The 236,695-nt window shown below is 36.7% G+C and overlaps 37 protein-coding genes, 1 long non-coding RNA gene, 1 other non-coding gene and 1 pseudogene across 52 annotated transcripts in view; 20 read left to right on the top strand and 20 right to left on the bottom strand.

Moving 5' to 3' along the window:
- The window catches only part of ERD1 (Clp ATPase), a 6,243-nt gene extending 863 nt beyond the window's left edge, over nt 1-5,380 (top strand). The window contains exons 2-12 of one of the 2 annotated variants that reach the window (XM_086228614.1): nt 529-677; nt 764-993; nt 1,107-1,215; nt 1,294-1,415; nt 2,433-2,534; nt 2,625-2,906; nt 2,993-3,093; nt 3,204-3,498; nt 3,794-4,027; nt 4,219-4,452; nt 4,699-5,380. In XM_086228614.1, coding sequence (XP_086084740.1) covers nt 529-677; nt 764-993; nt 1,107-1,215; nt 1,294-1,415; nt 2,433-2,534; nt 2,625-2,906; nt 2,993-3,093; nt 3,204-3,498; nt 3,794-4,027; nt 4,219-4,452; nt 4,699-5,022 — 2,182 coding nt within the window. In that variant the 3' untranslated portion in view covers nt 5,023-5,380. The remainder of the gene's footprint in view (nt 1-528; nt 678-763; nt 994-1,106; nt 1,216-1,293; nt 1,416-2,432; nt 2,535-2,624; nt 2,907-2,992; nt 3,094-3,203; nt 3,499-3,793; nt 4,028-4,218; nt 4,453-4,698) is intronic. The other variant, XM_086228615.1, reaches the window with a different exon arrangement.
- A 1,528-nt stretch (nt 5,381-6,908) lies between these two features.
- LOC147274424 (respiratory burst oxidase homolog protein C-like) lies at nt 6,909-12,423 on the top strand. Its single transcript, XM_086228616.1, has 11 exons — nt 6,909-7,343; nt 7,445-7,607; nt 7,782-7,830; nt 8,140-8,253; nt 8,371-9,189; nt 9,329-9,424; nt 9,574-9,689; nt 10,041-10,143; nt 10,511-10,584; nt 11,004-11,572; nt 11,834-12,423. The coding sequence occupies exons 1-11, from the start codon at nt 6,983-6,985 to the stop codon at nt 11,941-11,943; spliced, it is 2,574 nt and encodes an 857-aa protein (XP_086084742.1). The 5' UTR covers nt 6,909-6,982; the 3' UTR covers nt 11,944-12,423.
- Nucleotides 12,424-16,426: 4,003 nt separating this feature from the next.
- On the top strand, nt 16,427-22,242 carry LOC147274425 (respiratory burst oxidase homolog protein C-like). The gene is made up of 11 exons (XM_086228449.1): nt 16,427-17,198; nt 17,282-17,444; nt 17,553-17,601; nt 17,713-17,826; nt 17,944-18,759; nt 18,885-18,980; nt 19,117-19,232; nt 19,435-19,537; nt 19,842-19,912; nt 20,574-21,163; nt 21,708-22,242. Exons 1-11 carry the CDS (start codon nt 16,562-16,564, stop codon nt 21,815-21,817), a joined length of 2,865 nt encoding a protein of 954 aa, XP_086084575.1. The 5' UTR covers nt 16,427-16,561; the 3' UTR covers nt 21,818-22,242.
- Nucleotides 22,243-23,630: 1,388 nt separating this feature from the next.
- On the bottom strand, nt 23,631-28,119 carry LOC147274426 (RmlC-like cupins superfamily protein). The gene is made up of 3 exons (XM_086228334.1): nt 28,116-28,119; nt 27,350-27,412; nt 23,631-24,476 (listed from the first exon to the last, which is right to left on the bottom strand). Exons 1-3 carry the CDS (start codon nt 28,117-28,119, stop codon nt 23,866-23,868), a joined length of 678 nt encoding a protein of 225 aa, XP_086084460.1. The 3' UTR covers nt 23,631-23,865.
- LOC147274427 (inositol polyphosphate multikinase beta-like) lies at nt 25,102-27,424 on the bottom strand. 2 transcript variants are annotated; one of them, XM_086228447.1, is made up of 2 exons: nt 27,204-27,331; nt 25,102-26,286 (listed from the first exon to the last, which is right to left on the bottom strand). In XM_086228447.1, exons 1-2 carry the CDS (start codon nt 27,210-27,212, stop codon nt 25,441-25,443), a joined length of 855 nt encoding a protein of 284 aa, XP_086084573.1. In that variant the 5' UTR covers nt 27,213-27,331; the 3' UTR covers nt 25,102-25,440. The 2 variants fall into 2 exon arrangements, with proteins under 2 accessions (XP_086084573.1, XP_086084574.1); XM_086228448.1 differs by lacking the exon at nt 27,204-27,331 and adding an exon at nt 27,350-27,424 and having other exon boundaries at nt 25,103-26,286.
- A 2,282-nt stretch (nt 28,120-30,401) lies between the features above and the next one.
- On the top strand, nt 30,402-43,872 carry LOC147274428 (Amidase family protein). Of its 3 annotated transcripts, none has more exons than XM_086257466.1 (12): nt 30,402-30,593; nt 30,728-30,832; nt 30,977-31,201; nt 31,306-31,388; nt 31,483-31,583; nt 31,741-31,864; nt 32,248-32,402; nt 32,489-32,625; nt 32,713-32,883; nt 33,028-33,252; nt 43,575-43,644; nt 43,736-43,872. In XM_086257466.1, exons 1-11 carry the CDS (start codon nt 30,456-30,458, stop codon nt 43,614-43,616), a joined length of 1,506 nt encoding a protein of 501 aa, XP_086113592.1. In that variant the 5' UTR covers nt 30,402-30,455; the 3' UTR covers nt 43,617-43,644; nt 43,736-43,872. The 3 variants fall into 3 exon arrangements, with proteins under 3 accessions (XP_086113592.1, XP_086113591.1, XP_086113593.1); XM_086257465.1 differs by lacking the exons at nt 43,575-43,644; nt 43,736-43,872 and adding exons at nt 33,724-33,960; nt 34,066-34,274; XM_086257467.1 differs by lacking the exons at nt 30,402-30,593; nt 43,575-43,644; nt 43,736-43,872 and adding exons at nt 33,724-33,960; nt 34,066-34,274 and having other exon boundaries at nt 31,053-31,201.
- Nucleotides 37,911-43,295, top strand: LOC147274429 (zinc finger BED domain-containing protein RICESLEEPER 2-like). Its single transcript, XM_086256578.1, has 8 exons — nt 37,911-39,270; nt 39,380-39,689; nt 39,775-39,881; nt 40,002-40,070; nt 41,550-41,719; nt 42,060-42,572; nt 42,677-42,858; nt 42,958-43,295. Exons 1-8 carry the CDS (start codon nt 37,915-37,917, stop codon nt 43,293-43,295), a joined length of 3,045 nt encoding a protein of 1,014 aa, XP_086112704.1. The 5' UTR covers nt 37,911-37,914.
- A 4,990-nt stretch (nt 43,873-48,862) lies between the features above and the next one.
- Nucleotides 48,863-55,539, top strand: LOC147274430 (ribonuclease TUDOR 1-like). The gene is made up of 17 exons (XM_086257146.1): nt 48,863-49,016; nt 49,393-49,579; nt 49,772-49,846; nt 49,946-50,059; nt 50,171-50,275; nt 50,395-50,601; nt 50,714-50,932; nt 51,010-51,117; nt 51,343-51,513; nt 51,603-51,800; nt 51,898-52,263; nt 52,353-52,583; nt 52,664-52,852; nt 52,926-53,009; nt 53,096-53,290; nt 53,934-54,311; nt 54,994-55,539. Exons 2-17 carry the CDS (start codon nt 49,421-49,423, stop codon nt 55,180-55,182), a joined length of 2,988 nt encoding a protein of 995 aa, XP_086113272.1. The 5' UTR covers nt 48,863-49,016; nt 49,393-49,420; the 3' UTR covers nt 55,183-55,539.
- A 1,679-nt stretch (nt 55,540-57,218) lies between these two features.
- Nucleotides 57,219-60,215, bottom strand: LOC147274431 (calnexin homolog). Its single transcript, XM_086227343.1, has 6 exons — nt 60,065-60,215; nt 59,897-59,966; nt 58,064-59,190; nt 57,880-57,951; nt 57,683-57,796; nt 57,219-57,598 (listed from the first exon to the last, which is right to left on the bottom strand). Exons 1-6 carry the CDS (start codon nt 60,152-60,154, stop codon nt 57,446-57,448), a joined length of 1,626 nt encoding a protein of 541 aa, XP_086083469.1. The 5' UTR covers nt 60,155-60,215; the 3' UTR covers nt 57,219-57,445.
- Nucleotides 60,216-61,185: 970 nt separating this feature from the next.
- On the top strand, nt 61,186-64,276 carry LOC147274432 (pentatricopeptide repeat-containing protein At2g22410, mitochondrial pseudogene; annotated as a pseudogene). The gene is made up of 2 exons (XR_015119708.1): nt 61,186-63,516; nt 63,673-64,276. The product of XR_015119708.1 is annotated as a pentatricopeptide repeat-containing protein At2g22410, mitochondrial pseudogene (transcript).
- A 197-nt stretch (nt 64,277-64,473) lies between these two features.
- Nucleotides 64,474-65,586, bottom strand: LOC147274433 (NFU1 iron-sulfur cluster protein). The gene is made up of 2 exons (XM_086256330.1): nt 65,235-65,586; nt 64,474-65,135 (listed from the first exon to the last, which is right to left on the bottom strand). The coding sequence occupies exons 1-2, from the start codon at nt 65,250-65,252 to the stop codon at nt 64,662-64,664; spliced, it is 492 nt and encodes a 163-aa protein (XP_086112456.1). The 5' UTR covers nt 65,253-65,586; the 3' UTR covers nt 64,474-64,661.
- Nucleotides 65,587-65,606: 20 nt separating this feature from the next.
- LOC147274434 (Pentatricopeptide repeat (PPR) superfamily protein) lies at nt 65,607-67,413 on the bottom strand. The gene is given in 3 exon segments (XM_086256331.1): nt 65,607-65,683; nt 65,686-65,723; nt 65,888-67,413. Coding segments are annotated over 3 exon segments (1,593 nt in total). The 3' UTR covers nt 65,607-65,654.
- Nucleotides 67,414-67,522: 109 nt separating this feature from the next.
- On the bottom strand, nt 67,523-67,604 carry TRNAS-AGA (transfer RNA serine (anticodon AGA)). The gene has a single exon. It is a non-coding gene; the product is annotated as a tRNA-Ser (tRNA).
- A 1,568-nt stretch (nt 67,605-69,172) lies between these two features.
- LOC147274436 (uncharacterized) lies at nt 69,173-70,065 on the top strand. The gene is made up of 2 exons (XR_015119664.1): nt 69,173-69,644; nt 69,807-70,065. It is a non-coding gene; the product is annotated as an uncharacterized LOC147274436 (long non-coding RNA).
- A 3,088-nt stretch (nt 70,066-73,153) lies between these two features.
- Nucleotides 73,154-76,224, bottom strand: LOC147274437 (calcium-dependent mitochondrial ATP-magnesium/phosphate carrier protein 2-like). 2 transcript variants are annotated; one of them, XM_086256327.1, is made up of 4 exons: nt 75,207-76,222; nt 73,938-74,726; nt 73,721-73,811; nt 73,154-73,646 (listed from the first exon to the last, which is right to left on the bottom strand). In XM_086256327.1, the coding sequence occupies exons 1-4, from the start codon at nt 75,673-75,675 to the stop codon at nt 73,457-73,459; spliced, it is 1,539 nt and encodes a 512-aa protein (XP_086112453.1). In that variant the 5' UTR covers nt 75,676-76,222; the 3' UTR covers nt 73,154-73,456. The 2 variants fall into 2 exon arrangements, with proteins under 2 accessions (XP_086112453.1, XP_086112454.1); XM_086256328.1 differs by having other exon boundaries at nt 73,466-73,605; nt 75,207-76,224.
- Nucleotides 76,225-76,677: 453 nt separating this feature from the next.
- LOC147274438 (uncharacterized) lies at nt 76,678-79,331 on the bottom strand. Its single transcript, XM_086255886.1, has 4 exons — nt 79,210-79,331; nt 78,039-78,890; nt 77,743-77,904; nt 76,678-77,067 (listed from the first exon to the last, which is right to left on the bottom strand). The coding sequence occupies exons 2-4, from the start codon at nt 78,882-78,884 to the stop codon at nt 76,807-76,809; spliced, it is 1,269 nt and encodes a 422-aa protein (XP_086112012.1). The 5' UTR covers nt 78,885-78,890; nt 79,210-79,331; the 3' UTR covers nt 76,678-76,806.
- Nucleotides 79,332-83,477: 4,146 nt separating this feature from the next.
- LOC147274439 (uncharacterized) lies at nt 83,478-86,525 on the bottom strand. Of its 2 annotated transcripts, none has more exons than XM_086255888.1 (5): nt 86,364-86,525; nt 85,186-86,038; nt 84,890-85,051; nt 83,900-84,157; nt 83,478-83,703 (listed from the first exon to the last, which is right to left on the bottom strand). In XM_086255888.1, exons 2-4 carry the CDS (start codon nt 86,029-86,031, stop codon nt 83,900-83,902), a joined length of 1,266 nt encoding a protein of 421 aa, XP_086112014.1. In that variant the 5' UTR covers nt 86,032-86,038; nt 86,364-86,525; the 3' UTR covers nt 83,478-83,703. The 2 variants fall into 2 exon arrangements, with proteins under 2 accessions (XP_086112014.1, XP_086112013.1); XM_086255887.1 differs by having other exon boundaries at nt 83,877-84,157.
- A 4,188-nt stretch (nt 86,526-90,713) lies between these two features.
- LOC147274440 (short-chain dehydrogenase/reductase 2-like) lies at nt 90,714-93,641 on the top strand. Its single transcript, XM_086257057.1, has 4 exons — nt 90,714-90,928; nt 91,042-91,300; nt 91,402-91,596; nt 92,767-93,641. Exons 1-4 carry the CDS (start codon nt 90,825-90,827, stop codon nt 93,160-93,162), a joined length of 954 nt encoding a protein of 317 aa, XP_086113183.1. The 5' UTR covers nt 90,714-90,824; the 3' UTR covers nt 93,163-93,641.
- A 693-nt stretch (nt 93,642-94,334) lies between these two features.
- On the top strand, nt 94,335-96,271 carry SDHAF2 (succinate dehydrogenase assembly factor). The gene is made up of 5 exons (XM_086256466.1): nt 94,335-94,494; nt 94,599-94,706; nt 94,797-94,923; nt 95,692-95,760; nt 95,847-96,271. Exons 1-5 carry the CDS (start codon nt 94,409-94,411, stop codon nt 95,991-95,993), a joined length of 537 nt encoding a protein of 178 aa, XP_086112592.1. The 5' UTR covers nt 94,335-94,408; the 3' UTR covers nt 95,994-96,271.
- Nucleotides 96,272-96,478: 207 nt separating this feature from the next.
- On the top strand, nt 96,479-98,108 carry LOC147274442 (uncharacterized protein At4g14100-like). Its single transcript, XM_086256465.1, has 2 exons — nt 96,479-97,119; nt 97,593-98,108. Exons 1-2 carry the CDS (start codon nt 96,639-96,641, stop codon nt 97,784-97,786), a joined length of 675 nt encoding a protein of 224 aa, XP_086112591.1. The 5' UTR covers nt 96,479-96,638; the 3' UTR covers nt 97,787-98,108.
- A 359-nt stretch (nt 98,109-98,467) lies between these two features.
- On the top strand, nt 98,468-101,095 carry CRL (crumpled leaf). The gene is made up of 8 exons (XM_086256464.1): nt 98,468-99,001; nt 99,137-99,197; nt 99,290-99,325; nt 99,456-99,506; nt 99,780-99,872; nt 100,404-100,508; nt 100,669-100,761; nt 100,866-101,095. The coding sequence occupies exons 1-8, from the start codon at nt 98,766-98,768 to the stop codon at nt 101,004-101,006; spliced, it is 816 nt and encodes a 271-aa protein (XP_086112590.1). The 5' UTR covers nt 98,468-98,765; the 3' UTR covers nt 101,007-101,095.
- Nucleotides 101,096-101,552: 457 nt separating this feature from the next.
- On the bottom strand, nt 101,553-102,663 carry LOC147274444 (Rubredoxin-like superfamily protein). The gene is made up of 4 exons (XM_086257261.1): nt 102,325-102,663; nt 102,175-102,233; nt 101,847-101,964; nt 101,553-101,741 (listed from the first exon to the last, which is right to left on the bottom strand). The coding sequence occupies exons 1-4, from the start codon at nt 102,564-102,566 to the stop codon at nt 101,663-101,665; spliced, it is 498 nt and encodes a 165-aa protein (XP_086113387.1). The 5' UTR covers nt 102,567-102,663; the 3' UTR covers nt 101,553-101,662.
- Nucleotides 102,664-102,867: 204 nt separating this feature from the next.
- GUT1 (Exostosin family protein) lies at nt 102,868-105,763 on the bottom strand. Its single transcript, XM_086257260.1, has 4 exons — nt 105,308-105,763; nt 104,364-104,752; nt 103,960-104,201; nt 102,868-103,602 (listed from the first exon to the last, which is right to left on the bottom strand). Exons 1-4 carry the CDS (start codon nt 105,402-105,404, stop codon nt 103,089-103,091), a joined length of 1,242 nt encoding a protein of 413 aa, XP_086113386.1. The 5' UTR covers nt 105,405-105,763; the 3' UTR covers nt 102,868-103,088.
- A 5,690-nt stretch (nt 105,764-111,453) lies between these two features.
- On the top strand, nt 111,454-114,633 carry LOC147274446 (uncharacterized). Of its 2 annotated transcripts, none has more exons than XM_086256977.1 (6): nt 111,454-111,588; nt 113,102-113,360; nt 113,665-113,701; nt 113,883-113,988; nt 114,228-114,338; nt 114,497-114,633. In XM_086256977.1, exons 1-6 carry the CDS (start codon nt 111,490-111,492, stop codon nt 114,602-114,604), a joined length of 720 nt encoding a protein of 239 aa, XP_086113103.1. In that variant the 5' UTR covers nt 111,454-111,489; the 3' UTR covers nt 114,605-114,633. The 2 variants fall into 2 exon arrangements, with proteins under 2 accessions (XP_086113103.1, XP_086113102.1); XM_086256976.1 differs by lacking the exon at nt 111,454-111,588 and adding an exon at nt 112,399-112,616.
- Nucleotides 114,634-114,641: 8 nt separating this feature from the next.
- LOC147274447 (Tetratricopeptide repeat (TPR)-like superfamily protein) lies at nt 114,642-116,999 on the bottom strand. 2 transcript variants are annotated; one of them, XM_086256974.1, is made up of 2 exons: nt 116,876-116,999; nt 114,642-116,762 (listed from the first exon to the last, which is right to left on the bottom strand). In XM_086256974.1, the coding sequence occupies exons 1-2, from the start codon at nt 116,949-116,951 to the stop codon at nt 115,246-115,248; spliced, it is 1,593 nt and encodes a 530-aa protein (XP_086113100.1). In that variant the 5' UTR covers nt 116,952-116,999; the 3' UTR covers nt 114,642-115,245. The 2 variants fall into 2 exon arrangements, with proteins under 2 accessions (XP_086113100.1, XP_086113101.1); XM_086256975.1 differs by having other exon boundaries at nt 115,239-116,781; nt 116,876-116,984.
- Nucleotides 117,000-121,422: 4,423 nt separating this feature from the next.
- LFY (floral meristem identity control protein LEAFY) lies at nt 121,423-123,964 on the top strand. The gene is made up of 3 exons (XM_086256289.1): nt 121,423-121,885; nt 122,157-122,551; nt 123,605-123,964. The coding sequence occupies exons 1-3, from the start codon at nt 121,423-121,425 to the stop codon at nt 123,962-123,964; spliced, it is 1,218 nt and encodes a 405-aa protein (XP_086112415.1).
- Nucleotides 123,965-125,605: 1,641 nt separating this feature from the next.
- On the top strand, nt 125,606-127,660 carry LOC147274449 (uncharacterized). Its single transcript, XM_086228566.1, has 4 exons — nt 125,606-125,749; nt 125,868-125,996; nt 126,088-126,759; nt 127,361-127,660. Exons 1-4 carry the CDS (start codon nt 125,606-125,608, stop codon nt 127,658-127,660), a joined length of 1,245 nt encoding a protein of 414 aa, XP_086084692.1.
- A 4,073-nt stretch (nt 127,661-131,733) lies between these two features.
- VIM1 (Zinc finger (C3HC4-type RING finger) family protein) lies at nt 131,734-137,575 on the top strand. Its single transcript, XM_086256822.1, has 9 exons — nt 131,734-132,278; nt 133,623-134,155; nt 134,536-134,661; nt 135,086-135,185; nt 135,276-135,337; nt 135,411-135,513; nt 135,698-135,842; nt 136,223-136,437; nt 136,649-137,575. Exons 1-9 carry the CDS (start codon nt 131,811-131,813, stop codon nt 137,327-137,329), a joined length of 2,433 nt encoding a protein of 810 aa, XP_086112948.1. The 5' UTR covers nt 131,734-131,810; the 3' UTR covers nt 137,330-137,575.
- Nucleotides 137,576-138,152: 577 nt separating this feature from the next.
- On the top strand, nt 138,153-140,739 carry LOC147274451 (Protein Transporter, Pam16). The gene is made up of 5 exons (XM_086227550.1): nt 138,153-138,308; nt 139,004-139,073; nt 139,761-139,848; nt 140,033-140,163; nt 140,283-140,739. Exons 2-5 carry the CDS (start codon nt 139,071-139,073, stop codon nt 140,409-140,411), a joined length of 351 nt encoding a protein of 116 aa, XP_086083676.1. The 5' UTR covers nt 138,153-138,308; nt 139,004-139,070; the 3' UTR covers nt 140,412-140,739.
- A 2,346-nt stretch (nt 140,740-143,085) lies between these two features.
- On the bottom strand, nt 143,086-144,964 carry LOC147274452 (ethylene-responsive transcription factor ERF115-like). The gene is made up of 2 exons (XM_086227603.1): nt 144,539-144,964; nt 143,086-143,851 (listed from the first exon to the last, which is right to left on the bottom strand). The coding sequence occupies exons 1-2, from the start codon at nt 144,675-144,677 to the stop codon at nt 143,202-143,204; spliced, it is 789 nt and encodes a 262-aa protein (XP_086083729.1). The 5' UTR covers nt 144,678-144,964; the 3' UTR covers nt 143,086-143,201.
- Nucleotides 144,965-150,017: 5,053 nt separating this feature from the next.
- On the bottom strand, nt 150,018-152,082 carry LOC147274453 (uncharacterized). The gene is made up of 2 exons (XM_086256664.1): nt 151,525-152,082; nt 150,018-150,880 (listed from the first exon to the last, which is right to left on the bottom strand). Exons 1-2 carry the CDS (start codon nt 151,742-151,744, stop codon nt 150,228-150,230), a joined length of 873 nt encoding a protein of 290 aa, XP_086112790.1. The 5' UTR covers nt 151,745-152,082; the 3' UTR covers nt 150,018-150,227.
- Nucleotides 152,083-153,652: 1,570 nt separating this feature from the next.
- On the bottom strand, nt 153,653-159,273 carry LOC147274454 (protein BONZAI 1-like). 2 transcript variants are annotated; one of them, XR_015124170.1, is made up of 17 exons: nt 158,915-159,273; nt 158,489-158,536; nt 157,923-158,071; nt 157,784-157,832; nt 157,318-157,374; nt 156,909-157,097; nt 156,646-156,780; nt 156,184-156,245; nt 155,945-156,047; nt 155,761-155,875; nt 155,414-155,490; nt 155,192-155,329; nt 154,901-155,065; nt 154,591-154,704; nt 154,360-154,456; nt 154,118-154,263; nt 153,653-154,006 (listed from the first exon to the last, which is right to left on the bottom strand). XR_015124170.1 is itself a non-coding variant. In XM_086256028.1 (16 exons), the coding sequence occupies exons 1-16, from the start codon at nt 159,062-159,064 to the stop codon at nt 154,169-154,171; spliced, it is 1,743 nt and encodes a 580-aa protein (XP_086112154.1). In that variant the 5' UTR covers nt 159,065-159,271; the 3' UTR covers nt 153,653-154,168. The 2 variants fall into 2 exon arrangements, 1 of the variants encoding a protein (XP_086112154.1); XM_086256028.1 differs by having other exon boundaries at nt 153,653-154,263; nt 158,915-159,271.
- A 3,457-nt stretch (nt 159,274-162,730) lies between these two features.
- Nucleotides 162,731-166,003, bottom strand: LOC147274455 (uncharacterized). Its single transcript, XM_086256032.1, has 5 exons — nt 165,768-166,003; nt 164,779-165,191; nt 164,380-164,499; nt 163,680-164,278; nt 162,731-163,242 (listed from the first exon to the last, which is right to left on the bottom strand). Exons 2-5 carry the CDS (start codon nt 165,163-165,165, stop codon nt 163,020-163,022), a joined length of 1,329 nt encoding a protein of 442 aa, XP_086112158.1. The 5' UTR covers nt 165,166-165,191; nt 165,768-166,003; the 3' UTR covers nt 162,731-163,019.
- Nucleotides 166,004-167,033: 1,030 nt separating this feature from the next.
- LOC147274456 (transducin family protein / WD-40 repeat family protein) lies at nt 167,034-172,096 on the bottom strand. 2 transcript variants are annotated; one of them, XM_086256031.1, is made up of 8 exons: nt 171,745-172,096; nt 170,924-171,080; nt 170,678-170,836; nt 170,350-170,506; nt 169,627-169,671; nt 168,638-168,803; nt 168,061-168,431; nt 167,034-167,657 (listed from the first exon to the last, which is right to left on the bottom strand). In XM_086256031.1, the coding sequence occupies exons 1-8, from the start codon at nt 171,967-171,969 to the stop codon at nt 167,342-167,344; spliced, it is 1,596 nt and encodes a 531-aa protein (XP_086112157.1). In that variant the 5' UTR covers nt 171,970-172,096; the 3' UTR covers nt 167,034-167,341. The 2 variants fall into 2 exon arrangements, with proteins under 2 accessions (XP_086112157.1, XP_086112155.1); XM_086256029.1 differs by having other exon boundaries at nt 170,678-171,080; nt 171,745-172,095.
- Nucleotides 172,097-172,823: 727 nt separating this feature from the next.
- Nucleotides 172,824-180,526, bottom strand: ML1 (MEI2-like protein 1). 2 transcript variants are annotated; one of them, XM_086256522.1, is made up of 16 exons: nt 179,900-180,526; nt 179,584-179,683; nt 179,123-179,299; nt 178,880-178,925; nt 178,323-178,622; nt 177,711-178,141; nt 177,447-177,605; nt 177,206-177,322; nt 176,960-177,111; nt 176,590-176,672; nt 176,081-176,506; nt 174,760-175,399; nt 174,231-174,315; nt 174,076-174,144; nt 173,754-173,933; nt 172,824-173,445 (listed from the first exon to the last, which is right to left on the bottom strand). In XM_086256522.1, exons 3-16 carry the CDS (start codon nt 179,198-179,200, stop codon nt 173,293-173,295), a joined length of 2,919 nt encoding a protein of 972 aa, XP_086112648.1. In that variant the 5' UTR covers nt 179,201-179,299; nt 179,584-179,683; nt 179,900-180,526; the 3' UTR covers nt 172,824-173,292. The 2 variants fall into 2 exon arrangements, with proteins under 2 accessions (XP_086112648.1, XP_086112647.1); XM_086256521.1 differs by lacking the exon at nt 179,584-179,683.
- Nucleotides 180,527-195,884: 15,358 nt separating this feature from the next.
- On the bottom strand, nt 195,885-197,276 carry LOC147274458 (Histone superfamily protein). Its single transcript, XM_086228129.1, has 4 exons — nt 197,162-197,276; nt 196,997-197,068; nt 196,210-196,290; nt 195,885-196,030 (listed from the first exon to the last, which is right to left on the bottom strand). The coding sequence occupies exons 1-4, from the start codon at nt 197,247-197,249 to the stop codon at nt 195,885-195,887; spliced, it is 387 nt and encodes a 128-aa protein (XP_086084255.1). The 5' UTR covers nt 197,250-197,276.
- A 1,551-nt stretch (nt 197,277-198,827) lies between these two features.
- On the top strand, nt 198,828-200,083 carry LOC147274459 (trihelix transcription factor ASR3-like). The gene is made up of 2 exons (XM_086228145.1): nt 198,828-199,551; nt 199,797-200,083. The coding sequence occupies exons 1-2, from the start codon at nt 198,828-198,830 to the stop codon at nt 200,081-200,083; spliced, it is 1,011 nt and encodes a 336-aa protein (XP_086084271.1).
- Nucleotides 200,084-200,509: 426 nt separating this feature from the next.
- Nucleotides 200,510-202,257, bottom strand: CHLM (magnesium-protoporphyrin IX methyltransferase). The gene is made up of 2 exons (XM_086257233.1): nt 201,641-202,257; nt 200,510-201,108 (listed from the first exon to the last, which is right to left on the bottom strand). The coding sequence occupies exons 1-2, from the start codon at nt 202,190-202,192 to the stop codon at nt 200,704-200,706; spliced, it is 957 nt and encodes a 318-aa protein (XP_086113359.1). The 5' UTR covers nt 202,193-202,257; the 3' UTR covers nt 200,510-200,703.
- A 9,943-nt stretch (nt 202,258-212,200) lies between these two features.
- LOC147274461 (putative alpha-mannosidase At5g13980) lies at nt 212,201-220,388 on the top strand. 2 transcript variants are annotated; one of them, XM_086228594.1, is made up of 29 exons: nt 212,201-212,601; nt 212,705-212,788; nt 212,901-212,989; nt 213,234-213,408; nt 213,627-213,746; nt 213,909-213,995; nt 214,103-214,174; nt 214,327-214,440; nt 214,561-214,661; nt 214,751-214,844; nt 214,950-215,117; nt 215,202-215,291; nt 215,445-215,510; nt 215,603-215,659; nt 216,045-216,264; nt 216,373-216,512; nt 216,699-216,773; nt 216,924-216,983; nt 217,066-217,146; nt 217,309-217,356; nt 217,460-217,579; nt 217,733-217,798; nt 218,038-218,150; nt 218,461-218,545; nt 218,645-218,755; nt 218,831-218,926; nt 219,141-219,188; nt 219,328-219,396; nt 219,886-220,388. In XM_086228594.1, the coding sequence occupies exons 1-29, from the start codon at nt 212,395-212,397 to the stop codon at nt 220,108-220,110; spliced, it is 3,081 nt and encodes a 1,026-aa protein (XP_086084720.1). In that variant the 5' UTR covers nt 212,201-212,394; the 3' UTR covers nt 220,111-220,388. The 2 variants fall into 2 exon arrangements, with proteins under 2 accessions (XP_086084720.1, XP_086084721.1); XM_086228595.1 differs by having other exon boundaries at nt 212,202-212,601; nt 217,075-217,146.
- Nucleotides 220,389-222,143: 1,755 nt separating this feature from the next.
- Nucleotides 222,144-234,273, top strand: LOC147274462 (signal recognition particle-related / SRP-like protein). The gene is made up of 14 exons (XM_086228596.1): nt 222,144-222,224; nt 222,339-222,444; nt 222,532-222,598; nt 222,735-222,845; nt 223,150-223,345; nt 223,589-223,674; nt 224,118-224,313; nt 224,425-224,536; nt 231,651-231,778; nt 231,893-232,099; nt 232,243-232,352; nt 232,801-232,930; nt 233,227-233,376; nt 233,845-234,273. The coding sequence occupies exons 2-14, from the start codon at nt 222,354-222,356 to the stop codon at nt 234,064-234,066; spliced, it is 1,806 nt and encodes a 601-aa protein (XP_086084722.1). The 5' UTR covers nt 222,144-222,224; nt 222,339-222,353; the 3' UTR covers nt 234,067-234,273.
- Nucleotides 234,274-236,695: the final 2,422 nt, after the last annotated feature.

The raw sequence follows: 236,695 nt of genomic DNA on the forward strand, positions 1-236,695 counted from the left end.
TTTCTTTTTCTACTTTTGTTGCTCAGCCACTTCCAGCTTTCATTTCCATCCATGAGTTGCACCTGGTATCTGTGTTGATTAAATTGTATGCCTAAGTGATCATTTCAATCTTCTTAAATACTGCTGTCCCAAAAGGGAAATCTGGAAAATCTGATTTCAGAACATGATAAAAGACTTTTTCTTGTGGATTCTTCATATGATGTGCCTATGCTATATTACTATGTGTAATCCTAAATTCTCCATGTGTTTCTCATTACAAAATTATGAGAATGGTGGGGATTGATTGTTTTCATGCAGGGCAGTCTCTACATTACAAAATTTCCATGCTTCAACACTCACCAAATGCCTACCCCCTTTCTTTAATAAAAAAGAGACATTTTTTTTATGGAGTATACTTATTCATAATAAAGCTTATAATTATAAGGTGAATTGTTGTAGTGAGAGCAGCCTTTCTTTTTGGCACCAAAGTTTGAAAGTTATATATGCCAATTTTCTATTCTGAAGCCTACTAATTTAATGTGATTTCAGACTGGGGGTAAATGTAAACCAGTTGTTAGATGAGGCAGCCTCCAGACTTAAAGTAGAGCTTGCCAAAGATGGTAGAGAACCATCTGGGGGATTCCAAAAAACCTTTTCCCGAAAATCGACTGCTAAGAAATCCTCAGAGAAAACGAAAGGTAAGAAGTAAGTTTGCTGTTCTCTATTGTTTTCTATCTTTATTACAAGTAGAGGGAATGCTCTGTAATTTCACTGTGCTTTTCAGAGAAAAGTGCTTTAGCCCAATTCTGTGTGGATCTTACTGCTCGTGCTAGTGAGGGACTCATTGATCCTGTTATTGGCCGAGAAACTGAAGTTCAGAGAATTATTCAGATACTTTGTCGCAGAACCAAAAATAACCCCATTCTTCTTGGTGAAAGTGGGGTTGGGAAGACGGCCATTGTTGAAGGACTGGCGACTAGTATTGCACAGGCAGATGTTCCTGCTTTTCTCTTGGTGTGTTCTCACAAATGATTGATATTCCTATAGTTCTTCTAGCTCTACACTCCCATCATCCAATTTAATAAAGCTGTATATGACAAATTCAATTAGCTTTATTGCTTCCACAGACAAAGCGTGTAATGTCCTTGGATGTAGCACTATTAATGTCTGGTTCAAAGGAGAGGGGAGAATTGGAGGCGCGTGTTACCGCCTTAATAAGTGACATACAAAAATCAGGTGAATGCACTTTTTTGGACTTTTTGCATGGGAAAGAAGCACTTCCATTATGCTTATTTTAGTGTGCTTGCATTGCAGGAAACATTATTCTTTTTATTGATGAAGTCCATACCCTTATTGAGTCCGGCACAGTTGGACGAGGAAATGGTCTTGACATTGCTAATCTATTGAAACCGTCACTTGGGAGGGGTCAAATACAGGTTATATTTTGTTCCCCTTCTCCTTCATATAATCTTTGCTTCAGATGTAAGTTTAATGACCATTGAAGTCCTCGTATTTCAGAACGAAAAAAAAATTCCTCGTGTATTGGCATGCCATCTGTAATTTTTTATTGGAGTGTTCCCCTCGTTGTAAGTAATAATACTAGTTAGTGGAGGCACAATTAACACTTTACCAGCAGCCATTAGTCATTCACAATCAGTCATTAACTGGTCGTTGTAAATATTTGGCATGCTGTTGTATGCTTTGATCTATGGGGTTATGCTTAGTGCTTGACCCACAGATCCTTTGAAGAAAGGACCTCATGCACTGAAGCAAGGGGAAGTCAAAGAGTGTGCTGGAAGGGTAAACATGTGATTTCCAAGAACTAATGCTGAGAACTAACCTATTGATAGAGATACATGCAGCCCAAGTCAAGTACTGGGAGTTGATGTTTTGTTTGATGAAATGGCCTTTATTGGACCATTTTTTTGCCAATAGTTCTTCTTTCATTACAAGATAAAATTAGTAATGTTGGACTCAACTCAAGTTCCTTTTGTCTTGAGATTGGGATGATGCGACTTTCTTAAGCTTCTCCAATTGATATTACAACTGTTGGGGACACACTTACGTCTATTGTCCTTATTTTCAATCAGTGATGTTAGAAAGTGATTGTCGTACACTTCACTTTCTAGTTCCATTTTTTGTATTTCCTCCATGCATTATTCTTCTGAGTTGCAATCTATTTAACTTCAATAATTTCATAAGTTTTAGGCTCCAAAAAATAGTGTCAATTTAATCCACCATATAAGACATTCTATTGTTGGAGTTACATTACTGCCTGAGTAATGGCATTTTTCGTTATATTTTTTCTTTATTGTTGTTTGGAAATTTATTTCAATCAGTGATGTTAAGAGCAACATGTTGTTATTCTGCATTTAAGATATCTGATTGTTTTCTTCTTTAAGCATAGTATAAGTTGTGTCACTCAAGTTGCATTAACATTCCATTCTCTGCAGTGCATTGCATCCACAACTGCAGATGAATACAGGTTATATATTGAAAAGGATAAAGCATTTGGGCGAAGATTCCAACCTGTGTGGATTAATGAACCAAGCCAGGTCTTTTTCAATATGTATTTTCATCTTGTTGTATGTTAAGTGTTCAGCCATTGTATAATTCCTAATTGGATATGATGTGAAAATTTTTAGGACGATGCAGTTAGGATTCTATTAGGTCTGCGTGAGAAATATGAGGCCCATCACAATTGCAGATATGCACCAGAAGCCATTAATGCTGCTGTGTATCTATCAGCAAGATATATATCCGATAGATATCTTCCTGATAAAGCTATTGATCTCATTGATGAGGCGGGAAGTAGAGCTTGTATGGAAGCCTTTAAGAGGAAAAGAGAACAGAAAATTGGTATACTTTCAAAGTCACCTGATGATTATTGGCAAGAAATTCGTACTGTTCAGGCGATGCATGAAGTGGTAATGACATTACTCCTACGTCCTATCATACACATACCTTGTTCAATGATCTTCTAATATTGTTAGTGTTATATCTTTAATATAAGCAGGTCCTAACGAGTGAACTGAAAAATGGCTCTGCTTCTAGTGTGGATGATACCAGAGAACCCATTCTGGACTCCTTTCCATCTTCCACAGAAGATGATGAGTATGATTTTTGGCCCTGAAAATGTGTATGAAGGATAATGCAGTCGGCCTGCATTATCTAAGGGGGTCAGAATGATATTTAACTGGGTTTCTTGCTAATATATTTTTCAGACCGACAGTGGTGGGACCAAATGATATAGCAGCAGTTGCATCACTATGGTCAGGGATCCCTCTTCAGCAGCTCACTGCTGATGACAGAATGCTCCTGGTGGGTCTTGACGAGAAGCTTAGGAAACGGGTTGTTGGTCAAGATGAGGCTGTTGCTGCCATTTCTCGAGCTATTAAAAGATCCCGGGTTGGATTGAAGGATCCTAACAGACCCATGGCAGCACTGCTCTTTTGTGGTCCTACTGGGGTTGGCAAAACTGAATTAACAAAAGTTTTGGCTGCATGTTATTTTGGATCGGTAAGAGTCTTCGCTCTATATTTAGAAGGTAATCATTCTACAATGGGTAGTAGTTTAGATTAAAAATGCAAAGGAACCTTGATGTAGTAGGGAATGTGGTGAGGCATAGGCATACATTCGATCTAAATTGATGCTCATGTTTTTTAGAGGGATTAATTGAAAAGCCTCTTTTGGTTGCTATTAGAGCAAACACAAAGTTCTCAAGAGGACTAAAATAGCCAAAGACTATCTTTGTGGTTTGGATATGGGTCAAAATGCTAATTCAGTTTGTGTGATCCTTGACTTATTGTTACAGGAGGAAGCCATGCTACGACTTGACATGAGTGAATATATGGAACGACATTCCGTCAGCAAATTAATAGGGTCACCCCCAGGTTATGTTGGCTATGGAGAGGGGGGCACTCTAACAGAAGCTATTAGAAGACGACCTTTTACAGTGGTTGTGCTTGATGAAATAGAGAAAGCCCATCCAGATATATTCAACATCCTTCTCCAAATGTTTGAAGATGGCCACCTTACTGATTCTCAGGTTTGTGGCCTTTGGCATTTAGTTAGACACTTAGCTCAATACAAGGAAAATGGTTGATCCACCAGGTTCTTTTTTGGAAGGTTTTTTTTTTGTGTTTTGGTAGGGAGATCCAAGTAAGTTGTGTTAACCTTCTTCCTTATTACATAATCTTTGATTATCGCCTCATTTTGTGTAAAATTTGGATTTGATAGGGACGGAGAGTATCATTTAAGAATGCATTGGTAGTGATGACATCTAATGTGGGTTCTACTATCATCGCGAAGGGTAGAAGTAGTTCCATTGGTTTCTTGGTTGCAGATGATGAGTCAACTTCATATGCTGGAATAAAAGCAACTGTAATGGAAGAACTCAAGGCATATTTTCGTCCAGAGTTGCTCAATAGGATAGATGAAGTAGTTGTATTCCACCCCCTTCAAAAGGCTCAGGTTAGTCATTTTCCATTGATTGAAAATTTCAGTGTTCTGAGTGCTAGGAGCATTAGCTTACACTTTTATGTCTCTAGGATTAGATTTTCAATTATTTGATATGTCTGCTCAATACAACTTTGAGTTACCACCACGAGAAAAGAAAGCTTTTATAAACAGAACATTCAGAGGGGATGTCATGTCACCCAAGCACACAAGCTGGGTCATGTAGATGCTTTAATTTACATCATTGTTTGGTTGTTGTAGATGCTTGAGATTGTAAATTTAATGCTACAAGAGGTGAAGCAGAGGCTAATATCTCTTGGAATGGGATTGGAGGTGTCTGAATCAGTGAAGGACCTCATATGTCTGCAAGGCTATGACAAGTTTTATGGTGCTCGTCCTCTTAGGAGGGCAATTACGTTAATAATTGAAGATCCATTGAGCGAAGCGCTTCTTTCTGGAGCTTACAACCCTGGTGACACTGCCATCATTGATCTAGATGCTTCTGGAAACCCTTTTGTGAAAAATGGATCAGATCAGAGTATCCACTTCTCTAATACCAGCATACAACACCCATCATGTAGTTAATCCCATAATCTTATGATATTTTCTTGTAGGGTATCTGCACAAGTTTTGTTTTAAGTGTAGATAAGTTTCAATGATTCTTTGAAGCATTGGGTATATACAAATTATTTATAGAAACAATTAGTACTATTTGTTTAGTAGTTTAGCATTTAGAGTTGTATCTAAATATAGGACCTCTTTTATTTTTATTATTTTTTATTTGGAAGGAGTGGGGAACAAACTTGTGTATATGGTGGACAAGTCCACGATTCTTTCAATTGGACTACCAAATAATTGGTAGGACCTTTTTTATTAACCGAACAATCATTGTATATAAAATAATTATTTATTAATTATATTGTTATTATGTGTTTTATGTCAATGTCAATTTGTAATTCCTCAAACAAAACAATATAATTACTAACATTATTTGGTTACTATAGCAATTAAGATTAATAATATAATTTAAGAAAAAGAAACAGTTTGTGTTAAAGAACTACAAAATGCAATTCACATGGATTTAACATGACATAATCACGATTAAGAACCGTGACGTACCTGATTTTACACCTACTTTTGGTCGTTGAATTAATGTTGGTATTTTAGCCTGCTTTTTTGTAGAAATGCTCCATGGTGCACGTTTCTTAGAAAGAAAGAAAAAGATGGAAAAGAAAAGAACATATGAAGAGAAAGCCATTCCCGTTTTAAATTGTGAGATAAAAAATAAGACAGGGCAGGGGCCTCCACTAATCCACTATGATGATTCATTGATTCCTCCTTTGATTTGGATGATGCGGACCCACTTCTTGCTTCTACTCGGTTCCAGCCATGCATGGGATATGCCATTGACGAAGACTCTGCATATATACCACCGTGATAGAAGCATCATCGCACCAATTATGCTCATATGCCATGTCAATTGTCAAACCTCCACAAATTATGTTAGAGTTACTAAATTTATTTATCAAAAAATATGAAAATATATATACTTTATTTTTGGCACCTTATGAAAATATATGTTAGAGTTACTAAATTTATTTCTTGTTTGGGTTATGGGGCAGAATATCTTTATTTTTTGGTTTGAACACAATATCATTTATGTGAAAAGAAATCTGGTATTAGGTACTTAGTAACAAGTATGAAATAACACAATTAATAGTCTTTGGAGTTGGCCTAAATATTGGGAGAAGGTGGGAAAATTTTGATCCCTTCTAATGTAACAAAAGAAAGAAACACCTCAATTAATGTAATTACATCTATTACATCAAAGACTATAGCGTGGTCATTACTTTGGCTTCAACTCAAAGTTTTGAGTTTCTATTTCCTGGAACCATATTCTGCGATTTTGATGTTGTAACTGCAATATCCTTTTCGATTTTTTTCTTTCTTGTGTCTCAAGGAAATTTTTCGGAACAATTAAATTCATTGTTTCATTTGGTCTTTGTTTGTTGCAATGAGAAGTGGTTTCCATGTCATTTGCTTCTGAAAATTTGAAAAACTAGCTAAAATTTGAGCCGTTTAAAGAGATTTAGCTCTTTTTGAAGAATAAATAGAAATAATAATCTTTGAGTAGTGTTTGGACTCCTCTCGAGTTGTGCATGAAGCCTTCTCGAGAAGTGCTCAAACCTTATTATGTGGTGCTCGAGCATGAAAATTTGAGATATTACTTTTTTTTATAATTATTATTATCAACAACTAACGTTTAACTGTTTAAGAGATTTGAACTCAGTGTCTCTTCATGACAAATGAGAGACTAGTGTCACCACTAGACCAAATAGACATTGACACGAGATAATACTGTAGGGTCATCTTTTGAAGATTCTAAGAAAGTGGTTAAATCTTTTTAATAAAAAATAAATTTCCCAATACTTTTATATATATTGCTGGTCTTTCTTCTTTTTTTTAGAGGGAGGAGAACAGAGTTGTGAGACTTCACTTACCTTAGAGCTTATCAAACTTGTTCCTCAGAGAAGTTTGTAAGGTCATGCAGAAAATGGGAACGCATGATGAGGTTGGAGGAGGAGGAGGAGGAGCATATAATTACTCAGACACAGAAATGGTTGATGGAAGCGAAAGCAAGGCTAATCACAGTGGTCTACAGCTGAGTGGCCATGCCGAGCCGAGTTTACTACTGGTCACGTCCTCAACACAAGTCCATGACCCTCCAACACGACGCAGTTTTGATCGAACGCAGTCGGCAGCGGCGCCTGCGCTGCATAGCCTCAAGTTCATCAGCAATACCGATGGTAATGCAGAGTGGCCTGCGGTTGAGAAGCGGTTCCACAAAATCACTGCTTCCACCAATGGCGGCTTGCTTCCTCGCTCGCGTTTCGGTGAATGCATAGGTCCGTACAGCTAGCTAGCTATTCATTCATTTAATCTCTTTAATGTTTAATTACATTTACTATTATATGTAGTTTAAAGATGATCATGTGAAATCTCTTAGGAATGAACGAGGAATCGAGAGAGTTTGCTGGGAAGCTGTTTGATGCTCTGTCTAGAAAGCATGGTATAAAGGGCGATTCCATCAACAAGGATCAATTAGAAGCGTTTTGGGACCAAATTTCTGACCAGGGATTCAACTCCAGGCTTCAAACTTTCTTTGACATGTAGTAACTTTTGCTTAATTAACCCGGCTAGTTTTCGTTTTTTTTTTTTTTTTCTGAGAGTTGGTTTCTAACAGAATTGCTTCTATGTTATTCTGTCACCTTTGTTATTGATTGGTTGATCATATATATGGAGCAACATTAAATTGAATTAAGTGGTGAACATGTAAAATTCAGGGTTGATGAAGATGCAGATGGCAGACTCTCAGTCGAGGAGGTCAGAGAGGTATGACATATCTAACATGTGTTTCTTAACCAATCCTAACTACCATGTGATTTTTGTTGTGCTAAATCAGATTAAATTCTCCTTCAAGTTCTTGTTATCAATGGACTATAATGAACACCGCAAGGAAAAGAATATTAATGGAAAGCAATAACACAAACAAAGAACACCTGAAATTTGCCAAACTTCATCCCAACACTCCATAGGCTATGGACCCAAAAAACTCTGAATGCGAGCCAAGAACACCACAATTTTTGTGTCAGTTCCTCTGAATGACATCTTCCAAATAAAATTGGAAAATTTTGAATGCAGATCATTAGCTTAAGTGCTGCTGCCAACAAACTCTCAAATATCCAGCAACAAGCAGTTCAATATGCAGCTTTGATCATGAAAGAGTTAGATCCAGACGATCTTGGATACATCATGGTAAATAAATTAAAAGATGTTCACTGAATTCCTATTTTCTTTAAAGGAAAAATCTTATTTATAGATTCTTAAATTATTTGTCAATTGGGGATGGTGTTAATTAACTGTGTGGAACAGATAGACAGCCTGGAAAAGCTCCTTTTGCGAGGACCAGACGAGACTGTGGTTAGAGGAAGAGATCAAAACCGTAACCTAAGCAAACTACTGAGTCAGAAGCTCAAGTCTACAACAGAGAACAACCCATTAAGGAGGTGGTGTAGTAGCACCAAGTACTTCTTGCAAGACAATTGGAAGAGAGTTTGGGTACTGACACTGTGGTTTGGGGTTATGGCTGGTCTATTCACATACAAGTTTTTGCAGTATAGAAAAAATGCTGCATATGAGGTTATGGGGCATTGTGTATGCATGGCCAAAGGAACAGCCGAGACACTCAAATTCAACATGGCTCTCATCCTACTACCAGTCTGCAGAAACACCATCACTTTTCTTAGGAGCAAAACCAAATTGGGTGTCATTGTTCCTTTCGATGATAATCTTAATTTCCACATGTTGATGGCTGTGGGAATTGCAATCGGAGTTGGTATACACGCGATTTCTCATTTGGCATGTGATTTTCCGCGCCTTATTCATGCAAGCAGTGATGAGTACAAGCTGATGAAGCCATTTTTTGGGGACCAACAACCTTCAAATTATTGGTACTTTGTTAAATCAGTGGAAGGAGTAACTGGGATTGTAATGGTAGTGTTAATGGCAATAGTTTTTACATTAGCTACCCCTTGTTTCAGAAAAGGTAAGCCCAAGTTGCCCAAACCTCTGAAGAAGTTCACTGGCTTCAATGCCTTTTGGTATTCCCACCACCTCTTCGTCGTTGTCTATACCTTGCTTGTTATCCATGGTGTTCACCTATACCTCATCAAGGAATGGTACAAGAAAACGGTTAGAACCTAGAACCTTCTTAGTTACCTCATATTTTGATCCCCCTTTTAATTAGCAATTAAAATTTTGATTGATATATTGTTTGACTTTATATATGAATTATTTTTATATAACACTTTTATCCTGGAATTCATCACAGACCTGGATGTACCTGGCTGTTCCACTCACCCTCTATGCTGGTGAAAGATTGATTCGGGCACTTCGATCCAGATTCAAGCCTGTTAAGATACTAAAGGTGAACAACTTGATCAATACATAGCAAGTATTCATATCATATTAATATATTATATGCATGTTTATGTTTATATTAGGGACATGTTTAGTCATAAAAGAGGCCAAAATGAAACATATCTGTTTGTTTCTTCTTAAATTATGCTGAATTAGGTGGATTTTCATCCTGGAAATGTGTTGGCAATTCGTATGTCGAAGCCTCAGGGCTTCAGATACCATAGTGGGCAATACATATTTGTTAAATGTGCTGCTGTCTCTCCATTTGAATGGTAATTAAGCATCCCTTCAAACATTGTTTCTATACGTACATATGTCATAATTACCTTATGCATGTAGTGGCACTATATATATGGGTGATGTACTCTTCCCAGACTGTTAATTATGGATCAAGTAGAGTTATGTTTACTTTTCTCTTGTCAAACCATCTCACAACGTTGCTTATATTGTCAGACTATAAATTTGAACCACATATTCAGATAAGAATCAATAAATCAATGATTCAGATTTACAGTTTGGCGAAAAATCATTTAATAGTTTGACAACATAACATATTAAACTATTTTCTGCATATGCTTATATATTTTATTTTTGAAGTATTTGGTTGTTGACATGTCAAAAAGGCACCCATTTTCCATTACCTCAGCCCCTGGAGACGACTACCTCAGTGTTCATATTCGAATTGTTGGTGACTGGACGGGACAACTTAAAACGGTGTTCTCACAGGTGTGTAAACTCACATACTTTAGCTAGATTTTGCTATTGCACTAGGACAACGTCTTATGCATCAGAAGTTTATATAAAGCTTCAACCATTCATGTCCTCTTTATCATAAATTAAGCAATGAAATCACTGTTTTTACAACAGTATCGAGCTGTATTGAAAGTTGCCAAATTATGTGGTGCCAATATGCATGGTTATATCATAGGGAACAGACTGAGAATAATTAAGATAAATCATTGGTGCAGAAAGCTAATCATAAAATTAAGAACAACCAATTTGGCATGTATCCCTGTATATATGGATAGACTTTACTTAAGTATCACAAATTAAATCACATGGGCTGCTAATCTTTTTCTATTGGTTTGTTTAGGTGTGCCAACCACCTCCTAGTGGGAATAGTGGACTCAAAGCTGACTGCCTGAAACTGAAAGGAGACAACTTAGAGTAAGTCAAATTAAAATCAAGACATTTTATTGAAATCAATGAAGAAGATATTTTACTGGCTTGTGAAGGTGTTTGTCATGGACTTGCATAAACAGTTAAGCCACACATCATCATCACAGACTATATATGTGTATCAGTGTGTGTAAATAATATATGTATACCTTACATATAGATATCAGATAGGGACACCTAATAAACATGTATGCAGGGGATTTTGATGGGCAAGATTGTAATGTGATCAGAGTCGATCCGTTTTCTCTAACGTAGAAGATTCTGTGGCTCTAGATTTTTTTTTTTACTCTTTATTGGATGAGAAAGTTGCTTTGTGCCTATAAATGATAGCAACCGAATGGGTTTTCTTTTTTCTCCATATGTATCAAAAATAATTGCAAATTGTCTATGATGATTATTATGAGCAGGTATCCCAGAGTGGTGATAGACGGGCCCTATGGAGCACCAGCTCAAGACTACAAGAAATATGAAGTGGTATTGCTGGTAGGGTCGGGAATTGGGGCAACCCCAATGATAAGTATTCTGAAAGACATAGTGAACAACACAAAGGCCATGGAGGAAGACGACGAAGGCAATGCTTTAGAAAATGGGATGATGAGTAAGAGAAATAGTTCTAGTACCACCAAGTCTTCATTAGAAACACCATCAGTTGGGATGCATAACAACTTCAAGACCAAGAAGGCCTATTTTTACTGGGTGACAAGAGAGCAAAGGTCGTTCGACTGGTTTAAAGAGGCAATGAATGAGGTGGCGGAATCGGACCACAAGAGGGTGATTGAGTTTCACAATTATTGCACCAGTGTTCATGAAGAAGGTGACGCACGCTCTGCCCTCATTGCCATGCTGCAGACCCTCAGTCATGCACAGAATGGTGTTGATATCATCTCGGGCACTCGTGTCAAGTCCCACTTTGCCAAACCCAACTGGCATGAGGTCTTCAAGCACATTGCGAGGGATCACCCCGATGCCACAGTAGGTGAGTCCTCTACCCCTTATACCCTTAATCTTCCATATTTTTCTTTTCTAATGCTATATATGCTTACCACATTGGATATTTAGAGCGGTCATCTCTCTTATAAAGGTGAGGTGAGACTCAGTTAAATGGACTTTTAACGCTACGACAATTCAATAATGCTAAAGAGATGGCATTTTTAGACCATATTATTTGTTTTCCAGGTAATTACCATTTGTTTTCGAGAGAGAGAGAACTTAAGGGGTGTGTATGTATGTCGTGCAGGGGTGTTCTACTGTGGGCTACCTGGGCTTATGGAAGTGCTACGCCAGCTAGCTTTGGATTTCTCTCACAAAATCCCCACCAAATTCGAGTTCCATAAAGAAAACTTCTGATAACAACACAAGGAGAGCAACAAAGTCTTCCTCTGAGTCCCACCATGTGCAATTAATAATCCCACTTTCTCTATCATTTACAAGTTTACAACCAAAGAGAATATTCTTGCTGCTTTATGTAAAATATCCCAATTAGTGTAAATCGTGGATCGTATTTATTCACATCATACTCTCATAAAAAGGGAACATTTAAGAGAAAAACAATTATCACAGAAGAGTTCCAGGAGTGGAAGGCAAGCAGGGTCATGCATGTTTCAAACTTTGACAGAGAACCTTTAATTGAGTTCTCCATCTGCTTACTTACTGAAGAAATTTAATACTCTGATAAAAGGGAAGATAATTGTTGTTATTAAGCATTAAAATAGTAGTAATTAAGAACAAAACCAAATTCCGAGACTTCATGTAAAGCCTCTGATAATTAGACATTCACAAAGTCTCCAAATTTGGTTGTCTGGATTAATGTGTCATTAACTCTTTACAAGAGAGTTACTTCTAGGTACTAAATGGATCAGTCATTATAAACAGTGACGATTTTCGCATTCTAATTTTATAGGTTTGTACTTATTTCTTTATTTTTATGCCTTGATAATTGAACATATAAATATATAATGAAAGAAAATAAAAAAGTGGAGTGTAAGTGTACAAAAAGAGTGTGAAAATTACTACCCTATATAAAATAGTTATTCATTGGTAACAATGTTATTATGTGCTTCTTCTAGCAGACCCACTAATTGCTGTAGAGAATAATCAGATCAGTGTATCCACTTGTCTAATACCACATCACCCATCTAGCATTCTAGCTTGTAGTCCATAATCTTATTATCTTTTCTTACTGTACTGCACAAGTTTTGTTTGAGGGCAGGTGATGACTAAGTGTAGATAAGTTTCAACGATTCTTTGAAACATTGGGTATATACAAGTTATTTATAGAAATAATTATTTATAGGACCTCTTTTATTAACTGGACAATCATTGTAATAAAATGATTATTTATTAATAATAGAGTTTTTTTTATTTTTTTTTTTTCAATTTTGGTATCTAAACTTTGGGTATTGTTCTAACTAGGCATCTAAACTATTATTTGTTTTAATTTTATATCTAAACTTTTATTTTGTCCCAAATTGATATACAATGTGACTTTTGTTAAAAAATACTAACAAAATTTGGTCATGTGTGTTACACATGTCTTGTATTTAGGGTTAATTCAGCCTATTCATGTTCCTATGTTGACTTAAATGGCCCTAATTTTAATGTATTATTTTAAAAAAATCACCTTATATATTAAATTGGGACAAAATAAAAGTTTAAGTATAAAATTAAGATAAATAATAATAGTTAGAACAAGATCCAAAATTCATGCATCAAAATTGAAAAAGACCCTTAATGACAACTGGATCTCTTCTATTATGTGTTTTATGTCAATTTTTAAGTCCTCCAAACGAAAAAATTTAATTATTACCAACCTTTAATATAAGAATAAACAGTTTGTGTTAAAGAATTACACAAGCCTAATTAGGCACGACATGAGTCTAAATTTCCCTACCCGTGTTTCACATAAAATTAAGTCCACAACAATAAAGCACAACATGACATAAACATAATTTAAGAAGAAGCATGATTGATTGAATGGATCTAATTAAAATGGGATGCACTGTGACTGATTTTACACCTCTACTTTTGGTTGTTGAATGTCGATGTTTTAACTTGCTTTTTTTTTTTTTTTTTTTTAACTTCCTTTTTGGTACAAATGCAATAATGCATTGCATGTTCTTAGAAAGAAAGAAAGAGAAAAAAAAAAAAAAAAAAAAGATGGAAAAGAACAGAACAAATGAAGAGAAAGCCATTCCCTTTTCTCATCGTGAGTCAAAAAATAAATAGGGCAGTCGCCTTCTATATGGTGACTCCTTTGATTTGAATGATGTGCACCCCACTGCTTGCTTCTACTCGGTTCCAGCCATGCATGGGTTGACAAAGACTCTGTATATCTACCAAAGTACAAGGATCATCACACGAATTATACTCAAATGCCATGTCAAACCAATTTTATTTTATTTTGGGTCAGATGGAATGTCAAAGCAATTTAATGAATTATGTTACTGAAGTGGTAAGGGAAATTAGGTAGAGTAATGAGTTAGAATTAAAATAAGACAAAAGTTTGATTCATTCTGACATAACAAAAAATAAACCTTCTTCCAATCAATTAAGTCAACTAATTTTATAACTCATCTGTTCATTTATGATTTAGAAGCAAGGAATTAAATTTGTTTGGTCAGATCTTTACATGTTTGAGGTTAATCTGGTGGAAAATCACCTACCTCAGCTTTTTTAATCGACATTATATATATATCCCCTATGATCACGCAAATAAGATAATCAGAAAGCAGAAATTAATATAAGAGAATACCATGTGGGTTTGAATTTTGTCATCTATGATGTTTCTTATTATTTTTATGCACCTCCTTTAATGTTGACTCTCAATGAATTAGAATACAAATTTTTTGGTACGTTTTTTCTCAGCCATGATCTGCACAACTTTACTCCATTTGTTTTATATCAGCTGCCCTGGAGTAGTTGAGCTTGTCTACCCTATGGGTTATGGGGGACGAGTAAGGACTATACATTGCATCTATACAATTACACAAATCATCTATATGCCAATATTAGGTACTTGGTAACAAACATTAAACACCACAACTAAATAACTAATAGCACTTGGAGTTGGTCCAAATAATAAGGGGGTGGAGAAATGGAAATCTCTTTCAATGTTTGTTTCTAATATTAGGCACTTCGTAACAAACATGAAACACCATAGTTAATTACATTTGAGATTAGCTCAAGCGGTGAGGAAAAATGGAGAAAAGGACCCGATCGAATAAGTCAAAGTTTCAATCCATTTCAATGAACAAAAATAGGCACCTGAGTTAATGTGATTACATTAATATTATATCGCGGTGATGATTTGGCTTCAACTCAAATTTTGTGTTTCTATAAACCATTTTGCGAATTTGATGTTGTCACTATAATATTTTCTTTAATTTTTCTTTTTTGTGTCAAGAAAAAAACAAATTGGGACATCAGATACCATTTGTTCTATATGGTCATTAGAAGCCAGTACGGACTGATAATTCATACCAAAAACAAAAACTGATAATTAATTGTACGTACATCAGCTTTCCCACGTGAAAATCACTCATTAGTAATTGTAACTTTGGCAACATCAGCCAAAATACTTTACCGACGATTATGTCGTATCTAGTAGTAAAATTAAGCCTCAAGTTTAAATTAAACACCCAACTATAGGGGTGGGCACGGTACGGTATGGTACGGTATGAGCCCCATACCGATATCATATCGAAATTTTTATTTGGTACGGTATCGGTACGGTATGGACATTTTTAAAACTGATACCATACCATACCAGTGTTCTATGAATTCGATATGGTTCGGTATGGTTTCGGTATATACCAACATTTTAAAATTCTTTTTTTTTTTGTCAAAAAACAATATTTAACAAAAAAATATATATATATATATCAATGCCAAAGAAACTACAACAATGACAAAAGAAAGAGTAAAACAGTAAAACACAATAGCAACTTAGACCCAAGTATATAAAGCATGATAATGAAAACAACAGGAAGACATCTGCATCTCTGTTTTAGAACGTAAAAGTAAGCAACATAAAATGGACAGCAGTGATGGCCAGCTGCAAGGTCTTGGTTTAAGTGTTAGTCAAACAAGAAAATACTGAAAGTAATTAAAAATTAGGCCAATAAGGCAATAAGCTTCCTAGAACAAGCACATAACCACCATATAAAACATTTTTTAGTCATCTACAACTAACAGTCCAAGTCAGTGTACTTGATCGAGCTATATAATCCTAAAACACTTTCACAAACTCCCCCCTTCTGCTATTTGAAAAAGTTAGAGAATGCTTCTTTGAAATCATTTGCAAATTAAAAAAAATTAAAAAATTAAATAAAAAATAAATCGGTACAGTACGGTATTTCACGGTATTGAAAGTTTCATACCTATATCATACCGATTTAGACTCGGTACGGTATGGTATCGGTACGGTATATAATCGGTATTATTTTTCGGTATAACATTGACACGGTACGGTATGGTACGGGTTCGGTTTCGGTATTTCGGTTTTAAATGCCCACCCCTACCCAACTACGGTGGTAGTGTGAATTTTATTTAAGTCTACGAATTAATAAATCTTTTAAGAATATCTACAAATTAACGTATAAATTGAAAAAATATATTTTTATTTGCTAAACCGTTAATATTGGGGTTAAATTAAAGAAAATATTTGAATAAACAACACACGGTCACATTCAATTTGAATAGAGGGTCACAAATTTAGTAAGTAGAACAATTCTCTCTGTTGGTAAGACATATGGTCTATAAATAAAGGGTGATGATGGAGGAGGCCTTGCACTTGGAGCAAGCATACACTCCAACCACTAAGAGTCTAAGACACAGAGGAATGGAAGAAACAGAACATAACTAATTCCAAAACCCCTGTATTCACTTTTATATTGCTGGTCTTTCTTTTTTTGAGAAGCTTCACTTAACTTAGAGCTTATCAAACTTCTCTGAAGAAGAAGTTTGTATGGTCATGCAGAAAATGGGAACAGATGAAGAGGTTGGAGGAGGAGCATACTATTACTCAGACACAGAGATCGTTAATGGAAGCGAAAGAATGGCGGCGAATTACAGCGGTCCACTGAGTGGACCTCTGAACCAGAGAGCAGGTAACAAGAGCTCCAACTTCCACATAGCTGGCAAGCCCGGCATTAGTACCACCGACGAAGAAGCTTACGTGGAGGTCACTCTGGACGTCGTCGACGACTCTGTCGCCGTGCGCAGCGTCGAGCCTCTCGAAGTTCATCATCATGAAGAAGATCATGTCGAGCTGAGCTTACTTGCCAAAGCTGGTGGTGGTTTGGAGAAGAATCGATCGCCTCGCGGTTCCTCTTTTGTACGGACTGCTTCGGCGCGTATCAAGCAGGTTTCGCAGGAGCTGAAGCGTCTGGCCTCGTTCTCGAAACAGGGTCCAGTCCCTCCTCCTCCTCCGCGACGTCGTTTTGATCGAACGCAGTCGGCGGCGGCGCCTGCGCTGAAGGGCCTCAAGTTCATCAGCAAGACGGATGGGAATGCAGAGTGGCCTGCGGTTGAGAAGCGGTTCGACCAGCTCACTGCTTCCTCCAATGGCTTGCTTCCTCCCTCGCTTTTCGGCGAATGTATAGGTCCGTACAGCTAGCTATTCATTCAAAGTCTCTTTACTTTCCTAATGATATTTTGTAGATGATCTCCATGGATGTAAATGTAGGAATGAATAAGGAATCGAAAGAGTTTGCTGGGAAGCTGTTTGATGCTCTGTCTAGAAAGCACGGTATCGAAAGCGATTCCATCAACAAGGACCAGTTGAGGGAGTTTTGGGACCAAATCTCTGAGCAGGGCTTCAACTCTAGGCTTGAAACTTTCTTTGACATGTAATAACTTCTTCTTAATCAACCCCCAGTTGTTGTTTTTTGGTTTTGAGAGTTTCTAAGAGAATTAAGTGGTGATTAATTACTAATTAAACATGTAAAATTTTTCAGGGTTGATAAAGATGCAGATGGCAGAATCACAGTCGAGGAGGTCAGAGAGGCATGACATATCCAACATGTGTTTGTTAACTAATCCTGGCTACCATGTGATTTTTGTGTCGGTCTGTCAGAGTGACATATTCCAAATCAAATTGGTGAATTGTGAATGCAGATTATTAGCTTCAGTGCCTCTGCCAACAAACTCCCAAACATCCAAAATCAAGCAGAGGAATATGCAGCATTGATCATGGAAGAGTTAGATCCAGAAAATCTGGGATACATCATGGTAAATAATTTAAAAGATGATCATTGAATTAATCCCATCTTTTCTCTTCTTCAAAATCTTACTTTTAGATTCTAAAATTCTTGGTCATTTGGGGATGGTTAAAACTGTGGGGAACAGATAGACAGCTTGGAAACGCTTCTGTTGCAAGGACCAGATGAGACTGCGGTGAGAGGAAGAGAAAGCCGGAACTTAAGCAAAATGCTGAGCCAGAAGCTCAAGCCCACTAGAGAAAACAACCCATTAAGGAGGTGGTGTAGAAGCACCAAGTACTTCTTGCAAGACAATTGGAAGAGAGTTTGGGTAATGGCACTGTGGCTTGGGGTTATGGCTGGCCTATTTGCCTACAAGTTTGTGCAGTATCGAGAAAAGGCTGCATATGAGGTAATGGGGCATTGTGTATGCATGGCCAAAGGCGCAGCCGAGACACTCAAATTCAACATGGCTCTCATTCTGTTACCAGTCTGCAGAAACACCATCACTTTGCTCAGGAACAAGACCAAATTGGGTGTCGTCGTTCCCTTTGACGATAACCTCAATTTCCACAAGGTGATAGCTGTGGGGATTGCAATTGGAGTTGGTGTGCATGCGATTTACCATTTGGCATGTGATTTCCCACGCCTTATTCACGCAAGCAGTGACAAGTACGAGCTGATGAAGCCTTTTTTCGGGAAGGAACAACCTTCGGATTATTGGTACTTTGTTAAGTCAGTGGAAGGAGTAACTGGGATTGTTATGGTAGTGTTAATGGCAATAGCCTTTACATTAGCTGCCCCTTGTTTTAGAAGAGGTAAGCTCAACTTGCCTAAACCTCTGAAGAAGCTCACTGGCTTCAATGCCTTTTGGTATTCCCACCACCTCTTCATCATTGTCTATACCTTGCTGGTTATCCATGGTGTTCATCTATACCTCACCAAGGAATGGTACAAGAAAACGGTTAGAACCTTCTTAATTACCTCATATTTGATCACCCTTTTAATTTGCTAATTCATCTTTTGATTAATTGTTTGATTTTATATATGAAGTTTTCTATAATATGAAATTTTGCCTGGAATTGACAGACCTGGATGTACCTGGCTGTTCCACTCACCCTTTATGCTGGCGAAAGATTGGTTCGGGCACTCAGATCCAGCATCAAGCCAGTTAAGATACTAAAGGTGAACAACTTGATCATAGCTCTATTATTCATATCATATTATAATATCTTTATGTTTATACTGGGGACATGTTAAATTATAAAAAGGGCCAAATGAAATCTATCTGATTGTTCCTTTCTTAATTATGCTGGATTAGGTGGCTCTTTATCCTGGAAATGTGTTGGCAATTCATATGTCGAAGCCTCAGGGCTTCAGATACCATAGTGGCCAATACATGTTTGTTAATTGTGCTGCTGTCTCTCCATTTGAATGGTAATTGAGCATCCCTTCAAATATTCTTAATGATGATTCATTATTATGGATTAAGTAGACTCATTTCAAAATGTATGGTCCTTACAATCTAACAACATAATATATCAAACTGTTTGATATGAGAGCAGTTCACTATTTTGTACACTTTTTTTTCATGTATTTTCTTATGTTGCTAAGTACTTGGTTGTTGACATGTCAAAAGGCACCCATTTTCCATCACCTCAGCCCCTGGAGATGACCACCTCAGTGTTCATATTCGAACTCTTGGCGATTGGACCAGACAACTTAAAACGGTGTTCTCACAGGTGTGTTTCTGGTTTGCAAAACTTGCATACTTCAGCTAGATTTTTCTTGAGCTAGGAATCAGTTTTATGTATCAGAAGTTTGTATAAAGTATCAACCACAACACCATCGAGCTGTATTTAAAGTTGTCAAATTATGTGGTGCCAAATTGCATGGTTTGCTTATAGGGAACAAAAAATAATAAGATACTGGTTTGGTACAAAAGCCATGCTGATCATATATGTGTATATATATAGATCGATACACTTGAATACCACAATTTAAAATCCAAATGGACAGCTAATCTTCTTCTATTGGTTTGTTTAGGTATGCCAACCACCTCCTAGTGGGAAAAGTGGACTCCTCAGAGCTGACTGTTTGCAAGGAGACCACTTAGAGTAAGTAAATTTAACTAATTAAGGATTAATGCTCCATCAAAATAGTTTAACAGACCAACATGCATTTCTCCATGGGTAAAAATTATAATTTTTTTCTTACCAAGAAAAGAGAAGAAAATTAATTTGTTGTTGTACAGGTGGAAGTGTCCAGTTGTCAATGTAGTCAGTGACGAACATAGGCAGATTAAAAACTTCCTACAGTTGCATAGTGGCCAGTGAAAGTGTTTGTCATGTACTTGCACATACAGTCAAGCCACCTCACTTCCCACAGTTGCATAGTGGCCAGTGAAAGTGTTTGTCATGTACTTGCACATACAATCAAGCCACCCCATCATCACTAACTACATTATATATATGTGTTTCAGTATACACACAATATACTACTTTCAGAACAAAAGAAGATAAAGTAGACTATTACTATTGAATGCATTTTATAGATATTAGATAGGGACATCTAACAAACATCTATGCAGGGGATTTTGATGGGCAAGATTGTAAAGTGATTAGAGATGTCATGTATCTCTAAAGTAGAAGATTCTGTGTGGCTTTGGATATTTCATTTTTGTATTCATTATTGGATGAGAAAGTTGCTTTGTGTCTATTAATGATAGCAACCTAATGGGTTTTCCTTTCTGCTATGATGGTTATTATAATTGAGCAGCTTTCCCAGAGTGCTGATAGATGGACCCTATGGAGCACCAGCTCAGGACTACAAGAAATATGAAGTGGTGTTGCTTGTAGGGCTGGGAATTGGGGCAACCCCAATGATAAGTATTTTGAAGGACATAGTGAACAACATAAAGGCCATGGAGGAAGTAGAGGAGGACAATGCCTTAGAAAATGGGATGAGTGAGAGAAATAGTAGTACCAAGGCAGTAACACCAAACAGAACAAAAGGAGGTGGTTCAGGTTCAGGTTCAGGTTCAGTTGGGGTCCATAACTTTAAGACCAAGAGGGCTTACTTTTACTGGGTGACAAGAGAGCAAGGGTCATTTGACTGGTTTAAAGGGGCTATGAATGAGGTGGCCGAATTGGACCACAAGAGGGTGATTGAGTTCCACAATTATTGCACCAGTGTTTATGAAGAAGGTGATGCACGTTCTGCTCTCATTGCTATGCTTCAGTCCCTCAGTCACGCAAAGAATGGCGTTGATATCGTCTCGGGCACTCGTGTCAAGTCCCATTTCGCCAAGCCCAACTGGCGTGAGGTCTTCAAGCGCATCACACTTGATCACACCCATGCTAGAGTTGGTGAGTTCCCTACACGTTACCCTAAACTTCCACAACTTTAATTTGCTTCTAATCTTATACTTTTAGCTAATGTTGGTGAGTTCACATAATAAGTTCACTAGCTAATGTTGTATTAAAAATGAGATCCTTTTAGCATTGCTCATGAGAAATGGCCAATGGGTAACTAAATTCCATCTCTTTTAAGAGATATGATATAAATAATTTTATCAGATCATTAACCAATAGAACGTATATTCTCTTTCTATTTTATACTTAAAAACATGTTATACCATTGCCTTTATGTGCCTGATGATAGTATTTTGTTTTTTTCCTTGGACCTACCTTTTGTTGTGTTGTTCACATTTATTTTGTCGTTTCTATTAAAAATAAGCAACATGAAAGTCACTGCTTGGACAATATATTAAACTTAGTGGTGGTTCTTTTTCTTTTGAGGATGAGAGATCATATAGATGATTAAACAATTAAAATATCCATGTCTAATCATTCATTTACCAGCTAATCAGGATTTAAGGGGTTTGTGTTTGTGTGCGTGTGTGTCGTGCAGGGGTGTTCTACTGTGGGCCACCAGCGCTTACGGAAGAACTACGTCAGCTAGCTTCAGATTTCTCTCACAAGACCACCACCAAATTCGAATTCCATAAAGAAAACTTCTGATGATAACAATTACACAAAGGAGAGAGGAGAGCAACAAAGTCAATTCCTCTGAGACTCCCACCACTTTCTCTCTATCATTTACAAGCAAAAAGATAGACATTCTCCATGCTTTATGTAAATTATTACAATCTTAATTTATCTTATCCTCTGCTTTACATATATGAATAGAAATCTAACACTTGAGCAGTGGGTTGGAACTTGAAAGTAGGTATGGAGGAGAATAAGGTGGTGGTTTGTGAGTTGTGACAGTAACAACAGCCTCGTGACCCTCATGTAATGCCCTGTTTGATGTGGCCCATTAGGGGTATCACAGTCATTTTCTATTATAAAAGTCACAGGATGGAGAGAGATATGCAGAGTTGTGCATGGCATGTTGTAAAATGAGTGACTATCTACTTTTAGTCTGTTACTATTAGGCAAGCTAAGGCATCGTTTAGTTGCTTCTTACTTTCGGACTTTTACATAGAAGAAGTGAAATGTCTTTTAAGTTATACATAATTAATGTCTAACACAGTTATATATATATATATTTATAATTTATACTATATATTGTTTAAGATATCGTATAAAATGTTAGGGTTTAAGCTTTTTATGATATTTTAATTATTTTTTATATAAAAATGTATTAGAATTATTGGTTTATGGTTTAAAAACAACTAAAAAAAACCCCAAAACAGCCAAACAAAACCCCAAATCATTTTTTTTTCCAATTGCCCAAAAGCCCAATCAAAAGAAAATCTTTTTTTTTTTTTTTCTTTCCGTGTGACTGACTCTTCTTTTCTTTCCTTCTTCTTATTTCTTCTGCTTCTTCGCTGCCACTGTCAGTGACTTTTCTCTCTCTCTCTCTCTTTCTTATTCCTCTATCTTTCTCTCTCTGCATCTCCATCACCAGCCCACCCTCACCCTCACTCTCATCTCTTTCTCCCTCATCTCCCCCTGCCACCGCTCCCAGCCGCCGAAACCCACTGAAAACCAATTGCTTCCAGCCCCTCATCTCTTCATTCCTCTATCTCTTTCTCCCCTTGCCGCCACCCTCTCTTTCTCCCTCGATCTCACCAGCTGAAAATTTCGGCGAAATTTCAAGGATTTTGATGATTTCGGCGAAATGATCACGAAAAATTAACGATTATACGTTTCGATTTCGACCCCCCCTAAAATCGAAATTTAAACCCTTGGTCACAATTTAATTGTGACTATCTCACAACTAAATTTGAAGTTGTGAGTGTCGTACAGTCACAACTAAATGTGAAGTTGAGACTATATTAGCAATTTTTCAAGATAATATAAAACCCTCAAAGACAATTTTGTCAAAACTTTATAATTTTAACTAACATTCATCATATGTAGGCCAAAGAACAAAAATGTCAAATAAAAAAGGCTCAAATCAAAGGAGCCAACATGTTTATGACTTAATCTAAAAAACTACATTTAAATTTAGTAGTTCAATTGAAATATTATATGGTCTTCATGCTATACTAAAATATTATTAAGATTTGATATTTAATCCTAATTTTCTAGAAAAAAAATTGTGTTTAATGAATTTTTTTAAAATTAAATAAAAAATAAAAAAATCCATTCTACCATGTTACTATCCCACTTCTTCCAATTATCCTATATTTATTTCAATTTTTTTCTCCCTTCTCCATTTACATTTTATCTTTTTTATCTTTTTATTTAATTAAAAAATATATCCTAAATATGTATTTTTTAGGCTTGTGGACAAAGTTAGACAAAAGTTGTGTAAGGAGAGTTTAATTTCTCTATTAATATAACATCATCACAGATTATTGATTAAAAAAATTTCTTTGCTTTACATATCATCATAACATGTTCTGCAGTACTATGTGGAAGATAGAAAACACTAAATTCTGCCATATAATAAGCCACAAAGCTTTACAATATATGGGGCAGTCTGTCTTTAATTTATGATCACTTCTGTTCCTAGCCCACAAACTCATGGGACTCTCAGCACAGTTGAACAAATGTTATGCATTGAACTATTAGTATACACATATAACTATTAACTATTCATCTTCACATGGTAGGATTTACTTTTTGATTTGCTGCTTGTTAAGACTTGATGAAGAGCCAAGTAGAGTGACATTTCTAATGTGATCAGTGCGAAAGCCCTTTGTTAGCTTGTCTATCATATCCAAATCAGACTCAACCATGGCATCAGCAATGCTCACCACCCCTGGATTCTGGCTGTTAAACACTGAGAAAGCAGTGGCAAAATCATAACCTGCATTCAAACAGTAGTGAAGCAGACCCCTGGGGAACACAAACACATCTCCTTCCTTGAGAAACGTTTGGAATGCCTTGTTTTGGGTGTCAATGAATCCGGCAAGCACGATGCCTTTGCTTACGAAGAACATTTCCGAAGCCCTGGGGTGGGAATGAAGCCTTACCAGACCATCCACTCTGAGGTCTGTTCTTGCAATTGAGAGGCCAAGGGTGTTTAGGCCTGGAAAATCTGCAGCAGTGGCAATGGTCACTGAGGAGCCAGAGAAGTTGTCTGTACTGCCAGCTTTGGTCAGTTTGGAAGTCTTGAAATCAGGAGCACTGATGTTTGTTGGGTTCTTGCAAGGGAAGCCATTGATGAAGATGGTTTGCTTTCCTGGTGGGGCTGTAGGACAAGTGTCCTGGAGATTATCACAATCTGCCAAGCAGGTTTCACTGCAAAAACAGATGAGAGATAGAAAGACAATGCAGCAGGCAAATGATGAATTCATCTTAATGCTCGTGTAGTAATCAATATTTTCCTTGTTATGTATATATATAGGTACTGTTTTGTGAGGTTGCAAGAAATGGAAGTAATTTTTTAAGCTTGGAGTTCACTGCTAGATTTGAAATGGATTATGTTGTAAGAAGTGCATTGCTTAAAAGACAATTGTTGGATTCTGCTTTTTGGCTCATAGGTCGGCAATAGAAAATTCCATAATGGACCCCAGACAAGTGTTTGACATTATTTTGTGTTTGATACATTTCCTTAATCCGCAATCTTCCTTGCCACTACGGGAAAGGAAATGGCTGCACTGGCTTTTAAAGCAATGTGGCATTGATAAAAAAATTTATGAAACTTAAGGAACATTTCAAGTATGTTATTCTCATTAGTTCAATTTAAATAAAGATATGCTGTCAATTTTTAAGGGCTCTGTTTCCATTTGATTGGATTCTAATGCTGCTCAGGAATTCAGACCAAGAGTATAGTATGATTGCAAAGATCTTAGTCTAGGATCTTAGTAATAGTACTGTATAGGGGCAATTAAATCAAAATTTCTCAACTTTCAAGTTTGCCAGCAGTTTTATGTCTCACAGCTCTCGGAATAAACATGGTGCATATAAATTTATGATCAATATATGTTCTGAAACAAACATAATCAACAACTGCAATGATCAGCCGAATCTATTATTTTAGTAAAAAAAAAAATGAATCATAATGGGAAGAGAAATTGAATACATCTGATGTTAGAATCCAGAATCCCCTAATGAAGCTTTGTAGATGAGACACAGAGAACAAAAACAAAAAAAGAGAGGTGCCATTAAGGGCATTCCATTATTTTCTCCTTACTGTTATCAATGTAACTTCCCACAGAGAGGTAGACAAGCTTTGGTTCAATTGTTTACTCATTAGGACTGGTGATGATGTCTTTGATAAACTTTATTAAGGAACAGAGCCCACCCAAGAAGTTATGGTCAATAACACCCTTGCCTTCAATGACATGTGCAAAATCAACAAGTTTAACTTCAGCACCTGGATTCCCCCCTTTCAGTATTGACTCCTTATCATACACCATCAGAACTGAACTAGAATAGAAATGGAAAATGGTCTGCTCCTCAAACCATGACTTCAGTCTCAACAATTGTGCCAAGATCCCATCAGGGCCACCATAAACAGTTGATGCAAGAGAACAATCTGGTTTGATATCTAAATTTGAGTTAGAAGAAACAAATTTCCTCAGACTTAACCTAGTATCCTCAACAGTAAACTTTCGAATAATGTCCCTATCAGGCTTCCAAAATCCAGTCTCTTTGCTTTCATAAACCCGAAGTCCAGATAACCTAAACCCCAGTGCCAGGCCCGTGGTTTCTTTATCTTTCTTAAGACACTTTTTGATATAATCCTCAGTAGCTTCTAGGTACCATGTTCTGGCACCAATTTTAGCGTCCAATATAGATGGATTGATTCGACTTGAGACAACATCTTGCAAGACAAGATGAGGATGTAGGCCAGAACCGTCAGATGCCTCTACAAGCTGAGTGCCATAAAAGACAGGGAAGAAGTTGTGGATGTGGTCTGGAATCCTAGTGTCAGTAGAGAATGATGTATAGAATGCCTCCTCATTGGCTCCACGTTCATTACTTTGGAGAGGCTTGTAAAAGTGCCCTGAATCATCTATAAGAGGGCCAAGTATCCCATCACTGGCTTGGTGGCCAGCAACTTGATGATCTGGGACTTTGAGCATGGTCTTGAATAAAAAGAGAAATATCAGACAATCAAATAGAAATCAAGTTGGGAACACGGCATCATGAAGAATAAATATACTGCCCCGATAAATCAAAGGATTAAAATTGGCAATAAAGAAATAACTATAGTGAATGAAGCACGAGCTTCTCGTTTTGAAGAAGTGAGATGGCAGAGGTCCCCAATTTCTCATATACAATTATCAAAATTAGCGGACTTGCCAACATAAAGTGGATTACTAGTTTAGCTTTTAAACACTAAAAAGCACCAAACTAGGCTACCAGCCAATACTCACCAAGTTAGCACATTCAACTCAAAGAGAAATAATCTGATGGGGTAAAAAAAACTCAAAGGTAACTAATACTTTTCTTAGTTGCTATAAAAGGAGATCCAAATATGATAGCAAGATGTATACTGGAATAAATCCAACTGCAAAACTAAGCTAAGGTTGACAAAATTAGAGTTTTTCAGTATCATTCATTACAAAAGATAGTTCCTGTTGTCATAAACAACCTGAAAGATTATGGACAAGCAAATATTTCTAAGTTCTCAAAATCAAGGCTTGGAAAATGTAACCTACAGGCTTTACTAGCAAGATTTGAAGCTTTACGATTATAAGTTTGTTTTTGAAATTTCAATGGTTGACTATCATCGGGTAATGCAAATTTCTACCAGATGGAGCCTAAGCTGTGACAGCAGACAGTAAAATAGCAACACAAAGAATTCTAAATGTAACCATACAAATACATCTAAATGCTAAAAATTGCAAATGGGATTATATAGAAAATCAAGTAAAACACAATCTTGATGTGATAATTCATGCCTACGAATGAGATTATGAGAATGCAAATGCTGACAAGCATACAAGAAAGCAAATCAACCAGATTTTCCTATTAAATTAGAAGAGAAATTGAGACTCACTGGATTCATTAATGGGCAGAGCAGTAACCAGATTCAAGCCACATTAGAGTAAAACTATGAAATCAAAGCAGATTCAAACCAAAACCTTAATTTGTTCAGAGAAATTGTGACGGAAAAACCAAAGAAAGAAAGCATAGAGGATATACCTGCGATGGCTGGCGACGACGACTGCTTGGAGTTAGGGACGTTCGCGGAATCGAGTGGAATAGCTTTTTATATTTTTAAATCAACTTTGATTTTAAAAAGAAGGCCAACTTTTAATTGAGTTAAAGCGCTGTAAAGTTCTGTTTGACTTGTAAAGTTGTAATCAATAAATTATCCTATATTATTTTATTCCTATTTAATATATTTTTTATGTACTAATATTCTTAATAAATTTATGGTTCTTGTATTTTTGTAAAAATTTTATTTGATCTTGTTTTTATAATTTTCGTAATTTCAATAACATACTTTCAATACAATAACAATTAAGTTTAAAACATTAACTTTGTTTAATTTTATGATGAAAAATTTGACGTTTTTTGCACGTGAGTGACATTTCGAATATCTTATTCTACCTAAATGTTTATGTAAGCCTATAGGCACTATTGAATATAATAAGTTTGGATAAATAAGAAGTTTTAACGCGACAATGAATATGTTCAATGCCGAATAAAGATATAATAGGCATTTAGGTAAATTAAAATATTTGAAATGCCACTCATTTGCAAACACGTGCGTTCACGTCAAATTTTTCATTAAAAAATTAAAAAATATTAATTATTTGTACTTAATGCTATCGTATATAAAGTACATTACCAAAATCTCCAAAGAATAAAAGTATTAGATCAAAATAGAAATTTTATCTATATCTTCTATATATATAAAGCAAAGGCTCTCCTTAGGTGAAATTTTCAGAAATTCCACAAATACCCATAGTTAATTAAAATTATTAAAACATACAATTTTAATTGGACAAGGACAAATGAGTAAATCAACCACTATTGCAATTACACAAATTCAAAAATAAATTTGAAAAATGATGCAGTATGAGACCACGTTCTCTTTTTTTACCTTTTTTTTTTTTTTTTTGTGTGTATCCAAATCATGTTATCTCTTCTTTATCAATCCAAACTCACATTCTCTTCTTTTGCAGCACATTCTTCCCCACAATCTCTTTAGTGGTTTACTTAATTTTTCAGTTTTATGAGTTGAGAATTGGATCGATTTGAGTTTCTTAGATTTTGTGATTGGATTCTTTTTTCCTCAGGTAAAATATGTTTCTTAGCTTTCATTTGTTTTTATTCGATCATCAGAATTGGGATACTGATTCACCTCATGAAATCTCCATATATCTAACTATAGATTCTGTTTTTGGATTTAAGCATTGTGTTTCACTGTTTCGAACAGAAAGGAAGGCCTTATACACAGGTATTAGCTCCTTTGTTGTGCCTTTAATTTGTGGCATACATGTTGATGGCGGTTACCTCTTCCTCATCCTTCTGTTGGCCCTATGTTATGAACTCTTCTCCTCATAGTTTAGGCAAATGGGCCCCACTTGGCTCTGCTCTTTATCAACCTCAGAACAGAGCGGCTCTGGCTTCGAAAGTAAGTCCCTGTAGGACTCATGTTAACTAAATTGGCTATTTTCATAGGTAATAATTGTCTTAGGTGTTGTTAACTTTTATTTGGATATGGTGAATATTTGAAATATTTGAAATATATTTTTAAATTTCAAATTTTACATGATAAATATTTAGCCACAGTTGTTTCTTTGAATGCATTATTAGCTCACGTAATTTTCATCATCTACCATTTACTACATTTCACTTTATTCTGATTCAACTGGCCTCCTCTCAATTCTTCTAATATTACATTTTGGTAATAAAATGCTCATCTTTCAATAGTACTGTTGGAGATTGGAGGGGGGCAGGGAAGTAGCCATATTAGTGGTCTCAAATAAATTAAAATTCCTTTGTTCTGCTATGGATTTCTTATATATGTCTGTTGATTGTGGTTATTATTAAATTGGTTTTTACGTTTATTCTCACATGTATTTCCCCCTCTTCAACAGGTTGTCATTTATAGTTTATTGATTATTGTAATATTGTTAGTTACGCTTAGTTCAGAAGCCTATATTGGTAATACCATAATACATACGCAAGATGTATTAGTTTGGCTTACTGCAGCATGGTAATAGATATGATAGTATTAGTTCAGGCTAATGGTATTACTGTTAGTTAGGCAGTATATATTTTGATGCCTTTCATTTATGTTTAACAATTTGATTATTGTTAGTTACGCTTTGGTAATACATACGCTACATGTATTAGTTAGGCTTACTGCAGCATGCATCATGATAATACATATGATAGTATTAGTTCAGACTAATGGTATTACTGTTAGTTAGGCTTACTAGGCTTACTGCCATATTATATAGGAAACATGTATTAGTTAGGCTTACTGTTTATCATTAATTACACATGCTGTGGGTCCTTGGGGATTGGTTTGTATTTAGGTGGTTGTATAAATCATGTATGTCAAAGTCAATTTCCATCTTCAATATGCTCTCTAGGTTTCTAATCCTCCATAACAAAGCTTTTTTTTTTTTTTTTTTTTGAGAAAATAACAAAACATATTTAATGGTCGATTTCTGTAACAAATGTTTTGAATCATGCCTTTAATGTCCCTGTTAGGATACTTTGATACTTTGGTTTCTCTATCCGTTATTCAACAAATCAGTTATTTTAAAATAACTTAATAAATGATAGTATAGTTATAAAATACAATGATTAAAATAAAATTTAAAAAATAAAAAACACACCCCACTATCCCACTACCTTAAAACGTGAAAAGAGCAGTGGGACTAACAATAAGAACCAAAAAAAAAAAGTAAAAATACAAATAGATAGAATGTATGTCAAAAAATTAACATATGCCCAATACAAAAAAACAAATTCGCACTCGCGATAGCGCTTGCAGAGAGGCTAGTGAAAATAATCAAAAGTGTCATTTTGCCTTCCCCGCTCCTTTCTTTGTTTTTATGCATTGACAATTGAGCAAATTAATGAAAAATAAAAGAGAGGAGTGCAAGTTAAATTTTTGTTAAATAAATTTACCCATCTCTGGTCTCTCTGGTCAGCATCTTTGACATTTTACTACAAAATGGTTGACCGTCAGCTCTGCAAATAAATGAACAATAGAGAAAGAGATCGAGACCAGAGTTTGGCAGCGAACTGACAGAAAACAAGGAAGCCATTTGCATATTCAGCCATGCTCAACGACAACAAGTGCCCTCCATTGCTAAGCGGATGGTGGGCCCGGAGTGCTAGCACTTGCTTCTTGCTTCTAGCTGCAATCTGTTGCCACGGTGTCGTTTCAGATGTTTCCCACCCTCCTCCTGAAATTGTGGTAACTTTTTCCCTTTTCCTCTATATCCATATTCATGTAAATTTGTGTTTGTATTAAATTTTCTCAAGGATATATATATATATATATATATATGTATGTATGATTTTTTTTTTTTTTTTTTGTAATTTGATTAGGAGAGTGACAACCATGGTGTATGTTGGGCAAGAGTTGGTCAACTTTCCCCTCTTAAATGTGCATTTGAGCTGTTTGAATGCTCCAACTTCTTCAATAATACAAAGGTAATTTGTTATTCGCTTATGTATACATCTCGAACTTACAAGCCCGAATTCTCTGTTGATCTTTTTGGTGCTGATATTATTGGTGCGTATATTTTAGATTGACCATGTTATTAAGTTTCAAACTTTTTTCTATATACTTTATAGATGCTGGATATTGTGAAGGGTGTGAAGGATTTCAACATCCCTATAATCAAAGCTAACAGAAAATTGGTTGCTTCAGTGAATGGAGGGTTGCGTGACCCTTCTTATTTGGTATTCAATCCAAAGTGGGGCAGTGAACAAGCTCAACAAGTAACTAAGAAATTCAATTTTCCTTCTCTCTCCGACATACAAAGACCGAAAAGTGAACAAGATATTGCCTTCATGAGTGTAAGTCTCGCTGTTGCTGCAATGCCATGTATGTATATGTGATTTGTGTTGGATTAGTCAAAGGCTATGCTATGCATATAACTTGTTGGGTGTTCATGATTCAGATTCTTGAATTGGGAGAGCTCATTAGAACAAAGCAAATTACATCTAAGGAGCTTACTAGAATTTTTCTGAAAAGATTGAAAAGGTAATAATGGTGAGCTCTGAAAACTCCTTTGGTTTGTTATAATTAATATTCAGGACCTGTTATATTATTGATGCATTTTGGAATAACTAGCTAGGTACAATCATGTTCTTGAGGCTGTGGTGACTTATACTGAAGAATTGGCATACAAGCAAGCAAAAAAGGCTGATAATCTGCTTGCCCAAGGAGTGTATTTGGGTACTTCTCTTTTTTTAATATAATAATGTCATCGATATCATAAACAGTCAGTTTTTCGGCCATCAATATCTAATTATAAGCTAATGTATGTAGTCATCACTTGCATTACTACTGCAATGCTAAAGTGTTGCCTTTTACACATTGACTTTCTGTATAGGTCCTCTGCATGGGATTCCATATGGTTTGAAGGATATAATTTCAGTACCCCATTACAGAACAACTTGGGGTTCCAAGAGTTTCAAAAATCAAGTTCTTCACATTGAAGCTTGGGTTTACAAGAGGTTGTAAAAAAGTTTGATCAGTATTGTAGATTGCAGTAATAACACATATGGCTTAAAGGGAAATTCCAAACCTACAAAGGGTTTTAGAAAATTTGCTTTGACAAACTGATGTGGCAGTTGAGGTGTCATGTCATGCATATTATACCATCCAATCCCTATCATTTTGAATGTAAAATACAAAGTAAATAACATGCCACATAAACTTACACATGAGTTTGTAACAGAAAAAAAGGGTAGTGCTAGACGGACCATATTAACTAACCACATGTATGACAATTGATGTGTTAATTAACAGTTCACCATAATAAATTATGTAATACATACATCAACCGTCACATCATATGGTCGGGATTCACTTATTAGTTGATCTCTGCTCAATATAGGTTGAAGTCTGCAGGGGGAGTCCTTGTTGCCAAGCTTGTCTCTGGATCATTGGCATATGATGACATCTGGTTTGGGGGTAGAACAAGGAACCCATGGAATATCGAGGAGTTCTCAACGGGTTCATCAGCTGGACCTGCTGCCTCCACCTCAGCAGGTATAATGTTCAAACTTTAATCCCTCAGCATTTTCTTGCCTTCCATATGCTTTCCTGTTTTTTATGAGTCTATGACTCTTTCACAGGCATGGTTCCATTTACAATTGGGTCAGAAACGGCTGGCTCTGTCACCTTTCCTGCTGCACGCTGTGGAGTGACAGCATTGCGCCCTACATTCGGCACTGTTGGCCGAACTGGTGTAATGAGCATATCAGAAAGCTTGGTATATATAGTCCCCCCCAAATCTTATTTGTTCATGTCCTTGTTGGGCGCAGTGAATGGTGGCATTTATAGCCTATCTTTTTAACAGGATAAGCTTGGTCCTTTCTGTAGAAGTGCTGCAGATTGTGCAATTATATTGGATGCCATTAGAGGAAAGGACCCAGATGATCTTTCATCAAGAAACATTCCCTTTGATGATCCATTTTTAGTTGACATTACAAAACTCACTGTTGGATATCTAGAAGATGCTGAGATGGAGGTTAGTTGTTGTAGAATTATAAACAATTATTGGCTCACATCCTAATAATTCGATAATCCTAAGGATCATACATTATTCGTTAGTTTTTAATTCTTTTTCTTTAAACTCTTTTATGTGGAGCTTAAAATGGAGTTTTGTTTACAGGTTGTTCATGTTCTTGCATCAAAAGGTGTAAATATGATCCCCTTCAAATTAAATTATACAGTTGACTCTGTTCAAGGTATCTTAAATTTTACCATGGACGTGGATATGTTGGCTCACTTTGACGAGTGGCAGCGCTCAGGGCAGGGTGATGATTATGAAGCTCAAGAACAGTGGCCTACTGAACTACGCCGTGCACGCCTAATTCCAGCAGTAGACTATGTGCAGGTTTGTTCTCTACTTTCTCATGAGCAATCAATTGAGAGGAGCTTGTTATAATCATGCTAAGCATATGAGTAATTCTACATTAATGACATCCTAATTACGTAATGACTAGACAAAACATTTAACCTATTAGGGAATGAGTCGGAAATATATCTCAAGTTTACACATTTCCTCACTTGCGGTCTCATACTACACATGGAGAGGCAGCTAAATAGAAGGACAGATACAAACATATTAGTGTAGCCTCAATTTGCACCTCACTAACCAACAAAGAAATGGGGAATTGAGATTGGAGGTTTCGGACTTTGGATTTCTGGCAAATAAAGCTATGATACCATGTTAGACAACCACATACACCACGCGACAAAGTGAATTCATCTATACTAATGATATATGCGAGTCCCACCAATAGTAGTGATTACAGTACTGAAATTAGGATGTTTTTCTTACCTTGAGCTATAATTATATGTACAGGCACAAAGAGCGCGGGGAAAGCTAATCCGGGAAGTAAGAGAGAGTTTTACTGTTGATGCATTCATTGGCAATGCAACAGATTGGGAGAGAGTTTGCTTGGGAAACCTTGTGGGTATGCCTGTAATTGTTGTTCCAACAGGGTTTAAAAACATATCACATCCACCTCCTACCAACATTACTCGACGAAGAACCACTGTCACCACCGGCATTTATGCGCCTCCTGAGCGTGATCACATTGTAAGCAGCTCAACCCAAGTTAGTTAATACTCTTTATAATCAAGGAATTAATAAGAGTCCGAAATCTATACTAACATGGTTGATAATATTTTTCATGTGGTGTAGGCTCTAGCACTAGCTATGGCTTTCCAATTAGTCACTGATTACCATAGGCAGCGCCCTCCTATTGATGATCTTGGACCAAGTGACCCATTAATCCCAACCCCAACTCCATAGGTAGCTGAGTACCATCTGCAATTTACTTTGAGGTTGATGTAATAGTCAATATATATGTAATATCATGCAGCAACTATTATGAACATTAATTTGAGGACATGGAGGATTTGAAACATATATATGGATAATGCATATGCAGTTTAATCAATTAACTTTACTCCATTTGTTGTTGTAATTGTGACATCATGGGCAATCCCAAGAAAACAGAACAAGAGACTAGAGCCTAGAGGGGTGGGCCACCACAGTCCACACCAAGATAGGGATGGCGAAAATTCCCGCGGGGACCCGATCCGATTAAAACCCTAATGGGGAAGATAAATGGGGCCGAGTTCGGATTCGGGGATTTAGGTGGGGACCCGAGTCGGGGGCGGGGCGGGTATGGTTTTGACTCCCCCAACCCCGAACCCGCCCCATTTACACCAAATATATATAATTAAAATTTTAATCTTAAAAGTGTCATGCAAGGGGATCGAACTTGGCAACTCAAATTTTCTCCCGCAGCTCCTTACCATCAGACTAACAAGTTCTCATGAGTTCACTCTTCCAATTTATATATTTATACACAATTTAGATAATAAAACCCTAAAACCTAAATCCTAAACCCTAAACCCTATTCCCTATACCCTAAACCCTAAACCCTATACCCTAAACCCTAAACCCTAAACCCTAAACCCTAAACCCTATACCCTATACCCTATTCCCTAAACCCTATACCCTATACCCTATAGGCCTATACCCTATACCCTATACCATACCCTAAACCCTAAACCATATACCCTATACCCTATATCCTAAACCTTATACCCTAAAAGCCTAACCCCATAAACCCTAAACCCTAAACTTATTCTTCCAATTTATATACTTATACACAATTTAGATAATAAAATTAATAACCCTATACCCTAAACCCTAAACCCTAAACCCTAAACCCTATACCCTATACCCTATACCCTAAACCCTAAACCCTAAACCCTAAACCCTAAACCCTAAACCCTAAACCCTAAACCCTAAACCCTAAACCCTAACCCTAAACCCTAAACCCTAAACCCTAACCCTAAACCCTAAACCCTAAACCCTAAACCCTAAACCCTATTCCCCCTAAACCCTAAACCCTATACCCTATACCCTATACCTTATTCCCTATTCCCTATACCCTATACCCTATACCCTATACCCTATACCCTATACCCTATACCATATACCCTAAACCATATACCCTATACCCTAAACCCTATATCCTAAACCTTATACCCTAAAAGCCTAACCCCATAAACCCTAAACCCTAAACTTATTCTTCCAATTTATATACTTATACACAATTTAGATAATAAAATTAATAACCCTATACCCTAAACCCCCTATACCTATACCCTAAACCCTAAACCCTAAACCCTAAACCATATACCCTATACCCTATACCCTATACCCTAAACCCTATATCCTAAACCTTATACCCTAAAAGCCTAAACCCCATAAACCCTAAACCCTAAACTTATTCTTCCAATTTATATACTTATACACAATTTAGATAATAAAATTAATAACCCTAAACCCTAAACCCTAAACCCTAAGCTTTATATAAATGAAAAAACATATATTTGTTAAATTATTTTTTAAGTAAATTAACAAATATAAATGTATTAACATATATAAATGTATGTTTGTTAATACGCCAAACCCTAAACACAAAAAAAAGAAAAAACACTGTCTCTGACTCTCTGTCTCTCTGACTCTCTATTCTCTAACTATCTATCTCTCTCAGTCATACACTCGGTCTCTCTCTGACTACGCCGCTCTTGGACTCTTGGAGATTTGGGCATATCCTGTCTCGCCAGACACATGCCATCATCTTGCTTTTTATTGTTTATAGATGGACTCTACAAAAACGACTAGTGGCTCCGGTCATGGTGCTGAAAATGAGGAAAATCAAACAACCTCACAAGGGCCACAACTCACACAGCTTTCACAGCCACGAAGACCCTCAAGTACCCCACAATCATCAAATTCAACACCAACTGAAGGGGGGGACAAATCTGTACCAAATACCATGACTTGTGATTCAACATGTGAAAACTTACGTAAAAGGAGATGTACGTCACAAGTATGGGAGCACTTCACCATAGACCCGGCAAAATTTATCACGACCCGTTAACACGACCCGGAACGACCCGCAAATTTGCGGGTTTGGGTTTGAGCTAATTGGGTCGTGTTCAAATCGTGTAGACCCGATAACAACCCGTTTAGATAACGGGTCGTGTTCGTGTCAACCCGCGAAACCCGTTAAGACCCGTTAAGAATAAGGGCATTTAAGTAATTTTCTACACTTAACAAAATGTCAAAATATCCTAACCCTAATCTCTAATTCATTTAGTTTCCTATTTCACAAAACACTCAGCCGCCTCACCTTATCTCTCTGAGTCTCTGGCTCTCTGCGAAATGCCCAAATGCGATCTGTCGTCTCCATGTCTTAGCCTTTAGCCAGTTAGCCTCCAATCCTCCATGTCTCCATGATCCATCATTCCATCAGCCTCTTTGCCTCTTAGATTGTCTCCCTCAGCCTTAGCCTCCAATCTCCATGGACCCTTAGCCTTCATCGACCCAGCTGCCAGCATCTCTCCTTTTCTCTTCTTATTCCTCTGCAATCGACCTCACACAGAGCTGCACAGACTCTGCCTCCACCGACCCAGCATCGTCGTCTCAGCCTCCATTGACATCGATCCAGCTGCCCTCTCTCTCTTTCTCTTGTCCCTCCCTCTGCGATCTCTCACTCTGCAAGTCTACAATCGACCCTTAGTCTCTGCGAGCTGCACACAAGAATCTTTCTTCCTCTCTCTGCGATCTCTCCCTCTCGAGTCTCTTGCTGTCTTGTTCTCTGCCGCGAACTGGGATCGCTTGCCAGCTAGGTCAGATTGGAGCAACTTTTTTTTGAGAAAATATTACCCATATTCGGGGACAAGGGGCGGAACGAGTCGAACGACCTCTCGATCTACTTACTGCAGCCCAGGAATAAAAACGTCGTCGTCTCGACCCTCAGCCCGACTCAAAGCCTCAAAGCCTCAAAGGTACTCTGAATTCCGAAACCCCTTTTTGTGGCTAATATTTTAAATTTTCTAAGCAGGATTAAATATGTTTGATTTCAAGCTGGTTGAATGTGCAAATTTGCGATAGTCATGGCTAATAGGCTTATGTTATTAGCATCATTTATAGGTTTTATGACTCTTCCTGTGAACTTCAAAGAAAAATATGTTACATTATGGATCTTAGTCATCACAATATTATACCAGCTTTCAGTACTTTGCTAAGGCCATCAAATATAAATCTATACTGAAACAGGAACTTGGCTGACTTGCTAAATGCTTTGTTTTCCTCTTTTGTTATTCTGAAATCTGAATCATAGGATGCTTTATTTTTATATATAACTAGCTTATTAAATGTTCAATGCAGATGAATCCTAGTCCTACAAGTAATATTGTTGAGGAGTCTGGTGAAGTTTCAGTGAGAAACAATGTGGGTCAAAGTGCTGAACATGTAGAAGATACAGCAGATAAAAGCCCTACAAAGAAAAGGGCAAGAGGCATGGCAGTAGGTAAGCGTAAATTAAGATCTCCTGCTTGGACTTTGTTTGAACCATTGCCTATGGAACCAAATAAAAAGAAGCGTGCTAAATGTAGACAATGTGGTGTGATATATATATATATATGTTATAGTCAATGTGGGACGGGTAATATGTTGAGTCACATGAAAAATTGTCCTAAGAAAACACATGGTGATTTGCAGCAATTAATGTTATCACAGTCTGGATTGCGTTCCCCAAAATTTGATCATGAGAAATTTAGAGATTTATTGATAGAAGCAATTATCAAACATGATTTACCTTTTAGCTTTGTTGAATATGAGGGCATTAGAGCTTTATTTGCATATATATCTCCTGATATCAAGCTGCCTTGTAGAAATACTGTTAAGGCATGTGTTTTAAGGATGTTCAAAAGGGAAAAACTTAAACTTGGTAATTTGTTAAGTATGGTTCCAGGAAGGATTTGCTTAACATCTGATTTATGGACCTCTTTGACCACTGATGGATACCTAACTCTTACAGCCCATTTTGTTGATCAAGAATGGAGATTGCATAAAAGGATTTTAAACTTTTGTCATATGCCCCCTCCACATACTGGTGTTGCTTTGTGTGAAAAAATTAACTCATTATTGACTGATTGGGGGATTGAGAAGAAATTATTTTCTATTACTTTGGATAATGCTTCTGCAAATGATTGTTTTGTTGATCATTTGAAAAATCAATTGAACTTTAGAGGTCTACTATTAATGAATGGTAAATTCTTTCATGTTCGCTGCTGTGCTCACATTTTAAACTTGATAGTTCAAGAGGGACTTAAAGAAATTGATCCCTCTGTTTTAAAGATTCGTGAATGTATCAAATACATAAGGGGTTCAGCTGGGAGGAAACAAAAGTTCTTTGAATGTGTTGCACAAGTAGGGATAGCAGGTAATAGGAGAGGCTTAAGACAAGATGTGCCTACTAGGTGGAACTCAACCTATACCATGCTTGACAGTGCACTTTTTTATCAGCGTGCTTTTATCAATCTAAGATTAAGTGATTCAAGTTTCATTTTTTGCCCTTCTACAGAAGAGTGGGATAAAATAGGAAAGATTTCAAAATTTTTGGGGTATTTTTATGAAGTTACTTGCTTATTTTCTGGAACAAAGTACCCCACATCAAATTTGTTCTTTCCTAAAGTGTTCATAATCCAACACAGTATCAAAACAGACATGGAAGATAGGAATGATTTCATGAGAAGGCTGGGAACTTCTATGAACTTAAAGTTTGAAAAGTATTGGTCATATTACAGTTTAATTCTTGCAATTGCAATTATTTTGGATCATCGTTATAAATTGCAGTTTGTAGAATGGGCTTATACCAAGCTTTATGGTCAAGATTCTTATGAATTCAAACGTGTTAGTGACACCTTGTCTTCTCTTTTTGATTTGTACATGGAAAATTTGTCACATCTTGTTAATTCAAATCGTCCAAGGAATGAGACAGCTAGTCACACGGAAGATGGAGACACCATCTTTGAGGTAATTGCTGGTTTTTTTTATATAATTCATAATTGCTTGTTTGATAATTGTTTATCTTTTTTTATAAGTGCTTGTTTGATAATTTCATGTTTTTTATAATCCTTTGTAGGATTTTGATAATAGTTATAACAGTGGTGTAGCTTCAAGTACAAAAATTGAATTGGATAAGTATTTTGATGAAGAAAGGCTAGACAGAAAGCAAGAGTTAGATGTTCTTTCTTGGTGGCAAATGGAGCAATTTCGTTATCCTATTCTTTCTAATTTAGCTCGTGATGTGCTAACAATTCCTATTTCCATTGTTGCATCCGAATCAGCCTTTAGTATTGGTGGTAGAGTACTAAATCAATATCGCAGTTCATTATTGCCTGAAACTGCTCAAGCTTTGTTATGTACTCGAGATTGGATTTTTGGCAAGGGAGGTAAATTTTACATACCATTATACTGTTATGTTCTTTTATTCTCATAAAGTTATATTTGTAATTAGTGTTTTTTTTTTATGTTTAGTGTTTGATAGAGAACATGCTGACTTGGAAGTACTTAGTGAAGATGTTTTCAATTTGACCATTGAGGATAGTGGAAGCAGATCTGAACAGTGTTCTAATACCATTTCTGTTGATGATTGATGAAAGGTGCTGTATTTTTATTGTTGTAGCTGTAATTTATATGTATTTCTGTTTGCATTTGATTGCACAATATTATGGAACTGACAATGTTGATATGGAAAAATATAGAAACATACATTATCATTAGTTTTTAGAAGAGCCACTATAAAGATTCTTGATTTTGATTATGTGGATATGGTACTCCTGATACCGTCACTATGAAGCAATTGGTATATAGTGGCTTGGAACCATCTTCCACCATTGTTTTGGTAAACCACCATTTTGGCACAGTATGTATATAACTGAAGATTCGAACTGGCTAATAAGTGAAATCATATGGATGCATCCTTAAGTAATCCTATTAATTTGTTGTGGTGACAATGTTAACTGATTGCATTTATCTGCTCTTGATTGTTATACCAACTCCGAGGCCCTGAATCTGCAGATTAGACACTAACTGGTGACCTCTCTGGCTCTCTATTTGAATCATTTAAATCTACTAGTTATAAATTCTTGTGGATATATATAATAAGGAAAGTAGTTATACACAGGCTCCCCATCATGGGTGTTGAGGATCATAATTCTCATTTTCTTTATAAAATAATCACATATATTCTTAGTTCTTATTATAGGGCACTGTAATTGTAAGTAAAACTATTAAAAGTTTGGTCTTTCGGGAGAGCTGATCTATATGAATGTTTTGTTCCCTTCTACTTATAGGCTATGTGAGCTTTGTTGCTGCTGTGAATAAGTTAGTTAAGATCTCTTTGATCTCATTCCAATCTTTTCTTCTAAAACTGGAAATTGTTATTAGGTGTCATTGTGATGTGTCAACATAATTTGCACCACCTCATTAAGACATTGTCTTGCTACGCAGCCACTGAATACTGTATTGTAATTCTTTTATGCTACTCTTCCTTGTCTAAAGAACCAAATGTCTTGCAGGTATCACTCCCTTTGTGTGGCAATGTGGCATTAATCATTAATTGAAGTTCTTGGTGTGGCAATGTGGAATTAATCATTAATTGAAGTGGTGTTCTGTTTATGGCTGGAAGATTGTGTTAGAGAATTAGAGAATTAGAGAATTTTGTTTCACCTTGAAGTATTGTTCTGTAACTCTGTAAGACTTTAACTTCTGTTTTAGGGGAGAATTAGAGAATTTTGGGCTGTTTATTTTGGAACATTGTGATAAATTTTGGTTTTGGCTGTTTATTCATTTTGGAACATTCTATATATGTATTGAATTTTGTTTTGGGCTGTAATTTTTGGCTGTTACTTATTTTGGAATATTGCATGAATGGAATTTTGGGCTGTAATTTTTGTAAGTATTGTAAGATATATATTAATTGTAATTTTGTTTAAAAAATATTAATTTTCTTAACGGGTAGAACGGGTCGTGTCGTGTTTATTCGTTTTAATTCGTGTCGTGTTCGTGTTGGGGGTTTTGTCACCCGTTACTTAATGGGTCGTGTCGTGTTAACCCGTTAATCTTAACGGGTCGTGTCGTGTTTGACCTGAACCCGCAAAAAACGACCCGTTTGCCAGGTCTACTTCACCAAACGTATTGTTGCCGGCAAAATGAAAGTTGTTTGCAATCATTTTAGTGGGATGCTAGGAGGGAATAGCAAGAATGGGACAAAACATTTACATGATCACATCAAATGTTGTCCTATGAAGAGACAAAGAAGCATATCACAATCAATCTTGAATCCTACAAGAAGTGGTGATGGGAGCTTTAAACTTGGTACGTATAATTTTGACCATGACAGTGCAAGGAAGGAACTTGGTGTTATGATTATTATCCATGAGTATCCAATGTCCATGGTTGATCATGTTGGGTTTAAAAGGTACTCCCAAGCTTTACAGCCATTATTTAAGGTTCATTCTCGGAATACTATTAAGAGTGACATCTTCAAGATTTTTGAGTTTGAAAGCAATAAAACAATGAAGCTCTTGGATACTAATGAAAGTAGAATTTCCGTTACTACAGATATGTGAACATCTAGCAATCAAAAAAGGGGATTTATGACTGTCACTACTCACTTTATTGATGATTATTGGAGGTTGCAAAGTCGTCTTGCGAGGTAAATTTATTTAATTATTTGCTATAATTTTTTTAATACGTTATGAATCTATGATGTAATCAATTCACTAATTTTTCTTTTAATTTGAATGATTTTTTGGTAGGTTTGTATATGTACCTAGTCCACACACTGCGGAGGTACTTGCGGATGTTTTGGTGGATTGCTTGTTGGAATGGAATCTCGATCGTAAGGTATCCACTTTGACGGTAGATAATTGCACAACCAATGATGCCATGATTGATATAGTTTTGGGGAAGTTGTCTTCTAGTTCACTTTTGTTGCAAGGACGCTTTTTTCACATGCGTTGTTGTGCGCACATTCTAAACTTGGTGGTGAGGGATGGGTTAGATGTTATAAAAGAGAGCATTAAAGTTATTCGGTCTAGTGTTGCATTTTGGACCGGAACTCAAAAGAGAGAAGAAAAGTTTATCGAGGCGGCTCGACAATTAAGATTGTCAAGCACTAAAAAGTTGGAGCTTGATTGCAAAACTAGATGGAACTCTACATATTCCATGCTTACCACTGCATTGGAATATAGAGATGTTTTTCCACGGCTGAAAATGCGTGAGTCTCTATACAAAAAGTGCCTAGTGAAGAAGATTGGTCAAAGACAAAGGTGCTAGCTGAAAAATTGAAGCTTTTTAATGATGTGTCTGACTTATTTTCATGGTCCAAGTACCCTACTGCCAATCTTTATTTTCCAAATATTTGCAAGATTAGGTTGGCAATTGAACAGTGGGTTTTGTCAGATGTGACTGAGGTGAAGGAAATGGCATCAAATATGCTATCAAAGTTTGAGAAGTATTGGAATACTATGCATGGCTTGATGGCAATTGCAAGTATCTTGGATCCAAGGTATAAGATGATGTCCGTTGAGTTCTATTTCCTAAAAATCTATGGAGGCACATCTTTTCTTAAGATTGAGGAAGTTAAAAAGTTATTGTATGACTTTCTTGGAGAGTATTAACAAAAACCTAGTCAAAGTCATCAATCTTCTCAAGATTCTAATGCTACTGCTACTGTTTCACAAAATGTTACACCTGAAGTTGATCAAGAGTTTCTTGAGTATTTGGCTATTTCTAGTAGCACTCACAGTGTGAGGTCACAGTTTGACCAGTATCTAGAAGATTCTCTTATACCATTGAATGCTGATTTCGATATATTAGTTTGGTGGAAGACAAATGGGGTCAAATATCCAAAATTACAATTGATTGCTAGAGATATTTTGGCTATTCCAGTTACTACAGTCGCTTCAGAATCAGCATTTAGTACAAGTGGCAGAATTGTGAGCCCTCATCGTAGTCGGCTTCATTCAAATACCATCGAGGCCTTGATGTGAGCCCTCATTGTAGTCGCTTCAGAAAATTGTTTTAAGGTTTGCTAATTAATTTGTTTTAAGGTTTTCTAATAATTTTTTTGTTTTTGTTTTATGATTAGAATCAAACCCGAATGAGGTAGAAGTCATGGAATCTGAAACTTGTGTTTCAACTAATGTTGATTCTAACATGGAGTGTGACTATTCTCACTCATATCTATTTAGCAACTCATGATTGAATCACTTGATGGTTTAATTAATGAAGTGTGACTATTCTCACTTTATTTTGTTTTGATTGTTTAGGTTTCTTGTCTTGAGCAGGAGAATAGCTCATTATATGATTAAAATGTAAACCTTTATGAAGTGGCCTAAGGTATTAGTATGTTTAATCTTTTATTACATTTCTCTTGGTTCAGCAGCCAGCAGGTGGTTACAATTTTACAATCATATCTCTCTTGGTGCAGGTTTGCAAGTTTGCAACACATTTTGTGATCTTGAAGAATCAAGCATACTCCAACCATATATGAGTGATGTACTGATGCCATAAAGGAAATATCTAAAGCATGTTTGAAGCTTGATGCCATAGATGTGTTTTCTTATGAATTGATGGATGTATTTAGTTTTATGCATTTATGGACTATTAGAACATTAATTCGTTAGTTTGATGCATTGAAACATTAATAGCAGTTCTGCAACTCTGCAAGTTTGATATGTATTATGTTAAGCAAGTTTGTATTATGTTAAGCAAGTTTGTATTGAATCTATTGATAGCGGTTTGTATTGATATGTTCAGCAGGTTTGAATTGAATATTACTGCGGCAGTAGCAGGTTTGTAATGCTTATTGATAATTTGATATGCATTCTGGGGGGGGGGGGGGAAATGGTTGGGGCGGATTCGGGGAAGCCACTCCCCGGCAGGGTCGGGGACGGGGAATCCCCGTTTACAAAGTCGGGGATTTGGGGCGGATTCAGGGATTCAAATAATTTCGGGGTTGGGGGATGGGGGTGGCACCCCCAGCCCCGCCCCGCCCCGTTGCCATCCCTACACCAAGAGGAAGACATGCAGGAGTACAAGTGTCCGTCCCATGCATTATGGGGGTGGCCACGTAGTGATAGTGGTGGTTAATTTCCTTATTCGTGGGGCAGTTTCTTTGGCTATTGTTCTTAGCTTACCAGTCCACAGTCCATACCCTTTTCCCTCCTCCTCTGTACACTGCACTTTAATTTGTCCAATATTCGACCACCACACTATTCTCACTCTCGCCCAAGCTTTCTCAAAAAATGGCCGGGAACTCTCTCTCTCTCTCTCTCTCTTTCCTCCTCTTGTTTGCTTACCTAGTCTTTAGACGTTCAATAATTTTGTGCAATGGAAATTTGTTCTAAACGGCCTTTGAGTAAAAGAAAAGAAAAAGACAAAAAAAAAAAAAAAAGGTTTATGTAGTCCTTTTAAGACATGCAGAAGGTAGATAGTGAAGGAAATTGAAGTGTTATCAGTGAAATCCTACTACTTCCTCGGGACATCTTTCGTTTGGCTTTTAAATTTTGGTGATTTTCTCCCCTAAAGAGTGAAGAGTGAATTGGAGATGATTGACATCCAATAGGCCTCTGAAAGAAATAGAACTGTAAAAGTAGTTATTTTGGCTTGACCCTTCTTGTTTCCAACTGGTATATGTCATTTCCTGGACATTATAAAGTAGGAGAAGGATCCTAGTAGGAAAAAAAGTAGGATCCATAATGAAGTCTTTTGGCCAAAGGAAAAAAAGAAAAAAAAAATCGTTTCAAATATGGTAGAACAATTATAATCTTCTTATATATCCATATCATTGTACCCTAACATATGTAAAACAGTAAAACAGGTGAGAACTTATAAAAAAAAATTGGAAATTAAATGGTCTGCCAGAACGTTAAAGCTCATTTCTGTAACCATTTGTTCAGGTAATAGTATCAGTCATGAAGGCTAAGGCATGCTACTTCTATATAGTCCCTTTGAATTGCATTAAAATTTGTTAAGGACACCCTTATTTTGTTCATTGATCAGGACAGTGAGAATAAAGGTGACTCCCTTGAAAAAATCAATGACATTTCATCACTTAAAAGGGTGTTTGAGTTATTTGATGCCAACTTCTTCAGTGATGCAAAGGTGATTTGATGAACCCATAATCTGTGTTTTTGTGCTTAGTTACATAATTTATGCTGATCATCATAAGATTTAACATGAGTAATTATTTACTGTTTGTATGTGCTTTAGATACTAGAGATTGTGAAGGGTACAAAAGATTTCAATATCCCCACAATCAGAGCCAATCGATCGAAAACTAGTCGGTTCTGTTCATGGAGGATTGTGTGACCCTTCTGCTTTGGTCTTCGTTCCTGATTGGGGCAGTGAACAAGCACAAAACTTAAGCAAAAAGTTCAATTATCCTTCTCTCTATGGCGTGAAAAGACCACAAAGAGATGATGATATTGCCTTCACGAGTGAAAGTAAAAGACTTCAGTTAAAAGCTTCTTTGTGCCTCTCTGTCTCTCTGTCTCTCACACACATACACATAGACAACAAGCATGGTATATGTACTTATTGAGTGGGTATCAGGTTCTTGAATTAGGAGAGCTCATAAAGACAAAGCAAATTACATCTGCGGAGCTTACCCGAATTTTTATGCAAAGATTGAAGAGGTAATGTTGAGCTCTAAGAAACATGAGCTTACTATGTTTATTGAAATACTAAAGACCTCTGTTCATTGACACATTGTGGAAACACTAGGTATAATTAATCATGTTCTTTGGCAGTTGTGATAAAATTGAATCCTGGTGGGGGTTGCAGTGGCTACTAAAACCTGAATCTCATCTGTTTAATAGGATAAGCTTGGTCCTCTCTGTAGAAGTGCCGCAGATTGTGCTATTGTTTTGGATGCTATTAGAGGAAAGGACCCGGATGACCTCTCATCAAGAGACATCCCCCTTGAGGATCCTTTCTCGGTTGACATAACAAAGCTTACTGTTGGATACATCACTTGCAATGCAAAGATTGATGGTATTCTTCTATGTGCAGGCTCTGGCACTGGCAATGACAAACCAGTCAGTGACTGATCACCATAAGCAGCGGCCTCCTATCATCGATGATCTTGGGCCAAATGACTCGATTCCAAATCCACCTCACAGACTGTTACATTTTTAAAGGCACTTGTGTCTCTGCTGCCTTTGCCTTGCACTCTTTCTGGGCCAAGTTTAAATTTGATGCCCGCTTTACAACTCATGATATGGTAGAAAAAAAAAAGTCCCAGAAGTATATATGGGTTCATGTGTATTCCTATTTACGGTGAAACAACATCTTGGTGCTTTTGTATAAAAGATATATTATTGTTTTGATGAAAAGATATATGGGTACTTCTAGATATGATCAAACTTGTCCACTAAAAGTTGGTCTACTGCATGAGGATTGTATTGGAGTTATGAGACCCAATGCTCTATAGCCTATAGTACGTTTGTTGGTTTTCTGGCTTTTTGCTTGCTGAGCCTTGGGTCCCATGTAGGCCAAAAAGTCTTGATGTTAAGTTAAAGTACCAAGTCTTTATAAAGGAGAAATCTGGCCTAGATCAAAAAATTAAAAAAACACTTTAAAGTTAGATCTTCTTATTAATGAATTAAAAGTCTGGAATGGGATTTTTTTGTTTTGTTTATGCATTTTCATCTCCTTTTTTAATTTGATTATTATTATGTGTATAATTGCTCTTTAGGACTGAAAACTTGAGGGCCAAATAGTAAATCTCAGACGATTAGCTCAAGAACGATGAAGGCGTTCAATTGGATTGACATTCAATTGACCGGATTTTACTCTTGCATGCATGCAGAATATTAATCCGGATTTTAGGGCATATTTAGAACTTAGAAGTGCTTCGCTTTTGGTCAACAATACTTTTGTTATAAGAGTACGATGTATTCCGGATCCTAATTTGAAAGTCCTTTTGGTCTTCTAAAAGCATTGTCTAATATGTTCTTATTTTCGATGCAAAATATTCTTTTATGTGAAGCAGACCAGACCCCATTATATATAATTTTAAATTAAAAATGTTAATTAGATAAAAATAAATAAAAAGAAGAAGAATACCATGGTTTGTCACTTGTCAGCAGAAGAGAGAAAGACACAACAAGTGAGTTTGTGGAAATGTACTTTTCAGTTTCCTATCATCCTATGTGCTGTTGAACTGTTGAAGGCATAGCTATAGATTAGATTCCCATGTCTGTGTTTCTGTGTGCTACTTAAAGCAGAAGCTCAGAAAGTCAGTTGTGGAAGTGGCCACCGTGAGTGAGTGAGAGTGAAGGGAAAGCTGAAAAGCAGATAAGTACCAGTGCCACTGTCACGGGGGGCCCTCACAACCCCACACCATCATCATCACCATCACCATGCTGTAATTGTCTTTTACCACCCAAATCCATATCTATATCTATTTTTTACCCAGAGTGGTAAAAAACAGACCACCCACTTAAACACTAGGTCAGCGTCAATTGTCAAACACCATGCTTACTCTGAATTCCTTAATAAGAAAAAAAACAAATTACCCTGGCTTTTTCTTCATTAAACACATTGCATATTGTCAGGATTAATTGCTCGTTAAATTCTGTTAAGCAGCTTGTAGGAATGAACACATTAATGGTGGAATAATACAAATTATTACGTCCAAAATCATATAATTATTTGTCAAACTTGTAGGTTTAGTAATTAAGATATATATTTATTTTCACATCCAACCCCGAATTTGAATTCTTTTTCTCTCAATTATATTTGTTAGAAAAACGTATTATATAATTAGTTTATACTCTCCACCTCGTATAAATAGAATTCTACTCTTATTAAAATAGCAATTTTAAACCTTATACAAGAGGGAAATATTTAAAAATCAACTCCATCCTCAATGCTTCTAAATTTTACAAGTGAGATGAGATTATGTAAGTACATTGTTTTAGACTTGCATTTAGTTATTTTCTTAATAATTCTAAATATTAAATTTTAAACTCATAACGCTTATCATAAATTTAAAATTTATCGTTTATGATACAATCACAAAATATACATGATAAACATAAGCAGATAATACTATTTTTAGGAAAATAATTAATCTATTTAATATTTTGAATGTAATACAAAAACAAGTAAGATAGGAAAATACAAAAACAAGCATCGTTTTATTGCTTATTAGTGTTTGTTGGGAGTTAGGGTGACGTTTAAATTGTTTAATTGAGTAATCAGTTAAATGTGGCCGTAGAAGAGAGGAAATCAAGGTGGGAAATATGACATAATAAATTGGGCCGGTTATTTGTCTCAATCCGTGTCAGAATATTTTGGGATTAGAATTTCACATATACATGAGCCTGAGAAGGACATAACGGGTATTTCAATAATTCACACTAATTATAACAGAGAATTAATTGAAAAAATAAGCCAAACATAGCAGAGTAATCCCGAAAAGGAAAGCTCACATCGGCTTGGATTCTGATATCATAATGGTATATAGGGTAATTATTATAAAAACGGAGGGTATAAGATAAGTACTGCTAAGGTGTTAGCTCATATTCGTCGTCTATATATGAACTTGTAAAACCATAGTGAAATCTCCCTCTTCCATCTCTCTGTTTCTCTCTGATCCGCCGCAGCTCGTACGACGCCGTTGGACGACCGAAGGATACGAAAACCACATCAATCACGATAGATCCGAACCAGTAACTACCCGTCTGAACCGATCCAGCTTGGTATTCCCTTTCACATTCATAGATCTCTGTCTCTCGCTCTCGATCGCTTTCTCTGTCACTTCGATCAATCATTCATCGAATTGTTATTGTTTGGTACACGCAATTACGAAGCTTTTGACTGAAAACTCGTTGCTTTGATAATCTGATATTTATTAGCTTCTAAATCAAAGCGTTAGATCCAATAATACGAGTCATTTTTGCAATATGCCATTGTCGTATTGATTGCATGTTATTGGAATGGATCTGAATGCTGTTGTTCTCGTGCTCTGTTTGTGATTGTTGTTGTTGTTTGTTGAGATTATGGCTTTGCATGTTGTGGTGGAGATGGTGATGTGTTTGTTTAAATGAGCTGTGCTGTGTGTTTTGGGTTTTGCAGATCTCTATCTGTATAAGAAGCTGTTGAGATGGCATCGTCAACAGCTGGGTCCACGGGATGGTACAGAGGGAGAGTGAAGGCAGTTCCTTCAGGGGATTGCTTGGTCATCATGGCCCTCACAGCCAACAAGCCCGGACCCCCACCTGAAAGAACCATCACTTTGTCATCGCTTATTGCTCCCAGACTGGTATTAATTCCTTGTTTTCCATCGACCCAAATGTTCTTTAATTTTGCGTTTGTCGGGGATTGTTGTAAATTCTTGGTTTTTTTTTTCTCATTCGAGAAATATATTATCATGGATTATGGTTTTGTTTAACACAATTTTCTACATTAATTATGGATTAGGCTGATTGCTGAAATTTCTTTGTTTTATTGTTAGGCCCGTAGAGGTGGTATTGATGAGCCATTTGCATGGGACAGCAGAGAGTTTCTGAGGAAGCTCTGCCTAGGAAAGGTGCCTTTTTATAAATTACTTATGTTTTTCTTTACTATAATACTAGTCCTTTAAGAATAATAGGTGTGATGCATCTACCTCACCATATTTTCTCAACAGGAAGTGGCTTTCAGAGTGGATTATGTTGTACAATCAATTGGGCGAGAATTTGGCTCTGTTTTCATTGGTGACAAAAATGTCGCAATGCTGGTTGTTGCTGAAGGCTGGGCAAAGGTTTTAATATATATTTTATATATATATATTTTAGTTTTTAAAGTTGTGGGTTGCTAATTTTTTACTTAATGTTTCCTGTAAATGGGTGTAAGCCGAATCTTGTTTGTGCAGGTCAGGGAGCAAGGTCAACAGAAAGGAGAAGCAAGTCCTTACCTTGCAGAATTGCTAAGTCTCGAAGAGCAAGCTAAGACCCAGGGCCTTGGTCGCTGGAGCAAGGTTTGCATTTTTAATTTCTTCCCACCTTGTTTCTTTTAACATGCATCTAACTTGCTGCAGCATGTTGAAAGTTTACTTCAAATCAGCTTAAAGCAAGACCATTTTGTTCTTAATTGCAGGTTCCAGGTGCTGCTGAGGCATCCATTAGGAATCTACCTCCCTCTGCCATTGGTGATCCTAGCAACTTAGATGCCATGGCTCTGCTAGATGCAAATAAGGGCAGGCCCTTGGAAGGTATTGTTGAGCAGGTTCGTGACGGCAGTACAGTTCGGGTCTACTTGCTTCCGGATTTTCAGTTCGTCCAAGTATTCGTTGCAGGAACTCAGGTATGCATTCTTTCTGCAATCTGGACAAGTCTGCACAAAATTTGGTTTATATCTGCTTTATTGTCATAGTATTAATATGAATATACAACATATCTTTATCTGTTCCAATTAGGCCCCATCAGTGGGAAGGAGAGCTACAACATCAGAAACTGTTGCTGAACCAGAAATATCTTCTGATAAAACAAATGGAGAGGTTTCCTCTGAACCTCGAGCCCCTCTGACTTCTGCGCAAAGGATTGCAGCTTCAGCAGCATCATCTACTGAAACTGCTGCTGATCCATTTGCACTGGAAGCTAAACATTTTACAGAAATTCGTGTGTTGCATAGAGATGTAAGCAAATTTCTACTGTAGGTTATCTTGAACATTGAATTTATTTCAATTTTATGAATATCATGGTGGATTTATAGGTCCGCATCGTTCTGGAAGGTGTTGACAAATTTAGCAATTTGATTGGGTCAGTATATTACCCTGATGGGGACTCAGCAAAAGATCTGGCGCTGGAGCTTGTTGAAAATGTAAGAGCTTAAACTGTGTAATGATTTCACAATTAACATTAATGATGATTAATGTGTTTGTATTACTGACATTTGTAATATTTATCACATGCTTTCAATTTTGGTGTAGCTGCTTGCATGCTTGAATGTTAGCTTGTAATTCTTTTATAGCTTCTATCAGACCCACAGTTGTCTGTTGTAAGTCCTCTGAGGGACATGCTATCAATTCTTGAACTTTGTGCGTAGGGTTATGCAAAATACGTTGAATGGAGTGCAAACATGATGGAAGAAGATGCAAAGCGACGGCTGAAGACTGCAGAGCTTCAAGCTAAGAAAAGCAGGCTGAGGATTTGGACAAACTACATCCCCCCAGCTACAAATTCAAAGGCAATTCATGACCAGAATTTCACAGGAAAGGTAGTATTTAGTAAAATTTATGTAAATTTATCACTTCAATTTGGTTTGTCCTATGTATGCATGTGTAATTGATTTTTGCTTTCTTCCAGGTTGTGGAGGTTGTAAGTGGGGACTGCATCGTTGTGGCTGATGATTCTGTTCCATTCGCCAGTCCTCATGCAGAGAGGCGAGTTAATCTTTCAAGTATTAGGTGTCCGAAAATGGGTAATCCTCGTAAAGATGAAAAGCCGGCTGCATATGCCCGTGAAGCAAAGGAGTTCCTGAGAACGCGCCTTATTGGACGCCAAGTATGAGAACTAATATTGATACATTGTTTTCTTACTGATAGAAATCTCTCTTGGTTGGAAATAAATTTTAATTTCCCTATTTGGTATGTTTTGTCAGGTGAATGTTCAAATGGAGTATTCAAGGAAACTCACCCCGGCAGATGGAAGTGCAGGTGCTGCTGGATCTGTAGACTCCAGAGTAATGGATTTTGGATCAGTCTTCCTTGCATCCCCTACTAAGGCTGAGGGTGATGATGCGCCAACACCTGCCCCATCTACTCCTGGCAGCCAGCAGGCTGGGGTGAATATTGCTGAGCTGGTCATTGCACGCGGCTTTGGCTCTGTTATTAGACATCGAGATTTTGAGGAGAGATCAAACTATTATGATGCCCTTCTTTCTGCAGAAACACGTGCTATAGCTGCCAAGAAAGGAGTACATTCTTCCAAGGATCCTCCAGTCATGCACATAACAGACCTGACAACGGTGAGAAATAAAATCATTGGAAGGGATCAATTTTTGCTCAGAGAGTCGGTTAAATATCACTCATTCCTTTATTGTTGTGTCTCTTTCAGGCATCGGCTAAGAAAGCCAGAGACTTCTTGCCATTCTTACATCGAAGCAGGAAAATTCCTGCCATTGTTGAATATGTCTTCAGTGGTCATCGTTTTAAACTATTGATTCCCAAGGAGACATGCAGCATTGCATTCTCATTCTCTGGTGTCAGATGTGCCGGTCGTGATGAGCCGTATTCAGATGAAGCAATTGCACTAATGAGGCGAAGAATAATGCAGAGAGATGTTGAGGTTAATCTCATTTAGCATTAACCTGGTAGCTTTCATTTTGGTTTTGTTCTTGCTTTGATAAATTTGTCTCTCTTATACAGATTGAAGTGGAGACTGTTAATAGAACTGGAACTTTCTTGGGATCTTTATGGGAGTCAAGGACCAATGTGGCGATTTCCCTCCTTGAAGTTGGCCTTGCAAAATTTCAAACTTCCTTTGGCAGTGACAGGATCCCAGATGCCCATCTTCTTGAACAAGCTGAGCAATCTGCAAAAAGGCAGAAACTGAAAGTATGTGGAGCAGCATACTTACTTTATGGCAGTTGTCTTCCTGTTAGTTATGCTAATTTACATTCTGTTGCAGATTTGGGAGAATTATGTTGAAGGTGAAGAGGAAGTTTCCAATGGATTAGCTGTTGACAACAACAAACAGAAAGAAGTGCTAAAGGTCCTTGAAATAGGATTGCATCAAGTAATACCCATTCCACATGTTGTAAAATGTTAAATAACATCTTTCCTGTTCTTTATTTTCAGGTAGTGGTTACAGAAGTTTTGGGCAGCGGTAAATTTTATGTTCAGACAGTTGGGGATCAGAAAATTGCCTCGATTCAGCAACAGCTTGCTTCTTTGAGTCTTCAAGAAGCTCCTTTAATTGGTGCTTTTAGTCCTAAGAAGGGTGAAATTGTTCTTGCTCAGTTTAGTGCAGATAATTCTTGGAACCGAGCAATGGTGAGTCACAACCAGAAATGTCCAGTTTTATTTTCCAATTATAATAAAAAGTGTTTTAATCTTCTGACCTATTTCATTGCAATAGAGCAAACTCTGTTTTTTGGTCCTTTCCTCTTTTCCGTGTACTTTAAAACATTGTTCCATTATTTAAATATTGTTAATATATAATAGATTTTGATACTTCTGCTAGCAATTCTTTCCAAGAAAGAGTTTGTCGAGAAATATTTTCTATGGAACAAACCTAGCCGTGAGAGAATAAACATATTTGGCTTGAATAACTATATAGAATCATCTTAAGTTTTTTGTTTCAAGGAAAGTTAGTATTCTTATTTTAACTGGCATTAAAATTTAAATTTCTCTATATCTTCTCATAGAAGGCAACCCTGTTGACTGTTGCAAACATATAGTAATGAACTATATTTAAATCAATGTAAGAAAAAGTATTTTTATTATCTGTGAAGCACTTTCTGGTGGTTGTATAATCACTTACGGATATAATACTTATTACTAACAAAGTTCATAATTGGCATGAAAATTTGCATTTTTCTTCTACTATTTAATTACATTATGTGATTTGTACACTCTTATGTTCCTTGTACCGAGTCTTTTAAAATTATTTAATTTTTATATTTGACATGGAAAGATTGTCAATGCACCTCGAGGAGCTGTGGAATCCCCTAAAGACAAGTTTGAAGTCTTCTACATAGATTATGGTAATCAAGAGGTTGTCCCTTACAGTCAGTTACGGCCCCTTGACCCTTCTGTATCCTCTGCACCTGGTCTTGCTCAATTATGCAGCCTTGCATATGTTAAGGTCCCAAGCTTGGAGGAAGATTTTGGTCAAGAAGCAGCAGAGTATTTGCATGAGCACACATTAAATAGTTCCAAAGAGTTTAGGGCCATGGTTGAGGAAAGGGATCTTTCAGGGGGAAAAGTTAAAGGCCAGGGAACTGGAACGGTTCTTGTTGTAACTCTTGTTGCTGTTGATGCTGAGATCAGTATTAATGCTGCCATGCTTCAGGTTTGAATTATAGCCCTCTTTTTTAGATGTGTTTCTTATAAAGTTTGTCTCTTAAATTTTTTTGTGCTATAATAATTACCCCAAAATTGAGACTTGCATAAAATCTTGGTGACTAAACTCTCTCCAGTTTACCAAAATTACAAATTTTAGTCACTGCTGCCACCTGAAGAAATTAAATACTATTAGGCCTGTTTATCACCTATGCTGAACTGATCCATTCCAGAAAACATATTTGGTTGTAATTTGATATATGAACATCATCTACAAAAGCATACCTTGGAAGTTTGAATTTTTGGGAACTTCTTTATTTAACTTCTATTTCCAATTGTTTGATGAGGAGCCTGGTGTGGAGTATGTATAACTTGGATGCTTCCCTTTACCATCCCATACATAATAAACATACCACCTATGTGTATATTTTGGGTCCTTATGGACCCCAATATTATTTGAAATCAGAGGAAGGATTTAAGACGTCCGCTATGAACTTTTGAGTAATGTCTAATTATATTGCAATTAATAATAAAATAAAAAATTGACATGTTCTATATTTTCATATATGATAGGGTCCATGCTTCTTTCGTTTTGAGGGTTTAGAATCCTCATCATATATTATATGAATCTTTTTAAACTTCTATTTAATGTTTTTCTGAATCTCAGCTTTTCAAATTTGTATAATTTTCAGGAAGGACTTGCTAGGCTAGAGAAAAAGAAAAAATGGGACTCCAAGGAGCGGAAGACAGCACTCGAGAACTTGGAAAAGTTCCAGGAAGAAGCACGGACTGATAGGCGGGGGATGTGGCGCTATGGAGATATCCAGTCTGATGATGAGGACATGGCTCCTCCCATTAAAAAGGCCGGCGGCAGGCGATGAACATAAATATTAGTGACGTAAACAAAAGTTATAAGCAACCCTGTGGCCAAGAATGAGTTAAGTTGTAGGCATATATCATTTGCTTTTTAGAGTAAGAGAAACTTTAAGTTTTGTTTTCGGTCTGCGGATTGTTGTTTTTTTAGATGAGGGAACAATTTTTTTTTACACAATTCCAATAAGGTGAACTGTACCCATGTATGTCTCCTTTTGAGGCCAGCATAGACAATTTTGTCTATCGACCAAAGCATAAGATCTTGTGCGTTTCGTTTGTTTATGTATTGGCTAGGTTGTTTCCAAAATATTTTTAAAAAAGGGAAAAATAAATGTGACCACCTGGCATGTTTAATGTTGGTACAAGCATCGTCTCATCCAAATTGAAAGAGTTGTTTGGGTGATGGGTGGGATGTTGTAGAGTGATGATGGTCATGTGACTTGTAGAAGCCAATTATGTGGGATGCTTGTTTTCTCTAGGCACTTAACTGCCAATATGGCCATCATATTTTATGCATCCACCTGAAAGTTAGAGGAAATAGAAAAAAGAACAGGAAAAAAAATGGGTTGGCCAATAATAGTAAGATTCAAAGAGGGCAACTCTTACCCCTCCCAAAAAATCTGTGCTCTTCATTTATACTGTGGCAAAATTTGGTTCAAACATAGTACACTCCACACATTAGACTTTTTCTTCTAAGAAGATTGAAAATGACCTGAAAGGCTAAAGCGCCAAAATATGATTTGGACGGTTTTGTTATTTTTAAGGAAACCATGGACTAGATATTCATATACTTTAGCTTTTATATTAAAAAATAGTCATTTTCTTAAAATTAATAAAGTTTAATTTAGGCTTATTTGCACATTTATCTTCTAAAATTATAATTTTGTCTCACTTCACTTCTTAAAAGTTTAATTTCTCAATTTAACCCCTAAAAATTTAATATCTCCATTACCCGAAATCGTTAAGTTCGTCAATGTCACCATTTTAATTGATAACGAAATTGCCCCGTCACGTCATCAAATCAGATTAAGAAATTGACGAACTAAACAGTTTTAGATTATGCGAAATACAGTTGAAACTTTTAAGATGGAGAAGTAAGACAAATTTATAGCTTTAAAGGCTAAATATGCAAATAAGCCTTTAATTTAAGCAAAACATTCCGTTAAGTCTGAACTTGAACCCTTGGAAGCTTGCTCGAGATATTAGAAAACTGTTATTTATACCATATCTACAAACTATTTTGTTTTATCTTTTTAATAGAGTTAAGTCTCATTTTAAGAAGACGATATACAACATGACTAGTTGAGATGATATATATAACTTTATTCATTCAAAATAAAGATTTTTTGTCCATTAACAACAAATTTTGGTTTAACTCATTTTTTTCTTAACAAATAACGAATCTAGCTATTGTTTGTATATTAAGATAGAAATATTTACGAACCGTTCTTGCTTTAATATACTATAACATAATTGAACAAGAAAGGGCATTTGTCTAGTGGTATGGTTCTTGGCTACTTGCTTAGGGTGCACAAGGTCCTAAGGTCACTTCTTGGAATGTTCTTAAGTATTAATAATTAATAATAATAATAATTGTGCATCTCTATGAGCAGTGAAAATTGAAAATCACCTATCCATTTGAAACTCCCTTTTTTTTTTCGTCTTAAATTGAACTAAAGTCCAACCCCTAAAATCTAGAACCCCGAATTCGTGTTCCACAAGTTGTTCTTTAATTCAAAAACGGACTTCACCTATTTCATATTCCTGTAGCACCGATCAAAGGATGAAAAACTATTATAGCGACGACTAAGAGAACAAAAATTTTTACTAAATTTTGCTCGCTAAATTATTAAGAAAATATTTGATTTAGTCAAATTTGTAAGTTTCATTTATTTATAAAACTTGCAAGATATAATGGCATTTCATTTACTTATAGTAGCCCTAACATTATTGAATAGCAAAAGTTCTTTCTCCACTGCATCTTGTCTTTCACCATTCATAATCAACTAAAAATCGATGCATAAAGAATCGTAGACTTGCAATCTTCCGCTGTCAAAGTAAATGTTTTAGGTCACACTGGAATGGAACTATCACAGCTTAATAGATTGTCATATACACTCCTGATGCATTAAATGTTTCAACACAAAAGGCTAAAAAAAGAAGGAAAAAAAATTACCAACAGCCATGAATGACCTACAAAAACAACTAAGCTCAAAATTTGATGATAGTAAGTGAAAATTGTAATCGCTAGCTTCCCTTCCTCTTCTCACTTCAGTTTTCACGCCTGGCTCCTGTCCTTCGGCGAGGAGCAGCAGCTGCATCCTTCTCGGTCTCAGCAGCAGTATCGTCCTTCTCCTTCTCTTCTTCCTTCCCTGAACTGCTGGAGGCGTCAGGGGCTACGGGGGTTTTCTTCTCAACTCTTGCCTGCACAAGACAAAGCAACATTTAGCAACAGAAACAGCAGCAATAAACCAAGTCTTAGCTCTTTTTGAAGGTTTCAACACTCACGTTTTTCTTCCCACCAAAAAGAATCTTGAACAGTACTGTGAAGATGATCACCGAAACAGAGACGAGGATGCCAATTGTGAGATTGGGTTGTTGCTCTGCCTTCTCAATGAGTTCCTGCAAGAGAAGGGTTGGATTTTAGGGTGCATTCAACAAAATCACCCTCAAAATGGATAATGAACAATAGATTTATGACTTACAAGTATCTTAGGCTTCTGGGAACTTAAGAAGGGAATATCTGCAACCTTATATAGGAGGTCAAATATCTTCTTCTGCAGGAATCGAAAACAAAACTTTTTTCAGGTACCGTATGAAGTAACCATCATATAAAATGTCATAAAACAAGCATATAGAACTGATAGGCTAAGTTGCAAGACCCTTTACCTGGAAGTTAGCAAGCCCATCTGAACCAGGAACATCTTCCTCAGCCTTCTGCTTCTCTTCCTCAACTTCAAATTTTGGTTTCCATGCAGTCTCTCGGTATGATTCTGCAACCTTGTCATCTTTTGTTATCAAAATGTTGTCAAACAATATACCATCTTGCATTGTCCAAATCTCAATGCCAACAGCAGCTACAGGCTCAAAGTCAGGTTTGTCGACTTCAAAGTAACTGGGGTTTGGAATCTCCTGAGGCTTCCACACACCCTTGTAACTGGGGTTGTCAATGAGTGGGGCATGCCATTTTCCCTTGTAAGCTGGATTCCTCTTCATTGGCTTCTTCCATTCACCACAACCAGGGGATGTCACACACTTTGGGTTATCAATCTTTGGGGCTTCCCACTCACCATCCTCCTCATCATCCCAGTCTTCTGGTTTTGTGGCATCAGGATCTTCTATCTCCTCAGGCTCATCATCCAACCACCCTTCAGGCTTTTCAGCTTCCTCATCTTCAATTTCAATGGGTGCATCCTCATCCCAGTCATCTGGTTTTACAGCATTAGGGTCTGGAATTTTGGCTCTGTCATCCCAATCCTCAGGCTTCTTATCCTCTGGATCAGCAATTGTCTTGGTAGGAATAAGTGGGGGCAGAAAATCTTCAGTGGATAAGAAATTCGCCTTCCTCTTCTCCTCCCCATCAACAAGAATTTGCAACTCATTACCAGGTTTCAGAATGGCAGTGTACACATGAGAAAGTTTGTCAGTTGGGACAGAGGGTGGGGTTGTGAGATGGTGTTCTTCGTACACTCCAGTCTTGGGATTCTTATGCTTAAAAATGAAGTGAACCTTGTTTGTGAGCCCACATTTGTCAGGTCCAAACATGATTGAATAAGGAGATTCATTGTCGAATTGCTTAGCTTCCCATCCAACCTCCTGGGGTCGAAGATATTTCAGATAGGCACCACCACATTCAAGCCCATTCTGGAGACGAGTCTCAAATTGGAGGACAACAGTTCCATCCTTCAGACTCACAGGCTCATCAAGCTCCTTAACTATTGCATACTTTTTGGCCTTCTCACTCACAAGAAGCCCATAGTCCTCATGTCCCTCACTCTTTGAGTGCTTCCAAACACCTAAACACAAATTAGACATCAACATAAATTTGCGAACCATAAAATGGCAAAAAATTTGCCAAAAAAGCATGATGGATTGGATGAGCTACAAAGCCTACAATTTTCAGATTGGATAACATTTTCAGATTGGCCAAAGAACATTTCAAACACAACAGAATGGTTCACAAGGGAATTGAAAGACATGATTCCATCATAACAGAAGGACCCATTATCCATAACTTTACATTATACATCTTAAGAATCATGTCATTTATGTCTGCCATGCAGGATTCAAACAGGCATAACTACCTACGCACAAAGTGACATAGTACATATTGCATAGATAAAGAGCATCGTATAGTATGTGACTTATAACCCCTAATGGTTTATCATAAGTTTAAACGTCAAGAGTATCATAAATCAAGAACCCACTTCTCATTGAGTGGTTGCATACTATCACTACTTGTCCAACTGTGATCCACAATGCACTTTTTATGTTGTCAAAAGCTCCTTCCTAAATCGAACTCATACTTTTCATTTCAAGCTGAAAGCTTTACACACTGTTTGAGTTAGATATACATAGAAACCTCTAATATCATTCAGATCGACCACATACCCATCAAATATATACATACAAACATAAACACACAAACATAGACATTAAAGAGATCATCTTTTTTTGTCTATGAGATCATCTTTTTTCTCAAAAAAGAAAGAAATAACGGACCTTGGTAGTCATCTTTGTCAGAAACGATCCATCGGCCTTCAAATGAATCATCGAATGAGTCGTAAAAGACCTAAAACCACAAACCCAACAAAATTCATGAGCAATTGAGAGTGAATCTGAGATTGCATCTGAGACTGAAAAGCATGTAACTGTAGTCAGATTCGTTACCGTAACGTCGGAAGCAGAGAGCTGCTGAAATGAAAAGCAAGCTACGAGCAACAACAGCACCGGAACAACACCAGCGCGTACCCCAACCATCTCTCTTCTCTTTCTCTCTCTCTCTCTCTAGCTTCCAAATTCCTTGACAACTCTCTCGCTCTGTTTCTCTTTCTCTCTCTAACCTCTTCTACATATAGATCTCTACGACACTGCCTTCGACTTACTTCCACCAATCAGATCACGTGCCACGTTCGATTGGCCAATCCCATCTCGCCACGTCAGAAACTTGACGCATCGTTGCGTCCCTTGCGAGTTTCGACCAACTTTTTGGTCTGGTCTTTCTCTGGGTCGAGCCGGGTCAAAGCCCAGAAGACTATTGGGCTGGCTCAATTCACAATTTGTTTTTTTTTTTTATCTAAATTCACAATTTTGTTTGGAGTAATAATATGTGCACATGCCCACATTATTTGGATTTTGGAGTAATGATGTGAGTAATATTAGAATAATTTATTTTTACTATATTAATATTTTTATAACTTTTTACTATATTAATTGATCATGTGATATGATGATTGATATTGTATCCAAATTACTATATTACTATATTAATATTAATCATATTAATTATTGTAATAAGTACAAATTTCCATATTAGGTAGTTTTTTTGGCATTTCACGTATTAACGCGTACATATCATCATTGATCAAGTTTTTCAATAAATACATTCATAACATAAATTAAGAAGAAACATAAAAATTAAGGACCTTCTTTCTTAAAATTTGTGAATTGTCGATCATAATCGTGTACTACACAATACACACTTATATAGATTTATCTAAATATTTTTAGGTATATTCTTCACGACTCATTTTTTTATTGGATAAAAGATTTTGATATAAACTTTTATGCATTAAAACATTTATAAAAGTAAGTACTATCTCTTACCCGATTGCCAATTTGGACTATATATTTATTTCTTTTAGTATAAAAACAAATTTGAGTTACGAAAAAAAAAAAAAAGAAAAAAAAACAATAGACCATAGTTGTTAATTTACACACTTAGCTGCGGCCGCTGTTAGTTTGGTTTTATTCGTTTGTTTTGTTTTGGCGGTGGCGCGTAGAAGTTTGCAATGCGAAACCTTGCAAGGCATTCAAAATGGACGTCTCTGTTAGAAAAGCACAACGGAGACCCCAAGCGCTTCTACGACATCGTATCCCACGCCATTGCCTCAGGCGTCTTGGCCCACGACTCCTTCGTCTCCAGCAAAATCCTCCTCCACTCCCTCCAATACGACGTCGCATTGTCTCGCGCCCTTTTCTCCCAAATCCAAAACCCCAATGTCTTCGCCTGCAATTTCATGTTCAAAGCCTACTCTCACAGCTCAACCCCACAAGAAACCCTCTCTCTCTACAACCTAATACGATGCCGTTTTCCCCATCTGGTACCTGACAACTACTCCTTCCCTTTTCTCTTCAGAGCGTGCGGTCGTCTTTTGCTTCCCCACAAAGGCCAAGAGCTTCACTCTTTGACTCTTATACTCGGGCTTGATGGCGACGTTTTCGTTCAGAATGGTCTCATTTCCATGTACTCTGCGTGTGGTTTACTTCACTCTGCTCGCAAAGTTTTCGACTTGATTCCGGTTTTGGTTCGTGACGTGGTGTCTTGGAACAGCGTCGTTTCTGGGTACTTACAATGTCATCGCAACTGGGACGCACTCCAGATGTTTGAGAAAATGCTGGCGGATGTTTCTACGAGGCCTGACAAGGTGACTTTGGTCAGCGCTCTGACTGCCTCTGCGAGGATGGGTTCGCTTGCTTTGGGGAGGCAGATTCATGGGTTTGTCTTGGGAAGTGGGTTTGCTTTGGATGTCTTCTTGGGTTCGTCTTTGATTGATTTGTATGCAAAATGTGGCCACGTGAGTGAAGCTCGAAAGGTTTTCGATAGAATTGGAGAGAGAAATGTGGTGTCTTGGACTTCTATGATTGCGGGTTATGCCCAGTCACGTTCGTTCAAGGATGCGATTGAGTTGTTCAGGGAGATGCAATTGGATGGAATTGAGGCAGACGCGGCTACGGTTGCTTGTGTTATATCGGCGTGTGGGCATTCAGGTGCGTTGGATCATGGAAGATGGGTCCATAGCTACTGTGAGAAGTTTGGCATTTACATGAACCTCTCAGTGAAGAATGCTTTGGTCGACATGTATTCAAAGTGTGGAGACATTCGAAAGGCTCTTGAAATTTTCCATGGCATGACTGTAAAAGATGTTTTTACATGGACTGCCATGATTACTGGTCTTGCTATGAATGGGGATTCTGTTGGGGCATTGCAAATGTTCTCGAAAATGGAGGTGTCAAGTGAGGTCAGGCCAAATGAGGTCACATTCCTCGGGGTCTTGTCTGCATGTAGTCATAGTGGATTTGTGGATGAGGGTTTTCGCTGTTTTAAAGCCATGTCTGAAATTTATAAGCTCACTCCTTGTATTGAACACTATGGGTGCATGGTGGATCTTCTTGGTCGTGCTAATCTTTTAGATGACGCTGAGAAGTTCATCAGGGCAATGCCCATTCAACCTGACGTGGTTATATGGCGGTCTTTGCTTTTTGCGAGTAGGACTGATGAGAACATAGAGTTGGCAGAGTTTGTTGCCAAGAAGATTGAAGAATTGGAACCAAGAAGGTGTGAGTCTCATGTTTTATTATCCAATTTATATGCTTCAGCCTCAAGGTGGTATGATGTGAGCAGGACAAGGAAAGGGATGCCTCTTCAGGGTATCCAGAAGCAGCCTGGTTGCTCTCTCATAGAAGTAAATGGTCTAGTTCATGAATTCACTGTTGCAGATTGTTCACATTGTCAACTTGATTCTATATATGAGACAGTTAGAGGAATTAATAAAGTTTTACATTCTGAAAGATATGCTTAGAAATTTTGGATTCTCAGCAACACTGAGCTTTGTTGAAGTCTGCAGTAAACAATTATTACTTGGGCAGTTGACAATCAGCAAACTTTTACAGGGGAAACTATTCCTTAATAACATCTGAGAGAATTTCATCAATGGCATCAAAGTCTTGCTTTTGGTTGATGGTCGAAACTTAGAAGAAAGAAGCTTAAGGAAAGCAATTACTACCGAAGGCTACCATAATACATCAGCATAGCACAGCCAAGAGCCATTCAAGTAGCAAGACTGGGAATTGGAATCATGTTCATCCCAAAGGAACCCATAATTCAAAACCTGCATTACTGCAATGTTGTGCAAATTAAGGGGGCCAATATGTATGTACCTTGACCTTGAGCAGCATTTGTGGACTAGGAGGAAAGAACGACAAATTTTGGCCAATGGCCCTGGGCTTCAAAAGACATGTAAGATTGTTATTTGGAGAGAGTTTGGTTTATCATTTCTATTAAGGCTTCTCCATGCAATAGAACCTGTTGGGCTTTGAGCTGTGGTGTTGGTCTATAGGAGGTAAGCATAGAATTTTTAGTTATTTGGATTGATTATTCATTTCAAACGAAAGAGGGTGCATTTGAACTTCATGATTATATAGGCTTGCAAGAAATCACTTGCATTGAATGATAACTGCGAAGGTGACTGTTTCATTGGGTTTTTCCATATCAGAAGGCTCAAGGGCAATAGTCTAAGTGATGCCATTACCAGCTCTCGGATTTGTGATTGAGAATTTGAGTTGGGCGCAGCTGATACACAATCTCTCCTGGTGGTGCACCATGAGGCCTCAATTAATGTTTGATATGATCCTCAGTTATTTCTCATATTGAGCCAATGGCGATCTCAACTCAGCAATGCATGAGGTGCCCACTTTCTCTATGAAACCAAATTGGAAAAACGGATTATCCTTTTGTGTTAACAGGTCCATTTCAACTGGCAAGAGGCCTAGAATTTAAACCAGATATGACAAATGGCCTTGCAGAAGTAGATTTGGTTCTGCTAAGCAAGTATATCCTGTACTTCAGAGTATTCTCTGAAGACAGTTCTAATAAGTGGACTTTTCTCCTGTTGGCTAAGGAAGATGGGACCTCAATCTAAGATTAAGTATGCTTGTCCCCCCTTATGTCAAGAGGCAGAAAGAAAATTGTTGCCAATTTTAGTGCAGGATGATAGTCAGAATACAAATAAATTGGACAACTTAATGAAAATTTTAGGTGCAATCCCTCTCTTTTAAGATGCTTACATATTTTTTGTTCAGAAAATTTACTTTTGGTGGTTGCAGAGCTGAGCCATCTTATTACATTTCCCGCAACATATAAGTACGCAAGAATACACAGCCACTGTGCATGCTATTAAACCGTGGGAAAGTGCGAAACAATTCACTATTGTATTTGAGTGTGATTGTTCACCCATATGGCCATGTTGCCCATGTATTTGTGTAAAAAAGATATATATTTTTTTCCTTCTTGTGATATATACAATGTTGGAGTTACAGTAACCAACCATCACCAGTACTAATGGTGAAATTACCCCCAAGCCCCCACTGTACAAATCAAATGGCAGTCACTAGAAAGCCATAGAAGCAAAAAAAGACGAACAAAAAGAAATGCAAAGGGAAAAACAGAGAGTGAAACAGAGAACTGGAATGCAATCCAAGTATCCAACTAAGCTTTAGGATCCACTGCAGCTGCTGCTTTAGGGTCTACTCCAACGGACTTGAGAGTCAAAGCCTTTGGGCGATGAGCAAAAGCATCTCTGCGAATTGGGTCAGGGATGGCTTTGTCAAACTCCTGGACATGGGCCACCTTCCTGAGAAACGATTTCTTGAGTAACTTCTCAGCCTCCTCCACCACGTGGTCGGGCTCCACCACCTCCGGTAGCGTCTCCCGCCGCTGCTTCTTCACGTAAACTTGGGGGTCGTGCATCAGGTGCTGCTTGGCAGTGTGGAGCCCCAGTGCCAGTGCCACTGCTATCATCCCAACAGCTACATACACCGGCACTGCGTCCCCCCTCAGAGGCCTTTTACCACTCAGTTGGTTTTGCTGAGCAAAACCAACAGTTGGGGTATACGCCTTCATCTTTGGTGAGGTCGAGGTTGAATATGATCCTAACCTGTTCATCATCTGTTTCCAGTGATTCTGCACAATTTGGTAAACATGGTGTAAGTAAAACCCAAATATGAACAAGAAGAATAAGATTTTGCATGCTAATGTATTAATGGAAATGAACTCACATACCATTGATCTAAAAGCCATGATCTTAGACAGAGGCAAAGATCGAGAAAACAGACAACAGAGTTGAGAGTCTTCAACAGTAAGAGTAGGAAGTGACTCTCGGTTTACCAACAGCTTGCAGCAAGCGATTCTTAACTTAAAGTTACTGCTGGTGGATATTACTTATAAGATGGCTAGAAAGAGAAAAATATCGAAAAGAGTATAGAGTTCTGGAGCCACGTATCAAAAATGGGACACATGTCCAAGTACTGTAGTGCACAGCATCAGTAGAACCCTCCGGAAGCAGCACGTCAGCATCAGTAGAACCCTCCTGAAGCAGCACTTCAGCATCGAAGTCCAAAACTTAATAAATGCTTATTACAGTCCAAGCCACAGACCCAACCCAATTCCAAAGACAAAATATCATCAGAAAATATCAAATTGCTAACATGCTTCAAATTGATATTTCCAAACCCATTCAATACCAGATATATTGTTATTGTTTCAATTTCAGCAGAAATTATTAAGTTTAACACATACACCAACTAATTCAACCTATTATAAACTAATTCAACCTATTATAATATAAATAAATATTATTAATATTAGATCCTACAAATATATGGTCAAATAATATCTTCCACCTAAATTGATTTCACTGTATCGATTACACCCAAAAGTTATCTCCTGCCATAAACTCATGGGTGACTCCATTCAAATGAATCAAACTACAACCAGTGTTCTTCTTCACCCTCTTATTAGCACTAATGGACTTCCTAATCTTTACCACATCATCCCATTTCTCTGCTGAGGCATAAACGTTAGCCATGACTGAATATACCCCACCATCTTCAGGGTCCAACTCCATCACATGCTCTGCTGCTTTCTTAGCAATCTCAACATTACCATGGATCCTGCATCCTCCTAGCAAACCACCCCACACAAACACATCACCGCCCACTGGCATTTTCTCTATCATCTCCATTGCTTCCTTGATCAAACCTGCCCTCCCAAGCAAGTCAGCCATGCACCCATAATGCTTGAGCTCACGAGGGACCCCATATACAGATTCCATGTCTTCAAAAAGCTTTCTTGCTTCATGTACAATACCCGCATGGCTACAGCCCACCAACACCCCCAAAAAGCTTACCCCATCAGGTTTAACTCCAGCCTCTATCATTCTAGAGAAGTAATCCAGTGATAGATGGCCATGGCCATGCATTGCAAGCCCAACAAGCATGGCATTCCAAGTGAACAAATTCTTATCTGGGCTTGACTCAAAGACCTCCCTGGCAGTCTCTATGCACCCAGACTTGGCATACAAGTCCACCAATGCTGTTAAGAAGTAGGAACTCAGTCGAATCCTATTCCGTTTAATATAATCGTGGATATTCTTGCCTCGTTCGAAATCACCCAGTTGGGCACAAGCAGAAAGAGCAGAAACCAAGCAGATATCATCAGGCCTAACTTGCAAAACAAGCATCTGATCGAATAGTTCAATCGCTTCCTCACACTGATTTATCTGGGCATACCCAGCTAAAACAGTGCCCCACGAGACGGAATCTCGGATACCCATCTCGTCAAACAGTCGGCGAGCTCTGGAAACCTCACCAGCCTTGACAAAAGCGTCGAGCAAGGCATTGTATGAGATCAAATCCCTGTGAGAATTTTCTTCAAACACCTTGCACGCAAGGTCCAGGTGGTAGGAGATTGAGTAGACATGAATGAGGGTGTTGGTGACAAACAAATGGGATGCGAACCCGAACTTGAGGGCTTGGGAGTGAAGGGTCCGGGAGAGAGAAAATGATGAAAACCCAAGTTGGGCACAGGCTTTGAGGGCAAATGGGAAGGTGTGGAAGTCTGGGGAAAGAGAGAGTTGGCGCATACGAGCGAAGAAGAGAAGAGAATTGAGAGGGGAGGCGAGGAGGGTGTGAGCCCTGATGATGTTGTTGAAGCAGAAGGTTGATGGGTTTGGGATGAGATTGAAGAGACGGACGGCATAGCTGAGTGAAGTAGTCGTTGCAGAGAATGAAATGGAGGGTTTAGGGATTAGGGAAGTGAAGGTGTGGAGGATGGTGATTAAGATGTCACGATGGGTTTTGGTGAGAGTGGGGTTGGTGATGGATTGGGCATGGAGTTGGAGGAGTTGTTTGGGGTTTTTACAGAGTTTGATTAAGGTGATGATGTTGGGATTGAAAGGCATTCATCCACTTTGATTCGGTCTCATTGTTTCAGAGGTTTTGAACATGAAAGATAAAAGAAAAACGGTGGGAAGAAAAAAAATTGAAGGTTTGGATTTCAAAAAAAAAATTCGTGGACGGCAGGATTCGAACCTGCGCGGGCAAAGCCCACATGATTTCTAGTCATGCCCGATAACCACTCCGGCACGTCCACCCCATTTGTTAATATGTGAGTGACAATAGTTAATGTACGTGTCAAACTTAGAAAGTCCATATTTTGAAGAATGAAGATGGACTTCACACTCTTGGGCCTTGGTCCAGTAATTGAAAGTTTGTTTTAGATTTTTTTTTTTTTTTTTTGCTTTTTTACTGAAAAATTCAAGGAAGAGATTGAAGAAAGATAAGAAATAATTAAGGATTGAAGGGAAAATGAAGAATAGATAGAATAAAAATTAAAAACTATAATTCATAAAAATTGAGTTTAATTTTTATTTTATCTTTTGGTCAAGCATTCTTTCAGATTTCCACTCTTTGGAGGTCTTGCTTGCACAAGCATAGCTGCATCATGCATGTTGATAGAATTAGAGCATCCAACCCAAAACCAATTGGCAATGGGTGGAGAGGCCCAAGACTTATAAGCACATATGCTAAGCCTTAGTTTTCCGATGTGGGACATTACTCCACATTACTCTCAACACGCCCCCGCACGTGTGGCGAGATTTTGAGCCTTACACGTGAACAAATTGTATTGGGTGACGTGGGAGCACGTGTGGCCGTTGGGCCTTACACGCGAATAACCAAGCTCTGATACCATGAAAGAATTAGAGCATCCAACCCAAAACCAATTAGTAATGGGTGGAGAGGCCCAAGACTTATAAGCACATATGCTAAGCCTTAGTTTTCCGATGTGGGACATTACTATGTAACCCCTACTGCCAGTTACCAAGGTGCCTATAATAACATCAGTAACAAGTAAGATATACAAGTACAACCCAATTTTCAAGTTGAAGGCAACCAGTGGTTGCTTGCACCAAAGCATATATATGTAAAATGATGCATAACATGAAGTCATGCATGCACTTCAGAATTTCTATTTTGTTATCTAATCTTTTTATCCCCAAAAAAGACAAGCAATGCTTACACAATCCTGCATAGGAAGATATGTCTTGACACAATCATTTCTTTTTAGGTAAATCTTGACACTAAAGAATTAAGAAATTAAGAATAGGTTCAAAGCCCTCAATTATTGCAGAGAGCACAAATGTAGAGGCTAACAATTCCTAGTCTACAAGGGATCAAGTAGCTAAAGTAAAGCCGACTCTCTACTTGTTCCTAATTGCTTATCAGTAGGTCTTGCTTATTATTTATAAGAGATTAGTTTTGGCTTATAGCTTAGATTTTTTATGATCTGGGGCATATTGTTTAGTCATTTTACAGTCTTTCCACATTTGGCTCTCCCACTAAGTGGATTAGTGGCTTTGGACACATAGATTCTCACAAGCATTTGATTTGTATTGGGGTAACAAGTGGACGATGTCTCACCCTGTAAAGAGAAAAACCAAATCTGTTTCCAAATTCTCCTCTTGGACTCCTCTATTCTTGCCGCTAATTAATCACTGCTTTAACTACTTTTTTCCATTTTTTATCATTTCAATCCTTCTTTGGATAAGAAGCCCTCCACATGTTATCTCATTTTTCCACCCATTTGTTTTAATATCTATTTTCCTCAGCTTTTCTCCTCATGGAATGAGACTCTCTCTCTCTCTCTCTCTCTCAGCAGACTAATGTTCTGATTTATGTAAAGCAGAGGAAGAATGATAATATTCTTAGTAAAAGATAAGCATTTACCCAATAAGAGAATAATGCTTAGGGGGGGCCATTTTGAAGTGTGATTCTTTCTGCTTATCTGTTTGCTTTTATCTTCTTTTCTTTACTCTTTTGCCCCATTATGATTTGAAAAATCAAGATGTCACCACAAAGTCACATGGTTGAGAGGTTCATGTGTTTATATAAACACTTGGGGAGTAACAGATAAAAACAGTCACCACCATTGTAATCACCAACAACACCATCTAAGAAGCTCTCTCATTGCAACACACATGGGGAGGTGGAGGAAGAAGAGGAAGAAGATGATGACTGTGAGTATAACTTGTACATGCTTGGTCAATTAAGCCCTCTTCTTCCCTTAATGGGATGTGTGAGGGGGTCAAAGGCAAGTCATAGAGGCAAAGGGAAGGCCAAGCCTTTCTTCCGGGTTTGTTATTTTCTAATGTGGAACTCTCTTCATGTAATGGTAGTAGGTTAATTAATGCAGTCATTTTCAATGTCTGCCAAATTTGGTTTGTTAATGTCAGCTTCCTCACTTGTGCTCTTTGTTCCTCTTTGTTATTTCCTTGTCTCAAATTCTCTCCAATAGCTAAAAGAAGCAACAGTGCAGTTGGATTAGATATCAAGGACATGCTCTGTTCAAGCAATATGCTGTGTTTTGAGGGTCTATGGGGATCTGTTGTTCCAATTTACTTTCTAGCCTTTCTGAGGATCTCTCCTGTGCTATTTAATGGCCACTTTTCAAGGCCAGTTGCAGTATTGCAGGTTCAGAAATCAATTGGGAAGAATAACAACACTTTAGGCTTATTTGAAGTATTGAATAAACTGCAGTTTGTTGGGTTTGCTTTTGGTTCTTTATCTTTGATATCTTCCACTGAGTTGCTTTCTTTTGCACAAAACTACATATACCACCTATGTTTAATTATATTGAAGTTTCAGTTATATAGCACAGTTATACTGCTGCTGGTAATGCTCAACGCCATTGTGCAATAAGCCAGTTGGAATTTGAATTGCAGTTTGTTCATTAAGAAAAGAATACAATCACAAAAACTTCAAGTAATCCAACTAATCTATGTATCGATCACTAGAGGTATCGACAGTTCACAAATCACAAACCCAAAATGTAGCAATGAGAGCATGGATGGCGAACCAATTCAGCACATACATCCAAGGTTGGTCACCTAAGCTAACATATATTTTGAAAGACATGAGAGCTAGAGGAACCGGTAAACTAATAGTTACAAACCCAAAATGCTGCCTCCCAAAAATTATACAATGACAAAGAGACCAAGAAATTTGGCCTCACATTAAAGGTTGATTATGCAGATCTGCTCCACACGAGGTTTATTTTGCTTCAACGCAGCCAGTGCATAACCAGTGCAAGATATGACAGCAATAAGAAAATTATGTACAGGCAGAAAGTTGATTAATTAAAATGGACTTGATAAGAAAATTATAACAACAGTATGCTTATCCTATAACTGCATCATGCAGGGGAGTAACATTAAGAGGCAACTAATTATTATAGCCGAAATATCTACCAATCAGACATGAAAGTCATTTCACCACATATGCATTTACTACGTAGAATAGTCTCACATTCCACTGAAATCTTGCTGTAAATCGTGCATAAAGATCCTGAATGGCAGTAAGAAATAAGCAACCGTATCAAGAAATAGCACAGGGTAAGAAACAAAAAACCAGAAACTTGTAAATTGCCAGTATTCTTTTAATGATATAATCTAACAAACACGCATAAAAATATTGGGTATAAAAAATAACACCCACCAAACCAAATGAGTGGTTACATCAGTATAAGACTCATAAGAGTGTTCTATCAACTCACAAACTAAATTCAGCACCACGAAATGTAGTTAGATGTAAGGCAGCACCACTTAAAACCTTTAGCATCCTGCCCAAAAAAGAGAAAATAAAAAAAATCAATTAAAAAACAATGGATTGTATATTGGTAAATAGAAGTAACAAACTAACAATTGCTAAATTCTTCCCGAGTAACCAACCTTGTTGCAAGGTATTTTATACTTGGAAGAATTTAGCAATAGTTACTTCTATTTACCAATATAGATTCTTTGTTTTTTAATTGATTTTTTTTTTCTTCTTTTTGGACAGTGATGCTAAAGGTTTCAAGTTTAAAATGGTGATAATTTGCACCCAAGGGAACGGGGTGGAGAGACAGAATTGTAAACATAATCTGGTATATATGATTTTCAATTTTTCATACTCATTGTTAGGACTTAGGATGGAGATTTACGTACTTGAGTTATGTGCTTTTACTCTGTTCTACAGACTACAGCTTTGTGTGCATATAACCTGGTCTCTGTCAAGTTTAATCAACTGACTAGGCATGTCAGATGAAATTAGTTGCAGACATTTTTATCCATCTTAAACTAGTAGATAACATCTTCAGTCCCTCTAATGTCTTTGTTTTGGATGGTGATGGTTTTGTTTTCTTATGATTGGCTTCCTATAATCCTATCTGCTGGTTTCCCGTTTGGTTTCTAGGCATGGCTAGCCAGCTCTTTTGTAGTTCACCGTTGGGCCTTTGGTCCTTCTTCATTCCTTTTCGTTCCCCAAAAAAAAAAAATGTAGTAAATAATAAATATACAAAATGCAAATTCTGCTTTTGTAACATTTAATATTCAAATTCAAAATCAAATTTTCACATGTGGTCAGCTAGCCTAGTGGAAATTTCAAATTTCAAATTTTCACTTTTCATCCCTATTCCTTTTTTTTTTTTTAATCCCTATTAGATATGCTCTCGATGAATGCACATTGTCTTTTTTGGGCCTGAGCTCTTGCAGCCCGTTATCTCCCTTATGAATTTTTCACATGACCATGTACTTGAGATTGACTGATCTAAACATATCAACAGAAAAGTACTGGTCTCTGAAGGGTCACATGGAGTTGGTGAAAATGAGCTATGGGGTGGTTTGGTGGTTGGTGTAAAGAGTTAAAGACCTTCATCATGGAGCAGAAAGAACCCAATGCAGACCTAGTCTTTTATTACCAGGTAAAAATATTTAACAATCCACAAAGCAGACCTAATCTTTGGAAGTCGATTCATTTTATGTCACTTTTAGTCTATTACCATATTAGTTTTTAAGAATTGATGGTAAAACCTACCATATTATAGTTTTTACAAGAGAACAGAACAAAGTTACAAGATGACAGCATAATCATCTTAATGCAAGAGGTAAGTATCATGTCACGTAACCTAGCTGACTTTATATCCATGATCAAGTAAGCTATACATTACAATGAAACAGTTAAGAGCTAATCAAAAGAATTAACATACCTGCACAAATTTGTACGCACTCATGAGCACATTTCAAATCATCTAAGATGCCTTTCGACACACATTTTCCTCTTATTGAGAGTAATCACACACAACAATCGACCTAGATAATGTCTAGTCTGATGTATATGCATCTGAGGTACATTTAGTCATGTGAGACTCAGAAAGTTTCCATTTCAAATCTTTATATGGGACCTTACGCTTAAAAGAAACATAATGATTTACAATCCGTGGTAAGAATGTGTTTTCAAGGCAATATAACAAATGGTGGCTACTTGAATTATACATATCACATGCACAAAAATGCAAGCAAGCACTGAAAGAGAATGGCTTAGGCACACATATACCATGTACAGGCAGAAAGTTGATTAATTAAAATGGTCTAGAACAACAGTATGCTTATCCTGTAACTGCATCATGCAGGGGAGAGTAACATTAAGAGGCAACTAATATTATAGCCGAAAATCTACCAATCAGACATGAAATTCATTTCACCACATATGCATTATTAAATAGAATAGTCTCACATTCCACTGATATCTTGCTGTAAACGTGCATAAAGATCCTGATGGCAGTAAGCAATAAGCAACCTTATCTAGAAATAGCACAGGGGTAGAAACAAATTGCCGGTATTCATTAATGATATAATCTAACAAACACACAGAAAAGGGAACGAGATGATACCTATCCACTTTTGACATCAAATTCAAAATGTGCTGTAACTTTGTTTCTCAACATTACGTTATGATTATTCCGGGAAAAATACTTTTTGACTACAAAATTGAAAATTATGTGCCCCATATCCTGGGTATACCATCTGTCTTAACACCTACTTAGTAATTTCATTTTTCTTATCATCATCATCATTACAATTTCTAACTACAAGTTCGCGTAGTTACCATCTGTAATGAATACAGCACTCATTATAGATCTAGTCTTTTTTTCATAGCTTCATATACCATGTATGTAATGCTTGCAGCTGGCACAACTTTAAGAAGATTTGGAAAAATTCCCTTGTAGAAACCTCTATAGCCTTCATGCTGAAGGGTTCTCCAGAATACATCAGCCATTCCTTTATAAGCAGAAGCTGTATTAGAACGTTGGGCTTGCAGTCTGGGAAGCAAAGAATATATTAAACTTAACAGCAAATTCAACAGTAGTGGAAGACTTCAGCATTAAAATTGTACCTGGTTCGAATGACCTGCAACGGATAAACACACGTTGCTCCAAGAGCTCCAGATATCGTCCCACAGCCCAGTTGGATTAGAGGACCAGGTTCTGCACAAAAGTGAAGATTTTAAGGCAATTTTGTAAAATAAAGGTACATGTAATTACAGACAGGACAAAAAAAAAAAAAAAAGGAAATAAAAAAATTTAAAGCAAAAAAAATGAAAAAACAGATACCTGTACTATCATGAAGAATGTACGTCCTTGACATATCTTTTAAGGTCTCATAGGCAGCGAGGTCAATGCCAGCATAGGGGATAATCCCAAGAAGAGACGGAAACAGACCTTTATAGAAGGCCCGCGGTCCCTCATGAATCCATATTTCCTTAGCTAGTGTCCTCAACTTAGGACCCCTTCCAGCTTCTGAAGTACAAGTTTGTAACCGAGTTTTCACAAGATCCAATGGATAGATAGAAGTTTGTGCCACCGCACCCGCCATACCACCAGCAAAAAGTCTACCCACAGTTCCGATATCACCTTTGTCTTCCCCCATACTATCTCCAATGACACCTTTTAACATTTCATAAGTATAGAACTTGATGGCACTTTCAGGTGCTACCTTCACAACATTTATTCCGTTACCTCGGAAAAACCCTAGGAAACCATCTTCCTTCAAGATCTTCTTTATAGCTGGTACTACAGAAGCACGTGATGTCTGGACTTGCAAAACCACCTTCAAGCGATCAAGAGGAGCAGTAGTGGTACGAGAAGCTGCTCCAGCTATAGCCCCTGCAATAAAGTACCTGCTCGTATGAACATGCTTGCTGATGCCTTCTGGAATAACAGCCTGCTCTCCAATATCCACAAAGCATACCCTTTCCCAGTGATGATATATGTTCTCAATAGTTGCTTCATGTGGATAAAGTAGAAGAAAATCTCTCCATTCTTCAAAAGTTATAATCCCATTGTTATCCTTATCAACATGCTCTACAAAGCGGGCAAGTTCCTCATCATCCATTTCAATCCCTACAAAATACCAACTGCCAGGGCTTATAAGATGGAAAAAGAAAAAAATCCTGCCTAATTGAAGACTACGGTAAAAAAAATGCTCCCCCTTTCTTTCTTCTTTTTTTCTCGAACCAATTTGGGAAACTATATTACAGTCATAGCTATACATCTTCATCAACCTCAATGTAAAATGTTCCCTCGTGGAAACTACAGTTATGTATAGTTGAAATTTGAGAACAGGCTAAAGTATTAGAAATCTTTCATGGGAATCAATAACTTTGACCTAGGTAATCCATTATAAATTATAATCTCGATACCACATGATTGATAAAAAACCCAGAATACTTTGAACACTGCCTCAAATGGGTCGAGGCCAAATTGGCCAATGACCAAACCCTCATTGTTAGAATTAGAAGTTAGAGAATGTGCTAGATTCTATGAACATGCATAAGCAGCTAAGCTAATAAATGAATTGAGAGTCCATGAACATGCATATACCAGCTTTGACGAGAGCTTCCCAGAGCTCTTCGGGCAGAATGCCGCCATTGTGTTCGACATCAATGGCCTGGAAAATGCGGTAGAGCTCGAGCTCCTTGTCGTCCATGTATCGGCGGAACTCGTGGTAGTCGACCCTGCCGTCCCTGTTGGCGTCTGCGACCTTGAGGAGGTCCTTGGCGTACTTGTACTCCGGCGGAATCTGGAGGGCGTCAAGCCCGGCCTCGATCTGAGCGTAGTCCAAGTACCCGACATTGGCGGCGTCGAAGAAGCTGAAGAGGCTGCGGATTCGGAGCTCCCTCTCGTCCTTGGTCTCGCGCAGAGCGAGCAGGACGTGATCCATGGACACGGGTGGTGGTCCGGGTTTCTTCACGGGGTTTCGAGAGCCGTCGGTGGCGGCGGTGCTGGGCTTTGTGTCCATCTTAGGGAAGCCGGCACCGACATGCTCTACAGCCGGCTTTGCCCCTGACATAAAAAACCCAATTCTTCTTCTTGTTCAATCTTCAATGTTGTTCAGAGAGAATGAATGCCAGAGCGCCAAGTCCTATGCAGAAATCACAACCCACAAAGACAGGACCTCATTTTCAATAATGGGGGATGGGATTTGATTGGGTTGGGTTGGATTGAATTGAATATTGTTAATTAGAGCGTGGAGATAACAGATATGGTAACATTACATGGTCTAAGACTTGCCCATTATCAAAGACGAGGAGGAGGTGAAGAGCGTAGAAGATACGAGAATTGAGATGGAGAGGAAATGAGGGAATGAGGGATCCCTCTGTAAAAGGAAGAAGTGGATATTCCTCTGTATTTGTTTGGTCGCCCTTTTTCCTAACTTTTTGCGTGGGCTCGCTGCCTGGCCCAACTTCTCCAAACGCCTTTCTTGCACGAGGCCACGAGCCCCTCAGAGTGGCCTCAGCTACCCACCATTTCATCGTTCTTTTCTCGTTTTTTTTCCTTTTTTTCTCCTTAGATGAAGATAACCTTTTGTCCTTTTGTCTATTTTTGTACATGAATATGTGAAAAATTAATAAACTAATATAAAATAAAGAATTCAAGTTTATAAAGTCACATTAACTTACTTGCATTTTAACAGTAACAACATTGTTATTATTTAGGAGTGACAATAACATTAAATTCAAATTTGACAATATTCTCATACTTAACAAAAAAAAAAAATCAATTCATCACTTAAAGCATCTCAAATCCTTTTTCTATATATTTTTCCAATTTGAGGATAAGTTAGGAAAAAAAATTAAATTTGGAGAATAGCTCTCTAAAGCTAAAGTTAAAATTTTTCCTAAATCTTTATTTTGCTTGGATTTTTAGTCTAAAATTTGACTACTTAAGATTTGAGGGAGAGTATGAAAAACCTCATCCATTCCACTTGATTTAGAGAAATTTTTCTCAAATTTTGAGAGATTTTAAAGAATGGTTGAAGCTGTATTTTATGTCATTTTTTTACCAAATTTAAATTTGAATAAAAATTTAGGAAAAGCTCATATTAATATATTATTGCAATACCAAAGCGTACATTGGTTATGCCTGTCTACCTATCACAGTGCTGAGTGAAAGGTAGATTACATAACTCAGTACATAAAGTTTAATAGTAACTTGTGTCCAAGCTAATCAAGGGGGGCTTTGGCAGCTGGTCTGCAACCAAAATGTAGAAGAGACCCATAACTCCTATGTGCGTCTGAGTGCTGCTGTAATTTGATGCTACAATCAGAGTCTCCCCGTCATTTATTTTGACAGATCCAGGTCGAGGATAACAAGTGGACATTCCTACAATATAACCAGCCTCATTTCCAGCTTCCTCCCCTTTTCCATATATTGGTAATGACGAACATAGGACCCGTCCATCCTAAAATCGTCATAAACAAGCAGATTAATTAAAGAATAAAGACAATACATAATCAAATCCTTGTAATTTAGCCTAAGATACCATGAAAAATCTTGACTAATAATAATATAATATAGTGCAGGAAGGGATCATGATGCAGTGCTTAAAGCTTAATTCTAGACACCAGATGAAGGTCACAGACCTGCAAATGGCCAAGAGGGGAAAATGTGATAGTTGCAGTCTAGTAGCCAAAACTTTACTTGATAATGTATGCAAGCGAGAACATACTAGTGAAATGAATTCTAGCTCATAGAAGCATAGAGCTTATAAGCATAGGTAATTACACTTCTTTTGAAGGAACAAACAATAATTGAGCCTAGGTTCTATCCAATGAGGATTGTAAAGGACACTAGAGTCAAGCATGACGATAAGAAATGGGTCAGGTATGCTCAGCAGTTTATGTAGCCATTTAGGCTAATAAGTTGTTAGGAGATAATAGACCTGTCATCAAACAATGAGGATTCAAAACACTTTAAACCACTCTCACTTCCCAGAGTTGACAATTTCAGACATATACATAGAGAAACTAGTTAATTTTAGAGTTTATCAAAGAATTTTGAGTTCTACCATATGCCGCAAGAAATTATTGCAAGGCCAAGCAGAAACCAAATTATTATGAGTCAAAGAAAAAAGCACCTCTCCATATAGAGTTGAACCGAGCCCCCCTGTGTGCTGATGGGCTACGCCATAGACAACATAACCACCAGTTGGCATAGTAGCCATTGCCCATTGGTTGTCAAAGCACCCGTCACTAGTCGTAGCAGTGGCACTGCAAGACGCTTCAACATTATATTCGATCTGCACAAAACACACACACAATCATAAAAGGAATTAAATTCATAACAAATGCCAACAGGCAGAACATTGATGCATTATCAACATGAGAAAGAATACTATTACAACATATCATATGATGAGGCAAGTTCACTTACCCGGCAATCATGTTTAATAGAAGGTCCTGCTGAATGATTCATTCTATCAGTGGCATCAAAGATATAAATCTTGACAGGCACAACAGAATCAGACCAATCAACCCACTTCACAGTATATCTCATGTAGAGGCTTCTCTTGACACCATTATAGCCTTGTTTTACTCTGCACTGTGTTCCATCATAACAACAGTACAAACCTCCTTTGTACCCTGGCCTCAAAGGCTGGCCACGTGAATCCTTTGATACATTATACAGATCACGCCTGCATTCAGTGCATCCCAACCTATCTTCCGCGCCCCGAGTGTCAATTGCATGGACATTGAGCATCCATCTCTCCTCATACCCAGCAGGAATCTCTGCAGGATTGCCCACTTCTATTCCAAATGGATCCGGAACATGTGTGTCTGTTCTTCGTGTTTCCGACCCAAGTCCATAATACTGCCCAAGAACATTATTCTGGCATATCCCGCTGTTCCTCGCAAAAATAAAATCCGATTGTTGAAGCCCCTCAAAACCACTCTGCTCCGGTTCCACAAAACCTTTCCGGCCATAATATTTTCCAATAACCCAATGATGGAGATAAGTTTCATGAAGAGGAATAGGATTCCCTTCTTCATCAATTACTTCAGCATTTAAACCCTTGATACCAATATGACCTCTTGGGAAGTAAATGTTATAGTAATACTTGTCCACAACCGATCCTGGTTCCAACACAAACTTAGGGGAGACATAAACGCTAGTCCTGGTCTTAGTTTTACTTATCCGAATAGAATCTGAACATGGTATGCTTAATGCCAATACTAGCATAGCCAACAAAAGCACCCAACCTTGAAAACAACGTGCCATTTTTTGCTGCCAATGTTAACATAATCTCTAGTTAAACAAAAATAGTGGCACACAAGCTCAGGTTTTACACTCCAAATCATAAAGAGACATCAAATATGTACTTGTGAGGCACAGAATTGGTTTATTTTATACTGTTTATTAGAATTATGGATATGGGTTATGGAATTTGTGCATATCTGAATCAGGGGATTGAATTGCTATGAGGATGTTGCATATGCGTTTATACAGAAATCAAAAAATAACCCAGGAAAATAATCAAAACCATATTCATAATAAAAGCAAACCAACACAATGAAGGAATAAAAATTGAAAGGCAAGAACGTACCAAAAATGGAAGGTGGAGTGTCTCAGCCACAGAAAGAGTATGGGTGTGATGGTAGAGTGTGGAGGCCCATTCAAACTCTACAAATTTATATGCAGCAAAAACAAGAAATAAAACTTGTGAAAGTAGAATTTGGCCTTTTGCGGGGTCGAGCGATTACGAAAGAGATGACGTTTTGAGATTTCTATGGCTTGTCGTGTAGTCGTTGTTTAAGCCAATCCATAGAAAATGAAATCCACCATTTTCACTTTCACTGCAGATATTAGGTAAACACTGGGTCGGACATTAATGAATTTTAAAAGAGCTACAGATTTCATAGAACCCATAAAGTATGGATTTTATAAAGGTCGTAGATTTTATAAATTTCATAGAATTCATCAAAATTTAAGAGAAATTGACTAAAATTCTTGTGACGTTAGTTATGCAAATAAAATTCATCCAAATTCATCAAAATTCATTATTTAATAAAAATTTATGAGTTTTTAGACAACTAAATTTTTAAAGAATTTATTAATATACAAGTTTGGGACACTTATATTTTTATGAAATCTATTAAAATTCTAATTGAGAACACCTAAATTTTATTGAATGTTTAAAATTTATTAAAATCTGAGTTGTTACTTGGCGACACCCCCTAAATAAATGGGGTTGAAGTTGGAGGCTTGGAGGCCACAACCATGACAACACGTCAAATTGACTGGAAAAAAATTGACCACCTTTTTAATATTTCTCTAATGGCATTATAAATAGAGTGCTGCTATTTGCACATTATTTTTTTTTTTACACTATTTTCTCATACACACCTCTTATATTCTTCTAAAATTTAAAATTTCTCTTTAAAAAATTACCTTATTTTATCTATTTCACAAAATTTCTTACCACAACACACCATATCACCCAACACACCCCATCAACTCAGACCAAAAAAAAAAAAAAAAAAAAAAACATACACTCAGCCCCTCCCCCTCCCACACCCGACCACCTCCCTCCCTTTCTTCTTCCCTCACCCGACCACCTCTCTCTATCTCTCTCATCCCCGCAGCACCACCATTTTCTCTGTCTCTCTTCTCCCCGCAAAACCAACTTAAAAAAAAAAAAAATGCAGGTTCGGCACCGATCCGCCAAACCTGCAACTTTTTTTTTTTTTTAAGTTAGTGCTGCGGGGAGAAGAGAGAGAGAGAATATGGTGGTGCTGCAGAGAGGAGAGTCGGTGCTGCGCTGGGAGGTGTTGCAGGGAGGGTGGTGATGCGGGGAGAATGGTACTGCACTGGGAGGAGAGAGGAGTCGGGAAGGGAGGAAGAGAGAGGGTCGGCGAGCTAGGAGGATAGGGCTGCGCTGGGAGGAGAGAGAAGCCAGAGAGGGGAGGAAGAGAGAAAAGGTTGGCGAGTTGGGTAGTGCTGAGGGGAGCGTGGTGCTGCTCTAGGAGGAGAGAGGAGCCGGAGAAGGGAAAGAGAAGCCGGAGAGATGGGGAGCTGGGCAAGGCACGATTAAGAGGGAGAAGAGAGATGGAGTGTGTTGGGGAGGGCTTTAAGGTATTTTCAAAATGGGATAAATTTGTAAAATCACTAATTAAGTGATGAGGGGTGTGCAAAAAGAAAAAAAAAAGTGTGCAAATAGCAGCACTCTATAAATATTGTTTGTTTTGGATCCAATATGGCTCAACATCGACAATAAAACTACTAAATTAATAATTGGTTGATAATATCATTAAATCCAAGATTACAAGTTTTTTTTTCTCATAACTTTTTTGCTCTTTTATATATGAAGTTCAAAGAGAGATTTTGAAAACTATATCCTTTTTTATTTCAATTAAATACTTTTAATTATTATTCGAGTAGTGGTCGAATTCTTACAAGAAGTGTTGAACTTCTCTCGAGTAGTGTTCGAACCCTATTGAGTAATGCTTGAGGGCTATTCGAGCACTTTTCAAAAAAAGCTTAAACACTATTTGAAAGTCAAAATTCTAAAATTAAAAAAAAATGTAATTAACTCAAAGTTTAGATTAATTTTTCAAGTTCATATCCATAAATTTGGACTTTAGTAAATGAATACTTTGGGATAGTCCAAAGTCCAAGATGCCACCCCAACAAAGGGACCCAGAAGGGTCAGCCTTCATAAAGAGGGAGGGAGAAAACAAAAAAACAAAAACAATTTGGACTATAGTAAGTAAACATTTTAGGACCCTTGTTCATAAGAGCATGCACAATGCAAGTGCTAAATGCTATTGCAAATATAGCAATTTTTGGTGAAAAATAAGCTATAATGAGGGAGGAAAGTTCAGGAAAATATAGAAAATATAGCAAATATAGCAAGTGATGAACTTTCTCACTTGTTGGAAAAAAAATAGAAAGCTGCTATTTGCACTTTCTTTTTGCACACACTTTTCTTTTACACACCTCCTATCATCTTTTAAAATGTAAAATTTCTCTTTAACACACCCCTCTCATTACCAAAATACTCTCAATATCATTAATCTTACCAAATTTCTCTTATACACCTCACCTAATCCATTCAAACAATACACACTCACTCAACCCTTTTAGACAATACACACCTCCACCTCCAACCTCATGCCCACCCGATCCTAGCCAAGAACACACCCATGTATACCAACATCATCATCAAAGCCATCACCACCGCCGTCAACTCAGCCGTCGAAGTCACTGTTAACTCACTACTGTCAATCTGATGTTGGTGGTCTCACCACCTTACTACAACATCATAGCCATTGTTGTCAACCCATAGTTATGCCTTAAGCTAAATTATTTTAATTCATATGCAAATCTAGATTCTTTTATCAAATTTAAATTGGTTAATCAATCTCAAGACCTATTTTTTTCTGTTTGAGATAATTTGGAGTACGGGTTTTCTGGGTTTCAAGATTGAAATTTCAAGTTTGGGTTATAGGGTTTCGCAGGTCGTTCGACACTGGTCTACCAAACATTTTGGTTTCGTTCGGTAGTAAGCTACTAAACATTTTGGTTTCGTTCGGTAATAAGCTGTCAAACCTTTCAGTTTCGTTCGATAGTAAGCTATCGAACGAAACTAAAAGGTTCGACAACTTACTACCGAATGAAACCGAAATGTTCAGCAGACCAGTATCGAACGACCTGCGAATTTGAAAATGAATAACTAGAAAATTCACTCTTGCACTCTAAAAAACCTCACTCCAAATCATCGTAAACAGACGAAAAAGGTATTGGAATTGATTAACCAATTGAAATTATATAAGAAAGCATTAGATTTATATTCAAATCCAAAAATTTTAGGTTAAGATATGCCTCCAACTTCCAATGGCTATAGTGGAGAGATGATGCATGGAGGCGATGAAGGCGGGTTAATGGCGGGAGGTGAGTGTCGACAATTTTGGGATGGGGGTGGGGTTATGGGTGGAGTGTGTTTTGGTTGTGGTTGGAGGTGAGGTTGAGGATGAGGTGTGTAGTTGTGGTTTAGGGTGTAAGGAGAGGTTTTTTTTTTTTTTTTTTTTCAAATGATGTGGGTTGTCCTTTAAGGTAATTTCATTTTATGTCAATTAAGTAATTTCACAAAATAAGTTGGTGGGGGTGTGCAAAAAGAAAAAAAAAGATATGCAAATAACAGCACTCAAAAAATATAGCAAATATTGCAAGTGTTGAACTTTTCTACTTGCTGGAAAGTTCAGGAAAAGAGAATGAGTGGAGTCAACTGCTTGCTTCCCATTTGTTGTGTGCATGTGTGTATCATGGTTAGCTTTGGTTGGCTGGTTTTGGTTGCTTCCCACGTGAATTGGTTTCCACAGGGCAGTCATTGGTTTACTAGTTTTTTAAACTCATATAGTTATAGTTTTTAGCCATTGGAGCAAAACACATAAATGCTATAGCTAAAGCTAAAAAAATCCTGCTAAATTTAGCATTTTGTAATTACCAACATACATGCTCTAAGGTCTAATGCATCATGGGGACGGATATGTGACATTCTATTTTTGACACAAGTTTTTAATAAGACTTGATCTATATAAAATTTTAACAATCCGAACCATCCATTTAAGAAGAACTGAAGATGCTCTAACTTAGGATTTGGCTTCAGGTTTTTGGATTTTCCCATGTATTCAAAGTGTGTATTAGTATAAAAATTTCCTATAAAAAATTTGAATTTAGGATCTCTTGGCGTGACTATATATAACCTTTGATGTCATACTCCCATCCCAGTACTCATACAACTTAGATTTAGATTTACAAACTATTCTTATCATTACCATCTCACAAACACATGAATATCATGCAGCCAGGATATGTACAGTGAGAAGCTCATATTATTGCTATACCAAAGTCTACATTGGTTATGCCTGTCTACCTATCACAGTGCTGAGTGAAAGGTAGATTCAAGACGCTTTGATTACATAACTCAGTACATAAAATTTCACACCAAAATCAATCTATAGCCACTGCCAACTTCTTTCTCATTGCTGTTGATGATGGACTGGGACACTACCTGCTGTAGCTACTACCTCTCCCAAATCTGCAAGAACAAAGCTACGTCATGAGACTATTGAACTTGATGTTCGGTGATAAACAATCCACACACCTTATTTGCCATTCACAGAGAGAGAGAGAGAGAGAGAGAGAGAGAGAGAGAGAGAGAGAAAAAAAATGCTCATAAGTCCTTGTGTATGTATATTTAGATTCATTAACCTTCATGTTTTATAGTATCTTGCCTAAAGTGGAGTGTCCAAGCTAGTCAAGGGGGACTTTGGCAGCTGGTCTGCAACCAAAATGTAGAAGAGACCCATAACTCCTGTGTGCGTCTGAGTGCTGCTGTAATTTGATGCTACAATCAGAGTCTCCCCATCATTTATTTTGACAGATCCCAGTCGAGGATAACAAGTGGACATTCCTACAATATAACCAGCCTCATTTCCAGCTTCATCCCCTTTTCCATATATTGGTAATGACGAACATAGGACCCGTCCATCCTAAAATTGTCACAAACAAGCAGATTAATTAAAGAATAAAGACAATACATAATCAAATCCTTGTAATTTAGCCTAAGATACCATGAAAAATCTTGACTAATAATATAGTGCAGGAAGGGATCATGATGCAGTGCTAAAGCTTAATTCTAGACACCAGATGAAGGTCACAGACCTGCAAATGGCCAAGAGGGGAAAATGTGATAGTTGCAGTCTGGTATCCAAAACTCTACTTGATAATATATGCAAGCGAGAACATACTAGTGAAATGAACTTTTTCAAGCTCATAGAAGCATAGAGCAGCCTCTTAGATGATAAGGTTAGGAAGCGCTTCAAAGCCCCAAGCTTATAAGCATAGGTAATTACATTTCTTTTGAAGGAACAAACAATAATTGAGCCTAGGTTCTATCCAATGAGAATTGTAAAGGACACTAGAGTCAAGCATGACGATAAGAAATGGGTCAGGTATGCACAGCAGTTTATGTAGCCATTTAGGCTAATAAGTTGTTAGAAGATAATAGACCTGTCATCAAACAATGAGGATTCAAGAATGATTCGGTCATGAAACACTTTAAACCACTCTCACTTCCAAGAGTTGACAATTTCAGACATATACATAGAGAAACTAGTTAATTTTAGAGTTTATCAAAGAATTTTGAGTTCTACCATATGCCGCAAGAAATTATTGCAAGGCCAAGCAGAAACCAAATTATTATGAGTCAAAGAAAAAAGCACCTCTCCATATAGAGTTGAACCGAGCCCCCCTGTGTGCTGATGGGCTACGCCATAGACGACATAACCACCAGATGGCATAGTGGCCATTGCCCATTGGTTGTCAAAGCACCCGTCACTAGTCGTAGCAGTGGCACTGCAAGACACTTCAACATTATATTCGACCTGCACAAAACATAGACTCAATCATAAAAGGAATTAAATTCATAAGAAATGCCAACAGGCAGAACATTGATGCATTATTAACATGATAGAGAATACTATTACAACATATCATATGATGAGGCAAGTTCACTTACCCGGCAATCATGTTTAATAGAAGGTCCTGCTGAATGATTCATTCTATCAGTGGCATCAAAGATATAAATCTTGACAGGCACAACAGAATCAGACCAATCAACCCACTTCACAGTATATCTCATGTAGAGGCTTCTCTTGACACCATTATAGCCTTGTTTTACACTGCATTGTGTTCCATCATAACAACAGTGCAAACCTCCTTTGTACCCTGGCCTCAAAGGCTGGCCGTGTGAATCCTTTGATACATTATACAGATCACACCTGCATTCAGTGCATCCCAACCTATCTTCCACGCCCCTAGTGTCAATTGCATGGACATTGAGCATCCATCTCTCCTCATACCCAGCAGGAATCTCTGCAGGATTGCCCACTTCTATTCCAAATGGATCTGGAACATGTGTGTCTGTTCTTCGTGTTTCCGACCCAAGTCCATAATACTGCCCAAGAACATTATTCTGGCATATCCCGCTGTTCCTCGCAAAAATAAAATCAGATTGTTGAAGCCCCTCAAAACCATTCTGCTCCGGTTCCACAAAACCTTTCCGGCCATAATATTTTCCAAGAACCCAATGATGGAGATAAGTTTCATGAAGAGGAATAGGATTCCCTTCTTCATCAATTACTTCAGCATTGAAACCCTTGATACCAATATGACCTCTTGGGAAGTAAATGTTATAGTAATACTTGTCCACAACCGATCCTGGTTCCAACACAAACTTAGGGGAGACATAAACGCTAGTCCTGGTCTTAATTTTGCTTATCCGAATAGAATTTGAACATGGGATGCTTAATGTCAATACTAGCATAGCCAACAAAAGCACCCAACCTTGAAAACAACGTGCCATTTTTTTGCTGCCAATGTTAAGATAAACTCTAGTTAAACAAAGATAGTGGGACACAAGTTCAAGTTTTACACTCCAAAATCATAAAGAGACATCAAATACGTACTTGTGAGGCACAGAATTGGTTTGTTTTATACTGTTTATTAGAATTATGGATATGGGTTATGGAATTTGTGCATATCTGAATCAGGGGATAATCAAGAATTGCTATGAGGATGTTGCATATGCGTTTATACAGAAACCAACAAATAACCCAGTAAAATAATCAAAACCATAAACAGAATAAAAGCAAACCAACACCATGAACGAATATAAATTGAAAGGCAAGAGCGTACCAACAATGGAAGAGGAAGTGTCTCAGCCACAGAAAGAGTTGTATGGGTTTGATGGTAAGAGTGTGGAAGCTTCAATAGTTCAATCTGTTGGTTATAAAACAAAGATGATATCTATATTTTATTATGCGTGTATGGGCGACTATGTCAAACTCTATAAATTTATCTTCAGCAAAAACAAGAAATAAAACTCTTGTGAAAGTGACTGAAAGTGTGAATATAGAATGTGGCCTTTTGCAGGCTCGAGCGATTACGAAAGAGATGACGTTTTGAGATATCTATGACGTGTCGTGTAGTCGTTGTTTAAGGCTTCAAGCCATTCCATAGAAAATGAATCATTGAATCCCACCAATTTCACTCTCACTCCAGATAATAGGCAAACAGGTCGGTCATATGACTCATATCCACGAAATTAAACGAATGGGGTTGAAGTTGGAGGCCTCAGCCATGACGACACGTAAAATTGACTGAGAAAAATTGACCACCTTTCTTTTTCTTTTTTTTGGCCAACAAAATTGAATAATTGATTACCTTTTTAATATTTCTCTAATGGCAATATTGTTGGTTTTGGATCGAATACGGCTCGACATCGACAATAAAACTAAATTAATAATTGGTTGATAATACCACTGAATCCAACCGTCCAGGATTACAATATTACAATTTTTTTTTTCTCATAACTTTTTTGTTCTTTTATATATGAAGTTCAAAGGGAGATTTTGAAAACTAGATCCTTTTTTATTTCTATTAAATACTTTTAATTATTATTTGAGTAATGGTTGAATTTTCCTAAGAAGTACTCAAATTTCTCTTGAGTACTCAAACTCTTAAATAATGCTTGAGGACTATTCAAGCATTTTTCAAAAAAAGCTTGAATACTATTTAAAAGTCAAAATTCTTAAAATAAGAAGTCGTAATTAGCTTGAGTTTAGATTAATTTTTCAAGTTCATATCCATAATTTTGGACTTTATTAAATGAATACTTTGGGATATTCCAAAGTCCAGGTGCCACCCCAACAAAGGGGCCTACACAGAAGGGTCAGCCTCCATGAAGGGGGGAGGGAGAAAACAAAAACAAGCCCAAAATAAACAAAGTTAATAAACCTTCCGGCAGGAACAAATAATTTCATATACTTAATTTGGACTATAATAAATGAACATTTTAGGACCTTTGTTCATAAGGTCTAAGGGGGTGTATTCAATTAGGATTTTAATGGACTTCTGTAAAATTTTTAAAAGTCATTGACTTTTAATGACTTTAATAAAGTTGATAGATTTTTAATGACTTTTATAAACTCTACGTAGACTTTGGCATAATTCTATATAAAATTTTAATAGATTTTGTCTGACTTTGATGAATTTTTATTAATAGCTTTGATAGTGTTTGTGGCAATTTTTTTGTTGTTGAAATTATAGTTATGTTTTAGTTTTTACCCATTGAATTATCAGCAACTATCTTATAACTTGGTGTTGGTGGTTTTCATATTAGCTAATTTGGTTATTTCCCGTGCCATTAATCTTTTTGCAACTAGAGCAATTATGATACTTCTATAAACAAAGTTTATTTGTGGGAAGTTCTTGAAATCTTTTTTTTTTTTTTGGGAGGAGAGATGTCTGTAAATAATAGGAGATGAACTTTGTAGGATCCCGTTATTTATGAGGTGAAGAGAAGTGGTGGTGGTATTTTTGGGTGGAACTGATCAGTGTATTGGGAATAAGATCAATCTCAGTTAATTTGTGTAATGGGTATATTATATATGAATGTCTAAGTCTCTCATCCTTTTCTTCCCGGCCCCTTGATTGGGTGTGAATGTGTCCTATGGAAAGGCTTCTGTAGATTTGAGTCATAATTTCATACTGGCCGGTGTCATAACGAAGGTCAAGTTTTAGGATGATATTTTATAGCATTCCTATTTCGTTTCCTGAAGGGGTGCATAGCTGCATGAAATGTGAGAAGGTTTCAATAGTTATTTAAATACTATTGGGATGCAACCTTGCATTCTTCTCCAACAAGGTCATAAAACATATGTATACTATTGAAATTGAAGAAGAGTTGATTGGAATATGGAATTGACCATGTAACAAAAAGCTATCATTTATAAATGGGGCAGAGGGCTTGGATGTTAAGGAAATACAAATAGCATTTTTTTTGTAATATTATAAAATAGATAAATAAACGTTATTTGAAATCTTTTGAAATCCGTAAGAAGAAGAATGGAGAATTATTGACTTTCATATAACACAATTTACAATACAAAGTTTATGAAAGTCTGTCATTTGATAAATTCTTTAAAAATCAATGACTTTTTGAAGATAACACAACTTTTATAGACTCCATGAAAGTCATGATTGAATATCACTAGACTTTTATAGACCTTTAAAAAGTATTGCTTGAATACCACCAAACTTTTATACTCTTTAAAAGTCTTCATTGAATATCACCAGACTTTTCAAGTCTATCAAAGTCTATTAAAATCCTAATTGAATACACCCCCTAAATGTTTAATGCACCATTAACTATCGGCAGCTTCTCTTTGAATGTATATAAATAAATAAATAAAAATTGTTCAATAGACATGTTCACTACAGTTCATATTTTTTTCATTTACATGAAACGTTTGAACCTAAAAAAATCTTAAATGTTTAATTATTAGTTTAATGATATTTTTATTTTTAATGTTAAAAGATGTTCTAAGTTTAAATTCCCCTCTTCTAAATAAAAAAACATATTTTCATAAAATTTTACTTCCCATCTCATCCACTTTGAACGGGCTTTCCATAAATGATACAAACGGCAACCATGCCCGATTACCATGGCATTATTATTAAATGTGGCCATGACACATCACTATCACCAAAGTTGGTCAACTATTTCAAACACTCATGCTACCCCTAGTATTGAAATAAGAGTTAATTACACTTACACCCTCTGAGATTTATCTTTTTTTTACATACATGCCTTGAGGTTTTAAAACTATTGGATATAACCCCCTATAATGAGACGAAAATGATGAGAAATTATGCAAAAAGGTATACTAAGGGGTGAAATGGCCTAATAAGATTACTCAAGGTGTAAGGTCCAACCTCAATATAAATATTTTTTTTTTGTTTATTTATTTTTTTTCTCTTGTATGGGGTTATATGTAACAATTTGAAACCTCAGAGGGTGTATGTGTAATTTTTGAAACCCCCAAGGAGTGTATGTAAAAAGACGATAAACCTCAGGGAGTGTAAGTGTAATTAACTCATTAAAATAAATACTAACACATGCCTGGTCCGCCCTGTAATTTTGAGTTTGCACATAAATACTTACATAGAAATTCCTAGCTTCATTTAGTTATCAAAACATATGACAAAGAGAGAAGTGCAAATCCATAAAATAGGAGTGTGAAAATTATCAGCATTGTTGAATATGGAATATCAAACAATTATCAAGAAGTTTTGAATCATTATATATAGTATGTATATAATTCGATGAATAATTAAGATAACATTCATATAACTAATTAAGTAGGTCGGTTCATTTGCAAACCTCGGCACTATATAAATGGTCCAATTAATTAATAGTTTGAACGATATCATCTTTTTCAACAAAACGCAGTCATATGTGATTTAAAATTTAGTTTTTTAACCATTTGATTGTAGGCTCAAAACTCGATAGGCTATAAATGAGTTGCAATTTTAAAATTACCAATCAATCAGAGAAATGTGCAAAAATCGAACAACCAATGGGTGCAATTTGAATGACATGGATTCGCATTTAAACATGTATGCACATGAAACTTCTCATATATCTAAGAAACCATAAGAGAAAATGAGCATAAAAATTGAGAGACAATGAATAAGTGAATGAACCTACTAATTATTACTCTAGTGGTATTCGATCTTCCCAATATTAGAAGAGGTTCAAAGTTCAAGTCCTCCTCTCTCATAATAAAAAAAAAAAAAAAAAAAAAAAAAAGTGAATGATATAGTATACGATAGAATAGAAAAAAGTGGATTGCGGGCCACGGGTCAAAATCATTATTAAAGCCAGCCCAACCAACCCATTAGTGAGCTTTGTTAGTATGCAGCCCATTGGATTGGGCCAAAGCCCAACAATTTGATGGGCTGCAAGCTTAATGATATGATGATTGATGATTTTTTGGTGTGTTTATAATCACCCAAATTTTTACAAAAGAAGGAATGGTTAATTGAAGGAAAATCCAAAATTAGGGTGCGTTTTGACCAAAAAACATCGGGCGAGGCACTTGACCAGCAAAAACGTGGGAAAAGCGACAACGTGGCACGTGCTGGAGCTCTGTTGTTCGGTTGTTCCTAAAGCCACGGCGGATTTGATAAAACCTTTCAATCTTTCGTCGATGATGCTAAACTCATCTGCTCCGTCTCAAACACCACCCAAAAGCTGAATTGTAATAAATAAATAAAAACAATTCCACTGCGGAAATTAAACAAACAGCAGATATGGAAAAAAAATCCGAAAAAATCGAAAAGGCCAAAGAGAGAAGGGAAAAGAGGCGCCAAGAGATTTCCCTTCTTCGCACCATTCCTTATTCCGATCACCAGAGGTTGGTTTCTTCGTCTTTCTTTGTTGGGTTTGCAATTTCTTCATTTTCCTGAAAAACCCATTTGCGATTTTGTGCATTTGAGAATGCTTGTATGTGTGTGTGTGTGTGTATAGGTGGTGGTCCGCGGAGACCATTGCGGTGGTGACTGGGGGTAATAGGGGAATCGGATTTGAGATTTCAAAGCAGCTTGCGGCGCATGGGGTCACAGTTATACTCACATCCAGAGACCCCGATGTTGGGCTTGAAGCCGCCAAGGTCTTCCAAGAAGGTGGTCTCAATGTGTTGTGCCACCAGCTCGATGTGTTAGACCCTGTTTCCGTCACACAGTTTTGTGACTGGTTGCAGCAAAACTACGGTGGTTTGGATATTCTGGTGAGTTATGGTGGATAAGGGTTTTGGGCATAAAGTATTTTGCGATTGGTTATATGGGTTCTGACTTTATGCAATTTTTTTTTTACCCCTTTTGTTTTCAGATAAATAATGCAGCTGTAAATTTCAATCAAGGGTCTGATAATTCTGTGGAGAAAGGCTCTCAGGTTATTGCTACAAATTATTATGGCACCAAAAATATGATTCAAGCTTTGATCCCGTTGATGAAGCATTCTTCTGCTGGAGGTCGTATTGTTAATGTGAGCTCAAGATTGGGTAGACTAAACGGCAAACGAAATGTAAGTAAAAATTTGTGTTTGCTTTATTTGGAGGTTTATTTATGGTTATAATGGGATTGCGATCTGGCATTGTATTCAGAGTCATAAAAATTCATCCTTTTATGTATGTCCGCGGAATGTGGCCAGAGGGGGTCATGGAAAATGTTGTTTTGAGTTGTGACCAATACTTTTTCTTCTTCAATTAGATATTGGGCTGGATGCATGAGAAAAAAGAACCGGGCAGTTGTATTGCCTGAAACTAGCTGGAGTTAACAGTGAGCATTTGGGTCATAGAACTTGGGGAAGAGGATTTGGTGGTCGTGGGTCCTAACAGTGTTAAGAGACCCCATTGACAAAAACTTTGTGAACCCACCTGTATGTTTGTCTGAATGGCAACCAAATTCCTAGGATGCCTCAAAGGTTGCCCAGGTGATGAGGCAGCTTGCTGCTGAGTAGCAAGAACAAGATTGTTGGGAAACCATGGGGATATATGATATGAGGTGGATGTAGTGACAGAAAAGATCAGGGCAGTGGGTGCTAGATTTTTCTCATCTAGCCTTCCAGCCGTCCTTGGTTTTTCTTTTCTGACTCCAGTTTTTTCTCCAGAGGGAAATCACATCCCCTTTTCTATCTGCAAAAGGATGCATTACCAAGTTTTCAAATTAGATAAGTTAAACTAAATGTAAATATATATATATATTTTCCCATTTTGAATAGTCTCCTACTAATATCAGAACACAACACTCCAGATATCGCATGACACTTACACGCTTCTCACCTGTTATTGATTGCTACTGTGGATAAAAGAAACAACCTTGATTTACTGCAGTTTTTTTACAGATTATCCTTTTTTTTCACTCTCTTACTTTTTATCTTGATTACTTTGGTATATGCATATGTAGTCTTATAATTATGTTTTCTTTGTTTGTGGTTTAATTCAATTTTCATTCTATTGCCAGTTTAAGTTTTTTTATTTTTTCCTTGTTGGAAATTTTCCCAAGACCACAACGATTTGTGAATGAGGGCTATGATTTTTGTATGATGTGAACCTCCACTTGATATTATCCTATAATGCTACATGTTATGAATGTACCAGTCTACCAGATGCTTACAAAAATTTGTTCATCTTTCCCTGACCATGCTCATGCAGAACTTTTCTCCATGCCCAACTAATTATATTTTAATTGACAGAGAATTGAAGATGTGAATTTGAGAGAACAACTTGGCAATGTGGAAACGCTGACAGAGGAAATGATTGATAATGCTGTATCCAAATTTCTACAACAAGTAGAAGAGGGCACTTGGGAATCAGGTGGGTGGCCTAAAACGTTCACTGACTACTCAGTATCAAAACTTGCAGTCAACACTTATACCAGGCTAATGGCAAGAATACTTTCTGAAAGACCAGAAGACCAGAAAATTTATATCAACTGTTACTGCCCAGGTTGGGTGAAGACTGCTATGACAGGTTATGCTGGGAATATTTCAGCTGAAGAAGGAGCTGACACTGCAGTGTGGCTTGCCTTGCTTCCAGACCTGGCAGTAACAGGGAAGTTTTTCGCTGAGAGACGTGAGATTAGCTTCTAAGGTAGTCTGGCTAAAGACTTACAAAGTTTGTGAAACAGTTCAATTGCTTCATTATGGATTACATGTCCCCTGCAGCCAAAATGAAACTGAAAATTCTAATGCAAAAAGCATCTTCAGCACTGCAATATGCCGTGAAGGGGATACCTTGCAGATTCTGTTGAAGAGGATTCACTGGAAGCTAACATCTTTCAAGCACCAGTTTGTTCCCAGTCTTCTTAAGTAATTGGGATTCAAGGCTAGATTAAATTAGGGAGTCTTCACTTTAGTGATTTTTATGCCTCTGTTTCTTTGATTCAGGCTGTACCTTTAATACAAGTGATTTTTTTTATTGCATTTAAAGAATTTTTGGTATCATGTTAGAAAATAACACATTTCTGCCCTACCAGCAGGTTATTTTCTTTGTGGGGGTTCAGTTCTGCTCTACTAGTTAATGTATGGATCTTTCTTGCTTACATGAACACTTGAATTTTCTTGGTGTTTGAGATCTTTCTTTTGGGCTATGACGCATTAGTGATTATAAGCATTCAAGAAACAAAATGAATTGTATGGCTTTCCTGTGAAGAAGCTTGCAATAATCTTGCTTTAGTGTGAATTTTGTCTTTGCGAAGAATGTATCACATCATAAGTAATAGAGAAAGTCTTACATGCAAGTGTTATATAACTTCTTCCTTGCAAAAGCTGTTCGTGTGACTAGCATGTGAAAGTTTCTTTCTTGCAAAACTGTGCATGTGACTAGCATGTGATTGTTTGTTATCTGAAGTTCGAGAAAAACTTTACCTATCACCCTATATTTTATATTTTTATACCTTATATGATGTGGTGTCATAAGAGGAATAAGCAGAGAAAAGATGTATACATTTGTGATAAGACAATTTTTTTTTCTTTTCTGAAGTTAGTACTTGTATGAATGCAATGCTACGAATATTTTCACTTTTCACTTTCATTCCAAGATCAACAATTTTTTTTTGAGCTAAGAGTTAAGATTAGTAATAGAATACTTAGTACTCGGCTTAGAAGAAGTTGAAAAGCCAAAAAAAAAAAAAACGAAAAATGAAAAAAGTTTTAGTTACGCTGCTCTTGCATTGATGCCGAAAGGCCCACAATCACTTGGACGAAGAAAGGCCACGAAGCCATAAGGCCTTCATTGCTGGTGTCATTAAGCCCACCACACATACATTCTCTCTTCTTTACTTTGATTACCGCAGTTGAACTCGAACACCCACCTAAAGAATAAGAAGAAAAAAAAATGGCGAGCTTGAGAAGAAGCTTGATCAGTTTGCACCGAGCCCTCAAATCCAGCAGTTCAGTGTCATCCACCGAGACCCTTCTCAGGTACTCCCTTCTCTGTTCTTCGCCGTCGTCTGCAATAAATAATTCATGCGTAAATATACAAAAATTGAGGCTTTGATTTTGTTGATGGGTGATTTCATTTCCAGGCCTCAATATGCTTACTGTTTGGTTCACCGTTCTTATTCCACCAACAATGGAAGCAATCTAGATATTGATATCTCTAACGAAGAGAGCAAGAGGCGCTTGTTTAACAGGTCTCTCTATATATCTTACAACAAAAACAATTTTACTTATTTGGTTTTTTTTTTCTCAAATTAACAAGCATGGTTTTGGTTGTGAAACAGATTGATATATAGGAGCAAACAAAGAGGGTTCTTGGAACTGGATTTGGTGCTGGGAAAATGGGTGGAGGAGCATATCCATTCCATGGATGAAAATGGAATTAAATCTCTTGTGGATGTTCTTGACCTGGTAAATTCCTTTCGTCATCTCATAGCTTTCAAAGTTTGCTGTTTTCGGGTGCTTTCAAATGCTTTTTATAGTTTGTGCTGTGAAAAAGTAGAGAGAATTCTATGAGGTACTCAAAGTTTTGTTCTTTGGGATTTTGATGGATATGTATCTAGCTTCCCAATTTTACTAAAAATGACCCCCACATTTTACTATTGATATCATTTCCTACTTGCAAGTTTCTAATATCTGGGTATTTTTTTTTCATCTGAGCATTTGATTGACTATGGCTCAAGGAACTCTGTGCTTTTGAGAGTAGGGTGATCATACACAATTTGACATTGTGCTACCTGCTTCATTTTTTGAATTATAAGCTTTGTTGTTCAGTGTTTCTCAGTCAGTTAGTGATATATTAGCAACAAATAGGTATTCCAGCTTTGAACAAAGCAAAGCATAATGGATCAATGATTATGATGCATTGGGTTGAATAGTATTTAAAACTTCAGGGTGTTCAATATGCAAGTAAATAGTGTGTTTCCTATTAACAACACGAATTTTATCTAATGACTTAGAGTATGATGTGTTTCTTATAAATATACAATGCCAAGTGCTTGAATACTCCTATTTAAACCATATTAATATTGGAATAAGCAAAGTTGGGGAGGTGGGATGTAAGGAGTTTCAAGTGTTGATACTATGCAAAATCTTTCCATTGGTTTAAAGGAAGGAGGGGAGGGGAGGGAACTTTGTTCAATTTATCATGTTATTTTCTGAGATTATGTTTCTCTACAGGAAAACCCAGATCTGTGGAAGTGGCTATCTGGCCAGGATCAACCCCCTGAGGCACTCAAAATTAATCCTGTGAGATATGATCAAACATTAAAGTTTCTATTTCTTTCTTTCTTCTTCGTGGATTCCATTTTGATTCAAATAATTTGTTGTTATAGGTTTTTACTGCATTGCGCAACAAGATTATGAACAACCTGGACAGCTATGCTGCTCCTGAGACAAGAGCAACACCTGGGCGGCCATGGGTTAGAGGGTGGGATGATATAAAGAAAGGTCAGGACAGCCCTATAACCGGGAACCAGTAGTTCGGCTATCACCTTCTCAAGCTAAATTTCGAATGGTGTATGTTCATTTGTAATGAGTTAGCAATGAAAAATATTCAATAGAAATTGCAGTGCCTGGTCTTATTTTAAATAACAATGGCTATAATAAAACTAAGAGGTATGTGTGGGTGCCTTCTCTCTCGGCCCATGAATTGTCTACCTTGGTTCTCATTTTAGAAAGTAGTATATATACAGTTGATCTCAGTTTGTATCTGCATACTTTTCATAATGAAGGAAAATAAAATGATGTAATTCTCAAATGGTGCAGTTATTATAAAACAAAGGATGAGAAATGAATTCTTTTGGTTCTTTGTTATTGAAAGTGGATGTTTTGCTATTCCAGAGTCTTACCAGAAAATTTGTAATCTAAAAGGATAACTATTTTAGGATTTATCTTCTCCTCTATAGCTAGACTAGTTGTTCTCATGGACTGAAGTCTAAATGGGAACCCGTCAATGTGTTGTGGTATAATTACAAATACTTGAAAGTATCTGTGGGTGGAAGTGGAAATTTCTCATTCAGTGGGGTCAACTTTCTGGAGGGATTACAAACCAACCTCACAAGTCACAAGTCACGAACCTCATCGTTTCTTTATAACAGACTTATATATGCTTCAGTTCTTTGTCCATGGTTGCCTCATCAACAATGGCCTCTGCAACCAGACCCTTGTCTCTGTCTTTCCTCCTCATCCTCTTCCTCGTGACATTACCCGCCTCCGGTGACCCAACTCCAGCGGCGTGGCCCCACCAGTTCCACTCGGTGCTCTTCATGAACAACAGCAAGGGAGCCCTGCAAAAGACGGACCTCTGGTATGACTGGCCCAACGGCCGCAACTTCAACATTATTCAGAACCAGCTGGGGAAGCTGACCTACGACCTGGAATGGGACAATGGCACCTCCTACATATACACATTGGACTCCAACCGGGAATGCAGGGTCTTGCATTTTCCGGTGGGAATTCTCCGACCCAATTGGCTTGACGGTGCCACGTACCTGGGCCAGCGCCATGTTGATGGCTTCCTGTGCAATGTGTGGGAGAAGGTCGACTTTATCTGGTACTATGAGGACGTCCTCACTAAGAGACCTGTCCACTGGGTCTTTTACACAGGTATAAACTTTGTTGCTAATTGTCAAGTATGTGATTATGGATCAACCTTTGTTTGTTTCATATTGATATAATTTTATAAGTCGAGCAATAATCTACAACACACCCTCTGTAAACCTGTAAACCTCAGATACGTGCAATCACACAAGCTGCACGAATCAGGTAAACTAAGTGTTTTTATGTTTGTTAGGGTGTGAATCCAAATCCTCTGAGTTTATATCTCAGCTCAATTTTACCTCGGATCATGGACCATCGTGCGGGTTACTATTATGTCATATCATGTCATGTTGAGTAGAAAAATTTACCTACGACCGTTATATAGTGTTTTGCATCTACTACATCTTGTGATTCGGGAATAACCGATAAATATGAGATGCTTACTGTATACAATGAGTGTAGGTAAGTTTATTTCCACGGTGAGTTGGGTAAGTCTGATTTTTGGTTTCCATTTTTGTATAATGGCTTGTGGAATGCAGGAATGATTGCTCATGTGATGACATTCGAGGTGGGAGCAGTTGTTGAGGATGCCAAGTGGAATGCTCCTGTTTACTGTTTTGGGGAGGCTGAGGTGGAAAGGAAGAGCTCTGTGTTTGAATCTATGAAAAGTGATTATTCTCATGGCCATGGGAGGTTGATGAGAGGAGTATTGGATGCTTCCATGGGAATGTAACATGTTTCAATAGCTTTTGAGTTGTAGCAAAAATGAATTAGCCACATGATCACATCACAAGTTACAACCCAAGTTGTCATTGCATCACACACTTGCAATAAGCAATATATATGATGTTTTAGACTTTTAAGTCTGCAAAGTGAAAACCAAACTTGTTGTTGTCAGGGGATATTCGCAAAACAAAAATCCTAACAACGTACGAAGATTTTTGTCCGGCAGACTTGGCAATCTCATGAATTAAAATTTTGTATTCTGAGATATCTCAAATGTTAAATGAGGGACAAATTTAGAACACTAGTGAGCACTTTTTTTTTTTTTTTTTTTTTAACTTGTAGGTTTAATATAACAAGCAATTTATCCCTTATCCAAGTAATTTTGCATATAATGTTATGTCGTGTTGTGATTTTAGTGACTGAAAATGTTAATGGTTGTTTATCAAATTGTTTGGCATGTTTTATGATCAAATTAATAAGTTGGACTATCCATTTAGATAAAGATTTATGGGCTTTAAATTTTAAGAGTTAGCCTATATAAAGAGAACGGATAAGATAATTAGTTAAATTTAGTATAGGTCTAGAATGGCCCAATCCATTATGGGCCCTTTACCACATCGCAAAGTGTAAAATATGGAAGAAGTAGCACGGAATGGTGACGGTGACGTGGTAGTCGTTAACAAGCTCTTGAGTGTTGAGTGTTGATTGTTGAAAGTTGAAACAAGCCTTTTATTTGTCTCTGAAATCCTGATGAATGGTCTCGATGACCCGTCGAAATCCAACCCAACCCAACCCACTGATCGATTTCCCATTTCATAATCCCACAATAAAAAGTAGGATTGATTCTCTGACTGTTGGCTGAGTATCAGTAGCAGCAGCAGCGAGAATCCCTAGCTTTGTTAACAGTTTGTAGTAGTAAAATCGAAATGGTACTACTTGTAGTAGTTAACACATCGAGTCATTGACATTAAACTGAGAATAAGCAAATGGGTATTGGGTCGGAGTCGGGTAGCGGGAGCTCCGACTCCTCAGGTGGGTGGGGCATGGCGCGAGGGTTGGTGGTGAAGACGCTGGTGCTGATAGGAGGAGCTCTTCTGCTGAAGCGGCTGACCAAGTCCACCACCCGCTGGGACCATGCCCGACACGTGGCTCGCTCTCTCTCCGGCGAGAAGTTTTCCAAGGACCAAGCAGCTAGAGATCCTGACCATTACTTCAACATCAGGTAGGTACCCAACAACCCACTTTTGCTGCAACCCAATTCATTTCATTCGATTTTGAATTTGAGTGATTGTTTTGTTATCTTGAAGTTGAACTGTTTGTAATTGATTGTTATATGGTGCTCAACTTGAACTCGTAGAATGCTTACGTGCCCAGCTGCTGAGATGGTGGATGGCTCTAAGGTCTTGTATTTTGAACAAGTAAGCATAATTCTTTTTACCAAATGCAATGAATTCTTTCCTGTAGAGTATGTTATATGCTAGAGATGAGCTTCAATGTGGGTTTTTGGTAGGCTTTCTGGAGGACTCCTCAGAAGCCCTTTCGCCAGGTATGTTGCTTCAATTCTTAGCTTTTTCTCTTCAGACTGAACCTTATTGTTCAAACCTACAGGCTTTTAGATTGTTTCTTTCAAAGACTTTCTGGTTAACCTTCAGTAATTCTTAATTACTTGGTTGCAGAGATTTTATATGGTGAAGCCTTGCCCGAAAGAGTTGAAGTGTGATGTTGAGGTGGGCATATAATCTATTATGCAGTTTAGTTTTATCAGCTATTGTTTATGATATTATGTGAACTTCTCTTGTTTTGTTGAAAGACTAAAATTCAACCCCTCCCAATCCTTTTTGGAGAGTAGACGTTTACAATGTCTATCTAAAATTTATTCATTAAGTAAATCATTACTAGGTCTCTTTTACTTCATACCCTAGCATGAGACGAAAATGTATGAGATTTATCTTAGGATTCAAATAACTTTCTAATATTTTTAATTTCTTATCAATGAGCAGCTAAGCTCATATGCAATTAGGGATGTGGATGAATACAAGAATTTCTGTGATCGCTCAAAGGACCAGCGCCCTCTGCCCGAAGAAGTTATCGGGGTTAGTCTTTAGTCACATCAAAATCACCATATTAGCTTGTCAATGCATATTTTTAGATTCTCTAATTTTTTATCGGACATTATATATTATTGTGGCTTACAAATGCAGTTCAAAATTCAGGTTTAGAAAATACTAAAATGAGTTTATAGATGATTTTCAAGTAGCTAACTTCAACCTGATAAAAATTATTTTACCTTGAACCTTTCGGACAGTGGATCTTACTTTAAAATTTAATCTAAGATGGGCTTATTTACTGAAAAATTAAGAACTTCGCAGGGCTTGAATTGTTTGTAAATGCTATATTATGGGAACACTCATTACCAGGGACCATTGATGTTATTTTTGTTTTTGCGCTAAGCTAACCTTGCATGTGAGGTGTCAGGCCCAAGTTTGTGAGTAAAAACTTGAAACTATATTTTATGCTTTGAAGTTGTTACTTTTTCTGGCTTCACATTGTCTAAATTTTAACTATTTAAAAAAATTTATAGATTTGCTTAGAAGTTTTTATTCAAATTTATTATCTATGTGTAGGACATTGCAGAGCATTTGACAACAATACATCTGAAACGATGTGAGCGGGGGAAACGCTGCTTATATGAAGGTTCAACTCCACCTGCCAGTTTTCCCAATTTATGGGTAATTGTCTGTTGGTCTTTGTGTTTTTTCCTTCCCCTCTAACGTATGCTGGTCACATGAAGACCTTGGTCTGGGACCATGGATAAGGGTTGGGTTACTTGAAACTGCTATGAATCAAATTACTGCTTTTCAGTAATATCATTTTTTTCCTTTATGACAGAATGGGGCATCTTACTGTACTTCAGAACTCTCAATTCTTAAAAATAATGAGATACATGCCTGGGATAGGGGATACGATGATGATGGAAATCAAGTCAGTTTTTCTACTTTTAGTCAATTCACTATAATCACCTTATTGGACTTTATAGTTGTGGTAGTTTTCCCAGGAATGATTCAAAGTTCTTTTTATTGTTACAGGTTTGGGGGCCAAAGGAAGGTCCATATGAATTCAAGCCCGCACCTGCCTCTAGTACCAATGACATGTTTTCTTCTTTAAATTTTCCTATTCAGCAGTCTTTGGAGAAAAGAATAGAGGGTTCATTTGTCTTGCAAGAATGATCATTTGTTACATATAACCATCATATGTAAATACTCAAATTTTTGTTACCTCAACTCTATTAATTTGTGTTTCCTGTCAGTTATCATCTTTCTCTCACTGGTTTTTTCTTGAATATTATCTGATTTTCTGTTACAAGCACGATATATTATCTGCCACTCTGCCAGTGTATGAAAGGTGGTCTGCATGCAAAATTGCAGACATGTTCAGGAATGCATCTCTAACTAATTGTGGTGAGATTGAATTTTTCTTTAATGGAGTGAATTCTTACTACAATGGATATTTGAAGGAATTCATGACTTTGCTAATATGGTAATGCCCATTAGTTCAGCTTTCTTTCTGGGAAGCTCCATTATGTGCTTGATAAAAGCTTCCTGTCAATTTTAAGCTTTGCGATCCTGGAATGTCATCCAGGGAGTTCCTTATTTTTTTAGTAATCTTTTTAATATTCAATGTGGATCCTTACCTTCGTTGTAGACAGGACATAATTGTGTTGTTAGAACTTAAATAGTCTTTCTTTGTTCTTATCGTGCACTGGATTGGAGGCGTGATAAAGTAAATTGAATTGAAAGATGGTTGAACAAATAAAATAAAATTATACAAATGATTGTGTCCAATCCATTTGAGGTACAGTAGCCACTATACTATGAAACTATCCCTAAAAGCTGTTATTGAGGTAGAAGTATAATCCAGCAAGTGCCACAACTCCCACTGCAACAGCAATAGGTAGTGCCTTCCTGTGCCAGGTCAAGCATAGCAGCATGTGAGTCTCCAATTCATTACAAGGAAGAAAAACATTGTATTCTTAATGAAAAATAAAAGAAAAGGAACATGATGCTTACCCAATTGCTTCATCTCTCTGCAACTGTGCTTTTCGTTCCTTTCGAACATCTTTGTCGTTGGCCCTTTTGGTCACCGGAGGCTGGTATGCCCTAAACCTCCGTTTGGGAGCTCCACAAACTGCAAAGCACAAATCACAATCATGATAAAGTTACATGATGGATTGGTCTATAACCAAGAGTACAACACAACCAAATTCAGAATTGAAAACCAATCAATGATTAAGTGGATGTCTCTTGTCTGAACAAGAAAGACGATGTTGCAAACACATTATACATAAAAGCTAGTAATTTCATGATGAAATGGATGTAAGTATATTGATGTGATTACCAGGACAGAAATACTTGTCAGGCAACTTCTCAAAAGGGGTTCTCTCATTGTATATATACCTGCATCACCCAATTCAAGTAACGTTTAATATAATCAAAGTTAAGGGTTGAAGAAGATACAAACAAGCAAGAAAGGAGTGATATTTGGTACCCGCAATCGCGGCAAATATAGGCTTGCTTGGAGGCAACGCGCATGGAGAACTTAGGTGCAGCAGAAGCAAGAGGCTTTTGCTTAGGAGAGAGCAGTAGGCTAAGGGTTGAAGAGAAGAAGGAGGATTTTAGAGCAAAACGATTGGAGGGTCGTCGCAGGCCGGCATTGCCGCTTGGAGCTAATGGAGAAGGTGGCGCTACATGGTTTCTTGTGGTGGTGGGTACCTGCATCTGCAGGGCCATCTTCTACTCTTCAGTCTCTCCAAGGATGTGAGTGTTAACAGTGGTAGTAGGAACGAGAGGAAGATATTAAAAGATAAGAGAGTGGCAGAAACAAAGTGAATTTGGAATTGTGCGAGTCTCCCATTGGGTGTCGCGTGGCCTCCATATTCCCCACACACCACCCTACTAGATTCTTCTTTTCATGTCCCCATGAACGAAATTACTGTTTTGCCCCCAAGTCTAACTAGTAACCATACTAATCATTGAGCATACACTTGGTAGCTGCAGTTGAGCAGTTGATTCAAGCAACAATGGATCTTGGTTCAGATGGAACAATCACCATCATTTTATAACAATCCAAGTCAAGGTACAAAAAATTGTGAATACACCTGAAGCTGCTACAAGAAATGTGTATAATCTGATACATTTTCACAAAATCCAAATTTACATTTTGATGAAAATCAGCATCTCAACTACAACAACAACAACAAAACTATTCCTGTGAATTTTGGGGTGGGGTTGCAGAGGCAAAAGTCATAGCTGCTACCAAGGTTTCAGGTCACCCACTGGGCCTGCAGTCCAGTTTAGGATCTTCTCACTTCGTTTCAAGTAAACACTAGGGCTGTGCGGCAACTTTCGTGCAAGTCCATTCAGAACTTGATGAAAAGCATCTCCTGGTTCAGCAGGTTGTGGGAATAACATTGCTTGCTTCATTGAAGGGTTGGCAAGCAATCTCTGCTTCCTCAATATCAGCTCTAGTGGGATTGAAGTGAGTATGGTGTCCAAGTTGGGAACATCTTCCTCAGCTACAAACACGCCAATTTCTTCCCATGGGATTGCATCAGCAAAGGGTAGAACAATGTCATCTGCTATGATAACAGGAATGCAACCAAAAATCACTGCTTCAACCAATCTTGGGCTCCAAGGAGCCCAGCCGAGTGGGCACAAACAAAAGACTGCTCGTTGCATGTCCTCATAGTATGTGGCGGGGTGCTCTGTGGAAATGTCAAAAAGCGGATTGTCTTTGAAGTTCTCCCACACTGCTGCTCTTGCACCCCTGTAAAGTTGAAGAACAAAGTTAGACTCAGACATTTCCCATCTAGAGTTATCTACATATTTATGGTTATCTAACAAACCAAGGATCCCAAACATAGTAATAAAGACAGTTGTTGTATAATATATTTCTGCCTCATTTTATCTTCTTTTAAACAGCTATCAGAAGTAGATCTCTTGTTTAATAAATGCCGTCATGTTTTTAACTTCATAAAATGGCATGACTTCTCTCATCAAACATGTTTATAATATCCTTTTTTGCTCACACCATTCACGAACGGATACATTTTGATCCTTCAAATGCTATGAGACATTTAGACACCCTCTTGTTAACATAACATATAAGTTCTGTTAGAATTACCTTGCATAATAACCACCTTCTGGGTCATTTCCCACATCATAAAATAATCCTCGGAAGTAAACAAAGATGGATCTAGGAATTTTCTCAGGAATTAGGTGGGTTTGCATTTTCTGTGGAGGAGCATAAGGAGGAACTGTAATTGAGCCCTCTTTCAAACAAACATGATTTTTTTGCCCAAAAGTCTGAACCAAGGTGGCACGTTGGAGTAAGGGAAGAATTCCTCTTTCAATCGCTTTCTCTTCCTGCAATTATATAGACAATCATAATACATAGGAAAAATTGAGATAATTGACATGCCTAAATACAACACAAGAGCAATACATAATGAAATTTACGTACATCATGAAAGAATGAAGCTCTACGGGCTTATGAGGAACTACATAAAAGAAAACCAAGCTTCGTACCTGATAATGAAAGCATGCTCCAAAGTCATGAGGCACTACAAAGAAGTGATCAGCCCCTTCTGTCCGGTTCCAGTAAGGCCAATTTGAAGAAATAAGTTGTATTGCACTTCTCATCATCCTCGGTGACTTAAAAGGCAAAGGAAGGCCATTAGGTGTGAGGTCACAAGTGGTGTATACAGGAGTATAAAACCAATCAGCTTCCTCAGGATTAAGGGTTCGGACAGGACTAGAAAGGAGAAATCGATGCATATAGATCTCAGCTGCAAACATGTGGTTGAGGCATCTGGGGTCCTTCTGCAGAATCTTCTTGTTGTATTTGCTTGGAAGCTCATATACGAAAACTTTCAACCTTCCCACTGGGTCATCGTCCAAGACATCACCAGCACTACCTACATTAAGTGCAAACAGACGATACTTAAGTTCACATACACTTGAATTTCTCGGTAGTATGATATACACAATCTAATACCTTGAACAGGACAAGTCCAACAAATGCAAAAGGATAAAAACCATTTAACCCTTCGTTTTCCTAAACATGGTCACAATGGCATTATGTCTTTGCTAGCTTTCTGGGTTTAGCTACAACTCCAGCTACATAAACCAACATTACTACACAGATGACTTCAACTATTGGGGGATCAAAGTAGAAGCCTTGATGACTAATTTGAAAAACAACTAACATTGCACTAAAATTCAGATTCACATACTAATCTTTCTATGGTCAAACCAAAATTAAAAACGATAAGCACGAAAACATGGAGATGAGCTAAAATCAACATTCACCCTGGCAGATCCCAAAAACATTCCAAACTATGAAGATCAGCAAAGCACCCCATCAATCAAAACCCAAACTTCAAGTGACCAAACACATATGGCAGTTAAAGGACACCCAAAATCCAGAAATAATCAGGAAAATCGACAAAAATGAAGTCTTTTTGTCCTACCTGAAATTCGCTCAGTGCGGGCCTGCTCCCCATAACCAATCCCCAACACGAAGGCAGCGCAGAGAAGCCCAGCAAAACCCCACTTCCAAATTCTCATCTTTTCCCAATCCTTCTCTTTCTTCAGCTACAAAACCAGTGGCCCAACAAAGAGAAGGGTTTGAATGATACGAGTCAAAGGAGACAGATGGGTTTCTTGGCAATATGATGAAGTTGATAGTTGGGACGTCAAAGTATAATTGGCTGGAAGATTCCTTCAAATTTGGTCTCTGGCTTCAGCAGCAGAAAAGGAATTGACAGAGAAATGAAAATTGAAAAGTGAATTTGGGTTTAAACGAAACGGGGAAAACAAAGACATACGCGGTTCTCTCTTACTTATTCCTCTGGTTTTTTTTGTTTTTTTACTCAGCCTCGACGGTGGGTTGATGGCAAGTCCATCTCAGTCCCTAACCACCAAGACCAAGCCTCCAACCTGTTGTTCTCCTTTTCACAATTTCTTTAATTTTTCTGATTAGGAATACCAAATAATACTTAAGTCCATCTTTTTTCTTTTTTTGAGCTAAGTCCATCTTATTTTACTTGTTGACCAAAAAACAGAATTTTATTTTTAAAATTATAGTACATCTGTACATGTACATCCATACAAAAAATATAAATCAAAGGTTTTTCTTTATGCGTCGGTGCACTGTGGCTCTATATATATAAGGGATCAATTTTTTTTTGTTCTGATATAAGGGTTCATTTGGTATACAATATTGGGACGCACTGAATTAGATGTCATTGAACTATACTTAATTATATTATATTAAATAGAAATTATACTATATCGTTTTAAAGAGCTCTAAAAATTTCGCACATTATAATACTTTAATTCATTACAATTCATTATAATTTAACTAATGAGTTCTATAATTATTGATATAAATAGAGGATCTGAATGAATTCCTTTTTTTTTTTTTTTGAAAAATAAAATTTACAAAAGTGGTTATAATAATTGTTAAGACATAGGAGTTATTGTCTACATCTTACTAGATTTGTCAGGTTAATAAGTTGCAAACAGATCCAATGTCTCTCTTCTCTTAAAAGAGTTCTCTTTTCATGTAATGTATCATGAATTTTTTTATTTTTTATGAAAGTATCATGAAAAATTTAAGTAGAGGGTTTGAATTCAATAAATAATAATAATAATAAATTGTCATGAAAAAAGCTATAATAAAAGCTAAGGCTTGGGAGTTCGATTTTTTTTGGCCAATAAATCTTGCTAGATTTGTTTGGTTAATAAGTTGGCAAATATATTGAATGTGACTTTCCTGTCCACAAAAGAAATAAAAAATTTAAAAAAGTGTTCACGTCATATCGTGAAAATATATGACACGTATTGTTCATTATTAAAGTCATATCATGAAATATATGACACGTGTGTTCATTTATTCTGGTCGAAAAAAAAATTCCTTGTAAAGTTGTGAACATTTCGATCGGCCCAACTAACTACATTGCATGTCCCCATATTGGGACAGTTTATAATCGCCTATTTCACTATTTTTTTTTGGTGTTGGGTCCCCATTTATTAATCACCAAAGATATGAGTTATCTATATCTATATCTATATCTTATTGTTAATACCCTTCGTTAATTAAAATGTTAGAAGAAAAATTAATCTAAGGAGGATAAAATGGTAAAAGAACAACAAAATTAAAAACCCAGCGTGTGTTTCCTAGGAGCAATTCAACTCTATCCCACTATCCCACTAAACGCAAACGTCTCTAATAGCCAACAAATAATCAGATTCTTTGCATTTTCTTTTTCCTATATTTTGCTGCTCTATCTCTTCCTCAAAAAGCATAAAACAGAAAGATTGAAGATAAATTTTTCTTTGGGGGGAAATGATACGAACTAGATTGAATGCAAGGAGAAAGGCCAAGGTAATACCTTAAAGGTTTTGTAAGTCTTGATTATTAGAATCTTCAAGGTAATTTATTGTTTTAATTGCAATTTATTTTTTTTCTTTTTTCTGCATCTTAACATAGAAGGATTGGGTTCTAAAGAGGCACCGACGTCAATTTCTATACCAACTTAAATCCCAACATTTTCTATAACATAAACTTTGATTAATGCCTTTAATTTTTTCCATGTGAGGGGACTGTCATGCTGAGAGTTTAACAGATTTTTTTGTGCTCTGCAGTTTTGCTGCGGGGTTTTCTACAAAATACGTGCAGGGTTTGTCATTTCTAAAATACTAAATTAAATTTTGATTACCTAAAGACTAAACGGTCGTGAAAGTCCTGGTTAGAAATCATGAAAACAATAAAAAAAAAAAACAAAAAGGTGAAGAGAGATTCTACAGCATATTGCAGCATGATATTTTTATGTGTTCAGTAACATCCCTAATCCCTATCAAGTTGTTGTCTATGTAATAATGTTATAAAAAAGTTTCAACAATGATTAAAATCGATCTCTATATAATGTGGCTCCTGTGATATATTGTAGGGTTCTATTTGTTTACATGTTTTTTCTTTCATTTAATTTTGTCATATAACTGTGTAATCTCTTAGTATACATCTGTGCACTACTGTTTGTGAGACAACGTATAATTTCTCATAGTTTCATCACTTTGAAACAACTTCCCAAATTCATTTATATTTTATTTAATTTTTTAAAGGCATCATACTCCTCTATCTGTTTGTGAGCCACTATATATGTCTGGCCATATTGTAATTTGTACATAATCTCTTTTGCATGTAATTGAGACTTTGAGTAACCAAAGCAATAATCTCTTATGGCCCATTACATATTTACGAAGAGGAATAATGTACTGAAGAACAAAAGCAAGCAAAATAGAAGTAAGCAATAGGACCAACAGCTAGAGAAGACTATATGATTCTTTAGATTGTACGTGAAATTAGAGTATTTAAATTCCTAGCGTTAATTGAAAAAAAAAAAAAAAAAAAAAAAGGCTGTTTTGGCATTGCTCATCAGGTTATGCATGATTTTTTTGAACCTAGAATTGGTATGCTTCTTTCCTAGGTAATGAGCTTTTTGGTTTGCTAAAAAAAATTGAGAAACTTATTAGAATGAATGCTCTATATCTCTCTCTTAACAATTTCAAATGAGGCAAGTGTTAGTATAATGCTGTTACATATAATTTGGAAATAAATTTGAGCAAAAATGAGGATGTTCATATATTTATTTAGGGGACTTTTAGTGTTGTCTAATTCTCGGAGTTTTTTTTTTCTTTTTTTTTTTTTGGTGGTCAACAACTTAGTGAAATTCTAATAAACTCGCTTAGGAGTTATTTCTAATTTTGTTTCTATTTAGATGTTGTTGTTGAGTGCCAAAGTTGGGAATCTGATCGAGAGAGAATTTTATTTGTACCTTCTAATGATGACAATGTATGAAACTTGGTTCTAATTGGTGTTTCCTCTAAGTTACTTTTTCCTTTGATAGATGACCATGACACGGGTGTGAACTTTGATCCTCGAATTGGGTCCCTGCTGCATATTGAATTGGCAAGCTAACTCAAGAATGAAGCGTAAAACAAGCTGATATTTCTATATATGTAATGTTGATTGAAATTAAAATTTTATATTGTTTACTAGAAATCAATAGAGAGAAATTCGTGACCTTTCTTAGATGGTTATTGACATGTTACTTTCTCCTATGTTTAATAACTCTTTTTTTTATTTGTTTTTAATATCAATGGAGATCTGTTTATTTTGATCAAATTGGAGTGTGCATTTGATTCCTCAATTTGTCAACATGATGTGGTTCATGTGTTAGAAGGGAAATGGGTATGTTATACCAAGGGGAGATGGCAACCTGAAAATTGCTAATGTGTTACATTGCTCTAACTTTGTAAATCACTTTGTCTAAAGTAAAAAAAGAGGTGATTGATCGAGTAGAGAATACGTGGCAGTGCTAACTTTGAAGGTGCTACAAGGAAATAAAATTTGAGCTGATCTCCTTGAGCATGGTATTTTGTTGATGCTCTTAGGCATCGCCTCTTTTATCGATGCATTCGTGCATCATTTGGGTGATGGCCTAGGCCATCTTTGGTGTTCGTAGCCACCGATTTAGGTTTGTAGTAACCTGCAGCCAGATATCGGAAAATAACACATACTATTGAGCTAATGGTGCCTGCGGGCACTACTCGAGTGCAAGTTAGGGGTACATGCTATCTTCCTCATGGTATGACCTCGGCCATTTCATGAGAGATCTTGCACCACCGTACAATTAATGGCTGTACCTAAGGTTGATCCTCTGCAGCGATAGAAAAATGCCTTCACTCTCTCTTTCTTTAGCCTTTCAGTGCTTTTTTTTTTTTTTTTTTCTCTGAATCTCTTTTTTGGAGTTGATGAAACTACAAAACCACCAAGTCTTGCAACTGCTTAAAAGAAGGAGAAGACTTGACCATGACTATGAGTAGAGCTGAATTTGCATAGCAGACCCATCAACAAAACATACGGAGAAAGCTTTATGTGATGAATTCACCTTGGTTTATGTCTATCATTTTCCTTTTTTTTTTTTTTTTTACATCCAGTTTCATATATAAAAACATAAGATGTAACATGTTAATATAATGTTCGGTAGCAAGGGAAGCTATCTACTAATTTTGACTATCCGTTCCTATTTTTAAGTGATTAAACCGGTTGTAGTCATTTTAGCAACACGTTTATTTTTTCTTAAAAAAATTTATCAACAATTTTCAAGTCTTCAAATGTGAAGATTGGTATTCATCAATATAATATTGCATAGCCTAGATATACATCACGAATCATAAAGGGTTCATGATAGATGCTAATAATCAATTATGGCTTACCAACCAATACAACTAATACTTAAAATAAATAACAATTTTTACAAATGTTGATGCATGCCCAATAAAAGAGGTTTTTCATTCATATATTCACCAATTGAACAATAGGAAAGCCCATTTGCATGTGCGTTAGCGCGTGCGGAGAAACTAGTATCTATTAAATGAAACTTTTATCCGCCATAATTTATTGGATGACTGAGTTAAACCATTAAACGAATTTCTTTCATTCAAGATATGAGACAATGTTCGAACATTTATCATATAATGTTTAAATATTTATATGGCTAACGTTGAAATGATCGCATCTTATATTTTCTATCATGTGAATTATCATTTTCGAATTTTTCATTTTGAATTAAATAAATCTTGATTATGTGAATGAAATGCGAGGATGGGAAGATGATGGAGGGGATCATCAGAAAAATGATTAAGTGTAGCCTGTGTACGTAGGTGTAAATTAATTAAGGCACATGCATGATGCATAATCATGTTCTGTCTTTGTCTAGCTTATTTGCTTGATCAATTAATTTAGTTCCAAAATAAATGCATGTTGATGGGCCTCGTGGGCCTTGTGGGCATGGACAATAACCCACCAGCTCACCCAGTCGGCAGTCACCAAACCATGCATATCTATTGCATGTATAAATGTATTACAACACCTTTTTTCGAAGTGTTATCATACATGCAACAATTAAGCAGGAAAAGATTAATGGGGATAAAGATGCACATGAACCCCATTGACCTCGATCTTACTGAGTTAAGAAAGAGACTGAAGTAAAGCCCTTTTTGGGCATTATTCAAACAGTATATATGAAAGTGTTAGCCAGTTAAGCAATTAATAATTATAGCTAGCTAGTAGCTACCGATATTAAATATACATGGATGTGTATTAAATGTGGTTCAACTCCTTTAAAAATCCATATAATTAATGTTGAGAAGAAACCGACAGCCCAGATTTTAATTGGGTGGGGAAAGTTGCGTCAAATACCCCAAATCTGTTGCCTTTTTTTTTTTTTTTTGGGTACAATGGAGGCCGAAGCCAAAGAATTTGTTGCCTTTTTCTTGACAAATGGTAAATATTTGGACGCCATCACCATACAGTACAATACAATGATACATATACATCTATAGGCACCTTCTAGTTAAGTGCCAAGTGCCAAGTGCCAACCCATCAGCCATTCTTCAGAAGTAAACTTGCTATGTATATATTAGCTCTATCTCTCTCTATATATTGCCATGTATAGAGATCTTATTAGAGAGAGAGAGAGAGATGAGTATGGTGGAGTCTAATAAAATTGAGTTCAAGGAAGAAACCATGAAAGGTGAAGAAGCAGATGCAGTAGGAGTGAGACATGCAGAAGATCATAATGACATGAAAAGCAGCAGCAGTAGCAGCTCTACTGAGTTGGAGGAGGTGACCAGAACTCGTCTTATGAGAGCATTTGTTGAAGCCCAGGATCCTTCTTCAAAGGTGTGCATTCCTAATTCATTTTCTATCTTTGGGGCTACAAATATATCACATTTTGCTATAGACTAGTTTTTCTTGCTTTACAGTTTTGCGTAATGATCAGAAAATCCCCATTTAATAATTAGTTTTAAATTAGATGTTCTAGTTTTTTTTTTAAGGCATCAAAACATACAATTTACATGTTGGACCAAACAGCCTCACATGCTCTCATGTCACCCAATATGAGTTATCTACATATTTAGCTTGAGTGATACCACATATGAGAGAGGGAGTTTGAGAGAAATATTTCACTTCAAAATAAAAAGTCTCGCGTACTTATTTATAAGATCTTAGGTTTCTTCACCCTATATTGTCATACCACATATTTGTATGTGTGACGCGTTTGGTTTTCTTCTTAACAGAGCCATGAAATCCCCATTTCAATTTTTATTTTTTAAAATAATTCTTTAATTGTCATGAAAGTCCCATGTAAAACCAAAACGTCAAATAAAGTTGTTTCGGATACAAAAATACATAACAAACCATACTTTTGACTAATTTACGCACTGCCACTTTCGCATGAGCGTCTCTACCACTCAAATTCGGTGTGAGTCGTCTGTCATTCATTGCATCATGGTGCCTAATTACAGTTACAGCAACTTCAAATAAAATTGGACCTAATGAAGTACCTCAAGGTGTAAGAACCCAAGAGCACACTTCAGAAATAACAGATAGCTAGGTTTCTTGGTTATACCTTCAAATGCTTCTATATACAGGCACATTTCTGTGCACCCCATCAGCAATCCTCAGTAGTAACTTTCTATTTAGCTCTATCTCTGTCGAGGTCTTACTTTGTGTGTGCGAGAGAGCAGAATATCATGGATTCTGATATAATGAAGATGGAGTCCAAGGAAACCATGAAAGATGAGGCAGAAGAAGCAGCACAAGTGAGACCAGAAGATAATCACATGAAAAGCAGCACTGAATTAGAGGAGCTGACCGGAGCTCGTCTTATGAAAGCATTTGTTGAAGGGAAAGATCCTTCCTCCAAGGTGCTATATACAAGTGAAACTGTTACTTGTACATTTATAATTAGTACAAATTACTAAATCCTAGTGAGAATAAGTGAAATTAGTAGTTCTAGTTTATTTTAAAACAAATCTAAATTAATATACAGTACAAAGCGAAGCAAGCAAAGCAACGGCAGATTAACTAATTAAGAAATATTTTGATATGTTGCATAATGAGTTGTTGTCACAAATATGCATCATCAGTTGATGTGTATCGGTATCACTGAAATTGAACTAGTCAGTACAGGAGAGGTCCGGCTCAGACCATGAATCCTGATTTACCAGTGTTGCAACTTGGTGTTCCTGAATATTGAAGGATGATTTGACTTTACCTGAAATATGTTCTGCTTGGTTGCCTGCACTGATCTTCAGGAGTGTTGATCTTACATTCTACACGTTACAGAGCAGAAGCTATGCCTGTACCAAATTCTAAATTACCATTTATGTGGAGTGTAATTTGTGTGCAGGAAGTGGATGATCTGATGATAAGAAGGTTCCTGCGTGCTCGTGATTTGGATGTAGACCAGGCTTCAGCCATGTTCCTGAAGTACTTGAAATGGAGACGAGATTTCATTCCTAATGGTTCCATTTCTGTTTCAGAGGTGCCAAATCAAGTTGCACAGAACAAGATGTTTCTACAGGGATCAGACAAGAAAGGACGTCCCATAACAGTTGTCCTAGGTGCTAGACATTTTCAAGACAAAGGGGGAGTCAAGGAATTCAAGCGTACGTTTTTACATTTTGTTGAGTCTTTACATGATAATTAACTATCCTATGGCTCAAAATAAACCTCGACTAATACTATTGCCTTAGAGCTTATCATCATTCTAAGTCAGCAAGATTTAAGAATTTAGCTTAACAAACAAAAGCAAAAGTCTGCTACAACTTTTCAGTTCTCACTGCTTTTGCATGGTTAAGATGAATGCAACTTGCTTGGCCAAAAAAAAAGATGAATGCAACTTGAAACTTCCAAATTTGAAGTTGGATTGGCATTTCTTCTACTCAGACTAGTGTATTTTTGTATGTACAGGTTATGTAGTTTATGCTCTTGACAAGATATGTGCCAGGTAAGTTTTTTCTGTCAATCAACTATGTCCCCAAGGAATTTCTTTTCTTTTTGCTCATTCTATGGTACAAACAAGACGAAAATATTACACAGAAGCTGTAGTGTCAGATCATGAGGTATACAATACCAAAGCTGTAGTCCGTAGACAATGTATGCTAGATGATTTGAACTTGATGTATCAGGATGCCACCAGGACAGGAGAAGTTTGTTGTCATCAGTGATCTTGAAGGCTGGGGATATTCTAACAGTGACATGCGAGCATACCTTGGAGCTCTATCCATTTTGCAGGTTTCTGTTCTGCTATATACCATTTCATTTCTCTGTAAAAAGAAGATAAAACAAACTTAATAGGTCAGATACATAAAAATCTGGTTAACATGTTGATCAAATAAGGGAAACTGAGAAACTTAATTTTCAAAAAATTTAATTCAACTGTAACTTCTTTATAGCAAAAAGGAAGATCAAATAAATTCCAGAAGCATAAAAAATGTCTCATAACATGCAGAACTATATACTAATCATTGCAGGACTACTATCCAGAAAGACTAGGGAAGATGTTCATCGTCCATGTGCCCTTCATATTTATGACAGTATGGAAAATTGTTTACCCTTTCATTGACAACAAAACTAAGAAGAAGGTAAATTTCTGAATTGGTACATGTGAAGATGTTATTTACACTGTCTATGCCATGCAATCATAAAAAGTATCATCAACGTATGCAGCATTCATACTTCACAACAACATAGATACTTTAGGCTATTACAGATATATATTTCATCTTGCTTCTCTGTGCAGATAGTATTTGTCAAGAACAAAATGCTGAAATCAACTCTGCTTGAGGAGATTGATGAAAGCCAACTCCCCGAGATATATGGAGGCCAACAACCATTGGTTCCTATCTAGGATGGAAAGTTGGTTAACCATGCCAAGAGGAAAAAGTAAAGAAGTACTGAAAAAGAACTCATCTTCACCACAATATTTGATTGAATGGATTAACGGTTAATACAAGATAAGATTTTAGCCATATTATTAAGGCATGTACCCTTGCCAAAATTGTACTACATTGGATCATATATATGTTTGTTCTTAAGCTTCAGACAAGGAAAGAAACGTATATTTGCAAGCTACCAACAATGATGTTAAAGGTCAAATAAAGCTTTTCTGATACAAGCAAAATAAACCATACTTTCGACTGATTCCTTAAAGCACTAGCACGTCGCATGAGCCTCAAACAACCCAAATTCGGTAAGAGGGATCTATCATTGCATCATGGCTGTCTTTTAGCAATCATTCTAATGAAGTACGTCAAGGTGTAGGAACAGAACAACATTCGGAATATCAGATAGGTTTCTTGGTAATCCTTTAAATGCTTCTATATTTTGACTACAAGCCAACAAGTGGAGGACCTGAAAAGGGCTTCAAGAGAATACTAATTTCTCCAAATGTAATAGAGTTTCCTTCAATGAACAGTCCTGCTAGCTTTGCTTATGCTCTGGCCCTTGATGAGAACTAAAATCACACATACCAGATATTCAAGCTATTCGCTACCAATAGTCTCCACAAGAACACATACCACCTTCAAAGTGGTGAAAACGAATCCGATCCCTCACAACTATTACTCTACTTATTATTCTTGAAACCATTTTTATCCAACAATGACAGTCATGACAGATCCGCAGGTTTTTGGAGATTCTGATTTCTGTTCCAGGACTAGTTTTAAGGATCCCATAGGCTAGTGCCAACTTTTCACTATGGCAATTCAAATTTTCCTCTTTTTCCTCTTCAGAGACATCCATCAAAACCAACTCTGTCACAGGCACAAAGCCCTCCAACTTGGTCCGCTGGATCAATGCTTCCAACACTCTGTATATTGATTTTGTTTCCGGGTGTGTCCGATCACCTGCCCTGAATTGGTGGATCACACCTTCCAACTCAAGCCAACTCTTCCCTTGATTTTTACGAACTCTCCGTTTCTTCATCATTACTCTCACTCTCTCTGCACTATCCCACCTCTTTAGAGAGCAATAGGTATTTGACAGCAAAATGTAATCTCCGCTCTTGGGACGGGATATATTTGCAATGGCAACCTCTCCCAGTTCAGGCTTTCTATGAGTTCTACAGGCACTGAGAAGTGCCCTCCATATAACAACATCTGGCTCCATTGGCATGCCCTTTATAATTGCATAAGCATCTTCTAGAAGCCCGGCTCGACCCAGGAGATCAACCATGGCTCCATAATGCTCAAGTTCTGGCTGAATCGAGTACTGACTTCTCATCAAATCAAAGTACTTGCGACCCTTTTCAACCAAATTACAATGACTACACACTTTCAAAAGGGCAACGAAAGTTATCGAATCTGGTAAAACATTCTGAAGCTCCATCTTTGAGAATACTGTCATTGCATCCAAAGCAATCCCATGGATTGCCAACCCATTAATCATTGCATTCCAAACAGAGACATCATTGTGCTGGACAGTACTAAAAATTTCTTTTGCGGTTTGCACTCTACCACACTTCGCGTACATGTCTATCAGAGCTGCACTAAGTATAAAATTCAGTTCAATTCTTTTCTTCATCATCAGAGAATGCACCCTCTGAGCATTGTGAAGAGCTCCAAGACGCGCACACGCAGTAATAACAGAAGAAAATGTGAACCCATCTGGTTCCAAACCCGAGCTTAACAACTTCCGAAACAATGCCAATGCCTCCTGAAAACGTTCGTTTCTGACACAGCCTCCGATCACAGAGTTCCAAGCCACCACATCTGGGTTGGGCATTTTACCGAACACCCTCTTGGCAATATCGCATTCTCCATTTCTCATAAGGCTCTCAACGACGAGATTCAAAAAGTTGATACTGGAAGCGCAAGAGAAAATATGATGATGAAGCTGACGAGCAAGATTGACACAGTCACAGCGCTTGTAAACTGCTAGCAGAGACGCAAGGAGAGAAGGGTAGGTTCCATATCCAAGTGTAATGATTCTAGCATGGGTTTGAATTGCAGTTGTGGAGTCCAATGACAGTTTGCATGCTTTAAGAACATGGTGGAGTGCTTGATGATCTGAAAGAGAATGGGGTTTCTACAGTGAAAACAAGTAGATGCAGAATTCAAAAATGGTGTATGAAAAAAGTACAACTGAGCAAAATGCAAAGTGGGTTGCTGGGTTACCTTACCTCTACCTGAACCTGTACGTGAATTGCCACCATTGGAGGAGGCATAGGGGAGCTCCCACTGCGTCATTGAGTTCATGGAGGCCCGTGGTTCAGCGGAACGGTTCAGAACCCTCTTCGCTCCATGTCCTCCTCCTTTCATCATCATCGTCGTCGTGGTCGTCGTCATCCCCTTCTTCACCATAGCCGGGTCCAATTAGCTTTTCGCTTACAGTGGGCTGTACTGGACATCCTTCACTCGGCCCACATATCCTTATAGTCCACTATTTGAGCCCAATAAAATTGGCCTAATACTTTTTCTTGAATCTTTTAACCCCATTTGTTGTTCAAAATAAAAATTGGAGAAACTCGCTCTCTTGTTCACTCTCTGGTCTCTCCCTTACCATTGATAAGAAAAACTTAACACACAAAGTTGTATGTGAGGTTTCACGTTTGATCATATATTCATATGGTAGTTACATGATGTACTAGACGTGATACACTCGTTGCATAAAACAAGTGTATATAAATCATCTCTATCTATTTTTGTTTTATTAAGAGGAGAGGATATCGAACTTTAGTGCAAAGAATTTTACAATCTTTCCAAATAGGCTACCTCAAAAACTGTAACGGCTCTATCTATTTGTAGAGACATGTAATGTCTTTATCTATTTATATACTATATTGCAAAGGCACTTGACAACATGGTTATTGGTGATGGTGTGCTATTAGTTTTTTTTATTTCGTTACACTTGAAAATAAAAGAAGGGAATAGAATTTAGTAAAGCATAATTGGTACGTTGATTAAGAAAGACAAAAATTAAGGTTCATATAAAACTCGTACTCAAATTTGTTGCATAAATCACATTGTAATTAAACTATATCATTTGGGGTTTGGAAGGCAGGTTTGGGGTCTTCTATTGTAATGCCTAGACATGTTTTGAAGGAAGAAGAAAAACCTCATGATCTATTTGCCTATTCGTGTTGGGGTTTATGGAACTCATGAGTACGTGATCAATGAGCACGAAGAAGATGCTCTTGGTCTATACGGTCGGCTGCAACAATATGCAATGGATTATCAAGCTGCAAACTATGAGCAACAAGATACATTGCCTGCTGGGGTTAGTAATTAACGGTTATTCAAGTTGGGGTTCGTTAGCTTGCAGCTTGCAGCTTTAGCGAATTGTACTAGAGCTGGACTCAATGGATGTTGTTCCAGCGAATTAATGATCCCCTCCCTTCATTAATTTGCAGCAGACGGTGCGATTGTGGAAGACATGAAAGACTTGTTAACGAGTTTTGCTTAAGCGTAGGGAGTCGAATAGAGTAGCACATCTTTTAGCAAAATTTGCTTTGACTAACCATAGATATCATGTGTGGTGAGATGTGAAGTCCGGGCCTCACTGGTTTGGTCCTTCTCTGTATGAGGATATTGCTAATTAATAAAACTACTTCTTATTCCTCTATATATATATATATAATTTATAGAGGCAAAGGACTTCCAATAAGAGATCCATCATTTAGTGTTAAATAAGGGAACCCTTATGAGGTCCACACGAGTAGTTTTTTGTCGATCCGAACGGTATATTTTTTAAAATTTCATTGATAGATCATTCATGCAAAAAATCAGCTAAATCGAAAATCGTTTTCTCGTTTAATTAAGAGGTCGAAGTTTAAGTGTTTATAGACAAACTTGTTGTTTGTCTATTTGTTTGTTCTAAATTAGATATCAACGGTTTCTAATTTTGCTGATTTTTTACATTGATAATCTATTAATGAAAATGTGAAAAATAGACAATTTGGATCGACACAAAACGACATTTATAGACCTCATAGAGAATCGCTCATTTAACACTAAATGATGGATCGCTATTGGAAGGCCCTTGTAATTGAACTTTTTTTTTTTTATTTAAGTAAATGATTGGAAATTTAGGTTAATTATCTCATCTTACTCTGTATTTGATAATAAAACTCATTCTTGAATTTCTAAAAAAAAAAAAACTAGAAGTCAGACATATACAATTAGAAGATTTATATAGGATCAGCTCAAACATTGAATCTTTCAATTTTTGTAATTTATAATCGTTCATTGGATCTTTCAATCACATGTAAAATATTTGAATTGTTAGAAAGTATAGCCAAAAGAAAAAACAAACGAGATAAAAAAGAGGAGTGAGAAGGTAAAAGGTAGACTACTGTTCATGACTCAATGTGAAAGCCCAGTGGCTCCAGCCCTGACTGGGCTTCCTGGACCACTGAGTCAGCTAGTCAGGGCTTCGGGTACATGACGTGTCAGCAACCCATTGGCTTTTCCTCGATAAAGTACGTCCTGTTGACTATAGATTTTATTATTCTGAAAAGAAGATAAAGTCGTAGCAAAGCTAAGCTCGCGACGGAGAGAAAAGGTTGAGTTTTTTCAATTTTCCAATTTCTCTGCTACGTCACATCAGCAATTCATCGTTCACCTGGTTTCCGGGCCCACACGACACCCGCCTTCCTCCGCGCGACACGTGTCGGAGAACCGTAACAACATCGTATTCGTCAGGGGACACTTGTTGGTCGGACGACGGGAACAGGGTAGGCCGAGAAGCACCTGATCGCGACACCACCACTACCGTGTTCTTACGCACACTGTGAAAGTACATAAAAGGATCAGCCTTTTTCAGTCGACTCAGACAGCTTTGGCCAAAACTGACTACACTGAAACACCTGCCCGACCCTGTACTTCCCCTGCCATTTTTTATATTGCCAAGGAACAGTAATTAGTTCCCCACGAAATTACCAAAATACCCCCTCTCCATGCTTTGCCGAGCTCGTTCTAGTATTAAAGATTGAGAATCTATGCGAGATGGGTTTTCAGATTTCACATTACAGTCACGGAGTACTGATGGGCCTCTTTTTACTAAAGCGTGATGATGACGATGGAGATATTTACCATGTATACTACAAACACCAATCTTACTCCTTCACATTCCATTATGCCAGCACTTGCTATATCTTCTTCGAGTCTATTTTGCCCATAAAGTTGACTTTGCGTTTCTAGCCTTGGCCTACTTCTCAATATCTGCCAAGAACTCTAGATTTCTTACTATCTAGTATCTACTACGTACTACAAAGATCGTATCAGAGATTTTGACATTGAAATTGATGTGGGTTTTGTCATATTAATTTGGACCATGCAAGAAAGTTAGGAAAACATTATTTAATTAGCAGGGATCAGAGGTGCACGTATGAATAAATTTAACAATTAATGTTAAAAATAGGTCAAACCCAACATGGACAACAAGTATAGGCTAGCGTTTGAGTACATAACATGAGAACAGGTATGGGTGCACAAACCTAAAAATCGACTAACCGAACTGATCCAAACCAAGTTTTGGTTTTTTGTTTTTTTAATTGTATGGTTAAAAAACCAAACCAAACCACAGCTAATTGATTTGGTATCAAACTTGGCACAGGCCATTTAACTCAATCATTTATTTCCATTGGACCATTGATGATTTGTGTAATGACCATACACAACAAATATATATTATAATTCTGACTTATCTATTTAATATAATTAAATATCTACAAAATCCTATCATATATTTATTCTTTATTTTGTTTAGTTTAATTCAAGTTTATAATAGTAATACCATACAGTTTATATTTTATAGGATATAGGGTATAAGATTTAGGGTTTAGGATATAGAATATAGAACACGCTAGTAATAGGTATAGAGTATACTAATAATAGTATAGATAATGAGTATAGAATATACTTGTATAGGTAATGGTTATAGAGTATGATAGTATAAGGTTTAGGGTTTAGCCTTTTAGGATTTAGAGTTTAAGGTATTTTTAATGAATTTTTATATAAAATCTATTATATATAAATTGTAAAACATATAGATTTATATATATATGTAACACTAGTTATATAGTTTGTAGCCAAATTAGGCCTACAAAATGGGCATTTACCTAGCCAAAATAGACATGCAAAAGGGAACTTTATATTAAAAATCAGAAAGTTGGGCCCAATGTTTTAGGCCCGGTTATTATCGGACTAACTAAGCCAAATTAAACCCAACCAAATCTTTCATTAATCAAACATTTTGGTTAACCAATAATGTGGTTCGATATGGTTAATTATGAAAATGACCATTTCGAGATTTGTGGTTTGAATATAAATATTAAATTTTGATTTGGATAACCGAACATATGCACCCCTAGTATAACATGTTAAAAAGGTCATTGGTTACTGGGACCAATTGGGAAGGACCCTAATGACACGTTCAAATTTTGATTGTATAATTTGGTTTGGTTTCGAGTGTCAAATTTGAATACAAGTATAGAACATCAACCCCCTCCATCCCAGTTTGTTAGTTCCTCGGGAAAATCAATCCTATATGATATATATCTCGTTCTTAAAAGGGTAGTTTCGTAAACAAAATATAGTTGCTTTTATACCAACAGCACATCTGGCCAGCTCCACAGAATAGGGCTAAGAGAGAGAGAGAGAGAGAGAGAGAGAGAGAGAGAGAGAGAGAGAGAGATCAGACTGATATTGAAGGGGATTAAACATTGTAATGGATCCAGAGGCCTTCGCTGCCAATTTGTTCAAGTGGGACCTACGAGGGATGGTCGTGCCACCGAGCCGGGTTCAACTAGAAGCAGCACCACCACCACAAGCAGCGGCGGCGGTGGCTGCTGCTGCTGCTGCGACGTCGTATTCTGTGCGGCCTCAAAGAGAGCTGGGAGGGCTGGAGGAGTTGTTCCAGGCTTACGGGATCAGATACTACACGGCGGCCAAGATAGCCGAGCTTGGGTTCACGGTGAACACGCTTCTGGACATGAAGGATGATGAGCTTGACGACATGATGAACAGCCTCTCTCAGATTTTCCACTGGGACCTCCTCGTCGGCGAGAGGTACGGGATCAAAGCCGCCGTTAGAGCTGAGCGGAGACGGCTTGATGAGGACGACTCCCGCCGGGGCCACCTCGTCTTCGCCGACACCACCACCAACGCTCTCGATGCTCTCTCCCAAGAAGGTTACTCATTTACCATGCATTCATTAATATAATACGTGTCAACAAGAAAGATTCATATTCTCTTATCAGACTGCCAAAAGATGTGGCGAGTGAGAAATGTTTACTTATCAAACAGTCAAATATATTATTCATTTATGATTTGCAAAACAGTCTGGTGAGATAAAAATGTTTACTTACTAAACAGTTTACGACATAGAAATGTTGACTTAACTGACTGTTTGATTTATTATTGGAGAATATGTAATATATGATTTTTGCATGGGGCCGGCAGGGCTGTCGGAGGAGCCAGTGCAGCAGGAGAAGGAGATGGTGGGGAGTGGCGGAGGGGCGACGTGGGAAGTGGTCGCGGCGGCGGCGGAGAGACGGAAGAAGCAGCGGCGGATGAAGAAGGGGCATAGGAGTAGTGGCGGCGGACATGTCAACCATTATAACGACGGAGGGGACGACGAGGACGACCACGAGGACAATGGTGGCGATGGAATCAACGGCGGTGGACTGGGCGAGAGACAGCGGGAGCACCCGTTCATCGTGACGGAGCCTGGGGAGGTGGCACGTGGCAAAAAGAACGGCCTGGATTACCTGTTCCATCTCTACGAGCAATGCCGTGATTTCTTGAACCAGGTCCAGAACATTGCCAAGGAGCGCGGTGAAAAATGTCCCACCAAGGTACTCCGTACTCATTGATTACTGATTAGTACTATCCCCTCCTTTCTACTGCGGTAAATAGTCATTAATCGTTATCATGGTAATCACAGAAATAATTACTATTCACTCTGAAAATTGTAATCATAATAGTACTGTATTTAGCGAAAACACAACCAGCTGGTCATGTGACATGTCCTTGAACCTGATCGTTGTGGGCCCCAAAATATGTGACAAGTCGGGTACACGAGTTCAGTAGACCAAAGATTTCGGTTGGAGAGGCCCGCTGAGAGGCTAAATGGGCCGGGTCTTGATCTTCATAACAACGAGACGGAGCAAGTTCGCAAGATCTTAATCCAACTTTAATACGTCTTTTGATAGATGAGAATTTAATCCAACTTTAATCTAAAGATCCAGGCTAAATCCACCGTCCCAACTATTGAGTTCACCATCTTAACATATTTTGTCCAATTTTTTTTCTATTTTACCCTCTCCTGCAAAATGAAGATGAAATCACCAACACTCATTTGGTAGTTATCTACGAAAACCTCCATCAATATTTGGCAGAAATTGCCGAATAATTCACTAAAGTTTGACATATACTTGTAGAATGACTATTCGGTAATTATATACCGAAACATCTACCTCTACCAATGTTTGACAGATAACTACCGAATAATTTATCAAAATTTGGCATATGCATATAGAATGATCATTCGGTAGTTATCTACCAAAAGGTAAAATTAGAATTTTTAAAATAGGGTAGTGAACTTAGCAGTTGAGGGTGGTGAATCTAGTCTAGGCCTAATCTAAATTTGATTTGATTGGTCATATATAGATAGTGAATTTAATCCAAACATTCGTGTCAAATATGGATTGTGACTAATTTGATGGGACAATAATCGAATCTAATATGTATATTTAATGCAATACACATTTATTGTAGATATGATACATGTACGTAAGTGTAATTTAAGTTGTATATACATTAAAAATATTCTTAAATTATTTGGTTAAAGTTGAAAAATGCAACAATTTAATGGTTGTGTGAACTGTGAACATATCATGTAAATCCAGGTGACAAACCAGGTGTTTAGGTATGCCAAAAAGGCAGGAGCGAGCTACATAAACAAGCCCAAGATGCGGCACTACGTGCACTGCTATGCGCTGCATTGCCTAGACGAGGAGGCATCCAATGCGCTGAGGAGGGCGTTCAAGGAGAGAGGCGAAAATGTCGGGGCTTGGAGACAGGCATGTTACAAGCCTCTTGTGGCCATTGCAGCAGGTCAAGGTTGGGACATTGATGCCATCTTCAATGCACATCCCCTCCTCTCTATTTGGTATGTTCCCACCAAACTCCGCCAGCTTTGTCACGCTGAGCGCAGCAATGCCACGGCGTCTAGCTCTGCCTCTGGTGGTGATCGCTTGCCGTACTGAAGGTTTGAGCAAGTTCATTTTATGTTGTAGTTTAGAAGTTAAAAGACGATATGGATGAATATTTAGGATCTATTTTATGATCTAGTGCTACAAAAGTTAGCTACTATAACTGTTTACTAAATATGTCATAATCATAATTCTAATGTTGTAAATCCTATGTTTAATGGAATGCTTTTCTTTTATCTGAACTGTAAAACTTCAATGTTTATTATGTTTTGTTAGGCAGCCTTGTGTATATATTATATCATATGAAAGACCTATAACACAAATCAATTGTCAAACACTCAAACTCCAAAGACTAGAATGGAGCCATGACCCTCTTCTTGTGGTTTGTTCCTGGGCCATACTTTTGCTGCGTTTTAATGAAATTTACATATTTTTGTACCAAAGAACCCCACCAATATGTATTTAGAGGAAAACTTCGATCTGCAGTGCGGATGCTCTGTATCTGATGTAAACGGACGCAAGGGTGAAGAATCTATACTTAAGAAGAACATTTAAGGGTGAACTAATTGACATGAATCTATAAGGAAAAGATGAACTAATTGTCTTCAGTCCTAACGAAGCTAATACCACCTGTCTTCAGCACCCACATTGCAATGTGCTATACCAATCAAGATCGAGATCGATTACAACAAGCGACCCTTGCTGCTGCTAGGCGCCTCACTCTGCCAGGCGCTCTACCTCCTCGTGAGCAGCCCATGTCACCTCCAGTAGCGAGCGTCGACGACATCTTCAATCTGAAGCAAAAAAAGCAGCTGTCTTGTACTTGTATTAGGGCAAAAACCACAATAGAAAGGAAAATACCAGAAATAAACAGTAGAAAAGAGGGATAAGAAAGTAATAGTATCAAAGAGATCGAACAATATAGACTTGCACTAGGAAGTCACTAGTTGCAGGAAGAAAATTAGGATTCCTATTTCCTTTTCTTACTACATAGGATTCCTAATACTTGTATACGGTACTAATCTACCATAATCATAATTCTAATATTGTGAATCCTGTAATGTTGAAAATCCTATGTGTAATGGAATGCTTTTCTTTTATTCAAACTTAAATGTTTATTATGTTTTGTTAGGCCTTGTGTATAACACATATCAATTGTCAAACTCAATCGAAGAGTAGAATTGGGCCAAGTCCCCCTTCTTGTGGTTTGTTCCCGGCCTTCATTTTGCCTCATTTTAATTAAATTTACATTTTTCCGACAAAAAATCAACAACTAACGCATCACATATCGGTATGTATTAAGAATTATTATATATGTAGTCGATTATGAGCCATCGGTTGATGCAAAGGTTCATATCAACTAACGACCTTCAATCACAAAATGAATTGATGCTAGCTAGCAACATCCATCCAACTCCAAGTCTAGAAATTCATATGGCTGCGTCATCATAGAATTCAACTAAGCTCATGATGAAATAGTCCATGCATTGAACTGGTGGTAGACGACATTGTTCAACAAGAAACGACAGCAGATTGGGAAACGTTTACAACAAAGCGACACACGAATCATACATGGTGTCGCTTATTTGGAGCATACAAAACGACTGCCGTTTCGTAGAAACGAAAACAAAAACGGTTTCTTAAATTCGAAAGCCTCAGGCATTCAGTTGAGCGTATTGAAATTCCCGCCAAAACATGGGGAGCCATCGGAGATCATCATCTGAGAAGACGTCAGCGGCAGAGCTCCGATCGAAACTCAGAAGAGTCGTGTGTGGCCACGAGCAAATGAAGAACGCATTCCACCAACTGAAATCTCATATCGAAATCGGTCTCCTCCAAGTACGTAATTTCTCTTAAATTTTCATGAACCTCTTCAATTCTGACTGTGCTGTGAATTCAAAATTTCAAAGTTCAAACTGTTATTTTCTGAAATTAATCGTTATCTGTAATCATGGAGGCCGAAGATGTCTTCGCGTCTCTGGCAATTCCGTTGATGAAGCTCGTAGGTCTCAAGACGATGGAGATGGCAAATGAGGGCAGATTCACCACCTTCATCGTCCAAACAAACACCGATTCACTTTATCAGGTTTTGATTTCCAGAAAATTCGATCTCTACCTTATTTTTCTTTTATTTTTTCCTGATGATTTTTGAAAAATAAAAATATAAATTTTTTCAGAGTTTTGGTACGGGCGGAGTCGGATCTGGTTCGTCCGATCGGAACCGTCACTCTGTGATGGAAGAGATCAACGCTGCGAAAGCCGCCATGGCAGGCAAGCTTTTGATGGACAATCAAAAGCAGCAGCTGAGTCAACTGGTTCGCATCCTCAAACAAATTGAAGCTCAAGTCAACACTCGCCAGAACCACATGCTCGAAACCCTCAATCACCGTCGTCTTTCCCTCCAAAAATTCTTCCAAAGAGCAATTGCCTGCTTATCCACCGTTGACCCCGTTGACCAGCACGCATTCCAGATCGCGGTGCTGAAGCTCCTCCAAGCCACGTTTAACGAGGTGGGTGCGGTGCTGGGGTCGGTGGAAACCGACGTGGAGGACTTGGTGCAGGACTTGGCTAAGCAGATGTGCGATCCAATGGTGGACTATGTGGAGGGGCTCAAGGCTGATTTGAGCAATGGGGCTTGTGTGGGCTTGTTGGGGGTTGTGAAAGAGATGGAGAGGGCGGCGAGAGAGGCGAGGAATAAGGCCACGGTTGCAGAAGCGAGCAGAGTCGAGGCTCTGAGGAGGCTGCGTGAAGCTGAAGACAGAGTGAGCAAATTGAAGGAATACCTCAAGGTCTTGCCAAAGCCCAATAAGGCATGTAGCAAAGTGACCCAACATTTTGCTCCACATAAGGTAGGTACCCTTGGTCCATCTCCCATGAACAAATTTTTCAATGCTGGATAATTGGATATATATTGTTCTGATTAGGGGAAGTGATGTGCATACATAATACATTCCTCTTTAGAAATTGTCAGCTAATTTGGTGAATTACTTGATGAAATGCAGCATTTTCCTTATTTAGATTGAATAATCTACAAGTAACGCTAGATGGACTACATTTATGACTTGATAACACTAGCAATGCCATGATTTAAATCGGGATAGGCTGAAGTTTCAAACTGTGAGAGGCTGAGCCTGAAGGGTGGGTTGGGATTTGTGAGCTACAAAATTTAGTTAGGAATTTTTTTTCTATAATGGTTCTGCCCATGTGTGACAAACTGACAAATGATATGTTAATTAAGTTTATTACAATAATTGATGTAATAAGTATATATGCTAGTTAACATGATTTGAAAATGCGGTCCTTAAACATTTTTTATAATCTACTCCACTTAGAAAATGTACTCCTTGTTAGTGATTTCAATACCCTTATCTCCAATTTTCAAGATCAAACAAAACTCTGTGAGATACATGCTTGAAACTACTGCATCATCTGTTTTTCTTGTATGTGAAGTTTCCAGGCATGGAGAAAGATCAAGCAAACGATGAGAAGCTGTTGTGGGAGCTACTGGAAAAGAAAAGAAAGTATCAAACACCAGAGAGTCCACTTGGACCCAGGGACCTGCTTATTCCCTTTGAGTCCAACAATAAGCGCCAAAAACCAACAATGGTAAAGCCATCAGTAACTAGGACATATTCATTGCGTGCAAGAACCCCACGTTTGGATGCTCTGATACCCTTGGGTTCATCGCCATCTGTGACAATTCAGCAAGTAGTATCACTCAAGCAAATCTCTCCCAAAATGCATGCTTAAAAGGTATATAGATTTTGCTGCTGATTTCAGTTTTAATGAGTAAGGATTTGGACTTGTCGAATGAACATGTATAAAACCATTTTCTTGTTTTATGTTTGTGTGCTGTTTTTGTCTCTTTAGAACTTGAGTAGGTTTTTTTTTTGGTCAAAAGAACTTGAGTAGGTTAGGCTAAGAGACTAGGAGACATGATGAAAAGTAGACAACTTTGGTGCTGCTGTGGTGGTTTAAACTTTGGAGAGCTTGGATTAGCAATTGAAGATGTTGGACTTGGAAAATTTTAATATTGCAACATGTCTCTATTTTTATATAATATCCACCATTGATGATGGGGAAGTGTGGGGTGTGTGGATCAAAACCCACCCATGCCTAACCAATATATTTCCCTAGGTTCTATACAGAATAGGAGTACTATTTGACTATTTCTTTATTATTTTTGTGAATTATAATGTACATGCTGCCAGCAGTATTATGGTGCAAAAGTAAAGAAAGAGCAGTGCACAGTGCACCTAATTGAATAATGCTAAAAATTTTAAATTTGTGTTTAAATTTGGATTCAAATGACGAAGTAATACATATGTAAAGCTTCTATGTGGTTATTGTAAATAAATAAATTTGAAAATAAACGCAAATATAAATCTATGAAGAGAAAAACTTACGGATTTATACATCTCTCTTTTTACAATAAATGAGTTACATACAGTTTCTTTTTCTTTTTTTTTGTCTATAAAACACATTCATATTATTTAAGATACAAATTTGATATCCTATCAGCATTCTCCTAGATTAAGAACTAAAGCTAGTTCAGTGTTTCATTATCTGGGTCCCTCAAATTTCAGTAAAACCTGGCAGAAGAAAGGGACTAACGTGTTATTTTAAAACGCATGCTTTGGTGGAAAATTAAGAAACAGAGTAGATAGTAGATGGTGGAGTGGGTGCCATTGCCATACTGCATGAGTCATGACAGAGGGTGTTTTATGTAGATGTCAGGGGTGGTTTCACAAATTAAGTACTCTTATTGAATTGCAGCTTGACCTTATTTTAATTTTCTCTGGTCTGGCTTGTCCCTATTCTCTCACTACTTTTCTTTTCTTTTTTCATTTTGTTTTTTATATCAAATCATATTAGAGGTGTACACTAAATGTTTCTAACCACAAAAGCTATAGCTTTTTTTTTTTTAACTTAGCGGAAATGAGGATCGAATTTAGGTGCAAATGGGCAAATTCTACGGCCTTCCAACTGAACTGTCTACCAACTGTTAATTATAAATCAACCTGATCATTAATTAACTCATAATTCGAAGGGATTTCAATATTTTTTTTTTCTAGAATGGATTTCATGATTTTAAAGTGCCACTTTTTGAGTAGTACTTTTACTTTTTCCCATTTGGACAAAAATAATTTACTAGCGGACAATGAAACATAATGCACCGTTTAGTTGTTTAATTTTTTTTATTGCTAAAGTCCCTTTCTAGTGTTTTTATATATATAAAAAAACCTAGTGGCAAATTGCATTATATAATTTGTATATGGTAGTGTATAATGAGGAAACACAAAAAAATTTTCAAAATAAAAAAAATGCAAATTTGCAGCACACCCGGTTTTCAATTTGCAGTTACAGTGTTACAGTGTTACACACACCCAGCAGAAAAAATGGGGACACATCCCACATGTGATTTGGCAATGGTTTCTTGGGTGGAAAGTTTGAAACGGATGACTGGAGTCTGGGTGCGACAGTGGAGTGGGAGCCATGCATGCCCCATGTGGGTCCCACCTCATGTGAGAGATGCCCACTGGGCATGCCCCCATTGAAGAGTCTGTCGCGGATGTCTGGTATGGATGTCAGAAGTGGTTTCACAAATCCAGTAATCTCATTCAATTCCGGCTTGTCCTCATATGACTCTTTCTCTTTCTTTTCCATCAATCAAAGATGATAAAGATTAGTCTTAAACCAGCTGACCATTATTACTTACTCTCGTAAGTTAAGGGATTCGTTGATTTTTAAGTGCCACTTTTTGGATACGGAAAATCTATACTTTTTGGGAACTGTATTAATTTTTCCATTTTGAGAAGATATTAGACAAAACTAAATTTGCGGATAGTGAAAAAGAGAGTATGCAGCTTTGATTTCCATTAATGCCCATGCGCAAATTTTCTAACTATTGCACTGCCATTTTCAAACTAATTTGCTTTATTCTATTGCTAGTACTTGTAATTCTCAAAAATATTGACCCATGAAACTGACTAAGTAACATCTCTTTTAAAGTTTTAAACATATACACTTGTTCACCATAACAAAGGAAAAATGAGTTTCTTTCCACCTTACAAATTCTCAAAATACTTAATTGAATTAACTATTGTACCTCTCATTGATTAGAACCTTTACATGTGTAATAGATTTTAATCAATTGCATCATAGATTCATAATAATCTCATTCATTCTCATAAAATATGACTAGAAATTAGATGTAAGGGTGGTATTACTAAATGAGTGAAATATATATTAGGGATTCAAATGGCAAGGGAGCCATAGCCTTTCAACCATTCTCGATAAAGGTATCAAAAGGGTCAGGTTGACACAAGTACAACACGATTAAAATGAGTATGACATGATATGAGAACGAAACAAGTTGGGCTGATATGAGAAAAATATAGGTCAGGTTAGCACGAGCATTACACAAGTAAATGAATCAGGCCCGATCGAAGTTTTTAGCCCATCAAACATAGCACAACACGAGCACGAGCACAAATATGAACACGGAATGGGCCGAAACTAGGCACAACTGGTTTAACATTGTTTAATCCCTTAAAAAACATGAATGGTAAAATTCAATTTTTCAAGCAAATAATGTTAATATTTGATTATTATAAAGAACAAGTATGATAAGATAAGTTTTCTCACACTAAAAAAGTAAAAAGGGCCCATAAACCGACTTATTTAAGACACAAAATGAACACATGGCACGAGCACGAATGGGTCATGGGCCATGCTGGGCCTACATCTTAGTTATCATGGCTAACAAAAGCACAACACGATTATTAAATGAGCTACACGAGCACGACACGAAAACACAAATAAGCCCAACTTATCCATTTGACACCTCTAATCCTCGACACTACATGTGTCAATAACGTTAAGGCGATATTCGATCAAGTAAATGCTATTTAAATGTGTATTACATACATAACACATTGTCTTTTTTCAACATAACTAAAATTTTAGTTTATGTGGAATATGACTATATCGATAGCGATTATATTATTCAAAATAACAATACATACTTTAACGAACAAACATTCATTTAGTTTGACTAAAGTTTATAAGCAATCGGTTAGCATAACGTTAACTACTAAGTTATAACATAAACCATAAGTAAACATAATTCATAAATACTCATTGTTAATTAAAGATATCTATATCTTCATCGATCAATTTGGTAAAGGTTGTTCCTCACCCATATGCTAAAGTGTTTAATGTACATACATCATCAACAAAAGGGGAAAAAATAGTAAATAGTAAGTTACAACACTTGCTTATTAAACAAGTTTGCAATATATAATTTGCAGTTAGTTGTAAATCGAAGAAGGAAACACAATGGCAAAATAATAAAAACAAGAAGAAACCAATGGCATTGTCGTCAATTCGTCATTACGAGCACTAAATTACCACTATCATTACGTAATTGTAAATTATTATTATTATTATTTTTGCAATGAAATTATATTTTATCTTTCGGATGTGGCAGATTTGGAAAAACAGGCATGGCCACAATCAGGCAGATCAAGCGCGCTAAACATATGGAAACGAGTCGAACGCGGGATGGCCCCAAAATTTGAAATCAGTCAACGAAAATACTTTTGTTTGACTTATCGCGCTGTCGACGAATCATTGCTCGATCCGTACCAACTTCACGTAGACCTTAGTGCACTAGATTACATCCAAATTTCAAAACCAATCCGACTCTTTTCAAATACCCGCCGTCTCCACACATCTCCCTCTAATCTATAAAATCGGAGTATTTCTCAGACCACTTTCTCCCCAAACAAACACACCACACACACTCTCTCTCAACGTCGTTCACTCGCATTGTCTCTCTGTCTCTCAGTCTTGCGGCGCATTATTCTCTGTCCCATCTATCGTACGCCGTGCTCCCATGGCGCACGTTAGCCAACAACTGCCGTGTGACGGAGATGGAGTCTGCATGCTCTGCAAAACGACGCCGTCTGAGGAAGAGAAGCTGACCTGCAAGACCTGCGTCACTCCGTGGCACGGGAGCTGCCTCGCGACCCGACCCGTGTCGCTGGCCTCCACACTCCAGTGGGAGTGCCCGGACTGCACCTCACTCTCCGGCGACGTTCCGATGGCTCCCGCCGTGAGCTCCGCCGCCTCCGGCGACCTGATCGCGGCGGTCCGAGCGATCGAGGCGGATGCAACGCTGACGGAGCAGCAGAAGGCGAAGAAGCGACAGGAGCTGATGAGCGGAAAGGCTCAGCCGGAGGAACAAGGTGAAAAAGGAGCCGCCGGAGCCGGTGGCCGGAAGGGAACGAAGGACGTCTTGGATGTTCTCGACGGGATTTTCAACTGCTCCTTCTGTATGCAGCTACCGGAGAGACCTGTAACGGTTCGTACAATTCTTCTTCTTCGTCTTTTTTAATTTTTTAAATTTTATTTAAATTAATAAAGTTTTTCTTTAGTTTGGTGGTTGGATATTGATAGTGATGGTGGACTTTTCTCTGGTTTAGGTTCTAGCTTTCATTGCTTTATCTTCAACGACGTTTAATTTCCAACCTATTTTTTTCGTTTTTTCTTTTTGTCATTATGGAACATTAGAACGTTTAATCGTTTGCTGAATCGCCTTAAAGTCTTTTCTTTTCTTTATTTTATCCCTGTTTGTTTATTATATTTTGTGTTTTCTAAGTGAATTTAATGTTTTTTTTTTTATGGGTATTCGAGTAGGCGTAAGGGCGCTTTGATGTCAAATTAATTAATTTATTTTTTCAAATTTTTTCATTTTTTAATGTTGAAAACTCGTTATTAATTTCTCGGGTTTGGGTTTCCGACCATGGAATGCTTTGTTTATGCTTTTGGATTCGTTGTGCTCGTCTGCTCTGTCTGATTAAAAAGATACTTGAGGAAGTGTGTTGATAGTGTTTTCTCTGATTGAATGACTCTGTTTTCTGTGCTGACTATTTTAGTCAAATATGTTTTTGTTTTTTGTTTTTTGCTTCAAATTGATTTTCGCTCTTTATGCTTGTGGGAGTTGCAATACTTTACTTTTACTCTTATCTTCCCAAGTTTCCTATAATCTCTTTAGGTTCTTAAAATGCAGTACTGGGTTCCTTAAATAAGTCCAAATATGGAATTTAACTTATTCTTCTTTGGCTTTTGTGTTTCCGTCTTAAAATGCTAGATTTTTGTTTTTGTATCGCACCATTTGTGTTGTTTTCTTCACTTTTTGTTCCCTCTGATCCTGTATTTGGGGCCATGTGGTCCTATCATTTACTTTATGCTCTCCTCTGATGGCGCTCTACCCTTTTTGGTCACACTTTTGAACCTTTATTTATTTATTTAATTTCTTTCTTTCTTTGTTGTCAATTTGAGTTTTCATTACTACTTCCTCTGTGTTCTTGTCTGTCTTAATATGGTTTGCAAATATTATTATCATTTACTTTACTAATGAGCCAGTTAGGGGAAAATGAGTTTATGCTGTACTGGAAGCTGTATTCCATATTTTGATCCGATGTATGGACATTACCATTGGTCCACATACTTTGGCCGTATTGATTGTAGTCTGCTTATGTGTTTTTGTTATGTATATATGAGTTTATGTTTAAGTATAATTGATGTTTTCTGGCTTCAAACATGCTTTCTTCTTTCATACTGTTTGTGTCTTTGTCTATGAAATGTGAAAGAAGAGTCGGCATTAAATTATTAATATGATCTTGTTGTTTGCCTTCATTTCCAGACACCATGTGGCCACAACTTCTGCCTGAAGTGTTTCCAGAAATGGGTTGGACAAGGGAAGCGTACCTGTGCAAAGTGTCGTCATGCCATTCCTCCCAAAATGGCAAGTCAACCCCGCATCAACTCTTCACTTGTAGTTGCCATACGTATGGCGAAGATGTCAAAATCAAGTGTTACTGGGGGGCCTGCAAAGGTTTACCATTTTCTACAAAACCAAGACAGGCCTGACAAAGCATTCACCACGGAGCGGGCACAGAAAACTGGGAAAGCAAATGCTGCAAGTGGCAAGATATTTGTTACTATTCCGTCTGATCATTTTGGGCCTATAACTGCTGAAAATGATCCAGAGAGAAATCAAGGTGTGCTGGTGGGGGAATGTTGGGAGGATAGGCTGGAATGTCGACAATGGGGTGCACACTTCCCCCACGTTTCTGGTATAGCTGGACAGTCTAATCATGGTGCACAGTCAGTGGTGCTTTCAGGAGGGTACCTTGATGATGAGGATCATGGAGAGTGGTTCTTATACACAGGAAGGTTTGTCACTGGATCCACCACTTCAATTTTGCCTTCTATTCCATTTCTCTATTAAGTTTTTGATGTGTTTTTACCTCTGTACCCTGATAACATTGGTAATCCTTTGTTTTAGTCGTTCATATAAGATCAGGCATTGTTGAGGTTTCTGGCTCCAATTTGAGTATTTATTGGGATTACAAACTGTAGGTGTTTAACTGTATATTCTCAATTGATATTCACATATGCATTTCCTTTTTCTATCTAGTTCCTGTTCCTACCACGAGAAGTTTTAATATCTTTCTGTTGGTCTTCTTTCTCATCAAGCATCTTATATTTTATGATCAATTTATCTTTTTCTTAATTTATTTTTTCTGCTTTGTTGACATGGGTGTGCATGACAGTGGTGGAAGGGATTTGAGTGGGAACAAGCGAACAAACAAGGCTCAGTCTTTTGACCAGAAATTTGAAAAATTTAACAAGGCACTTCAAGTTAGTTGCCAGAAGGGTTATCCTTTACGGGTGGTAAGGTAAATATTAAATCTCTCTCTCTCTCTCTCTCTCTCTCTCTCTCTCTCTCTCTCTCTCTCTCTCTCTCTCTCTCTCTCTCTCTCTCTCTCTCTCTCCCTCTCTCCCTCTCTCTTCTTCAGTCTCCCTCCTGACCGTCTCTGTCTCGCTCCATATGTGACTTTTTTCCTCATAAAAACATGAATATTCTCAACTTTTTGAACTTTGCAAAGGAAAAAACTGTTTTTGCAGTTAGATATACTGTGTTAAGACTTGATGGCTAATCTTGTTTGACTTTTTTATTAGTGATCATATTATTCCTATTGTTTGATGTCTTTTCTTCGTTGCCTCAGTTTAATCTCGAGTATAATGAGTTCAACTCTTTATTTGTGTTGGGCATTCAGATTAATAATGTATTGAGTATTTTCCCTTCCATTTGATAATTAGGTCTCATAAGGAGAAGCGCTCCTCGTATGCCCCTGAGAAAGGGTTGCGGTATGATGGAGTCTATAGAATAGAAAAATGTTGGACAAAGGTGGGAATCCAGGTAAATATGTTCTACCCAGCCTGTGGAAGTGCTAGATGGGTATCTATATTTTCCTGAACAGCTTTGCTGATAATGTTTTTGCTCAACTAGGGTTTCAAGGTCTGCCGGTATCTTTTTGTCAGATGTGACAATGAACCTGCACCATGGACGAGGTCTGTTTTAGCTTCTTGTTTACATGATTTATTAAGAGAACCTTTTGCTAGATCTTTCCAACTTGAACTGCAGTGATGAACAAGGGGATCGGCCTAGACCTTTACCTACTATTCCTGAGCTGAAGAAAGCCACAGATATAACAGAGAGGAAGGGAAGTCCATCATGGGACTTCGAAGTAAGTCATTTTATTTTTACTGGCTTTGAAATATTTGGTTTAGCTGCCTTTGTAGTAATTGGAGTTTGCAGCCCATTTTTCTTTGAAGATTTTGTGGCCACTGCCTAGTGACTAAACGGTGAATGTTAATAGTAAGCTACTGTGATCTGATGTTAATATCTGGAGTTTTTTAAATTTTTATTAGGGGAAAGATGACTGCTGGAAGTGGATAAAGCCCCCACCCATCAGCCGAAAACCTGTTCAAACATTAAATCCGGGTGAACAAAAGAGGTCAAGGAAAGCAATGAGGAAAGCACAAAACATGTCTGTCCGAGAGAGGCTCTTGAAAGGTCTCTCTGTCTGTCTGTCTGTCTCTCCCTCCCTCCTTCCCCCTCTCATTTCATCTACTGCACAGATACACTCGTTTGATCAGTATTATTTATTTCTCCTTTGGTTTGGCACTTAAGTTAGTGTACTTCAAAACCATATAAAAGTGCAATTATTTAAGTTTTGGTAAGAAAGTTGGTATGGTTAATGTAAACCATTTAGAAAAGAAGAAAAATAGGGAAGTTGGCTGATGGTTGTACTACGGACTTGAGTTAATTTAGACTCAACCAACAAGTTATATTTTTAACCTTGTTTAAGTTGTTGGTAGATTGTAAGATAATTAACATGATTTTTGTGTTAGATATTACATTTCATGCTAACATTGCTATATGTCCATCTGCAGAATTTAGTTGCCTTGTTTGCCAGCAGGTGATGACTCAACCAATAACCACGCCTTGTGCTCATAACTTCTGCAAGTCGTGTTTAGAAGGTGCTTTTGCTGGTAAGAGTTTGGTGAGAGAAAGAAACAGAGGTGGGCGGACTCTTCGATCCCAAAAGAATGTCATGAACTGCCCTTCTTGTCCGACTGATATCTCTGATTTTCTTCAGAATCCTCAGGTTTGTCACTTGTGCAATTTGCTTGCAATTTCTTGGGAAGATTATAGACTGCCTGCAGGAAAAATGTGGCCTCAATTTTCTTCTTTTGTCTTCTTGACAACCAAAAAACCATTACCTTTATGGAAATTTATCTTCCTTAATTTTCATGCAATAATATCTATCAACAAATGGAAATGAATTTTACATTAGTTCATTGGATTGAACTTGACAGGTGAATAGAGAGTTAATGGATGCGATTGAATCCCTAAAATCTAAGACAGAAGAGGAAGAGAATGTGGATTCAGCTGAGGAGTCAAGCGAAGGACTGGATAATTCTGACAATGAAGCCAACCCAGAAATGTCTGAAGTATCAGGCATGAATGATGTTGTGCAGAAGTCACCAACAAAATGTGAGCCCAAAAGGAGTCCCAAACGTCTGAAAGTTGATGCTGGTAGCTCATCTAAGACTGATGATGGGGAGGTAAATGGAATACCTGCGAACCAGACTGATGGTTTCAGTGGAGATTCTGAAGGGGGCGATAAGTCACCAGCTCCAATTGCAAAATGTGGGAAGAAAGCAACAGCTGGGACTGGTGTTGGAGCAAAGACCAGAGGGAGGAAGAGAGCTCAAGAAGCATTGGAAGAAGGAAGTGGTTCACCATCAAGTCCTCTGCATGTGAAATCTGATGAGGAGGTAAATGAAATACCTGCAAACCAGACTGATGGTGTGAATGGAGATTCCGCAGGGAGCGACAAGTCACTGGCTCCAATTGCAAAACGTGGGAAATCTGCTGCTGGGGGAGTTGTTGGAGCAAAGACCAGAGGGAGGAAGAGAGCTCAGGAAGCATTGGATGAAGGAAATGGTTCGCCATCAAGTCCTCTGCATGTGAAATCTGATGAGGATTTTGAATGATTGAACTGTATGGGCAGGAATGGCGAGCTTGAAGGTTTTTGGTGGGATTTTGCTGGATGGTTGCTGTGCAAGGTTCTTTTGAGGATTAACATACCTTTTATTGTGGCTGTTCAAGGTTCTTTTTGAGTATTTAGCATACACAGGTTCATAAGTTCATTGCAGTGCTCAACTGTCTATACACAGCTTGCTTGTTTTATGCCTGACAGTGTATTTGTAATGCTGACCAATCAACGTAGTAACGCTTATCAGTTATGAAGTTCTTATGTTGTTTCAATGCTTTTGATTTTTGAGCTTAAAAATGCGTGTTGAAAGGCTTGTCTGTTCCATAATTCCATTGGGGGTCATAAGCATACATGCACTAATATAAATACAGAGTATATAGACTTCCTTCATTGGGATTGCTATCATACCTTTTTTTATTTTATTGCATGTTAGATTATTCTTGAGAAAACAACTTGAGTTCGAATTCTCTTCCGGAATTTAAAAGTCTTAGCCTTTTTAGTCAACTAAAAAAAATCTACTTTATTAAGAACTGTTGAGATTAATACTTTAATAGTAGAGAAATAAAGAGGATGGATAAATAAAAGGAGAGGATCAAAGTTGGACTTGCTTGCATTTTTGTAACATTATACAAAGCAATATTATTTTTGTTTGGATGTTATCAGATCAATATTATTTTTGTAACATTATACAAATCAATATTATTGGACAATCTTACATAGTATCTCTCTCACACACACACATACACAAAGACACAAAGTGGGAGTGGCATGGACTCTCTCCCAACCGTGGGCCAAGCCCAATTAGGAATTTAGGTCCAGTTGAGTTTTGTCATCTCGTTGTCGATTGCTTCTCAAGGCTAGCCGACGATTTTCCTTCCTTCTGTAACTTCAGTTTCTAAAACCTCTCTGCGTGGCTAAAACCCTAAACCCCTTTTCCCTCAAACACACCCCAAAACTATCAGTACCAAATTCTATCTGTAAGTCTCTCTCTCTCTCTCTCTCTCTCTCTCTGTAACTGATTGATGAGCTATTGCCTTTTAATTTGTTCCTCTCAGTCATGGTTTTCTGGTGTCAATGGCCTATTTTCTTGGAGGAATTAAACTATTTATCGTCCTGAAGAGGGAAATTTCAGTTATTTTTGTCTTTTAATTCATCCGAAATTGAATTGCCAATTTTTTCTAGCTATGCTTCATATATTCGATCTTTACGTATAGTGTTCTTGCTTTTACGATAATTATTCATAGAACAATAAGAGTCTCTTACCTGAGTTATTTTGCACCAGTATATATCCTACTGATGAACAATGTGGAAATATGGTTTTTAATTCATGGGTGTTTTGGTCTGTCAATTTGGCTTTGCTTGTATATCACTTTCTGGGTTGCTTTCATAATTACTGTTTTCCACATGTACCTGTTAAAACTCAGAAGATGACTTTTCACGTTTATAATTTTCAGCTAATATGATGTACATAACGGGAATTGCAATTTATAGTTACTTTATCCCTATTGTAATCGAATGCTTGATTGATTGTCTTTTTTTTTTTTTTTTTTTTTTTTTTTTTCTCTCTGCTTGTGTACATTTCTGTATATATTATCCAAAAGTCACACACTGAAAGTCTGAAAGTCATGATTTAAATAAGAAAATATCTCACATATCCGTTGTGCTACTGTAGGTTTCTCAGGTCCTGACGCAATTGTCCTGATACTAATTCTCTCAATTTTATTGCCTTCATCTTCAGTATGGTATGTATAATACTTGGACCATAGATTTTATTTGTTTCTTCTTCACCTTCAAGTCATCAGGCTTAGTGTTATCCTCTTACCTCTTAACCTCTTAATTGTAAATAACTTTCCTTTGTGGACCTTTATGAGATGGTTGCTAGTTGTTTTTTTTTTTCTCTCCTGAACAAGCTGTCCATTGAATATACATATAAGACCTTTAACATCCAGCTACCAAAAATATCTGATAATATAGCTAAACATTGCAAAACATCTAAAATAACAATTCTTAGAAAAGATGGCCTGGAATTTAGAGGAAACTGAAACCTGCAATGATGCCCAAAACCGAACTTTACCCCTACAAACACACCAGTCCCTCACCCCTATAATTTCAAATGTCCTTTTATTTTGTGCCATCGACACCACCCATAAGACAACCAACATACATACTACAATTCCACAAGATTATTGCTTTAATTCCCCCAATAAAAGCACAATCCTCCTTAATGAATAATGAAATGCATGAATCCGGATTCACCACTACAAAATTACAAATTAGCTTTTCTATACTTCTATCCTCTCGAACATGAAGACATGGAGAGAATGAAATGATACCCTGCAAAATGTCTTGCCAAGAAGAGCAGGGCTTTAGTTATTGTGAATTGTTTGACACTGATAAGTATGTAGTTGAGTTGTTCTTTGTGCGTACAGGCTGCAAAAATTCTTGCCAACTTGATTGTGATGGGCTCGGGAATATTTGCCAGGGCTTTGGTTCAAGCTTATCGTCAGGCACTTACGAGTATGCTTTTTTCCAATCCTAAATTCAGCACTATAAATTTTTGGATCTTTTGTCATGAACTCATATAAGTCACAAAAGTTCACATCCTTTCCGTAGTTCATGACTAGGTTTCTTGCTGCTTTGTTGTCACAATTCTACTTGTCAACTGCGGTTTAAGATTTTTTTTTTGTATCACTGAATGTAGATGCCTCAAAGTCTGGTGTTACTAAGGAAGCAGCACAGAATATTATCAAAGCAAGCAAAATTATGGCGGAACCAGAGGCAAGGCAGGTTCTAGGTGTCACAGAGCGTGCATCATGGGAGGAGATCTTGCAGGTTTTTTAATTTATTTATTTTTCAGTTCTGTTGTTTTCCCCACATATGGATGCTAGCATCGAATCATTCTGAGAAATGTTACTTATTGACTCCATTATTAAAACAATTCCTTCATGTAGAGATATGACAACTTGTTTGAGCAGAATGCAAAAAACGGAAGCTTCTATCTTCAGTCAAAGGTCCATAGAGCTAAAGAATGCTTAGAAGGTGTTTATGAAAAGAAGGCTGAGGGGACTACTGGTGCATAACATGTAGGGTCATGTTATTTTTTTGTTTTTGTTTATATTTTCTTGGCATTCAATATTAGCACAGCTGCGGTATTCTTTTGCTCAACATGAGTTATGGTAGTACAATTTGGCAGATGCCTAATGTTCCTCTGTAATTTGCATACCAGGTGCAAATCTCACTATTTCCCCATTTGTTGTGATCTTTTTATATATGAAGCTTTCTAATGCATTTTGAAATGTACTTATGACCACTGTGAAGTTGTTGTGGGAACTTGACAATGTAATATGTTGGAACCAATGACCATGGCTACTGCCTTTATTGTAGTAACTTTGGTTTTTATTCATAATTTCATACATAAGCTAAATAAGATGTTATCAGTCTTCAGATATGTGATATTGCAATGTGGAAGTCTAGAATCCATAGTCTTATTTGTTGACAGTTCATATATGTATCTTCTGTGCAGAATCCCCGTTATCATTTCTTTTTTGTGCTTTTGGTGGGAAGATCAAATTAACATAACATAAAGCCACAAGGGGGGAACAGTACAAACAAACCCCAAAGTAGTGGGCCAGGGCTAGAGCAGTCCAAACTAAAGCCCAAAAAAAAAAACAACACAAACCAATCAAAAACCTAAACCAAAACCGATAGGCCCAAAACAAAGCAGGAAGCATTTCTTTGCCCACCTGAAATAGAACAGTTCAACACATCGTCATACGGCGATCTCCATGTGAATGGGTAATAGATTGGCCTCTGCATATGAAATCTGAATGGGGAAATTGGTAATTGTCTTTTTAGTATTATCTTCATCATTTAGAATTCCTTCATCGATAGTTAATAAATAAAAAAGAAAAAAGGAAATTTTGAAGCTCTCGAAGGGAACAATACAATTATTTAGCTTATGATCATTTGGTATTGTGGATAACAACAACTTTTTCCCTTATTGAAAGTGGTCTTGTGTTCAAAACTCACGGACCACAGTTGTTAATAAAAAAAAAAAATTATTTAGACTATGTTTGTATAGATAAGTGTCGCTTGTAGGAGTGATGTGATACACAATATGATATAAGAATTAATACACAGTATAGAATTTAGCAAATATATATTTTTAGTGGTGAAAAATGGGATATTAGTAAGGGATCGATGAGTTGAATGTGGATATATATATGGAACACCTAGCCTGCAGGACAGATAGCATTACCAATACTAATAAGCAGTGAGTAGAGAATGTGATTTTAGCCGAAAAGTTTGAAAATTGGAGCCGACAGACAAAAGAATATAAGTGAGTCGGCTGTGAAATTGTAAAGTCAACAGTTGATCCAAAATCGTTTTTCACGTACAGTCGATTCTTTGGCGTGGGGACTGGAACACTCAAGTCAACCCAGCCGATTTTTTTTTTTTAATTTTCCTTTTTTGGTTCCATTACCTTTGTTTTGGTCTCCCTCTTTATGTGGAAGGTGGAATACTTATCTTTTTGGTTGCTTCTCTACAATCCACATTTAGGTTCGTCTATGATCGATCAGATTATACAAGTTTTGACTTTTTAATTATGAAATAATTAAACTCATAATATTTACTTAATTTGGAACTAGGAAGGGATTCGAATTAAATAGACTTTACAATTAATTAATGATGTAATGACGACCTATTGATCGATAAAGGTGTAGTCTAATTAGACTTGGTTGATAAGTGTGATTAATTAAGCAAGCTAGCTTTTGGGTTGGGCCATTATTGGAGTTGCTAAAAAAAGCAGCTGCTTAATTTAACCTAACAAAATCGAGTAACGTGGGATGTTGCCGCGGGGCTACAGTCACAGGATTCTTCTGTTGACTGTTGAGACTTGAGAGCTAGTTTTATCGTTGTCTGTGAACCTCTGAAAGATCTAGATAATAGTTAAAAATGTATTTAATTATATGATAGAATTTTAATAGAAAATGATCTTATATATAAACTTATTCTTTAATGTTATGATTGTTATTATTAATATCATGTATTCATGTTGAGGGGCGGTGAGATTGTCCATACTGATAGATATGTGAAAACCACCTATATAGCAATTGTCGTGTGTGACCTCAATTCTTGTCACTCACTGCCGAATTCGATGACCATGGAGCATGCATGATGAGTGTATAATAATTAACATCTGAAATTTAATTTCCTTCATGTCTATATATATATATATATATATATATCGACCTAGCTAGCTAGTTAAGATTCGATCTGTTGGAACACCTTCTCGAATCTGAATGAATCATGTTAAATACAAATTAGCTTTTGATATATATAGCTATAAAATTTTGTGGGTTTACGCTCGGTTTTGCATCACAAAAGATATATATATCACCGAATGGCATATACGACATGGTCCTACGCAGAGTAATATAATATGCTGGTACTGCCTCATATGCATGCATATATATATGTGAAACACTGACCCAGATCTCAAGGTACATTTTCAGCTCTCTACTTACTTAATTACTTAGTCATGCCTCTTCTTTTTATTTTCTTAAAGCTTTCAACAATGTTTTAGACAACGTTGCACGCTAAAGCTTGCACGTTCTAAACATGCATGGGAATACCAGTACTCTTTTGTCCATGTAAAAACATCATCAAATTCACACTTGCTGATGATATACTCTAAACTTTAGCAAACGTTTTTTTCTTCCTTTTCTTCTTTTCGATGTGCACCTTAAGCAAACATTGATAACAAAGGGTTTAAATCAAGAAATTACAAATTACAGGAAACGAATTAAAATGAAAGAAAAACACCCATCAAAATTGTTTGATCCCTGATCCAGTGCACTAGCTACATATCATCTGGAGTGACTGCCATCAAAGTCTCTCCTATACTTATTAGGATGACTGGAATTCGAAGACGAACCAAACTGCATCGAAAATCTTAGCATCTCTTGATCTTGATCTTCTTCTTGCGGTTGTTGTTGTTGTTGGGATGGCATGGAAGACGAGGAAGATGTAGAAACCGTAGTACTTGATAAAATCTGCGAAACAAATCTCTCTTGTCCATAGGTCTGATCACTTGGTACACCATAATTACCTACGTTGTTACTTGATAATTGTGCATAATCAAACAGATTGGGATATGTTGGTAAGTGAGAATTACTGTTGGGGACAACATGGCCATGATGATGATTTTGAACTCTTTCAATATCCGTATTAATGGTATTCAATTCTTGTTGGGTACTACTTATTGTGAGGTAATTATTGTTACCAAATTGATCAGTTAATGTAGTTGTGCCTTGTTGAACTCTTTCCGGGAAGTTGAGCTTAGCTTTGCTTCCTTTGAACCTCAGAGCTGCTTCATCATAAGCAACTGCTGCAGCCTCAGCTGAGTCGAAAGTTCCAAGCCACACTCGGGCTGCCTTCTTCGGATCACGAATCTCCGCCGCCCACTTTCCCCATGGTCTCCGCCTCACTCCTCTATAGTGTTGTCTCCTCACATTCCCTTCACACACGTACACATGTATGAGGAAAGCATGCATTAGTTAGGATACAAGAAGAAACATATATATTTTGCAACCAAAAATACCCACATCAATATATAGATGAGAGAAGATAGCTAGGTTTAAGTGATAGGGATCACTAGATTAGTTGAACACCTTATGTAGTTATGTGTGTGGCGCGCAGTTGATGTGCACATATTACATTAATTATTATGATATACTCTCAATTGATATGTTAATATATTGCAACATGATCAGCTAATATATCTAGTTAGGAAATTTGATTTCGATCATAAAAATAAATTTGATGACGAAGATGATCATAAGGATAATTTGGAAAGAAGAGAGATGAAACCTGACAGTTAATGTTGGTAAAAAAATATTATTAAACTAAAATATATATATCACTTGTATAGAATTAACCTCCTATTTTTATTGCTAGTTCAAATTGGGCAAAAAAAAAAAAAAAAGAAAGTTAAGCAATATATATGTTGGGAAAAGGAACCCCATATGAACTTTAAATTTGTACACAAACCCTAAATCCCTGATTAATTATAAGTGGAGATCAAGTGTATATGTATATATATATATATATATCCTTTGTATGATTGAAAGGCTTAGAAAAGAGATTACTGATCACATTAATTGTCACTAGAAAATATATATATATATATATATATATACAATACCTTGATCTTGAAGTATTGGTTGAGATTGCTCATGGCTTTGCGTTGGAGTGGATTGTGATGAGGTGATTAATGGGTTTGCATGCACTTGAAGTGGGGTTTGGTCACTATTTCCAATGACCTGAGCTAGAGCTGAAACCATGGCTGAAATGTCTTGTTGAGACCGAGTTGAGTAAACAGGAAACAAGTGATCTTCCTTTTTCTCCTCCGGTGATTCATCGCAAGGAAGTCGCCTCTTCCTATTGGGATCCACTTTATGAGCTAGCTTGTCGATCTATTGATATTAATTTTGATTAAATCATCAAACTAGGCAGAAGCAGCTTATAGAAATCAACAGCTTATAAAGGTACAAGAAGTATAGATCAAGATCAAGAGAAGACAGCAAAGGAAATAAATTAGGAGAAAGAAAGAAATGAGAGGACAAGAATGAGGCGGGGGAAGAGATGGAGGTGGAAGCTATAGGGTTTGCTACAGGACATGTTTAATTGTTTATATATATGTTTCGTGTTCATGGTGTGAACATTCAGAGAAATGGTTGAAGAAACCATTGGTCTTCCAATATTCTAATTAACTTTTTTTTTTAATTGAAATTAAAATTTTGTTCGTTTTATATGCAAAGCATTACTTTCTACATTTCGGTTTTAATTAAATTGAAAAAAAAATTAAAAAAGACTACCAAAAATCTGTTTGGTACGTTCCTTGCATTTTTTTTTGGACAGATGTCATATAATTAAATATTCATGTTTGGATTAGTGTAATTCCAAATTGTAGTAGACAATTTATATATTTTTTGTTATTATTGTTATATATTATTGTTCTTTGTCAATGAAGATCTGAACCTAGGATTTCTATCGATCATATAACTCACACTCTAGTACTCATCTAGTGCCACACTTTGGTTAAGGCTCATTATCATCATATATAGAGGCAAAATATAATTAATGGATACGAATATTTATATTATTTGAGTGAATCTAATCTTTGAATGCATTGTCTTTTATTTGTTTCTTAATTTAAGATTATCGTGACTTTAAAGCATAAATGATCGAAAACATAATGATCCGTATATAAAAAGATTGATAGTTTTATATAAATATATATCATTAATGTAGCCTCTAAACATCCTATTAATCATTAATAACTAGATTATATTGATGAAGTGCCGTATTTATTGTTAGTTGTTACAAAGAGGTCTAGCTAGCTATAGCTAGCATGGTCCATGCAAATGCCTGACGGATATATATATATATATATATATGCTACTTCTATTGAGGTATATCTCAACTTATTTATGTTGAGGTATACTCTATTAGGACCCACACGAGTCGTTTTGTGTCGATTCGAATCATTCAATTTTTGCATCTTCATTGATAGATCATCCTTACAAAAAATATATGGATTTATTTCGACAGTTAAATGTATAATCATGCATGCTGCAGCAGGCAAGGGTCCGGCTGTAGTATGCTAATTGTTAATTAAATGGGCCGGGGTTGCAGACCATACATATCCGTTTATGATCTTTGTTTTGGGCTTTGCGTTAATTTGTTGACGTCGATGAAAACGGGATGGGCCATGCATTATATATTACTTATTTTTTTTTTGTCAAAGAGCATTATATATAACTTGGTATACTTCATTTTAGCCATAATATATAGGTCATGCATGTTTTATGCATGGGTTATATATATTCTGAAAAACTAGAAGGAATTTATACTGGGATTTGGTTTCACTCTCATTTGGGGCTCACACACGCACCAAAAAATATTATAAAACCGATCACCAGATGCATGTCTTGTTCATGAGTATATATTTGTAAAGACACAAATTCTCTGTAGTCAGAAGTAGCTCTTCGGGACTAATTAACTTGATGATTAATATTAGAAGTAATTAAGCATTGAGAGGTTAGCGATCGAGTTGAGGTGGGAAATGGGACGGGAGTATATATAGCTAGCTAAGTAAGGAATAGCCGTAAATCAGACCCAAACAAAAAAGAGAGGAATATATAGGAATAGCCGTAAAGGTTGACAAATGGAACCGACAGATCGATCGATCAAGTCATCCAAACTCTAAAGGAGCCGCCCAAGCAGCAAATAATACAAAAATTCAAAAATTAATTATCGATTAATTAATTAATTGAATAGTGTTACTTATACTATCTTGACAGATTATATATTATGCCTAGAATTTTATGATACAGATAATTAATGTCATATATACATTTAGGTCTCGTTTGGTTTGGTGCATATATATAAGATATAATTGGATAGGATAAATAGCTAAATTCATGTGTATTTAAGAAAGACATGAAATGTGTCTTCTAATTAACTTAAAGAAAGAAGATGAAAAGAAGATTAATTATTTAATCAGTAGTGCTAGATATACCACATTTTTATACCATAATTTTATACCACCTTATGTGGCAACTTACATGGCATTCATATATTGGATACTAAAAAATAAAAATAAAAACCCAAAATGAAAAAGAAAAACTCTGTCCAATAAAGTAATGACACGTGAGATGGTATAAGAATGTGGTATAAGAAATGTGGTAAGTATAGCATTATTCTTATTTAATCCCATTATTTTTGGCGGGATTAGAAGGGATAAGTCTTCCTTATGATTAGTCCATCTTAATACACCTTATTCTTTCAAGTTAGAAATTTCTTTTTTGAATACACATGAATTTAGTTATTTATTTTATCCAATTCTATCCTATGCACCTTAAGTAAAACCTATCCAAAGGTCGAAAAGTGGATATATCAAGTGGCTAGATGTGAGACAAAGTCTCTAAAAGAAGTGAGATGATACAAAATATGGGTCTGAGTCTGACCTAGATGGATGGAGCAAAGTGAGTGGGACCACTGTGAGTCAATTGACGAGCTAGCGGATCTCTCCTATTACAGAGCTAGACTAGTATTACGTACGTATATACCACTCGTGCATGCAACGTTAACGCAGCTCACACGGCAATTGAAGTCATAAGCTATTAATTAAGGACAAAGTCAGTACTGCTACAGCATGGTGGGTATTAATTAGATAATATAGGACTACGTCTAGAAGCTACCCAATTAAACTCTACCACTCTACCTACCTCAGCAGCTTGCTAGCTAGCTCTTGCCACTTGAGCCAAACCGGTCCCAACTGACTATTGTAACCACCACCACCACCGCCACTGCCACTGAGGTCGATCTCCTAGTATTTCTTTGACTTTATATTCATAGGTAACCATCGCATTTTGATTATGATATCAATGATGGGTATACCTTCAGTTGTTTTGACTCCTTCAGCTTGTGGGTAAATCCATCGTCAAAAGCATATATAATCAACTTAATGCAAGTTGAATGAGGTACTCACAACTCGCTCCGATGGTTCCATTCAATATCATATTCATGGACCCATGATTATCAAAGTTAATGAATTTGCAAGGCTAGGTTGCTTTCCACTTAATAAGGAGGTGTTTAGTCTTCTTTAATGTAACTTTTCTTTGGGGGTACGTGGGTCTTTTGCCACAATTATAGAGGGCTGCTGTTTGCACACCATCTTTTTTCTTTTTGCACACCCCATCTGAAAAAAAAAAAAAAACACTCAAAGAAAAAGACCACTTTGGCCCTCCCCTCACCCATACACCCATACACCCCATTCTCATCTCCCCCCCGTACACACCCCATCTTTTTGCACACACTGGCGCAGCACCACCACCGTGCGCAGCACCACCCCCTGCATGCGCCACCCTCCTGCGCCACCCTCTCATTCTCTCTCTCCTCATCTCTCTCTCCTCCCTGCTGCACTACCCTCTCATTCTCTCTCTCCTCCTTGCTGCACCACCCTCCCCGCGCCCACCACCATGCCAAGCTCACATAGCCACGCCCACCACCATGCCAAGCTCGCACAGCCCCAACGCCCGACCACGCCGCCGACGCCCGACCTCGCTCTGCCCAGCTCGCACGACCACGCCGCAGTCCCTGCCAAAAGGATGAGCTTCGCAGGCCGTTCGGCAGTCATCCGCCGAAACCTGCGGGTTCGTTCGGCAGCCATTCGTCGAAATCGGCGATTTCCTTCGGCAGCCACCCACCGAACCTTTGGCAGCCACATGTTTCTTCTTCACCGTCAACCTTGGCCGCCGCCCACACGCTGCTACACCTCCGCCCGCAGCACCTTGTCTTCCACCTCGAAGCCCAGAACCAGCCACCATTAAAAAAAAAAATATTCAGTTCGGCAGACTGGTGCCGAACCGGGCTGTTTGGTTCGGTAGTCATCCGCCGAATATAACAGGATTGTTCGGCGGATGAGTGCCGAACGAAACAGCCCAGTTCGGCACTGGTCCGCCGAACCTGCTGAACTGAAATTTTTTTTTTTTTAATGGTGTTCGGAGGGTGGTGCTGCTGCGGAAGAAGAGAGAGATAGGAGGGTGGTGCTGCGGGGAGGAGAGAGAGAGAGAGAGGTCGGTGCTGCGAGGAGGAAAGAGAAAGGGAAGTGGTCGGTGAGGGAAGGAGAAAGGGAGGGAGGTGGTCAGGGGTGAGGGAGGGGGAGGGGCTGTGTGTTTTTTTTTTTTTTGGTATGGTTGATGGGGTGTGGTGGGTGAAGGGATGTGTTGTGAGAAATTTTGTGAAATGTATAAAATAGAGGTATTAGGGTAATTGGAGAGGTGTGTTAAAGAGAAATTTTAAATTTTGGGAGAAGATAGGGGATGTGTAGGAGAAAAGTGTGTGCAAAAAAAAAAAAAAAAAGTGTGCAAATAGCAGCACTCCAATTATATTGCATAACGTTTTCCATTCTATCCCCACTTTTGTGCACCCAAATCAAACTGACCCGTTAACAAAGCCTCTTTTGACAATATTGAAAGGTTTATAATAACCTTGACTAAGTCCAAGAGTTGAATATTAACTATATATTAAAGACAACATATATATATATATAGAGATAAAGTGTACGTACGTGTTCCAGGTCTTCTCATCGATCCGGTGTTTCTTTTTATTGTTTAAATCAATGAAACCGTGTGACAATATTTAACCATATATATAATAATTAAATTATATATATCCAGGCCACCGGGTAAAGTAGTTTGATACATGCAGCCTGCTGTTTTAGGGGGTATACTCAACTTAATTAAGCATGCATGGAACGTGCCAATTAATGTAGGTCGCAGCAGCAATATTAATTAACCCTTTCTGAAACTATATATAATCATGTAGTTAAATAATTGGGCTGTTAGGCTGACTAGCAAATGTGTCATTTACAGGCTACATCCGAATTCAATGACCATATGAGTCATGTCATGAGGCATATATGCATATATATTGATATTATACCAAGTTTGAATTTGAGATTTTGTTTCCCGGCCAAAAAAAAAAAAAAGAATTTGAGATTTTGTTCTATTATACCTATCTGTAAATAAGTGGATCAAACTGGCCGGCCTGGCTAGTATGTACTTATAATATCTTAGCCTCTTATAGGCAGAAGCTGCTTGGATAATTTTCTAGGAATAATTCTTATTACTCTTAAGTTTAACAAACTTGATTTGATAACAACAACAAATTAATTAAGGGTCTAATTCAAGAAACGCAAAACAAAGAAAAGAAATACAGGAAAAGGGAAACAGTAATTGGAGTAGTACATAACATATATAATTATAATGAGTAGTACTCCAATTCGATCAGGATCAGTTTTTTAATATTCATTCTCCGCTGGAATATTAATGACTGCTGTCCGAGTGTTTCCTATTCTTAGGAGGATTTGAAGTACTCGAAGAAGTAGAAGAACCAAACCGCGGCATAGAAAAGCTGCTTAAGGGCTGTTTCTGATCTTCTTCTTGTACTTGAGATGGTACATGGAAAGTTGATGATGATGATGATAAAGTCTGGGAAACAAATATTTGGTCTCTCTGATTATAAAGATTTGCAGGTGCATCGTAATTTATGCCATCGTTAGGACCCCGAAAATATTGTGAATATTGGTCAGTGACATTAATATTGGGGTATGCCGGCGGTTGATATTGATGATGATGATCAGGAAGAGGCTGATAAGGCTGATGAGCAGGAGGAGTAGTACTACTGGGGACAGCAACCTGGTCTTGTTGAGTAGTAGTTATTGTGAGGTAATTATGGTTGCCAAATTGATCAATTAATGTAGTTGTGCCTTGTTGAACTCTTTCCGGGAAGTTGAGCTTGGCTTTGCTTCCTTTGAACCTCAAAGCTGCTTCGTCGTAAGCAAGTGCTGCTGCCTCCGCCGTTTCGAAAGTGCCAAGCCACACTCGGGCTGCTTTCTTTGGATCACGAATCTCGGCCGCCCATTTTCCCCATGGTCTCTGCCTCACTCCTCTATAGTGTCTTCTCCTCACAACATTCCCTACGTACACATGCATCAATATATCTTCTATATGTTCATTTCTAGGAAAAAAAAAAATAAAGTGTAAAAATACATAGCCGATCACACATTCAAATATTTGATTAGAGTGCTATTACAAATAGAATATGCATCATACAATCAGATAAGATTTCACTTAATTAATATTCTAGTTTGGTTGATGTATATTTCAATAATATAATATATTAGACTATACGATAAACAATTAATAATTCCATCCTAAGCGGCCGGAAATCTTATGTTTAGGGCACCTACCTATATATTGAGAGAGATGAGAGTATTGATTGATCGGGATTGGCTTTTCTACACAACGCCAAAAGCATGTTGTTGCTTTGCAGTTACAAACATTGATAAACTAATTAGAAACATCAGTTGCATATTATAATTAAGTTTAACATGTATATATGAAAAAGCATATATTACTTGCAAGCATTATTAAAGTGCATATATATCCATATGAGTTCTAAATCTACACAGCAGACCTAGCTAGATCAATTATAGGTACTGCATATATATATATATATATATATATAATAATCACGGTTCAACTAAATAATTAAAAAGGCGATCGATCGATCTGAAATTTAGGTGCTTGTATTTTAAGGTTAATGGTACATAAAGTTAACCTTGATCTTGAGGCTGTTGATGAGATTGGTCAAGTTCCATGTCAGTGGAGGACTGCGGGGTTATGACCAGTGGGTTGTTGGGGGGGACTTGATGATGATGATGATCAAGTGGGACGTTTTGGTCAGTGCTTCCAATAACTTGAGATAGAGCAGACACCATGGCAGACATCTCTTGTTGAGATTGAGCTGGTGAGAAAAAGTAGGGTGGTGGGAAGATCATTTGATGATCATCATGATCCTGATCCTCCTCTTTCGCCTCCGATTCATCACAAGGAAAGGGCCTCTTCCCATGTTTTCGATCCACTTTATGACCTTGTTATTGATACCTTGGTAGTGGTTTTGTTAAATCATCAAGCCAACAGATAACACAATCAATATTCTTACCAACTAGCTAGAAATTAATTCTATCTTAACAACTTGTTGCACTCATGTATGCAATAAGATCATGATCAACAAGAAATTAATATAACATGATCGATCAAGGTCAAGAAGATTCAGAGACAAAGAGATGAGAGGACAATAACCAAGAGGAGGAGAGAAGAGAGAGATAGGGTTTGATAGTACAGTGATATATATATGTATTTGTCCTTGGTGGTGTGAAATTAATTTGAGAGTCGAGGCCGGGAAAAAAAAGTATATGGTCCAACTTTGAGGCCTTCTTTTTCTTCTTTTTATTTCTTTTGAACTAGGTGCATGTGTTTACTTTTGTGACCAATGACTGCGCATAGTTTATCACTTCTTTTATTTTTTAATTGCAAATTAATTATAGATTATTTTTACCCAATTGAATTGTTTTTCCTTTGACATATATACAGTATACTCGATATTCATGTCACAATTAATGTGCTCATCATGAGAAGTGAGAAGTGAATAGAAGGTAGAGATTCTAACTGCAAGTACTTAATTTAGATTATAACGTAGAAAATAAATGAATTAATTGCATATATGACATGCTGCCATGCATGCATGGAAAAACATGATATATACAAATAGAGGGAGATAAAAATTCATGTATTATCTGTGCCAAAAAAAAAAATCATGTATCATAGAATAACCCTTCAATTAATTGAATTGATGAGTTAATTAGGAGCAGCCTAGCTAACTCCATGGTAATTAATTGGTAGCATCTTAGATTCTTAATTAGTAATACGTTGATTATATATAGTTGCCGAAAGTACTGCTGCATTAAAGTCTAATATGGTCCAGGTCGAGGTTGGTCCTGAATTAAGTTTTCATGCCCTTGTGGTCAGGACAGCCACTCAGCCACTAAGTAAGTCACTAATTGGTCCTTTTATATTTAAGACTGTAGATAACCAATTCGATCCATGACTCAATTATCTCGTACCTCACATTTTTTCATGTTTAGAAAGATTATTTGAGTCCAAATCCTCTGTCACTAAAATGTCTGTCTCATTTAAGTCATTTACCTATTTTTATGACACATGTACACGAACTTACCAGAAAATTAAGGCGGTTAATTAACTCTAAAAATAAAATACCAACTTTAATTTTTGTCGCTTCATCTTTCATATATCCCACCACTGCCACCACAAACCTATTTGCACCACCACCTACTCCTCCGATCCACACCTCTAAAGTCCACCACCTCCTTCCACTGTAACCCAACTTTTATCATCACCAGACACCAGTCCACCTCCATGCACCAGACCCTTTTGCAAAAAAATGGTTCATCATATATTGTTCCCTTTTTTTTTGCTTTCTCCTATAGGGACCACAGTCACCACACCATAGTAAATAAAAGCCTAAACTTTTTTATTTCTTATTTTGAGATTTCAATGTCGAAGCAAATGGTAAACTTGCGCACAGGAAATTTGATTTTGGATTCAAGGATTTGTGGTCCTTGTGGAGAGTTCAAAATCAAATGAAAGAAGTTGAGAATAAGAGCAGAAGGAGAGGAGAACCTTGGACCATGTCCTTGTTCAATTTGTTACAGACTTGTTGTGGTTTTTAAAGTAAATGAATGATACTCTACAACTTACAATTTTGGTTTGAAACTTGGTTGCAAATGGGTCTGATGGTGGAGGGTTGGTGGTATTAATTTCCCTAACATTATTCGTATATAAGAATTCAAAATGTGTTTGTACAGTATCTACATCACATAATCATCTACAGAAAATATGATCCTTTTAGCATTTTCAATTATCTTTAGTTATGAATAACGTAGTATAATGAAACATATAATATGCAACAGGTCGAATAAAATTTGGAAAGCGAAACACCGAGAAAAAGATTTATGAAACATTTTGAACCCTTGATGAAACTACCATTCAAAAAGATGAAACTTCACATCTTTTTCCAATTGTTGACTATGAAAGAGAACCCGTGGGCCGGTGCCTAAAGCCATAGGCCCATAACCCTGCCTTGATGTTCAGAGCCTCTAATTGTAGAAGCCGAGCTCGGTAAAGAAAAACTGTGTCCACTGAAGTTGGCAATCTCATGAAGGCCACAAAGGACTGTGCAGCTGCAGCCATCCCAACTCGAACGTGATGATGCGACCTTAAATTTTCTTTGTGATAAAATCACATTAGGATTGCCATGCAGCCAAAAAAGGAAAAAGAGAAAAGAAATCAACCTCATACTGAACGAGGATCAAGTTGCATATGTACAGTTGTTCTTTACATGATCACAAATTTGGTTTAACATCTCTGGATCGCATGTAAGTCAGAAATTGAGATGGGAGTTCTGCTAGAAGTGCCTGAACAACGGAAATCTCTCCACCTGTAAGTCAAAGGAAAGTTACTGCCCACCTAGAATGAATTGCTAAAACTACTACCCAGAGTTGGTTTGCCAGATATATGACATAACAAGACTTACTTTGTACATCTCGGAATGGAACAAACTGGACTATATCACGTGAAGCAACACGTCCACTCGAGCTTTCAAGCCTCTCACTCTTGTCAGCATCCAAAATCTTTACGACAAACAAGTGGAGATAATTAGTCATGTAGCATTCAGGCTTCTACTCGAGTATCGACTACACAGTCCAAACAATCAGTACCATAATGTAAGACAGTTTCAGCATTACAAACACAAGTGAATAGATACCTCCATTTCTTTGAAGTCAGCTCCTCCTACTCCAACAATGAGGATTGACAATGGCAGGTCAGACGCTTTCACAAGGGCATCTTTGGTTTCTTGGAGATCTGTCACTACCCCATCCTACAGCAGTATAATTTTAGGACAAAGCTGTGGTTTGAACTCAAGAAATTGGGAAAAGTTGGAGTAAACTAAAAGAACCTCGGTGATATTATATACAAGTACTAAAAGAGTTAAAGGATTACCAAAGTACAGTCATGATCAGCTGAAAGAACTTCAGAGATGCATAGGACAATACATCCAACCCCATTATGCTTACCGTGATTATTAACAAGACGAAGTATTTTCGTCCACCATTTGCAAGAGACTGGCTAGCAATTAATGCAGCATTGCTAATTACAGGTCCAAAAAGAGTTGGTCCTGCAAGAGAAACATTGAGGAGGGCACTTGTATATGCCATCATAATTCCTTGGAGTCCTTCAACCTGAAAGAAGTAGACTTACATAATCCTTATTTTTTTGGCTGGAAGACTTACATAATCCTTAATGTGGAGAAAAAATCTACAAAATTTAAGGTAACAAAAGCAAGTCCGGGTCTTAAACTATTTTACCTCACAGTAATGACCACTCCCATTCAAGTTGAAACAATGAGAAACTGGACCATCAATTGGTCGAGCTCCAAATCCCCAGGCAGGAAAGCGCTTGTCTGAATCATAAAACTGCAACACCTCCACAACCTCCAAGATCGCCTGGAAAAGGAATGTCACAATCATATGGGTCCAGAGAAAGGACTACTTTGTAAAATTTTATAATATAAGGGACCTAATTCTCACTCTCTGGTATGCATTTGGCCGTCCTGAAGGATCTATATAATGCAAAGAATCAGGCAGGCGAGGATTTCCATTTGAAGCTGATGATCAAGGAATATGAATGAAATTGATAAGACATAAAAACACATGTTACATGATTCGTTCTGAACAATTTTACATTTATATGAGTGAAACTAAAAGCAAAGTACAAATGTAGTAAGCTAGAAATAACAATGACTACAGCACAAGTATAATACAGTTACACTTTTCCTATAGCAGACAACTTTGCAGCCATGCTACTGTGCTTCCAGAAATTATTTGCAAGGCTCAACATACTCTAATGACAATCACAAATTAGCATAGATAAGTACCTGTAAAATCAACAGCCACCATGAAGTTCAATTCACAGCCACCAGCCAAGTAATCAAGGAAAGTGTGTTGGACACTCTCAGTAAACTTGTCCACAAATAGTTGGCTCTTTAGTGTCTGCATTGAAGTCACAGAACTTGTAAATTAAGAGACATTGCGATTGAAATCAAGTTAATAATATATTACCTTGTTGTGGTAATCATGCCCAACAGCAGTTGGTACAAATAAATTCTCTCCTAGCCCACTACCATGAAGCTTTTCCAAGCCTGCCAGGGATGTCTGAACTTTTCTGTTTATTCAACAACAAAAGCATAGTTATGCTATAATAAAAAAATATATATAACAAACAAACAAACCAAAGTATAGTCACTGATCCACTCCATAGAAATTAGGGAACAAGATGGAAGAAAAAAAAATTTATTTACCCAATCAAATCATGTTTGCCATTGTTATTGAAGTTAAAACACTCCAGTATTAATGGGCTGTCCTGCAGATTAATTAGAAAAATTAATATGAGAAAGCTATTAATAAACAGATGGAAAAACACAACATGATCAAGCTATCAATGAACAGATGAAGAAGCATGGCCAGCAAACACCCACATTAATCTTTAGTAAAAGAATCTACAATATTTGACCACATGATTATTAAGAGGAAACTCTGAATGTCAGCACATTTTTTATAGTGACAGCAACCACATGAGGACAAATTCAGTTAACTTTCTCAATTTAGCAAGAAAAAAGGGAAAACTACAGCCATGGACTTAATTAAGCAACCAAATACTTGGGCTTTCCATGGTAACCAAACAAACAAGGCATACAGAGACCCAGCCAACTCGATTTCCACTAATTGATGCATATTCTAGCACCGAAGAAACTTGTTTATACCTTGCTTCCAACTTGTTGAATATTCAAATATACTGGCTTCCATGTGGGCTTGAGATCGTTCTTTATGACTTCTGTTTTGCAGACTGGAATTGTGATCCCACCTTCCACAACTTTTGATATTACCAAAAAGGGGTCCTGAAGGACAAATCAGAACATGTGCCAAAACATAAACCATTTTCCATCTGGCCAAGCATGCATATAACTAGTAATGCTCCTAAAAATAGATAACCAAAGAGAAAAGAAAAGAACCAAGAAGCGCCTACACTTTTTGAGAAGAGATCCTTGTATATCAAATCCGAACACCTTAAAATCATCTCTATTGTCGTCTTTGAGCTAATCGATTCCTCAGCATGCACAATGAGCTTTCCACGGTTTTGAGGACGAGTTGATCTTCCTGACCCTTCTCTATATACAAGATCTAGGGTTAATAACCTGTCTGATTTAGTAACTATCTGCACAGGTAGAAAGACAAATTAACAGGTGTATCAGATGCCAGATTTACAGGTATAGTCCTCCTAGAATAAATGATCTCCACTAATGTATCTTGGAAACCAAATACACTAGAAATAGGAACTAAAATACTTCTCAGATTAGAGAGATCAAGCTCTCTCTCTCTCTCTCACACACACACACACACACACACACACATAGAGAATGGTCACTAGGTCACACCTGAGACAATGCGCAGGTTGCCTCGCCAAGAAATTGTTGCTCATCTAGCTTAAGCATCTGCACAAATAAAACCATCCATTATTAACCTGTTATGCTTGCAAGTAATTGAATTGTAATGAGAGGAAGCAAATCTTTGTATTAATACATTAATTATAATATGAAGCTACCAATATGTGTACCAAAAAGTATGAGCAAAACAAAACAATGTGCATCTAGAAATATGATGAGAAAACACATTCTATCATATACTGTACAGAAAAAATGGAATCGGGGAAAAAGAAAAGCAATGAGAAAAGTTTCCTAAAATAGTCAATTTGTATTTGATATGGCCTTTTTTCCAAATGAGAAAATAACCATATTTGTGTTGTGTCTTGCACAGAGAGTTTAAGTTGACATGGATGATCAAGAACACTAGCTTAGGAAGAGAAAGAATTTTATATGCAGGCACAATATCACAAATTTGTACCTTCACTTCCACATTGTGAAACTGAGTGTCAACATCATACACATGAAACCTGTGATGAAAAATATTCCACATCATACATAATTGTGAAGCCAAAAACACATCTTCTGGATTAAAGAAGAGATGAAAGCTTTAAACTTACACCAGAGTCTGCACAACCTCAAAATGATAAGTGATATTATGTTTTGTGATCCACTTTGGATTTAATGAATTTAGAACTACTTCAGTGCGGCCAAGCTCTGCAAGTCCTCCATCTCTTCCTTTTGTATAGATAACCAGCATGGGATCACTCTATAGAAAATAAAATTCATTAATTACAGACTGACATTCCTGAAACAAAAGAAAATTTACCCAACTAAAATATGGAGCATGGCATCCAAAAGAACTACCATTAACATCTCGCAAGAAACAGGGTTTTGAAAACGAAATAGTGCAAATAAAAGGTCTTCATATGGGAAAAAAAATAATAATAATTCCGGATTGTTGCATCCATAATTTAATCCTGAATATAGCTATAGTTCCAGTCAAATGAAGTATTCATCTCTTGGATAGAAACGTGTGAGAGTTACAAATCTTACCATCAGGTTTTGAAAATACTTAAAACGATATAATTAAGTAAATAGCAAATACAACAGTTCATTAAAGCATAATGCATGTTGTATAAACAGTTAAACACAACTCCTTGTATTATTCATTAGCGCGACAAACCTTGGAGAGCACGTCCCGATCACGCAAGTCTATAGCAGCAAATGATAACTGCATGTGAGTTGAGCCGAAATGGCGGATTCATTAGTTACGAAAACAAAAAAACAAAAAACCATAAAAACAAAAAAACAAAAATTCATTAAATTGTAGCTTCTGCAGAACTTGAAATGAATATTGCATTCAAATGATTCGATTGTGAATCCAATTCTTGACCAACAGTTTTCAAAAGAGGGTCACTGATTCAAGTTCTTGCTTTCTACATTTGCTTATAGCAACAGTCAAGAGCTCAAATGAATTCAAGTTTTCGAACAAAAGATCTAAAACGAGCATCAAGATTTCAATAATAATTTAGCTGAAGTGAAAAAATTGAATGAATCCAAAATTGGTAATTGCTGAAGAATGAAGTTGAAGAAAAGGTGAGTTCGGAACCTCGATCTGAGAGAAGAGGCCGTGGTAGCCGCGAGACCTGAGGAAGTGATCGACGGCGTCGTTTGGTGCGTCGTACGGATTGCCGTGAGAAGCGGCGGTGCCGCCCACCGCCGCTCTGCCGCCGGCCTCGTCCGAGAAGCAGTTGCCCATTCCAATCCCAAAAACTCTTGCAATTTGCGAATAAGCTGCTGCTCAGCCTCAACGACAGCTTTGAATTGATACAAAAATAAAAAATAAAAAAACGACACCCAAATTTCGAAATTAACTGAAAACCCCAAGTCCACAGTCAGTTTCAAACTCTCTTATTATAATCTCTACTCTAGTTTGCTCTATACTACCAGCTTAACTTCCTTCCCTGTTTTTTTTAATGGTATTCATGCATGGCCCACCTCTGCAGTTAAAATTTAAAAAGAGAAAAGAAAGGAAAAACGCGTTTTGCTTTGCAAATTACAATTTTCAGTCAGTGACAAACTGATAATTAGTTGAATGTAAGCCAGAAGATGAGATTTAGTTGAAGAAACCGCGTTTTCTGTTTTTTGATGTTTTTGTGATGAGTCTGATGACTGATAGAAATGGAAGTCTACTTAAAATAACACTTCAAGTCTTCAACAATTAATTATATCTTAATTTCTTTTAGCCATAAATTCAATTTAGACACATAACTATATAAGCTATTTTAACGGGGTCTATGAACTTTAAAATATTTCAAATATACACCCGATCTATTATTTAAATTAAAAAATAAATTTATGTCCATTGATTCGTTGAGAGATCAGTTAAATGACAGCTTGACTTAGGTTGACCAAGATTACTTGACGACGTGGTGCTACCTCAACAAACATTTCCCGCCAAATGAGCGACACAGGCCCACAATTTAATAATAATAGAGAGAGTGAGAGTTTGTGGGCCCGTGCCAGGGGTTAGGTGGACCCGTGTCGCTCATTTCCCGTCAAATGAGTGCCACATGTCCACCTACTCCCTGACACGGGTCCACAAAGTCATCATCTCTTTCTTACTCGTTGAACACAAGTGAGAGATTTATATTCGAATTTGGAGAAAACGTGATATTTTTTGGAGACTAAATGGTCAGGAGAGCGTTCGACGAGCGGGAAAGAGGTGATGGGTGTGTGGGCCCGTGTCAAGTGGACATGTGTTGCTCATTTGGCGGGAAATGTATGCTGAGTTGGTGCCACGTCGCCAATTAATCCCCTTTAGTAAAAGCCAAGCTGACATTTAACTGATCTCTCAATAAATTGATGGACGAAATTTTATTTTTCAATTTACATAATAAAACAGGTGTATATTTGAAATATTTAAAAGTTCATGGACCCCGTTAAAATAGCATATATAGTTATGTGTCTAAATTAAATTTATGTCTTTCTTTTATTATCAACTGATGTGATAAATGATATTTAAATTTGATTTCGTTAATTATGAACAAACAAAATATTATTATAGTATCTCCCTCATCTATTCTTAGTTTTATTTATATTTATGTACTCTTTTTTGTAGAGAGAGAGAGGGATTGAGTTTCTCTCTCAAAAAAGACCCAAACTTTCTCTTAGTTGTTAAGTGAAAATGAAAATGTTTAGAACTTAGAAGGAAAGAGGGAAGAGCCCTTTGGGCTTTTGGTTCTACTGTTCTAGTAATTTAGAATTTAAAATTTAAAATTTTGAAATAATAATTAGTGAATTTCCAGTACAAGTTAGATTATTCCTACGTGGATGGTAGTTTTTTGGCACCAAAAAGAAGAAAGGGGTCTTTTTATTTTCTTTGAAAGGGTGAGTGGTAAAGGTCTCGAACCAACTAGGAATCTTCCTTTTGTTTTGGTTCCAAAATATCATCCCACTCCTCACGTAAAAAAAGTTGGCACAGTTTTTGGTTTCAAAATATCATATTATTCAGCGTTTTTTTTAAATTTTTTGGCCACGATATTATTCAGCGTTTTTGAAGAAAATGAAACATAAAACTGAAAAGCTAGGCACAGTCACAGGCTCATAGCTTACTGACCACCACCCAACAGCTCTGCATAAACAGCCACGACTCACGAGCCTCGCATTGTATCAATTAAACTATTTTATCAACATTTTAAAAAGAGAGAAAAACGAAAAAGAAAAAAAGCTTTCTCTATTGAAATTGGATGTCCGGATTCGTCATCACATGTGATATTGGCCACTTGTAGATTAATTACCAATTCTTAATTAATCACTTTTATGCCTAAATGACTGGCGTTTTGTGTTGCAACAGTACCCAGTAGCACCAAGAAATTGAACCGAAAACGCTTGCGTTTTGAACGTGTTAATACGGTTGGAATATAAGCGCTGTAATCATGAATTATGCAAAGAAAAGAATATGGAATGGGGACTTGGTACTTTGGAGTCTTTGGTAGCTTTGTTTTCTTTAAAGACACGTTACTATGGCACCGTATGATGAAACGAGGAATAATTAGTTTTAATAAGTAAATTAATTAAAAGAAAAATACTGCTACAGTCACCAAATTTGTTTAAGATATAAGTAATTAAAAGAGAAATTTCTTTGTGAAAAATTGAAAATGTAAGTCAATAAGGAGATGGACATGTTTGTTTGTTTTTTTTTTGAAAGGCAGGAACACCAAGCAGACATGAGAAGCTAAAAGTGAAAAGCCCCATGCTGGCATGCATGCCTGTTTAGGTGGCAGATGGGCTATAATTGGAGACCTACTGACTAGTGAGTAGTGATTCCTACTAACCTCATAAAAGCACAACATGATAATAACCCCCCAATGCTCATTGCCCATTACTCTAGTTAACATACACCAACTAGATTGTAAGAGTTAAAAAAATAAGATATCAAAGGCTTGAACCATAAGACATTCACATAATCCAAAGTGGGTTTACCTAATACGTGAAATTAGTTGTGAAGATTTTCCTTATTTCCTAAATAAATTGAAACACCATCATAAAAAATCATTATGCGTGGTGACATTCCTAGCTAGAATGTCTTTGAGTCAACAAGCATTGAGGTCAACCACTAGACCATGGATGGTGGAAAGAGAGATATATGCATGGATGCATTGTGGCCCCATTCCCTTGACAATATGTAATTGGAAACACAATGTACAAGTCTTGGTCAGGGTCAAGGTCAACGTCCGACAATGCTATATGAATGATGCTTAGCAACTTCATTGATCTTTACATAGTCACACAACATGACAAGACCAGTCCAATTGCAGCTTGGTGCCAAGCGTCTCATAGCTCAATCTCATTGAAAATTGTTGGTGCAGCATCATGCCATCATAGCAACAATTGATTTTACAGTTATGATAACCAAAAAACAAAAAACAAAAAACAGGACTCTAAATTCTGTGTCACAATTGTGATGCAAGTGTAATACATTATTAGGCATAAATAAAGCAAAAGAATGTGATTGAAAATGTCTCCCTCATGCCAATTGATATGAGATCGCATAGTGCTTTCTACTTATTTTTTTCATCAACAACAAAACACATTTAAAATAAAAGGATATATCTATTGAGATCTTTTCTATTACGGGATGTAAATGTAAGATTAATGTGAGATGTGAGAGAGCGTGCAAACACTTATGGTGTAGCACTCAAATGCTCTCACATCCCGCATTAACCCCCACATGCATTTCTCATTTCACATTAGAGAATTCTTCGGCATCTACCTGCTAGCCGAGTCAAATGGGTACTAGGATTTCAAGTGGAATTCTGCAGCATCAACTCAAGCTGATCCAAAACTCACCTGCACTAATGCACTAGTCAGAAGAACAAAGCATCTACCATATCTATTTTTCATCTCATATACGAAAGATCTGTTGAATGTATTATGCATTTAAACAATAATAATACCGACCATTCTGCAAAGCCATAGCTGCCTACCCCTTTTACATTGGCAGCCTTTACCACTTGGAGCTACAACACTAATGCATCATTCCTAGTAACTATTTATGACTAACTAGAATATTGTTTTAAACTGAGAAAATGAACTAAATAGGTGAAGTTACAAAAAACAAGCATTCATGACGGTCTACACTCTATGCTCAACTTCTAGCATGTTTGAGATCCCCAATTTGTCCAACAACACTAGGTTGGGATGGCCCCTGTCTATGAATTCGATGATGAAATGGGAAGAGTCCCCGCTGCAGGATCAGGCTCTTCCAATGTGAAGGCATGTTGTTGTGTAGGTGGTGGACCATATGGAGCTGTAGGCACTTGGTGGAGATTGCGGTGTTCAGCAGTATTCACTGGCTGCAAGGGTAATTGATTGTACTCGTACCCCAATCCTATCTGTTGATCAGTAGGAACTGTATCCTGTGTAGCCTCATACCTGTGATAAAACATGAGGACCTTGATAATTTCAGTTCAATAATAAAGACAAGTCAAAAGAAAGAGATGGACACATCATATTTGCTAGATAACATAACATCTAAGAACTAACAAGAGTCAAGAAATTCAAAAGAGACAGCACGGTTCAGCTAGAGAGGGGGTTGTGGCATAATTATCCAGGCTGTTGTTCTTAAGCATGCTCAATGCTCATATGCAATGCACTCTCCGCTTAACCAATCCCAAAAAGGGCACTCTTTGGCTAGCATTTTGGAGGTTCCCTTTCAAATTTAGGAAGCAAAGTTGCTAGGTTGAGCATGAAAATTCCAAGTTGCCAAAAAACAAAGCTAAAATAATCAAAATTTTGTCTTGGCATACATTACTAAACAAAAACACAAGCTTTGGTTGCAATATGGGAATAAGGTACCTAAGGAGACGTACCTTCCATATAAATTGGGTGCTGGCGGGGCAGGTACTCCAAGCAAGTAAGGCTGCTTGGCTTCTGCAGAATAATAAGTCTGATTTGAAGCTGGCTTAGCTTGCGGTTGCACAGAAGGATAAGCATATCCCGTGTAAGCTGTGTATCCATAACTAGCATGTTGCGGGTGTAGAAAACTCGGTTGAATATATTGAGGCTCCCCCAAAACTGGTGAAGCATGACCACCATACATCTGGGCTGCATTTGGATCATTCATGGAAGGCAGACTTTCTGGTGACTGAAAGTGACCCTCTGTAGCCAGAGCTTGCATAGCTGGTTGTGAACCCACATTTGACAATGCAGGGTGCTCCACAGCATGATGGAAAAAACCTATGTTTCCTGTGGGTCTATGACTATCCCATTGCTGGAGTAGGACTCCCTGTGGATCATGTTGAGGCATGAACACTTGTGGAGCATGACTGGGATGCGTCGAATTCAAGTACGTGTTGCCTGGAGGAGGCAGCCTTCCAAGGGGATGAAATTGATCCTTTATAGAGGAATTGTCATATGTGGTGGATGAAGACATGGTAAGAGGATGAAACAGTGATAATAGATGACTTACCTGCACCACAAAATCATAAAAATAAGAACAGTCATTCAAGTGGAAACAATCTAATTAGTAAGGATGAAATTGAACTGATTCCACTTAGAAGTGAAGCTTACTTGTTGGCTATTAAGAATTGGATTAAATTTCTTGGAACCTTGCTGGTAGTTATCTTGAATAGCATGTTTAAATTGACTCTCTGGCAAGGGGAGACATTCCTTGTAAATTTTGAATCTCACCTAAACACAAAATTCAAGTGAAAAGAAAGGCAGCTTAAAAGCTAATCAAGGAGACAAGGCGATTAATGCTTTCCACCCAAGTAGATGAGATAAAGAAAGCATCAAGTGGATTAGAATTGAATAAGTTCACCACCAAATTAAAAGGATTAAGGAAAGATAGAAATTACTATGTCAATCAGGTGGAAGAGAGGTAATGAAACAAGTAGCTATGCGATCTCTAAAGTAGTCTCAAAGAAAGTGAATCCAGGCATAACAAAATGTTAAGGAAACTAAACTCACCTGTGCAGGAAAGTTTCCACTGAAAGCAGTTCTGTCCAAGTTCAACATTCCAGCTGTGGTTGCTTCATATACCCCATAAAGAAACTTCACTTCATAATCAAAAAGAAATAGTTTTATGCCTGGCCTAATCTTCTCTATAACTTCTCTTCTTCCAGCAGGAAGTCCAAAAACACGGTATAGGTAGCATTCTGGTTTGGTTCTTCCATTACACATAAATATAAAGCCAGAAAATTCTTCCAGACCCAGATTGTCCTTACGCACCCTTTGTTCCTCTGTACCATCTCTACTTATGTTATTAGCAGGAGCAGAAACATGGTCATCATGCACAAGATTTAGAGGGGGAGGAGCAGAAAAATAGTTGGCATTCTCATCTCTTCCCTTGATCATGTTGAAGACTAACAGAAAGTAGCAAGCTATCATTTAGGTGATGTCAAAGAAAAACATTCCATTAGAATTTATAATTGAAACAAGAAATAACTGCATCATCACTATGTATACATCAGCTCTATGATAGGAATTACCATCAGAAGTAAACCATGCCAAATGGGTCTCACATATATATCAACTAGAGGACTAATATGTGTCACATTTCGATCTTATGTACAAGGTAGGGAGGATCTTATTCTGATTACGAAAATTTTGCTCCCATCTTCCCTTAAACCCACCACCTATGTCAAATGTTAACAATATCATGATGTGAAATGGTAGAGTATAGATGCATTTCTTCAACATGTAATTCCCAAAACCCATTTAAATAAATGCATCGTTAATGACCACAATCCAAAACAATCATATCCCCAGATCATTTTTTCTTTCTATTAACGCAATTCAGTCGAGCCATTCATCAATTCAGCTCAAAAGCCAGTCACACAAGAAAAACAGCAGAACTAACTTCAAAACTCCTGAACAGAGTGACAATTCCAAAAGCCAAAACAAAACAAAAAACGGAGCCATACAAAAATCAAGTAAAATGAGGAATGACACCTTACCTTGGAGACCAAGTTTGAATCGTCTCGTTAATTAAAGGCCTCAGAATTTGTGAGTCTGAGGGAGAGGGACCCTACGAGAGTAACGAGCCACTTCCCTCCTCTTTTTTTTCTTTGATTTGATGAAAACCTAGGACCTAAGGACCTACCAAATCTTTATGATCATCCACACCTCCCAATGTCATTTTGTACCCAAAAGACCAAACCCTAACCACCACAGTTCGAGAGGCCAGATTCTACAGTGATGCAATTTTATTTCCCACGACAATTAGTTGAACACTGCTGTCAGTCTGTCACGCTGTCCGTTAATATCAAATTTACGGTGAAATCATGCTTCCCACCAAAATCATTATCATTTGGCATTTGTAGGTAATGCTATAAAAAAAAATATATATTTATTGGGTATAATCGTTATATTATGTAGTATATAAATGTGGTCTTAAAATTGAATTTATATATTTAAGTATACACATGTTATAATGTTATAATTTGTATAAATTTATAACACTAAATTTGCATATTACGTAGTTACTGGGATAGCCCAGTTAATTAAAAGGGTCTTAAAATTGCTCCTTTTACACTCAAGTTTAATACCTTTATTTAAAAAATAAAAAACTTCTGCATATTACATAATGTTACATTATTTTGATTTTTTGATAAACCTTGATTTCGTTACACTCAATAAGAACCCGAAATAGCGGAAATCGCTAACTTGGAGACACCAAACAAATTTCCAAGGACTGCCATAACTCGCATGATATAGGCCACGAAAGATATGAAGGTGAACCACAGTCCCACACAATATGTTATAAATATTACTAGAAGTGTAGTAAAATGTAAACTTTGAACTGCCGAAGAAAACTTCTCTCTGAACACTCAAAAAGTTAATGAAATGGCTTAAAGTATTTTTAGACCAGTCCACGGGCCCAGTTTTATTATATGGGCAAAAGAGAGGTTGGTATTTGATTCATGTAGAAGATATTTATAAAGGAACGACATGTCGTTGCTGCATCAACAAGAACATAGTTGAACTTGCTTGCTGGAGGTACAAATGAAAAATAGTCCATGGGATGATGGTTAAGTTAACCAACTTTATTATTTTCTAATTTCTGGTCAAATATGCTGTTGTCACTTATTTTATTATTTTTTGTTTGAGCCAAAGAGTCTTAGCAAACAGTCACATTGGCTTCAACGTTGTGCATGCCACACTGATGCATGGACAAGAGAGGTTCAGACTTAACTGATTCAAGATGATGAAAAGCATAACATGAATATCAATGCCAAGATCAAAATGAAGGCCGGAGCTTACTTAAATCCACCTACCACCATATCTTCCACTTCCTCAAAAAATTGCATCCAAAACATTCACATCCACTTTGCTGTACCATTTCCTCAAACAATTACATACAACTTCCCCAACAATCTCAAAAGCATGGTTATGCTTGATTCTTACAAAAATGCCCTATGAAAAGTTGTTCCTCTTAAAAAAAGAACTTCTAATACCGACACATAACGCGGAACACAAAATGAAGGACAATTTTCTTTTGATGGCTAGCAGCTGTTAGTTGGATGTTCTATCATGTTTTGTGTAAACCAATGTTCAGATCAGAAGATATTGAAATGAGAAGGGGGACAGAGTGGAGCCATACGGCTTTAAACACTCGTTTCTGATGAGCCCTTATTGATTGGGAAGGCTTATGAGCATGATACCTGATATCAAAGATGTGAATCATGGGATCTGCAGTACCAGACGAGATGTATAAACCATCAGGAGACCAAGCCTGATTTATAAGAGCTGACTGAGATTCACTGCTTTCTTGCTTCCACCCAAAAGCATGTATTTCTGTTTGCCTGAGTCTGATATCAAACAGTCGGAGCTGCTTCTCGTGGGTCCTGCATATAAAACAAGTTAATGTTACAAACTTAGCTAGTAAGAGAAAATATAGAAATTGTAACTGAAGAAAATCCCTTCATCCTAAATGTATGATTAGCTCAACTTGTAGGCTTCCTGGATCTTAAAGCTTAGAGTTGTAAACTCATAATAAATTAATTTGAAATGCTGTTCTGAAGCAAGTCTACCAAGCGAAAGGTTTTTACATAATAATATGATGGTTAATAACACTAATACACAAATACACATCATAAATCAAGAGGCAGCTCAACAAATAATAAAATGCAGCATGTAAACACAGAAGGTAAACAAATGGGATTATTTTCTAGAAGCACTGACAAGGCAAATATCAAAACAGCACATGTTGATTACAAGGTTCTAGCTGCAAAAATCAGCGTTTCTCACCCTGCTTGAACCATGAATAGATTGAAGTCACAGGGGTTTGGCAAGACACTCATGCATTTACTTTCTATCTGATGCTTAAACTCTGCTCTTCCCACATTAACGTCAAACCCAACAATTCTCTTGTCTGCTCCAGCAGATAGAATTATATGCTTTTGCCACATTCCAGCAACTCCCATGACAGCAGATGAATGCACTTGTCTATGCAATGCCTTCGGTTTCCATACATTCTCAGCATCAGTCTCTTTCCAGAGTATAACAGCATGATCACTACCACCAGTGACAAAACAGGTATCCTCCCAGGGTGGGAAAATTATGCTGTTAATAATCCCTTTCACATGAGGTTTATCTTCTAAGAAAGTAACACGAGCTTTCTGTCGATGCGCAAAAAGACAAGAATCAGAGTTAATATTATCTAGAAGCGTAAGCGTAACCATACTACTATATGGATGTTCTTTATTTGTGTACTCATGGGCACAGGGCATGCTGCTCCAACCCCATACATGCATAAATTTTATGTATTTATACCCCGTGATACCAACACACAATTGTGACAATTAATTTTAAACATGGTCCTTACCCCTTGTGTTTTATTTAGATTTAGAACTGATACTTGAGAGTCCCCACTATCAGCACTGTATACGGAAAATAGGCTGTTTCCGTGGGGGTGCCAGGCTATATCTTCTGGCCATCTCCTTTGCTTTGGGGATACACAATCAGTACCACTAAGTAGAGAAGCACCTGACCTGCAATTAAAAAAAACAAAAGGAATACACGATCAGTTGTGCAAAGTAGAAGCACCTGGTCTACAAATTCAAGAGCACAAACACACATGTGGACTGCAAAACTGGATAAGCAACTTTATACTTCAGAACTGGAGATGAAAACTGAAATTGCAGACAATTTTCAGAACCAAAGATCATAACATAAAGATATAATCATAATTTTACTTTTCTACATAGACCAACGAATAGCACCCACATAGATCCGAACACCAGTTTTTGAAAACCCCAAATAAAAAGGTTAGAAAATGGACAGTTATAATAGCTTTGAGATTGAGCAATATAATAGAGATCATTTACACAAGGTTCCCATACTAGAGAGTGGTTTACTATAACTAATGCCACCTAGTGTCATCAAAATGCTTTCCAGGTTGTTTAACTAACTTTCCCAATAATATGGAATACACATTTATCCTCTCCAGATGCAGAGTCTAGAAAGCATATGTTACCCCATACGCTAAATGGAAAAGGAATTTACACTTTAGCTATAAAGTATCTTTATATAACATCACTATCACTGCATGGTAATGATAGCAGATTGTCTCATGAAGACACATTTGTTGATGCATCTAGAACCCTGGTTGATTAACAAGTCTTTCTAGTCAAAAACAAAAATTTTCATAGTCCACACAGTTTGCATGTACCTCTATCAAAGGCATGCAATATATAGTTATAAGCTCAATTATATGGGCATAAGTCTCATTTTGATCTACCTTATATTGCTACCAAGCATGCAACATAAATTTAAGAAACTAATAGTGTAACAGGAAGAGATTTTGGACTTTACCCCCTGGACTGAACTTGCCACAAGTTGACCACTCCATCCAAAGCACTGCAAACATACCAAAGAACTTGTATGAAAATTAGCCATGTAACATGTTTGATAGCATTTGATGTATCTTGTAGGACAAAGTAAGCAACAGCTTTATTTCAAGCTACTTCTACACTTACAAATTCAAGGATTGATTGATGCTACTGCCTCTTTTTGGGCTGCTTACACAAACTATGTTACCAAAAAGAAAAATAACAGATGTTCCTTCATTTCTCTTAATAACGTAAGTTCTTCTTAAGCGGGCTTGACAATTTTCAGGACCAATTACATGAAAACAGTACTAACTTATGAATAAGAAAGATAAAGCCACAGTTCCAAAGCAGTGGCATAACCTTATTACAAAAAATTTATATGTGCAGCTACATGGAAGGTGAACGAGGAAGAAGGACATCACATATTTTAAGAATTGGATATGTTTATTACAGAGTTGAAGTTAGAGGGCCAATCTCACCCAAACACAAATATTAAACAAAATACCATGGACACAGCAAAGCATAACTTAATCTTATAACAGGAGAATCTAAATTTAAAGCGACCTTTTTTTTCTTTCATATTAAAAAGTGAAAGCCAAGAAGAGTGCAATCAAGACAACAGATATCATTCCATTTTGGAGTAAAACAAAATGCAACTATTTTAATTAGGGACGTTCACTTCCTCATGCATCAACATGTTAATTACCTGGTTGCAAAAAGCTGATCATTCACTGGACACAAAGAGAGACTTCTCAACTTTCTCTTATGCTGACTTGTGATGTGATTGCTTGTATGGCACCGAATTATACTTGGTGAAGAGCTAGTACGAACCAACGGAATTAATTCTTTGTGTTCTTTCTGTTCTGAAATACAAAAAATTTCCCAATCACAAATGAAGAAATCAAGGAACCATACATACATGGAATTGAATAAACATTACAAAAAGCGAAATTACAAACAAGTAACCTAGAGAAACACAGTTAAAGAAATTGAAGACTGCCACAGTGAGGCGAGTCAACAGGCTAGAGTCTTACCAAATTTCCTTTTTGTCCCTTTATCTTGAATTTCAACTTCCTGCTTTGAAGAAATTCTATAAGCTTTGTCCCCTTTTGTTTTGGTAGCACTAAGAGACTGACTGGAAACTGATGGACTGGCTTGAGCACTAGAACTAACTGAAGTTTTCCCACTAGACCCTGCCAATATTGTAGGCTGGGAAATTTTTGGAATGACAGCAGGAATTAAAAGTTCTGTTTTGGATTGTGGTTGGTTTCTAGAAGAACCTTCACTTAAATGGATAGGACTCGTTGATCTAGGCTCCACCTTTGCACTTTTAATTCCATTACTCTGAGAACCCTTACTTGACACTACCCTGTTTTGGCATCGAAGTCGGGCCAACTTAGTTTCGGAATCATTTAACCTCTTCTCTGCTTCCTCAAGCTGCAAGCCTTTTCCAAATAAATAATTAGTGGCTAGATTCCTTTGGAGGGCATCTGACGGATAAAAAAAACATAGAAACACTAGAAACACTCATTGTTTTGAGGGCACATCTAAGAAAATTAGATAGGTGTCTTGACTTGGTGATTTTCATTTGAAACCACTATGAGCCATATGCAATCAATGGGCTCAAATAAAACAATTTGACAAGTAAATAAACAGTGAGGAATGCTTATGGTCAGACTCAAACCCACAACTTTTGAGCGTGAGTTCTTGATTTCTAACCTTCATTTTAAGAACCCAAATGAACAAAAAGAAAAATCTTTTGAGTGTTATCTCCCCAGGTGTCCATATGCCATGAATTTAGTTTAGGCCAAAAACCCAATATGCAAAACATACACAGTCTGATTAAAAAGAGTAGTTCAAACCAAACTAGTAAAATGTTCAACTTGTGCAAGCAAGAATCAGCAAAAGACTAAACCTTGAGAAGCTTTATAGCAAGTTATTGAAAACCCATGACACATAGTATACAGCAGCAACACATGAATGGAAACAAACAAAGAACCATTCCTACAAACCCCAAAAAAAATAAAAAAAAATTGTCATCACCGAAAATGATCAAAACAAGAGAGACAGTAGTATATAAATATGAATGGTGGGACGCAACCTGAGATTTGTAATAGGAGACGCGCTGGCGAAGGTGTTGGACTTCACGTGTGCGGTGCTCAATCAAAGCAACCAGAGCTTCTTCTTGCTCTTGTCTGCTATCTGGGTCACCGTTCTCTTCGGCCATCTGGGTCGTTACTGCTACTTGCTGTTGTTGTTGTTCGTTTTCATCGTCGTCGTCTATGTCTACCTTCTCTGCCTTGGGCTTCTTCAGAAGAGAACTCATTCTCTGCAACCCTTCTTCGGGCACTCTCCAGTTTTTTATCGGCGAGCGCCAGAAAAAGGAAACTTCGATTAGAAAATAGGCGCCGTTGGTACTTGGAAAGAAACCCAAATAGGATGTCAATCACTATTCGCCATTAATAAACTTCCATCATTTTTTAATCGAATAAATGAAAACTTCCATCATTTCTCTTGTCTATGATTTTTGCTTAGAAAAATAAAAATAAAGTGTTTTATTTGGAGCAATATGTTGGGATACAAAAAGTAATAAACTAATAATATTGATAATATCATGTTTATTAAATTTTTAAATATGTCAACGATGATTTATATTCTAGATATGATTGCATTTGGTGAACTTCGAGCTTATCTATTTCTCCTTTCCTGATAAAAAGAAAATGATTTCATTTTATTAATAATTTCAGTTGATCGGATGATCAAAATGTTACTTAAGATCACACATTTAAACATGATTTTATATAAATGATAATTTGATAATATAATGTCAAAATTTTATTATCTTAATCAACAATTTATTAAGACCATGCACTATTGAATGATTTTAGTGACTACGTCACCAATGATCTTAATTGTCATTAATAATATAAAATGTGAGATCTTACAAGAGAGCAATATTACTCATGTTACATTATGAACCACTACATGCATGAACACGATTGATAGTTAAGCTCTCTCTCCCTCTCAATAAAATGAGACCAACTACCCACCCCACTCCTCCTCTCTTCCAAGTAACTCGCGCCATCCAAACACATTGCTCCAATCATTTTCAGAGCTGCCAAGCATTTCCAATTCAAGAGTAATGGTGACCTCTAAGGGTCAAAAGAGATACTATCAAGATACAGGAGAAAATAGCATCCAAGTAATATTAGCATATCAAAAATTTCAACCAGAATTTTCAAATGTGCTAGTGGGTCTCTATCCTTGGCCAACCAGAAAAAGGGCCCACGTGGTGAAGGGAAACAAATAAAAAAAGCAAGGGAAGGGTAAATCTTAGCACAACGTCCTGAGAATGCCTGCCTATACACTGAGATATATTGTTCACAAACAAGTCTCAAAAATTTTAAGCTTATGTTAATCCATACTCTATACTCATAGTTGGCTTCATTACGAAAGCATCAGAGAAACATAAAATGTTGTGAAGTAGTAACCCCTCTTGGTTTAGGTAGTCCAAAACCTTGTAGAAGTACTCCTCTATAGTCAAAAATGAAGTCAATAGACCACCCCTGATATAGAGAATTGGAATGGTGTAGTTGATGTACTCTGATATTAGGTTGAATGGTTAGTGATCTCGGTTTGACCAAGTTGCTCAATCAAACTCCTTTGAAGAATCCATTCCTTTGGAATTTTCCTCTCCATTTGCAGATGCTGAAGGGCTCCCTTGATTATGGTTCTCCTCATTGCCATTGTTTCGAGGTTTTCCCGGTCTTGATCGGATGTTGTTACCCATGGGAAAAGGTTCCTACACAGATAAAGAAAGGGTCAGTCTCGGTCCTGTGGGGAGATAAACAACCTGATGTAAGATCCACTTTAACACAGCTAGGACCATCACCACTCCACTCAAAAGCCATTTAAGATAATATCTCGATAACAACCCATTACAACATAGAGGTTACCTAACTAGGACCAACATTCTCAAAAATAACAATTTTCCTTTCTTCATAGCAACATGAACAGGGAAAAGTCCCAAAAAAGAAAAGACCACATAGATTCATGACGGATTAAAAGGGGAATTAAGTAGTCAGGACAGTTCATGTCATGATATCTTACCGGGTCACCAGCATTTGGACCATCTGTGTGGAACAGTATAGGGCGACAGCGTTTGTCCTCATTCATTAAGCTTGAATTCTGGAAATGGGCAATAAGAGCAGATTTTCCCTGAATACGAGCATATGCAAGTGATGCCACCTTTTCACTGTTAAACTTCTCCCATTTTTTGCCATTGAATGCCTGAAAGAGATGTATAATCTTTTCTTACTTGCTAGTGTCATCAAAAGGCAGAAACAGATGAAATTATGTCACAGCTATAAAAAAGATTATTCCTTTGACCAGATGACTAAAATAAATGTCAATCACACTTGGTTGGTCGAACCTTATAAAATGGAACAATCTGATGAGGATCAATCATGTTGATGAACGCATATCCCACATTGCATTTGTTCTGTGAAAGTTATATGTGCAAAATTGGAATTAGAAAAACATGCGTTCTCTACCCAATAAAGACTAAATACAAAACAATAATCTTGCCTTGAAGTCGATTGGCAAATAAAGAAAGTCATAGATTCCTCGGCATTGCTCATCAATTGCAGCAAGAAGCATCTTTGAAGTATACCTGTAAAACCATTAATTAGTTGAGCAAAACAGGAACAGCACTATCTACAACTAGATGGCCATTTTAAGAAAATATGGTTATTGCAGTTTTGAGAATCCACAGTTACCATAGTATTGTAGCCCATGAGTACTGTAGCAGGTACTATGGTAGAAATGTTAGAGATCCTCAGTTTCTTTTTCATTTATGCAGTTATGTAATAAATTTATAAATGGGATTAGATTAAGCTAAGCAGTCAATGCTACAGTTAATGCCTACTTGCTTAGTATGGTAGTAGGGTTAGTATTCTGTACAAAATCAGCAAATATTTATTGCCTGCCTGTATCATTAGAGGCCGTTCAAAAATAAGAAAATGTTCATCCAGAAATAGCTGCCAACGGCATGTTGAGTATAAAGTAAAAAGAAAAGATGCCAGAAATTAGAAAAGCTAGGGGGCCATATACGTACTTGTTGGGAATGTTCTTTATCATAAGTGTGGTTCGGCTGTCTGCCCCACGCAATATGCGGTCAATATCAAGTTCATATTGTTTCTTATCAGCATTATTATAATTTGCTTCATTTCTTCGGTGAGACAGGTTTCTAACACGTTCACTAGGAGAATCAAAAGAGTTAGGCATTGAAATCATCGGATTCCTCCCAGGAAAAAGGTGGCCGATCTGCTGCGAAGAGCGTTTCCGGGTGTCCATGCAATTTCCACCGACAAGAGAAAAGATGTTGTGTGAAGAAATTTCCATAGGATGCAACTGAGGACTACTGGGAAAACATGAAAGGCCAAGAGAACCCAGGTGAAGGCTAGAAGCATCAGGAGACTCCCCTGAATAGGCATGCCTTTCCCAAAGGGAAGGGTTAACAGCTGGTGCTGATCCTACATGGTGGCGCACAGGCGAGGTACCGTTTAGCATATGAGGTGACGCTCTAGGGAATCCAGGCATTTGTGAAAAGCGGTGTGCATGAGGACCATTGATAAACGATGGCGAATTCTGCCACATGGTGGGAGTTGAAGAATGCTGCTGATATGAGTTGGAGTTATTCCACACAAAATTATGTCCATGAACAGGGCAGTTCCCATTTCCAGGAGATCCAAAAGCTATATAAGAAAAGACTTGTAAGCAACAAATTCACCAGAATAGTAACTATAAATTTAAGACTGACATCAACCTAATCCAAAATGCAAAGAAATGGTACACTGATTTGGTAATGATAAGAGACAAACTCTGGGCTACATCCAAACTATATAGAAACTAGCACCATAAAAAGGCAGGATAGGACCCATCATTCAATTATAAATATTTTGAACACAATTCCTACATCCCTCAATTAGTCAGACCTGAACAATGCCATGTAAGAATAAGAGAAACAAAGATGTAACAGGTGATGAATTCATCCTTCTTTACAGCCAGGAAAAAAATGAATAAGAATATACCATCAAATTCTAGAATGTGAAACACATGGTGCTAAATTGGGAACCAAATGTAGAAAGGATAAGGTGGGCCAGGCTTGGAAGAAAAGAGAAAACAGAGAGCAAATTCAACAAGGTTATGTTTCAGATTCTCAGACATTGCTATAAAATATAGAGATAAGACAACAACGATTCTCCCATAAGGTCCTTCAATGAGATAAGAGAGATAATGTTTCCGTTGTTAAAACAGATATGGACGTTAAGATGCATTGAGATACAGCTCACCCATTATACATCTTATCCATAAATTTCAGGACCTGAGGAGAGAACTGTATACAATAATGACACAAAGTTATATACTGAATATACCTCCTCCATTGAGTTCCATGGGGTGCCCATTTGCACTCACTCCACAAGTATGCCTTCTGTCTGTTCCTTCTGTCACTCTAAGGCCTAGATTGTTAGTCATGTTTGCAATAGCACTAGAAGAGTTGCAAGGAATGCCATGGGCTAAACTGTCATGATACTCAGGTAAGGAATGAGGATGGAAATTGGGAATGCACTGGTTACCAAACTTCATTTCATCCAGAGAGTGATTGGACTCCAAAAGGCCAAATTGTTTGCTTGTAGATGCCACTCTCGCCGGACAGGGCAAGGTATTTGGAACACTGGAACTCTGATGAGGTAAAGCATTTTCAATAAATGCACTCACAGGTGAACGAATTGAAGAATGCAAACCCAGGTTAGATCCATTAACCATGCAGCTTGATGCAGCCACTCCAGGACGAAACGTCGCTGTAAAAAGAGCCAGGAATACATTTTGTTGTAAGAAGATAAACACAAATTCAAGCAAGAATTCTTAACAAGCAGAATCATACCCTTGCATCCTGCTGATAAATTGTCACCAGGGCTATGACCGAAATTAAATTCATCTTGATCCTGCTCAGAAACTTGAACCAAACTACAAAAGGGAATGTTTTATCATAAAAATAAGTTTAAGAAATTCAAACTTGATGGAACAAAAAAAAAACAAACATGTTAAATGGAACAGCAACACATCCACAAACAGAATATCCAAAGGAGAATAAGATCAACAAATGAGGCAACAGAACCAAAGTTTGCCTCTGTTAAGACCAAAACCTCCGAAAGGATAACTCATAGAAAACCATAATCCCCCTTTTTAATAAGGGCTATATGTAATCATTACAAGACTATAGGTGAGCAATAGGAAGAGTATATTTTCAATACCTCCTTCTTGCACCCCCTGGGCGGCTTGGTTCAAGTTTGATCTGCTTCCCACCAATCTCACTCCTATTCAATGCATGAAGAGCAGCTTCTGCAGCTCTAACATCATAAAATTCTATGAACTTGTTATGGCGCTTCTGTGGAGTCTCACGGATCTAAAAAACAAGAAAAAAAACACATAATATGGAAAGTCCTTTCATCCCTCTTAAATCAAAGCAAGATAATAGATGGAAAAATTGAATAACGTACTTCTTTAATTTCTCCATAAGATCCAAAAATTTTAGAAAGCTCATCATTAGAAAAAGAAGAATCAAGGTTGAACACCACCAGCGTTCCTTGGTTAATATCCTTATCAGACGGATTATCCTGACATATAAACAAGTACTAAAGCATGAAGCAACAAAGCATCACAAGATATATAAACAAGCCAGGAAAGAAAAAAGTGGTGAACCTAGCACATATATCAAAAGTCACTAAGTGACCACCATACCTTGGGTATTGAATAATGTATGTCAAGCTTCCTACGCCTCAGTGGCTTATTTTGAAGTGCTCTTAGTGCGTTTTGGGAGGCCCTTATATCATAATAAGATATCATAACGAACCCACGATGCTTGCAGGCTGTGTAAAGTGTCCGGATATCTCCATATTGCTAACAGAACAAAATACAATTATCAATTTAATTAGCAAGGTAAACTTCTTTGACTTGCTTGCATGGACTTGTAAATATAAAAACTCATAAAGGAGCTATAAGCACCTCAAAAAGAGCCTTCAATTCCAAATCTTCAACATTGCTATTAATATTTCGGACAAAAAGTGTTCTAGAAGGGTGCTCGCCATAAGGGTGTTCACCCACAATTGAGCCATTACAACCCCCTTGACCATTGGAAACTCCCCTACCAAAATCAGAGTCACTAAGTCCTGCAAATAAATGGTCATCTCCTTCTAATTCCATGCCGCCACCACTACTAAAGAGATCAAAATCTTCAAATTCGTCACCACTATTAGCATGAGCATTATAACCCAGCTCATCTATCACGCCAGAAAACAAATCATTTTCATCAGGGAGGAGATTTCCAATGGTTTGTGCCTCAATTTCTTCAAGAGATTCAAAGGGTTCTTCCTCATGTTGGGAAGCAGCGGTATTAGTAGATTGATGAGATATAACATCACTCCTTAGTAATCTCACTGCAATTTTTTTCCCAAAAAAAAAAAAAAAAAAAGATGTTAAGATAATGAATATATGCACATTTGTGGAAAATGCAAGGAGTTATACATCAATCAAGTAGTGCTAAGGCAAATGCAGTCGGCTTAAATTTACTCAACTAAAAGCTAATCCCAACAATTTCAAATGAAAAGAAAAGCTTACACTTTCTACTAAAGATTTCAGACAATGAGCTTGAAAACAGACTACTTTCATGTTGGGCACCATTAATAACAGTTTTGCTTCCAACCAAGCTATAAGATGTTGGCTTTGTGGACAAGTCTGACCACAATTTTGGATGATGATCCATAGGTTTCCATGAGGCCTTTGAGGTATCTCCAGCCAGATTGGATTGTGGCATTTCCAAGTAATTCACTGATTGTGTCCCAATTGGTAAAACCTTTTTTAAGGGCAATGAAGGATCCAACATGCTGCTAGGTGTAGGCACTGTTCCATCCACTCCCACTGAAGGAAAAAATTTACACACGAAGAGCTAAGTAAAAAGTTCTCACAGAGCAATCTTTTTGTTCAAATTTAGAGTACTAGCATAGGTGAAGAGTATAGTCTCTTAAACTCAAAAATTTATAATAGTTTCCATAAAGAGGCTAATCTCCATGACTTATATAACTAAACCCCAAGAAACAATAACAGAAAATATAGCTGGATAAGACAAATCAACTGATAGACTGTCTCAAACAAATTACAAACTCAATGCTGCTCACCTTGGTGACCATTCATGGTTCTCAGTTTCTGAAGTCCAACTTGTCTCTGGTGAATCAAGTTTGACAAAGGGTTAAATAAAAAGAACAATTGAAAACATGTAGGATGTGCTAAAATGAGGAGATGATTATTAATTCTAAAAGTTTATAAAAGCCTTGAATAAACACCAGTGCCATATATTCAACGAAACTTTCCAAAATCCTAAAAATAGAAGAATTTCAACATATAGTAAGACAAGAAATTACCTCAGAAGGAAAAGGAATTTCTTCATAGAAATGGGAAGAGACAGATACGCCCCTTTGATCCATTATTTCAAATGGCATCGTGCAGCAAACCAGAAAAGATCACCCCAGAAATAAAAGTAAAAGGCTCAAACTTTCTCACTTGCCGACTCTATCTATACTACATGGCACCTTCATTGTCTGAAAAAAGAAATAATAATAACAACAATAAGTAATGATGATCCCCTTCAGATATTACATAACCAAAAAATTCTAAAGCAAAATTGAGAAGAAGGGCACTTTGAAATTTCAAACAGACAACCCAGATCACATAATGCCAATCCTTAAGTAACTCATCAGGCTCTACCATTAGAAAAAAAAAAATCAAAAATCAAAATTGAAGATGTTTTTTTTGTGTGTGTTAAATTACAGCCTGAGAGACGATGGAAATGGCAAATAATAAGATAGTGAAAATGTTTGCTTACCTACCAACAACCAAACAAACTTGCCCCATTTGGTTGCAGAGAAAAGGTAGGAAAACAAAATCAAACTTAATCCTTTTGTTTTCCTCAGTTCCTGAGCAACCTAGATGAATCAAAGTAACGCCGACAAAAAAAAAAGTAAATAAAGAGCTGAAATTTAACCCTTGAAAATTTAAGAAAGTCGAAAAACGAAATCAAGTTTGAAAATTTACATAAAGGAGAGGAATTCAAAACTCAAAAATCACCAAAAAAAAAATATGGATACTAAAAAAACAAAGTAAAAATAGGAAGGAAGCACAAAAGAAGAAAAGGGCCTGACCTAATACAACAACAGAAGCCGCATCAGCATAATTGATCACCATGTCCGAAATCCAGCTCCAAAATTCAGAAGATTCAGACAAAGATCAAAACTTTAAAATAAAAAATGAAGTTTATGATACAGCAAGGGATCTCAGCATCTGTTTCGTCTTCTTCTCTCGCAGCATTGCAAGCTCTCTCACTCTGTCACTCACCACAAGATTGGAGAGAGAATGTCAAAACGAAAGAAAAAAAAAATTCTCTCTTTTTTTTTTTGTATGGTTCTACCTAATCATTCTTTGCTCCGGAAACGAGAAAAGTGGTCATTTTGAGCGATCGGAGCTTGGAGTAGGAGAAAATGGAGATTTCGGATAGAAAAGGAGCAGAATTCCGGCGAGATTGAGCTCCCGCCGGTCGCTGAGTTGCAGAGAGAGAGAGAGAAGAGAATAAATACTGAAAGCTGGTTTTTGATTTTTTTAATTCGAGAGCGTCAGAGAGAGAGAGAGAGGTGTTAGTTGGGTTTGGAAATAAAATAAAAAATGAGAAAAGAAAAAAAGAAAAGGAAGACGAAGAAGAAGACAAAAGAGAAAAAGAGATGGGCGCGGGTTTCTTTGTGTGTCTGTGTGTTTGTGTGTGTTGTGGATAAAATCATGGAAACTCAAAACTCAAACAAATCCTATAAACACGAGACCTTTTTATTCGGTGGAGTGGAGTTGGAGTGTTTGGACACACAAACAAACCCCTCAGCCCTCACACCCCTCACGCTCTTTTTCTTCTTCTTCAAAATCTTAACCAGTCAGTTACCTTTCAGTTTGACAGTTTTGACTTCATGACCCGACCCAATTCCCCATTTACTACTTTCCTTCGCTACTTGGCTACTCCGTTTGTCAGTTTGGGCTTTTTTTTTTCTTTTTTTTAATACAAAAATAGTCAATAAATTTTATAATGACTCTCAATTTAGTTTATTAATTATAAAAAATGTCAATTTGTTTTACAAATTTTTTAAGTTATACCAAAATAATACAAACATTAATTTCTATCAAAAAATTTAACAGAAACTAGTCATATGCACAACAAGTGACCATATTTTCAAGGGTATTTCAGTATGTTCATCACATTTTTATGCAACCAATTCTGTTAATTTTGGATAGAAGTTAACGTTTGTACTGCTTTGGTACAACTTGGAAAATTCGTAAATCAAATTGATACTTTTTATAATTAATTGATCAAATTGAAAATCAGTGTAAAGTTTGTGGACTATTTTTTTTGTTTAACCTTTTTTTTTTTTTGGATAATTGTACTATTTACTTATTTAGGAAATTTTCATTTGGTGGAAATCTTGTTGCTCAAGAGTTTACTACACTTGACTTATCTTGAATTTGAATATGAAGATAAATGTTTTATTGTGTAAAGAGTAGTGGTAGAGATTCTAAATTTATATATAAAATTTGGATTCCAAGTGATGTGGCATATGTGGCATTATTAGTTTTAAGTTATTTAAAAATAATACTCTCAAAATAAGGTGGGTGAATACTATGTAGCATATGTTTAAGAAATAATTCATTGGGTGTACATTCATTTATGGATAAAATTTCTTTTCTTTCTTGTGAAGTGATTATAATTCAACTATAGGGACTTTTAGCAATAAACTTGTATGAAATGACCCAATTTTAAAGGCAGGTGAGCCAAGTCAGAAATGAATTTTACTACTGGGATGAAATCTTTTGGATTATAAAATACGGCCTCTAATACTCTTTCAAGGGAGGCGACAGCCCTACTTCGACTCACCAAGGGAGCCGCAACACCTAGTGCCACTCGAAAAATGGCCTCTTCGCCATAGCGAGTATATGCTAGCTTCAGGTGGGGTAACCGGGAGTTGGTGCCTACATAATTGGTTGCACTTCGGTAAAATTGGGGATCTCTAACATTATCCTTGTCTAAATCATAATTTGGCAAACGATCCATACATTATTCATATCATAAAACAATTACTAAGGCTTTGTTTGGTTTGTAAATTGGAGGCTTGGAAATGGGAAAACAAGTACATTTTCATGTTTAGTAAGTGCATCATTGGAAAAATAATTCCTACTTTGTGAGAAAGTGATGCCCCAAAATGAGGAAAGTAAAACCCTCCAATCAACTTACATTCTAATTTGATTTCCGACGGAAAAACATAAATTACAACTTTTCAAGACGAAATTGCCAATTTTAAGAATACCATAATAAATAAAGGTATAATTGAAACTTTGAACAATTTTTATTTCTTATTTCTGCCTACAGAAAAAAAAAAAAAAAAAAAAAAAAAGTCATGATTTCTTTTTTAGCATTATGAAACATGTATAGAAATTGGAATCTTACATTCCCTTTCCTTGAAAAATGCATAGTAATTAATTTACCAAGAACTCTATTCTAGCCCAACAATAAAAAAAGGACCCCATTCTAGGAACCAAACGGGACCTTGGTATCAAAGAAATTTAAATATCACCTAATGTGGTAATTTAATTAGTCTTAATTGCAAACTTAAAATACACCTCATGAATTTCATTAAAACTTTTTTGTTTTTTTCTAAAATCACATTCATTAAAATGGAAAATGACCTAACCCACAAGCAAGAGCATGGTATTGTGCCCAAACTTTAAATAATAAGAAAAAGAGGAAATTACAGATTTGGTCCACTTATTTTATACCTAGTTCAATTTTGGTCCACGATTTTTTTTAAGTTCTGTTTTGGTCCACTAATTGTTTCATTTGTTCAATAAAGGTCCAGATTTGTGACTTTAAATTTTTTGGGTTGTGTTTTCTTCAATTATAATTGAAGTATAAGTTATATTTCATCATTTCTTAGTCATAAAAACAAATTTGGAGTATTATAATCTAAGAGAATTGAGATTTTGTGAAATTTGAAAAATTGGCAGTTTTGGGTACCCTACTTTAGGGTCAATTATCTTGAGTTTTAGAACTCCAATTTGAATGATCTTTATATGGTTGTAAAGAAGAAATGCATAGCTTTAAAACAAGTATATATTTGCTGAATTTGGGTGAGATTTGATAGGGTAAAAAGCAGGCCAAATTTGAGAAAACAAATCTGGACCTTTATTGAACAAGTGAAACAATTAGTGGACCAAAACAGAACTTAAAAAAGATTGTGGACCAAAATTGAACTAGGTATAAAATAACTGGACTAAATCTGTAATTTCCTCTAAGAAAAATGTTGTCTGTTAGGTGGTTAAACTACATATATACGAAGTTTGGATAATTGGATTGGTTTGTTAAACATTATTAGGAGTTAGGAAGATTTCTTTCATTGGCTACAGCCTTACAGGGTGGAAGTGGATGTATTCTCAATTCTGTGTTCATAAGAAACGCATTCCTTCCTTCCTTTCGATCCCTCCGGCTGGCTCGAGGTGAGTGTCGTGTACGAAATGTTTTGGGTATTTTTAAGAACAAAAAGGCTTTATTACAAAACAGAACTCACCTACTAAGCTGTCCTACGTAGTTAATGCAACAAATACAAGATCCTAACTCTTCTCTACTCCACGAATAATACACAGTTAATTAATCCTCTTTAATTGTTTCATTAAATTAAATCCATTAATCTATGCTATGTTGTAGGACTCGTATGTCACTATGTTCCTTATCTTCGTGGAAAAAAAGGCAACTAATCAGTATTTTTTTGCTTACACATACCAAATCACATGTCCAATCAATTATTTTTTGCTTCTCTTGTTTTCTATTTTTCCTTTTGCCTTTTCTATATTTACTTTATATAGCTTATGAGTTATGGCTAAACTTAAGGCTGTAATCAAATTCTCCTTAATGATGGCAATTTCCAGCTCCAAACGAAAAGATAGATTTGAACTCAATAGAAAGATAGTAGGTTAAAATTAAGGGTTTTTCTTTTTTAAGCTCAAATGAAGGGTTTAATAAATAATATGACTCGTACAAAGATTTTTCATATAATTCGGTCTTTTTTTTTTTTTTTGGATAGAATTATAGAACTGTTTCAGTATAATCAAGTGAAATTGTTTAATAGTTTCAACCCTTAAATCGTATCAACATTATATTTACACAAATGTGTTTTTTCTCCTTGTTACATATACAAATAAACAATGAATAAGCTAACACAAGACACATAATTTAAATAATATGGAACAATTCTCCTATATTTTGTTAGTTATTGTTCAACAGTTTCAATTGTTTGAGAATAAAAAAACAAAGGCCAAATGATACTTTGGTCGATGTACTTTCATGAAAATTTTAATTTAATCATGCTCTTTTAATTTTGGTAATTTCAATCTTGTAATTCTAATACCATAGCAATTAAATCTAAAGTAATAACAATATTTAAATAATTGATGAAAAATTTGACGTGCTTCGCATATGAGTGGCATTTCAAACATTTTACTCTGCATAAATGCCTTTTTAAGCCTTTATTCACCATTAAATACAAGCAATTAAAAAAAAAAAAAAAGCATTTCAACACCAAAATGAATGTGTTTAATAGTGGGTAGAGACCTAAATATGTATTTAGGTGGAATAAAATGTTCGAAATGTCATTTCACGTCCAAAGCACGTGGCTCCACATTAAATTTTTGTCAATAGTTTAAACAAGATTAAAGATTTTGACTTAGTTGATACCATATGGTAAATACATGACTAAAGTTACAAAAAATGGCAAAAGTGAAAATTTCATAAAATATAAAAACCAAAAGTGTTGTTTGGCAAAAATAAATAAATAAACAAAAGCAATAAATTATTGAAATAATTACTCATAACTACATATTTGCTATGGTTTTTAACTTGTAATACCACTATTATTAATATATAATAATTAGGTTAGTTTTATTAACAATTAGGTTAATTTGACTGCATGTGCTTTAGTTGACTGCAGCTGAGTGGGCTGCTTACCAGCTGGCGTGTGTTAAGTGATGCAGTTTTACAATTTTACCCTTATGACAGTTTTTAGTTATTTTTAATTTATCTGTGCTTCGACAATTTTACCCTTCGAGAGCTCAGACTTACCGATCTGCATGAGCCCTTTCCCCGATTATGTTTAGGTTATTGATTTTTTTTGTTTAGTTCAGTTTCTGAAACTGCAGTTATCTGCAGTTTTTTGCATTTTTCTGCAGTTTCTAGAACTGCAGTTTTTTTGCAGTTTCTGAAACTGCAAGTGAACTGAAACTGCATAAAAACTGTAGTTTATGCAGTTTACAGTGAACTGAAACTGCAGTTTCTGGAATTACAAGTGAACTTTCTGAAACTGCAAGTGAACTGAAACTGCATAAAAAACTGCAGTTTATGCAGTTTACAGTGAACTGAAACTGCAGTTTCTGGAATTACAAGTGAACTTTCTGCAGTTTCTGAAACTGCAGTTTGTGGAACTGTAAGTGAACTGAAACTGCAGAAATTGCAATTTATTAGAGTTGAAACTGCAGTTTATTGGAGTTGCTGACTTGCAGTTTCAGTTTATTGGTGTTTTGGCATGTTGCAGCTGGTGAGGACACGGCAGGTATTTTTAATTTTTGTTATCCCTATTTTCGTCAAAACAATGCGCTGGCAGATGGGCTTTACTGTAGCGCGGGGATCCAGTGGATGTGGTGTCCGTAAAAGAATAATAGAATTGTGGTAGTTGGCCCGCAAAGAAAAAAAGTGGCTTTGGGTGGTTTTGGTTAATAAATTGAGGTGCTAATACCTGTATGTTAACGGAGCCTAAATTATTTAGGGCTATTTTTGCTTGAAAATAGTAAAGTCAATGTCAGATAATAATGGCTACTAGCCTACTACTAATTTTTATAGTTAATATCGGAGGGCGAACCATCAAATATGAATCCATCAGTGTGGTCCACTATCAATGGCGATGGGGTTCGTATTCGAAGCAAGTGAAGCCGAGCTGATCGTCAGGCAGCTGGGTGGGCCCCAGCATTTGAACGCGGGAGATTTTGAGAAAGTATTTATGCGATGTGCTCATGTTCCCCCACGTGTCCTCCAGTTTTTTGTTTTAACTAGTTCAAAAGCTGCTTCAGATACTCGGAGCTATCATCTGGTGTCCCAACCCAACATTCTATAAGCTTCTTTTTTCTTTGTTGTTTAAAGTTAAAAATGTCAAATCACTTTTTTTACTTTAGCTTTTTTCTTTATTTTTTGTCACAAGAGGTAAATGTAATTTCATAAATGATTCGTTAAAATTAAAATTAATGGAGACTAAAATATTTTAATCTAAGAAAATAAAATTATGCATTGTTATAATGTGAAATGTCAAAAATATCTAAAAATGAGATTATAGTTGCTCGAATAGGTCAAGATATCAATGCACCTAACTATATGTATAAAAATGTTCAAGTCTAATATGTCCGGATGGATATGAGGGGTATTATAGTCTAAAAATAGCGTTAAAAGTTACAAAAGTAATGAAATATACTTGTGATTAAAATAGTTCAACCCACATCAAAATGAGTCATTTATAAAAAAAAAATTATGCCGGTTTGTATAATCGGATTGTATTGTATCATATTGTTTTGTGTTAAAATAATTAACCCCACACTAACACAACATTTGGTTTAATTAATTGTATCAATAAATTTACACTAACAAAACTCGTTTATCATCAATCATATCATTAACCAACATATCATGAGCTAAAAACTTAAAACTAAACTTATCATTATGCATTATTATTTTTTATTAACTTTTAAAGACAACGCATATATTTATTAAAATCTAAACCTATAAAGTCCAATCTCATTATTCATCTTTATTCTTACTTTAAAATGGAAGTACAGCTATTTTGAACATTATTGAAAGTTTTGCATAAAATATACAAAACCATAATCTCTCGATGAAAAGGTGAGGGACAAGTCTACAAGATAAAGAATCCAAGTCATAATCATTGACGAAATTGGTATTTGAAAATATTATTATATTCCCAATATATTGTGAATATCAAGGTGTCACGTCCTTGAGCAGAGTTGGGAAGTACCATCACAGATATTGGCCCACCTATATGGCTATATCAATCAAACCATATGAGGTGATAAAATTGCTCAACTTTTGAATAGCAAATAACCAATCAAACCATATTAATCAATAACCCATGCTTACGTTCATGTTAAAAAAAAAAATAGAATTCAATTTTTTTTAAAATTAAAATCAGTAGTAATTTAGAGTTTTTAATTAAATTCTTTTATTTTTTTCTTTAATGACTTTATGTTAGGTTTTAATTCTAAGATTATAGAAATTTTGGAGTCAAAACTTAACACGGAGGTTCTACAAATCTCACTCTACACTCTAGAAGGAGATATACCTTTTAAATCAAGGGAAATACCCTTCAAATCATGAGAGGACTTTATTATGAATTAAAAAGATTTTTTTATAAATTAAAAAAATTCTTATAAATTAAAGAACTTTATTATGAATTAAAATTTTTTTTAATAAATTTTAAAACACTTCCGGTTTCCATCTAAAAACTGTTTTTCTAAATAACTTAAGCCTAATTATCTCTTTAAAAATTAACAAATTATATTTAAATTAATAAAACATTTTTATATTACATAATGATCAATATAAATTTTCTTTTCTCATAAAGGTGTTTTGAAATTATTTCTCATTTTAATTAATAAGCTCAACCAACTTGATGATGTTATGTATTTTGGTGTATTATAAAATACCAATTTGCTCTTTTTTTTTTCTATTACTTATGGGCGTAAAATTATGACATTGCCTTAATTTAATTTAGTGATATAGAAATGAGGTGCATGGTATATAAATATGGTTTAGAGTTTAGAAATGAGGTTTAGGGTTCTTGAGCTAATGGCTCACTAAACCTGAGAGGTAAATCCTAAACCGTTTTGCTGCGTAACAGTTAAATACAAACTTAATACATATTTAAATCTGAATAGTAATATATGTTTATTAATCTAGCTATTGTAATTTATCTTTTTCATTTTGGTCAATAGTGACTAAAATATAATTGTAAAATTTTTTATTAATTTATTTGTAATTAACCCTTAAAAAAAATTACTTTTCTTATGTTGTATAAAAATACAAATATTCAAAATATTTGTTTTTAATTTTTTATTGATGGCAAAAGCCGCCAAATTATGAATACTCAAATGTGCATTTACATGAGCTTGGCTAAATAGCGAATGTAGCCCCTCTTTCAGCCAAAATAATGAGTATTCACAAAATAAACTAAATTTCGCTAAGTGATGTACTACCTTATTACAAGTACGAAAAAATAAAATGAGATGACAGCAAACTGGCTCATAAGGCTAGGAACCTCAGCGACCAACTCGTCATCCACAATTCTCTCCCAAATATTCAAAATATTTTTATTCTAAACATTTTAAATCCACATTTATAACTGTGACAAATAAGGTATGTTTTGAATGCATATATATATATATATGTTCTCTAAATTAATAGTTCATCAATATGTCTTTTAGCGTTGGTTAGGAACAATTAATCTTGTATAATATTATTTGAACAAAGGAGATACAAAAACTGATTGCTAACCAAAGAGAAAAAAAGAAAAGAAAAAAGGTTGTGGGGAGAAAAGAATAATACATGAAAAACAAAAAAGGAAGAATAAAGTAGTACTGTATGTAAGAAAAGAAGATTCGAGGGAATTGAGTTCAGTCTGTAATTAATACATACATCTTTTACCTAGTTAGTTATTTTCAATTAGGGTTATTTTTTACATATTTATTAGAGAGCTAATTCAATTTTAGATCTAGTTGTTAAGTGCAGTGGCAGAGCCAACATCAGATTTATTAGGTGAGGGGTCATGGCCATTTCAGGCCTTAACATCCTGATTTTATTAGGTTAAGTGTGAACGAAGTGGAAGTACTTTTTTTATATTGAGATTTGGTCTCTTTTTTTTTTTTTTTTTAATAAAGTTTTGTTGGTCTCTTTGATAATGGATAGGTGTCTGGTGTCCCCGAAATGTTATATTATGTAAGAAAATACTTTTTTCTTTGAAATTATATTTTTAAAGAATTTATTGATGAAACTCCAATAAACTTACACACCTTGGGTAGTGGGCCTATTGGCCCAAAAAAAAAAACCCACCTTGGGAGAGAGAATATGATAAAGAGTTCATTAATTATAAGGTACTGACAAAGCAAAATATTAACCAAAACCACTCAATCTATTTTTATTAACTTGCGGACACTATCTACCAGCCCCCCAAAATACAATATGCGGACACCTTCCAAAAGAAATGCATCATAAACAAACCAACTACACAAACAGCCCAAAACTGATATTTTTTTTTTTGGCCAAATCGATCTCTTTCTTCAACTTTACCAAATCGCCAATTGTTCATCTTCACTCACAAGCATCGTTCTGCAACTGCAAGCCTGCAAATCCAAAAAAACTGCAGTTTCAGTTCGCTTTGCAGTTTCAGAAACTGCAGTTTCACTTGCAGTTAGTAACTGCAGCTCCAATAAACTGCAGTTTCAGTTCACTTGCAGTTTCAGAAACTGCAGTTTCACTTACACAGCAACTGCAAGCTTGCAACTCAAATAAACTGCAGTTTCAGTTCATTTGCAGTTTCTGAAACTGCAGTTTCAATTCATTTGCAATTTCTGAAACTGCAGTTGCAACTCAAATAAACTGCAGTTTCAGTTCATTTTACAGTTTCAGAAACTGCAGTTACTAAAACTGCAAGTGAAACTGCAGATCCATTAGAAGGCTTCGATCAAGCACAGAGAGAGAGATAGAAAGAGGAAGTCGGTGGCATTACTCCCCTTTCTTGCATCGATTTGCTGCAGGTGGCGGCCAGCCGGCAGCGGGGAGGGTGGGTTGAGTCGGCGCCGGTGTAGGGAGCACACCGGTGGTCGCCATTCGTTGGGGGAAGGCCGGAGCAAGAAGCTTCGGTGTGGAGCAGTGTGGATCGAGAGAGAGAGAGAGAGAGAGAGAGAGAGAGAGAGAGAGAGAGAGAGAGAGAGAGAGAGAAAGAGAGAGAGAGGGAGGAGTTTTAGTAAGGAGAAGAAACACTCACCAGAATGACTGAGTACTCTTTGCTGTCTCCTTGTTTTTGACGTTGTGACACTTCCATGGCAAAGCGATTCAATAGATCTCGCTCTCTTAAGCAGAACGCATCCATCTGATGTAAGTAAGTGGTAAGGATATCTAAGGTTTTAAACATATTTTTTTAATATCATAACTTACAAATGTGACCTTATTGTTAAATTTGAACAATAGGTATAGTAGAAGTTAAATAAAATGTTTGTCATGTATCTTAGAGTAATTAATTCTATGATAAAATTCAATATTCCTAGAGAAAAAAAAAAAATTTTGGGTATTATGATAACATCTTAATGAGTAGCCTCAAGACAGTCGAAGATGGATGGGCCCCACGAGATGAATACATGCTTAATGATACATGTGATCCATAAACATAGTGTACACAAAGACAATCCATATCCGAAATGGAACAACAGGACTCCCTTTTTTCTCTGACAGATTTTTTTGGTTCTTTCAATGTTAATGGTTTTTGCGTTTCAAGGAAAATTATAAATTTGATTTGATTTGTGCAATTAAGTTATTGTAAATTTGTAATTACTTCACATTAATAATTATAGAAAATTAGGATTAAATGTCAAATCTCAATAATTTTTTGATATAGCATGAAGATCATATAATATTTCAATTGAATTACCAAATTTAAATGTAATTTTTTAGATTAGGTCATAAATATGTTGGCCCATTTGATTTTCCATTTTCCATTTGACATTTTTATTCTTTGACCCACATATGATGAGTGTTAGTTAAAATTTATAAAATTTTGACAAAATTGCACTTGAGGCTTTTATATTATCTTGAAAATTTGCTAATGTAGTCTCAACTTCACATTTAGTTGTGACTGTACAACACTCACAACTTCAAATTTAATTGTGACTTAATCAAATTTTTGTTAGAGAAATTATACTACAATATAGTATAAATAGAGGTCAAAACAATACTTTTACTCAAAATGATATATAGTATAGTGATATTAGTTGTCTCTTTCAATTTACCAAGACAGTCACAGTTAAGTTGTGACTGGGTTAATTTTTTTTTAATATAATATAGTATAAATTAATGTAATATTTGTGATGTAATATTATTTTTATTTTTTATTGTAGTGACATGTGATGTAATATTTGTAAATTCTAATACCTTTTACTTTATTAATTTGTTTGACTTTTCAACTAGTACTTAATCTAAAATGTTATTTAATTTTGGTACCTAAACTAAAAAGTTATTAAAATTTAGTAGTTAAAATCAATGAACCTTAATAATTAAGGATACATTATTGGCTTGTCAAATATAATCCGCGTAATTTAATTCATTTTCTACTTAAATTTTCATAATTTGACTTAATTTTCACTTTACGTTATTATTTTGAACTTAATAACGGAATTCTTAATTTATCCCTAATTGCTAATGCTAATGTTTATAAGTTATAACACTGTGGATACAAAAAGTAATCTACAAACACAAAATTTGTCATTTTCCCCTAAATTTGAAGGTCCAATTTTGACTGTACAGAGTGTTAGGCAGAGCTTGGACAATTGGGTTGACAATGTAATTGACTTTGTTAATCCATTTACTGCCCATTTGTTGTTGTTGTACTCAAAATTGAAAGCAAATGCATAAATGTCAATTTGTGCAGTCAGTAGAAGGCTAGAAGCTAAAACAATAGAATAATGTTATATTTACCACATTTTTATACCACATTTTTATACCATCTTACGTGTCATTATTTTACTGGACAAGATTTTTCTTTTTCTTTTTAGATTTTTGTTTTTATTTTTTAGTATCCAATGTATGAATGCCATGTAAGTTGCCACATAAGGTGGTATGAAATTGTGGTATAAAAATGTGGGATGTCTAGCACTACTGAAAACAATAAATAAAAAGGGCAATGTAGTATTTGGGCCACACATGAGTACATGACACGTGGCAAGGCAGGAAGGTCAGCATTTTTGCAACGCAGCTTCGAACAAGTTTCCGGCAAATCGGACGGTTGTTGTAATTTGTGAAAGCGAAAGAGAGACACAGAAACGGTTAAAGATAAAGGTTCACGTGGTATGGGTGGCCTCCTCGTGGCCGTTGGATCTACAGCCTGTTGCATGCATGAAATTGACAGCCGAATGGGCATTATTTATGGGTGAGAGAATTGGAGAGTTTGGATCTTCTATAATTTGGACTAGGCTGGTGATTGATTAATTGCTTTGAGTTTACGGTTTACTTCTCAGATCACCAAATTTCATAACAATAAAAACAATATTTGCGGCGCGTGCGTCAGGCAAATCTTAGATCACCAAACACTCGGCAAAGGTAGGCAACTAGTAACTACAGCTGCAGTTATAGTTGCTGACTAATTTATTTTTTCTATATTTTATATCTAAATTTTAATATTTATGGAGTTAATTATGACTATTTATAGTGTGTTGTAATCGCATTTGAGAGAAATATGATTGGCTGCTCAAAAATGTAAAAACATGAGCGGACTACTCTTTGGATAAGAGCTGTGTTAGAAATCTTAAATTTAGATTCTAAATGATGTGTTAATATTTTATTAATTTATATATGACACATTATAAATATTATTTATTTTACAATAAATAAAATATTGACGTGTGTAAAACACATAATTTAAGATCTAAATTGGAGTTATAAATTTAAAATCCCTAATTGTTTATATAATGAAACAAATTATCAGTCACTTACACTTAACAAACCGATTCTAACATTGCTTCACAACATATTCAAAAGAGGGGATTTGGAATAAACAAAAAAACAAAAAAAAGCCACGTGGCAGCTCAAAGCTGTTCCTTGTACGTACCTGTAAAGCTATAATTAAGCATGGGGTTCCATACTCGAAGCTGCTCCTTTCATCTTTTGTGCGTGTTGAGAAGCAGAGAAGCTGTGGAAAGGAAAAGGAGAGAAATGTGTTAGGACCACTTTTCTGTGGCTGGCTGTTGTGGTTCATAAATTTTATGAAAAGAACAAGTGCTTTTATTTGTAGAAGACTGTGGAGTAAATATTTATTTGTTACGTGAAAGAGAAAGAAGTCTTGTATGTGATGAAAACAATTTGGAAAGTTGACTCTTTTGTACATTTATGGCTTGCTTTCTTTGCATATGATGCGTTTATTGAACTTAAATGTATGAATGGTGACTCTTATACGTTACATTTAGAAAATTTTATGTTTAAGGTATCTATCTTTTTTGTCACGTATTATATATACTTGTGATAGAATTATAGAATCGAGCATGTACAATTTTACATGAAATATTGCATACAAGTTTTGTGAAAAATCAAAACAAAAAGATTTTGGAGATCAAAATTCTAATAACTCTTAAGAATGATATTATAAAAAGTTTACAAACTAGTTTTATTTCTTAACTTTTGCCTTAACTCTTTTGTCATAATCATAGCCATTGTATTACACTACGAATCTTTCATGTATTAGTCACGTGATCAATTATGGTTATAAACTTATAATACAATATTTGGTGGAGAAAACTTCCTCAAAATAGTTTAAAAACATGTTAGAGAAAGAGGTTTTTTTTTTAAATTATCTTTTTAAAGTTGTAGGAGTAATTCGAATTTCGAACTAGAAATCTTCTGAGAGAAAGGTACCATTAAACTACACAAGTCCTCAATACTCATTGTCACCAAAATTCATTACCTTGGGTGACCCGGCCCAATTATAAATGAGGTAGCTGGACCTGGACCTGGACAGCCGGGTTGAGATCCGAGGGAAACCCGGTCGGTTACAACCGAGGCTATGTGACTTGTGAATGATGACGTAACAATGGTCTGAGCCATGAAAAGTGAGCAGTGAGGACGATGCATAGAATCGGTCCAATTGGATATTCTCATATTCTCGAGGTGGGACCCGCGATGTAAACCGGACAAAATAATCCCACACGCATATTACTACTGTTCATTTTGGTCCGTGTTATACTGATGCTGATTCCTAAGGCTGAGGTGATGATTACTAAATTATTATTATTGCACAGCACAAACATACGTCAACCAATCAGTCATTTCAAAATTATATTTAGGCTCAATTATAAAATACACTCACTAATTATATAGATGATATTTTAGATCTATGAATAAAAAAATATTTTAAATTAATTTATTTACTAATAAAAAATTACAAAATAATATATTTATTATGAATTTCATTACTTTGAACAACGATGACGTAGATTTTTTAAATAATGCGAACACCAACTTTTCTCCATATGGATTAATAATATTATATTATTTTAAAAATTTTTTAAAAAATTAACAAAACTTTTAAACCCTCTAAAAATAAAATTAAATATAACATCATTAATCTATGTGATTTAAATTTAGTGTCAACATCATTCAAAAAATTCACGTCAACACTGTCTACATTGACATTTAACATTCTTATTAATAAAATTTATAACGAATGTGTTATTTTGTAAATCTATTACTTAGTGAACCAATCTGAAATATATTTTTATTCATAAATTAATCTGAAATACTCCCTATAATTGATGAGTGTATTTATAATTAAGCCTTATATTTAACATATCCGATACAATTATTGTTTATTTCTTTAGAAAGAGGGTAGTATCTTTTTTTTTTTTTTTTTGTCTTTTCAAATATGTAGCATGTTATACTATTTTAATTTAATTATCGATTTAGATAAAACGTACGAAAAAAATCTTCAAAAAAACAATCTGTTTATGACAAATCTACTAATTATAAATGTGACTCCATAAATACCCTGAAAATATTATAAATTCATTTCATTTTCTCAAACATAAGAATAGGCTGTATAGCTCACATTTCTTTAGCTCGTGGACAGGTTTCAGAATCCAGAAGAAGAAAGTATTGAGTGCAGATTAAAAAAAGGCGCGTGGCTTATGCAGGAAGTGAAAGGGATCTGACAACTGCAAGGACAAAGGCTTTAAGAAACTGAAACTGAAACTGAAACCACATCTCTCTCTCTCTCTCTCTCTCTCTCTCTCTCTCTCTCTCTCTCCTATTTAGTATTCACTATTCCCCGACTAAACCGACTTTTTTTTTGCTTTGAAAATATCTCTGGTCCTTTGTACCAAAAAAAGAAAGTATCTCTGATCCTGACAAAAAGGTAACTCAGTTTCGTCACCCCTCCACAATTCACCAAACAAAGTTACAAAACTAGGGACTCACTTTTTCTTGGGTTTCAAGTTTTCAACTTTCAATTTCAAATTTCGAAATTTTATATATATGAATTGAACTGAACCAAGTCCAAACGTAATTGAAAATCAAATCTTCCAACCTTTCCTACTGTTTATTCAATCACACATTGTCATGCCTAATAGGTTGATGGCATTGCCCTCAAGGCCTCAACCACCAGCAATGAAATTGAAAGTATTAAATGGAAAGTAGAAGGTTTACCAGGGGGCATGTACTGATAGATGAAATGCCTTAGGGTGTGGCAAACAGGTTTTGGATTGGGCCACAATTCAGATTGGACTGGCCCACTAGTAAACAAACTTGGGCCAAGTAGGGGTCATACCAGACTCAAACAAACTGATATTGCTCACATTACAATATTATTATATACATAGTCACTGTCTCATTTGTCTTAATGAAACAGAACTTTAGTAATGTGATCCTAATAATGAACCTATTAGGGGAATGCTACTCAATAGTCATGCTTTCTGTCGCTCAGATTACCAGGGGGATGTGGTTATCATATTGGTATTTGCCAACCATTTTAGTGGTTATATAGTTAAGCAAGAGAGAAATCTGAATGATACTCTAAATGGCAACCAAGTAACCAACACATGATAATAGAGTAGTATAATCTGAAGTGCTTTTGACTTCAAGCTAAGTTTTCATATGTATTTACTCTGGACTCTTCAGCAAGTCACATAATGCAGAAAAGCTTACATAACATAAATTTGCAAAACCTGGACAACAAGGAGTAATGTCCAATCTTTGAGAGTGCTTTAGTAATCAAACTGAGACAGAGATATACCTAGCTATTCTGAAATATGGACTACACTGCTAGTTGCCGCGTCTTCCTTCTTTGATGCTCTCTTCCTCTTCCTCTCAGATTGGGGTTCTTTAGCTTTCAGATCATTGGAGAAGGACCTCAATAAGGCAGCCAGATGTTCGTTTCTATGTGCTGAAACCATGTTTTCAAATGAGAATTAGAAGATCCAGAGTTCAGATGAAAGTTCACAAACAAATAAAAATGAATCACAGAACAGAATAACTAGGTTGATAAGAATTTCTGGCAAATTACTATATCATTCAATTTCGGTGACGCTGAAACCCTTGAAACATAAGGCTTGAAAAACTCACCGGAAAGAATGACATCTTCCATATTTACAGATTTACGACCGGCATGTTGAGAAAATAACTCCAGGTCCTTTGCCAACTGTTCTGCTTTGCAAAATAGCAACTCTATTCCATTAGTTTCAATTCAGTATTTTCCTAATGACGATTAGAGCCCATTATGGACATTCATTATCATACAGAATATTTTCACTCTACAATTTCTTTCACTACATGACTACAAGTGTTGGGCTATGGTGAATAATATCTAAGAAGTGTCACAACTCTTTTCATCACAAGCAATATTCTTAGTGTCACTTCTAAACTAGCACTCCATGACTTGGTGCTTAAATTAGACATACAGATATATACATTTTCCTGATCAAATTGCAAAGTTACTACCCTTCCAAAATCATCACACAGTATTTATTAACAACCCTCCTAACAAACAAATCTAATCCGAATTGCTTCCATCCACACACACATAAAATTAAGTTACAACCCTTTTAGATTCATCACACAGTATCACTCAAAAACCATCCTATAAACACATCTAATTCGAATTGCTTCGATCCACACACATAATATTCATTTCATAAAGATGAAATTCTCCTCCCAATCCCAGTAGACCCAATTCCTAATCAGACATATTCTTCTTCTATCAAACTCTAAAACCCTAATTCCGAGACTAAAATTCCTGGTAAAAGAGGCATTCCATTTGGAATTTCAATCACACAATCACGAATTGTACAGACATCGCAGTTTATGTTACAGTCTTAACCGCATGGCAAATAGCAAAGCCAAAGACAAATACCAGTGAATTTAAAGCCCAAATCGGCAATGCAAGCCATGACGGGTCCCGAGATTTCCATGCCGTTTCGCTTCGCTGCTCAGTGAATGAGGATCGAGAAGTGAGAACCAGAAACAAAATCAAGACCATCAACCAATTAATAATAAACATACGAAGAGTGCGCGGTACCTTCGGCTTCGGCGATAGAGATGGTGGACACTCTGAACCGATCTCTCAGAAGCTCGCTCACTGAGTCTTCTTCTTCTTCTCTCTCCATTTCCTCCTTCCTCTGGGAAGAGCTAGGTTTTCGTTTCTACTGATACAATGGCGCGCGCGGGAAAATGAGGCTCAACGCATCGTCTTGTGAATTGAAATGGTTTAAGAAACTGATGTTCCGCAGGCTTAAACGCACCGTTTGGCTCAACCATCGTGTTTAATAGAGTTTTTATTTTTTTATCTTTTAAATACATTTCTTTTTTGCATAAAAAAATACTTTAGCGCTAGGTATCAGTTTTTTTCAAAAAATAAAAAATAAAAAATTGGGGAGAGAGCATTTGAACTTAGGGCCTCTATGTAGAAAAATACTATTAAACTAATAGCTAGTTGGTGGGCTAAATAACAATTTTAAAAACGATTTTGGTGGAAGTATATTAGGTATACGGTATACCATAAAATTTAAAATTTAAAATTTGGTTTTTATTTTTAATATAATATTTTTTTTTTGAGTGCGTACTCATATCACATCATTATTATTACGATGGCATAGAAATTTTTTTTGATAGGATTGTATTACCACATTATTATATATAATCGTAATACCATGTGACGTTACTGATTTATTCAAATTATAATAGATATACAATCTTATGAGTATTATTTAGGGTTTTAAATTTTAATTGTTGTGCATGTGTGATAAATTAAGTAAATTATTAAAACCATATCAACATGCCATATCATATGGTGTTATGAGTACACACAATATTTTTTTTATATATGTGATAGGTCTAACTATCAAAGAAAATCATTTACGATGCGTATATATGGCGCATATATGCATACACATCGCAACTGATTTCCTTTGTTTAGCATATATGCGTGTCGTAAATGAAATCCTTTGTTTAGCATATATAAGCATGGTATCGCATACCGATAGGAAGTGCAATATATTGAAACCATTTTTGTTTCTATGTACATTAATTTGTTAGTTGATAAACCATCCTATTATCATAATGACGTGGTAAGACCAAATTTCTTTTTTTAACATCTATTTTCAATGAGAATAATAAGATTATTCATTCTCAACAAGATATGTGAATTAAATTGAAGATATAGGACAGCTGCTAAAATATTCACTATTAATTTTTTATTTCCATTATGGTCAAGTAAGAAGATATTGATACCATTTGGCAAATTTTCTTGCCTCCAAACCATGAATTGTGTTCCATATTTGACATTACCAAATTAAGAATACGTTATATTCTGTATTCACCAAGACCTTTAATTTCATTAACTAACGATTGCTCAGCACATCTGAACTCGTAAGGCATCTTTCCTAAAGACTAGGAAAAATGATTAGGTAATGCAAAAAAAAAAAAAAAAAGATACAGAGATCCCAGTAGCAATGCCTAAACAAGAAAGTGATGCACCTGTGACCTGTAGGGAGGGTTGGTGGTCTTTTATGGTAGAAAACTAACTCACGTTTGACCATAGGAAAGAACAATGGAAGATAATTAGGCTCTCAATCTTACTTAAAGAGTAAGATTGCCTCTAATATATTGGACAGTGGACACTGAATTACTAGTACATTCTGATCTGATCAAAACCTTGTTTAGTAGGAGTACCCTTTTGGCTCTTGATGGCATTGGAGTCGATCCCACATGAAAATGGTGCTTCTCAAGCTGAAGAAGTTGAGAAACAGCAAGTGCCTAGTGGGAACAGTGATGAGAGAACCAAAGCAACAAGACACCCTCGATGGAGCAGACAAGAGACATATGTCCTCATAGAGGGCAAGAGGGTCATAGAGAATGAGGTCCAGAAAGGCCGCAGATCCTCTTCAGTGTTGGGGTCAGACCATCATGAACCCAAGTGGGAATTGGTCTCATCGTATTGCAGGCAACGTGGAGTGAGCAGAGGTCCGGTTCAGTGCAGGAAGAGATGGAGTAATCTTCTGGTTGATTTTAAGAAAATCATGAACTGGGAGTCACAGATAAAGGGAGAGGCTGAGTCGTTTTGGAAGATGAGGAATGATGCAAGGAGGGAGAGGAGACTGCCCGGGTTCTTCGATAGGGAAGTTTATGATGTCTTGGATGGAAAAGCTGTGGCTGCAACAGCAGCATGTCCAGTGGCATTGATGATCCCAGTACTAACAGATGCAAAGAATGGTGCCGGGGCAGAGGAGGCAGCTGCGGAAGAAGAGGACGAGGACGAGGAGGAACCCTTCAAAGTTGATTTGAATGAAGATGGTCCATTTTCAGATTTTGAGGAGTCTGGCCAAGAGGAGACTGCCATAAACTCCAACAACAAAAACACAATGACAGGGAGTCCCACAAAGACAGTCACAACTCCAATGCCTGCTTCAGGTGACAGTCTCATTGAAATTTTTGCTCTATAATATCTTGTTTGCATTGGAATCATGTTGTTAAGAAAGAAAAAAAAAAAAAAAAATCCCAAATGACTCTAACATTTGACTATCATAATTGTCCTATCATATTGGTTTGCAAAGGCTCCTCATCTGAATTTAAATGATCTTTATAAATAGCTAGTCATGACATAGAGGTTGGGAAAATTGAGAACTTGCATTTTGTTGTGCTTCTATATCATACAGGTACAATGAAAGAGAAACGAAGTCTAGGCTCAAATACTTGTAGAGAATTTATTTCTCAGGAGAAATGGAAGCAGAGGCGGCTGTCAACAGATGGATGTGAAGACAACTACAGCGACCGGTTGATCAGAGTTCTTGAGAGGAATAGCAACATGCTGAATGCCCAACTTGAAGCTCAGAACAAAAATTGCCAATTGGATAGCGACCAAAGGAAGGACCAAAATAACAGCTTACTTGCTGCTCTCGGCAAGGTCACTGATGCTTTAGTAAGAATTGCAGACAAATTATGATTGCACTACATGGTAAAGTGAAAGACCCTAAAGAAGCTGCATGAGGGATTTGCTCAGAGTTATTCTTCAAACTCCGGCTCACTTTCTACTTTCTTCTTGTACCAGTTACCGACATGACGCTAGTAGATTTCTGTCTCTTATTCTTAAATGGTTAAGCAGAGGAAACAAAGCCTTAACAACTTTGACTCCATAAGCGATCGCATGGAGTCTTGTTAGGTTTAGTGACTTGTTGTTTGATCTGTTAGGGACTAGTTATCATTCTGGCGATCAATTTCTTGCCATCTAGCTACCAAGCGGAAACCAGGAGAAATAAATTTTCAGAAAATTTTTTTTCCATCTAGCCTACCTGAGTGATTCAGGACATGCATAAACTTATACTGAACTAAAGTACCAGATGGCATCAAAGGCAATCAATTCAATTTCATATAAAGAACACAAAATTGACATTATACATCAAACGTTTGATACATGAACATCTAGTATACAGAGAACAAGCCATACATACATGTACAGAATGAGAGCATACATGTAAACGAGCTTTACAAACTGTTAGAGGAATATCCTAAGCATTTTAGGAATCGGAGCAAGGCAGAACTCAAATATGACCCCTCTCTTCCTTGTTAATTAGCAGGAACAGCCTCAACGAGCCTTGAAAAGTAAAATTGTGTAGTGGTTAGTCCTCTCTTCCTTATCCTCCACCCAACCTTCTTCAAAGCCCTCTCGACGTCTGCCTCTGAGTGTAGATACGCCCTCGTTGCCTTTGAAGGCCCCGGGAACAACTCTCCTATCCTCTTTAGTAAATCGTAATACAATGTTTTTGGCGCAAAACTCAGAAGTAAACGATTCTCGGCCAACGAAGCAAGATGGGCAATCATCCCATCAGCCTTGCTCTGCGGGTAATGAATCAAAACATCTAGACAAACCACCGTGTCATACTTCCCATCCAAGCTCTCCAAATCCCTCACTTCAAATTTGGGCATTACTGGTGAGAGCCCATCTTTGCCTGATTGAAGCTGTTCTTTTGCCTGCATAAAATCCAAAATTTGAGGTTCAAGAGTGTTGTCTAAGTGGAACCAAATCTAGTGAGGCAAAAATAGCTTTAAACTATCAAAATCCCAAAATCAATGTGCTTTTCAATTATCAAAAACTCAAATAGGTACAAATTCTTTTGCTTTCCAAGTTTCAAGGATTAGAATCCAGGAAGCTTAAACAAACAGATGCCCAGAAACTATATCACAGTCACCAACTTCTTACATGCAAGCAACAACATCACTAACACTAAATCAGATTAGCACATTCAAATTCAACCAAAACCCACATCCAAACCAGTCCCACATTGCCAAAACGCTGTCGTTCTGGAAGTTAGTTAAATTGACAGTTAATCCCAACACTTTAGATTACTAACACTAAAACCAGACTAGCACATTCCAATTGAACCAAAACCCACATTGCCAATCCCATGAAATTTAACATTTCCCTCCCAACACAAAACATCGTCGTTCCGGAACTAAGTGAAATTCACAGTTAATCTGAAAAGAATCACACAAAACCCCTCACCTGCTTCTGAGCCTCAGCAACCATGGCAGCTGAAATATCAGCAGCAGTCACAATGGCACCTTCCTTCGCGAGCGGAATCGCGAGACACCCGGTCCCACACCCAGCGTCGCATACAGTAACCCCCTGAAGCGGACCTTCATCGTTCAACATCTTCATCACATTCTCGACGGTCTTCGAATGCCCGAGCCTGATGTCCCTCTGAACTCTATTCACGTCATCGGTCTCTCCGTAAATCTTCTTCCACCGCTCGAACCCCGACTTGTTGAAGTAGTCCTTCACCACCTCCTTGTCGCCGCCGCCGACCTCCTCGGCCTGCAGCTGCCGCCGCCGCTCAGGGTCGGCTAAAGACAGCGCGGCGGCGAGCGCGGCCACCGAGCCGCCGCCGATTGCGGCGATGGTGGCGCCGTCGACGTCGGCGGAGAGGGAAGGCGGGAGGGCGAAGAGGGACTTGGCGGGCGATCGAGCGGTGGCGGGTTTTGTGGGTTTCGGGGAGAATCTCGGGTTCGGGTTGTGGAAGTGGAGCGGGGAAGATAGAGAGGCAGAGTATGCCATTTTTTGTTTGATTGTTTCTCTCTCTCTCTCTCTCCGACCGGCCAGAGAGAGTGAGTGAGTGTAACTGTGAGTTGGGTAGTTGATGCGCGGGCTTATCCTAGATAAGATAAGAGTTCGAGTTTCCTCGATTCCCGTGGGACCCACTTTTTGTTAGGCTGTGTTTGGTTCATCCTAATATGAGAGGAACTTGCATGACCGAGTTACCAAGAGGTGGTATCCCCATCCTCCTCTTTCTCTCTCTCTCCTTTTTTTTTCTCTCTTTATGACACCAGCCTGTTCTTATTAGTATCCTAATAAAAACAAGGTAATAGAGCTCAACCTTTTTTTTTTTATAACAATTTTAAAAATGATATTTTCACAATAAATTTTATTGTGTTGATATCTTTCTACCGTTAAATTTCACAATATGACAATATTGTTATTAATGTAGTAGATTTGGATAATATTGATTTTGACCTCAAATTAATACCGATTCATTTGGTAATTGGTAGATACCCGGTTTGATCTTGAACATTACCTAAGATAGCAAATCCATGAAAACTTGAATGTATGAAGAAATTAATAATGAACTTAATTACATTTACAAACACGAAATATTTGTACATAAAAGTCAAAAAGTTCATATATGTTCTCAATGTGACATACTTTTAGATTGTTTGATATACAAGGAAACATATATGAATATGAGAAGAACTTACATGTCAATGTGATAGAGACATGTAGTATCAGAGAGAGAGAGAAAGTTAAAGAGAAAAGGAGAGAAAGAGAGAGAAGAAGAGAGTGAGAGAGTGAGAGAGCCAATGAGAAAGGAGAGAGAAGCCAAGTGGTATCCCAAGGGGATATGTAAGTTATTTTCTATGAATATATAAAAATATTTGAATGTTTTCATAACTTGAAATGTCACTTAATATAATTTAAAATGCATAAAAACTATAAACATTTAAAATGTCTCGAGTTACAAACTGAAATTCTCAATAAACGACTTGGGATACCCTAAGTAACGATTTGAGATGCCCTAAGACAGGACTTGAGAAACTCTAGGATATGACATAGAAAACATCAAAACATGACTGTAGATGTTACTAGGTACAATATAAAATGCATGAATTGAAAGGTATAAACATTTAAAATGTCTCGAGCTACGATCTAAAATTCTCAAACAACGACTTGAGATGCCCTAAAAAACAACTTCAGATTCCCTAAGGCACAACTTGAGATTCCCTAATGCACGGCTTGAGAAACTTTAGGGTATGACTTTAGAAGCATCAAAACATGACTTGAGATGTTACTAGGTACAATATGAAATGCGTCAATGGTATAAATATTTAAAATTTCCTGAGCTACAAACTGAAATTCTAAAGGAACGACTTGAGAAACTCTAGAGTATGACTTTGGAAGCGTCAAAACATAACTTGAGATGTCACTATGTACAATTTGAAATGCATGAAGGGTATAAACATTTAAAATGCCTCAAGCTACGAACTAAAATTATCAAGAAACGACTAGGGATGCCCTAAGGAACGACTTCAAATGTCCTAAGGAATGACTTGGCAAACTCTAAGGTATAACTTCAAAACCGTCAAAACATGACTTGGAATGTCACTAGATACAATTTGAAACACACCTAGGGTATAAAAATTTAAAATCCTTCGAATTCCGAACTAGAATTCTCAAGAAATGACTTGAGATGCCCTAAGGAATGACTTCAGATGTCTAAAGGAACGACTTAAGAAATTCTCGGGTATGACTTAAGAACCGTCAAAACATCACTTGTAATGTCACTAAATATAATTTGAAATACACCTAGGCTATAAACATTTAAAATCTCTCGAGTTATGAACAGAAATTCTCAAGGATCGACTTAGAATGTCCTAAGGAACGACTTCTAAGGCCCTAAGGAACGACTTGAGAAACTCTAAGTTATGACTTGCAATGTTACTAAGTACAATTTGAAATACACCATAGGTATAAACATTTAAAATCTCTTAAGTTATGAAATAAAATTCAAAATGAACGACTTGTAAAACTTTAGGGTATGACATGGGAAACGTCAAAACATGGCTTGGAATGTCACTAGGTACAATTTGAAATGCACCAAGGGTAAAAACATTTAAAATCCCTCGAGTTACGAACTGAAATTCTCAAGGAACGATTTCAAATGCTCTAAGAAATGATTGTAAATGCCCTAAGGAACGACTTGAGAAACTTTAGGTTATGACTTAGGAAACATCAAAACATGACTTGGAATGTCACTAGGTACAATTTGAAATGCACTAAGGGTATAAATATTTAAAATTTCTCGAGTTACAAAATGAAATTCTAAAGGAACAACTTCAGATGCTCTAAGGAACAACTTTAGATGTCCTAAGGAACGACTTGAGAAACATAAAAAAATGACTTGGAATGTACTAAGAGTATAAACATTTAAAATTCCTCGAGTTACGAACTGAAATTCTCAAGGAACGACTTGAGATGCCCTAACGAACGACTTTAGATTCCCTAAGGAACGACTTCAGAAACTCTAAGGCATGACCTAAGAAACGTCAAAACATGACTTGTAATGGCACAAGGTACAATTTGAAATGCACTAAGGTATAAATTAACATTTAAAATCCTTTTAGTTACAAAATGAAATTCTGAAAGAACGATTTGGGATGCCCTAATAAACGACTTGACAAGCTCGAGCGTATGACTTAGAATGTCACTAGATACAATTTGAAACGCACCTAGGGTATAAACATTTAAAATCCTTTGAATTCTGAACTAGAATTCTCAAGAAACGACTTGAGATGCCTTAAAGAACGACTTCAGATGCCTAAATGAACGACTTAAGAAACTCTCGGGTATGACTTGGGAACCGTCAAAACATCACTTGTAATGTCACTAGATACAATTTGAAATGCACCTAGGCTATAAACATTTAAAATCTTTCGAGTTACGAACTGAAATTCTCAAGAATCGACTTAGGATGTCCTAAAGAACGACTTCTAAGGCCCTAAGGAACGACTTGAAAAACTCTAAATTATGACTTAGGAAACGTCAAAACATGACTTGGAATGTTACTAGATACAATTTGAAATGCACCATAGGTATAAATATTTAAAATCTCTCAAGTTACGAAATGAAATTCAAAATAAACGACTTGAGATGCCCTAAAGAACGACTTGAGAAACTGTAGAGTATGACATGGGAAACATCAAAGCATGACTTGAAATGTCACTAAGTACAATTTGAAATGCACCAAGAGTATAAACATTTAAAATCTCTCGAGTTACGAACTGAAATTATCAAGAAACGACTTGGGATGCCATAAGAAACGACTTGGGATGCCATAAGAAACGATTGTAGATGCCCTAAGGAACGACTTAAAAAACTTTAGGTTATGACTTAGGAAACGTCAAAACATGACTTGGAATGTCACTAAGTACAATTTGAAATGCACCAAGGGTATAAATATTTAAAATCTCTAGAGTTAAGAAATGAAATTCTAAAGGAATGACTTCAAATGACTTGAGAAACTCTAGGGTATGACTTCGGAAACATAAAAAAATGACTTGGAATGTTACTAGATACAATTTGAAATGCACAAAGGGTATAAACATTTAAGATTCCTCGAGTTATGAACTGAAATTTTCAAGGAACGACTTCAGATTCCCTAAGGAACGACTTCAGAAACTCTAAGGTATGACTTAGGAAACGTCAAAACATGACTTATAATGACATAATGTACAATTTGAAATGCACTAAGGGTATAAATTAACATTTAAAATCTCTCTAGTTACAAAATGGAATTATGAAGGAACGACTTGGGATGCCCTAAGGAGCGACTTGACAAACTCTAGGGTATGACTTGGAAACCATCAAAACATGACTTGGAATGTCACTAGATACAATTTGAAACGCACATAGGGTATAAACATTTAAAATCCTTCAAATTCCAACTAAAATTCTCAAGAAACGACTTGAGATGCCTTAAGAAACGACTTCAGATACCCAAAAGAACGATTTCAGAAACTCTCGGGTATGACTTGAGAACCGTCAAAACATCACTTGTAATGTCACTAGATACAATTTGAAATTCACCTAGGCTATAAACATTTAAAATCTCTCGAGTTACGAACTGAAATTCTCAAAGATCGACTTAGGATGTTCTAAGGAACGACTTGAGAAACCCTAGGTTATGACTTGGGAAACGTCAAAATATGACTTGGAATATCACTGGGTACAATTTGAAATGCACCATAGGTATAAACATTTAAACTCTCTCAAGTTACGAAATGAAATTCTAAATGAACGATTTGAGATGCATTAAGGAACGACTTGAGAAACTCTAGGGTATGACATGAGAAACGTCAAAACATGGCTTGGACTGTCACTATGTACAATTTGAAATGCACCAAGGGTATAAACATTTAAAATCTCTCGAGTTACGAACTGAAATTCTCAAGGAACGACTTAGGATGCCCTAAGGAACGACTTTAGAAACTCTAGGTTATGACTTAGGAAACGTCAAAACATGAATTGGAATGTCACTAGGTACAATTTGAAATGCACCATGGTTATAAACATTTAAAATCTCTCGAGTTACAAAATAAAATTCTAAAGGAATGACTTCATATGCCTTAAGGAACGACTTGAAAAACTCTAGGGTATGACTTCGGAAACATAAAAAAATGACTTGGAATGTTACTAGATACAATTTGAAATGCACCAAGGGTATAAACATTTAAGATTCATTGAGTTACGAACTGAAATTCTCAAGGAACGACTTGAAATACCTTAAGAAACGACTTCATATTCCCTAAAGAACGACTTAAGAAACTCTAAGGTATGACTTAGGAAACGTCAAAACATGACTTGTAATGACATAAGGTACAATTTGAAATGCACTAAAGGTATAAATTAACATTTAAAATTCCTCTAGTTAAAAAATGAAATTCTCAAGGAACGACTTGAGATGCCCTAAGGAATGACTTGACAAACTCTAGGGTATGACCTGGAAACTGTTAACGCATGACTTGGAATCTCACTTGATACAATTTGAAATGTACCTAGGGCATAAACATTTAAAATCCTTCAAGTTTCGAACTAAAATTCTCAAGGAACGACTTCAGATGCCCAAATGAACGACTTAAGAAACTCTAGGGTATGACTTGGGAACCATCAAAACATCACTTGTAATGTTACTAGATACAATTTGAAATGCACCTAGGGTATAAACATTTAAAATCTCTCGAGTTACAAACTGAAATTCTCAATGATCGACTAGGATGTCCTAAGGAACTACTTCTGATGCTCTAAGGAACGACTTAAGAAAGTCTAGGTTACGACTTGAGCAATGTCAAAACATGACTTGGAATGTCACTAGGTACAATTTGAAATGCACCATGGGTATAAACATTTAAAATCTCTCAAGTTACGAAATGAAATTCTAAATGAACGACTTAAGATGCCCTAAGGAACGACTTAAGAAACTCTAGGGTGTGACATGAGAAACGTCAAAACATAGTTTGGAATGTCAGTAGGTATAATTTGAAATGTACCAAGGGTATAAACATTTAAAATCCCTTGAGAGTTACGAACTGAAATTCTCAAAGAACGAGTTGGGATGCCCTAAGAAACGATTGTAAATGCTCTAAGGAACGACTTGAGAAACTCTAGATTATTACTTAAGAAACGTCAAAACATGAGTTGGAATGTCACTAGGTACAATTTGAAATGCACCAAGGGTATAAACATTTAAAATCTCTCGAGTTTCGAAATGAAATTATGAAGGAACAACTTCAGATGTTCTAAGGAATGACTTCAAATGCCCTAAGGAACGACTTGAGAAACTCTAGGGTATGACTTGAGAAACGTTAAAAATGACTTGCAATGTCACTAGATACAATTTGAAATGCACCAAGGGTATAAACATTTAAAATTCTTTGAGTTACGAACTAAAATTTTCAGGGAACAACTTGAGATGCCCTAAGGAACGACTTCAAATTCCCTAAGGAACGACTTGAGAAACTCTAAGGTATGACTTGAGAAATATCAAAACATGACTTGTAATGGCACAATGTACAATTTGAAATGCACTAAGGGTATAAACATTTAAAATCTTTTTAGTTGCAAAATGAAATTCTCAAGGAACGATTTGGGATGCCCTAAGGAACAACTTGACAAACTCTAAGGTATGATTTGAAAACCGTCAAAACATGATTTGAAATGTCACTAGATACAATTTGAAACGCACCTAGGGTATAAACATTTAAAATCCTTAGAGTTTCGAACTAAAATTCTCAAGGAACGACTTGAGATGCCCTAAGGAACAACTTCAGATGCCTAAATGAACGACTTCAGAAACTCTAGGGTATGACTTTGGAAGCGTTAAAACATGACTTGAAATGTCACTAGGTACAATATGAAATGCGTCAAGTGTATAAACATTTAATATGTCTCAAGCTACGAACTGAAATTCTTAAGGAACGACTTGTGATGCCTTAAGTAACGATTTAAAATGCCCTAAGACACGACTTGAGAAACTCTAGAATATGACTTAGGAAGCATCAAAATATGACTGAGGATGTCACTATGTATAATATGAAATGCATGAATTGAAGGGTATAAACATTTAAAATTCCTTGAGCTAAGAACTGAAATTTCCAAAAAAAGACTTGGGATGCCCTAAAGAACGACTTGAGATTCCCTAGGGCTCAACTTGAGAAACTTTAGAGTATGACTTTGAAAGTGTCAAAACATGACTTGAGATGTCATTAGGTACAATATGAAATGTGTCAAGGGTAAAAATATTTACAATGTCTTGAGTTATGAACTGAATTCTAATGGAACGACTTGGGATGCCTTAAGGAACGACTTGAGAAATTATAGAGTATGACTTTGGAAGCGTTAAAATATGACTTTGGATGTCACTAGGTACAATTTGAAATGCATGAATGGTATAAACATTTAAAATGCCTTTAAGTTACAAATTAAAATTCTCAAGGAACGGCTTGCGATGTTATAAGGAACGACTTGAGATGCCCTAAGGCACGACTTGAGAAATTTTAGGGTATAACTTTGAAAGCGTCAAGACATGATTTGGGATGTCATTTGGTACAATTTGAAATGCATCAAGGATATAAACAATTAAAATGTCTCGAGCTACGAACTGAAATTCTCAAGCAATGACTTGAGTTGCCCAAAAGAATAACATGACATACCCTAAAGCACAACTTGAAAAACTCTAGGGTAGGCTTTGGAAGCATCAAGACATGACTTGAGATGTTATTTTGTACAATTTGAAATGCGTCAAGTGTATAAAAAAATTAATTTGCCTCAAGTTACGAATTGAAATTCTCAAAGAATGACTTGAGATGCCCTTAGAGATGACTTGGAAAACTCTAGGATATGACTTGTGAAGCGTCAAAACATGACTGAGGATATTACTAGGTACAATATGAAATGCATAAATTGAAGGTATAAACATTTAAAATGGCTCGAGCTACAAACTGAAATTCTTTAAGAATGAGTTGGAATGTCCTAAGGAACGACTTGAGATTTTCTAAGGCATGACTTGAGAAACTCTAGGATATGACTTTAGAAGCGTCAAAACATGACTTGAAATGTCACTAGGTATAATATGAAATGCGTCAAGGGTATAAATATTTAAAATGTCTTGAGCTACGAACTGAAATTTTAAAGGAACGACTAGAGATACCTTAAGGAACGACTTGAGAAACTCTAGGGTATGACTTTGGAAGTGTCAAAACATGACTTGCGATGTCGCTAGGTACAATTTGAAATGCATGAACGGTATTAAATATTTAAAATGCCTCAAATGCCCTAAATAACGACTTGAGATGCCTTAAGGCATGACTTGAGAAACTTTAGGGTATGACTTTGAAAGCCTTAAGACATGACTTGAGTTTCCCTAAACAACAACTTGAAATACCGTAAGGCACGACTTGAGAAACTATAGGGTATGAATTTGGAAGCGTCTAGACATGACTTTAGATGTTACTTGGTACAATTTGAAATGCATAAAAGGTATAAAAAATTAATATGCCTCAAGCTACGAACTGAAATTCTCAAGGAACAACTTGGGATGCCTTAAGTAACGACTTGAGATGCCCTAAGACACGACTTGAGAAAATCTAGGATATGTCTTGAAAAACATCAAAACATAAATGAGAATGTCACTAGGTACAATATGAAATGCATGAAGGGTATAAACATATAAAATGTCTCGAGCTAGCTACAAACTGAAATTCTCAAAGAACGTCTTGGGATGCTCTAAGTAACGAAGCAATGATATGCATTCATGAAGATTTAAAGATAATCGAGATATATGAAGAAGAATTTTGAGCATTGTATGGTTTTTTGATAAGTTAGCTAAATGTAACATTAGTGTTGTTAAAAACAAATGAGAGCACCATTAAAGCATGCCCTGCTTCGAGAAAATATTAGCAAAATAAATATATGCAGTTTAGATTGGTTAGCCATAGTTTTTGAAGGGATTAAACCCGCCATTAAATTGTAAAAAGTGCTTTAATTTTGTATACTGAATACCATTTTACGCGAAAAACCAATCATAATCAATAGTTGCATATTTCCATATAGCTTCTACTTTAATCCTTGTTTTCTGGAAGATGATGAGTTAGGAAAATAAAATAAAGAAAAATAATAAGACGATTTAAGATTGGGTAATTTCATTAAATAACCCTTTTTAATACAACAATATCTTTTTTTAACCCTTCCCTCCTATCTTTATCTTTTATAGCTCTTTGACCCATTTTCGGACAAAAATGCCCTTTTCGTCGTCACATTGTCGACATGTCGACATTTTGTAGCAGTATGTGTCCATCATGTATCGACCATTTGTCGACCATGTGTCAACCATTATTTGTCGACAATTTGTCAACAATTTTCCAATCATGTGTTTACGACGATCAAATTTCATATTTGAAACAACAAACCCAGATCGAAATTTTAGATTTAGAACATCAAATCTAGATCAAAATTTCATATCTGGAACAAAAAAATGAAAAATCTGACAGAAATATATGAATTTATTTAAGTTCCCAAGTTAAGAATCCAAGCTTTTTTTTGTTTGTTGCTCAATAATGAATACAATGTTCTTGATAATTTTTTTCTCCGATTACATTCAAAACCCACAAAATTTCAAAGGAAAAAAAAGAGAGAAAAAAATTGAAAGGAGATGTAATATGAGAACTTTGTGACTGACCACTGATCTGTGATCTGTGGGACCCATCATAGCCCAAGCATCAAACAAATCAAAAAATGGGCTAATACCTAGCAACCAAATCTGGATGCGAAAGCATAAACCTTCGAATATGAATCCGGATGCGAAATTCCAAGCATCAAGAAAATCCGGATGCGAAAGCATCAACTTTCGAATCAAGGGCAATTTGGCCCAATACCTAGAAAGCTTCGAATCAAGGGTCGCAAGTCCCTATTAACGCAAGGCCAAGGGTCGCGCCGCCGCCACCGACAAGGAAGCCAGGCTCAATCATGTTCGGGTGGTACTGGTGCTGGTGGTTATGGCGCTGGGGGTTTGGGTGGTTCTGGTTTTGGTTCAGATTTTTATCAGTGAAATCTAAAATTAAAGGAAAGAGAGAGAGAGCTTAGGTGGGATGAAGATAAAGAAGTATATTTTTGTCTGAAAATGGGACAAAGAGCTATAACAGATAAAGTTGAGAGGGAATGATTAAAAAAGATATTGTTGTATTAAAAATGATTATTTAATAAAATTACCCATTAAGATTTTTGTTTAGAAAATGTAGGACAAATGATTTCACTAAACTTAGACTTAGCAATTGTTCAAGATACTGTTTTCATCACTCAAACAGCCCCTTATGGCGTGGCACGCAGCCATAGGCCGAATCCGACAACGAAAATCTCGTCGTATTGTTGCGGCGCGTTCAGCGAAACTAATTTTCAAAACTTACCGTTTACTGAAAGTCACAGCAACAAAGAAAGAATCAATGAAAGAGCCGAGGCAACCGACAGCACCCAAAGAGCAAGACAACGTAGTACTGAAAAGTGAAAACGAAACGCCAACTACGAGAGAAAACGAATCGTTTCGGTATTCCCGTCCGACCCCACTCAATGCTAGTCCGTCGTGTATAAAACACTTCAATTTCTGAGCTCTCGGCAATCAACTCTCACAGTACTGTCAGTCACCGACGACAACATCAATGGCGGTTGAAGCTAGTTGCTTTCGGCTTCTATTGGTAGTGCTTTTCGTGTTTCTGTATGCGGAGTCCAAGTACATGGTGTACGATACGACGTCGCGGCTTGTCTCCGGGAAGCTCAACGTTCACTTGGTCCCTCACACCCACGACGACGTCGGATGGTTGAAGACCGTTGATCAGTACTATGTCGGCTCCAATAATTCCATTCAGGTCCCTTTTGCTCTTCAATTTTCATTTAAATTCTAATTTCTGGTGTAATTAAGTTAAATTAATTAAGTTTGATGATAATAATTATAATAATATAAAATCGCAGGGCGCTTGTGTTCAAAACGTGCTGGATTCGTTGGTTCCCGCGTTGTTGGCTGATAAGAACCGCAAGTTCATCTATGTTGAGCAGGCAATCAAAAATATTATTATTCTTTTTTTTTTTTTTAACTTTTTTCGTATTTAATATTCAAAATCGGAATGAAATTGGGATTTTGGGTGATTAATTAATCTTATTAATGCAGGCATTTTTCCAACGTTGGTGGAGAGAGCAGAGCGAAGGGACCCAAAACACGGTCAAGCAGCTTGTCAGCTCCGGTCAACTGGAACTTGTGTACAAAACAATGCAATGGCTTTCAAATTAGTTTCTATTGTTTATGAAAATTGCTGATTTATTGGATATTGGGAGTCCTAAAGGACTTTGATCACTTACCCTCTTCTGTTCTCTAGCTAAAGGCTTTCATTTCAGATCAAAGTTTCAAGCTTAGAGCCTTAGCTACTCTGCTGTTGTTGTTGTTGTTTATTTTGTTTTTTGTTTTTTTCGTTTGGGTTTTAAGTTCTTTGATTTTGTTTTGCAGAAATGGGGGGTGGTGCATGCATGATGAGGCTGCTCCTCATTACATTGATATGATTGATCAGACAACTCTTGGGCATCGATTTATTAAAGAAGAGTTCAATGTGACTCCAAGAATTGGCTGGCAAATCGACCCATTTGGACATTCAGCAGTGCAGGCTTACCTTTTGGGGGCTGAGGTATGCTTTTCTTCAACTTTTTGTTTCTGAAACTGTGCATTGATTTATCAGTTACCTTATTTGTATTGTGTATAAGTGAATAATAGTGTGAAAATAAAATACTAACTATTGAAAGAAAGACAAATTTTCTCCTGAAACCATCTCTGGGAACTGGGAAGTTGACTCACTACATGCAAATATCTACAATTTATTAAATATAAGCTCTCTTGTTGGCATAGGTTGGATTTGACTCTCTTTTCTTTGGGCGAATCGACTACCAAGACAGAGATAAACGGAAAATTGAGAAAAGCCTTGAGGTTGTTTGGCAGGGTTCTAAGAGTCTTGGTTCATCTTCCCAGGTGGGTGCTTCAAAGTTATGTTGTTCTGATTCTTCTGTTGGGATAATTTAAATATCAATGTTGGATGGATGTATGTATTTACTGTTTCCAAACTATTTTTTTTTATTCATTACTTTTTGAAGTTTTGAAATGTATTATTAATCAAGTTATTTGGATGTGTAGATTTTTGCCGGTGCATTCCCTAAGAATTATGAGCCTCCTACTGATAATTTCTACTTTGAAGTTAATGACCATTCCCCTGTTGTTCAAGTGAGTCCACAGTCAAGTAAAGCTGATAGGATGTTGACAACTTGACATCTATCTATTTGCTCTATATTTATGGACTTATTTATTTATCTTTGCTTCCTTGTTTGAAGGATGATATGGATCTGTTTGACTACAATGTGCCGGAGCGCGTTAATGAGTTTGTATCTGCTGCAATAGCACAGGTAAGATGCATGGTGTTACATTGGCACTCAGCAAACAACCACTTTTTCATATTTTTACTATGTCTGCCGGCGATTCATTTGTGCCTATATTTTACTAAGAAAGAGTCCAAATCTGCCAAGGCTTAAGTAAATTACTTGCTTCTATTTTTCAGGCAAACATTACTCGAACAAATCATATCATGTGGACCATGGGAACGGATTTCAAGTATCAATATGCTCATTCATGGTTTCGGCAGATGGATAAGTTCATTCATTATGTGAATCAAGTTAGTTCATGGCTGCAATATTGTTGTCATACTGCATTTTATGTCCTTTTAATAGCATTGTATCTAAATACTTGATTGATTTTCCATGCTAACGGAAGCACCGGTATTAAATGCTTGTAGGATGGGCGTGTCAATGCCTTATACTCAACCCCGTCAATATACACTGATGCCAAGTATGCAACAAATGAGTCCTGGCCAATCAAGAGTGATGACTTCTTTCCGTGAGTTCAAATTTTTGAAATTCAAAGTCAGTTACAGGTACCCGTTCCTTTTTCATGTTTGTTGACCTATAATGATGTGTATTTATCAGATATGCTGACAATGTAAATGCTTACTGGACTGGATATTTTACAAGCAGGCCAGCCATCAAAGGCTATGTTAGAATGTTGGGCGGCTATTATTTGGTATACTCTTGTAACCATTTCAGTTTGTGTTGGTAAGAGTTATGTTTTAGGCTTTAAGACCAATGTCAAGACTATTATGGTAATTGTACTTCAACCTATGAACAGGCAGCAAGACAGTTGGAATTTTTTAAGGGAATGAGTAAATCAGGGCCTAACACGGATTCTTTGGCTGATGCTTTAGCAATTGCTCAACATCATGATGCAGTTAGTGGCACAGAGAAGCAGCATGTGGCCAATGATTATGCAAAACGACTTTCAATAGGTTACAAAGAGGTAAAACTTGATCTCTCTTGATATTCTTAGTAGTTTCTTTACTTTCTCTTAATGAAATGTTTTCCATTCAATTGTCTCTTGCAGTCTGAGAAGGTTGTTGCAGAATCACTTGCTTGCATGACAGAGTCAAGATCCAAAGCTGGTTGCAAGAGTCTAATAACTAAGTTTCAACAGGCAAAATAAATTATCCTTTAGCCTACATTTTTGGGCTACTGGCCTAAAAAAAAAAAGCCTACACTTTTGGGCTGTTTCACTTCACATCTAGACTAACATGCTGACATTATGTCCATCTTTTGTTTTCATTTTTTAATTATATTCTTATTTCAGTGTCCACTTCTGAATATTAGCTATTGCCCCCCGTCTGAGATTAATCTGTCAAATGGGAAAGACTTGGTGAGAATAGTTTGATGATGACATTTAATCTCTGTCATGTTTATGTGTTGACTAAGAAGTAGAATTATTTCCTGATGTATTAACTTTTGTAGGTTATTGTTGTCTATAATCCTCTGGGATGTAAAAGAGAAGATGTGATAAAGATTCCTGTGAGTAATTATTTCCCATTCCTCGTTGTAATCCTTACCTGTATCTTTAGATTGAATTTATTCAGTTATTACTTCCATATGGTCTTCAATGCCTGAAGTGTTTCTAGCTTCTAGCTGTACTTCCGAAACCAACAATAAGCAATCTATTTGTTCTTTTTTTGGTACACAATCTATTTGTCCTTTTGGATTAAAGATGAGCAATATATTTTCTGTATCATGTATATAATTTTTGCATGCACTGTACACACATGCTTTCATGTAACAAAAGCAATTTATTTTTGCTTGCATACATATCTCTATGTAGGTTAGGTAAGCATATGATTTTGTTTTGAATACTTGTTTTGTTTATTTGAGTGGATGATCTCATCTTATTAACCTGGTACAGGTTGTAAGTGGAAATGTCACTGTAAGGGACTTTACAGGAAAAGAAATTGAATCGCAACTCATACCTCTGCTTAATGCCTCTGCGGGCATAAGAAATGACCATGTTAAGGCATATCTGGGTATATCTCCAAGTGAGACCCCAAGTTATTGGCTTGCATTTTCAGCAACTGTACCACCTCTTGGTTTTAGCACTTACATTGTCTCAAGTGCTACACGGACAGGTTAACCATGTGAATTCCTATGTATATTACTTATGCAACATTGAGGAACCGGATTTAGTTCTGCATAATGGCTCAGGTTTACTTTCATATGCCAACTTTCAATTGCAGCTGCTACTTCGGAGCGACAAACAGTGTACAAGTCAGAAACAAGTCAAAATGATACAATAGCTGTGGGACCAGGAAGCTTGAAACTAATATATTCTGGAACTGATGGAAAACTTACTCAATACATTAACAGCAGAACCTTGGTATGTAATTCGACTGACATGTAGCTCTGATTCAATTCTTGAGATTATTTCTCAACAAGTTTCCTCGCCCCTATCAGCACTGTATCAATACTTGCTTCCATGGAAATCTTTGCAAAAATATTATTTTCTTTTCCCTATCATTATATATTGCATGTGTCTGATCTGATATTTAGTTTACAACTGAAGGTCAAAGAGTCGATAGAACAATCATTTAGCTACTACCCTGGAGATGATGGAAAACATGGAAGTGTGGATTTACAGGTAATAAAGATATATGGAAGTCTTTTGTTGCTGCCGTTGTCTTTCCCCAATCTCCCTCAGCCATCACTGCATTGTGGTTGATAATGATATACATGTTAAATGTAATTATTTTGGTAAATATTGAAAAGGAAATATTTCAATTTTTTGAAGGCCTCAGGAGCATATATCTTCCGTCCTAATGGTACACATCCCATTAAATCTGAAGGGCAGGTACATACATGATATCTTTTGAAGTACTGCTGGACAAATTTTATCATACAATCATAATAAGAAATAGAGGAGTTACCATTAGGAATTGCAGGTATCTTTTACTGTTTTGAGAGGACCATTGTTAGACGAAGTACATCAGAGGATCAACTCTTGGATATATCAGGTGGTTATGCCGGTCACTTGAACAATGTATCTGTCATCTTGTTAAACTTTCTTTCCTCTGTTAAAGCACGTGGGAGTATATGATAGATATATAGGTTTTCTCATGCCACAAAGATTTCATTATTGATATTAACAATATTTTATCTTTTGCTGATCTAAACAGGTCACTAGAGTGTACAAGGAAAAAGAGCATGTAGAAATTGAATTTACTGTGAGTTAACTGCACTGTATTGCATATTTCCATTGCTGTGTCATGTGAATATCAAATAATTACAATTGGAGATTTTCCTTTTACAACAATGTTCTCGTTTCAGGTTGGTCCTATACCAATTGATGATGGAATTGGAAAAGAGATTGTAACTAAGATTACAACCAGCATGAGAACAAGCAAACAATTCTACACAGATTCTAATGGGCGCGATTTTATTGAAAGAGTATGTTGTGTTTTGTAGTACAAAAATCGTCATATATAAAACATATTGGCTAGCTGATTTTTGGATGTCCTTGTTCAGTGTCTGCACGTTGCTAGAAATAAGTGAGTCTGAGATGATGTAGTACATTGTCTTAGAGAAATTACTATTTTGCAGATTCGAGACTATAGAAAAGACTGGGACCTGAAAGTGAATCAACCTGTTGCAGGAAATTATTATCCAGTATGTGTGTGTGTGTGTTTAATTACTATAATCAATGGGTTTTCTTGTCTCATTATTTGACTTTACCGGGCTTTAAGTTTTACTACAATTATGTATCTTTCACAGTGACAACAAAAAGTGGCCAAGAATTTCCAAAATGAATAAGAAGTTTCATTTAGTTATTAAAACTACTGTAAATTAGGAATTAATTAATTTCTCTAACCATCACATAACAAATTCCAATTTATTTGTCCTTTCAGATTAATCTGGGAATCTACATGAAAGATAACAACACAGAGCTGTCAGTATTAGTAGACAGATCTGTGGGTGGATCCAGCATTGTAGATGGGCAATTGGAACTGATGCTTCATAGGTTTATTCTCTCCTCTTACTTTGGATTTGCCTTTTTTACTAACTATGTTTACCGGTTAGTGAATAACATGGTTATTAATATTCCTATGGTCTGTCTTCCCCTACATGGTTGTTTATGTCTCAGCTTTAAACCCCTGTGTTTACTAATAAGAGGGTTACGTTTGGGGTTGAGAAGGGGAACCTACCTTGCTGGGAGTCAAGTCTGTTTAGTTTTCTTCTTGATTCACTTCACGTGGGGTCTGCACATAATAATTATTTTCTAATATAATGTATTTTCTGAATAAATGACATGGAAATTCCCCTTTTATTAGGAGGTTGCTCCATGATGATGGCAGAGGTGTTGGAGAAGCACTAAATGAAACAGTGTGCATTCAAGATGATTGCAAAGGACTAACTGTAAGATCATAAAAGCCAACCCCATTGTTCTCACTGTTCACAAAGACCATAATTTTCACATTTGAGTTGCTTCATTTTTTGATTAAAATACTTTGACAGATCATTGGAAAGTACTATCTCAGACTTGACCCTTTAGGAGAGGGTGCTAAATGGCGCCGGTCATTTGGCCAGGAGATATATTCTCCATTTCTTTTAGCCTTCACTGAACAGGTAAAAGAATGAAGTTGTTCATGTTGTTAGAGTGTGGTCCATCTGTAACTCAAATGGGTGGTTATCTTCTTGCAGGATGGAGATAGCTGGACAAACTCTCATGTCACAACCTTTTCAGGAATGGATCCTTCCTACAGTTTACCTGACAATATTGCAATAATAACCCTCCAGGTTTGTATTTCTCATCTAAAAGATTGATGAAAGGTGAACAGGCCACCACCTTTTCATTATGGGAGGTTCAAACTGTGCACCCCTTAATGGAAGCTGTGATTAAAAAAGATTGTTTGATCTTTGCCCTATCATGAATTTCAGAGCAGCAGCCTATGACAGATTAAAGATTCTCCATCCGAATTATTTTACTAATCCGGTTTCTTGAACTCTGCAGGAGCTGGAAGATGGAAAAGTTCTCCTTCGCCTGGCGCATTTATATGAGGTTTTAGTTTATTTCTCATATATACTTGTTAAGTTCAGTTTTCTCTTTGACATCACTAAATAAAAAATGTTGATCAATTCATATATATACCATGTATTCTAATATGAATCTGATTTTGGTATGATGTATCGAATGCTAGATTGAAGAGGACAAGAATCTTTCGGTTTTGGCAAGTGTAGAACTGAAGAAAATGTTTACAGATAAGAAGGTAGATGTATATACTTACATACATATATACACAAATTCTCTCTGCATGATGTCTGTTCTTTAACTAAAGAATGGACATGGGTATTTCTATGACATTTTGTCATTTTTAGGTCAGTTTTTACATGTTTCAACATGTGAGGGTATATGGTTCTATATTTTAGGGTATAGAACTGCCCAAAACTTGGGAGTTAAAACCTAAATTCTAATCGAGGAACGGGAGCTCAAAACCATGAGAGTTAAAACTAAGAAATAGGTCTCGATTGATGATTTATACCCTAAATATGCGTCATAATTAAATCCTGTCAAGTTTAAGATCAAATGGTGAAAAAAAAGTCATGAAACATATGCGTCTGTCCTTTAGTTAAAGAACGGACGTCTTGCATAGAGATTTTCTGTACATATATATATAGGTGCATGACAATAAAAACTTGTCTCGTAATACTGACCATCTAAACTCTTATGGTAATATTTTATATCTCATGAAACTCAGATAAACAAAGTAACAGAAATGAGTTTATCTGCTAACCAAGAAAGAGTGGAAATGGAGAAGAAGAGACTGGTGTGGAAAGTAGAAGGCTCCTCCTCTGAAGAAGAAGCCAGAGTGTCGAGGGGAGGGCCTGTCGATCCAACAAAGCTGGTGGTGGAACTTGCTCCAATGGAAATTCGAACTTTTGTCATCGACTTGTATTCCAAGCAATCAACTGCTGTAAGGTAAGGATATGGTCTCGTATGTGGGTTGGTCTTGGTCAAGTTTTTGACTCCAAAGTTCCAACACTGCTCGCACTTGATGCTAAATGTTGGTGAGCTCGTCAAGTGTGCTTGGAGTTCAATTCAGCAGTCACTAAATGGACTTGTCTCGCGGCATTCAGATGTAGAGGAGTGAGTAACCAATGTAGGATGAAATTGGAAGTCTTTTACGTTATTGCTTGTTGTGGAACAATCATATGGATTAGTAGCTTCTGAGTTCTGTCAATAAAATTAAAGTTTCTTCTTTGCACGATTAACAATCTTCTTTTTGGCATGAAATTAATATTCATCAAACAACTTACTCACCACGTGAGAAGGATATATTTATCTTAAATTCGACCAGCAAGACAAATGTTGGTTCCGGCTTAACTCGCTATGTCACCTAACTCACACAAGTAGACTTGGCAACGAGTCGTGTTTTTATAGGTTCGGGTCCAATATGACACAACTCATTAAGTTAACGGTTGAACACAATCCGACCCGTTTCACCCGTTAAGGAAAAAAAAATTTCCAACAAAATATTTAAATTATATTATATTACATAAGTAAATACATTTTATTCCATAAATGTATAGTTTAAACATTACACATAAGAAAAATCTAAAAAATGTGCAAATTAACAAATTTTGCGGGTTAACACGAACACAATACGAAATTAACGAGTCACTAACGGATTTACACGATTTCAACACGACACGTTAAACCTTAACCCGAACATTGAATTTTTCGTGTTGGATAGGATATTGCTATGTCTACATACAGGTGGCCAAATAATAAAAAATGAGGTAGATATCTAAATTCTTAGGTATTTAAGATTTATTCTTATACCAAATATAAAAGGAAATAATGAATCGTGTCAGTTTTTCTCATTATTCACAAAAAAACTATTTTTATAGTATTATTGGAACTCCATGGAAGGTAATACCTTTCATCCTCATAATCCAAGTATCCATTATTGAATCTAACTTCACCGTTGGAGGATTTTTTATATAACTTGACTGTTAGAGGATGTCTAACATAACTTGATAGTTAGAGGACGTCTAACATAAATTGACCGTTAAACAATATCTAACATAATTTGATCGTTAGAGAATGTCTAACATAAATTAACCGTTAAACAATATTCGATGTAACTTGATCATTAAGAATGTCTATATCTAACATGACTTGGCCGTTAGAAAATCATTGTCGGACATCAAGTGTCCATTTATTGGAGGGAAAATCTGACATTGGACTTCCACAATGAAACCTTCGTATTTGATTACTTTTCCACTTTAATCCCCAATTCATTTTACTAAAATTCTTAAACTAACAATAGTATGTGTTTCATAAAAATGACAGAACAAAAAAATGTAATTGCAGAAATTGAAATTACAAAGGATGAAGTTAGAAAATTACCCAAATTATTATAATTCTGGCTTTTTCAAAAAATATTGAAGTAGTAATTAAATGAGGGTACAACCGTATTTTGTAATTTTTTTTTTTTGGGAAATATTTGGGTCACTCTCAGGGTATTTCAAGGTCACCTCATCCTTCTAAATTTAAATTTTGGTAATGCTGGTGCATGATCAGAACCGTTCACTTTTTAGATAACCAATTAAAGATTATCTCTGTAAAAAATCAAATCAATCGGAAATCGTTTGGTTATATAACTGTTGTCAATTAAGTAAAAAAAATTAATGATTTTCAATTAAAAAGTGATTTTTTGACCAAATCGTTGATTTTTTCTATTTAATCAACAACAATTATATAACCAAACAATTTCCAATTGAGTTGATTTTTTTTGTAAAGATGATCTATCTAAAAAAATAAACAATTCCGATCATGCGTTGACATTACCAAAATTACAATTTTAGAAAGAGAGGTGACCCAAGTAGTGTCTTTTTTTTTCCCCAAAATGGAGTTTTGGAATTTAAATGGAATAAAAAAATAAAAATTTTTTTTTTTGGCCAAGGAATAAAAAAAATAAAAAATAAATAAATTTAACCAACCCCAAATGAGTACGAACTATAGAGGGACTGCGAAGGCCGCCGCTGGAGCAATCTATTCAATTACACTGCTGGAGACATCACCTTAGCACAGGTAGCTATTCGTTCCCTACAATCTCAGTCGTTTCCTTCGGATTTTCAGCAACCAAAACGTTGTAGTTTTGGTGCGAAATTCATTCTACCAATCAATGCATTTGTGATTTATCAGTGAAGGCTTTTCGAGATGGGGAAAGAGAACCAGGCGTTGGCTATGGAAGTCGACGATCCCAAGACAAACGTCTCTGATCAGATCGCCCCAAAATTCTCCATCAACGGTTCGTTTTCTGATCCATTCGTTTTTGATAATCGTTCTCTCTGTTTTATTTAAATTTTAATTTATTTTTAAATTTTTATTTTTACAGTGTTGCAGCTGTTGAAATCTGCTCAGATGCAGCATGGGCTGCGGCATGGGGATTACACTCGCTATCGGTATATTCATTGACATTTGGTTACATTTCTCTTTATTTATTATAACTAGCTATTATTGTTATTCATGGTGTGTTTTTGTGTGCATTGTGAAATAAAAAAGTATTATATTTTGTTGGTGGAATTGATGTTTTTGCAGGAGGTATTGCACTGCTCGGTTGAGGAGGTTATATAAGTCACTGAAGTTCACTCATGGCCGTGGTAAATACACCCGCCGAGCCATAACTGAATCCACTGTCACTGAAGTGAGGTGGGTCATTTGAAGACTTGCACTTACATTGGTGTTTGATTGCAGACTTACTCTTTTGTAGCATTGTTGTGTGCATAAACCAATCTTGTGGGATAGTGGTGACATACCATCATGATTTTTTGCTTTGCTAGTGTTGAAACGCTTGTATTTAGGATCAATTGGTGCATACCACTTGCAGATGTCTTCTACTTTTATCGTTTAACTAACATAAATGTTTGATTGTTTGAAGTATGTGAGAACAACCAGTTATGTTTTACGTTATCTTCCTATGCATAACAGTTTAAATCTTTTGAATTTGTAATAGGTTTCTTCATGTGGTTCTTTATACGGCAGAGAGAGCTTGGAGCCATGCCATGGAAAAAAGACAACTTCTGGATGGTCCAAATGCTCGTCAGCGAATTTATCTAATTGGTAGGCTGAGGAAGGCAGTGAAATGGGCTACCCTTTTTGCTCAGTTGTGTGCAACCAAGGGAGATTCCAGAACTTCTTTAGAAGCTGAGGTGTGTCTAACATTTTCTTGTTTTGAGTTGTATGTGTTTTGGCTCTTGCTTATTATGTATTGTCCTATATTTATAACTAGTTTTGGGTCATACTATGATACGTTCCAGATGTTTATTGCCATTGATACTGTTTATAATCATATGGTATGCTTAATGTGTGGTTTACATATTTAGGAGAACTTTGTTTTCAAGTGGCATGACTTCTTTTCTTATCACCTTGCTAACTTTATTTTTAATATGTAGGCTTATGCATCCTTTATGAAAGGGAACTTGTTGTTTGAACAAGATCAAAATTGGGACACAGCATTAATGAATTTCAAAAGTGCCAGGTGCATTCTTGTCTCAAATTTTATACATTGACTAATGCTGCTTTTATTTAGAAATGCATCGCCAGTGTCTCTTTGATCGGTAAGCCCACCTTAAAAGTTCAAAAAGAGAAAAACTGCTTCTGTCCCTCAAATAATGTGATGCCTTCAGTTTTTGTTTGTCCCAAAATTTTTCCATCATTAACAATTAAAAGCACGAACCTATTACATTCCAAATTATGCCTTCCTCTAGACCTCAACCCTTTTTTGAAATTTGTCTCCCCATCTTTGAAGGAGGGTTATATTTAAAGTTGCCTTTTTTGTTACAAATTGAGCCTTCCATTAACAGATTTTTTTGGAGCTGAGACAACATTTGAATTTAGATGGATGTATCATATACTTATATGGATTCAAGTATTTTTTAATTTAATGCATGGTGTCTGGTTAACATTGTGAATATGTTATAGGGCTGTGTATGAGGAACTTGCGAAATATGGAGACTTGGAAAATCAAGTATTGTGCCGTGAGCGTGTTGAGGAATTAGAACCTAGTATCCGATACTGCCTACACAAGGTGGGAGAGTCAAATCTACAAGCCTCCGAGCTTCTACAAATTGGTGAGACAGAAGGACCTGCACTGGACCTCTTCAAGGCTAAGTTGGAGGTAAGTTTGATTGTTATTAAAAGGAAGCGATGCATGTGATGCTTTTTCCTTCCTTTATCCCCTAGATACTTCTTATTATTTCACTGATGATTTGGACAAACTTGGTTGTAGGCTGTTATGGCTGAGGCAAGATCTCAACAGGCTGCCTCCATGACAGAGTTTCATTGGCTCGGTCATAGATTTCCCATATCCAATGCAAAAACTCGGGTTTCCATTTTAAAGGGTTAGTAGTAATTTGTTTAGTTTATTTATTTTAATTAATGACTCCAATAGGAACCATATTTGCGAAGTAAAGACTTTTTTTTCCTTTTATCCAAATCAATTATCTTTGTGATTTTAACTGTTATATGACATTACATAATAGAGTACATTTCTTGTCTCTGTGTGTGTGTCAATAAGGTCTAGTTGAAAGTTCACTGTTTTTCTAATGGGAATGTTCTGAAGATGGTGTTGTGAAAAACCACCTTCTAGCCTTGTCTTAGATGTATTCTAGAGTTAGAATAATTAGCACACAATAGATAGCAGCAAAAGTAAACACAAAAACACCAAGATTTGTTCTCGAGGTTCGGCTAACTTTGCCTACGTCCCCGTGTGATCCTTTGAGAATCACAGCTGCACTATGATTAGAAAAAGAGTTACAAGAGTGTTGAAATAACCCTAGAACTAACCCAACCCGCAGCCACTTCTTCTCTCTCCCTGATCACAAAACGCTCTCCCTGTTTCTGGTATTCTATCCGCTTTTTCTAGCCTTGCAGCAGCCTATTTATAAGCTTATAGGCTGCGGCATACAATAGGTTACAGCTGGGAAATCCTTTTCCTAGTAGAATTAGGTAATAGGCCTAACTACTAATTCTAACCTTGTACACTTAGGAAAACTTAGAACTTCCTTCCTTAACTAGGAAGACCTTGCGCAAGCTTTTTAGCATTCCTAAGAAAGCTGTACTCAACTAGGAATTATCTAAAACAGCTACTTTCCTATTTTAATCAATTTCCAGAAATATTCCGGCGAGCCAAACACAACAATCTCCACCTTGGTGAGTCGGAAACAAAGCTACGAATGTTGCTCCTTCGAGATATTCTACCAGTCTTGAAGTAACCCCGAAACAATCCTCCAAGAACCCTTCACCTTGGCAAAAACTTCTTGCCTCAATGCACCTTAAGTGAGAAGGTGCTCCACCTCAACCTTTAACAAGTAACAAGATTGATCAAGCTCAAGCAATGCTTGAACTTTTCTGTCGGCACTGGCTTTGTAAGAAAATCTGCAGCGTTGTCGCTTGTGTGCACCTTTTCTATACAAATCTCCTTTGAATCCACCCAATCTCTGATCCTGTGGTACCTCACATCAATGTGTTTAGATCTTCCATGAAAAACTTGGTTCTTTGCCAAATAAATGGCACTTTGGCTATCACATTTAATTTTCACAGACTCTTGAGTGATTCCCATTTGGTTTGCCAAACCACTGAGCCAAATAGCTTCCTTTCCAGCTTCAGCCAAAGCAATGTACTCTGCTTCTGTAGTTGATAAAGCTGTAATTGGTTGCAATAGAGCTCTCCAACTGATTGGTCCACCTGCACATGTGAACACGTAGCCCGTTGTAGACCTACTCTTGTCCAAATCTCCTGCATAGTCCGCATCCACGTACCCCAACACACTTGTTTCTTCTTTTTGCTTCTCAAACAAAATACCATGACTCTTTGTACCCTTTAAGTATCGAAAAATCCACTTGATTGCAGCCCAATGTTGCTTTCCCGGTTTTGACATATACTTGGATACTACACTTATTGCTTGAGCTAGGTCGGGTCGTGTGCAAACCATTGCATACATAAGGCAACCCACGGCACTAGCATAGGGCACCTTCTTCATCTCTTCAATTTCTTCTTCAGATTTAGGACATTGCTGCCCACTTATTTTAAAATGAGCTGCCAAAGGTGTAGAGACCGCCTTTGCGTCTTGCATGTTGAATTTTTCCAGAATTTTCTGAATATACTTGGCTTGTGACAGCCGAATCTGATTTGCAGCTCTATCCCTTTTAATTTCCATGCCAAGGATCTTTTGTGCAGCCCCTAGATCCTTCATGTCGAATTCCTTACTCAACATAACCTTCAAGTCTTCAATCCTTGACTTGTCTTGACAAGCTATTAACATGTCATCCACATATAGCAATAGCAATATGATAACCCCATCTTTGGATACATGATAGTACACACAACAATCATATAAGCACCTTCTAAAATTAATTTTCAGCATATAAGAATCAAACCTCTTGTACCACTGCCTTGGAGATTGCTTCAAACCATACAAAGACTTTCTAAGCCTGCAAACTAGATCTTCTTTTCCAATCTCAACAAAGCCTTCTGGTTGAGCCATGTAAATTGTCTCCTCTAGATTCCCATGAAGAAAAGCCGTCTTCACATCCATTTGCTCAATCTCCATGTCATGCTGAACTGCCATTGCTAAGAGCAATCTTATTGAAGTATGCTTAACCACTGGTGAAAAAATCTCATCATAATCGACTCCTTCCTTTTGTGAGTACCCTTTGGCCACGAGTCTTGCTTTAAACCTCACGGCCTCTAGCTCATGTATTCCATCTTTCTTCCTAAACACCCACTTGCATCCAACTAGCTTTCGATCTTTGGGTTTAGGAACCAGCTCCCAGACAGAGTTCTTATACAGAGACTCCATCTCTTCTGACATAGCACCTATCCAACTTTCCCGTTCTTCACTTGCTATAGCTTCTTGATACGTAGTTGGATCTCCTTGACTAATGTTTAGAGCATAATTAACCTCTTCCGTTTCAAAACCATATTTCTGTGGTGGTTTTGTAACCCTCTTAGGTTTGTCAAGTGCTATGCTCCTTTGAAATCCAGGTGGTACTTGAGTAGATGCTTGAACTCGTGGGGATGGATTGCGGATTGGGGAGTGCACAATCTGCTCCACCGGATTTCTAATTGGTGTTTGATGCTGCTGCTCTTCTTCTTCCTCATCACCATAACCATCTTCTTCTTGCTCAATTGGCTCCACCCGAGCTTGAATGTCTTCATCAACGACCGATTTGGTGAGAGGTACTTCAGTTGCTTCTGTTTCAGCATCAAACAATTTCCCATCTGTTTTGTTCTCTTCTTTATTTAGAGGCATAGTTTTCTCATCAAAAACAACATTTCGGCTGATTATCTTCTTGTTAGCAACAATATCCCAAAGCTTGAAACCCTTCACTCCTTTCTCAAACCCCAAGAATATACAATGTGTAGACTTTGGCTTGAGTTTTGATCTCTCATCACTTGGAATATGAGCATAGGCGCTGCAGCCAAATACCCTAAGATTAGAGTAATTCACTTGCTTTTCAGACCACACCTCTTCTGCACACTTAAATTCGAGAACCCTTGATGGCGACCGGTTAATCAAGTAACTTGCATGATTAACGGCTTGAGCCCAAAAAACTATCAGGCAAACCCGCATGAAATCTCATGCTTCTTTCTCTCTCCATGAGAGTTCTGTTCATCCTTTCAGCAGCCCCGTTTTGTTGCGGAGTCTTCTTAACTGTGAAGTGTCTTGTAATACCTTCTTCTTTGCAAAAACTTAAGAATTCATCGCTCTTGTATTCACCCCCATTGTCGCTTCTCATGTACTTGATCTTTCTCCCTGTTTGGTTTTCAACTTCAGCTTTCCACTCCTTGAACTTTGTGAAAACTTCAGATTTCTCCCTCATGAAATAGACCCAAACCTTCCTAGAAAAATCATCCATGAAAGTAACAAAATACCTGGATCCTCCTTTCGATCTTGTAGGAGCCGGACCCCACACATCCGAGTGAATATAATCGAGTACTCCTTTGCTTTTGTTATCTGACTTTGTAAATTTGAAGGAAACCCTACCTTGCTTTCCGAGAACACAATACTTGCAGAAATCTAGCTTACAATAATTTGCACCGTCTAGAAGACCCTTCTTGTGCAATTCTTGCAAACCCCTCTCACTGATATGCCCATGATGCCAAAGCTCAGTTTTATCTTCCGCATTCTTCTTTGTGGAAATAGCTGCTCCACCTGTTATTGTAGTTCCCATGAGCCTGTAAAGGTTATTCTGTTGAATGTCAGCCTTCATTACCACAAGTGACCCTTTGATTATCTTGAGTCTTCCACCTTCAGAACAAAAACTAAACCCAGCCTTGTCTTAGGTTCCCAAAGAAATCAAATTCTTCCTTAGCCTAGGAACGTATCTGACATTCCCCAAAGTCCTTATTATTCCATCATGCATTCGGATCTTAATAGTGCCAATCCCAATTATAGGACATGATGAATCATCTCCCATTAATACATCTCCGCAGCTGCTGTCCTTGTAAGTGTCGAACCATTCCTTTATTGCACACATATGGAATGTGCACCCGGTATCCAAAATCCAACTTGTGAAAGCCTTAGAGCCTGATGTAACCGAAAGTAACTCACCATCACTCTCTTCTTTGGTGACTGTACTAGCTGAACCTGAGTCTCTTTCCATCTTAGCTTTCCTATCTTTCCAAGTCTTGCAGTTTTTCTTCCAATGATCCATTGAACCGCACACGAAGCAACCTTCTTTTGGTTTTCCCTTGGATTTTGATCTACCTTTGTTGCTGTTTTTCTCTCCCTTCTTGTTTGACCGACCCCTCTCATTGCCCTTGGCATAAAGCCCTTGTGTCTGAGAGCCATCGGTTAAGTCATCTAGCTTGGCATATGACTGAAGGGCTTGCACAACATCATCAAGCTTCAGAGTCTCCTTTCCAAACATTAGGGTTGTTCGGAAGTGCTTGAATGATGGTGGTAGAGATCGCAGCAAGATGATCGCCTTGTCATCATCTTTATACACTTCTCCTACCTTGGTGAGATTAGCTAAGCAATTCTGAAATTTGCATATATGATCAGCTACATCTCCCCCTTCTTCTAGTCGAAGTCCGAATAGTTCATCCTTTAGAAAGAGCTTATTAGACACTGTTTTGCCCATATAAACACTCTCCAACTTTTCCCAAGCTTCTTTTGCTGTCATCTCTTCTGTGATGTGAGATCTCACGGATCTTGTGAGATGAATCTCAATCGAACTTTTGGCCTTCTTGAGAATCTTGCTCCACAAATTTTCTGGTGTAGTTGCAGGCCTCGCATCAAGTAGTGCATCATCAAGATCCTGCTGAACCAAAACGTTTCTCATCATCCGTTGCCAATCGGTAAAATCCTCCTTGCCATCATATGGCTTCAAAGCAGGCCTTATATCCCCTAAGTCCATGCTTCGATTACCCCCTCTAGACATCGCAAAAACCTTCTAGCCAACCTGGCTCTGATACCAATTGTTGTGAAAAACCACCTTCTAGCCTTGTCTTAGATGTATTCTAGAGTTAGAATAATTAGCACACAATAGATAGCAGCAAAAGTAAACACAAAAACACCAAGATTTGTTCTCGAGGTTCGGCTAAGTTTGCCTACGTCCCCGTGTGATCCTTTGAGAATCACAGCTGCACTATGATTAGAAAAAGAGTTACAAGAGTGTTGAAATAACCCTAGAACTAACCCAACCCGCAGCCACTTCTTCTCTCTCCCTGATCACAAAACGCTCTCCCTGTTTCTGGTATTCTATCCGCTTTTTCTAGCCTTGCAGCAGCCTATTTATAAGCTTATAGGCTGCGGCATACAATAGGTTACAGCTGGGAAATCCTTTTCCTAGTAGAATTAGGTAATAGGCCTAACTACTAATTCTAACCTTGTACACTTAGGAAAACTTAGAACTTCCTTCCTTAACTAGGAAGACCTTGCGCAAGCTTTTTAGCATTCCTAAGAAAGCTGTACTCAACTAGGAATTATCTAAAACAGCTGCTTTCCTATTTTAATCAATTTCCAGAAATATTCCGGCGAGCCAAACACAACAGATGGCCAATGTGTTTTTACTGACAAAATGATGGTATATCTAAAAGGATATGAGAACCACGGGAACTGAACTATTCTTTGAAGTAGTGCACTTTTGTGTAGCTTATAAAACGGAAAAGAAGAGGATATGTTGATTTGATGCTCAGGAGTTGGTGCATTAGTGCACTGGTACAACCACATGCATACAAATTACCCTAATGTACCTGATGAAGGAAAATTTTAACATGAGTTGTATAGAAATGTTGATGATTAGTGATCTAGCAATGATGATAACGTTTTGAGTTTTATTCTGTCAGTTCTAAGTGGTTTCAAGTGGACACATTGCTTATATGGCATTGATGTCTCACGTAATGAGGTATTCAAAAATTCTAATATGATGGTTATTCTGATTTGTCTTTCACATGCAGTCATAATTTCATGGAGTTTAAGACCTGAGGTTTTTTGTTTCTTTTTTATTTTCTGTTTATTAGGACTGTGTTTGGGTTGGGATCTCTGTAAACTTCATAGTTGGAAATAAAGCTAATAAAGCTATTCCTATTTGTTGTTAATTTGGCTCGCATTTGAAGATTTCCTGGTTCATGGGAGATTTCCATGGTATTCTAGGATGAAGTTAGGAGTCCAAATAGGTGTTGGAAGGTTATTAATTCCTGGTGCGTTTTGGACTTCGTTTTGGGCAAGTTTTGAGGTTTTCCTTGTGTATAAAGGAAACTTATTTCCTACTCAAAGTTAACTTTCTTCCTACTTTATCTAGGATTGTAATCTAAGGCCTATGGTTATAAATAGGACCTTAGGGGCTTAGAAAAATGTGAGAGAATCAGATTAGAGTGAGCAAGTCCTTAGGATTCTTGGGAGGCACACAATCTAGAATTGGTGAGATCAAGATTAGGTAATTAATCTTGGGTGAGAGATCTAGGGTTTTGGGAAACACTTTGTGAAAGGGTGTACAAGGGATTTGGGGATTGGGTTATGTGATTTAGTCCAATTGTAATCTTAATACTTATTATTCTCATAGTGAAGAACGAAGATCTCTCCCGGGGACGTAGGCAGGAATTTTGCCGAACCTCGTAACAAATCTCGGTGTGATTGTGTGTGCTTGTTGGTTTATTATTTTCTGTTTTCTTGGCTGTGTTTGTTATTTATCTTTCATCGAATTATTGCTTGTACGCCGTGAAGGTGGGAATTAGGATTTAATTCTCAAACTACATCAACACTATTCAGGAAGAGATAATTTTTGTTTTGACTTGAACAAGAGCAAATTACAAATAGAGTAGATTCCTATTCAGAATTGGACACTTGTCGAAATTTTATATGAATAATTCATTTTTACTTGAGAAACATTTAGCCTTTTCTCTTACTTAGATGATGCAACCTATAAATTATATGAAAGTTCTGTGAAATTTTTTTTCTTTGATCCGTCATGTGATGTTCTTTCTTTCTTTTTGCACGTTCTTGTTCAGCTCAAGAATTGGAGAAAGATTTACTTGGTTCATCGGCCAATTCACTCCCACCAGAGAAAAAACTACCCATTTTTGACAAAATTTTTACTGCATACCATGAGGCAAGGAGCTGTATTCGCAATGACTTGGTATGGAAGTTGTCAATATTAACATTTTATATTTTTTGTGATGCTTTTCCTCCTTTGATATGTGTTTTATTTTGTATTTTTCACATTGCTGTTCCTGACATGTTGTATATATAGGTCAGTGCAGGTAGCTCTGAAAATGTGAAAGATGACCTAAATGGCCTTGATAAAGCTGTTAGTGCTGTATTAGGACAACGAACCATTGAGCGCAACCAACTATTGGTTAGCATTGCAAAGAGTAAACTTACCAAGCGACGTGATGACAAAAATGAGAAAGCCACTAAACCTGAAGAGCTCGTTCGCTTATATGATCTCCTGTTACAGGTTAACTGTCTCTGTTTTGCATTTTTTTTTTAACTTGCCTTTCTTCATGTGGAGATGCTTTACACTCTATTGCCGAGTTTTCTAGATGCTAATATCTCAGGTTAAAGATAGAAACCTTATGTAATTGTTGCTATAATTGACAGAATACATCTGATCTTTCGGATCTAGTCAGTTCTGGAAGAGATAGAAAACCAGAAGAAGTGGCATTTTCTGAAGAATGTGCACTTAAGAGTTTGGCTTTTCGAGCGGAAAGGTTTGTTTTTTATTTTGGCTTACTGCTCTTGGTAAATTCTATGTTTTGTAGATTGCTTCTGCATTCATCTTTTTGGCTCACACCTATATCTCATTAACTCTAGAAATCAATATTTTCTTCTGTAAAATCACAGGCCATAGTACACTAATCTATCATTTTCTTTTCTCTTGCCCTTGTAGGACCTGGATTGACTTTTACCTTTTTTTTTTTTTTTCCTTTTTTTTTTGTATTTACCAATTTACATAACCTTTGTCTTCTCATTTCACCCCATAGAAGAATTTATGTTACAGTAATGTCGAGAATTCACTAAATTTATGGTTTCATGCTCGTTAAACTTCCTCTGTTTCTTAAGCGACTGACCAAAGTAATGCTGTTGTCAATTGGTATTTGGGTGTCAAGGGAATTTATTCTGTTCTATCAATTTATAGGCATCCCAACTTTTTGGCAGGTGTTTCTTTTTGGGTAGATCATACAGCTTGGCTGGTAAGAGGGTAGAAGCATATGCATTGTACTGCCGTGCTCGATCTCTTGCTGAGAATGCCCAACAGAAATTCCAAGCTGTGGATAATGGTGATCAGGTGTGTATTTGTGTAGGCTTTTTTATTTTCGGCTTTACATTGCATTAAAATTGAATAGGCATGATTGATCTCTTTACTTTAAATTGATATATATATTGATATTCTTCTGGCAGATGTCTCTTGGGTAGCTAGGCCACATTATTTTCTTTTTAGTCTGTGGACCTCTGTTCCCCATGTAACTGGGGAAAAGTTAGAACTTTCATATAGGGATATCTTATCATACTGTATACCAATTTTCTTGGATGAGGTGAATCAGTATATAATTTGGATTGGTTCTATCTGTTTTCTTTTCGCAGATGATAATCAAAGAGTTGAAGATGTTGTGTGAGGAGTGCAGATCTAACAGTTGTATAGAGCATGCAACAGGGATAATGGAGGAGCTGAAGGCACCTGAAAATCTTTCAAAAAAGATCTCTAACATCAATTTAAGTGGTGTTGACAAGACGGTATGGATTATTCTTTTCATCTTCCTCAGATAATATACCAATGCGATGCAGAAACTTCATAATTTAACAAGAAATCTATTGTCTTTTCTTTTAATTTTTTTTTCAGTACTTTAATTTGTTAATGTATAAATATGTCGGCCATGATAGTGAAGGTTGCTTTGTGTTCTGGATTGGGCCAATAAAGGTCATCTGCGGCCCTTTGCAGGGCTTGCCCCAACACAGGGTATCCCAGACCTTGGACAGTCCAGATTCAAGAACTGGCCTTTTCCTCGTGTACTACTTGGGCTTCTATAGATATTCAAGCTTTTATGTCTTATCTGGGTTGTTAGGAGACTCCTCACCACTGACCAGTGATACTTTGCTAAAATACCTTCTTTTGAATGAGTTATTCTGAATTAGTTGCTCATATTGGGCCTGGGTCTATTATTCTTACAGTTCTATTATATGCTGATTTTGTATATTTTTCAGTTGGAGAAATTCCTCCTTGAGAAACTCGAGGCTTACGAATCTGCAGTTGGTGATTCAAATGTGAAAAGTGTTCCGCGGATTGAAGCTTTTCCTCCTTCCTTTCAAACAATTCCTCGCAATCCTATTGTTTTGGACCTTGCCTATAATCACATCGAGTTCCCATCTCTTGAAAATAGGATGAGGAAAGACAAAAAGGGCTTCATGAGTAGGTTTTGGGGATGAGTTTTCCTGGCGAGTTTTCTAAGCATTAGGTTTGTTTCATACTCGTAATTTGAGGAATTCTGTTATTTATTTATTTTTTCCTTGGCCTTTGTTGGTCCCTATTTTTAAACAATTTTGAAATTAGCAAACAGGGAATGGAGATGTAACTTTTATTTTGCTGTGCAATGACGTGAAATATAAACATAATTTGAAATTTTACAGAGGAAAGTGCTGGTGTAGTAGTAAAATTCCTGTTGCTAATTTTAGAACATAGAAGGGACTAGGAGGGGTCATGGCCCATGCAAAGTTTTGGAAAAAAAAAAAAATCAATACAAAATTATACAAGAATTAATTACCCTAAGCTACATACTAGTTATTGTTTTTAATTTGTAATACCATGATCATTAAAATGTAACAATTGGGCCACTTTATTAAGAATTAGGTCACTGCATTTGATTTCTCTCTCCATATTATCAATGCACTCAACCCATACTTCCCACTACCCACCCTGATTTCATTCTCTCTTCTTTCTCCTCCGTTTCTCTTTCTTTTCTTTTTTTTCCTTCTCCTTTCTCTTTTTTTTTTTTTTTTTTTCTTCTTCCTTTCTCTCATTTCCTCCATCAGTAACTCCATCCCCCACCTGCGTTGACCACCAGCCCACCCTCTCTCTCTCTCTTTCTCTCCCTGCTTTCGCCCCCTACCATCGCCTCCTGCCGTCGAAACCCACCAAAACCCAGCCCCTCCTTTCTTCCTCCACATCTTCAGCTCCTCCCAAATCCCAACCTCTACATCAGTAGTAGGTTCTTGATTTTTTTTGTTTAGTTCAGTTTCTGAAACTGCAGTTTTCTGAAACTGCAGTTCCAGAAACTGCAAGTGAACTGAAACTGCAGTTTATGGAATTGCAAGTGAACTGAAACTGCAGCGTTCTGCAGTTTCTAGAACTATAAGTGAACTGAAACTGCAGAAACTGCAGAACCTCTAGAACTATAAGTGAACTGAAACTGCAGAAACTGCAGTTTATTGGAGTTGCGGACTCGCAGTTTCAGTTTCTGTTTTTTAGTGATGCGTTGATGCTGGTATTTTTGGAAGATGTCTGTATGTTATATTTTTGGTGTCCGCAAATGAAGAATGAGTTTGTGGTAGTTGGCCGCAAATGAAGAATAAGGCTTTAGGTAGTTTTGGTTAATAAAATTAGATGTCAGTACCTATATATTAATAGACTCTATACAATATACTATTCTTCTAAAAAATTAATATGTTGAGCATATGCCATTCTGTAAAAATATTTTTTCCTCTCATGAACGGTACTAAGATACCATTAAACGCAAACCTCAAAGCATCATTTAGAAGTTAGATACTTGATTTTTATGGTTATGGGTAATATGAGTTCATTTTTTGGTATTTAAGTGATTAATATTGTTTCTGTTTTTTTGGAATGTTAATGCTTTGAGAAAAGCTTTACTTAATGATAAATAAATCCACATTTTTAAAAAGAAGGCGCTCAAATTAATTAAAAAAAAAATAGGCACTAAATGCACATGAGGTGTTTTACAGTGTTGATAATATATATTTTTTTTCAACATTTATACTTGCAAAAAAATGCAACAATTGGTGATTTATTCTTGTAAATCTCTTTTGTTTAAAGAACTAGACCTTTATAAAGCTCAATTTCTTAGTTTAAGACCCTCTTAACCTAAATTCTAATGTAATACAATTAGCCTATAAACATCAATTAAAAATAATAATTAGGTATACAATTAAATCAAACAAAAAATCAATATTTAGGATCTGGTTATTACACAAAGAGACAGACAATGGTGATGATGATCAGTGCGACAAATGTGTAAAATCTAATATTTCAACAATAATTTTTTAACATGCTTATAATTAATAAATTATAATTGTAGATGTTTAGATGTGTAAATAACGATCTTATGAATATATTTTGGGGTGTATAGTCACTCAAAAAATATGTCATACTATTCATAGTTATTATATGAGGATTTAATATATGTATAATGTGCACAACTTGACAATCTCATTTTACTTTCTTTTTTTTTTTATAACGAAAAATAATTTGTCAAAAAAAAAAAATTAACTTTTTGACACTACTGAGAATTATTATCAAGTATTTTGAGATATTGGTGAAAACTGAATAGTTGTGTTTTCGACCTCCCAAGACATAGAATTATATATCCATCCTGCTAATAAGAGAGTTGTTGCATTATTGCTTATAATATAATTAATATCTACACCAACTTAATAAATTTATTTTACAGTATGGACATAAACATATTCTTGTTAGGCAATTTATATTAGAATGTGGACCAATTTAACATAAAAACTATTTAGGCATACTAACTTATCATTTACAGCTATAAAATGTAATTATCAATCATTTACTGTATTTTATAATCAAAATGAGTAACATTTTGTTATTGAGGCCAGTCAATTTAAGATATGCTGTGATTTCATCTTCCATGTTTAAGAATTAAGTGTTACTCAAAGTGGCAAAAGCTTCTATAATCAGTATGCTTCCACTAAATTCTAAACCCTAAATCTTAGGTTCTAGATGCCAAAAGCTTTTTAGGATGTAATGTCTTTCATTTCCAGGTACTCTGAAAGGGAGAAACTAAGCTAAGCATATTTG

This window comes from Dryas octopetala, chromosome 9, assembly GCF_963921425.1.
Source record: "Dryas octopetala chromosome 9, drDryOcto1.1, whole genome shotgun sequence".
Taxonomy (NCBI): domain Eukaryota; kingdom Viridiplantae; phylum Streptophyta; class Magnoliopsida; order Rosales; family Rosaceae; genus Dryas; species Dryas octopetala.

Excerpts from the sequence above, each read along its gene's own strand:
- LOC147274424 (XM_086228616.1), top strand. The coding sequence starts at position 6,983 with ATGCAGAAAATGGGAACGCATGATGAGGTTGGAGGAGGAGGAGGAGGA. Across the intron at positions 9,690-10,040 it reads GCTGTCTCTCCATTTGAATG|GCACCCATTTTCCATTACCT; the intron begins GTAATTAAGCAT and ends CATGTCAAAAAG. Across the intron at positions 11,573-11,833 it reads TCACCCCGATGCCACAGTAG|GGGTGTTCTACTGTGGGCTA; the intron begins GTGAGTCCTCTA and ends TATGTCGTGCAG.
- LOC147274425 (XM_086228449.1), top strand. The coding sequence starts at position 16,562 with ATGGTCATGCAGAAAATGGGAACAGATGAAGAGGTTGGAGGAGGAGCA. Across the intron at positions 17,827-17,943 it reads AAAATCTGGGATACATCATG|ATAGACAGCTTGGAAACGCT; the intron begins GTAAATAATTTA and ends TGTGGGGAACAG. Across the intron at positions 21,164-21,707 it reads TCACACCCATGCTAGAGTTG|GGGTGTTCTACTGTGGGCCA; the intron begins GTGAGTTCCCTA and ends TGTGTCGTGCAG.
- LOC147274426 (XM_086228334.1), bottom strand. Across the intron at positions 24,477-27,349 it reads GTCGTCGCCAGCCATCGCAG|ATTGTGATAATCTCCAGGAC; the intron begins GTATATCCTCTA and ends CCTGCTTGGCAG.
- LOC147274428 (XM_086257465.1), top strand. The coding sequence starts at position 30,456 with ATGCTCAACGACAACAAGTGCCCTCCATTGCTAAGCGGATGGTGGGCC. Across the intron at positions 31,389-31,482 it reads TTTCTGAAAAGATTGAAAAG|GTACAATCATGTTCTTGAGG; the intron begins GTAATAATGGTG and ends ATAACTAGCTAG. Across the intron at positions 33,253-33,723 it reads CAGCAGTAGACTATGTGCAG|GCACAAAGAGCGCGGGGAAA; the intron begins GTTTGTTCTCTA and ends TTATATGTACAG.
- LOC147274429 (XM_086256578.1), top strand. The coding sequence starts at position 37,915 with ATGAAAAATTGTCCTAAGAAAACACATGGTGATTTGCAGCAATTAATG. Across the intron at positions 39,690-39,774 it reads TTGGATTTTTGGCAAGGGAG|TGTTTGATAGAGAACATGCT; the intron begins GTAAATTTTACA and ends TTTTATGTTTAG. Across the intron at positions 41,720-42,059 it reads GATCATGTTGGGTTTAAAAG|GTTTGTATATGTACCTAGTC; the intron begins GTACTCCCAAGC and ends ATTTTTTGGTAG.
- LOC147274430 (XM_086257146.1), top strand. The coding sequence starts at position 49,421 with ATGGCATCGTCAACAGCTGGGTCCACGGGATGGTACAGAGGGAGAGTG. Across the intron at positions 49,847-49,945 it reads GGAAGCTCTGCCTAGGAAAG|GAAGTGGCTTTCAGAGTGGA; the intron begins GTGCCTTTTTAT and ends TTTTCTCAACAG. Across the intron at positions 52,853-52,925 it reads CAAAAAGGCAGAAACTGAAA|ATTTGGGAGAATTATGTTGA; the intron begins GTATGTGGAGCA and ends ATTCTGTTGCAG.
- LOC147274431 (XM_086227343.1), bottom strand. The coding sequence starts at position 60,154 with ATGGTTGGGGTACGCGCTGGTGTTGTTCCGGTGCTGTTGTTGCTCGTA. Across the intron at positions 59,967-60,064 it reads TCTCTGCTTCCGACGTTACG|GTCTTTTACGACTCATTCGA; the intron begins GTAACGAATCTG and ends TTGTGGTTTTAG. Across the intron at positions 57,797-57,879 it reads CCCAGAAGCCTAAGATACTT|GAACTCATTGAGAAGGCAGA; the intron begins GTAAGTCATAAA and ends CTTCTCTTGCAG.
- LOC147274437 (XM_086256327.1), bottom strand. The coding sequence starts at position 75,675 with ATGTCAGGGGCAAAGCCGGCTGTAGAGCATGTCGGTGCCGGCTTCCCT. Across the intron at positions 74,727-75,206 it reads GGAAGCTCTCGTCAAAGCTG|GGATTGAAATGGATGATGAG; the intron begins GTATATGCATGT and ends GGTATTTTGTAG. Across the intron at positions 73,647-73,720 it reads TTGCAGGTCATTCGAACCAG|ACTGCAAGCCCAACGTTCTA; the intron begins GTACAATTTTAA and ends TTTGCTTCCCAG.
- LOC147274438 (XM_086255886.1), bottom strand. The coding sequence starts at position 78,884 with ATGGCACGTTGTTTTCAAGGTTGGGTGCTTTTGTTGGCTATGCTAGTA. Across the intron at positions 77,905-78,038 it reads CTATTAAACATGATTGCCGG|ATCGAATATAATGTTGAAGC; the intron begins GTAAGTGAACTT and ends TGTTTTGTGCAG. Across the intron at positions 77,068-77,742 it reads GTTCAACTCTATATGGAGAG|GATGGACGGGTCCTATGTTC; the intron begins GTGCTTTTTTCT and ends TGACGATTTTAG.
- LOC147274439 (XM_086255888.1), bottom strand. The coding sequence starts at position 86,031 with ATGGCACGTTGTTTTCAAGGTTGGGTGCTTTTGTTGGCTATGCTAGTA. Across the intron at positions 85,052-85,185 it reads CTATTAAACATGATTGCCGG|GTCGAATATAATGTTGAAGT; the intron begins GTAAGTGAACTT and ends TGTTTTGTGCAG. Across the intron at positions 84,158-84,889 it reads GTTCAACTCTATATGGAGAG|GATGGACGGGTCCTATGTTC; the intron begins GTGCTTTTTTCT and ends TGACAATTTTAG.
- LOC147274440 (XM_086257057.1), top strand. The coding sequence starts at position 90,825 with ATGGAAAAAAAATCCGAAAAAATCGAAAAGGCCAAAGAGAGAAGGGAA. Across the intron at positions 91,301-91,401 it reads ACGGTGGTTTGGATATTCTG|ATAAATAATGCAGCTGTAAA; the intron begins GTGAGTTATGGT and ends TTTTGTTTTCAG. Across the intron at positions 91,597-92,766 it reads GACTAAACGGCAAACGAAAT|AGAATTGAAGATGTGAATTT; the intron begins GTAAGTAAAAAT and ends TTTAATTGACAG.
- SDHAF2 (XM_086256466.1), top strand. The coding sequence starts at position 94,409 with ATGGCGAGCTTGAGAAGAAGCTTGATCAGTTTGCACCGAGCCCTCAAA. Across the intron at positions 94,924-95,691 it reads TTGTGGATGTTCTTGACCTG|GAAAACCCAGATCTGTGGAA; the intron begins GTAAATTCCTTT and ends GTTTCTCTACAG. Across the intron at positions 95,761-95,846 it reads AGGCACTCAAAATTAATCCT|GTTTTTACTGCATTGCGCAA; the intron begins GTGAGATATGAT and ends TTGTTGTTATAG.
- LOC147274442 (XM_086256465.1), top strand. The coding sequence starts at position 96,639 with ATGGTTGCCTCATCAACAATGGCCTCTGCAACCAGACCCTTGTCTCTG. Across the intron at positions 97,120-97,592 it reads CCACTGGGTCTTTTACACAG|GAATGATTGCTCATGTGATG; the intron begins GTATAAACTTTG and ends TGTGGAATGCAG.
- CRL (XM_086256464.1), top strand. The coding sequence starts at position 98,766 with ATGGGTATTGGGTCGGAGTCGGGTAGCGGGAGCTCCGACTCCTCAGGT. Across the intron at positions 99,002-99,136 it reads GACCATTACTTCAACATCAG|AATGCTTACGTGCCCAGCTG; the intron begins GTAGGTACCCAA and ends TTGAACTCGTAG. Across the intron at positions 99,873-100,403 it reads TGCCCGAAGAAGTTATCGGG|GACATTGCAGAGCATTTGAC; the intron begins GTTAGTCTTTAG and ends ATCTATGTGTAG.
- LOC147274444 (XM_086257261.1), bottom strand. The coding sequence starts at position 102,566 with ATGGCCCTGCAGATGCAGGTACCCACCACCACAAGAAACCATGTAGCG. Across the intron at positions 102,234-102,324 it reads TATATTTGCCGCGATTGCGG|GTATATATACAATGAGAGAA; the intron begins GTACCAAATATC and ends TGGGTGATGCAG. Across the intron at positions 101,742-101,846 it reads CAGAGAGATGAAGCAATTGG|GAAGGCACTACCTATTGCTG; the intron begins GTAAGCATCATG and ends GACCTGGCACAG.
- GUT1 (XM_086257260.1), bottom strand. The coding sequence starts at position 105,404 with ATGAGAATTTGGAAGTGGGGTTTTGCTGGGCTTCTCTGCGCTGCCTTC. Across the intron at positions 104,753-105,307 it reads CCGCACTGAGCGAATTTCAG|GTAGTGCTGGTGATGTCTTG; the intron begins GTAGGACAAAAA and ends CACTTAATGTAG. Across the intron at positions 104,202-104,363 it reads GAGCATGCTTTCATTATCAG|GAAGAGAAAGCGATTGAAAG; the intron begins GTACGAAGCTTG and ends ATATAATTGCAG.
- LOC147274446 (XM_086256976.1), top strand. The coding sequence starts at position 112,443 with ATGGATTCTGATATAATGAAGATGGAGTCCAAGGAAACCATGAAAGAT. Across the intron at positions 113,702-113,882 it reads CTTGACAAGATATGTGCCAG|GATGCCACCAGGACAGGAGA; the intron begins GTAAGTTTTTTC and ends TTGATGTATCAG. Across the intron at positions 113,989-114,227 it reads GAGCTCTATCCATTTTGCAG|GACTACTATCCAGAAAGACT; the intron begins GTTTCTGTTCTG and ends TAATCATTGCAG.
- LOC147274447 (XM_086256974.1), bottom strand. The coding sequence starts at position 116,951 with ATGAACTCAATGACGCAGTGGGAGCTCCCCTATGCCTCCTCCAATGGT. Across the intron at positions 116,763-116,875 it reads ACGTACAGGTTCAGGTAGAG|ATCATCAAGCACTCCACCAT; the intron begins GTAAGGTAACCC and ends ATTCTCTTTCAG.
- LFY (XM_086256289.1), top strand. The coding sequence starts at position 121,423 with ATGGATCCAGAGGCCTTCGCTGCCAATTTGTTCAAGTGGGACCTACGA. Across the intron at positions 121,886-122,156 it reads CGATGCTCTCTCCCAAGAAG|GGCTGTCGGAGGAGCCAGTG; the intron begins GTTACTCATTTA and ends TGGGGCCGGCAG. Across the intron at positions 122,552-123,604 it reads GTGAAAAATGTCCCACCAAG|GTGACAAACCAGGTGTTTAG; the intron begins GTACTCCGTACT and ends ATGTAAATCCAG.
- LOC147274449 (XM_086228566.1), top strand. The coding sequence starts at position 125,606 with ATGGGGAGCCATCGGAGATCATCATCTGAGAAGACGTCAGCGGCAGAG. Across the intron at positions 125,750-125,867 it reads TCGAAATCGGTCTCCTCCAA|GCCGAAGATGTCTTCGCGTC; the intron begins GTACGTAATTTC and ends GTAATCATGGAG. Across the intron at positions 126,760-127,360 it reads AACATTTTGCTCCACATAAG|TTTCCAGGCATGGAGAAAGA; the intron begins GTAGGTACCCTT and ends TTGTATGTGAAG.
- VIM1 (XM_086256822.1), top strand. The coding sequence starts at position 131,811 with ATGGCGCACGTTAGCCAACAACTGCCGTGTGACGGAGATGGAGTCTGC. Across the intron at positions 134,662-135,085 it reads TATCCTTTACGGGTGGTAAG|GTCTCATAAGGAGAAGCGCT; the intron begins GTAAATATTAAA and ends TTTGATAATTAG. Across the intron at positions 135,338-135,410 it reads GAACCTGCACCATGGACGAG|TGATGAACAAGGGGATCGGC; the intron begins GTCTGTTTTAGC and ends CTTGAACTGCAG.
- LOC147274451 (XM_086227550.1), top strand. Across the intron at positions 139,849-140,032 it reads TTATCGTCAGGCACTTACGA|ATGCCTCAAAGTCTGGTGTT; the intron begins GTATGCTTTTTT and ends CACTGAATGTAG. Across the intron at positions 140,164-140,282 it reads CATGGGAGGAGATCTTGCAG|AGATATGACAACTTGTTTGA; the intron begins GTTTTTTAATTT and ends TCCTTCATGTAG.
- LOC147274452 (XM_086227603.1), bottom strand. The coding sequence starts at position 144,677 with ATGGTTTCAGCTCTAGCTCAGGTCATTGGAAATAGTGACCAAACCCCA. Across the intron at positions 143,852-144,538 it reads ACCAATACTTCAAGATCAAG|GGAATGTGAGGAGACAACAC; the intron begins GTATTGTATATA and ends ACGTGTGTGAAG.
- LOC147274453 (XM_086256664.1), bottom strand. The coding sequence starts at position 151,744 with ATGATCTTCCCACCACCCTACTTTTTCTCACCAGCTCAATCTCAACAA. Across the intron at positions 150,881-151,524 it reads TCAACAGCCTCAAGATCAAG|GGAATGTTGTGAGGAGAAGA; the intron begins GTTAACTTTATG and ends ATGTGTACGTAG.
- LOC147274454 (XM_086256028.1), bottom strand. The coding sequence starts at position 159,064 with ATGGGCAACTGCTTCTCGGACGAGGCCGGCGGCAGAGCGGCGGTGGGC. Across the intron at positions 156,048-156,183 it reads GGCAAACATGATTTGATTGG|AAAAGTTCAGACATCCCTGG; the intron begins GTAAATAAATTT and ends TTGAATAAACAG. Across the intron at positions 155,330-155,413 it reads GGCCAAATGCATACCAGAGA|GCGATCTTGGAGGTTGTGGA; the intron begins GTGAGAATTAGG and ends TTCCTTTTCCAG.
- LOC147274455 (XM_086256032.1), bottom strand. The coding sequence starts at position 165,165 with ATGATCAAGGGAAGAGATGAGAATGCCAACTATTTTTCTGCTCCTCCC. Across the intron at positions 164,500-164,778 it reads GTGGAAACTTTCCTGCACAG|GTGAGATTCAAAATTTACAA; the intron begins GTGAGTTTAGTT and ends TTTTGTGTTTAG. Across the intron at positions 163,243-163,679 it reads GCACCCAATTTATATGGAAG|GTATGAGGCTACACAGGATA; the intron begins GTACGTCTCCTT and ends GTTTTATCACAG.
- LOC147274456 (XM_086256029.1), bottom strand. The coding sequence starts at position 171,969 with ATGAGTTCTCTTCTGAAGAAGCCCAAGGCAGAGAAGGTAGACATAGAC. Across the intron at positions 168,432-168,637 it reads ATCTAAATAAAACACAAGGG|AAAGCTCGTGTTACTTTCTT; the intron begins GTAAGGACCATG and ends GCGCATCGACAG. Across the intron at positions 167,658-168,060 it reads CTATTCATGGTTCAAGCAGG|GACCCACGAGAAGCAGCTCC; the intron begins GTGAGAAACGCT and ends TTTTATATGCAG.
- ML1 (XM_086256521.1), bottom strand. The coding sequence starts at position 179,200 with ATGCCATTTGAAATAATGGATCAAAGGGGCGTATCTGTCTCTTCCCAT. Across the intron at positions 178,142-178,322 it reads TGAAATCTTTAGTAGAAAGT|TGAGATTACTAAGGAGTGAT; the intron begins GTAAGCTTTTCT and ends AAAAAATTGCAG. Across the intron at positions 177,112-177,205 it reads CTTATGGAGAAATTAAAGAA|ATCCGTGAGACTCCACAGAA; the intron begins GTACGTTATTCA and ends CTTGTTTTTTAG.
- LOC147274458 (XM_086228129.1), bottom strand. The coding sequence starts at position 197,249 with ATGGAGAGAGAAGAAGAAGAAGACTCAGTGAGCGAGCTTCTGAGAGAT. Across the intron at positions 197,069-197,161 it reads CTCTATCGCCGAAGCCGAAG|CGAAGCGAAACGGCATGGAA; the intron begins GTACCGCGCACT and ends TTCACTGAGCAG. Across the intron at positions 196,031-196,209 it reads GGAAGATGTCATTCTTTCCG|CACATAGAAACGAACATCTG; the intron begins GTGAGTTTTTCA and ends ACATGGTTTCAG.
- LOC147274459 (XM_086228145.1), top strand. The coding sequence starts at position 198,828 with ATGGCATTGGAGTCGATCCCACATGAAAATGGTGCTTCTCAAGCTGAA. Across the intron at positions 199,552-199,796 it reads AACTCCAATGCCTGCTTCAG|GTACAATGAAAGAGAAACGA; the intron begins GTGACAGTCTCA and ends TATATCATACAG.
- CHLM (XM_086257233.1), bottom strand. The coding sequence starts at position 202,192 with ATGGCATACTCTGCCTCTCTATCTTCCCCGCTCCACTTCCACAACCCG. Across the intron at positions 201,109-201,640 it reads TTGCTGAGGCTCAGAAGCAG|GCAAAAGAACAGCTTCAATC; the intron begins GTGAGGGGTTTT and ends GATTTTATGCAG.
- LOC147274461 (XM_086228594.1), top strand. The coding sequence starts at position 212,395 with ATGGCGGTTGAAGCTAGTTGCTTTCGGCTTCTATTGGTAGTGCTTTTC. Across the intron at positions 215,660-216,044 it reads AAGATGTGATAAAGATTCCT|GTTGTAAGTGGAAATGTCAC; the intron begins GTGAGTAATTAT and ends AACCTGGTACAG. Across the intron at positions 217,799-218,037 it reads TTGCAGGAAATTATTATCCA|ATTAATCTGGGAATCTACAT; the intron begins GTATGTGTGTGT and ends TTGTCCTTTCAG.
- LOC147274462 (XM_086228596.1), top strand. The coding sequence starts at position 222,354 with ATGGGGAAAGAGAACCAGGCGTTGGCTATGGAAGTCGACGATCCCAAG. Across the intron at positions 224,537-231,650 it reads TCGGGTTTCCATTTTAAAGG|CTCAAGAATTGGAGAAAGAT; the intron begins GTTAGTAGTAAT and ends GTTCTTGTTCAG. Across the intron at positions 232,931-233,226 it reads CTGTGGATAATGGTGATCAG|ATGATAATCAAAGAGTTGAA; the intron begins GTGTGTATTTGT and ends TTCTTTTCGCAG.